We start from the raw sequence: 288,358 nt of genomic DNA, 5'->3' as shown, positions 1-288,358 counted from the left end.
ATGAGAGAATATCTGCTCCAGTGTCTGGAGACACTGGATTGGCAGGAACGGAAGGACCCAGGTGGAGACAGGCACCTTTTTTTCCACTTAAATGTTTCATTCTAGATTCAGTTCAATAAATGCTGCATGAAATCTGACACTGACAAACTTTAGAATGGACCAACAGGCATAGGTGAGGCTTAGTGTGACACCTGTCAAGCACATGGTAGGATCCATTACATTCTTATTTCCCCTGACCAAACTGTCAAATATGTCAGTGAATCTGCCATGTCCAGAAACAACTGTTTACCTGGCAACATCTTGCTATGCAGCTTGAAACATACTTGAATCTCCTCATAGAGGCAGCCCTCCTACATGGAACATGTATTGGAAGCCTCATTGCCGCTTGGAGGTGTTGCTTATGTAGTGGAAGTAGATTGTGTTGTTACCACTGCACTGCGTGCTATGTGGCTCAGTGAGCATGTGACAGATTCTTAGAAAAGAATGGGGACAACAAGGTGTCTAATCTGTTTTCCACATAGGTGGGCTTTATTACTGCCTGTTAGAGGAGAGTCGGGACCTTTCAAGCTGCACGGTAATATGTCGCCACGTAAACAGCAGATTCACTAACATACTTGACAGTTTGGTTGAGGGAAATAAGAAGCGATCGATCAAACCAGGTTTTACCGTAAGCCTCACCAACACCTGATGGACAATTCCAAAGTCCGGACAATCACCATCAGTTTTCATGTAACATTTTTTTAAATCTATTATGACAACCTCAGCTCTACTCCTGAATTTCCTCTGAGTTCCCCAGGGAATTCTCCCTATTCAGGCAGAGATGGAGACACCTCTTCCGATGAGGACTCCCCTTTAGGAGAAAAAAAAAACAGAAGGGGATCAAGAAAAACAAAAGAGTATCCTCAAGCAGGTCACATGGAACAAGTAGCAAGTGAGAAGATCCGAGCGGAATAAGAAGAATTAAAAGTACTTAGTAGAGGACTTCATTTTTGCCCTTCAACAAATTTTAATTTTGCCATTTTTGAACAGGAACTTTTTTTGAACATCCAAAATCTGTCTTTATATAGATTTTTTTTCTTCTCAGAAAAAACCTTGAGCCACCCCAGTTATCCCGGACATACATGAGATGCCCCTATAGGTCACCACCTCTGAGGACTATTGGGATGTGCAGACACTACAGGATCTGTGTGAACTTTCCAACTCCCAATTTGATAGATGTGAATTGGCAGTTACCCTACCACATAGGCAATTGTTCCACTTTCAATCCTCCCACCATTCCAGGCAGCTCAGTGGAACTGTTTTACCAGAAGGTCCTGAAGGACTGCAAAGCTTTAGTTTATCTAAATTCAAAGTCCAATTTGTCTCCTGCTGAGAAGGAGGTCCTTAAGGTGGCCATACACTGATAGATTTGCAGCAGATTCAACCATCAGATAGATTTCTGTCAGATGCCTGTCAGGTTGAATCTGACAGGAATCTATCTGATATGTGCCACACACTAGGAACAGATTTCCAATAGATTTCAGAATGAAATCTATTGGAAATCTATTGAAAATTGATCTAAATGCATTATTACACCATTAGATCCAATGCAACTCTATGGGCCATCAATCTGCTGCCAGCAACAGATCGACCTAGATTTTCCATCCTGTCAAATAGATCAAATTCATAGAAATGATTTGATCGAATCGATTTCTGATCGATCGATGGCTGAAATCAACCAGTGTATGGGCCCCTTTTGATGGTTAAATTCTAGATCATATCTGACCATAAGGGAGGCGGGTAAGGGTGGGGGGTGGTGGTGCTATCAACTGAGAAGTACCAATTTGAATGTCTGGGACAACTTGGAAATCGATCTACATATTCAAAGCTGACCATCGACCCTACACCTGCTTATCAGTTAGAATTGAGGAAATTACTGTCCAAGGCAGTGTCGGATGGAGCTTTGGACAGATCTACAGCTAACAAAACTGTCTTACCAGCTTCATAGAAACCTGGGGCTTGACTCACTAAGACAAATAGCATGCCTTATCCGAGTTAACACTTATCCGAGTTAACTTATCAGAGTAGCATAGTGAGCGCTACAAACCCGCAGGGGCTCAGGGCAGGATGAGTGGAGCACTCGTCATTGCCTGTTAGCAGGCACAAGTTCGTAGCGCTCGCTATGCTACTGTGATGAGGCATGTTAACTTTGATAAGGCGTGTTAACTTTGATAAGGCACGTTATCTCTGATAAGGAGTGTTAACTCGGATAAGGCATGCTATTTGTCTTAAAGGAGTTGTCAGGGGAAATAAAGTAAAATGAATGGTACTTACCGGGGGCTTCCTCCAGCCCCAAGCTCCCAGGACCTCCCTCGTCGCAGCTCTGCCCGCAGCCGTTTGCCGGAGCTCCGATCCGGTCCCCGACGATGACGTACTGCGCCTGCGCGATCAGCGCTGTCAATCACCGCCACGTGGGCCGGAGCGGACTGCGCAGGCGCAGAACTACTGAGGATGATGCTGCCACCACCATATTTGACAGTGGGGATGGTGTGTTCAGAGAGATGTGCAGTGTTCATTTTCCATTACACATAGCGTTTTGCATTTTGGCCAAAGCGTTCCATTTTGGTCTCATCTGACCAGAGCACCTTCATCCACATGCTTGCTGTGTCCCCCACATGGCTTGTGGCAAACTGCAAACGGGACTTCTTATGCTTTTCTGTTAACAATGGCTTTCTTCTTGCCACTCTTCCATAAAGGCCAGCTTTGTGCAGTGCACGACTAATAGTTGTCCTATGGACAGATTCCCCCACCTGAGCTGTAGATCTCTGTAGCTCCTCCTGAGTCACCATGGGCCTCTTGACTGCATTTCTGATCAGCGCTCTCCTTGTTCGGCCTGTAAATTTAGGTGGACGGCCTTGTCTTGGTAGGTTTACAGTTGTGCCATACCCCTTCCATTTCTGAATGATCGCTTAAAGAGGATCTGTAATGTCAAAACGTCCCCCGGGGGGTACTCACCTCGGGTGGGGGAAGCCTCCGGATCCCAATGAGGCTTCCCACGCCGTCCTCCGTCCCTCAGGGGTCTCGCTGCAGCCCTCCGTGAAAGATGACGTCAATATTTACCTTCCTGGCTCCTGCGCAGGCACTCTGACGGCTGTCGGCTCCGAAGTAGGCGGAAATACCCGATCGCCGTCGGGTCTGCTCTACTGCGCAGGCGCAAGTTTCCGGCGCCTGCGCAGTAGAGCGGACCCGACTGAGATCGGGTATTTCCGTGTTGTTTCGGAGCCGAAAGCAGCCACAGCGCCCCCGCTGAAGCCAGCAAAGGTAAATATTGAATTTACAGTCGGGTCTGTTGCCGGCTGTTCAGGGGGCTGCAGCGAGACCCCTGTGGGACAGAGGACGGCGTGGGAAGCCTCATTAGGATCCGGAGGCTTCCCCCACCCGAGGTGAGTACCCCCCAGGGGATGTTTTTGAGGTTACAGAGTCTCTTTAACAGTGCTCTGTGGGATGTTCAAAACTTTGGAAACCTTTTTGTAGCCTAAGCCCGCTTTAAATTTCACAATAACTTTATCCCTGACCTGTCTGGTGTGTTCTTTGGACTTCATGGTGTTATTGCTCCCAATATTCTCTTAGACAACCTCTGAGGCTGTCACAGAGCAGCTGTATTTGTACTGACATTAGATTACACACAGGTGCACTCTATTTAGTTATTAGCACTCATCAGGCAATGTCTATGGGCAACTGACTGCACTCAGACCAAAAGGGGCCAAATAATTACGCACACCCCACTTTGCAGTTATTTATTTGTAAAAAATGTTTAGAATCATGTATGATTTTTGTTCCACTTCTCACGTGTACACCACTTTGTATTAATCTTTCATGTAGAATTCCAATAAAATTGATTCATGTTTATGGCAAATGTGGAAAATTTCAAGGGGGCCGAATACTTTTGCAAGCCACTGTAACTGTCTTACATATTTGTCCTTACTGTTGGTAGTAATAGCATTTTAGTTACAGGACTGGTCTTAGTGCTGTGCCATGTATTTATTTTCTGTCACAGTCTGCTGACAAGCATTTCTTGGCTGGTTACACAAACAAAGATGACAGGCAGAAGCAGGGCAAAAGTCAGAGGTTCTCGGGGGCATACTGGTTTGTCATCCCATGAACATGACATTTGTGATCTCCTGCAGAAAAGCCATTACTTCACAGGATGCAGAAGAGGTGGTTGACTAGTTCAGTGCACATTCCACCTCTTCAACGATGTATAGGCGCTCCCAAAGAATTGTTAAAGCGGACCCAAACCAAACATTTTTTTAATTCAAAATATTTAGTTGCACCACTCTGACACATACAAATATAAATAAACACTCCTTGAAGCCTATGAGCATTTCATTGCATGCTTTTCACCCTTCTCTTTTCATTATTAGGGTTATACAGGTGGCAGTCATTAGCAATTCCTCCTTTGCCAGACACCACCTACTCCACCAGTTTGCAGATTCTGTCCCGGCAGTATGAAAGGAAGGGAGGGGTTCCTCCAATAAATGTAAAATATTTTATATTTGTCATCATGCAGCTGAAAAAAGGCTGCTATTTATTATTATAATTTAGAAAATAGATTTTATTTCTGAAATCTTGTATTTTTAATTTGGGTCCACTTTAACAAAGTCACTATGAACTCAATGATTCCTCTCCATAAACCAATCAGTCCATCAGTATCAAGTGAAATAATCACTCACCAGATCCTAAAGCTGACCCATAGACCAGCAATAAGCATTTTATGTATCCACATCAACAATCGTGAAAATTGCTCTACCTGAACGCTGACTGATGATAGACCAGCAACAAATGTTTTATGCATGAGACCAGTTCCTTCAGATCCACACGTCGATATTTAGGATGTCCTTGGAAAACCAAACAATCGCTTATGGTGTAGTATTACTGAATAACCTTGCACCCTTTCCAACTACCACCGTGCAAATAAAAGTGACTTCTCACCACCTGTGTTTCCAGTCACCAATAAGAAAAGCAATATGCTCACCAGACTGATTGGCTGACCGACCACAGACCAGCAGATAAATATCACATTGGAGTTCAGATGTTCCAATCGTTCCAATCCATAATCCACAGACACAGACAGCATGTGTGGCTAAACTGACATGCTGCACAGATTTAAATGAAATCCTTTCCTCTGTGATTACTACATGACTTCCAAGCCTACAATCCCCTGTTTGTGAGCCTTACTAAAGAACTACAAGTACGGAAGCCTTATATATTTAAATTATATATTTAAATTTCACCGTCATGTCTCCATGAGACTGCCATGTCCGGTCTCATGAAGTGTTGCGGATGTTGTGCCTGGAGCTACATTGCTGACCGCTCTGCAGGCACATGTCGATGAGTGGCTGACCCCACACAACTTCAGCATTGGTAAAGTTGTGCGCAACAACTGGACCAATCTGCTGGCTGCACTGCAAAAGGGCAATTTGACAGGTGCTGTGCATGGAACATGTGTTCAATCTGATTGTGTAACGATTGTGGACAAATACCCCGGATTCCAGGACGTTTTGTAGCAGGCCAGGAAAGTGGCTGGACATTTCCAGCCAGCCACATTTAACACATGTGCCATGCACATCACGTGTCAAATTGCCCTTTTGCAGTGCAGCCAGGGCCGGATTTGTGGGAAGGCCTACGAGGCAGAGGCCTAGGGCGGAAGGGGCAGCTGGGGCGCCTGCTATGCAACCTAGCTATGTACCGTTACTGCCCGCTTGCTCCCCACTTTCACCCCCGCTTGTCTGTCTATGTGTAAGACGCAACTTCCCCTTACTCCGCTGCCGATATCAGACCTGCAGCAATCAGCGTGGCCCCCAGTGATGAGTCAGGCGAGTGGTGACCAATCACAGCACTGTATACTTCACACTTCCTTTATGTGAAGTATGCAGCGCCCTCATTGGTCACCACTCGCCTGACTCATCACTGGGGGCCACGCTGATTGCTGCAGGTCTGATAGAGGAAAGCCCGGGCAGCGAGCAAGGGGAAGTTTGGGTCTCAATTAAAGGCGGACAAGTGGAGGTGAAAGCAGGGAGTAAGCGGGCAGTAACAGCAGAGCTAATACACCAAGATGCGGGAGAGAAGGAAGCGGACAGCCACCAGCGAGCGGGGCAGCAGACCAGGGAAGCTGCTATCATACAGGGGTCAGGTGAGTCACGGCTCAGCCCCCCAGATGGCAAATGTGCCTGTATATATTCAGCATTTTCAGTGCATGTACACACAATTAGGGAATACTGGTGCTGTCTCCGTGAGTGGCCGCCCCCTTTTCCCCGGCGCCAGATTCAGACTGTAGCTAGCTGCATGACAGTCTATTATATAGTGGGCTGTGCAGAAGCTCCAGCCACCCTCTCACTCCCAGGCTTGTATCTCTGGTTGTCGGCAACAACTGCAGTTTGCCTTTCCCTCTCTGAAGCACACTAATACAGGGACAAGTGTAGAGTGACCAGATTTTTGTAGGCTCAACCTGGGACGGGGGGAATTGGGGGGGGGGGGTCGAAAAATAGGGGGTGCGGCGCGGGCGAAAAATGGGCGTGGTCATGACATTCTATGGGCGGAGCTAACAGAATGATGCAACAGCGAGGCATAAGAAAGCAGTGTTTACGCCGTGATGTGGTCAAACGTGGATTCACATCATAGGTGTGCAGAAACTGTGTGATGCTATTTAATAGTATGCCATAACTCCAAAGCAGCAAACACAACCAACTATGACCATTAAATAATAAATGCAGCAACAGTTACCCCAGACACCACAAAATAAACGCAATGGGCAACATTTCAGCACAAAATAAACACATTGCGGGCAACATTTCAGCACAAAATAATCGCATTGCGGGCAACATGTCAGCATAAAATAAACGCAATGGGGGCAAACATGTCAGTACAAAATAAACGCACTGCGGGCAAACATGTCAGTACAAAATGAACGCACTGTGGGCAAACATGTCAGTACAAAATGAACGCACTGCGGGCAAACATGTCAGTACAAGATAAACGCACTGCGGGCAAACATGTCAGTACAAGATAAACGCACTGCGGGCAAACATGTCAGTACAAGATAAACGCACTGCGGGCAAACATGTCAGTACAAGATAAACGCACTGCGGGCAAACATGTCAGTACAAGATAAACGCACTGCGGGCAAACATGTCAGTACAAGATAAACGCACTGCGGGCAAACATGTCAGTACAAGATAAACGCACTGCGGGCAAACATGTCAGTACAAGATAAACGCACTGCGGGAAAACATGTCAGTACAAGATAAACGCACTGCGGGCAAACATGTCAGTACAAGATAAACGCACTGCGGGCAAACATGTCAGTACAAGATAAACGCACTGCGGGCAAACATGTCAGTACAAGATAAACGCACTGCGGGCAAACATGTCAGTACAAGATAAACGCACTGCGGGCAAACATGTCAGTACAAGATAAACGCACTGCGGGCAAACATGTCAGTACAAGATACACGCAATGCGGCCAAACATGTCAGTACAAGATAAACGCACTGCGGGCAAACATGTCAGTACAAAATACACGCAATGCGGCCAAACATGTCAGTACAAGATAAACGCACTGCGGGCAAACATGTCAGTACAAAATACACGCAATGCGGCCAAACATGTCAGTACAAGATAAATGCACTGCGGGCAAACATGTCAGTACAAAATGAACACAATGTGGGCAAACACTTCACCTGCAAGAAAAAGCATTTACTCACCTGGCAGAAGACGTCCCCTCACGCAGCCGGCCTCTGGTGCCTCAGGTGCAGTTCCCCCTGGCCTGGACGATCTTCAATCTCCCGCTCAGCCTCTCACAGGCAGAGCAGGGCTACGGCAAGATGGCGTCCGGAGGCTGAGCCCTGTACTGGAGAGTCTCCAATACAGGGCTCCGCCTCCGGACGCCATCTTCCCGTAGCCCTGCTCTGCCTGTGCCTGCCGGAGGAGGATAATGCAGGCTGGAGCGGGGCTGCGGGGAATGAACTAGCGCAGCGTCTAGTAGACGCTGCGGCTAGTTCACTGTACGGTGGCCAGAGTCCCGAGGCCGGGACGTCCCGCTGCTAAAAGCAGGACGTTTCCCGGGACCTCATGCAGCCTGGGACAGCGCCCCCCCGAAGGCGGGACGCGTCCCGGGTAAAGCGGGACGTATGGTCACCGTAGACAAGTGACATCCTGCAGACACCAGCGGTATGCCAGGTAAACGGCCCCCTCTTCCTCCCCCCTTGTCATTTTCTCACTGACCAGCTTTGATCTCTGCTGCTCTTATCTCTGCTCCCACCAGCTGCATCCCTCCTTGTCTTGTAACCCTTCCACTGCTGATCTTAAGCTGAATACTCACCTAACTACGTAGGAAGATGGCTCACAAAGACGTCCACGAGCATTCTCCAATCCATCTTCCTGCTGGCTGGTACATGCGACGATGGCACACGAACGCGAACAAGAGTTCAATAGATCTTTGTACTTTGAGCAGGAGTTGTTGACGCTTAAAGATCTGATCCTCCGTGACAGACATTGTCGCAGCGCATCTCAAACGTTTATGTAATCGTGCAACTGCACCAATGTTGTGATACCGAAACAATCACTTGTCGCTCAAAAAAATTGCCAGTTGTCGAAAAAATAGTGTAGTGGATACGGGCCTTTAGCTTTTTACTCTATTACACAGGTCAGGGCATCCTAATCATCCTGTAGCCATGGCTACTTAAAGGGACTCAGAGCTCAGTAAAGGGCAAAAATGTATACATACCTGGGGCTTCCTCCAGGCCCCATACGCTCCAATCGATCCCACGCCGCTGTCCTAGACCTTCTGCAGCGCCGGCACTGGTTCCCCGCTCTGCCGTCAGTCGACTCCAGTCTATGCAGGAGATGTGCGCTCTTCGCGTATCTCTCCAGCAGTTGCCGGAGAGATACGTAGAGGGCGAACTTCTCTTACGTGAGACTAGCTCAGACTCACGGAATGCAGGGACCCGGTACCGGCGCTGCAGAAGACTGAGGACAGCGGCGTGGGACCGATTGGAACGTATGGAGCTGGAGGAAGCCCCAGGTATATATACATTTTTGCCTTTTACTGAGCTCTGCTACACTTCTTAATAACTACTTATTTATTTTATCTAGGGGCATAGTGGTTATTAAATTATGTAATCTGATGAAAAGGTGCATATAAATTATGTGCGTGTGTGAGGGGTGCTGTTGGTCGGTGGGGGGAGGGAGGGGGGGGGGGGGACGGCTGGTGATGATCGGCCTAGGGCGGCAAAAAGCACAAATCCGACCCTGAGTGCAGCCAGCAGATTTCGCCCAGAGGCTAGGGCTTTCAGCGCCCGGGGACAAGGACTATTAATGCGCCCCCTAAGGTGAAGGCTGCGCCGTGCCAAAAGGGGGCGTGGCCACATAATAAATGTGGGCGTGGTTATGGGTGGAGCCAAATGTACAGGAAGTTAGCAGTAGTGCCCAGTATAGGTAGGTAGTGCCCCAGTATAGCTAGTATAGTGCCCAGTATAGCTAGTATAGTGCCCAGTACAGCTAGTATAAGGCCCAGTATTGCTAGTATAAGGCCCAGTATAGCTAGTATAGGGCCCAGTATAGCTAGTATAGTGCCCAGTATAGCTTGTATAGTGCCCGTATAGTGCCCAGTATAGTTAGTATCAGGGGCGTAGCAATAGGGGGTGCAGAGGTAGCGACCGCATCGGGGCCCTTGGGCCAGAGGGGCCCCGAAGGGCCCTCCCTTAACTACAAAATTAGCTCTCTATTGGTCCTATGCTCATAATAATGACTTCTGTAGATACTTTGAATAGTGGTAATCATTAACAAACTGTTCCCCATCCCCTTCTTGCACCTCTGACACTGTAGTTGCCATTGGCAGATTTTGGTGCGCCGTATAAATTGTTATGTATAGAGTGCTTGGGGGGCCCCATTGTAAAACTTGCATCGGGGCCCACAGCTCCTTAGCTACGCCACTGGTTAGTATAGTGCCCAGTATAGCTAGTATACTGCCCAGTATGGGTAGGTAGTGACCCAGTATAGCTAGTATAGTGCCCAGTATGGGTAGGTAGTGCCCCAGTATAGATAGTATAGTGCTCAGTTACAGTATAGGTAGGTAGTAGTGCCCAGCCCAGTATAGCTAGTAGTGCCTAGTATAGTAATAGTGCCCCAGCAGAGTCCCCCTCTGCCAGGCTTCACTCACTCACCGTGCCTCTGGTCACCATCCTCTAACTCTCCTCCGCCTGCCTGGCAGCCCTGGGCTGATCCGGTCCGGGCGTCCGGCTCCACTCCACGCTGCCTGTCTAGAAAGGATGGGGCTGGCCGCTGGGCTGGCTGGCGGCGCCTCTGTCTCTCTGCCACTCTGTGCAGCTTTCCACTGCTATGGACGCTGCGTGGCGGTGTGGCGATGACGTGTGTCGTCACTGAGTGCGTGGGGAGACCCTGACACTGACCGCAGCTGGGCGCCCTTGGGGACCCAGCGCCCAGGGGCACTTGTCCTACCCCGACCCCTCCAAGCGTAGCCTGATTTCGCCCCTTGATTCCCCTCTGCCATACCACTGTCCGGGTTTGGGTACGCTTTGTATACCTTTTTTAAAGAAATTGTGGTTGCAGAAATGACCTGAAAATTTTAGAACTTTGCTCTGCTATTGAAGTCAATGGGGCTCACCGGCTCACACTTGCTCCATGAACGTTCAAGTTGACGTTCGCAAACACATTACCGAACTATGTGAACTATGTGAACTCTAATGATGATGTAAATATTGACACATCATGCGGGGACCATCAAATTAAATTTTTCGACCTGAAGGTTTAAAAGGAATAATCTATCGGTATTTATTTTGTCTAGGATGTACCGTATTTCGCGCCGTATAAGACGCTCCGGAATATAAGACGCACCCAAATTTAGAGGGCAAAAACCAGGAAAAAAATACTAAACCTCGTGCGTCCATATTCCAGGAGCGTCTTGTACATGTTGTGTGCTCCTGTGTACCTCATGTATCTTCCTGTGTGCCCCATCTGTCCTGCTGTATGCCCCATGTGTTTTTCTATGTGTCCAGTGTGCCCCTTCTCCCCATGAGTACCTGTCTGCCTGTCTCCCCCATGTGTACCCTGTCTGCCTGTCTCCCTCTGTGTCCTGTTTCCCCCATGTGTCCTGACTGCCCCTTCTCCCCATATGTCCTCCTGTGTCCGTCTCCCCATGTGTCCTGTCTCCCATATGTGTCCTGTGTGTCCCTTCTCCCCATGTGCACCTTGTCTACCTGTCTCCCACGTATCCTGACTGCCCCTTCTCCCCATGTGTCCTCCTGGGTCAGTCTCCCCATGTGTCCTCCTGGGTCAGTCTCCCCATGTGTCCTCCTGTGCACCTCTCCCCATGTGTCCTCCTGTGTCAGTCTCCCCATGTATCCTCCTGTGTCCGTCTGTGTCCCTCTCCCCATGTGTCCTCCTGTGTCAGTCTGTGTCCCTCTCCCCATGTGTCGTCCTGTGTCAGTCTGTGTCCTCTCCATGTGTCCTCCTGTGCCCCTCTCCCCATGTGTCCTCCTGTGTCCCTCTCCCCATGTGTCCTCCTGTGTCAGTCTGTGTCCTCCCCATGTGTCCTCCTGTGTCAGTCTGTGTCCTCCCCATGTGTCCTCCTGTGTCAGTCTGTGTCCTCCTGTGTCCCTCTCATCAGTCTCGTTTCCCCCCTTGTGGCATGTGCCTGGCTCCCCTGCATGGTGTCCCCCTCTAATTTCCTCCTGCCCCCTCCATCCATGTGTGCATCTCCCCGGTGCCCGCCCCACCCCCCCGCGCGTGTCTCCGATATCCTCCGATGTAAAGCCTTCCTCCCTCCGGGTCTGCAGCTGCAGCAGCTTACCTCCTATATGCCGCCGGGAAGACTGCAAACACCCGGCTACTCCATGTGTTCCCTCTACTGCGCGGCTTGTACTGATGACGCAATCAGTACAAGCCGCGCAGTAGAGGGAACACATGGAGTAGCCGGGTGTCTGCAGTCTTCCCGGCGGCATATAGGAGGTAAGCCGCTGCAGCTGCAGACCCGGAGAGAGGAAGGCTAGATATCGGAGACACGCGCGGGGGGGGGGGGGGGCGGGCACCGGGGAGATGCGCACATGGAGGGGGCAGGAGGAAATTAGAGGGGGACACCTTAAGCACGCAGGGGAGCCAGGCACAGCGAGCACACACACAGGCAGGGAATCCCCAATGGCGTCGGGTCGGCGGTTCATATCGGCGGGCGTTCGCAAGTTGGGGATTCCCTGCCTTTGCCGTATAAGACGCAGGGACTTTTTCTCCCTATTTTGGGGGGAGAAAAAGTGCGTCTTATACGGCGGAAAATACGGTAGGTGGTTTTTATTTTTTAAACTGTGTTTTTAACCTTTCCTTTTCCTTGAGTTCCCATTTAATGATTCTTTTTTTATCTTCATTGTTCTTTGTGTGCATGTGTGGCACAATTGGACTTCTAACCCTTTTAACCTCCCTGGCGGTATGATTATTTCCAGATTTTTTCCCCAAAAGCGGTGCAATTTTTTCACAAGCTCTCAGACCCTAATAGATCTGCGGCAGCCCTGCACATTCTACACCTCTGATTTATCAAACTCTGGTTTACTGCTCTGAGCTGCGGATTTCTTTCCTGAGCCTGACACGGGGTTATCACTAAGGAGGTCAAGAATTGCTACTTTGTCTTTTTGATTGGGGGTAGTGAGTTACAGTCGGTTGTTAATTGGCAATGGGCAATCAAACTGTGAGTTGTTTAAATGTACAAATGATGGAATTTTCAAGTAGGCTGGTCATTCCTCCCCTCCCCCCTTTAGAAATACATGTTGGAGCAGCCTTCACCACTATTTGGGCAGAAGTCTGTTGGCCCGGTGATCTACACTTGTTATTGGCTGTGTCTGGACACTTGATCTGTTTTTACCTCAGCATCACCTGGTGCACTAACACCTCTATGCTCACCAGGAAATGCTCTCCGGATCTTGAACACATTCTTGTAAACTGCAGGCCAGCATACTCGCCCAGGGAATTCTCCTCCTATGTTCTTGTAGGAGCTCAGCGATACCATCACACAGTGGGAGACAGCCCTCCAAGACACTCTGTTCATCATCCTGGGAGACTTCAACAGGGCCAACCTCCGCCAAGAGCTGCCACGCTTCCACCAGCGTTTCACCTGTTCTACTAGGAACGCTAATACTCTAGACCTCTGCTATAGGGTCCTGAAGGATGTGTACAAGGCCACCCCATGTGCAGCACTAGGCTCATCCGACCACTGCCTCCCCAACCTTATACCTACGCACAGAAGATGCCTGGAGACTACAAAACCAACACTTAAGTCCACCAAAGTCTGGTTAAGCGATCCAAACTACAACTCCAGGATTGCTTTGACTGTTTGAACTGAAAGGCCCTGCAGGCACCGAACTTAGATGTGTGGGAGGATGACGTATCCTTGTACATCAGGTTTTTTTGAGGACCACTGTATACCAACATAAACGTTTAAGCTATACCCGAACGACAAACCGAGGTTCTACAACAAAATAACTTTTTTTGTTATAGTTGAATGTTGCGCTCCTTGAACAATTTGTACCAACAATTTTCCAAAGCAATACATTTTTAGATCGCTATAACCTGAGGTTAGGTGTCACCCCTCTATAATAAGTTCTATTTTACAAATGGTCTAGCACTCAAAAAATCATCACAAAAGTCTCTCACTAATATCCCAAACAGTTAAGTTTTGTAATAAAATTTTCACAGCATAACAGTCTTTGAATACGCTCACCAGATTCATATGCCAATCAATTACAGACCAGCTCATAGGTTTTTGGCCCAGCCAGTCAAGAAGTTTCTCCTCCGGCTTGTATCTTGAATCACTCAGAGAAAACAACAAGACAGAGCGCAGAGTGTAGTATGTCTGTACGATGTCCACTTCAAATCACCACACACATACAATCTGCTCACCAGATGCAATGGTCAATCGTTATAGACCGGCACTCTCACTTTCGGCCCAGCCAGTATATCCCTCAGATATTTCTTCTAGCTTTCCCAGAGATCATATCCTCAAATGCTCATAAAGGGAAAAAACAGATACATATGGTGTAGTATAGCACACTGTTTCCACCCAACACGTGCCCATGCATGACTCGTTGTGCTCACCAGATAGTATGGCTAACCTCCCTTGGGGATCAGCAATCTAGCCTGTGGCCCAGCCAGCACTTTCCTCAAATGAATCTTTATCAGCTCCAGTCCATAGAAAAAAGTGAAAAATCGGGAATATGGTGTGGTATGTCGTTTACAGGTATATTACCCAGGTGCTGACAATCACTGCAAAGGCGCATGTATATTCCCACACCACATACACTCCAAGCCTCTCACCGGGTTTCAATGCTGAATCACATGCAGACCAGCCAGAGGCAATACGGATCTGTTGCTCAGAACATCAGCCTTTTAACTCAGAAAAAAGTTTCCATAGCAAAATAACGTAAATTCACATAAAAAGTAGTGCACTTACAAGTCTTGTATCACAAATACGCATTAAAATCAGTCAGTTGCAACAGGTACATCCAGCGTCTCCTGTCCTGCCAAGGCTCCACCCTGCTAGTTTCGTCGGTATGACTCATCAGGGGCGTGGCTATTGGCATCGGGGAGACGTTATTTACATTAGAATCACGTGATGTGACTACTTCAGTGTCGCCCCACGATCATGTTTCATGAAATTAAAATCAATAGCTCCTAAAATTTCCTTCTATTGGGACATTGGTAAGATTAATTACTAGTGAGCATGCCAGCGTAAGATCGTGAGATTGAAGGGAGGCCCGAAAGTGAAAGCTAACCAATAGGAGGCCTCGTAGTTTAAGAAGAGGATTGTGGGTAATGTAGTCTTACCCGATGTTCTATTTGATGCATATTCAACAGTTTAGTCCTGAAGTAAGCGACATTATTGCCATTCTAATAATTGTAATAATGATTAATTCTACCAATGTTCCAGTGGAAGGGAATTTTAGGAGCTATTGATTTTAATTTCATGAAACATGATCGTGGGGCGACACTGATGTAGTCACATCACGTGATTCTATAGGCTTGTAAATAGTGTTTCCCCGATGCCAATAGCCACGCCCCTGATGAGTCATACCAACGAAACTAGTAGGATGGAGCCTTGGCAGGACAGGAGACGCTGGATGTACCTGTTGCAACTGACTGATTTTAATGCGCATTTGTGATACAAGACTTGTAAGTGTACTACTTTTTATGTGAATTTTATTAAACGTTATTTTGCTATGGAAACTTTTTTCTGAGTTCAACGGCTGATGTTCTAAGCAACAGATCCGTATTGCCTCTGTCTGGTTTGCATGTGATTCAGCATTGAAACCCGGTGAAAGGCTTGGAGTGTATGTGGTGTGGGAATATACATGCACCTTTGTAGTGATTGTCAGCACCTGGGTGATATACCTGTAAACGACATACCACACCATATTCCCGATTTTTCACTTATTTCTATAGACTTTTTTCTATACACTATATGTGCTATGTCTTGTTGTTTTCTCTGAGTGATTCAAGATACAAGCCGGAGGAGAAACTTCTTGACTGGCTGGGCCAAAAACGTATGAGCTGATCTGTAATTGATTGGCATATGAATCTGGTGAGCGTACTCAAAGACTGTTATGCTGTGAAGAATTTTATTGCAAAACTGAACTGTTTGGGATATTAGTGAAGAATTCTATTACAAAACTGAATTGTTTGGGATATTAGGGAGAGACTTTTGTGATGATTTGTTGAGCGCTAGACCATTTGTAAAATAGAGTAAACTAACGTTACTGTGGCGAAATAAGGAAGTGGCCTACAAGTCTGGTAGCCTGGAGAACTACAGAAGTGCAAAAAACATCTTAAACTGGGAGCTGAGAACTGCCAAAAGGAATTATGCGGGAAAACTAAATCAGAACCTCTCCTCAAAAGGGCTCATGGGCTGTGTGGAAGGGGCTTAAGGCTGCCATTAACTACAATAACTACAAGCCCCCCCCCCCCCCCCCTCAAGGCACAAGGGCAGCTTCTTTCCCTCAGCTGTCCACTCTCTGAACTCTCTTCTCACACTACCCCCTCCACCCAGTGACCAGTCCTCCCCACAAGCTGGTTGTTGGATGGAACTTGATTGCAGCAGACACACTTTGCACAATCTGTAGCAATCTGTTGAATTCTATTGTACTGTATTTTTGCGTGGTCGTAATTCCATTGGTTTTGTGTTCTATTGCATTGTTGTACTGTACTGTATTGCCACTTTCAGCCATGTGTATGCCAAGCCCAATGTCGGGCACAACCCCCTATCATGCTTGGCGATAAATAAAAGATTCTGATTCTGATTCTTGATGGGCTGCAAAGCTGTCACCTACATTGAGGGGGCGGTATCTGTATGTCCCTAATTGCTATTGCTGTACAGTGGGTGGTGATGGTGGCTCGCCTCTCTGTGGCTGGCTCTGCGACGGCCACATATGCACGGAAGTTACATTTTCCCAACGGAGACCATGCGTTCCATTGAGCAAAAGTGGACTGGAAACCACATAGGCGGAAAGGTTTGGCGTGCAGCATGCGTACGTCCCAGCGGCTCAGTGGTGGAGGTCCGATGTGAGTGCCCAAGTGTATCAGTTAATTGTGGTATTGGGAATCTATTTAAGGGGACATCTGAAGAGTGCTCATTGTCCTGAAGAAGCGCTGCACTCTGCTGTTGACCCTCCTGCTGCCTTGTATCCCTCGATCTCCAATGCAGACATATGCCTGGTTGGGTACAGTGAAAAATGGCGTGGGATAAAAAACGGCGCACGGAGACGCCGATAAAATTATTTAAAACGCTATTTATCGTTATAATGAAAGTGCGCTGCAGCTTACCCCTCCTGCTTGTAGTGAAGCCCCGTCAATGCATTGGCAGACTTTCCAAGATGATCGGCTCAGCAAGTGCCTGCAGCCGCGATGATTGCAGAGGCTGGGCTGTGCGCTGATAGCCCCACAGTTCCGGTGCTGTTACCGCTCCTCTGTCTGACCAAAAATCATGGAGCACAGTGCAAGCTGGTCAGGCAGGGGAGCGGTAACAGCACCGGAACTGTGGGGCTATCAGCGCACAGCCCAGCCTCTGCAATCATCGCGGCTGCAGGCACTTGCTGAGCCGATCATCCTGGAAAGTCTGCCAATGCATTGACGGGGCTTCACTACAAGCAGGAGGGGTAAGCTGCAGCGCACTTTGATTAAAACGATAAATAGCGTTTTAAATAACCTGCGCCATTTTGTAACATTCAAAACGCTAAATAGCGTTTAATACGATAATTGCATGCGGCGCCTTTATTTTACCTGCGTGCTGTGCGCCATTATTATCTGCTCCGGCCTGGTTATGTGCTTTTAACCTTTTTCTAATAAAAGTTGTTTTCTATGGACATGCACTGCCACTCTCTCTGTATGATGGACTGTGCCACTTTGCTCTGGTAAGCAGCACTCTGTGAACTTATACAAGTACACTATCCTGTGCATTGGTTTCTTCACTGTTTTCATGATAATATTTGATAATAATATGGAAGGACATTAAACTACTTATTTATACAGCACCAACATCTGCAGTGTTTTACAGAGAATAGTCTTGTTACTAACTGTCTTTCAGAGGAGCTCACAATCTAATTCTTAACATACTCATATGTTCACTGGTGACAAATTGAGGGGCCACACATTTTATGTGGGCACTGATGAAACCCCAGGTATAGCCACTTCATATTTTCAGTTCATCAGGCATGCTTTATTGTGAATGCGAAGCAAAACAAACAAACACTTACCTGCAGATGAGTCCCACATCCTCCTGGCCACCACCATTGTCAAGAAACCCAATAATATATTTGACAAGAGCTTGTCAGATAAGTTATAATATGGTTGTGCAGCTAGACCCAGGCAAACCAAGTAGTTGCTTGAGGCCTCACCCACAGTAGGGGCCTCCCACGCTGCCTGGGCCACCCTGTCTGTGACTTGTATGGTTGCCTTTGCCTCCGCATCACTCACAGACTTCAAATCACCGGCAACATGAACAGAGGGGAGAGGAGCGCAGTGACCACAGAGTACACTTCAAATGTGAGAGTGGGCTCATTGCTCATTTCCTGCATTTGAAGTGTGCTGCACAGGCACTGTGCGCTGCTCTCTTCCCTTCGCTTCCCCACAGGTCTATGAGTGCTGGGATGGGGAGGCAGCAGGAAGCTGCATATACCCACTGACACCAATGCCCTATATTGGGGGAGAGACAAACTTTTGGCTACCTATACTAAGGTGGCTATTTATACTGTGGGGCACCTTAGCTAACTATATTGAAGGTGGCTAACCACACTGGGGGGAAAGAGGGGTGCACCTTTGGATACCTACTTATACTGGAGGGCTTCTTTCTTTTGGGAGGACACACTTTTGTCTATCTTTAATTATGTGAGAAGTTTTGAATCAGGATGATACCATTTATTGGCTAACTTAGAGATGGATAAACAGTGAGCTTTTGACTTATAAAAAGCTTTCGTCGGACTGGTTTCTGAACAAAACTGAAAAACACAGCTTATATACACTGACATACAGAGGAGAAACATTCTTTAGCAAACATAAATGTAATTAGATGCCTTGGCTTTCCCAGGCATCCTATCTAAATTGATAAGATCAATAGAATCCTCAACATGACATAAAGCAGACAGTTTTGGTCAGGAACCAGTCCGACGAAGACTTTTTATAAGTCGAAAGCTCACTGTTTATCCATCTCTAAGTTAGCCAATAAATGGTATCATCCTGATTCAAAACTTCTTGCTTTTACTCTTGGCTAACACGGTACAACACTTTACTGCTTTAATTATGTGAGAAGGGGCCTTTAGCTGAGGGGGAAGGCCACAGATTATGAGCTGGTTGGGCCCGGAAAACCTTAGCAGCCTCCCTGGCCAGGCTCGCACAGTAAGCCAGAGCCACTCATCCATGAGCGGCTCCATGATGCTGCAGAGGCATGGCCATACTAGTGTGAGTGCAGCACGGCTGTGCTCATGCATGAAGAGGAGCAATTTTAAGATTTACAATAGGGGCTTCCCTCTTCTTAGCCTCTTAAGGGTAAGTATGGGGGGGGGGGTTGTTTCACCTTGGGTTTGCTTTAACACTTTAATAACACTTTAAAGAATACCCGAGTTGAACCATTTCAGGCTAGAGATGCATGTGTGCAGAGCCTTACCACTCTTTCTGATGTCTCCTGAAAGGTTCTCTTTCACTTTAGTAAGTAGCAGACTTTGACCAGAAGGTTCTTGCCTGCACATGCGCAATATATCAGATGAACTGTGGTATGTGATGGGAGCACAAGCGCAAAGCACAGAAGAAAGGTGAGTGCGGACACAAAGGGGGTGGTTCTGACATTGTGTGCAGGCAAATATCTGGGTCAAAGGTTGGCGACTTAATTAAGGAGTGATCCACAGTGATACGGACCCACCCGGAAGATATAGAAAGCCTCTCGGGAAATATAGATACAGAAAGCTCTGCACACATGCTCTTGCTCACACATAGCTGGGTCAGCTAATGCTTCATGCGAAAACCGATCCCACATTCAGCCCAGTATTCAGCAGTTCAGGCTGCTGGGCTCACAGGGCGGCCCAGGGCCGGTGAGTGTGCATGCACCCGCAGGGACTACCGCATCACTGTCCATTTACAATACAGGGGGCACAGCTTCATCCTGCAGCTGGGATGGACTTCATTTTCTCCCCTTTGCATTGCCGCTTATCCAATTATGCGGCAGAAAGGAGAAAGGGCGCAATAGATGGCAGTTGGCAGGATATGCTGCAGAGCTCCCATGGCTTAGAGGAACCATGCCACTGAAGCAAAAAGGGCACTAAAAGCATGCACTTTGAACAGGTGAGCAAATCAGCACTTGTGTGAAGCACACCAGCCTTGGCATTTACGCACAGGATCTGTTTTTTCTTCCTAAGTCCCCCTCTTTTGTCTTAGTTGCACACCAGTTTGTCTGTAGAGACAAGGACATCAAGTGAGGCTCCCCATTACCACCAAGGTTTTTATTTGTTACTCTAATTTGCAGGATATGCAATGTCCCACTGTGAGCATACCGTAGCTTGAAGGTTTGTGTTTGGGCACACTGTGTTCTTTTATTGACTGTTCACATCTACTTACGTGCAAAACATCTCACATAATACAAAAATGAATCACTATGGTAAGTCAATACAACAGATGTAGAAAACTGCACTTACATTGTAACGACTTTGTATTTTTGCTGAGTAATCACAGGATGATGGTGAACTGTGCATTCCATGGGTACAGTGCTTGCAACACACTGCTGTAAAAAATAATGTATATGTATTAGAACTATCTATCTCCTGTATGAAAGCACTGGGAATACTGGGTGAAGTATATTCACATGCTGACAATGGTGAGATTTGTATTTGCAACAACAGTCTATTTATAATATCTATGCATCACCAGCTATAACCACAGGGTATAACCACAGTGTTAAAGTAGCAAAGGTGTCTTATTATATCCTGTGTCTTTGTAAACGAAAGTTGAAAATAAAACGTTTTTCTATTCTTGGTGATCTAGCAGACACTGCCATGAAGCTTATTAATATACTGTATGTTTCTCCTGCATTCTACATTGCTGTACACTAAGAAGCTAGATTATAAAAGCCCTTTTTAACAGTTTATGGAGCCCAAAATACAAGAGCTTCCAAAAGGTTTTGAGAGCAAAACCCTTTACAGGCACAGTGAATACAGCACAGCAAAAGGAAAGTACAGATGCATGCAGCAAGCAAGTGCAAAAGGCAGCAACAGTACACAAAAAAGGGGAAATCAGCAGAAATGGCTACAAACAGCTTTCCACCAAAAATATCCATAGCAAGTTTGACAAATCAGAATTACAGAAATGCTTCTAGTACATAAAGGTATATGGAAATGTGTAAGTGAAGTCAAACCTGAGCAGGCCACAGAATGGGCAGTTGCGTGCGCATGCGTAGGGGCGGACTGACAACTCATGGGGCCCCCGGGCAATAGGAGATTATGGGGCCCCCATACTAGTGTTTCCCACCTTTCATGTTATATTTCTACAGACTAAGATATAATAATTTACTGACAACAGTAAATATGTTATATTGTTATATTTTATACTGATAAAAACTCCTGCGCCGCGCGGAGCGTGCCAAAAAAATGGGTGTGGTTACGCAACAGAATATGGGTGGGGCAAAATATACATGACCTTAGCAGTGTATATTACCAGTATAAGTAGCCTAGTCTACAGGTGTCCCCAGAATAGATAACCAGGTCTATAGATGTCCCCATTTAAGATAGCCAGGTCTATAGATGTCCCCAGTTAAGATAGCCAGGTCTATAGGTGTCCCCAGTATAGGTAGCCAGGTGTATAGGTGTCCCCAGTATAGCCAGGTCTATAGGTGCCCCCAGTATATGTAGTTAGGTCTATAAGTGCCCCCAGTAATGTAGTCAGGTGTATAAGTGCCCCCAGTATATGCAGCCAGGTGTATAGGTCTCCCCAGTATATGCAGCCAGGTGTATAGGTGTCCCCAGTATAGCCAGGTCTATAGGTGCCCCCAGTATATGTAGTTAGGTCTAGAAGTGCCCTCAGTATATGTAGTCAGGTGTATAAGTGCCCCCAGTATATGCAGCCAGGTGTATAGGTCTCCCCAGTATACGCAGCAGGTGTATAGGTGTCCCCAGTATAGCCAGGTCTATAGGTGCCCCCAGTATATATAGCTAGGTCTATAGGTGCCCCCAGTATATATAGCTAGGTCTATAAGTGCCCCCAGTATATGTAGCTAGGTCTATAAGTGCCCCCAGTATATGCAGTCAGGTGTATAAGTGCCCCCAGTATATGCAACCAGGTGTATAGGTCTCCCCAGTATATGCAGCCAGGTGTATAGGTCTCCCCAGTCCCCAGTATATGCAGCCAGGTGTATAGGTGCCCTCAGTATATGTAGCTAGGTCTATAAGTGCCCCCAGTATATGCAGCCAGGCTTGTAGGTGTCTCCAGGAGGGGAGACAGCCAGCGAAGGAGGGCGATGGGCATAGCAGCGGAGAAGGGCGGAAGTCCCCCCCCCCCTTCCCTCACCTTGGGACCCCCCTTCCTGGCTCTCCCCTCCAGAATCTTCAAGTATCGGCGCAACGGGTAGCGGCTGACAGCGGCCAGAGACGTACCGCTGTTCAGCCACCGGAGGGAGCGCTGATCTGTGTGCCACTAGTCTGGGCTTGAGAAGCCCAGACTAGTGGCACACAGATCAGCGCTCCCTCTGGTGGCTGAACAGCGGTAAGTCTCCGCCCGCTGTCAGCCGCTGCGCTGACACTTTACAGATTCTGGAGGGGAGAGCCAGGAAGGGGGGCCCCAAGGTGAGGGAAGGGGGGGAAACTTCCCCCCCTTCTCCGCTGCTATGCAAATCGCCCTCCTTCACTGGCTGTCTCCCCTGGTGCTCAGGGCTCTCTGTCGGGCGGCGGGCCCCCCCCCTGACCACGGGCCCTCGGTCCGTGTCAGAGTGCCCTAATGGTCAGTCCGCCCCTGCGCATGCGTACATGGATAGGTGCTTACGCAATCACATGCGTACGTGTTAGCGCACCAAAAGGCCTATTAAACAGAGGAGTGCTATCAGCAAGTTGCTATAGTATTGCAGCTTGCGTGTAGTTCTGTGACCTGACCTGCTGTCTGCCTTGATTCATGTTGTTGCTGACCTGGCCTAGTATGAGAACCCAATCCGTTGCTGAACTTTACTTTGTCCAACTACCCGCTCTGTTACCGCCGACCTTGGCTTGTCTAAAGCCGACATCAAGTTTGACCTCTTCAACTTTTTCCTATTTCCTAGTTTGGCCTGTAGGTTCTGCAGTCATTAATAATTACATGAATCTTATCTGAAACTGATATCAGGTGCAGACAGTATTGGTAGTAGTAGTATCATTGGCTACAATAGGCTATCGATTTCCCACTAGTAAATGAACTGTCTGAGTATTTCTGTAAACTAGGTGTCATTACAATGCATGCATGTGTCCCAGCAAGCTGTTTAAATCAGTCTGCAGTAGTAAATGTGGGTTTTGACTTTGAGGTTTAGGTCCCCCAGAGGGCATTTTAGGTACAGTTAGGCTGTCAAACCCAACACTGGAGTCATTTGTTCCTCCCATTTAAATTTTGTCACTGGCTTTTTCTCTGCTAGAGGTGGTGGGATGGATAGTCAAGTGCCTCTGGCATCAGATGCTGGCTTGTCACTGCAGATGGGAGTAGGTTGTAAGGGCAGCTGCCTGGCTGAAACAGTGGTCATGGAGGTTAGCCAAATCCAGTGAGCCTTGGATCCATATGCTGCTCTGGGGTCTGGAGCAGCACACTTGTGAAAAAGGTAACGCTATAGTATGCAGCAGCAGCTAGAGGACTTAAAAAAACAAAAACAAAAGAAATATATCTATAGTTTATATGCTTGCCTTCTAAATCAGGATTACCTTTAGCTAATTTTAAAAGATGTAAAGATTAAGATTTCAACCCAATAGATATATCTATTTCCTTTTTCAAGCTCTTTTTCCTGTAAATAATCCTGGTTCAACCCCCACCCCCCCGGCTTTAAAGTTATGTACCCACATCACGATTTTCCCAACTATTTTCTTGGCGACCAGCAATTCTTTGAACGCTGAGCGGTCATTTCCGCAATATCGCAATGTGGATACAGGCACATGACCATGCGAATGTCGCTTAGAGTCGCGCCGCAATAACGACCATTGCACCAGATCTTTAAGATCCCCGATGACTCCCGCACAAAGTACCGCGATCGCTTGAAGTCTCATTTACGCCCGACTTGTAATGTTGCGTAACGTCGTGGATACCCACTGACCAGAAGAGGCGTCGCTGAATGACTGTCATCAAGGGGGGGATTTCGGAGTGTCAAGAACCGACCCCACTGCAAGCCTGCAGAGACAGATCCTGATGGGAGTTTCAACCAAAGTCGAGAGGAGGAGCAGCCTTATCCAAGCTAACACAAAGCTGTCGCCACTCAACCACACTCTGCAAGACTCAGCAAGCATTTGCAGTCATCCGCGACAATACTTGCTAGACACTACGAGAATTCATACTCTGCTGTCGAGCTGTTTGCACTCAGGCTAGCATCACGTACCTTGGGTCAGCTGCGAGCTTTAGGCCAAGCTACGAGAATGCCACACATGCAATGCAATCTCACACGGTAGCAATGAACAATCCGAGCATACAATCAGGCACTGAACTTGTAACACAATGCACTGCAGTCTCTTTCTAGGATATGTGAATCTCTACTTAGCACGCAGAAGCTACCTTATTACATAAAGATTTAATATTCCAAAAAAGTGAAACAGTGCAGGAGGAAATATTAATGTGTGTGTATGGGTAGGGTTGGCACCAAATGCCTAGCTGGGGATCACACTTGCCGTCCACTTCCCAGGATGAGCAATCTCGCAACAAGATCAATTCAATGTGTTTAGTAGAAGGCAGGCGAACCATCAATCCATGCAATTCAGGGTTTATTGTGGATTCAGCAAACAGGGCATAACAAAGCATATAGGTACAGAGACAGCTGTTTCACGGGAATCCTGCTTCCTCAGAGGCTGGTGTCTCTGTACCTATACGCTTTGTTATGCCCTGTTTGCTGAATCCACAATAAACCTTGAATTGCATGGATTGACGTGATGCCTCGCTTGCCTTCTACTATACATGCAGAAGGAAATATATACAGAGATATTTACAAAAAAACAAAGTAAAAAGTACAAAGAGACACACAAGTCAATTTGTTTATCCAAAATGAAAAAGGGAATAAAACAGAAATCGCAATTTACTAGCGTAAAGGTCCAAACTTTGTCAAGGAAGGACACGGCTTCTGATTCAGTCAGAGACTTCTCTAGCTCAAGATCCTCATCACCCCACATATCCTTACACTGAGCTTCACAGCAACAGTACAATACTCAACTGCTACAACTACATCTATGATTGTATTACAGATCTGTAATGCAATTTTTCCTTACCTGGTATAGTTTTTGAGTGTTCTGTCATACTTTTAGTTTGATTAGGAGAATCAACAGGGGAACTATTTGCATCACCCATCTGTTAAGTAAAACAAAAGCATAATACTTTGATCTAACAGCAGAGATGTTGGGAATAAACATGAAAATGCACTGTACATATTCATGCATAGAAATCAGTGATATATTTTTCTAAAGCAGAAAAAAAAATAGTTACAGTGCTAAATCATACTAAACTTATATATTTTTATTAAAAGAAAAGATCCAACTTTGAGGAATGCACATTTTTTTTACTCTTGCAAGTAAGAACTTCCCACAGCTAAACAAATGTTTTGTTTGCCCAAGTTCAACCAGAAAAATTGGTATAACATTGTTCCTTAGCCTCACATATCCCAGGTGATCCAGAGGAAGGTAAAAAGTGCCAAGGTTTGGGAAAAGTAGCCTTAACCTCCCTGGTGTTCAATTTCTACTGGTTTCTGTGCAAAAAGTGATCCAATTAATTTTCATAACCTTTGCGTCAAGCAAGGGTCTAGTATACATTTTGAGTATAATAAAGGCCGGCAGACTGACTCCTTGTATGCTCAACACTGTGTCGGGCATACCACTTTCAGCTCATTTTTCTTGCTTTACACTGTATTGGGTACACATGCAGATTACGTTGCAACCTGGTACGCTTCCCTGCCGCTGTCAGAAATTCTAACGTTTATGCAGAGAAGCTTTGATCTTTATGTTACTTTAAGCTAATTATATGTGATTAAATGTGCCCTGCAACTTATTTGTGTGAATTTTAAAAAAATGTTATGTCCATGAAATTAACTTAGAGATAATTTAGAGTTATTCTTTAATCAGAGCTAGATTTCAGGCTAGAATGACCATTTATGTTTTCTTCTCTCCAACCAGCCTGTGTGTTCTTTGTGCAAGGCTATGTTTATATTAAATCTAAATAGCAAAGATTCTCACTGTGCAACAACAAGACAGGGTCACTACACTAAGTCATCCCACACAAATTCCAATATGAACTTTTAAAATCACTAAGGGCTCTTTCACATCAGAGCTTGCGTTGGAGAATGCTCAAAGCATACGTTTTGTTGTATGCGTTTTAATGCGTTTTGATATGCGTTGCACTGCAGTGAGTGTGCGTTTTTAATCCGTTTTCAATGCGTTACAGCACATAGGAAAACGCAGGTTCTTTTAGTTTTCAACTTTCTACATTGTTCCTCTGTTGCATTCTGGGACTGATTGCCTGCGTCAACGGATTAAAAACGCGCATAGTTTGCGATTTACATTGGCTAACATTGTAACGCATAAAGCTAGCGTCGGCCAAAAAACTACGCCTGGGTGCAGTGTAACGCAACGCACAAAAAGGCTGCGTTATATGTGAAAGCTAAAATGAAAGTCTATGGACTTTCATTTCACCTTGGGTAACGCAAACTTTACCCGTTGCGTTGAAACGCAGAAAATGTGCCCTAATGTGAAAGAGCCCTTATTAGGCAACAAGTTCTCCCTCAGATGAATACAGGAGTGATCACAAACTTCAGTTTATCAGTCTCAATTTGGTTTGCTACTGTATTATTAAAGTATTTCCCTTCCAAAAAAAGAGTATATCCTAAAAACCAGCAGCGCTCCAAAATGTCTCACAGCCTGATCAAATCAAACTGCATCAATCGCCCTCATGAGTAACACTCACCGCAAATGTAGACCCTCACCACAAAGGTCTGTTGTCGCCAATGGTATAGCTAAGGAGCTATGGGCCCTGATGCAAGTTTTACATTGGTCTCTCCAAGTTAACCACTCTATACATAGTTGCATAGTTATTTGGGTTGAAAAAAGACATGCGTCCATCGAGTTCAAGCAGAAAACAAAGAACAACACCAGCCTTGCTCCTTCACATATCCCTGTTGATGCGGAGGAAGGTGAAAAACCCTTACAAGGCATGGTCCAATTAGCCCCAAAAGGGAAAAAAATCATTACCTAGTAATTATAGCCATGGATGTCTTTCAATGCAAGGAAAGCATCTAAGCCCCCTTTAAACGCAGATATAGAATTTGCCATAACTACTTCCTGTGGCAATGCATTCCACGTCTTAATCTTACTGTAAAGAACCCTTTCCTAAATAAATGGCTAAAACGTTTTTCCTCCATGGGCTGATCATTTCCTCTAGCCCTTTGTGAAAGCCTGGGGACAAAAAGCTCATCCGCCAAGCTTTTATATTGCCCTCTGATGTATTTATACATGTTAATTAGATCCCCTCTAAGGCGTCTTTTCTCTAGGATAAATAAACCCAGTTTATCTAACCTTTCTTGGTAAGTGAGACCTTCCATCCCTCATATCAATTTAGCTGCTCGCTTCTGCTCCTGCTCTAAAACTGTAACATCTTTCCTGTAATGTGGGGCCTAGAACTGAATTCCATATTCCAGATGTGGCCTTAGTACAGAGTTAAACAGGGGCAATATTATGCTAGCATCTCAAGTTTTTATTTCCCTTTTAATGCATCCCAAAATTTTATTTGCTTTAGCTGCAGCGGTTTGGCATTGAATACGATTATTTAACTTGTTGTCGATGAGTACTCCTAAGTCCTTCTACAAGTTAGATGTCCCCATTTGTATACCGATAATTTTGTATGGTGCTAGACCATTGGTACAGCCAAAATGAATGACTACATTTTTCAACATTGAATTTCATCTGCCATTTATGTGCCCATATAGCCATCCTATCCATATCCTGTTGCAATATGTCACTATCTTACTGAGAGTTGATGATTCTGCACAATTTTGTATCATCTGCAAAAATAGCAACATTGGTTTATACTGCATCTACTAGATCATTAATAAATAAATTGAAGAGCATTGGACCCAGTTCTGACCCCTGTGGGACCCCACTGCTAACAGTCACCCATTTTGAATATGATCCATTGACCACAGACTTTTCCCCAGTCCTTGCATCCTCAACTTTTGCACCAGACTTTTGTGGGGAACAGTGTTGAAGGCCTTTGCAAAGTCCAAGTATATCACATCTACAGCATTCCCAATGTCCACATTATTCTTCACTACTTCATAAAAGCTGAGCATGTTAGTCAAACAGAACCTGTCTTTAGTAAACCCATGCTGATGCTGAGAAATAAGATTATTTTCTACTATGAAGTCTTGTATAGTATCTCGTAGTAACCCCTCGAATAGTTTGCACACAACTGATGTTAAGCTTACAGGTCTATCATTTCCTGGATCTGATTTTTTGCCCTTCTTAAATAATGGGAAAGGACAACCACAGTGTCAGAGGTGCAAGGGGGATGGGGAACAGTTTTTTAAGGATTATTACTATCCAAAGCACCTATAAAAGTGTTTATTACCAACACAGGTCCAATAGAGAGCTATACTGCGGTTAAGGGAGCGCCCCGATGCATTTGCGACCTCTGTACCCCCTATTGCTAGGCCATTGGTTATTGCTTTGAGGGTTTAAGCGCCATCTCGTTATCTCCAGCAAACAGCTTGTCCTCCTAGTCCTCACTACGATGGCATGGAGTAGATCTTACGCAGCTCACTTCAGCCCTTACTACAGGGGCACACCAATGTCTCTCCTAGCCCTTATTACAGGGGCTTGGTTCAGACTCCAGACTTCAATCACCCTTGTCCCTCATGCAAAAAAACTTAATACTGCACATAGCATAATACTGTTTATTTAATATACTTAAAACTGGTTAAAAAACTCAAGTGTCAGTGGAATGCAGCGTGTAGAGTTTTAGCTCGGGCTCTTCCCCGTGCGCAGCTCTGGATCAGCCTCCACCAGAAACTTCTTCACTCCTCTCACCACGCTATTGCTAGGCTCCTCCCACTCATGCACTAAGCTCAGCTCATTTCTAAGCAAATCTTCACAATCATAATTAGCAAGTTCTTATTCACTATTGAAGTGAAAATTTCTATATTCCAAGAGATTCATCTTATTGCTGCAGTGTATGTGAACATGTGTATTAAATCCAAATAATAGTAGCAGTAAGGTATTGTACCATGTTAGCCATCAGTAAAAGCAAGAAGTTTTAAATCAGGATGATACCATTTATTGGCTAACTAAAAATGAATAAGAATAAGCAAGCTTTCGGCCTTGCAGCCTTCGTCGGGCTTACATCCTGTTATGCAGGCTGGTGGTACAGTCAGCTATATACATGCAACATCAAAAGGGAAAACTGTTTTTTTTCAAGCATAAATACATGTCATTAAGATGCCTTAATTAAAACAGAACATTAAATGGGATGAGATAAGGATCCTTGTTTACTCCATGCTCACAGACCAGAGAGTTGGACTGACACAGAGGTATCGTAAATTCTGAGTTCACAAGTTCAGCTATATAGGCTGAGAAAGAGTTCAAATATCATCAACCTCATACCAATATAAAATGTTTGTGTCCTTATTCAAGCCCTTGTCCACAGCTTTGAACCAATTTATACATTTTGTTTCTGCTATTAATCGATCATTTGATGTTTTGAAGCCACCCTTCAGGGCAGTGACACGAAGATCATACATGCTGTGTCCGGTGGAACTAAAGTGTATAGCAACTGGGAGTTCAGATTTGGTATCGTTAATAGTGTGTCTGTGTCCATTCATACGTTTGCGCAGAGTTTGTCCAGTTTCTCCCACGTACATAACATTGGGGCATTTAGCACACATGATCAGATATACCAGATTGGTGGAACCACAGGAAAATGTGCCTTGTACTCTGTACTCCTGTTGTGAATCTGGTATCGTTAACCTGTCAGTGGAGTAAATGTGTCTGCAGGTCCCACATCTTTTTTGTCGGCAGGGTGATGTTCCGTTTTGTTGAGGCCTATTCAAAGAACTCCTGACAATCATGTGTTTTAGATTGTGTGGTTGCCGATATGACAAGAGTGGAGGTTTAGGGAATATCGTTCTCAGTCTGTGATCCTTGTGTAAAATGGGATAAAGTTCCTTAGCAATCCACCTTAAAGAGAATCTGTATTGTTAAAATCGCAAAAAAGTAAACATACCAGTGCGTTAGGGGACATCTCCTATTACCCTCTGTCACAATTTCGCCTCTCCTCGCTGCATTAAAAGTGGTTAAAAACAGTTTTAAAAAGTTTGTTTATAAACAAACAAAATGGCCACCAAAACAGGAAGTAGGTTGATGTACAGTATGTCCACACATAGAAAATACATTCATACACAAGCAGGCTGTATACACCCTTCCTTTTGAATCTCAAGAGATCATTTGTGTGTTTCTTTCCCCCTGCAGCTATCTTCCACTGAAGTGTCAGGCTGTTTCTTCCTGCAGAGTGCAGACAGCTCTGCCTGTATGTAATTCCTCAGTATGTGAAAGCCCAGCCATCTCAGAGGAGGATTTATCCAGCTTGTAAAAGATAAGAGAGAAGAGAGAAGCTGCCCTAATCTAAATAATACACAGGCAGTGTGCAGAGAGGGGCCTGGAGGGGGGAGATGCATCACAGAACCACAACACTGAAGAACTTGGCAGCCTTCCAGACACAGGCCTGACAAGTCTGACAAGAGAGAGATAAGTTGATTTATTACAGAGATGGTGATAGTAGAACGTGCTGCAGTAAGCCAGAACACATTAGAATAGCTTTTGGAACTTGTAGGATGATAAAAAACAGGATGCAATTTTTGTTACGGAGTCTCTTTAAGATTTCCAGGTGTGGGTTGTAGATGACAACTAAAGGGACACGGTCCTCTTTCTGGTTTTGCTTATATTTCAGGAGTTCAGTCCTGGGGATGATGCTGGCTTTCCTGATTTGGGCCTAAGCCATAGGAGGACTGTAACCTTGTTTAATGAAAATCTGTACTCTAATATTCTTACACTAAAAAGCATACCATTCTATTCCTTATTTTCTTCTGTGCCCCTTTGTGCTGTTTCTGCCACTCACTGCTGCAATCGTGGTTTGTAATTAACAGTTTTAGGCAGTGTTTACAAACAAACTAACCAGCTTGTAATAGGCTCATATAAGCAGAGTGTGAGTCATACAGAGTGTGCAGGGGGCCTGCAGAGGGTGTGTATCTCTTCTAACCAATCACAAGCAGCCCTGCACATTCCACACATTCAAGCATTAGCCCGACAGACACGACAGAGGAAAGGAGATGAGATTTATTACAGAGACAGTGCAATTAGGAAAGGCTGCAGTAAGCCAGAGCACATTAGAACAGGCATAGGAACTTATAGGATAGAAGAACTAAGGCTGACAAATTTGTTACAGAGTCTCTTTAAGGCAATCTAGGTGCTTGTCTCTGTCCATCCTGTCAGAACAAATCCGGTTGTACCTTATAGCTTGGCTGTAAATTATAGAATTCTTAATGTGCTTGGGATGAAAACTGTCATATCTTAGGTATGTGGGACGGTCTGTAGGTTTGCGATACACAGAGGTTTGTAGGTTGTTACCCATGATGTATATGGTGGTGTCCAGAAAGTTAATCTCTGTGTGAGAGTAGGTAAGTTTCAATTTGATTGTAGGATGGAAGGCATTGAAGTTCCTGTGGAACTGGAGAAGATTATCCTCACTTGCGGACCAGATGATTAAAATATCATCAATGAAGCGGAAGTAGGCCATGGGTTTTATGCCACATGCATTGATGTATTCCTCTTCGATTTTGGCCATGAAGAGATTTGCATACTGTGGTGCGAATCGTGAACCCATTGCCACGCCCATCTGCTGTAAATAGAGTTCCTGTCCAAAAGTGAAATAATTATGAGTGAGAATGAATTTGATCAGTCCAGCAATAGGCTTTACAGTTATGCCCTGACCCTGAAGATATTTACGGCAGGCCGCAATACCATCATCACGGGGGATGTTTGTGTACAGGGACTCCACGTCCATCGTGGCCAGTATGGTTCCCTTAGGAACTGGGCCGATGGCTGTCAGTAGGTGGGTGGTATCCTGTATGTAGCTGGGTCTTTTACAGACAAGAGGTTTCAAGATGTTTTCCAGCCACCCTGAGGTGTTCTCTGTAAGAGTTCCGCTCCCTGAGATTATGGGCCTGCCTGGGTTTCCCTCTTTGTGGATCTTGGGAAGCATGTAAAAGCAGGCTGTTCAAGGCTCTTCAGGGATAAGTGTCCTTACATGTTGTCTGATGTTTGCAGGCAATCTGTTAACCATCCTTTTGAGTGCCATCCTGTAGCCTTTTGTGGGGTCCGCCTGAAATTTGGCATAGTGAGTGGTGTTGGATAGCTATCTTTGTGCCTCCTGAATGTAGTAACTGGTGTTCATTATGACTATGGCACCACCTTTATCCGCTGGATTAATGATAATGTCCTTATTCTCCTTAAGGGATCTGATGGCCTGTCGCTCCTGTGGTGTTACGTTCTGGGCCAGTGTCTTTCTTTTATTCAGGATCCTGTCAGAGATTCTGCATCTGAATTTGTTGATGTATTTATCCAGGGCCGGGTTTTTTCCTCCTTTGGGGGTCCATCTTTTTTTCTTCTTTTTAGATCTGGTGCGTTTTGGTGCATCCAAATAGCAAAGATTTTCACTGCGCAACAAGACAGGCTCACTACACAAAGTGAGCCCACACAAATTCCGATATGAACTTTTAAAATCACCAATTGTGCAACAACAAGTTCTCCCTCAGGTGAATACTGAAGTGATCACAAAGTTCAGTTAGGGCTCAAACCCACTAGATCGATTTTCTGAGCGCTTAGGGAGCGATTCAAACTGCTAGCAATTTCCCTAAACGCTCAGCTAATGTTAATGGATGGGCCAAATTCCACTGGAGCAATTGCAATTACCAAATCGCAAAACGCAGGACATGCAGCATTTTTCGCATTCAGCGTTAGCGGTTAGCGTTTCTACTATGTAAATTATATAAACGCTGGCATAATTGCTCGTCAAAACCTAAACAGAACGATTTTGCTAGTGCTTTGAAATTACTGCACACTGTAAAAAATGTACATTCATTAAAGGACCAATCAGAATTAAAAACACTAATCGCTACACAATCGCTGGCAAAACGCTTACACTTTTTTAAAATCGCTACCCAAATTGCCAGAAAATACTGATGAAATCGCTTACAACACGCTCATACAAAACGCTAGCGATTGCGATTAGCGGTAGCGCTTTGTAGTGGGTTCCAGGCCTAAATCAGTCTCTTTTTGGTTCGACTGTATTGGCGCACCTTCCCTTCCAAAAAATATCCTAAAAAACAGCAGTGCACCAAAATGTCTCACAGCCTGATCCAATCAAACTGCATCAAACTGCAATTGTATAAAATAAATAACTTTGTAGAAATCACTTGTGAGGCCACATCTAGAGTATGGGGGACAGTCTTGGGCAGTACACATTTTAGAAAGGACATTGACTTTCTAGAACGGGTACAAAGATCTGTTTGTTCTAAATTAATCAGTGGGATGGAAGATCTCACTTACCAAGAATGGTTAAATAAACTGGGTTTATTTAGCTTGGAAAAAAAGGTGACTGAGAGGTGACCTGATTAACATGTACTGTATATATACATCAGAGGGCAATGCAAAAGCTTGGAAGATTTTTGTCCCTAGGGTTGTCCAACAGACAAGGGGACATGATCTGTGTATGGAGGAAAAAAGTTTTTGCCATCTTTTTATAAAGGGGTCCTTCACAGTGAGAGTGGTTAAAATCTGGAATATCTTACCTTAGTAAGTATGTATAGCTAACTCTGTATCTGCATTTAACCACTTAAGCCCAAAGGGTTGTTTATTTTTTGCATCTGAGCAACTTTCACCTTCCATTCATTTGCCAATAACTTTATCACTACTAATCACAATGAATTGGTCTATATCTTGTTTTTTCCACCACCAATTAGGATTTCTTTGGGTGATACATTTTGCTAAGAATTATTTTATTCTAAATCCATTTTAACAGGAATATTAAGAAAGAAATTAAAAAAAATCATTATTTCTATTGGCCATTATAGTTTGAAATTAATACATGCTACCATAATTAAAACCCATGTATTTTATTTGCCCATTTGTCCAGCTTATTACACCATTTAAGTTATGTCCCTATCACAATGCATGGCGCCGATATTTTATTTGGAAATAAAGGTGCATTTTTTTCAATTTGCATCCATCACTATTTACAAGCCCATAATTTAAAAAATTGTATTGATATATTCCTTTGACATGCATATTTAAAAACTTTAGACCCTTAGGTAACTATTTATGTTTTTGGTTTTTGGTTTTTAATTGTAATTTCTTTTATTTTTTGTATTAAATATTGTATGTGGGTAATAATTTTTGGTGTGGGAGGTAAACAGCTAATTTTAAATGTAAAAAAATGTATTTATTTATTAAAAAATGGATGTGTGTGTAGTTTTACTATTTGGCCACAAGATGGCCACAGTGAAAAAGTCCTAGAAGCGTGATCATACACTTCCAGGAAGAAGAATGAAGACGGGGAACTTTTTGTAACTCAGAAAAACTGCAGCCTCTGGTTAGAGGCTGTCGGTTTTTCTGCGGGGGGCTTCGATCAATGAATGGGATCTTTAATCCCATTCATTGATCGCTGGGTTAACGGCCGGCTGTGGGAGCACGTGCGTCCCACGGGAGTGCGCGCAGCCCAACTGGACGAGAATATTTGTCCAGTTGGGCTTAAGTGGTTAAAGAGGGCTTAGATGCTATTCTTGCATTGAAGGGCATCCACAGCTATAATTACTAGGTAATTCCTGGGAGAGTTGATCCAGGGATTTATTTGACTGCCATCTGGAGTCGGGAAGGAATTTTTCCCTTTAAAGGCTAATTGGCCCAGGCCTTGTCAGTTTTTTTTTTCACCTTCCCCTGGATCATCTGAGTTATGTGCAACCAACCAGTACATATCCCAGTTGATCCCAGGGGAAGGCAAAAAACCTTATTTTTTTTTCTTCCTTCTGGTTGAACTTGATTGATAAATGTCTTTTTTTCAACTAAACTAATACAAGGCAAATAAGAGCTGTCACTGTACAGATAAGATTCAGGGGTCCATAAAATCACTGCCAATTGACCGAAGAACACACCAACTTTCTAGAACTAAAGATAGGTTATGGACATTACGTGATACATTTTCGCTTACTTCATTCCATTTAAGGGTATCAGATATCAATAGATGTTATAGAACACCACCTGTGTCACAAGATCTAATTAAAGTGTTTATTGATGTCATTAGGACTAAAAAAGTAAGAGTTTGCATACATAGAGTAAGCCAAGTGGCGTAGCACATACACAACTGCTCGAATTAACCCTAATAATCTGATACTGATAATTTAAAATGTCATAACTTAGAGAATGTATAAACAAAAATTAATTAATAACACCAAAAAAAAAACTTTGAACCAATTAATATATATGGCCTAGCAGCCTGGCTTAGCATAATCACTGAGCCAGAACTCTACTGAGATCGACTAAGGCCTAGCTGAAAGATTGACTACCTTCCACAGTAATTCTAGAATCCAAGAAAGGTAAAATGCATTTATACTTTGTTGACTTTATAAACGTTTCACACGTATTTTAAAGCTTCAGCATTTTAAGTTTTTATTAGATAATATTTTTATGTCATTTTATTATATACAAATCAGCAGGGGCGTTCCTAGGGTCCTTGGAGATCAGTGGCACCTGGGTGCACTAGGTGGGGGCTATGTGCAGCGCGCACAGCGGCAAAAAATGGGCGTAGTCATGCAGTGAGTAGGCGTGGCCATGGGTGGGGCTAATCGTACATTAGATTAGGACAGTGGCGGCGAACTTTTTGGAGGCCCAAACTGCAACCCACAAGTCACTTATCTATTGCAAAGTGGCAACAGCAATTTAAACTAAATACTATACAAACGTTTTAACACATACATGAACATTATGGAAAATCCAAGTTTAAAAACTGAAAAGATAAACAATTTCATCCATCCTACTCCTGAAAAAATATATTCATTTTTTTAGAACCTCACAGTTTTATTTTCTGTTTTAAAAAGCTAAAAAAAAATAGGTTTAATGCTATTGTCTCATATGATGATGATTCATTTTTTTTCCATAGTCTCGCAGTTAGCAATCATGTGACCCTCAACAAGACAAATTCAGCAATCATGAGGCCCCTCTCAAGACAAATTCAGCAATCATGAGGCCCCCAACAAGACAAAGTCAGCAAGCGTGAGGCCCCCAATAAGACAAATTCAGCAATCATGAGGCCCCCAACAAATCATGAGGCACCCAACAAGACCAATTCAGCAATCTTGAGGCCCTCAACAAGACAAATTCAGCAATCATGAGACCCCCAACAAGACAAATTCAGCAGTCATGAGGCACATAAATAGACAGCATTTCACATAAATAGGCAGAATGCCCCCTTAATATGGTAGACACCTCTCACCTGGCTTCTGAATTCTCCTCTACTGGCTGCTGTACCTGGCAATACTGTTTTTGGCTGGATTGGGGATGATGTGTGAGCTGAAAGGCCTGGCAGTGATGCTGTGGCCTGGCTGGCGGTGATGCTGTGGCCGATGTTGTGGCTGGGTTGGCTGGCAGTGATGCTGGGCTGTGCTTGGCTGGTTGAAGTAAATGCTGGCCTGACTGGTGGTGATGCTGTGGCCTTTTTGATAGTGATTCTGGGCTGGTTGGCTGGTGGTGATGCTGGGCTGGCTGGCCTGGATAGTTTAGGTAGCGACAGGTGCCCCCTAGTTAAGGTAGCGCCAGGAGTACCCCAGTTTAGGTAGTAACAGGAGCCCCCCAGTTCAGTTAGTGACAGGAGCCCCTCAGTGTAGGCAGTGACAGGCACCCCCCAGTTAGGTAGTGACAGGGACCCCCCAGTTAGGTAGTGAGTGACAGGGACCCCCAGTTGGGTAGTGAGTGACAGCAGGGACCCCCAGTTGGGTAGTGAGTGACAGCAGGGACCCCCAGTTGGGTAGTGAGTGACAGCAGGGACCCCCGTTTAGATAGCGAGTGACAGCAGGGACCCCCGTTTAGATAGTGAGTGACAGCAGGGACCCCAGTTAAATAGTGAGTGACAGCAGGGACCCCCGTTTAGATAGTGAGTGACAGCAGGGATCCCCGTTTAGATAGTGAGTGACAGCAGGGACCCCAGTTAGATAGTGAATGACAGCAGGGACCCCCAGTTAAATAGTGAGTGACAGCAGGGACCCCCAGTTAAATAGTGAGTGACAGCAGGGACCCCCAGTTAAATAGTGAGTGACAGCAGGGACCCCCAGTTAAATAGTGAGTGACAGCAGGGACCCCCGTTAGGTAGTGAGTGACAGCAGGGACCCCCGTTAGGTAGTGAGTGACAGCAGGGACCCCCAGTTAAATAGTGAGTGACAGCAGGGACCCCCGTTAGGTAGTGAGTGACAGCAGGGACCCCCGTTTAGATAGTGAGTGACAGCAGGGACCCCCGTTAGGTAGTGAGTGACAGTAGGGACCCCCGTTAGGTAGTGAGTGACAGCAGGGACCCCCGTTAGGTACTGAGTGACAGCAGGGACCCCAAGTTAAATAGTGAGTGACAGCAGGGACCCCTGTTAGGTAGTGAGTGACAGCAGGGACCCCCGTTAGGTAGTGAGTGACAGAAGGGACCCCCAGTAGGTACTGAGTGACAGAAGGGACCCCCAGTTAAATAGTGAGTGACAGCAGGGACCCCCGTTAGGTAGTGAGTGACAGCAGGGACTCCCGTTAGGTAGTGAGTGACAGGGACCCCCGTTAGGTAGTGAGTGGCAGGCGCGCTCCCCACCCCACCTACCTTGCCGCTTCAGACCTCAGGATCAGCGGGCGACCCGACCAGATACAGCGGGCGCCGCGCACAAATATGCGGAAGTGATGTCACTTCCGCATATCAGCGGTGTCCGCTAGGTCCTAGCGCCCGCTCTATCTGGTCGCCCGGCACTGATCGAGGTCTGAATGGCAGTGGCGCAGCGGGGACAGCAGGGCAGAGCGGGGCAGAGGCGGCCGGGAGATCCGTGGCACCCCAGGACAGATTGGGGGCACGGGCCCCCCCCCAAAATAGGGCTAGCGACGCCCCTGCAAATTAGCATGTATTGATATATAAATGCAATTGAAAGCTGTAGAACAATTACCCAGCTTTCTCTGATGAAGAGATAATTACTTATGCTTTTTATTCCAGAATTCAGTTATATACTACTGATAAGGATTAAGCTATCTATATTTCTCGTACACCATACATTGTATCAAAGGCGGTCTTAGAGTACACGGGGCCTGGGACAAGTGTCATATGTGTGGCCTAGAGCCACAAGTGTAGGCCATATACGTTATTGTACCACCATGCCGACGGGCTTGTCCGCCTCTAATGCAGTACACTTTTTTATTGTTTAAAAACCATTAAGGCCACTAAGCCAACCAATATAAGAACAATTACAATACGTAATGTAATCAAACAGCCAATGGTACTACCATTCGCCGTTTGATTACATTACATATAATTATTTTTATATTGGTTTAGTGGCCTTTAACTGCCTGCCAGCCTAGTATCCATCCCCAGCCAGCCTAGTACCCACCCCCAGCTCCCCCGCCAGCCTAGCATCCATCTCCAGCTTCCCAGCCAGCCTAGCATACATCCCCAGCCACCCTAGTACCCATCCCCAGCCACCCTAGTACCCATCCCCAGTACCCAATCTAGCCTAGTACCCATCCCCAGCTCTGCAGCCAGCCTAGCACCCAACACCAGCTCCTCAGCCAGCCTAGTACCCATCCCCAGCTCTTCAGCCAGCCTAGCACCCATCCTCAGCTCCCCAAGGCACCTAGCACCCATTTCCAACTTTCCAGCTGGCCTAGCACCCATCCCTAGCCAGCCTAGTACCTATCCCCAGCCAGTCTGGTACACACCCCTAACTCCTCAGCCAGCCTCTATGTATCCTTAGCTCCCCATCCAGCCTAGCACCCATCCCCAGCCAGTCTGGAGGTTCCAGCCTGAGTTCCCTCCGGCTCCAGTCCTTGCTCCACTGACTGACATAAAGGCCCCTGGGCCCCTCAGGCTAAGGCTCATGCATGTAACTTAATCTGACATTTGACAAGCTTCATGTCAGTGTAGAACGTCACTACAAAAATGCAAACAGCATAGTACAGTAAACAGTGGCGGCTCCAGCTTCAGATTTTTGGGGGGGCTCAAAGGGGGCACGAGGGCTGGCAGGCCGGGCTTAGGGGGGGGGGGGATTTTTCGCGCGCCGCGGCGAAAAATTGGGCGTGGTCATGATGTCATGTGGGCGGGGCTAACTGTAATGTAGTTGTACAAGCTAACGTAGTTACATGGAAAAAAAAATGAAGTACACGCACATAATGACAGGTAGCCTTTCACCAGTAAATGCACATAAGAATCAGCTTTTCAGCAGTTAATGCACGTAATGACAGACAGCGTTTCCCCATTAAATGCACATAAGAGACAGCTTTTCACCAGTTAATGCACATAATGACAGACTGCGTTTCTGCAGTAAATGCACATAAGAGCCTGCTTTTCACCAGTTAATGCATGTAATGACAGACAGTTTCCCCATTAAATGCACATAGACAGCTTTTCACCAGTTAATTCACATAATGATAGACTGCGTTTCCGCAGTAAATGCACATAAGGGACAGCTTTTCACCAGTTAATGCACATAATGACAGACTGCGTTTCCGCAGTAAATGCACATAAGGGACAACTTTTCACCAGTTCATGCACATAATGACAGACAGCATTTCCCCAGTAAATGCACATAAGAGACAGCTTTTCACCAGTTAATGCACATAATGACAGACAGCCTTTCACCAGTTAATGCCCATAAGAGACAGCTTTTCACCAGTAAATGCACATAAGAGACAGCTTTTCACCAGTAAATGCACATAAGAGACAGCTTTTCACCAGTAAATGCACGTAATGACAGACAGCTTTTCACCAGTAAATGCATGTAATAACAGACAGCGTTTCCCCATTAAATGCACATAAGAGACAGCTTTTCACCAGTAAATGCACGTAATGACAGACAGCGTTTCTGCAGTAAATGCATGTAATGAGAGACAGCGTTTCACCAGTTAATGCACATAATGACAGACAGCCAGTGTCCCCAGTATATGTAGCCAGGCGTATAGCTGTCCCCAGTATATGTAGTCAGGCTAGTGATGGTGGGCTGGGGGCCCCAGGGCACCTCAGGCCTGGCTGGTGGTGGTGGAATGGGGGGGCCCAGGGCAGCTCAGGCCTGGTGGGAAGGCCTCAGGCCTGGCTGGTGGTGGTGGGCCCAGGGCACCTCAGGCCTGGCTGGTGGTGGTGGGATGGGGGGCCCAGGGCAGCTCAGGCCTGGTGAAAAGGCCTCAGGCCTGGCTGGTGGTGGTGGGATGGGGGGCCTAGGGCACCTCAGGCCTGGCTGGTGGTGGTGGGATGGAGGCCCCCAGGGAGGGCATCTCAGGCCTGGTGGGAAGGCCTCAGGCCTGGCTGGTGGTGGTGGGATGGGGGGCCTAGGGCACCTCAGGCCTGGCTGGTGGTGGTGGGATGGGGGGCCCCAGCCCAGGGAGGGCATCTCAGGCCTGGTGGGAAGGCCTCAGGCCTGGCTGGTGGTAGTGGGATGGGGGGCCCAGGGCACCTCAGGCCTGGCTGGTGGTGGTGGGATGGGGGGCCCCAGCCCAGGGAGGGCAGCTCAGGCCTGGTGGGGAAGGCCTCAGGCCTGGCTGGTGGTGGTGGGATGGGGGGGCCCCAGGGCAGAAAAACAATTTGGAATTGGCAGTTGACGACTGTCTGGCTGGAGAGGACAGCCACCGCACCCACCTTGTCGGAGACGGAGTTCCGACTTCCAAGTCCTGCTGGCTGTCCTGTCAGCTCCAGTCCTTCAGAGTCCAGCCTGAGCCTCCAGTCCACTGTCCCGGGCCGTGCGCAGCGCTGTCTGACTGACACTGTCTGTCCGACCGTCCATGTGGGTCGGTGCCTGCCTGGCCTGGGTGGGGGTGTGTGTCACTGACACTGGCAGTCTGGCACTGCGTGACTGCCTGGCCTGGCGTGCCGCAGACACTCTAAAGATGTTGCGGACTCGGCGAGTCGGCGGCAACTGGCTGCGCGGCGGGCGGCGGCAAGTGTCACGTGACGCCGGACGTCACGTCGTCACGTGACACATTTTATAACGCCGCATCACCACGTTCCTCCACCTGGGGCGGGCCGCCACTGCGTGACTGACTGAGGCTGAGCAGCAGCAGTGTAGGTGGGTGGGAGTCCGTGTGGTGCCCGGACTGATCGCTGATTCGCTGGGGACTGGGGTGGGTGGTGCCAGCCCAAGCCCTCCAGTCCTCCCAGGCAGCCAGGCTCGGCTCCACTGAATTGCAGACGAGCCGAGGTCGGGTCGGAGCGGACATGCGCAGGCGGCAGCCGGCGGCGGCGGGGGGGGCTTTGAGGGGGGCTAATGAGTTGCCAGCTGGGGCTTAAGCCTGGGTAAGCCCCAGCGTGGCGCCGCCACTGACAGTAAAGCATGAAGACAAAAACCTAAGCAATAAAAGGGAGGTTGGTGCAAAATATAAGGTGCATAAAACAAAATAGGAAGATCTGTGAATTTGTAAATGAATTACTACTGTTTAGATCACAAACAGCTAGACTTCTGTAGCCCTTTTCTGCACCACCACCAAAGTGGGCATGGCGGGCATGATTGTGGGGCCCCCTTGAGGTGCGGGGCCTTGGGCGATCGCCCCACTTGCCCCCCACAAAGGCTGCCCCAAGTATGATCTTGAACAATTACTCATGGAAGTTAAAACCTACAGAAAACATTTTTCACATTATAAATAGCAATCACAAGTGCTGAGGCGTTTTTTGAGCGATTTTCGATTTTTCTGAGGATTTTTGTAAGCACTTTTGTTTGGTGCAGGGGCGTTGGTAGGATCTTAAGAGATCCGGGGCACTTTTGGGCACTCCAGCCAAAAATGGATGTGCCAACACACCAAAATGTAAGTGTGGTCATGGGTGGAGACAAATTTACCTGAATTTAACAGCGGTCTAAGATGGCTTGCCAAGCAAAATGTTGGAAGTAGCCATCTTATCCATTAATGCAAAAAAAAGCATGCTGGGTGCTGTGTGGTGCCATACTGGGTGCTGTGGTGCCTCTGTGGGGCATACTGGGTGCTGTGGCGCCTCTATGGGGCATGCTGGTTGTTGCGGTAACATGCTGGAAGCTGTGGAGCCTCCATAGGGAGCATGCATCATTGTGTGTGTCCTCACTGTTCCTCCCCCTGAACCCCACTTCCCAATAGAGTAGCACAGAGGAACTACTCATCTCCTTCATCCACTCTCGAGAATCAGATGCTAGATTCCTTCTTAGACACTAAGGGGAAGAGATGTCTGCAGAATGTGGAGACTAAGCGACTAGAGATGGGCGGATCACTTCATTTCAGAGAGCCGAGCGCCGAAACTGGGCGCCTTCATAGCAGCAATGCTATGCTGCGCACCCCGCGTAGCAGTAATTCGGGGCTCTGGCGGCTGCCAGACCCCGAATTACATCTCCCTCCGAGTTGTGACAACTCGGGAGGGGGAATAGTATTTAACGCTGCCTCGGAGTTTAGCGGCAGTGGGGAAAGCCGTCTTTCGGCTCTCCACGCACCGAACTGAACGGCGCCGAAATAATATGTACCCGGAGATGGGTACTGCCGCCTGCTGCCTGACTTTTCCTGGGGGACATCCGGGGCACTCCAGAATGGATCCGGGGCATGTGCCACTGATCTTTGGGGCTAGCAACGCCCCTGGTTTGGCGATTGGCATTCTTTTTCTGCAGACAGTCAGGAAGTGAAGTATTTGACCTTGAACTGAATATCTTTAACCACTTAAGCCTAACTGGACGAGATTTCTCGTCCAGTTAGGCTGCGCGCACTCCCGCGGGTCGCGCGCGCTCCCGCGGGCCCCCCCGTGCGCGCTCCCGCTACCTGCCGTTAGCCGAGCGAACAGTGAAAGGGATTATAGATCCCTTTCACCGATCGCATCCCCCCGGAGAAAAGCCGACAGCGTCTCTCTAGACGCTGCAGCTTTTCTGCGTGCCAAAAAGTTCAGTGTCTTCTTTCTTCTTCCTGGGAGCGAGCTCGATCGCTCCCAGGACTATTTGACTGTGGCCATCTTGTGGCCAAATAGTAAAACTACACCCACATACATTTTCCTTTAAACATATACAGTGGTGTGAAAAACTATTTGCCCCCTTACTGATTTCTTATTCTTTTGCATGTTTGTCACACTTAAATGTTTCTGCCCATCAAAGACCGTTAACTATTAGTCAAAGATAACATAATTGAACACAAAATGCAGTTTTAAATGATGGTTTTTATTATTTAGTGAGAAAAAAAACCCTCAAAACCTACATGGCCCTGTGTGAAAAAGAAATTGCCCCCTGAACCTAATAACTGGTTGGGCCACCCTTAGCAGCAATAACTGCAATCAAGCATTTGCGATAACTTGCAACGAGTCTTTTACAGCGCTCTGGAGGAATTTTGGCCCACTCATCTTTTATTTGAGAGTTTCCTAGCATGAACCGCCTTTTTAAGGTCATGCCACAACATCTCAATAGGATTCAGGTCAGGACTTTGACTAGGCCACTCCAAAGTCTTCATTTTGTTTTTCTTCAGCCATTTAGAGGTGGATTTGCTGGTGTTTTTTGGGTCATTGTCCTCCTGCAGCACCCAAGATCGCTTCAGCTTGAGTTGACGAACAGATGGCCGGACATTCTCCTTCAGAATTTTTTGGTAGACAGTAGAATTCATGGTTCCATCTATCACAGCAAGCCTTCCAGGTCCTGAAGCAGCAAAACAACCCCAGACCATCACACTACCACCACCATAATTTACTGTTGGTATGATGTTCTTTTGCTGAAATGCTGTGTTTCTTCTACGCCAGATGTAACGGGACACGCACCTTCCAAAAAGTTCAACTTTTGTCTCGTCGGTCCATAAGGTATTTTCCCAAAAGTCTTGGCAATCATTGAGATGTTTTTTTTAGCAAAATTGAGATGAGCTTTAATGTTCTTTTTGCTTAAAAGTGGTTTGTGCCTTGGATATCTGCCATGCAGGCCGCTTTTGCCCAGTCTCTTTCTTATGGTGGAGTCGTGAACACTGACCTTAATTGAGGCAAGTGAGGCCTGCAGTTCTTTAGATGTTGTCCTGGGGTCTTTTGTGGCCTCTCAGATGAGTTTTCTCTGCACTCTTGGGGTAACTTTGGTCGGCCGGCCACTCCTGGGAAGGTTCATCACTGTTCCATGTTTTTGCCATTTGTGGATAATGGCTCTCACTGTGGTTCGCTGGAGTCCCAAAGCTTTAGAAATGGCTTTATAACCTTTACCAGACTGATAGATCTCAATTACAGTACTTTTGTTCTCATTTTTTCCTGAATTTCTTTGGATCTTGGCATGATGTCTAGCTTTTGAGGTGCTTTTGGTCTACTTCTCTGTGTCAGATAGCTCCTATTTAAGTGATTTCTTGATTGAAACAGGTGTGGCAGTAATCAGGCCTGGGGGTGACTACAGAAATTGAATTCAGATGTGATAAACCACAGTTAAGTTATTTTTTTAACAAGGGGGGCAATCACTTTTTCACACAGGGCCATGTAGATTTGGGGTTTTTTTTCTCACTAAATAATAAAAACTATCATTTAAAACTGCATTTTGTGTTCAATTATGTTATCTTTGACTAATAGTTATCGGTTTTTGATGAGCAGAAACATTTAAGTGTGACAAACACGCAAAAGACTAAGAAATCAGGAAGGGGCAAATAGTTTTTCACACCACTGTACACTTTTTTACATTAAAAATAAACTGTTTACCTCCCACACCAAAAATTACCCATATACAATTTTTAATAAAAAAATTTTTTTTACAATAATAAAAAAGAAAAAAAAAAACACATAAATAGTTACCTAAGGGTCTGAACTTTATAAATATGCATGTCAAAGGAGTATATTATATTTTAAAAAAAAAATTATGGGCTTGTAAATAGTGATGGACGCAAATTGAAAAATTGCACCTTTACATCCAAATAAAATATCGGCGCCATACATTGTGATAGGGACATAATTTAAATGGTGTAATAAGCAGGACAAATTGGCAAATAAAGTACATGGGTATTAATTATGGTAGCATGTACGAATTTTAAACTATAATGGCCAAAAGCTGAGAAATAATGATTTTTTTCCATTTCTTTCTTAGTATTCCTGATAAAATGGATTTAGAATAAATTCATTTTAAGCAAAATGTATCACCCACAGAAAGCCTAATTAGTGGCGGAAAAAACAAGATATAGATCCATTCATTGTGATGAGTAGTGATAAAGTTATTGGCAATTGAATGGGAGGTGAAAGTTGCTCAGATGCAAAAAAATTTCAACCCTGTGGGCTTAAGTGGTTAATGTACTTTTTAATGAAAAGTGCTCACAAAATTGATTATATTTTTAAAGCGCCTAGCAATTTTCCTATACCTTCCATTGAAGACTTTAACGTCCCACTGTGAAAGCAGCCTTAACCTAAAAAAATATTCTGTTCATAGTGAGACTAAGAATCCACTACTTCCAATTGATGATTATAGCACCTTCTAGGCTGGTTCCTTTAAAGAGAATCTGTACTCTAATATTCTTACACTAAAAAGCACACCATTCTATTCCTTATTTTCTCCTGTGCCCCTCTGTGCTGTTTCTGCCACTCTCTGCTGCAATCCTGGCTTGTAATTAACAGTTTTAGGCAGTGTTTACAAACAAATTAACCAGCTTGTAATAGGATCACATATACAGAGTGTGTGAGTCATTTAGAGCCTGTAGGGGGCCTGCAGAGGGTGCTATCCAATGACAAGCAGCCCTGCACATTCCACACATTCAAAGCCTTAGCCCGACAGACACGACAGGGGAAAGATACATTGATTTATTACAGAGACAGTGTAATTAGGAAAGGCTGCAGTAAGCCCCAGCACATTAGAACAGGCATAGGAACTTATAGAATAGAAGAACTTCGGCTGAAAAAATTGTTACAGAGTCTCTTTAAGGAGTTGACATTTATGACATCTTATAAGCTGGTTCCCTTAAAGTGAATGGGAACCGCATTTAAAAAAATGAGACAGATACTTAACCAAGGAGAGGGAAGGCTCTGGGTCCTATAAAGCCTTCCTGCTCCTCTCCTGGTCCCCTCGTTCCAGTGCTGGTTCGCCCGGTTGCAGTATTTGACTAAATTAGTCAAATACTGCTTTACCCGGCCGAAGGAGACTTCAGACGTCTTCAGAGTGCTCCTGGAGAAGGGCGGCCCTGTACTGCGCCTGCGCAAGCACACTCTCTTACACGCTCACACATGTGCAGTATGGAGCCGCAGGTCTTCGGGAGGACACGGCTCCCGAAGACTTCCAAATACCCTTTCGGCGTGGGATTGAAACAGGGGAGAGCCAGCACAGGATAGAGAGCACCGATAGAGGAGACGGAAGGCTCTATACGACCTAGAGCCTTCCCTCTCCTTAGGTAAGTATTTGCTTCATTTTTTTAAAATGCGGTTCCCATTCACTTTAAGGAGTTGATAATAATTTTAAGACAGATATCAATAAGATATTTGACACCGCTTCCTCATCGCAAGAGCCATGCAAGTCTATGGAGACTTGCACAGTTCACGATGAGCGCCACAGTCAGCTGGAAGTATCCAAATCGTCGCAATGCTGATGCAAAGTTGGCAGAGCATGATCCCTGCCTACCGCCCAGATTATGCAGTAACGCAAGTCAATCAGCGGTGCAGTAAGTGTGCACAGGAAACACATCAAAAATCTGGGTCAACACTCCCAGGAAATGCCTAGTAATTATAACTGTAATTGTCTTTCAATGCAAGGAAAGCACCCGACTTGCTTTAAATGCAGATTCAGAATTTGACATAACTTCTATTTGGTAAGAGATAGGGATGAGCAAAATCATTGCTGCCAAGTTTGGGAGATTTTTGGCAAATTTCCAGTTCATGCAAATCTTGCAAATCAGTTTGAGAAAACTGGCATTACAATGGTTACAATCTGTTTGCATTGCTTCGGTATTGTGAGCACAATGTGCTGTGTACATTATTATTATTTATAATTATTGTAATTATGGTGTGTTTATTTAGCACTGACATCTTCCATAGTACTTTTACATAGTGTATATAATCAGTGGCATTTCATGGGGCCCCCCAATGTTCACACCTCTTCCCTTGCTTCCACTGGTGCCCTTCGCAGCCTTGGGGCCCATAAAGGGTCATAAAACAAGTGTGGCCATCACAATCTTCACACCTATCACAGGTGTAGCCACAAAAACACCTACTCTGAAGTATATCAAAGGACTATAGTTGGGCCCCTCACAGCTCTGGGCCCATCCTGGTCCCCTCTAGTTATGCCCCTGGAACAGATCCACCCAGACCCCTCTCAATACCTATCACAAACTATAGCTTATTACCACTTGTACACTCACGGTGAAACACCGGGGCAAAACTGACTTTATTTATGATAGGCAGGAACAAATTAGCCTCCCTGGTGTTAAGGATGAGGCTGACTCGTTCATAAAAAAACTTTCTATAAACGACTTTCTTTGTTAAAATGCCTCTGTAAGTGGCACCACAACACCCCAGCAATCCTAATAAAAATTTATAGAGGGACTATCTAAAGAAACTGTGATCCTTGGCAAGGTTTTGAGAACTTACTCTGAGAAAGAGGCTTTCCAGCACACAAACAATACCAATTTAAAGAGGAGCTGTCAGCAATACTATCTCAGAAAAAAACACACATATATAAGTAGACAAATACTTGCTCTACTTACATAACATATGTATTGCACTATCCACGATTTTGATTTTAGTGATTTTTCTATAGTAAAAAAAAGAGAAAATCCTTCTTAGGATTCTCCATCTTAACTGTGTCTATTTTGAAGCCAATCCTGATGTCATTTTCTCCCTTACTCTCCTCTGCCTGATGGTGCATGCATTGCCCGCCCTTGTCCCAGTCTTCAGGCACTCCCACCCAGCTCTGCAATAGAAAATGTATTGTCTCAGCATGAGAAATATTGGGCAATCAGAGAGGAACAGAGGTTTGCACTGGCGCACGCAGGGGGGGTTACCGATGCCCCGAATGCCCCCCCTGCTGCTCTCCCCCCAGCCGCCAAAGTGTAATGCGGGGAGGGAGGCCAACATCACTCCTCCCTCCCTCTCCATAAAGTGCCGATCTTTTGAATCTGATACCATACTGTATATTGTACAGAGAATTATATTTATTGCCACACTGGTCTGAACTTGGCCATGACTATAACGACCGCCATGGCTAAGAGTTGTGCTGCAGACCAGATTGTGTACAGCGGCCCAACGATGATCGCTAAAGATCTTGCATGTCGAACCTTTAGCAATGCCTAAGCATGACCCAACAGCATTGTTCTTGACACCTAATCACCCGCTGGAAGCCGCTCCGTCGGACGTGCTTGTCGTCCCACCACCCCCCTGCGCATAGCATCAGATGCATCGTCAGCCAAAGGCGGCTGTGTACTAACAACGCTGTCATCAACCTTTGTACATGATGAGTCTTTTACTATACAGGGGGAGCGGAGAAATGATGAGCGCACATAACAGTGCAGCTTCTGGTGGTGGGAGCACAAGAACATTGCCATTTCGTTGTGCTCGGGCATCTCTAAAAATCTAACACGGCAGATCTTTGTGCAGTCTTTGTGCGGCTGATGTAGACACACTGGTCTGATCATAATGACCCGCCTGCCACGGCAGTTGTTATGGACCACCACTCCGAGTTCAGACCAGCATGTGTATGGACCTTAAATCCTGGAACCCACTACAAATCGCAAATCGCTAGCGTTTTTAATAAGCGATTTGTAAGCGATTTCATGAGCGTTTTCCGGTGCTTTTGGGATCAATTTTAAAAAGTGTAAGTTTTTTTGCCAGCGATTGTGTAGCGATTTGCGATTAGTGATTTGAATTCTGACCATTGTAATTCTTTCAATGTATCATAATTTTATTTACAGTTTGCAATCGCACTCAAATCGCTATGTGTAGCGATTCATGAGTGATTTGCCAGCGCTTTAGTACGTTACATTGAAGCGCAAATGCTTTCAAAATGCTGCATGTCCTGGGATTGCGATTTTGCTAATCGCAATCACTACTGTGGAATTGGTTACAATTATTTACATTGCATTGGCAGAGCGTTTAAGTAAAGCGCTAGCGATTCAAAGCGCTTCCTAAACGCTCAAAAAGTCGTTCTAGTGGGCTCCAGCCCTTCAGACATGTCTGAACCACCTGCCCCGTGTCTTGTCCAAATGCTTTTCTGCAAGCATGCAGAAAAGCATTGTTGACCTTTAGCGAAGATTTCCAGCGATCATCATTTTTTACCTTGAGGGAGACACAGGAGTGCAGTGCTAATGGATCCCCGCTGCTTCCAGACAGTGGAAAAAATTGTGATCAAAATGCTGTGTTTGTATAAATGGTGGTAAACGACGTGCAAGTGTGCGTGTGAATTGGCCCTAAGTTGTTGTACCACAAAAGAGAGATGTTTTAGGTAAAGACTGGACAGTATTTATTTCTGCATCTGTAGATTTATTTCTTCATCCACATTTGGGTAGGAATTTTCTATTTGTGATAAGTTTATTTTAGAATTTTTTTTATTTAATTTTTTGACGATTTTATATTTGAATTTTTTATTATTCTCAAAATGGATACTAGACCCTTGCTTGACAGATTTTAGTAAGTTGCAGGCAAAAATTTCACGAAAAATTAATTGACCCACTTTTTTGCACAGTCTAATCCCTACCACAGTCACATGTCTATATCGTAGTAAAGGGCCAATGTATGTATAGTCGTATAGTAGTGTATGTATTGTAGTCTAGGCCCTATTTAGGGCCACACAGACTTATTAATGCAGCGCGACTTTCTGTGTTAAAATGCCTCTGTAAGTGGCACCACAACACCCCAGCAATCCTAATAAAAATTTATAGAGGGACTATCTAAAGAAACTGTGATCCTTGGCAAGGTTTTGAGAACTTACTCTGAGAAAGAGGCTTTCCAGCACACAAACAATACCAATTTAAAGAGGAGCTGTCAGCAATACTATCTCAGGAAAAAAAACACATATATAAGTAGACAAATACTTGCTCTGCTTACATAACAACATATGTATTGCACTGTCCATGATTTTGATTTTAGTGATTTTTCTATAGTAAAAAAAGAGAAAATCCTTCTTAAGATTCTCCATCTTAACTGTGTCTATTTTGAAGCCAATCCTGATGTCATTTTCTCCCTTACTCTCCTCTGACTGATGGTGCATGCATTGCCCGCCCTTGTCCCAGTCTTCAGGCACTCCCACCCAGCTCTGCAATAGAAAATGTATTGTCTCAGTATGAGAAATATTGGCCAATTAGAGAGGAGCAAAGGTTTGCACTGGCGCACGCAGGGGGGGTTACCGATGCCCCGAATCCCCCCCCCCCTGCTGCTCTCCCGCCATGCCAGTGCAAAGAAAGGAAGATCGCTGCACCAGCCGCTGAAGTGTAATGCGGGGAGGAAGGCCGACATCACTCCTCCCTCCCTCTCCATCAAGTGCCCCCCTTTTGAGTTCCCTTGCAGAGAACGCGCAGTGGGCATTTAGTTTACCTGTCTCTGCGCTCCGGCCAGCTTCATTCTATTTCCTGTTTCCCATGACGTGAAACAGGAAGTAGAATGAAGAAGCCGGCGGGAGCGCAGAGACTCAGGTAAACTAAACGTCTGCTGTGCGTTCTCTGCAAGGGGACTCAAAAGGGGGGCACTGATGGAGAGGGAGGGAGGAGTAATGTTGCCCCCCTCCCTGCATTACACTTCGGCAGCTGGTGCCACGATCTTGCTTTCTCCCCACTGGCACCCTTCAGTCCACCCCCCCCAGACTGGCACCCTTCACCCCACCCAATGTCTACCACCCACCCATGTTGGCACCTTCCTCCCCCCCCCCCCAGAGTGGCACCCTTCTCCCACCCAAAGTGGCTCCCTACCACCCACCCATGTTGGCACCCTCCTCTCCCCCCCAGAGTGGCACTCTCCTCCCACCCAAAGTGGAACCCTCCTACCCATGTTGGCACCCTCCTCTGTCCTCTCCCCCCACAATGGCACCCTCTTACCCACCCAGAGTGGCATCCTCCTCCCTCCTTTCTCCCCAGAGTGGCACCATTCACCCCACCCAATGTGGCACCCACTCCTACCCACCCAGGTTGGCACCCTCCTCTCCCCCAGAGTGGCACTCTTCTCCCACCCAAAAGTGGCACCCTACCACCCACCCATGTTGGCATCCTCCTCTCCCCCAAGAGTGGCACCCTTCTCCCACCCAAAGTGGCACCTTACCACCCACCCATGTTTGCACCTTCCTCTACCCCCAGAGTGGCACCCTTCTCCCACCCAGAGTGGCACCCTACCACCCACCCATGTTTGCACCCTCCTCTCCCCCCTGAGTGGCACCCTCCTCCCACCCAAAGTGGCACCCGACCACCCACCCATGTTTGCACCCTTCTCTCCCCCCTGAGTGGCACCCTCCTCCCACCCAAAGTGTCACCCTACCACCCACCCATGTTGGCACCCTCCTCTGTCCTCTCCCCCCACAATGGCACCCTCCTACCCACCCAGAGTGGCACCCTTCTTTTGTGGGCAAACGCATGCGCGGTAGTGTGCGGCTTGCCGAAAGGAATCCCCCCCTTGAAAATCCTGGGTTTGCCCCTGGTGTGGGAGGGGAAAACAGGAGAGAAAGAGGCTTCAGCCAATAAGGCTGCATTAGTTAAGCCTGAGGGGAAAGTAAAGCAGCAAAAAAAGACAAACCAGCATCCACTGCAACTTCCTTTGTGCAGCAGATGTACCAAATAAGAGCCATGTTGTTTTATTATGGATAAGAAAGAATGATTTTTAACTTTTGGATTGCCTGGTTAGCATCCTTATTACTTGTTTACCAGATAAACATAAAGAATTTATTTTTGATTTTATGCCCGACAGTTACACTTTAAAAGGACATATAATGTTATTTTGTTACTCACCCCTTTCTCAAGATTGGCTCGTCTGGTGTCTAGCACATGCTGCTTTCGTTTTGCTTCCCAGTGATAAGCTGACATGATGTTTAGATTCCTGTATCAGATAGTGAAACATTAACATAACCCCTTTCAAAGAAAAAAACAGAGAGTAATCTAGTCTATCTGTAGTGGGGAGTTTATTGATGTTTAAACAGGATACTTACCTTAACTGGTGGTGTTGAGAAACTCTAGTGTACAGTTTAAAAGCCAAACAAACACTCTTCAAAGGAATAAGTTTATAGATGAGCTCTGAATGGCACTCTTCCTTCCCTGCTACAGACTTTGCCTCTACTGAATAACATAACAATGTAGTGTCCAAGCAACAAGACACAATGAACAACATCAACAGGAAGCATCCTGCTTGTGATAAAGTGACACCAGTACAGAAAAAATAGCCAGTTGAGACTACTTACAAATGCAAACAAATTAATCACTTTGAAAATGTGGCATCTAATATTCATGAACAGTAGGGGAATTCATAAGACCAGGGAAGAGTATTTTTAAATGTGTTTTATTGTGCTATAATATTGTTAAAAGTGAAATAACACTAAGGTTATAAAATGATATTTAAAGTTATAAAAAAAGAAAAATTCTGGCTACTGCCCATGTAACTATTATATAGGTATGTAGAAAGTGGGTTGGCACTTGCAATTCATTGGTATAAAATAGCTTTATTGATCCGGCTAGTGCAATCTAAAACATTGCAGAAAGTTTGCACATGATTCCTACCTGATTTCTAGTAGCTGTGGGGTGAGGTGGGATCGGTGGGCCGCGTGACGATCGTTTCGCTCTCCTGAGCGTCCTCAGAGCGTCCTCTGAGGCTCTGCGCACCTGAGTAACTATTATTATTATTGATTTATAAAGCGCTAACATATTCTGTGGTGCTGTACAAAGTAACAAACAAGCATGGGGTACATAATAATACAGACAATGGTATATACCAATATACAAAATTGGTAACAAGATACAGAATCAGTACAAAATACAAAATTGGTAACTAAGTGACAGGCAGCCTACAGGGCCAATCAAAGTGCAGTAATCTCGAACTTTGAAGCTACTGGACCCGCCAGGCTCCAGGTGAGTTCAGTGGAGTGCTCGTTAAGAGTAACGACGCGCCCTTTACAATATCTAAGCACAGCATAATGTCACTGCGCACGCTATTGCTGTAGCAGCTTAGTAAACCAAACCCAATGAGTCTTATTATGAACCTACAGAACTCAACCCTTCACGGATACTTATCTAATGTGTATTTATTGAATTATTAGCGGTATTACAGCATACATCACAGCACAGTATGCTATAATACTGCTAATAATGCAATAAATACACATTGGATAAGTATCAGTGAAGAGTTGAGTTCTGTGGGAATACTTGTATCGGCTGTGGATTGGTTGTGTGAGGCGTGATGGACCTCATCTCCCAGTAGTACTCTCCGATATATATACCTACCCTGAGGTCAAGCGGATTATTGTTCTTCTTATTATGAACCTGCCACAACCACCTTGAAATCCAAGGAAGGAGAGAGACTCTCTGCTCACACACAGGTACTTTTCCCACTTGGGTGAGAAAAAGGGGCACGTGGGTTGAATGTGCCCAGTTCAGGGGTACCGGGTTAAATAGTACCCAAGTCAGAAGTACCTTTGTTACATGTACAACCTGTCATTCATGGTGAAACTTTAATGCATGTATACTTGATGTGATGAATGACAAAGATTGTAATGCCAATGTGTTGTTGCCTGACCTTGCAGACACTCAGGCTTCTGAGTCACTTGCAGACTTTGCTGCTTTCAATGTGTATTGAGAAGATAGAAAATTATACAGCAAGTCTGTGCAACCGGCTGCATGTAAAAGGTGTGTGAATACCAAGTGGCTTGTGGTACTGAGTTCATTCCAAGGGCACATGCTGAAATACGCACGTGACAGTCCTCTGGCAGAGCATTTGGGGATCCGCAAGACACTTGGCTGTATCCGGAAATGGTTTTATTGGCCCATGGTGAACATTGAGGTGGCAAAATATTGCAGATCATGTGCTGTCTGTCAGGAGATTGGAAAGGCCAGGGTTCCCCGTAAGGTTCCCTTAGGTCCACCGCCACTCAGTGAGAAGCCCTTGACAGAGGGTGGCTGTTGATATACCTGATCCACTGCCCTTCGTCAGATGTCCTGGGAGAAAACACATCCAAAAGCAGTGGCGCAACTGCACTGCCAGAAAGGGCCAGGTAAAGTAAATCAAAATGGTAACAGACCAAAGAGTGTCCACGTGAACCGATAGCAGGCCCTCAACAGGAATGTGTGGCCAGGGTTTAGACAGTCAAGATCAGGGGTTGTTCAGAGATCCTGCAGTGTCAAGGCAGCCCCAGTTGTCCTAGTTCCCTAAAAAGGGTGTGTGTGCACTGTAGGAAACCGAATGCCACCAATGCAGATGGGTTATCCTGCTGTAATGGTGAACCAAACCTGAAATCGCAGGCTGCTGTGACGGCAGATGTAGTTTTGACACCTGCCTAAGCAGTCTACCCAATAACACAGGAACTAGGAGCTCATCCAAAACACCAACTTCCTTTTCTTGAATCCCCTCCCCTCCCCCCAGTCAAGTTTCACTCTTGCTTAGGCTATGTGCAAAAGGGTGCCCTCCATTTCAGTAAGGGCAATGGATTAGTTAGAGATGATGCTCTCCTTTGGAACAAGGTGTAAATGAATCAATGTGATGTCTGCTTTGTTGTTTCAGAAATTGGTGACTATCTGGTCGTTCTCTGTAATGAGCTGTTGATACCTGATGAAGGCGTGGATACACCAAAATGCTTTGCAACGTCACTAGCACTCGATTGCACCAGAGAGGGCGCCTAGGTTGACTCCCCACTGCTGCTGGCCACTGCAGTTCACAGTGGCCAGCAGCATTGCGTGTGAACTGGCCCTAAGTGTGCTCGTCTGCAGACAATTACCACAGGGCTTTATGCCGTTTTATGCCTATTTTATCATCAATCTAGTAATTGCATCTGTACTGCGCTTTTTTAATCATTCATTAAACTGCTAGAAACAGTGCAGTGGCCACTCCACTGCAATGGGTCTCTGAGTTTAGATACCTAGGCATACAAATTAACTACCCACTTATTGATTACATTATGATCAATCTCACTTCTATTATTAATTCCATGGAAAGGCACTGTCAAACATTGGTTACATTGCCACTGGCGGTGATGGGTAGGTCTAACGTCATCAAAATGCTGTATTTACCACACATCAACTATGTCTTTAGACAGACCCCTATATGGATCCCCGGATGTATATTTAAGAAGATTGATAAAATACTTGTGGCCTTCCTTTGGGCTGGGGGTGTGCCACAAATTTCCCTGAGCACTCTCCAGATCCCTACATCCCTGGGAGGTTTAGCACATCCCAACTTTAAATTATATTTCTGGGCATCCTCACTAGTCATGCTTAGGTGGTGGTTTGCTCAAGACAACAGAAACACTGCTTCTACCTTGGAGGCGGCGGTGGTGGAATCTTATGAAGGACTCACCCTTCTCCCCTTTAGGTGTTAAGGCCTATACAGAGCTCCCTGTACCCATGACCCTCACTATAAAGGTTTGGGAGACAGCAAGGCAGAAATATACAGAGTCTGATGTCTATATCCCATTTACTCCCTCATGGTGTAATCCCCACTTACCTCGCTTCGAAAACATCCCTGATCCCATTCTGTGGGCTAAATATGGAATTAAATGGATATCGAATGAACATATAATGCCGAATGGTCAACTAGCCACTTTTGATTCAATTAACCACTTGACGCCGACAGTGCTACCCCCCCCCCCCCCTTCCTAAAGACCATGCTGTTTTTTGCAGCACTGGGCTGTGCAGGCTTTTCAGCCTCCTACACAGCCCCGCAAATGAGGCCAGCGATCGGACTCACCTCCTTTTTTTGTCCCTAAGGGGACATGCCGCCGGAGGGGTCCGATCGCTGCAGCAGTTTGTTGTTGTTGTTGTTTTTAGCCTCTATGAGGCTCTCTCTCCCTCCATCCTCCTCCCTCCCCTTCCCTCCTCCCCTCCGTGCACTGGAATTGGAACAGGACGGCGATCCGTCCTGTTCCACCTCTTATATGCATCAGCATATGAGAGGACGGTGATCCCCGGCTAATCAGAGGCCAGGGATCGCCGATCTCGTACAGCGCTGCCGCGGACCGCGGTGCTGTACGCATGTAAACAAAGGGGATTTCTTTCCCCTTTCGTTTACAAGCAGCCTGCTAGCTGCGATCGGCGGCTGGCCGGGCCGAGGCAGAGGCGAGAGAGGCTCCAGCCTCGGGGCGCAATGCAGGAAGGGACGCACAACTCACTCAGCTACCGTTTCCCTATTGTGTTTGAAGCAGAGAGAAATAAGAAAAGGGGATACATGGCAGTGACTGCAGCCAGATAACTAGAGATTATGGTGTTGGGGGCCCTGGGGCGCCTCTTAGTCTAATAGCAATCAGTGTGTGACGGCTGGGGTGGCAGGGATGGAGGGGCGCACTTTGGTGTCTCAGCCTTGGGTGCTGGAGGACCTTGTCCCTGCTGTGCAGGGGAATATCTAATTTCTATGAAAGATAGGCTTATACAACTAAAATGTATCTATAGAATATACTACACTCCTTCTCGGTTGGCACGTGTGTACCCATGGAAATCTGATGAGTGTCCTCGATGTAAACAGTCTCCTGGAGATTTTATGCATATGGTATGGGATTGCTCTCATATACAAAGATACTGGGAACAGATTAACAAATGACTTTAAAAAATATTTGAAAGACCTATAGTCTTAGACCCCAAAATGCATTTTATGGGAATCTCGAGCGATATAGCACCCTCTAGGAGGCTGGTACTTCTCTGGGACATGCTATGTTACTTTGCTAGAAAAACAAGTGTTCTTAAAACAGAAAGAATTTGCTATAATTCAGGTTGGAGTGAGCTTGAGATGTCTCCCAGGCATCACTGCTGAATGTATGCAAATTAACCATTGTTGCCCTTAGAAGCTAAACACACCTCCAGAACCACTGGAATGCAATGATGTGTCATCTTGTTAATTTGTACAGAGCCATAATAATCCAACATGCATACAGACTGTTTCGGATTGTTTGATCCTCATCAGTGCATGGCATGGATGAATTTGGCTCTATGGAGTAGTGAGAATGTGAGCTCAAACAAATCTCAGGGGGGAATGTCACAGCCACATATGGACACTGTTAGACTGCACTCATTATTCCCCATGTTTAATGAATCCAAAGAGGAAATTGATGTCCATTTGGAAACTTTGGAAATCATTTGTGACGCACATTGTATTTCAACCAGTGAGTGGCATCGCATTCTGTTAGGAAAGCTGACAGGACGTGGTAGTAACACTTTTAAATTGCTGCCTCTGGCACAAAGAATTAACTTTGTGTAAGTGAAGCAGGCATTGCTGGATCGGTATGCCAAAACTCCAGAGACATACAGACAATCTTTCCTATCCTTCTTTAACTGCTTGCCGACCGCTCCACGCCGATTGGCGTGAACGCGGCGGTAGCCCCAGGACCGCTCCACGCTGATTGGCGTGAATGGCTTCCTATTCGGCTAGCAGGCGATCGCCGCTCGGAGACTGTTAGACGGCGAAACCGTCTTATTATGCTGCACAGCGCTGCGATCTAACGCTGAAGCCTGTGACAGCTGATCATGCTGATTGGCTAGCGGGAGAAGGGAGGGTAGGCTGGGAACAAAAATGAAAAAAAATAAGCAATTTTATTTAAAAAATAATAAAATAAAAAAATAATAAAATCAATATTGATAAAAAATTTTTTTAAAAATTAAACAACTGGGGAGCAGTCAGACCCCACCAACAGAGAGCTCTCTTGGTGGGGAGAAAAGGGAAGGGTGGGGGGAATCACTTGTGTGCTGAGTTGTGCGGCCCTGCAGTGAGCCCTTAAAGCTGCAGTGGCCTATATACAGAAAAATGGCCTGGTCTTTAGGTGGGTTTAACACTGCGGTCCACAAGTGGTTATGACCCCAAAATATTCTCTTAGGCCTAGTGCACACCAGAGCGGTTCGGCTGCGTTTTGCGATCCGCTTGCGGCTGCGGATACGCTTGGGTAATGTATTTTAATGGGCTGGTGCACACCAGAGCGGGAAGCGTTTTGCAGAAACGCATACTCCCGGGCTGCTGCAGATTTTGGATTGCGGAGGCGTTTCTGCCTCAATGTTAAGTATAGGAAAAACGCAAACCGCTCTGAAAAACGGCACTTCAGAGCGGTTTGCCAGGCGTTTTTTGTTACAGTAGCTGTTCAGTAACAGCTTTACTGTAACAATACATGAAATCTACTACACCAAAAACGCTTCACAAAACTGCAAAATGCTAGCTGAAACGCTACAGAAAAAGAAGAAAAAGCATTTCAAAATCTGCTAGCATTTTGCGGATCTGCTAGCGGTTTTTGGTGTGCACCAGGCCTTACTGAGTTTGATGTTTAACCCCCCTGGTGGTATGAAAAATACCGCCAGGGGGCAGCGCAGCAGTTTTTTTTTAATTTGTTTTTTTTTTAAATCATGTAGCGAGCCCAGGGCCTTCGGCGATCTCCGATCAGGAAATCCCGTTCAAAGAACGGGATTTCCTGGAGGGCTTCCCCCGTCGCCGTTCGGAGACCCGATCCACCCCTCGGCGCTGCCTGGCACTGATTGGCCAGGCAGCGCACGGGGTCTGGGGGGGGGGCGCGCGCCGCACCGGATAGCGGCGATTGGGCGCGCGGCGGCGGCGATCGGGGTGCTGGCGCAGCTAGCAAAGTGCTAGCTGCGTCCAGCAAAAAAAAATTTATTTAAATCGACCCAGCAGGGCCTGAGCGGCACCCTCCGGCGGCTTACCCCGTGTCACACACGGGGTTACCGCTAAGGAGGTTAATCAATGTATTCAGGGCAGTGGTATCAGAACTTTGGAGGACTTAAAAGAACTGTGTTTGAAGGAACATTTCTTGAGCTGCTGTCCTCCAGAGGTGAAAATGTGGTTGCTGGGTCGAAAAACCTCCAACAAAGAGAGATGGTGCAAAACTGTCCGATAAGTTTGTGGAGAACTGTGACTTGGCTTTTGACATGCTACAAATCCTTAAGCAAGCTAATTTTTCTCTTGGATTGATCATAATGGTACATGCTAGGCTGGTTTCAGCATGTAGTGTTGGTGGTGGTATAGTGGTTAAGTGGTTTACCTACCACACACTCAGACCTGGGTTCTATTCCCAGCCAATGTAAGTTGGCTTTTGACATGCTACAAATCCTTAAGCAAGCTAATTTTTGTCTTGGATTGATCATAATGGTACATGCTAGGCTGGTTTCAGCATGTAGTGTTGGTGGTGGTATAGTGGTTAAGTGAGTTACCTACCACACACTCAGACCTGGGTTCTATTCCCAGCCAATGTAAGTTGGCTTTTGACATGCTACAAATACTTAAGCAAGCTAATTTTTGTCTTGGATTGATCATAATGGTACATGCTAGGCTGGTTTCAGCATGTAGTGTTGGTGGTGGTATAGTGGTTAAGTGAGTTACCTACCACACGCTCAGACCTGGGTTCATTTCCCAGCCAATGTAAGTTGGCTTTTGATATGCTACAAATCCTTAAGCAAGCTAATTTTTACCTACCACACACTGAGACCTGGGTTCAATGCCCAGCCTGGGTTCAATACCCAGCCACGGTATGTAAGTTGGCTTTTGAAATACTACAATTCCCTGGAAGATGAGACCCTCCTCCCTGTGGGAGGAGGGAGGGAGGAGGAAGGAAGGGTTAATAGGGTGTATGGGCTATCATATAGGATAAATAGGGTTACTACAGTGATTTTTCTATTTTTCAACGGAATTCGGAATTCCGCAGAATTTTGTACAAATCCGGCGGAATTTTCATAACGACGGAATTGAACACTGAAGGAATCCGTGATTTCCGGCGGAACGGAATTTGCTCTTTCCAATCATCCCTACTAGTGAGTCACAGCTGCATTAGTAAAATTTACTAGTAGCAATACCTGGACTGGATGTGAGCCATAAGCAGAGACAATTTGACTTTTGCAGAGGAACCCTGAGAGAAAATATGCCAGAGCAGAGGAACACAGCTGGACGCTTTACACGGGCACAGACCAGTTATCAGCCCGCATCCAAGGTGATGACAAAGGATCAAGTTACAGAAGAGACAGTCAGCGCCTCTTCACAACAGATCAGCCTAGAGATAGCACACAGCGCACATCGGAGACAAGGAGAAGGGGAACGGAGGATGGCAGCACACCGCCTACGTACTGGGAGAGGGAGATGCATGAAGTAGCTGTAGGGCTGTATGAAGCCCAGGATCAAAGCCATCAATGCACAGGAGAAAAAAGTAGAGGGAGACGTTCTGCAGGGTTTTTTTATATTGTAATTTTTTTTATTTTTTATTAAAAGATTTATTTGGGTAATTTTTGGTGTGGGAGGTAAACAGCTAATTTTAAATGTAATACTGTATAATGTAACTATTTAATAAAAAATTTATGTGGGTGTAGTTTACTATTTGGCCACAAGATGGCCACAGTCAAAAAGTCCTGGAAACAAACGAGCTCGCTTCCAGGAGCTAGAAAGAGGACAGGAAACTTTATTTTTTGCAGAAAGACCGTGGCCTCTGATAAGAGACTGTCGGTTTTTCTGCGGGGACTTAGATAGATAAATGGGAAGTATATTCCCATTCATTGATCAGGGGGCTAATGGCAGGCGGCGGGAGCAATCACACGCCTCAGACAGCAGGAGCAGTACTGTCTATCTGCACGGATATGCATGACGTAAAAAAAACTGTATGATCACAACAGATCAGTGTAGTAACAAAAATAAAATCACAAACATTGGTCCGCATGACAGCTGGGGTGGTCCATGCATACCTGGGTGGCGGCGAAGCGATTGTGGGTGCCAGAGGGTGCACGGACTTACGACCGTTTTGCAAGGTGAAAAGGTGCACTTTTGGCCTCACTAGAACCTTGTGAAGCGGTTGTAAGGCCGTGCACCCTCTTTCCATAAACAGTGTGGTGTGTGGGCGTCTTTGAAAACTTTCAAGGCGCCCACGCACCACATGGTTTATAGAAAGGTTATCTGTTTGTACTGACCTGAGGAAGCGGGCTGTGACCCGTGAAACACGTTGCCTACAACATGTCTACAATATAACTGTTTTTTATTATAAAGACTCCTTTTTCCCACCCATGTGAGTCTTCATTGGAGGTAAGATGCCTCTTTTTATTTATTTGCATATAATTTTAGGCTTATTAACTGTACCAAAATATTTTGGGTGCCTTCCCAATAGTTACATAGTTACATAGTTACATAGTTATTTTGGTTGAAAAAAGACATACGTCCATCGAGTTCAACCAGTACAAAGTACAACTCCAGCCCGTCCCCCACATACCCCTGTTGATCCAGAGGAAGGCGAAAAAAACCCCACAAGGCATGGTCCAATTAGCCCTAAAAGGGAAAAATTCCTTCCTGACTCCAGATGGCAATCAGATAAAATCTCTGGATCAACATCATTAGGCATAACCTAGTAATTGTAGCCATGGATGTCTTTCAACGCAAGGAAAGCATCTAAGCCCCCTTTAAATAGTTTTACCCAGTTAATAAGGGACTATTGTTTTACCCAACATAGAATCCTGATTTTTCTTTTTATAGATCTTGAACTGTAAAGATTTTTTAGAACTATAAAATTAAAGGCCTTTTTTTCACAGCTGCCAAAATTTGAAAGACCATCTGGAGATGGAAGGACTTAATTTTCTCTGAAAAATGTTGGTCTAAGAAATAGGAGTGATTTTATGTCCTCCTTACATTTAGTACTTGAGGGATACATTGTCTTGGTTAGAACAGATGTGGATATTCTGAGACAGGAATTTAAGACAGCAGGTTTTTGAAAATGTGGTCAGAACTTGAAGACAGATGAGAGAGATGCCCTGCAGGACCTCTCCCTGTCCGTGGACTTAGTCATTAATCTGTGGACAAGAGTGGGGGTATTGTCGTTATGGACAGATCATTTTATATCAATTAGGTGAGAACTTGGTTGTGTGATGCATCTGTGTACAGGCCTTTGCTGACTGATCCTCGATTTGAGATTGAGATGGAGATTGGACAGCTAGTTGAGAGTGTCTTCTCTAGTGTTCTAATTCATGTCCATTTAAAAAATGTTTTGATTAAACAGAATCTGGTCACACCAGTGTTCTTTTGTCTGCGCAAAGTACATAAGGACACAGTCCACCCCCCTGGGCATCCTATTGTCCCTGGGGTGGACTCTGTCCTTTTCCCTCTGGCTGTCTTCCTGGACTCCATCCTGAAGCCTTTTGTGAGAATACAACATTCTTATCTGAGCTATATGGATATGTTTATAGAGCAATTATGACATCTCCCATCACTTCCTTAGGACTACTTATTGGTCACGTTAGATGTTCAAGGTCTGTATGCCTCCATCCCTCATATTGAGGTTATACGAAGTCTATTTGAAACTTGGACAGACTTCCCTGTAGACCAGTGTAAGTTCTTGATGGCACTCTTCAGGGTAGTACGGACTAGAAATTATCTCCTGTTCTGTGACCAGTTCTATAAGCAAATACGTGGTACAGTGATAGGCTCAAATGTGGCCCCATCTTATGTAAATCTTTTTTTAATGAAAAAGTATGAGGAGGCTTTTGTTTACCTTAGCCCTTCATTACAAATATCTGCTAAATTATGGTTTCAATATATAAATTATATTTTTGATCCTGGAAGCCTTTATCCAGGAGCTCCATTTGAGATATTCGTTCATTAGGTTAACTACTCACTGGCTTAGGACAGCGGTTAGTTACTTGGATGTGAAGGTGGAGAGGTTGGAGACAGGTTTGAGGATGGATCTCTACCGGAAACCGACAAAACTCCTAGCTGCGGTTTGAAAGCTTCCATTGGATGAAGAAATTAAGGATAGAAGGTTGGGTGAAATGAAGAAATTTTAAGCTCAAGATTACCCTGAAGAGGCTCTTAAAGAGAAACTCCGACCAAGAATTGAACTTTATCCCAATCAGTAGCTGATACTCCCTTTTACATGAGAAATCTACTCCTTTTCACAAACAGACCATCAGGGGGCGCTGTATGACTGATATCGTGGTGAAACCCCTACCACAATAAACTCTGAGGACCGTGGTACTCCTGGCAGTTTCCTGTCTGTGAACCTTGTTGCATTGTGGGAAATAGCAGTAGGAGAACAGAGGCGCCAGCAGGATAAAAGCGGATAAAAACGTTAAAATTTGCTGGGAGGAAGTGGTGGACTTACCTCCATAAAGCAGACACGAAAGACTGTCTGAATAGCAGCAATCACATTTATTAAATAGTACCCCAAAAAAAGCTATTCAGACAGTCTTTCGTGTCTGCTTTATGGAGGTAAGTCCACCACTTCCTCCAAGCAAATTTTAAGGTTTTTATCCGCTTTTATCCTGCTGGCGCCTCTGTTCTCCTACTGCTATACCGTGTCCACCCCTGGTGGAGGGGTGATCTACCCCCTTTCGCATCTACAGAGAGCGACTTCTTATCCCTGAGTGAGGACAGGTCTAATCTCCTCACCTGCCTATACAGTGGTTGCCTTTGTGGTAACCCATGTTTGTGAGTATAATTTTCTCACGATAACCTTTACTTCATTTATGCTTAACATACTACACTATATTGGGCTCTCGGTTTCTCTACACTTTAACATTGTGGGAAATAGCTGCTTACAGCTGTTTCCAACTTCCAAAAAAGCATGCAGCAGCTACATCACCTGCCAACAGTAAAAATGTCACCATGTAATAAATGTCAGAATGTAAATCGGGGATTTAAAAGATTTTACAATGGGCAAACACTGACTACATTATTTGTACATAATTATTGTAAAAATGAAGCACTTTTTTTATTACATTATTTTCAATGGAGTTCCTCTTTAAAGGACTATTGTCACGAATGGTGTTTTTTTTTCCAACAGATACCTTTAATGCTGGTGCATTATGTCCAGAAATTACAAGCAAAGTGTTTTGTTTTTTACTATTCCAACTTCCACAAAATAAATAAACACTTACTTTATACTCTGAATCAGTTCCTGCATTCACGTTGGTGACGTGGTATGCATTAATGCTGTGGAGAGGTGCATAAACTCTAATATTTCAGAGGTACACTGCCTCTCTTCCTCTGCCTGCATTGACCATTCCTAACGAGCATTGTGTCAACCCCTTGGGGACACAGCGGGAGCGCCCTTCATGTTGAAATGTGAATTCAATGCTGTTGTAAAGGAAGCCTTTGGAGGGGACCTTTAGAGTCCCATCTGTACAGGCACTGTTGGGGCACCTATCGAATCACTAAGACTGGAGCCTGCACTGTGCAATCTGAAGTCCATGAATACCATGCACCACACTGATCTGCAGGTCTATCACCATGCTGATCTGAAGGTGCATTTCTGTCTGAAATTATGAGTCAAAAGCGGACATTGTTTTCAAGAATTTTAAGCCTCCAATTCTTAAAGAGACTCTGTAACATCAAAAACCTCCCCTGGGGGTACTCTCCTCGGGTGGGGGAAGCCTCCGGATCCTAATGAGGCTTCCCACGCCGTCCTCTGTCCCACGGGGGTCTCGCTGCAGCCCTCCGAACAGCCGGCGACAGACCCGACTGTAGCTTCAATATTTACCTTTGCTGGCTCCAGCGGGGGCGCTGTGGCTGCTTTCGGCACGGAAATAGACGGAAATACCCGATCTCCATCGGGTCCGCTCTACTGTGCAGGCGCCGGAAACTTGCGCCTGCGCAGTAGATCAGACCCGACGGCGATCGGGTATTTCCGCCTACTTCGGAGCCGACACCGCCGTCAGAGCGCCTGCGCAGGAGCCGGGAAGGTAAATATTGACGTCACCGCTGCACGGAGGGCTGCAGCGAGACCCCTGAGGGATGGAGGACGGCGTGGGAAGCCTCATTAGGATCCGGAGGCTTCCCCCACCCGAGGTGAGTACCCCCCAGGGGACGTTTTGTCTTTACAGTTCCTCTTTAAGTCTTAACTCACCAAAACATATCAGAATAAAGGCCCGGTAGACATTCTGCATAAAAATAAATGACTAGAACACAAATTTGTTGAAATCATTAAATTTATCAATAAACTGAAAAAATAGGAAAACTGTACAAATAAGGCAGCAAATTATTATATACTATGTACATGTATACCTAGTACACCTCCCGTGTATGATAGATTTTAAAGCAGGAAACTGCACAGAGTCCAACATTGCAGTGAGAGCAGTAGATGCGTGACTCCTTCCTGACTTTTTTCCCCTTCTCATCAGTCTTAGAGCAGCAAACAACACATGTCCTGCACAATGTGGTTTTTTTGGGGGGGAGTGGGGGGTATGTATTCTGGAAAGCAACAGCCAGTGAGTCGCTCTGGGTTCACAACGTAGGAGGCACGGCATCCCACTCTGGCATCTGCTGCAGTCTGGTACTTCAAGCAGATACACTCGCACATCTTCTATACAAAGTCTGCGTGAGTAAGTGGCCTTTCACTACGTTTCTTGAAGATGATATAAAAATTCCAGAGACTTTGTTCCAAGAGATGCCGAAATATTGTCTTTTGTTGTTTTTAGATGGCGGGGTAGAAGGTCATCACCTGGTCAGCTCTGTCCACTCTACCCATCGTACAATTCTAATCCACCACGACCTGCAGTTTGACGATCTCTTTTCCTCCTCTCGTTCTGGTGGGGACGGTGGAGGTGTCGAGGACTGTGGAGAGGAGAGACACATCTTTTTTATCATGCCAGTGGAGAGCCAGCATCTTCCCCTTTTGCCAAGCAGCTATGTCCCCAGGTTTCAGTTTCTGCTTTGCAAATGCTGATAGCACTTCCCGCTGTTAGGCCTAACGATGCCATACGCATCAGTCGTATGCTTGATCAGGAAAGAGCTCAGTGGAGCTATAAAAATTGTCCGTGGTGACACAATAGCCTTTCTCCAGTAATGGCTCAACAAGGGACAGTACTGAAGATGTCGTTGAACCGGGGGTTGAACTTGGTTCCCTTTCCAGTGTTCAACACAGTGTTCCAAATATAGCCGGTTGCCGCCTCACACAGCATGTACGACTTTACACCAAAGCGAGCCCGCTTGGATGCTATATATTGTATTCCAGCTCAATCTCCCCTTGTAGGCTATCAGGCTCTTGTCCACGCTTATGTCCCTCTCTGGAACGTAAGTGGTCCGGAAGTTGTCCACCATCATCTCATAGGACCTCCCAGATTTTCTTTAGTTTTGGAGCATGGTGGGTGGTGTCCTCAAAGGTGTCGTTGTTGGCAAAGTGGAGGAACTTCATTATGAAGGAAAACCGGTACTCGGACATCACCATTCCAAAGAAAGGGATAGCAATTATTTTGTTTGTGGTCCAATACCATTTCTGCAGGGGCTTCCCCACCACTCCCTGCAGAATAATCAGGCCCAAGAACAACCAGATGTCCTCTCTGGTGACCGGCTCCCATGTCCTGCTCCTTGAAAAGAGCCCTCGTGGAGCAGCCAGTTGTTGGGTGGCGTATCGATTAGTCTCCTCCACGATCTTGTCAATAACCGCCTCTGTGAAGAAGAGCTGCAGATAGGCCAGGGGGGTTTGCTCACACTCTTTCTTCAGGCCAGGCTCCCCAGTAAAAGGAAAATGTGGAGGGCGGTGGCGGAGCCTGAGAAAGGTTGAATGGGCACCAAACCCGGACATCACTGACCTCGGTGGTGATGGAGTTACTGTCACTACCTGGTTCAGATGACAGATTCCCAGGTGCGTCACTGTCACTGGAGTCTGCCAGTGACTGCAGATCGGTGTCCTCCAACTCCACTAGCAATTCTGCAGTGAGACGCCTTCTGGAGGATGATGCCATAGCAAATGACAGGTAGGCAGAGGTCGGTGCAAATGGCAGGGAGATAGTTGTCAAATGCAGGCAGAGGTCGGTACAGGCATCAGGCAAAGAGTAGTCAAAGTCCAGGCAAAAATTGGCAACAGGTAATCAATCAAAGTCCAGGCAAAAATCAGTGCAGGGAGAAGGCAGAGAGAATAGTCAAAGTCCAGGCAAAAATCGTTAACAGGTATCCAGAAAAATCAACAGATCAATAACTCACAGATCACAAGGATCACAGCACATCTCAGTCACAGCCAGGGAGCAAATAGCAACATTGCATTGGATACAAACTCACTTGTATCCAATACAATGCCACTTGTAGCCAATCAGATAATTATTTTTTCAATTCTCCCTCCCTTCCCCATGACCCCACACAGCCTGATTGGCCACCGTGTCCCCAGAAGATCAGAGCGGTAATGGGGTCTCCAGCAGCCAGGGGAAGAAGCCTGGGTTCCGCTGGCCTGGGCGCGCTGATCGCGCATGGGACCCAGGAAAGCGCTGCACAAGCTATTTTTAACCAACCCGACCTGAGCACGGGCTTACACACAAAACGGAGCCCGTGCTCAGGTCAGGATTACTGCCAGGGAGGTTAAATTCACTTTTTTCCAAAATTCTACACATAGCCCCCATTAATGACAATATAAAAAAAAAGTTTACTTGAGGTTTTAGCAAATTTATTACAAAACAAAATTGAGAAAGCACATGTACATAAGTAGGGTGGCCATCCGTCCGGATTTAGGCCGGACAGTCCGGTTTTTGGACTGCTTGTCCTCCGTCCGGCACAAGGCAAGGAAGGACAGCCAGATGTCCTCCTTTTTGGGCTGTGTGGAGGGAGAGAGCGCAGAGAAGAGGGAGCGGTGGGCACAGTGGGAAAGGGGGGACATCCCCCCCCCTCTCCTCACCTTTGGGCCCCCCCTTCCTCGCTCTCCCCTCTAGAACTAAAGTTTTGGGGTGACTGGCAGCGGGTGGGACTTACCTCTGCCTCGCTCCAAGCGCTGCGTAGTGACCTCCGGTTCATGAGTTATTTGATCCTGTTCTATTCTGTGAGTGTGATGATCCGACTCATCCACTGAGCCGAATCAGTTCAGTGGATGAGACAGGAACTGCAGCTGCAGAGATGTCCCCCCTTTCACACTGCTGTACCTACCGCTCTCCCTTCACTGAGCTCGCCCCTCCTGCCGGGGGACACCTAGATAACTAATCTGGGGACACCTATAGACCTGGCTACATATACTTGGGACACCCATAGCCCTGGCTAAATATACTGGGGACACCTATAGACCTGGCTATATATACTGGGGACACTATACACCTGGCTATCTGTACTGGAGACACCTATACACTTGGCTAATTTTTCTGGGGGCACCTAAAGACCTGGCTACATATACTGGTGACACCTATAGACCTGCCTAACTATTCTGGGGATACCTAAAAACCTGGCCATCTGTACCGGAGACATCTATAGACCTGGCTAACTACTCTGGGGACACCCAAAGACCTGACTACCTATTCTGGGGACATTATACACCTGGCTACCTATTTTGGGGACAACTATACTCATAACTACTTATACTGGGGACACCTATAGACCTGGCTACCTATGCTGGGGGTACCTATTTTGGGGTAACTGCTGTCAGATTATCTGTATTTATGGGGAACCGCTGCCATATTATGTATGTTAGGGGCACGGCTGCTGCCAGATTTTGCGTATTTTGGGGAACTGCTGCCAGATTGTGTATGTTTGGGACCACTGCTGCCAGATTACATGTATTTTGGGTGTTATGTGTATTTTGGGTGATCCGCTGCCAGGTTTCGCGTATTTTGGGGAACTGGTTCCAGATTATGTGTATGTTGGGGGGAACTGCTGCTGCCACATTGTCTATTTTGGGGGAACCACTGCCATATTATCTGTATTTTGGAGGAACTTCTACCAGATTATGTGTCTTTTTGGTGAAATGCTGTCAGATTACATCTATTTTTGGGGGCTAAACTACGGCAGAGCTCAAACTTCCCCGGCAGACAATTTATACCACTGCTAAGGTCATGTATATTTGGCCCCACCCATGACCACGCCCACATTATGCTTGGCCACACCCACTTTTGGCACGCTCAGTACGATGTCCTCCTTTTCAGGGTGTGATGTCCTCCTTTTTGGGGTTCTGCAAGTGGCCACCCTATACATAAGTCAAATGCATCTTGTTTCCCCCAATCATCCTTAACTGATTAAATGAAAACAGCTGTTACTTTCCAGATAACAGATAGACTTGATGTCACTGGTGCAAAGTAAAAACGCAAATTAATATCAGTAACCTAATTGAATTTCACGATGAAATCTTCAGTGTTAATAAGATGGTAGGTTCTTACTGAGTGACTGCAAATAATGGTTAAAATACTGTGTCAGGCCTCATTCACATTGCGTTCCGTAAGCGTGGCCGTCCGCGTTGGGTGGGTTTTGTGTCATTTTTTTTTTCGTTTCCTGGCGATTACCTGTGCGCTGTTTTTTTTTTAAAAAAATGCTTTTCTAATAGGTTTTGCCGAGCGATTGCGGTTTTTCACTTCCTGATGTCAGTCAGGAAGTGAACTCTTTGAACCTGAAAAAATAAATACAATGTATTTATTCTTAAAAACGCAATCGCTGCACAAAGCGATTTTGAGAGTATTTTGCTTTTCTCCTATACCTTCCATTGAGGTGGAATCGCCCTGAAAATGGTCCAGGCACCGCTATGCTGTCCGCCCAGCGCACGATCCACGCTGATATGAACCTTCTCAAAGACATTCATTGCACAAGCGTTCGGCAGGCGTTTTTTAAAAGTGCATGCGGGTGAAAAAAGGCTGAAAACACCTGCAGTGTGAATGAGCCCTAAATGGCTGAGTGATAGATCCAGTTCCTGAAAGTGGGCTTGAACTTCAATAGATTAAGGCGTTTGTGGATATTTGGCAGATTACTGATCACCGAGATATGTGGAAATGGATGGTTAGGAAAAAAAAATTGCAGCACCCTTATCAGCGGTCTATGAGTTGCTGCTATTATTATTATAAAGTATTTATATCCAAAGATATAACAAAAAAAAGTTGTTTCGGGTGATACCTTTAATGACTAACTGTACAAGGTTTTTCTGCAAGGTTTCAGAACTTTTCAGAAATGTTTCAGAGTGAAAGAAGAAACAAAGTTTCGAAAGCTTGCAGAAAAACCTTGTACAGTTAGTCATTAAAGGTATCACCCAGGGATGCTCTCAACTTCGAATTCGGATGAAATTTGAATAGGGTTATTCGAATTTCATCATACTAATTACAGCAGCTGTGCGGGTGGCCGAGGGAGAATTAATCTTCCCCAGCAGGTGTCTTCTTGCTCCGTCCCTCGGCGCCTCCCACGCTGAGTTCCAATCACGGCGACACTTCCTCCTTCCGGGTTGAAAGAGGAAGTGTATAGTCACGTGATGCCGGATTGGAACGCAGCGTGGGAGGCGCCGAGGGACGAGACAAGAAGATGCCTGCTGGATAAGATTAAAGTGGATCCGAGGTGAACTTTTACACATTGCATAATTGTGTTCCTTTCCTATTGTTTATAGGGCATTCCTCAAGCCAAATACTTTTTTGTTTTTGTTTTAATACTCGAATTCCCTATAAACTAAAAAAGCCACGCCCACAGGTTTTCAGAGAGCCTTGGCAGTAGCAAGGGCTCATGGGAGCTCAGTCTGGGCAGGAGAAGGGGGAGGTGTTACTAGCCATTGATTTTAGAGGCAGAGGGGAGGAGGGAGGAGGAGAGGGGATTAGGCTGATGGCTCAAGATGCAGATAAGCCTGCCTCTGTGTAATGTTTACAAACAACATGGCTGCTGTCATTGTATCACAGGAATAAATAATCATATTCTATTAAAACTGTTTGCAGATAGATTTGCTGCGTAAACCATCTAAACTTTAGATAACCTATATAGAGACATTTTACTTGTTATAGTTAGTTTTTCATCTCGGATCCGCTTCAACCCCCCCCCCTCAGCCACCCGCACAGCTGCTGTAATTAGTAGGATGAAATTCGAATAACCCTATTCGAATTTCATCCGAATTCGAAGTTGGGAGCATCCCTGGTATCACCTAAACAACTTTTGTTGTTATGTCTTCGGGTTTTTTCTCCATGACTAAAGTATTTATAAGACAGCCTAGATCTGAATGAATGAAATATTCTTATTAAATACTTCATTCTTTACGTAGTTGAATGTGCTGACAATAAAATCACACAAAAATTATTAATGGAAATCAAATTTATCAACCCATGGAGGTTTGGATTTGGAGTCACACTCAAAAGTAAAGTGGAAAAAAAACACTAAAGGCTGACCCAAATTTAACCACTTTCCCTCCCCCAGGACGAGTAACTACGCCCCTGCAAAATGCCACAACTCTGTGCAGGGGCGTAGCTACTACATCCCTCCCACCGCAACCCATCCCAACCCCCCCCCCCGTGCTTGGTACCGCCGCTCATCACCGCCGATCGTTAGCCGTTAGATCAATAATGGGAACACAAATACCATTCATTAATCTAAGTCCCCTGTGAACGGCCGCAGCTCTGCCATTCATAAATCCCATCCACGCAGTGCTTCCATTTCCGTACTAATAGTACGGTAAGCTGAAGTCACCCCTGAGGAGATCTTGTGGCCAAATTGTAATATGTACCCATTTATTTTTAGTTAATAATCCCTAGTTACCTGTTTTTCCTTTTTAAATTAACCTCTGACCTCCCACAGTCCCATAAAGTTACCAAATATTTTTTTACTTTTTTTTTTTTATATATATAAAAAAATGAAAAATACTTTTAGGGACTGAACTTTTTAAATATGTATATAAAGACTGTATACTACAATTACTTTATAAATTATGGGCTTGTAATTAGGGATAGACGCAAAACTGAAAAAAAATGCACCTTTATTTCCAAATAAAATATTGGCGCCATACAGTGTACTAGGGAAAATTGTAAGTGTTGCAATAACCGGGACAAATGGGCAAATAAAATGTGTGGGTTTTAATTACGGTAGCATGTTTTATTTTAAAACTATAATGGCTGAAAACTGAGAAATAATGCATTTTTTCCATTTTTTTTCTTATTATTCCCGTTAAAACGGAGTTAGAAGAAAATAATTCTTAGCAAAAAGTACCCCCCAAAGAAAGCCTAATCGGTGGCAAAAAAAAACCAAGATATAGATTGTTTAGTTGTGATAAGTAGTAATAAAGTTATAGGTGAATGAATGGAAGGAGCGCTGACAGGTGTTAATTGCTCTGGTTTTTTAAAGAGAACCTGTAACAAAAAAAAGTTCCCCTGGGGGGTACTCACCTCGGGAGGGGGAAACCTCAGGGTCCCAATGAGGCTTCCCCCATTCCTGTAGCTGCAGGCAGTCCAGCGCTGGCTCCCCCGAAGAGTCCCAGAATCCTCCCTCGACAAGCCTGACAAGCGCTTATAAGAGGTATTTACCTCTCCTGGCTCCAGCGGGGGCGCGGTTGCGGCTCTCCGCACAGAGATAGGCGAAAATAGCCGATGTCCGTCGGGTCCACTCTACTGTGCAGGCGACTTGGCGCTGGAGCCGGGGAGATAAATAAATATTTACATCGCCTCCATTCTGGGAGGATTTTTGCCGCTGCCGTGGGACCAAGGAGGATGGGGAAGCCTCAATAGGATCCAGAGGCTTCCCCCACTCAAGGTGAGTACCCCCCAGGGGAGTTTTTTTCGTTACAGGTTTTGTTTAAGGGGAAAACCCCTTTGAGGTGAAGTTGTTAATGTAATGTCCTTAAAACCAGTCAAAATGAGGCTTGGTAGTGTGTGTTGCCTCCACGTTCCTGTATGACCTGACTGTAACGCCTGGACATGCTCCTGATGAGGTGGCGGATGGTCTGACGGATCTCCTCCCAGACATGGACTAAAGCGTCCACCAACTTCTGGACATTCTGTGGTGGTTGGTGCGAGACATGATGTCCCAGATGTGCTCAATTGGATTCAGGTCTGGGGAACAGGAACATGTGCTCAGTGTGAACCTGCTTTCATCTGTGAAGAGCACAGGGCACCAGAGGCGAATTTGCCAATCTTGGTGTTCTCTGGCAAATGCCAAATGTCCTGCACAGTGTTGGGCTGTAAGCACAACCCCCACATGTGGATGTCGGGCCCTCCTACCACCCTCATGGAGTCTGTTTCTGACCGTTTGAGCAAACACATATACATGTGGCCCACTGGAAGTCATTTTGCAGGGTTCTGGCAGTGTTCCTCCTTGCACAAAGGAGGAGATAGCAGTGCTGCTGCTGGGTTGTTGCCCTCCTACGCATCTCCTGATGTACTGGCCTGTCTCCTGGTAGCGCCTCTATGCTCTGGACACTACGCTGACAAACACAGCAAACCTTCCTGGATGAGCTGCACTACCTGAGCCATGCTACCACTAGAGCGAAAGCAACACCAGCATTCAAGAGTGACCAAGACATAAGCCATAACCATTCCTTTATAGGGGATGTCTTGCTAATTGCCTATAAATTTCCACCTGTTATCTGTTACATTTGTACAACAGCATGTGAACTTGATTGTCTGTCAGTGTTGCTATCTAATTGGACAGTTTGATTTCACAGAAGCTTGATTGACTTGGAGTAACATTGTGTTAAGTGTTCCCTTTATTTTTTTGAGCAGTGTATAATGGTAGGCATACACGGTTCGTTTTTTTCCGCTCGATTGATTTTGCCGCTTGATTCTCAGCTCGATTCTCTTATCTTCCGCTCGTTTTTCTTATCTTTTTCCATTCATTTCTATCAGGAATCGAGTGGCAAAACGATGGAACATGTTCTGACATGAGATCGGACATGTCAGAAATGATCTATCTAACCATCTAATCACCTCAAAAATGAATTGTGTATTCCCAGCATAAACCAACATCTTCCACAGCACTGTACAGAGTACACAGTGCATCCTGAAAGTATTCACAATGCATCACTTTTGTTATGTATTCATGTCGCATCACTTTTTTGTTGTCTTACAGCTTTATTTCAAAATGGATTTAATTCACTAAGTTTTCCTCAGATTTCTACACACAACACCCCATACTAACAATGTGAAACAGTTTACTTGAGGTTTTGGCAAGTTTAGAAAAAATACAAAAATTGAGAAAGCACATGTATATATGTATTCACAGCCTTTGCCACGAAGCTCAAAATTGAGCTCAAGTGAGCCCTGTTTCCACCTGTGGTAAATTCAGTTGATTATACGTGATTTGGAAAGACACACATCTGTCTATATAATGTCCCAGAACTGACAGTTCACGTCAGCGCACAAACCAAGCATGAAGTCAAAGCTATTGTCTGTAGACGTCAGAGACAGGATTGTCTTTAGGTACAAATCTAGGGAAGGTTACAGAATAATTTCTTCTGCTTTGAAGATTCCAATTAACATAGTGGCCTTAGTCTTCCGGAAGGACTCTTCCTAGAGCTGGCCAGTCATCTAAACTGAGCATTCAGGGGAGAAGGGCCTTACTTAGGTAGATGACCAAGAACCCGACATTCACTCTGTCAGAGCACCAGAGGTTCTTTGTGGAGAGAAGAGAACCTTCTAGAAGGAAAACCATCTCTGCAGCAATCCACCAATCAAGCCTGTATGGTAGAGTGGCCAGATGGAAGTCACTCCTTAGTAAAAGGCACATGGTACCCTGCCTGTAGCTTGCCAAAAGGCATGAAAATGACTCATTAGACCAGAGAATTTTGTTTTTCATTGTCTGAGAGACAAAGATTAAACTCTCTGGTGTTAATGTCAGGCATCACATTTGGAGGAAACTCATCACCAGGCCAATAGCATCCCTACATAGAAGCATGGTGGTGGCAGCATCATGCTGTGGGGATATTTTTCAGTGGCATGAACTAGGAGACAGGTAAGGATAAAGGGAAAGATGACTGCAACAATGTAAAAGATATCCTGGATGAAAACCTGACACACATCACTCTTTAACTCAGACTGGGGCACCGGTTCATCTTTCCGCAGGACAATGAACCTAAGCACACAACCAAAATATCAAAGGAGTGGCTTCAGGACAACTCTGTGAATATCCTTGAATGGCTCAACCAGAGCCCAGACTTGAACCTGATTGAATATCTTTGGAGAGATCTTAAAGGATACCAGGTGTCAAATTACTAACAGAAACGGGGGGGGGGGGGGGGGGGACAGGCATATAATCTCATATAAAAAGAGAAACCACTCAGAGATCAATCTTAGTTATAAATGCTGTGTTATTGTATAAAAAACAATTTACCACATACAAACAACCTTAATCTCTCAGTATTGCACCAACCCTTACAAAAAACCCTGGAGCGGTGGCCACCTTTTTTTTTTATGTACAGCACTTCCCTAACCTCCCTGCTAGAACTAATCTAACACATATTACACCTCCTCTCATTACCCTAAATTAGAGGAAAGCACTATGTGTCCTAATGACACTTGTAATATTCCAAGTTCAATCACTCCTTAGGGAAAACCGTTTTCTGACATGGAGATGGAATAGCAGCAGTTCAAATGCAGGGTCATTGCATACACATGCATAATAGGAGAGAAAACAATGGCTGCCGGTAACTCACATAGTCCTCCAGACAAAATGATAAAACCCCTGGTACAACCAGGCTCACCCAGGTTCAGACCTCTCCCCAGTGCACATGGGGGGTCCTTTTCACCGACCATTGCAGTCCGCTCCACGCCGTTCTGGCCCAATCACAGCCCCACGGCTTGCACCATGCGGATGATCTTCCGTGCGGGTGTCCCCGCAACTGTAGATGTTCAGCTAGGGTATACGCGAACACTCCCGCTTGGTCATGCCACCACAATCCGCGCTCCCCGCTGGATGTGAGCTTAAAGAGAACCAGAGATGAAGCACCCTCATGTATTTTACCTTATAAATCAGTGGGAACATGACAGTAAACACCTAATCTGCTCTTTGTTACATTGTTCTCTGTTTAATTTGCCTGTTATCACCTCTAAGATAAGAATCCCGACTAAGCAGTCGGCTGGCTTTGCTACAGAAAGATTATAGCTGAGACTGTGTTCTTTTGTGTCTTTTCAAGTCCAAGCCTGCCCCCTGCTGGCTTTGCTCAGAAATCATTATAGCTGAGTCATTATAGCAAAGCCAGACTCAATGCACAGTCTGGGATTCTTATCTCAGCTAGATAACAGACACTTTTAGCAGTGAGGATGAAACAGAGGGCAGGGTAGGTGTTTTCTCTAATGTTCCCACTGATTTCTATGGTAAAATACATGAGGGTGCTTCGTCTCTGGTTCACTTTAAACTTGCGGCCGGGAGGATAGGAATATTCCCGCGGTTTGCACACTACGGTGGCCTGGGTAGTACAAACTTAGCCGACGTGTTTCATCAGATCCATCTGATTTTTTCAAGACAAAAGCGAAAAAAGACTCAATACTCCCTCTTGTGGATGATTTTATAGGAGCACATTGTCCGGATCACAGTATTCAAGTAAATAGATGGAAAGATGCTCCATATCCCCATCTTGTGGTCATATAAATTATTGTCAACATTTTTTCAAATTAGCACTACTAAGTTGCCTTTCTGATGCAGATTAAAGCAGCACCTCCTGATTCTTTAATGGGCAATATTCCCATCCATTTATCCTCTTGTTCTTTCACCAACGATCCTGACTTAAATCAACAAAATTGATATTAACTGCTTTTTCTTACCCTTCAGGGATACATTTCCAAGCACAATTCACGCTCATAATTAAATATACATATGGTTCTATCTTAGTGGGGGAAGAGGACCCAGGGGATATGAAAAGGACGTCCACCAGAGAAAACACGCGTTCCCAAAACAGACGTTCAGGGACCCGGGACACGCCATTGAAAGGAAAACTCCCAAATTGAAGTCCACATTTAAACCCCATGGAGCACGTGAATTACACTTGTATATCCACATGCATTCTTTTTGTAGTAAGATTCTATCAAAATCTCCCCTTCTTGGGCTAATATTTAGCTTATAAATCCCTCTAAATTTTAAACCTTTGTGGCATTCCAAAAAATGTTGGGCTACCGTGCTGTCCGTATTTTTTGCTTTAATATTTTTTATGTGTTCCCCAATGCGTGTCCCCACGTCCCTTCCCGTCTTGCCTATATAGATCTTATTGCACGGGCATATCAATTGGTATATCACCCTTGTTGTAGCACACGATATATAATCTCGAATCTTGAACTCGGAAGTATTTTCACTATCATGAAAGGTGTCACCCTCCAAGACATATCTGCAATGTCTAAAGTTCTGGCATTTAAACATACCCTTTCTCCTTCTTAGGGGCCCTTGTCTTCTTTGGAATTCGCTTCTGGTTACCATATCACCTATTGCTACTGCGTCTCGCCGTCATGTGGTACCATCCCCACTATTTGGGCTACATCCTGATCCAAAGTGAGGATTCCCCAAATTTTCTTAAGTACACTCAACAATTGTTCCCAGTGGTTTCCATATCTAGTGATAATTCTAACCACCTCCTCTTCTTCTTGTTTCTCCTTCCTGGGTCGCTTTTTTACCAACAAGTCCTGTCTATCTGTCTTCAGGGCTCTAATGTAAGCACGTTTAATCATCCTATTTGGATACCCTCTGTCTTTCAACCGTTTTCTTAACTCAACAGCTTCCTGTTTGTATATATCAATTGAGGCGCAATTTCGCCTAATCCTCAAAAATTCCCCTGTGGGCACTGAACTGATCTGACACCCCAGGTGATGGCTTGACGCATGCAATAAAGTGTTGCCTGCACATTCCTTTCTATAGGTACTGGAGAACAGTCTCTCCCCACTCCTAAACAACTTTAGATCCAAAAACGTAATCATTTCCTCAATTTCCTCATCACAAGAATACGTGACATAGATATTTCTCTGATTGCTGTTTAAATGTTCCACAAATTCATGCAGACTAGACCTATCACCTCTCCACACCATGACCACATCGTCTATATAACACAGCCAGAGAGCGACATGTTCCTCGAACCCCGGCATGCCATACACCTCCTCCTGCTCCCACAAACCCAAGTGAAGACAGGCGTAGGCCGGGGAACATGCTGCCCCCATGGCAACGCCCCTCAACTGTTAAAATTCTCCATCAAACTGAAAAAAGTTTTTCGACAGCACTAGTTTCATCAAGTCCACTACATAATTATTATGGGCTTCCTCCTCTTCGCCATAATATTTCTCCATAAAAGTTGCCATAGCTCTTAATCCCACTCCGTGTGGTATTGAGGTAAATAAGGACTCCACATCTAAAGCCACAAGTAGACACTTTTCAGGTAACACCACTTTTTCAATTTTCTGTAACACTTCCATTGTATCCTTCACGTAGGAAGGCAGAGAGACAACTATTGGCTTCAACTTTTTCTCTACATACTGATCCACCCTCTCCATTGGGCCTCCATTTGCAGAAATAATTGGTCTCCCCGGGGGATTAGTCAGACTTTTATGCGTCTTGGGGATAATATAAAAAGTGGGAATACTGAACTCCTTTACTTCCATGTATCTGAATTCTCTTTTCACCGCTCCGCGGTTTTTTGTAAGGGTTGGTGCAATACTGAGAGATTAAGGTTGTTTGTATGTGGTAAACTGTTTTTTATACAATAACACAGCATTTATAACTAAGATTGATCTCTGAGTGGTTTCTCTTTTTATATGAGTTAATAGTTGTGTTATGCACAAAGTAATAGGGTGTTAATATAGGCATATACTCTCGCCTGTCCTGATGCCTATTGCTTCCCTCTGTTCTCCTCTCTGCCCCCCGCATTATTCCTAAAAGCCCCCCAGGACACTCTTCCAGGTTGCCGGAGTCAGGCTTTACTGCACAGGCGCTGGCCGGGCTGCATGCGTTCTACATTGCGCATGTGTGCCCAGGAGCGCTCTGCGCTTGCATATAACGTCACACGCATGCATTTCTGCTACTAATTTGACATCTGGTATACTTTCAAATGTGCACCGATGCTTCCCATCCAACTTGATGGAGCTGCAAAGAGGAATGGGAGAATCTGTGCAATGATAGGTGTGCCAAACGTGTGGCATCATACTCAAAAATACTTGAGGTTGTAATTGCTGCCAAAGGTGCATAGACAAAGTATTGAGCAATACTTTGTATTGTATTGTACAGATTTAGATTGTAGTTTTGTGATTACAAAGCCCATGACCTTCTGCAGTGTTAATGCAGCTCATTTGGAAGAACACTTGTAGTCACTGCAATAACTGACCGGTCAATGCTTTTGGCTTAGGTGGGCTGACCCTGATAGCGGAAATACAAAAACACTGTGCGGACCAATAAAACCAGGCTGTTTACACACAAGCCTCTAGTTATTAACCTCCCTGGTGTTTAATGATTATTAACCACTTGACCACTGAGGGGTTTTACCCCCTGACCACCAGAGCAATTTTCACCTTTCAGCGCTCCTTCCATTCATTCGTCTATAACTTTATTATTACTTATCGCAATGAAATGAACTATATCTTGTTTTTTTCGCCACCAATTAGGCTTTCTTTAGGTGGGACATTATGCCAAGAATTATTTTTTTCTAAATGTGTTTTAATGGGAAAATAGGAAAAATGTGGGGGAAAAAATAATTATTTTTCAGTTTTCGGCCATTATAGTTTTTAAATAATGCATGCTACTGTAATTAAAACCCATGAAACGTATTTGCCCTTTTGTCCCGGTTATAAAACCATTTAAATTATGTCCCTATCACAATGTTTGGCGCCAATATTTTATTTGGAAATAAAGGTGCATTTTTTTCAGTTTTGCGTCCATCCCTAATTACAAGCCCATAGTTTATAAAGTAACAGTGTTATACCCTCTTGACATAAATATTTAAAAAGTTCAGTCCCTAAGGTAACTATTTATGTATTTTTTTTAATTGTACATTTTTTAATTTTTTTTTAATTACAAAAAAAAAAAAAATGGGGAGTGTGGGAGGTAATGAGTTAATTTTATGTGTTAAAAGTCATTTATTTGTATGTTAAAAAATGTTAGAGTGTAGTTTACTATTTGGCCACAAGATGGCCACAGTAACTTTTTGTTTTAATGCGACCTCCAAGCTTCCTTCCGGAAGCTTGGAGGAAGTGTAATGAGCATGGACACGTGAGCTTTTTCTCACAATGATCGCGCTGCCCATAGGAGAGCAGCTGATCATTGCGGGGCTTAGATCAACGAACGGGAATGGATTTTCCCGTTCATTGATCTCTGGGCGAGCGGGCGGCGGCGGTTTTACTAGCGGCGGGCGGCGTGTTTACGAGCGGGAGCGCGGGCAGCGTCGGGAACGCGGAAAGTACGTGTTTCTCCGTCCCTGGTTTTTAAAGGATGGAAAAAGGGGCGGAGAAATACGTACGCGCGGGGGTAAAGTGGTTAATAATCGTTTACTGATTATTAACAACAACAATAACAATAATATTTATATAGCGCCTTTCTCCCTGGGGACTCAAAGCGCTGTGACTCTGCATTATGCAGTCTCAAAGGCTAGGGAAAAGAGGTGAGCTTTTAGTCTTTTTTTAAAGCTGTCCAGAGAGGGAGCCTCTCATACTGATTGTGGAAGTGAGTTCCATAGAGTAGGGGCTGCGTAGGAAAAGGCCCGAGCACCAAATGTTAAGTGTATCCTGGGAATAATCAGCTTCATCTTGTTGGCAGAGCGGAGGGTGCGTGGAGGGGCATAAAGTTCCAATAGATCCGCTATGTATTTGGGTCCCATGTGGTGTAGAGCCTTGAATGTCAGCAGGCAGATCTTAAAATTGATTCTCCATTTTACTGGCAACCAGTGAAGAGTTTGCAGTACTGGGGTGATGTGTAAGCTGCTGGGGGCATTGGCTAGGAGTCTGGCTGCAGCATTCTGTACTAGCTGTAAGGGGCGCAGAACCTTTTCTGTAGATCCGATGAACAGGGCGTTGCAGTAGTCTAGGCAGGAGGATACAAATGCATGAACCAGGGCAGGTAGGTCTTCAGCTGGGATAAGGTGTTTGATATTCGCTATATTTCTTAGATGGAAGAAGGAAGACTTGACGACAGCTGATATCTGCTGTTTGAGTTTTAGATTTCCATCCAGGATCACCCCAAGGTTTCGCACAGAGTCTTTATACTGTACAGTATCTCCCCCAATTGCTAGTTTGAGGTGGTGAGCGTTTGGAACTTTATCCATCATGTGTGGACCACCTACCACCAACACCTCTGTTTTGTCAGAGTTCAGCCCCAGCCAGCTGGTGTTCATCCAATTTTGTAAATCCACTAGACACGCATTTATGGATGCTGATGGGTCTTGGGTGCCAGGCTTGAAGGACAGATACAGTTGTGTGTCATCTGCATAACAATGGTATCCTAGGCCATAGTTCTGGATTATTTTGCCCAGTGGGAGCATGTAGACTGCAAAGAGTAATGGTGATAGTACAGAACCCTGTGGAACTCCATAGGGAAGTGGCACTGGAGTAGAGTAGTGTGTGCCCAGACATACTTGCTGTGTCCTGCCAGATAGGAGGGTCTGAAACCAGCTAAGAACAGTACCCCTTGGGCCACAGTAATTCTTCAGTCGCTGGATTAGTATTTCATGATCCACAGTATCAAATGCTGCAGACAAGTCAAGAAGAATCAAAATTGAGCAATCACCCTTGTCCCTTGCAGTAAGTAGATCATTCATTACTCGGACTAATGCTGTTTCAGTGCTGTGCCTTTTCCTGAATCCTGACTGAAAAGTATCAAAGATGTTGTTATCTGTAAGCCTGGCGTCCAGCTGGATGGCGACTACTTTCTCGATAACTTTTGATAGGAATGGTAAGTTCGCAACAGGTCTGTAGTTGGTTACAGAATCAGGATCTAGTGATGGTTTCTTCAAGAGGGGTTTTATGATTGCTTTCTTTAGTTCTTCTAGGAAAAGTCCACTTTGCAAGGAGCACTGAGTGATTTTGTAAAGTGCTGGCCTGATCAGCTCTGGGCACTGCATTAAGGATCCAGTTGGGCCAGGATCCAGGTCGCAGGTAGTGGGGCGGAGACTTTGAATGAGAATTCCAAAATCTTCTTCACTCAGAGTGTCAAAGACTTGCCATGGTGGTACGGTAGTAGGCAGATGCAAAGTCCAGTGGTCAATTGATGTTGGTGTAATGCTGGCATGGATGGTAGACACCTTGTTTGTGAAGAAGGCAGAGAATTCTTCAGACCTTTCCCTGGAGAATGTGGTTGGGGCTTTTAGACAGGAAGGATTGCAGAGTGATTCCACTGTGTGGAAGAGTTGACCAGCTCTGTTGTTGGCTGTAGATATTTTGTGCGAGATAAAGTCTGATTTTTTTCTTGGTTATTGCTTGTTGGTATTGTCTGAGGTGTTGAATTAGGCTAGATTTGTGCTCCTCAGACCCTGATTTACGCCACTGTCTTTCAAGTCCGCGCCCTTTCTTTTTTAGATCCATGATGGTTTTGTCAAACCAATTAGCTTTCTGCTTTTTGGTTGCTGATTTGGTGCGCCATGGGGCAATACTGTCAAGTGTTTCATATATCGTGTTGTTGTACTGGGTTACTAGAGTGTTTGGGTCCATTTGACTGTGGAGCAGATTTGTAAAATCCAGGTTGGCAGTTATCCTCTCCGGTGTTAATTTATTCAGGGGACGGATTTTGATTGTTTCTTTAGGGAGCTGCTTGATAGGGTGATGTTCAATAGTAAACTGTATTATGTGATGGTCTGACCACACCACTGGGGTTACTGTTATGTTACTAATGTCCATTCCAAGGTGGAATAGTAAGTCTAGCGTATGCCCTCCTCTGTGGGTAGCAGATTTTACAACTTGTGTGAAGCCTAGTCCACCCATGAGATTTATTAGTTCATTTGCATTTTGTGATTGAGTGTTATCAGCCCAGACGTTGAAGTCACCAAGGATGATCCATCTCGGATAAGACAGAGTTAGCATTGCCAGAAGTTCTGAGAATTCCTGTAGGAATGGGTCAGCATCTCCGAGGGGACAATAAACCACTAAAATTTTGAAGCCTTTACCAGCTGAGATCTGGGCACCTATACATTCAAAAGACTTTGTTGAGCCAACATTCAGGGCTCTGAGCTGTAGAGTTGTTTTGCTACAAATTGCTACACCCCCTCCTCTGCGGTCTCGTCTTCCCTCACTTAGGACTGAGTAATTGTATGGGATGGTTGCTTCCAATGTGGGGCCCGCACTGGCATCAATCCAGGTTTCAGTGATGCATGAAAAATCGCATGTCTGAATAAGGTCCGCAATAATGGCTGTCTTATTGTTTATAGAGCGGGCATTGCAGAGCAATGCCGTGACTGCATGGGGCTTAGCATTGGCGACTGGGTTCACTGCCGGTGTGTTACTGCATCTCTGACTAGGGACATGGTAACTTCTGCTACTTTCAGCCTCTGATTTCCAGTACACATCACTGGAGATCGCTGGAAAGTTCTTTCTCTTGAATGGGCCTGGGTCCCTGAAGTTAGACTGAGTCTGAGTGTGGCATTTTTTATGGGCCTGGACACCTTTTTTTCCTCTGTGCGTTTTATTTAAAATCCCTAGAGATTGCAGCAAATTAGCTTGTTTTTTCCCAATGTGAGAAGCAGCTCTTGATGGCCTGAGAGATAGTAAGACGCTGGCTGTATAGATTAACATTGCTCTTTGGGAAGGAATGGGTTAAGTAAGCTCTTCCTTTGATTGTTGTTGTTTATCAGTGGGGGGTAGACAAAAGCAAACTGCTGGCCTTGTGAATCAAATAGGAGAGGTGGGAAAATTCCAAAATTCCATTATTAATGATTATTTCCAGATTTAGGGTCTAAAAGCCGAGCAATTTTTTCACAAGCTTTTAGATCCTAAAAACAAGAATAAAGCATACCACAGAGAGATCTGCAGCAGCTCCTGCTTACAGCTCACTCAGGCACAGGATTACAGCTCTGAGCTGCAGATTTACATCCCGAGCCTGACTCGGGATTACCACTAAGGAGGTTAATATGAATAGCAATCAGTTCAGTTAGATAGCGCACATTGGTTCATGCAGTCCAGTAAATCAACTGATTTGGCAGGGAATGCAGAAATAAGGAGTGAACACATGGGATTTCTGTGGGGCTTCCCCTTGCTACTAATTATTGATTGTTGCAGCTGTGGAAGCAGCAGAGGGATGAAGACTGGCCTATCAAAAGGCTGTAAACAAGAATCTGCCTAGGAACGCACCTGATTGGCTGGAGCCAGTACTTAAGCCTGTAGAGCGCGGCGGGTCCGACCGTTTCTGAAGACCGGACAGCGGTGAGATTCTTGCTCTCCCCTGCAGTGGCAACATGTCCTCCCTCTTGCAGCAGCTCATTCTCCGCGCTGAAGCGTAAGGCGGGGAGGAGTGGTTATGGCGCTGTTTGGAATCCTCAGGAGCGCCTTCGGACTATCCAGCACCGCCTCCTCCACCAGAGCCATCTGTCCCTCATGCTTCCCCCGCCTACTCGGCAGCCCGCCCACCGGAGGAGGATATTCTCTCGGCTGGTGAAGGGTGTGCTTGGAGAGACAGTAGGCGGGAGGGGCGGGATGAAGAGAGTAGGAGGCTGGAGCCAATCCATTCTAGAAGCCTGTCCCGCCCTCAGAGGAGTTCTAGGAGAGAGAATCAGAGGCACAGTTCGCCGCTGCCTGAGCGTGCGCAGAGGCAGCAGACAGGCCGCCGCGGGCCCCCTGCACCTGGACGTGGAGGGAGAGGAAAGCAGCCCAGACATGGGCAGAAGAAAGGGGAGAGGGAGCGTTCCAGATTCCCACAGCCTGGACCTGCACCTGGGGCGATGTCACCCCGTCAGCTGCCTCGGCAGGAGCCGGTGGCTACAGGGCCGGAGCTACCATAGAAAAAAATAGGCAGTTGCCCCAGGGCCCCAGAGCCTGTAGGGGCCCCCAAGGTGTCCCTCCCCATGTTAACTGTTGCTCCCCAGGGACTCTGCAGAGTCTGTTAAGTTGGGAGGTGATTGGAGGAGGGTCAGCAGCCAGCTCAGGGGCCCAGGAGGAAAATTTGGCTGCAACAAAGGGCCTCTAATGACGCTTTTTGGTCGGGGAGTGTCTCTTAGGGGGCCCCCAGGCTAATTTTGCCCTAGGGCCCAATTGTTGCTTGAACCGGCCCTAGGTGGCTATCCAGGATGGACCCCTTCCAGTTAGAGATGGTGAGAACGCTTTATTAATGATAAATAAGCTGGGTCAGGTTGTTGGGTCTTTAGCAGAGGCCCTTTCTGGTCTGTCTAAGGGCCAGGCTGTGGTTAGTGCACAGCCAGTGTATGGGCTGGCCAGAATGTAATTCCTGTCACTCAGGCGATTGTTTCTCAACCTGTAGTGGTGCCTATTCGCCCTGTCGGGGTTTCAGAAACGTTATTGAAGGAAGTGATGCCTTGTGAGTTGTCTCCACTGGGTTATCACTTGTCACCTGCTATAAAAGAAAAAAATATGTCGGGGAGAGTATCTTGATCTGTTATCCCTGCTGCCCGCCTCTAAAGAATTTTTGTTTAAGTATGATAAGAAAAATGAGGAGAAAGCCGAGGAGGATAGGCGCATCCCCAGGACTTTCCAAAACTGGTTGCAAGCGTTTTGCATTTTTTCTGCTGTTATGGGAGAGAAACACCCAGATAGGTGCTCGGGCTTGTTCCAGCACGTTGACATCATTTTAGAGGCTTATCGTAATTTCGGCGGCCTTGCGTGGTACTCGTATGATGAGGCGTTTGGGCAAAAAAAATTGGTATACCCATCTTTGTTTACTTTTACAATAAATGCCTGCCAATGGGCTTTGCATTATCTTGTTTTTATTTTGAAGCATTGACGTCATTCTTGCAGTGGGTTGTTTTGTCGGTTGCTACAGCAGCCAGAATAATGCACTACTTGGATGACTTTCTCATTATTGGCAGGAGGGATTGCTTTTTGTAAGATTGCTTCTCTTTTCGGCATTCCTCTTGCCGAGGAGAAAACCATTTTTCCATGCACTTGTCTGGAGTTTCTCGGGATAGTCATTGACACGCAGGATATGGTCTTCTACCTTCCTGCCTCAAAAATGTTGCGTATGAGGAGCTTGATAAGCTAATTCTTACGGGTTAAAAAGGTCAGGCTGCGAAAGATCCAATCTCTTGGCTTTTGCGTCCAGAGTCATCCCAATGGGCCGGGTTTTCTGTCGACGGTTGTCAAGTTTGACCCAGGGCCTAAAATCTCCTTTTTCCATGTCAGAATAACTCGACAGGTTAAGGCGGATTTGGGAGTCTGGGACAAGTTTTTGGCAAACTTTAATGGGCGAACCATTTGGCAATCCGAATTTGTTGATTCGGAGGCCCTTAGTTTACTCACCGATGCTTCTGGCTCCGTCAGTTTTGGCACGTTTTTTAACGGTCACTGGTGTGCTGAGAGGTGGTATTCTTCATGGGACTCCGGTGAAATCCGCCGCAATCTAGTTTTATTAGAATTGTTTCCTGTTGTGGTCGCCTTGGTTATCTGGGGTGATTACTTTCGTAATAAGAGAATATTGTTATGTACCAACAATAGAGGCGTATTGTTTGCAGTCAATTGCCTGTCCTCCTGGTCTGAGCTTGTTCTGAAGCTTTTGAAATTTTTGGTTCTTTTATGTATTGAGCGTAATATTTGGTTGAAAGCAACTTATATTCCTTCAAAGGACAACTGCATTGCGGATTCCCTTTCCCGTTTACAGATGTCACGATTTCGAGAGCTGGTTCTCGATGCGTATTTAATTGGAGTGACCTGCCCGGTTTCCCTGTGGCATCTGTTATGGGATTGAGTGGAGAGTTTGTGAAGAAGTCGCTGGCAAAGAAAACATGGGATGAGTACTGCTCTGGTTGGATCAAATGGTGTTCATTTTGCCAGGGTTCTGATGTGGATTTCCGGTCCGCGTCGGAATCTGTGGTTACTAATTTCATGAATTCCATTGCGGTCTATAGCGGTTCTTATTCCAGCCTTCATAAGAATCTTTCGGGCATTTCTTTCTTCTTAAAGTTTTTCGGTTCCCCGTTGCTCCTCTCCATACATGCTGTAAAGCGGTTTCTCCATGGTTTTCGCCGGGCCCGCTCGTTCCAATTTGCGTAGACCTACCTCTCCGGATTTGTTAGTTAGATTACTGCGGGTTCCCCCGAATATCTGTTTTTCGGATTTTGAGATGCACCTTTTTTCCACGTGTTTTGCACTTAGTTTTTTCGGCGCTTTCAGGGTTGGGGAGATGACTGCGCCGAATAAGTCGGGGGCTTCCACTATCTCCCCCTCAGATGTTCATCTGAGAGATCGGCAATTGTTCGTTTTTCTGAAAAGATCAAAAAAGGACCAAATGGGATCGGGCAGATCGGTAACTTTAGCAGAATGCGGAGACCCATCCATCTGCCCTGTTAGACTAGTTGCTAGATATCTTCGCCCGGGAGCGGGTGGATCATTGTTTGTACATGCCGATGTTTCCCCACTTGCCCATTATCAGTTTAGCTCAGTCCTATCCAAGGCATTGGATAGGTTGGGCTTGTCGAGCCTTAGTTTTACCCCCCCCCCCCTCCTTTAGAATTGGGGCAGCCACTACTGCCAATTATTTGGGGTTCTCTAGCTCTGCTATCCAGAAAATTGGAAGATGGGATAGCAATAGGTATAAAATTTATGTTCGCCCATCTCAGATTATTTAACCCCTTTATGTTCTAGGTTCTCCTGCTGGTGTCGATGTTTGGATAATTGGACATTCTTATGTCTTCTGGGCCCATGACAGAGCGGTTCGTAGAATTGATGGAGCTAACCTAACTTTGAACGTTAATATGTTTTCTGTATGTTGGAGGGGAATAAGGGGCCTTAGGTGGAGCTCCCTGTTAGACCAAGTTTTTCTGGCATGCGAAGTGCTGCCGGCCCCCGGGGTCTTAATTATCCATGATTTAGGAAGGAAGGAAGGAAACTGGTAAATTAATTTTAGAAATGAAGAGAACCCTTTATTTACTGAGGTCTTTATTTCCATCTTTTGTTATTATTTTTTCCGAGATAGTTACTCGTTTAATCTGGTCTCCTTCTTCCCCTTCCGGTTATCTAGACGAAATCAGACGAAGGGTCAACCGGGCTATTGCCCTTTTCATGAGTAAGATAGGTGGTTTTTCCTTTCGCCACCTCAAGCTGGAAGGTTTTGTGGAAAGGTTATTTATTTTTGACGGAGTTCATTTAAGCCCAATTGGCCTAGATATTTTCAATAATAACATGCAAGTGATGGTGGAGAGGGCCGTGGTCGGGCGGGTCGAGGCTGCAGTGTGATACTTTGCCTCAATGGTTGGGGCTGGTGATTCAGCTCCGCTGAAGGCACTTATGTTTGGTGTTGTTTACAAGATGTTTATGTGGTTGGTGAGCATAAAGCTCGGTGTGTGTAAAGACCTTTGGGTAACCTTTAATAAAAGCCACGGCCAATTAACCGCAAACTTGGTGTCGTGTGTTTATTATTATTTGCTTAAGTATTGTTTGGTATGCATATTGTCCCCACATGAAATCCCATGGCAGGGAACGCAGAAATAAGGAGTGAACGCATTAGATTTCTGTGGGGCTTCCCCTTGCTACTGATTATTGATTGTTGCAGCTGAGGACGCAGCAGAGGGAGGAAGACTGGCCTATCAAAAGACTGAAAACAAGAATCTGCCTGGGAATGCACACTATTGGCTGGAGCCAGTACTTAAGCCTGCAGAGCGCGGCGGGTCTGACTGTTTCTGAAGACCGAACCGCGGCGAGATTCTTACTCCCCACCCCCCCCCCCTCATGTCTTGGCTTTTATTAGAAGGGGCTGGTAATTCAGCTCCCCTGAAGGCACTTACGTTTGGTGTTGTTTAAAAGATGTTTATGTGGTTAGTGAGCATAAAGCTTGGTGTGCGTAAACACCTTTGGGTAACCTTTAATAAAAGCCACGGCCAATTAACCGCAAACTTGGTGTCGTGTGTTTATTATTATTTGCTTAACCACCTTAGCGGTATGGACGAGCTCAGCTCGTCCATTACCGCCAGAGGGTGCCGCTCAGGCCCTGCTGGGCCGATTTTGATCAAATAAAGTGCAGCACACGCAGCCGGCACTTTGCCAGCCGCGTGTGCTGCTTGATCGCCGCCGCTCTGCGGCGATCCGCCGCGAGTAGCGGCGAAAGAGGGTCCCCCCAGCCGCCTGAGCCCTGCGCAGCCGGAACAAATAGTTCTGGCCAGCGCTAAGGGCTGGATCGGAGGCGGCTGACGTCAGGACGTCGGCTGACATCCATGACGTCACTCCGCTCGTCGCCATGGCGACGACGTAAGCAAAACACAGAAGGCCGCTCATTGCGGACTTCCGTGTTACTTTTGGCCGCCGGAGGCGATCAGAAGAACGCCTCCGGAGCGCCCTCTAGTGGGCTTTCATGCAGCCAACTTTCAGTTGGCTGCATGAAATAGTTTTTTTTTTTATTTAAAAAAAAACCCTCCCGCAGCCGCCCTGGCGATCTTAATAGAACGCCAGGGTGGTTAAGTATTGTTTGGTATGCATATTGTCCCCACATGAAATCCCATGAAGATGTGCTCCTCCAAAACCACCATGAACCCAGCAGTCTTCAGCGGAAATGGAATGTGAAAAGAAAGTCTGTATTTTCTTATCTATTGTCTATTACCTGTATTGTGCTGTTGGTCACCCCTGTTATCATTGTCTGTAATCCTATGTATTGTACAGTGCTGCGTAATATGTTGGCGTATAAATCCAATAAATAATAAAGTATGTGAATACTGTATGTACATCTGATTTCTCAGGTTTTTTTTTATTATTAATACATTTGCTAAAACCTCAAGTAAACTTTTTTCACATTGTCATTATGGGATGATGTGTGTAGAATTCTAAGGAAAAAAAATTAATTTTAATCAATTTTGGAATAAGGTTGTAACATTACAAAACGTGGAAAGTGATGCACTGTGAATACTTTCCAGATGCACTGTATCTACCCCCCCCCCCCCCCCCTCTCCCCCCCATTTTCTTCTGTTCCTTCTCTTCCCCTCTTATCTCCTCCTAATCTCAATAATTTGATATATTAATTTACACTTTATAACTTTCATGGTTTACAGTTTTTTGTGTTCTGCCAGATTGATCTTGTTTCTCTAATGTTTATGGGCATGCATGTGTGTGCTATGCAACGCTTTAATGTTTATCTCGATCAACCAACATTACTTTATACTCATGTACTCATACGCAAGTCTTTCTTACCTACAGTCAAGCATGCTGATGGGATTGTCATGCTTTGGGGCTGCATGAATACTGCTGGCAAAGGGGAGCTACAATTCATTAAAAGATCTCGATCGTGAAAAATAGTAAAATTTAAAATACATGAACACACATGAATAAAAAGTACATTTCTCCAAGAATAAAATGTGCTCAAAATTGATTTTCTCCTATGTTGCTATAACTTACAGTAGATACCACAAATCTGACAGACCTGACAGGTTTAGGACTAGCCCATCTCCTCGTGGGGGCTTCTCAGGGTTTTCGTTATTGAAAAGCGCAAAGGGTTTGTTCACACTATAAGCGCTGAGATTTTTAAGCGCATCAAAAGCTCTTGTGCAATGAATTTCAACGCGAGTGTTCTCACATGAGCGATGAACATTCTTTCCAATTGCAAACGTGGGTCCTGCACCATTTTCAGAGCATTTCGTTTCAATGGAAGGTATAGGAAAATTGCTAAGTGCTTTAAAAAGATAATCAATTTTGTGAGCGCTTTAAATTACAAAGTACATTAAAGATATTCAGTTCCAGGTCAAATAGTTCACTTCTTGATTGTCTGCAGAAAAAGAATGCCAATCGCCAAACCAGGGGCATTGCTAGCCCCAAATATAAGTGGCACATGCCCCGGATCCATTCTGGGGTGCCCCGGAGTGTTTGCGCTTCAATGGAAGATGTCTGTTAAACAAGTTGTGTATGAAGATCTGCAGATATCATAGACTATGAATGCATTTTGCAGGAACAGATCTTTTGCTGATACCGATCTTTTGAATGTGTACAGCATCTTTGTGTGCAGATCCCTGTGTGCAGGATCTTGCAAAGATTTTCATCTGATGGGAAGTTCAGCTCAATAGAATAGACTGTGTAGAGTATGGCTCTCATACTACATGGAAGGGGGTGAAATTGGTCTAATATCTTTCATTAAAGGGAACCTTAACTGGTAGGGAAAAAAAAAAAATCACTTACCTGGGGGCTTTCCCGAGCCTCCTGCAGCCGTCCTGGGCCCGCGCCGGTCCTTCGGCGCCCTCCGGTCTCCCTCCGCGGCTAAGTTTCATTTTCGGACGTTCTCGGGCAAAGCATCCTCTTCTTCCGCATTCCCCGTCGTAAAGAGCCATAAAGCGCGTCCGTATGGCGCGTTTTGCGTAATGCGGACGCGCTTTACGGCTCTTTACGACAGGGAATGCGGAAGAAGAGGATGCTTTGCCCGAGGACGACTGGCAGTCGTCCGAAAACGAAACTTAGCCACGGAGGGAGACTGGTGGGCACCGAAGGACCGGCGCGGACACAGGACGGCTGCAGGAGGCTCGGGAAAGCCCCCAGGTAAGTGATTTTTTTTTCCCCACCAGTTAAGGTTCCCTTTAATCTTTCAAGTGTGTACCCACCATAAGTGAACAACATTTGATTAGTCCAACGGTTTAGTTTATTTTTATTTTTTTCCAACTTTGCACTCTCAACCTAGGTGCAACTTATGTGCTGGAGCGTCTTATATTAAAAAAAAAAAAATACAGTAGATGTATGATAGACAAATGGTATGAATGCCATCAAGATGAACATAATAACATCAATGATATCAATAGTTGAAAGGGAGCAAATTAGAATACCTGTAACAATGTTAGGAATTACAATCAATGATATACAATTATTGTTTTATCAAATGTTTTACAATGAAGAAAAGTCTATCATTCTTGTTATCATAATCAAATGTGTATATAATAAATATATCTACACCTACACACACACTTTAGAGCGTCTCAACGTTTTGTATATTCTATCATATTTTTTTCTTTAATTACAGTTTAATTTATTAGGAGTTTATTAGCTGTATTTATTCCTGACTCCAGGTACCCAAAGATTGCTCCGACTCCACAGCCCTGCCAGAAGCTGCTAATGTTGGAAAAAAAAAAAAAAAGTGGCTACTGCATTTGTGTACGGGAAATGGAAGATCAGAGTGGCAAAATAATAAAATTGCAGCAGGCGGTATTTCTATGCACAGTCCATTGGTACAAGTTAATGGTGCCGGGTACAGTCATCCATGATGAGAGCAAACATATCAGGCATTACAAATGATATCAAATTTCAAACAACAGCTGCGCCCTAAAAACTCAGCAAAACACAGTTCATCCACACATTGTGGAGAAAATGAGATCAATATGGCACTCCTCTTCAAGCAGTGGGACTAATGATCCACTTCAGTGAGACACCACCACCACCACCACACCCTAAGCAGTGGCCACTAACCGTTAATGTACAACCCTCAGTCAGATGGGTCTTCAGCGCCTATGGGATCATCTGGCCGCCCCCTTCCATATAAGGAATGCTCGTCCTGATCTCCCAAGAAATTGCTGGTTCTTTACACCTCAAAGAAGACATACCAGAGCTCCCATAGCGTAAAATTGTAAAACCATTTTAATGATAAAAAGATTGCACAATTACAAGCATTGCCTTGTTAAGATCGCTCAGAGTTTTTATGGGCTCCACCCCAAACATTGGCCGCCGGATCGGCTAGAGTGCGCTGTACCATCTGCCTCCCCTTCGTGACCACGTTACTCCCCACAGCAGTACACTAAGATCACGTCCGCTTTACCGGTTTCGTCGCATAAAATGACTCATCAGAAGCTTACTCTGCCTTCTATTGGATAAAATATATACCCTTTGCGGCAACTCCCCCGTCCCGTCCCCTCCCTCACCCGGAAGTTCTACCCTTAGACCAATCATGGCTGCCCGTATACCAGAAGTGACCTTCCCGGTTCCATGGCAACCAATGCGCTCTCACTCTTCCTACTTCCGCACACACGCAAGTCTGGAATTTTAGTTCAGGGGCGTATCCCTTCACTCAGCCCTCTGCCTACATAGTGTGGTTTATATTTATTCACTATGGCAACCATTCGCACTTGCTGTACGTTACCAAAACCACATTACTTGTAGCTGACAGCGTGTCCTAAGGTTAAGTAATAGTTCTATTCCCTATAAGGGACATTTTTTATATATTAAATGCCTTTCCGGATGCCAACCTGGGTGGGGCCTTACATTATATACAAAACATAATATCAGTCCTATTGTTTACATTTTGTTCATCAATCTACGGTATATAGTGCGATGACATAAACTTTCACACTTACATCTTATGTGTGATCTTCCACCCTACTTCAGCTCTACTAACATATAGATCTATACTTAGTCTGGTTACACCGGTCTCCAGCTCCACTCGTCCATATGAAGCCTATATGGGCTATTGTGCTAAAATCAATAAATTCAAACCCCTCCCCCCCCAGAATTCATTTCTCCCTCCCCCTTATAGAACACACCTTAATCACACTCCATGATCCCCCCCTCCCCCCCCCCCCCCCAAAAAAAAAACAAAAAAAAAACAAAAAAAAAACAAAAAAAAAAACTACTTAGTGCTCAGACAAGGACAAATGGAACTGGAGGCCAGCCCATCCTCTGTACTTCAGTCAGAAAATATACAAATCAATATCATTGGTCAGAAAACATACAAGATCAATATCTGCATTATGCCCTTTAGGTTCTAATGTGTCCAAAAGATATATCCACTTGGTTTCCCTTTGTGATACCTCCTTGACCATAACCCCTCCTCTCCAGGGCCTGCCCACCTTCTCAACACTCCAGTATGTCAGCAATGATGGATTGCAATTATGTACTTTCTTAAAATGTGCTGACAGTGTGTGGCTCATCAAACCCTTTGCTATATTTCTAAGGTGCTCCCCTATCCTCTCCTTTAGGGGTCTTGTGGTTCTCCCCACATATTGTGTTCCACAGGTGCACCATGCCACATAAATCAGTCATTGCATGCAATAAAATCTCTAATCCTAATACATTTCCCATTAGTTTTACTCTTGATTTGTGTTACCCTCCCCACTCTTGGTTCCTTACAGCCTTTGCAGTCTCTACATGGATGAAACCCATAGGTGCTGAAGACCCATCTGACTGAGGGTCATACATTAACGGTGAGTGGCGACTGCTTAGGGCAGTGGTTCTCAAACTTTTTTGGGTGAGGGCACCCTTGATGGCTCTGAATTTTTTTCAAGGCACCCCTCAGCAAAAATAACTACTGAAATGCTGTTATGAACCTTATTCAGCAGCACCTCCCAAAGGATGGGGATGAACGCTGAGGCACCCCTGGCAGGTGCTCAAGGCGCACCAGGGTGCCGCGGCACCCAGTTTGAGAACCCCTGGCTTAGGGTGTGGTGGTGGTGTCTCACTGAAGTGGATCATTAGTCCCACTGCTGTGGATCATTAGTCCCACTGCTTGAAGACGAGTGCCATATTGATCTCATTTTCTCCACTGTGTGTGGATGAGCTGTGTTTTGCTGAGTTTTTAGGGCGCAGCTATTGTTTGAAATGTGTGGACTGATTGATAGGTGTAATGGTGAAAGGCACTGCACCAATGGTGACAAGATGATGTGCTGGGATCTCCTCTGGAGTCACAAGTGCAATGTATTGTCGTTCAAAAAGATCCGCACCATCAACGTAGAAACTTTAATGGTTAAAAATAATAAAATCCATGTGTGGGTACAAACACAGATGACGCACAGGCGTTTCGGGCCATAACAGGTCCTTTCTCAAATCATGACCGGCCCACATGGGCCGGTCATGATTTGAGAAAGGACCTGTTATGGCCCGAAACGCCTGTGCGTCATCTGTGTTTGTACCCACACATGGATTTTATTATTTTTAACCATTAAAGTTTCTACGTTGATGGCGCGGATCTTTTTGAACGACAATACATTGGACTGATTGATAGGAGCAGCGCACCACCAGATTTTTACATTCACCGAATTGTATATCAGCGCAGTAATTTGTTGTATTACAGATGATATGCTCAATCCTTGTAAGATCCATATTCCAAAAAAACAAAATTAGCTTACCTGGTAATGCTGTTTTTAATAACCCTCCAGGACAGGTGCTACATATGAGATTTGGGCTCCGCTCTCAACAGGAAACACAAAGAACTAGCTCCACCTGCCAGTACGTTCCAATTAACTGTCCTGATACCGATTCTTCTTTCAAACAATTTAACAAAAAAACTTGCATATACATAAACATCCGTATAAACACACAGAAATATATGCTTCAGTATATATGTATATATATATATATATATATATATATATATATATATATATATATATATATATATATATATATATATATCAAAATGGGTGGGTCACCTGTCCTGGAGGGTTGTTAAAAACAGCATTACCAGGTAAGCTAATTTTGTTTTTTTCAAATAACCCTCCAGGACAGGTGCTACATATGAGATGATATGCAATAAATACCAACCTCTGGGAGGGACAACAGCCTGAAGAACTTTTCTTCCAAATGCCTGTTCTTCTGCTGATAAGCCCAGTCGGTAATGCCTAATGAAGGTGTTCACGGATTTCCAAGTTGCTGTCTTGCAGATATCCGCCGCTGTTGCTCCAGCTCTATAGGCCCAGGAAGTTGCCACTGACCCTGTTGAGTGAGCAGTTACCTCTCTAGGACTTTGAACTCCTTTCGATTTGTAAACGACAAACAAAAAAACTAATAACTAGAGGTTCTAATGCTAACCTCTCATCCAAGTATAGTGATAAGGCTGCCACTTGGATCTTTAGGGTAGTCAACGCTAGATTTTTGTCAACGTATTCTTGCAAAAATTCTAACACTGTAGCGAGCTTATTGGATCAGAGTCCTGTCTTTCTCTTCCATTGACAAAAAGTTCTCCAATAGTTTTGATATATTGCTCTAGTGACTTTCTTTCTACTTTTAATTATATTCTCTGTCACTGTCAGATAACCCTCTATCTTTTAAGATCTTCCTTTCAGAAACCAAGCTGTCAATCGAAGATTCGGAATCTGAGTCCATTTGTCTTTTCTTTTTGAGAAGGTATAGTCTCTGTCTGTTAATGGCATTGGTCTGTCCACCAGGATCAACTTAAAGAGACTCCGTAACAAAAATTGCATCCTGTTTTTTATCATCCTACAAGTTCCAAAAGCTATTCTAATGTGTTCTGGCTTACTGCAGCACTTTGTACTATCACCGTCTCTGTAATAAATCAACTTATCTCTCTCTTGTCAGACTTGTCAGCCTGTGTCTGGAAGGCTGCCAAGTTCTTCAGTGTTGTGGTTCTGCTATGAACTCCCCCTTCCAGGCCCTTCTATGCACACTGCCTGTGTGTTATTTAGATTAGAGCAGCTTCTCTCTTATCTTTTACAAGCTGGATAAATCGTCCTCTGAGCTGGCTGGGCTTTCACATAGTGAGGAATTACAGACGAGGCCAAAGCTGTTTGCAGGAAGAAAAGAGCAGCCTGAAACTTCAGTGCATGAGAGATGCAGGGGGAAAGAAACACACAAATGATCTCTTGAGATTCAAAAGGAAGGCTGTATACAGCCTGCTTGTGTATGGATGTATTTTCTATGTGTGGACATACTGTACATCAACCTACTTCCTGTTTTGGTGGCCATTTTGTTTGTTTATAAACAAACTTTTTAAAACTGTTTTTAACCACTTTTAATGCGGCGGGGAGCGGCGAAATTGTGACAGAGGGTAATAGGAGATGTCCCCTAACGCACTGGTATGTTTACTTTTGTGTGATTTTAACAATACAGATTCTCTTTAATCATTGGATACCAGATTATTTTCAGCCAATCTGGTTCAATTAATATTAGATACATTGTTGTCTATTTCAGCTTCTGTAATACTATTGGTAACAGCGGTATTGGAGGAAATGCATAGGATATTTGATAATCCCACATTTGAGCCAAGGCATCTACTCCCGAAGCGCCTCTTGGGTCTAGAGAGAAGAACTGGTGGCACTGAGTATTCTCCAGATTGGCGAATAAATCCATCTGTGGTTGTCCCTACTTTTTCGGAACCTGCTGGTCTTTTAACCTGTATGTCTTTTAACCTGTATTTTGCATGGTTTAGGGCTCTCTTCACTCCCAGATGTTCTCTGAAATTTGAAGATTGGGTCTTAATCTGCTTTAACCAAGTTCCTTGTAGATATATCCCATCTATGTGGGTTCTCCCAAGAATACTTGCGTCTGTTAACACTTTTGTCATCTGAAACTACCATAGTCGTCCCCGAGTGACATTGGGCTTGATTCACAAAGCGGTGCTAACTTACTTAGCACGTCTAAAGTCTTTAGATGTGCTAACCAGGGTGCTAAGTAGGTTTGCACCGGATTTCTCAATCAGATCGCGCGCTACACGAGCGCAAAGGTTTACGCGCGCAAAGTCTTATGCGCGCTAAGTCTCATAGGCTTTAATGGGCACTTCACGCGGAGCGCCCTGCGCTCTGTGCAGTGCGCGCGTAAAGTTTTATGCGCATAAAGTTTTGCGCGCGTAAAGTTTTACGCGCAAAAACTCGTTTAGACGTGCTAAGGGGGTTTTCACAGGCGTGCTAACAGTTAGCACCGCTTTGTGAATCAAGCCCATTGTCTGCTATTATACACCAACTGAGTGATTGTTTCACCGGTGCTGGAATAGACACCATGCGGTCTAAAGCTGCATGACTTACTTTCCAACTGCGCAGGAGTCGTTGTTGTAATATTCTCACGTTTCAATCAAGGATGGTCGTAGTCAGCCAACTTCGTTACGCTGGAACTACACGTGGTTTTACTCAATTACACTTCGCCAAACTAGGGCTGCGAATATCAAATATTTGTTTTGTATGCATCACGTAGACTACGCATTAAAATACGCAACTACGCGTAGTGTGAAGCGTAGTGTGTGCGGATGCTTGTGCTCATATGCAAACAATTTTACGCATTAATTTCTCTATAAATGCTTATACCGGGACCTCTTCAATGCATACATTCCCCTTTCCCCTGCGTAAATTTGTAAGCATACAATCGCACGACGAAAATTAGTCGCAAGAAACGCATTCGTAGTTCACTACGCAATACACACATCAACTACGCATAGTGGGCGTAAGCTATGCTTAGCAGTACTTCACTACGCGTAAATTCGTAAGCATTTTGAAACTTCACCTATGAACTACGATGCGTAGATGCGAACTATGATGCGTAAATTCACACTGGCGTAGTTTCTGCTCATCCCTGGTTTCAACGCCCAATACACTGCCGGTACTGTGGATGTCAAAAATCCTATTAGACTTATCACTTGTTTGACTGTTACCATTGATTTTTGCTGGAAATTTTCCACTAAGGCATGAATCTTGACTAACTTGTCTTGTGGAAGAAATAATTTCTAAGCTATGGAAATTGATTCTGAACCCCAGGAACTGAATAACCTGTGTCGAAATCAAATTAGATTTTTGTCGGTTCCCTAACCAACCTGCTCGTACCAACTGCTGGATGACAAGATCTCTGATGTTTCCACTTCACAATACTGTCTGTCACTACTAAAAGGTCGTCTAAGTATGGCATTATCATAACACCTTTTTAAATGTAGGGTTCCCACAATTTCTGCCATTACTTTTGTGAAGATTCTGGGTGCTAACGTGATTCCGAATGGGAGCAGTAGCAGACCATGCTTTCTTAAGAGAATTTTCAACTTATTTTCTGGGTTTTTAAGGCCGCCTTAGACCTTGAATGCTAACTCATTCACCTTCCAACCTGACTAAATGCAGCATCAAGTTTAGAACATGAATCCCCAGCCTTAGCGTCTTCCTCAGAAAATGAAAAATGCCTTTTCAAACCCTGAGGCTACTTTCCCAGTGGGACGTTGCGTTTTGATGCAACGTTACAATCGCAACGCAAACTTACAACGCAACGCCCCCAAAAAGTTGCATCGCCAGTTAATGGCTCGTATTGTCGAATACAGTACGGCCTACAGGTAATGAAAACTATGCTTCTAAGTCATTACTGAGCATGTGCAAACCGTCTAACGCAGCTAACAATGTGTATAACGCACATCATGCAGCACTAACAATGCTATACGTAACACACAAACACAACGTGTGCACTGTGAATGTCCCACAGACTTAGTATTGCTGTGCGTTAGTCTGCGTTGAATCATTTATAACGTGCGTTTTTTTAATGACGCACTGTGAAAGAGTACTTAAATACAAATAGTCTTTTATCCGGCTCTTTCCATTGAGCTGTGATTACGTTTTTAATAGAGGAATATGAACTGGGAAACATAACTGCTCACATGGTTCCATTCCTGTATATAGCATGTAAAAATATTGCAGATTTTTTTTTTTTTTTGGGTGGTGGAATATCCAAAGTTGAATGAATTGCCTTCAATAATTCTCCAGTTTCTTCCAGCAGCAAACTTAAACTTTGAGGACTTTACAGACTCCACCACAGTCTTCACTCTGTACAGATAAATCCACAGAAGATTTGGAATCCGGATTAACAACTTCCTGCTCACTATCATCTTCCTCTTCAGAAGAAAGTATTATTCTAGCAGATTTCCTTATTGCTTTCTTACGTTTTGTAGATTGAATTTAAGCAGTCTGAAGCAGTTGTGAACCTGAAGTAGAAGGAAGGCTTTCTCTAAAAGCTTTAAACGTTTCCACCATTTCTTGCCTAATGGATAACAAACTCCTTGCAAGATGCTGTAGTATCTTCATTATTTACGCTTGAAATGCATTTTTGACAAGATACTTTAGGCCAGTCTAAGGCCTCTTGCACACTGCATGCATTTGCAGTGTGCAGGGAGCCCAAGGCTTCTTTCCCACCAGGACGTTGTATTTTAGGGAACGTTATAGGTTGCATAACATACCCCTAACGCAGCGCCTGGTGGTGCTGGAGGAGGACGCTACCAAGAACTGCGTTATTCAGCTCTTGGTGCGCCTTTTTCGCGATGTGCGATGCGGAGACCACGTGATCCGCATCACGTGGTCCCACCAGCCAACCGCCACACAGAGCGGCCTCTCCAGGAAGTAAACACTGCACATCACAGTGTAGTGAATATTAATTAGCCATGTGGCTGGCCGGAGGAGGAGACCTCCTCTTCCAACATAACTGCGCATGTGCAAACCGTCTAACGCGGCTTAGCCGTTTATAACGCACAGCATGCAGCACTTTTGTCTTTACCTGCTGCGTTACAATGCAGCCCATTGATTTTTCATTGCTGTGCGGTGGGCTGCGTTTACAGGCTGCACTAACGTGCGCCTGTAACGTCTAGCTGTGAAAGCAGACTTAATATAATTCCTTATTACAGAGAAGGCAATTGCTGGACCCATCAGAGCTATCAGTAGGCTCAATAGCATTCTGAAAAACATGCAAATGATGATTTAATCAATTAAGTCTGCTAACCAGCATGCATAAATGCTTAACATGCCATGAGATAGCTATTTGGCATAATCAGTAAAACCCAGACTTAGCTCCACTCATAAAGCTAGGCATATATATTAAGTATAACAGTGAAACTTAATCCAATTTCAAAGTTTCAAATTCAAGTAAATTAAATGATAATATAAAAATCATGCAGCCCATTCAAATGCAAGATGCATATGACAAATTAAATGTGCACAGAACACATTTGCTGGGACAATTAATCAATTGATTTTGTCCACCTGCATGCACAAACCTCATGATGAAGTTATCTGCAGCAAAGTTATAAAATCCAGCAGTTTAAGTAAAGACATGAGACCATGCTTAAAGAGACATTGAAGCGGAAAAAAAAATATGATGTAATGAATTGGTTGTGTACTATGAATAATTACTAGAAGATTAGCAGCAAAGAAAATATTCTCATACGTTTATTTTCAGGTATATAGTGTTTTTTCTAACATTGCATCATTCTCTAATATGTGCAGATTACACAACACTCAGCATTCAAAATGAGTCTTTCAGAGCAGTCTGTGAAGTAATGACCTCTCCTCTAGCAGAAGAAAAGTAAATAGTCCAGGAACAGTTGAGATAATAAAAGTCAGATAACAGCCCTCTCCACGACTAACTTAGTCGGAGAGCTTAATGGCTTGTTTCCAAAAGATAACAACTGGAGTTTCTCAACTCTTCCTGTACTGGAAACAATTAGACTGATGTATCTGACCTTAATGGTTTATTTCTTAGCTGTACTACACATACAAATCATAATATCATAATTTTTTTCCGCTTCAGTGTCTCTTTAAGTTAAACACCCATAAACCAAACAATTTGGGTAAATAAACATAATGCTGAATCCATGGGCAATAGTAGACGAAAGACTTTCTACAACCATCAGCGCGGTAAGAAACTAAAAAAAAAAATCTTCCCTTGCGCCAGGTTTAGGCATAGACCTCAGAATCAGACGGGCAACCATCCTCCGATGTCCGCTGCCACTTACTTGGTCTGCCGTCCTCTGTCTCGTGTCCATCTCCACCAAACACCAACTGCGTGTGGGGAATGGACCTCTCGGCGTTCTGACAGCTGCGCGTACCGGATACCGGATCTGATGTCACCGTAAGGGTGGAAGTGTCGTGCTCACAGCGCTATTGCCCTTACCTCCGCTCTGAACACGCTGAGAATCACACTACCGCCAAAGGAAGTCACCTTTCCGCCTCCACAAAGAGAAAGCTTCCCTCCGACGCGCGATCGGTCTCCACCATGCTGCCTCAAACACCGTCTCTCCTTACATAGCTGACCTCCAGCATGATTCAGAGATTCACTATTGTGGAAAAACAAGGTACACCCCCAGTAATCCTTCCAGGACAGGGCTACCTATAAAAGTTCCATGGCCTCAGCACTCCCTGGCTGCTGACCATATCTAGCTGTAGAGAGCTAGAAGCTTCCCAGGACAGGAAACACAAAGAACTGGCAGGTGGATACTGAGGGGTGGAACTTATAGAGAGCTAGTTCTTTCTGTTTCCTGTTGAGGGCGGAGCCCAAATCTCATATGTAGCACCTGTCCTGGAGGGTTATTTGAAAAAAGTGTGTGTGTGTGTGTGTGTGTCCGTGTGTGTCTGAAATCTGGCCACTTCGGGTTCTGGCCGGTCAAAACTAGAAGTGGACGTCTCACTGCGGGCAATGTCAGAAATGAAGGACATTACCGGATTCCCGGCGGCATGAATGAGATTTCCCAGCGTCAGTGCGAGAAATGAAGCTGGCTCCTCAGCTCTGGCTCCTCCCGCTGCCCCTATTCAGCTCTGGCAGCCGGGGATACACGCATTCCCCCAGAGTTGTTCGTCGCGGCAGGGAAGCAGAGCGGGAAGGCTGCAGACATGGCTTCTGCCAGCAACTGCTCTGCAGGAACAAACAACATGAATCCCTGCTGCTACAAACGACTCTGGGGGAATGCGTATGTCAGAGTCGCATATGCCAGAGCTGAATAGGAGGGAGGCAGCGGGAGGAGCCAGAGCTGAGGAGCCAGCTTATTTCTCACATTGCCACAGGGAAATCCAATTTATTCATGCCACTGGGAATCCGGTAAAGTCATTCATTTCTGACATTGGCCACAGTGAGACGGACCTATTTTTAAAGTCAGATATACATATCTGATTGTGTGACAGTATATCTGATGTGTACACAGAAATCTTTTACATATAATAAATAACATCTCTGCTGTAAGGATAAAGCCTGATGTGTAGTTGTGTCACTAATAGAGATGGTCAATGAGATGCAAATAATTCTGTGTTCATACAGGTTTATGCAAATTTTGTATGCAAATGCATGCCACTCCCTTTGCTCATGAAATCAATTAATTTGATGTTGTTAAAATTGGGTTTGGTGACTACAAATTAAGTCAGGGCTGGTTCACACTTAGTTGCTTTTCAGCACTATTGATAAAGTATCCCTATGGGATTCTCACTGCAGCATTTGCGATTTGCATAAATCGAAAATGTGTTGCATGCAGCACTCTGGGATCGAATGCGATGGGATTATCGTTCTTTTGAATGGGAATCACAACGCAAATTACAGCACAATTGCGATGCAAATTCCGCATTCCAAGTGTGAACTAGCCCTAACACAGTAGGACATATACAATCCCCTGCAGAGCTGTTGTGAATCCACTGAGAATGAAGGGCACACTAAACGCAGTGGTGTTGTCTGTCACCTGTAAACCTGGTTCAGATTGTGCATAAAGGTGGTGTAATACAGGAAGAATCCCCTCATTCCCCTGCAGAGTACATGCACATCACTCATAGATGTACCCACACTTAGGCTGCCTAGGACCTGATGGATGTTCTCGTTTCCTCCCTGTCTCCAAGTACTCTTACCAAGGACTAGTTTTGATTTTTATGTAACAGCAACTCTACAGCAATACCCTAATTTTATTTAAAATGCATCTCTGGTGTACATAAAAACCAGAGGTACGGTAATTCTTTAACATTAGTGTCCCAACACATTGTCAGTTTAATAAGATTCACTGGAACCCCATATCAGCTGGGTTCAGGTGCATACATCTGCCCCTGGCAGAAAATGGCCCTGGCCTTTTATATAATCAGATATAGAAAAAGCAGAGGTCATTTTCTAACAGGTTGCAGGGCTACACGCTGGAAACCGGGAGATTTGGGACTCTGGTGAATCTTATTGGAGAGACAACATACTGGGGCATTCACATTGACGAAGACAGGCCAGGATAGCTGACAGGGTAAAGTGTTAGCTTCCTGGCCAGGAACTTTTTGCTCCCAAAAGCAGACACCATCTTAATATAGCTTTAAATTTCCTAAGCATTGGCAGTAAAGAGATGCCTTTTAGGTTACATTCTTTCAATCAAGATTGTAATATGCAAATTAGATGAGCCAGAGTCCATGAAATCCTAAATTGAGGAGTAAGAGGATTCTTGGACTGACTCCCTGGTATCTGGCTAAACTGCCTATTGGAGGTTGGCGGAACAGGAAGTGGAATATATTGCGTTGTAACGCAAGATGCATAGCGCCATACTGTCACTGGGCCAGCTCCGGTGCATCAGGCAAATCAACAAAGCCTTTCCTTATTTAAAAACTGGTCTCCAAGCTCAACACAACCAGGAAACTCACTTCTGCTAAGGATGAAATCTTGCTAATACACCCTGTAATCAAGGGGTTTACGTATACCTCAAAACTACATTTGTTGGGGTAATAGTGGCTTTACCCCCTATGATTTCTTCATTTGGACTGTTTCAGTGTGTACTGGGTACTTTGGCTCTATTGTACTCAAATGAAATGTCCTTGTGGCAAAAGTATCTAACATCCAATGGGTATCAATTTTGCCACTGCCAAACAGGGCTTTCTGATCATCTGAGAAAGCCCAGTAGGCAGGCGATACTAGTGATGACATAGGTCACGTGGTGAGGTCATCACCCACGGCAACACGAAAGCCGCCCGCATGTGTCGGAAGAACCGCTGTTAGCAGTGTGGAGTGGACGAAGCGTTAACAGTTGTGCAGATCGGCCAGGGACTAGGAGAACCAGCCATATAAAGGCAGAAGACAGTCCCAGGAGGTGGTGAGAGCCCTCTAGGGCAATCTAAGTGAATGCAAGACTGTTAATGGAGCATAGCACTCAGCTGCTTGACGGCTGTTGCCACATATAGTCACTGGCTCAGAATCTGACATAGCGGTTAAGAGGACTATGGGAAATTGCACACACACTTTGGATGAGTTTCATGTGATAATAGAGGAGAATCCAAATATCAACTAGTTGCAGTAATAATAGCTCTTGGGAGTATGATGTATATCTATGTGTGTGTGGGTGTACATGTTGGTGAAATGGACACAGCCGGCTGTGTATGCTTAGGCCTAAACTAACCACGTGTACCTAATTTTAGAGGGGATAGGGGTATTTATGTTTAGCAGGCAATAAAAGTTATAAAATTTGTTATAAGAAGACAACTGGTGGATTTGTGTGATGTTTTAATAGGGGAGCCATCTACTGGTCACCAGTTCAAAGGATACAGCCAAGGGCTTTATAAAATGAAAAAATCCACTTACCTGGGTCTTACTCCAACCCCTGCCAGCCAACCTGTGCCCTCCCCGCAGCTACCATACGATGTTGGTGGCCCTGGATCCCCTTCTTGGCGCAAGATGCCGACTGCACCTGTGCAAGCGGCTCTCAGACTATACTGTGCAGGCGCAGTAGTTCTGTGCATGCACAGAACAGCCCGGATGATGTCAGTGCAACTCAGTGAGCTGCACAATGGAACGTAGGAGGATGCAGGAAGATGCTGACCTGGCGAGCTCGGCATCTGCACCGGAGGGGACTGGGAGCCAATGGAGCGAGGGCACAGGGCGGCTGCCAGGGGCTGGAGAAAGCCCGAGGTAAGTGAATTTCTTTTTTTATTTCCTTGGACCTTCCCTTTAAGGGTTTGACATAAGAAGTAACCATAGCACTCAGCATAAATGTTGTTGAAGTTACTGAACATATCTGAGTAATGTTGCAACCAAACAATTGAATGTCTATTAGACAACCATTACAATTTACAATGTCATTTATTTTAGTTGTAAATACTAGGCTTACATGTATGAGACCTGGAAGTTCTTGGTCCTGTGAGGTGAGGCCCCAGCTGGGAATCATTTGAGAATCACTGTGCTCACAATTGTATTGCTGCAAAGGCAATATTGCATCTTGGCAAAATACAAAAACAAACCCAAGCTATACCAAGATTATACTCAATTGACACAGAACCCCCCCCCCCCCCCAAGAAAAAAATATATATATACACAACTATATACACAGCAAAAGCCTAGTACAGTTTAAAACAGCAATTATAATACACACATGTCATGCAAAAATTCTTACTTTACTAAATGTCAAAAACGGTCTAAAACCAGTAACAACAAAATAAAAACAATGGCAAGTGGGGGATCCATCGCTGGAACGCGGGGACCATAGGAGGAATGGGAAGGCTGTATAGGATCCATAACCTTCCCTCTCAGGCGAGTATCTGTTCTTTGTTTTGATACACGCGTCAGACTCACTTTAACGCACAGTGTTTTGGGTAATGGAAGTTTCTGGGCGACGCATGTAGTGCAAACGACAGAGCACGGTGCGTCACAGCACACATGAGCGGAATGACTGGAATACCAGTGCCGTATGTCACTGAGCGAGGGGGGGGGGGGGGGTTATATGCATTTAGACCTGTCGGCGCACTCTGCTGCAGGGTCATATGAGTGAAGGGTTTTTCTTTGCATTGTGGAGCAGCAGGAGCATCGCAAAAAAAAACGTGCAAAACGGACCTAAAAGGAAATAAATATATCAGCCTGCAAATTCCTTTCACTTCAGGTTCCCTTTAAACAAATTTATCAGAGATAAGTAACTGGTAAAATACCAAATGCCACATCAGCCCTCCTAATAAATGCTTGGCCTGGCCAAACTGCTGAATCTCTAACTGTAAAGGTGGCCACACATACATTTTTTTTTTAATATCTTTTCAATTCAAGAATTGCCATCAATTTTTCTTATGGATTGTAACATTTAAAAAAATCTGACCAGTGTACCACACACACACGTTATTTTTCCCCAATTATGATAAAAATGATTGAAAAAATTGACTGGATCTGTACATCTAGTAATTGACAATCTACCACACACCACTGAATTGTCAGAAACATTGATCAGAAAAACCCAACACTCCCAATCTTCTTTTATAGAATAAAAATAGAAAATACTATCAGATTTCTTGAACGAATGGAAAAAAGCATCACTTTTTGGGACAACGATTGTATTTTTGTCTAATTAGTGTAAAATTGGATCCTAATTGTATAGTGTGTAGCCACCTGGATGCTTTCTGAATGAACAACAGTGTTGCACTGTTCGATGCAGTGCTACACTATGGGCTGCCAAGAGACTGCTGCTCATGCCCACCCAATTCATTCTCCTGATCAATTTAGGCCAAAAGTGATAGGAAATTGATTGATCAAGGCTTTAAAGGGGTTAAAAACTCAACAGATTTGATGAGAGATCAATCCGCCTGGAAATGAATTTAAAAATTGATGCATGTACTGGCACCTTAACAGTGAGGTCATTATTTTTGACAATTTTAGTGATGGCAGCTTTCATGTTATTTTGGTAAAGGGTTGATCATGTCATTTAGATACTACTAAAACCAAAGGAAAAATAGTACATTGTCATTTTCAAGACCATTTATTGGCCAACTTAAAACAAATATTTCTCTCATGTAACGTGTTTTTAAATGCAATGATATACCAAGTTCTTCCATTTACGCTTTGAATCCTTGTCAAAGATATAATTTACAGTTGTCCTTTACATTTTAAATGGGATTGGTAGTCCATGGTAGTCTGTATATAAAAAATATCCTTGTCCATTGGCTAACAAGACATGAAATAAGGTCAATACAACAATTGTTTTGGATGATTTAAAGCTTGCAGTCTTGATCAGCTGACATCACCGCCGTCTGAAGGCACGGGAAATTCTCCAGGCATTGGGTTCCTCATAGCGGTTGTAAAGTGGCTCTAACCGTTGTTGTTTCTTCTGTTTACTAAGCTTGGTTGGATCTGAGACTTTGAAGAAAGCTGGAGCAAATTCTACCAGCCAGCGGGGATCAATGGTTGTCACTTCACGCATGTATTCCTTTGTAGTTAAGACAAGTTCATGGTATACAACCCTATGAAGAAAGACAAACAAAATGAGGAACATTAAGTCTTAAAGGGAACCTGTACTAAGTAAAATTATTTACAATAAACACATGAGGTAACGTCAAATGAACATTAGTTACCGTGCCATCAGTTCCTCTCAGAAGCTCACCATTTTCTTCTGACTGATCCCTTCCAGTTCTGACAACATTTTGTCAGAACTGAAATATATCAGTTGCTGTCAGTTATAGCTGAGTAGACAACTGATGTGCCCGGTAATGTCCATGTTTCCCTATGGCTCAACTGGGCGATGTTACAGTTTAACAGTGTGCTGACCAGAAAGCTGTTATGTGGTAATGGCCATTTTCAAAACGGAGGACAGAGAATTCCCTTGATCACAGTGGACAAACAGGATGCAGGAGAGGAGAAAGATTGAGGAGTAGACTACACGGGAGGCAAGTGTGACTTGTGTATGTTTAAAGAAAACTTGAACATTAAGTCAAAATAAAGAGGGACTGCAGTGAAAATAACGTAATGGGAATTATTTATAAATGATTTAGTCAGTGTTTGCCCTTTGCAAAATCTTTCCTCTCTCTGTTTTTACATTCTAAAATTTATCAAAGGAGACATCCTTATTGCTGGTAGGTGATGTCTGTGGAAGTAGATGCTGCTTTTTTGGCAATTGGATACAGCTGTCATTTCCCACAATGCAACAAGACTCCCACAGTGTGATGTCAGTACCTAGGTGCTGACCACTCTGGGACGGGTTTCACCACAATATCAGCCATACAGAGCAGGACACAGAACAGATGATCTGTTTGAGAAAAGGTAAAGATCTCATGTGGGGAAGGCGGTATCAGCTACTGATTGGGATGAAGTTCTATCCTTGGTTACAGTGCCTCTTTAAGTGCTACAAACAATTTGTGCTGTATTGTTGTCCATTGTATCTTAAAATGTCTTAAAGCAGACATGAACTCAGAACTTCCTCTCTGCTCTGAAAGATAAGCAACAGTATAATAACCTTTAAAGAGAAACATTTCTTTATTACAGCTCACAGAACTCCTGCAATAAATGGGATATGTGCAGGTTCAGGATTTTTTTTTTTTTTTTAAATCTGGTTGGACTTGGACGAATGCCTTTTTTCAACCAAACTAACTGTAATCTGCAGCATCTACTTCCTGCTTTCATGGAATCTATTGAAAAAAATGAATACATCGATCAATCAACAGCATTGCACGGTTTGATGCAGTGCAATATGGGCAATTACTTACCTCTGATCCACCTCCAGTCAACCCAGATTTTTCATCCTGCCTGATCACATTTCAATCGATGGTTTGTTCAAATTTGATGGAATTCTGTTCTTTTTGACTGATTGTGTGTGGGCACCTTTAGAGTGCTGAATAATTATTGCTATAGTCTTTACTCAATGGCTGATGCAGTGGTTTGCAAAAGTATTCGGCCCCCTTGAAGTTTTCCACATTTTTTTCATATTACTGCCACAAACCTGAATCAATTTTATTGGAATTCCACGTAAATGACCAATACAAAAGGGTTTACACGTGAGAAGTGAAAAGAAAATCATACATGATTCCAAACATTTTTTACAAATAAATAAATGCAAAGTGGGGTGTGCGTAATTATTCAGCCCCCAGCCCCTGCAGTCAGTTGCCCATAGACATTGCCTGATGAGTGCTAATGACTAAATAGAGTGCACCTGTGTGTAATCTAATGTCAGTACAAATACAGCTGCTCTGTGACGGCCTCAGAGGTTGTCTAAGAGTATATTGGGAGCAACAACACCATGAAGTCCAAAGAACACACCAGACAGGTCAGGGACCAAGTTATTGAGAAATTTAAAGCAGGCTTAGGCTACAAAAAGATTTCCAAAGCCTTGAACATCCCACAGAGCACTGTTCAAGTGATCATTCAGAAATTGAAGGAATATGGCTCAACTGTAAACCTACCAAGACAAGGCCATCCACCTAAACTCACAGGCCGAACAAGGAGAGCGCTGATCATAAATGCAATCAAGAGGCCCATGGTGACGCTGGACGAGCTGCAGAGATCTACAGCTCAGGTGGGGTATCTGTCCATAGGACAACCATTAGTCGTGCACTGCACAAAGTTGGCCTTTATGGAAGAGTGGCAAGAAGAAAGCCATGGTTAACAGAAAAGCATAAGAAGTCCCGTTTGCAGTTTGCCACAAGCCATGTGGGGGACACAACAAACATGTGGAAGAAGGTGCTCTGGTCAGATGAGACTAAACAATGGAACTTTTTGGCCAAAATGCAAAACACTATGTGGCGGAAAACTAACACTGCAAATCACTCTGAACACACCTTCCCCACTGTCAAATATGGTGGTGGCAGCATCATGCCCTGAGGGTGCGTCTCTTCAGCAGGGACAGGGAAGCTGGTCAGAGTTGATGGGAAGATGCATGGAGCCAAATACAGGGCAATCTTGGAAGACAACCTCTTGGAGTCTGCAAAAGACTTGAGACTGGGGTGGAGGTTCACCTTCCAGCAGGACAACGACCCTAAACATAAAGCCAGGGCAACAATGGAATGGTCTAAAACAAAACATATCTATGTGTTAGAATTGCCCAGTCAAAGTCCAGATCTAAATCCAATCGAGAATCTGTGGCAAGATCTGAAAACTGCTGTTCACAAACGCTGTCCATCTAATCTGACTGAGCTGGAGCTGTTTTGCAAAGAAGAATAGGTAAGGATTTCAGTCTCTAGATGTGCAAAGCTGGTAGAGACATACCCTAAAAGACTGGCAGCTGTAATTGCAGCAAAAGGTGGTTCTACAAAGTATTGAATCAGGGGGCTGAATAATTATGCACACCCCACTTTGCAGTTATTTGTAAAAAATGTTTGGAATCATGTATGATTTTCGTTCCACTTCTCACGTGTACACCACTTTGTATTGGTCTTTCACGTGGAATTCCAATAAAATTGATGCACGTTTGTGGCAGTAATGTGACAAAATGTGGAAAACTTCAAGGCGGCCGAATACTTTTGCAACCCACTGTATATAGCCTGGATTTTGACTACTCTCTGCCTGCCTTATTTGTACAGTTTCACAATTTTTTAAGTTTATTTATGAATTTTATTAATTCAACAAATTTGTGTTCTAGTCTTATTTATATGCAGAAGGTCTACCAGGCTTTTATTCTGGCAACAATGGAATGGTCTAAAACAAAACATATCTATGTGTTAGAATTGCCCAGTCAAAGTCCAGATCTAAATCCAATCGAGAATCTGTGGCAAGATCTGAAAACTGCTGTTCACAAACGCTGTCCATCTAATCTGGAGCAAAGAAGAATGGGCAAGGATTTCAGTCTCTAGATGTGCAAAGCTGGTAGAGACATACCCTAAAAGACTGGCAGCTGTAATTGCAGCAAAGGTGGTTCTACAAAGTATTGACTCAGGGGGCTGAATAATTACGCACACCTCACTTTGCAGTTATTTTTTGTTTTTGTTTAAATGTTTGGAATCATGTACGATTTTCGTTCCACTTCTCACGTGTACACCACTTTGTATTGGTCTTTCCAATAAAATTTATTCATGACAAAATGTTGAAAACTTCAAGGGGGCCGAATACTTTTGCAAACCACTGTATGTTTGAGAAAAAAAGTCTAAACTGCTTGATGCTGTCCTTATTGGAAAACACTCTAGGCCAGTAGCCCACTGGGAGAAGTGCTTTGTGTAGTGTTCTTGGCCACATTTTGCAGCTTGATTTCAGTAGTGATTGCAAGCGCTCTACAGTTTACTGCCTGCGATTGTACAGTGCTTGCAATTTGCGTTTTTCACAAATAAAAGTTTAACCTTCTTGCTGGGTCTGCCTAGGTCAATGTCTGCCCCCTTTCAGCACATAATACCATCTCTTTGCACAAAAAGTCATCGGTGCTTCTTTATTTCCACATCTTCCAAAGCACCAATGACCTTTTGTGCAAGGGAGGAGGGCTATGCACTAGGCATGGACATCGGAAGACCCGGCAGGTAGTTAAAGGGGCACTATTGCAAAAAATTTTAAAATGTAATATATGTGCAAACAAACAAGAAGTACATTTTTCCAGAGTAAAATGAGCCATAAATTACTTTTCTCCTATGTTGCTGTCACTTACAGTAGGTAGTAGAAATCTGACAGAAGCGACAGGTTTTGGACTAGTCCATCTCTTCATGGGGGGATTCTCAGGGATTTATTCATTTTCAAAAGCACTTAGTGAATGGCAGTTATTCTGTCCAACTGCCAAAAAACTGTGTAGTGAGCAGGGAAGCTGGCCAGCATCATTGTTTAAATGCTTTTTAGGGAATATCTTTATAAAGAATAAAAGCATTATTGAGAATCCCCTATGAAGAAATGGACTAATACAAAACCTGTCTTTTCTGTCAGATTTCTACCACCTACTGTAAGTGACAGCAACATAGGAGAAAAGTAATTTACGTTTTTTTTCCAGAGTAAAATGAGCCATACTTATTTGTCTATATATGCACATATTCTAAATTTTACAATTTTTCGCCATCGTGCCCCTTTAAAGGAGAACTGTAAACCCCACAAAAAAAAAAAAAAAAAAAAAAAAGTTTCTTACCTGGGGCTTCTACCAGTCCCCTACAGGTACCCTGTGCCCGCACCGGGAAAAAACGATCACCCGGTGCCCACATGGCCCTGGCCGCGCACGTCCTCACTCCCACTTAATCACTGGGAGCAGCCTGCGCATTTTTAATATCAACCCAAGTTAAAAAGGTTATTTTTAATTTATTTTTTAAACAAAATTTATTGAATTTTTCAACATTGCTGCCACTTCACTGCGGTAGGAAGACAAAGCGCTGATCAGCAAACCTTTGGTTTATGCCTTGCTTGATGCCAGGCTCAATCCATGCATTGGCTGCTTCTGCTCCACCACAGCAGGGACACCTCTGGTTCAGCCCCTCCATGATGCCAGCCACTAAACTGGAAGTAAGGGCAGCCACAGCCAGACACTTCTGTGACCAGCCCTGCTGAATGCTGCCCTGGAGTTGGGACTCACCACAGAAATCAACATTACTGCACCTTTTAACCTAGAACGCCTTGGCCATCACTGACAAATGCCAGATGTCAGAAATCGGATTCTCGGCAGCGTCAGCCATCATTGCAGGTCTTTCATAAGCCACCCGGCAGGAATAGTCTTTCCCCGCTCCTCTTTGACCTGGCTGTGAAGCCGCCAGCTGCATTCATCTGGACTCATCCCTGGATAAGGACATGGATCAATGGAGGCTGCGTTGTCCACCATTTCACAGTATGATGTTTATACTGGGCTCAGGATTAATTCGTCCAAATCCTTTCTAATACCAGTAGATCACTTTCCACCATTACCGAGACACTTGGAATGTCCTTTACAGTGGATTAGTTCATTTAAATATTTGGGTGAGTTAATTTCATGGTCCACCTATGATTTTTTTTTTTTAGCTAAATTTGGAGCCCTTGCTACGAGCGGTTACAAATAAGCTGAAGGCATGGGAAAAGTGAACCCTCAGTGTAGTTGGAAGAACATTCCAGTTCTGGGTGCTACATTACACGAGGGGCATAACAGTTTTAGAGCACTTGCAGAGACCAGCAACAGCATTTATCACAGGGATGGTAGGTCTCGCATAGCAGGAAAAGTCAGATAAACTAGATTTATTTAGTCTGGAGATGCCTTTGAGGAGGTATAATATATATATATATATATATATATATATATATATTTATAAATACATGACAGGGCAATATAAAAGCTTGGCAGATGAGATTTTTGTCCCTAGGCGTGTACAAAAGACTAGAAGAAGTGATCTGTGCATAAAAGGAAAAAGGTTTTTGAGATCCATTTAGGAAAAGGTTACATTTTGAATATATTACTACAGGAGGTAGTCATGACAAATTGTACAATTGTGTTTAAAGGAGGCAGCAATAGAAGGACACAGAGGCATGTCATTGTGCACAGTACATGCCTCTGTGTCCTATTAAGATTTGAAAAAAAAAAAAAAAACACCCCGGGTTCTCTTTAAAGAGGCCTTGAATGCTTTCCTTGCATTGAATGACATCCATGGCTACATTTACTAGGTTAACTGCCGATACTGTTGATTCAGGGATTTTATCCAATTGCCATCTGGAGTCGTGAAGGAATTTTTTTACGGTTCTGGCTTACTTCGCATGCGCGGGCAGGTTTGCGCGGCCACAAAGCAGGAAGACTAGCTGAGGGGGCCCGATATGATTAGTGACAATGCCTTCTCGCTAAACGTTGGGGGGCCATGCTCAGCGAAGAGGGACATCAGAGCAGCGAGGGAAGCCTCAATAGGATCCTGAGCCTTCCCTCTCTTTAGGGAATTATTTCATCTTGTACCCAAGCTTCAGCTCATCATATCCAGGTACCAGGCATTACTCCAATATACTTATAATGGCGCTTGGCCAGGACCTGGACATTTCGTTTACTATACCCCAAGTTTTATTATATCAGGAGTTTAGTATAACGAGATTATACTGTAGTGGATAAAGTACACTTACCACTCTGGCTGTCTGTTGAACAGTGCACTAGATGGGTGGATATAGACCACTTGCTGATCTATAAGGGTCCGATAGCCTTCCTGCGGATCCTTCTTCGCCGCGTTTCGGAAGAAACCACTGCATATAGCCTTCTGCACTCTCACTGTTGCTTTACCACAGGAAACAACATCCAGTTTATGTCTGTAAAATTATATCAACATTTTATCAAATAGTTTTACCCAGTAACCAATTAATTTTACATTGTTAACATTGATCAGGTTTACATAGCATTCACAATGGGTCAGAGCAAAAATAAGTATTTCAAAAGAGAACAGATATTTAAATATATAGCAGAATTAACCGCATTACATACACAGCATTTGGATCATGCATAGTCAACCACAACACCATGAACAAAACTGGCAAGTAATATATGAGGATTTAGGTGCCGTGATGGTACCTCTACAGTTCTGTTTACACTTGTTTCTTCCCCTGTTGTATGTAGTATTATTATTATTATCGATTTATATAGCGCCAGCATCTACTGTGGCGCTGTACAACAGAATACAAGGTACAACAAAATATAAACAATACAGCTACTGTTAACAGTACAAGACAATGGTGTATTACAGCTTATGCAGCGAACAAATTAATTACAGATTTATACATAATGGTGGAAGATATATGGTGGAAGATTCCCAGGATCCCTTTGTCTATCTACTCTGTATACCCCCCCCCCCCCCCCCCACGGGCCCCTTACAGGGCTTCTGGTTGTGATGCCCTGTCGGCGGCTCTGATCGCACTACACAATGGATGTGTCAGACTTTCCCCACTTTGCAGAGCTAGATAACGTTGATGAATTCAACTATTTCATTATCTAACATTGTACTGTATATAAAAATAGAGGCTGTCATACAAATTAACCTAAGGAAGTGTCTCCTTGGCTAGACTCACATGGCACATTTGATTCTAGTGAATACCATTAATTTCTTTCTGCATATAGTTGTCAAGTGGTGCAATACAGGAAGGGTTGAACAGGGTGCAGGATAATTGAAGCAGGTAAAAAGAGCACCCTGTTTAAAGTGGTGCCGTCATATACAGGATCTTCTCAAAAAATTAGCATATTGTGATAAAGTTCATTATTTTCTGTAATGTACTGATAAACATTAGACTTTCATATATTTTAGATTCAAATACACACAACTGAAGTAGTTCAAGCCTTTTATTGTTTTAATATTGATGATTTTGGCATACAGCTCATGAAAACCTAAATTTCCTATCTCAAAAAATTAGCATATTTCATCCGACCAATAAAAGAAAAGTGTTTTTAAAACAAAAAAAGTCAACCTCCAAATAATTATGTTCAGTTATGCACTCAATACTTGGCCGGGAATCCTTTTGCAGAAATGACTTCTTCAATGCGGCGTGGCATGGAGGCAATCAGCCTGTGGCACTGCTCAGGTGTTATGGAGGCCCAGGATGCTTCGATAGCGGCCTTAAGCTCATCCAGAGTGTTGGGTCTTGCGTCTCTCAACTTTCTCTTCACAATATGCCACAGATTCTCTATGGGGTTCAGGTCAGGAGAGTTGGCAGGCCAATTGAGCACAGTAATACCATGGTCAGTAAACCATTTACCAGTGGTTTTGGCACTGTGGGCAGGTGCCAGGTCGTGCTGAAAAATGAAATCTTCATCTCCATAAAATTTTTCAGCAGATGGAAGTATGAAGTGCTCCAAAATCTCCTGATAGCTAGCTGCATTGACCCTGCCCTTGATAAAACACAGTGGACAAACACCAGCAGCTGACATGGCACCCCAGACCATCACTAACTGTGGGTACTTGACACTGGACTTTAGACATTTTGGCATTTCCCTCTCCCCAGTCTTCCTCCAGACTCTGGCACCTTGATTTCCGAAACACATGTAAAAGTTGCTTTCATCCGAGAAAAGTACTTTGGACCACTGAGCAACAGTCCAGTGCTGCTTCTCTGTAGCCCAGGTCAGGAGCTTCTACCGCTGTTTCTGGTTTAAAAGTGGGTTCATGCTTCCATCTGCTGAAAAGCTTTATGGGGATGAAGATTTCATTTTTCAGCACGACCTGGCACCTGCTCACAGTGCCAAAACCACTGGTAAATGGTTTACTGACCATGGTATTACTGTGCTCAATTGGCCTGCCAACTCTCCTGACATGAACCCCATAGAGAATCTGGGGGATATTGTGAAGAGGAAGTTGAGAGACGCAAGACCCAACACTCTGGATGAGCTTAAGGCTGCTATCGAAGCATCCTGGGCCTCCATAACACCTGAGCAGTGCCACAGGCTGATTGCCTCCATGCCACACCGCATTGAAGCAGTCATTTCTGCAAAAGGATTCCCGACCAAGTATTGAGTGCATAACTGAACGTAATTATTTGAAGGTTGACTTTTTTTGTTTTAAAAACACTTTTCTTTTATTGGTTGGATGAAATATGCTAATTTTTTGAGATAGGAAATTTGGGTTTTCATGAGCTGTATGCCAAAATCATCAATTTTAAAACAATAAAAGGCTTGAACTACTTCAGTTGTGTGTATTTGAATCTAAAATATATGAAAGTCGAATGTTTATCAGTACATTACAGAAAATAATGAACTTTATCACAATATGCTAATTTTTTGAGAAGATCCTGTATGTAGCAATGTTAAAACAAATTTGGGGGGTTAGGAGGAGGGGGTTTTCATCATTAAGCGTGTGGGAGGGTCCGTAGGGATTAAAGAGAACCCAAAGTGGGTTCTAAGAATCCTATTAGCACACAGAGGCTGGGTCTGCATATAATGCCCAGCCTCTGTTGCTATACTGTCTCCCCCCAGGCCCCCCGCTTAAGTTCAGGGAGGTGGTTAAGGCTAGGCAACCCCCCCCCCTCCCCGGTGGTCAAGTCAGAGTCTGGCATCGGTAGAGGTGTCTCTGTGAGGGTAGAGTTAGGTCACAGTAAAATATCAGTAAAGATTATCAATATTTTACTGTCATTAAGTAGCAGAATATTGGCAGTTTTACCAAAATTCTACTAGCAGCTATCTCTAGCACCCTTTTATCTGGGGCCTTTTCTACATGTATGCAGGATAACAATGTACAGAATACTGGGACATACACTGTCAATATGCATACATCCTTGATATTTTTCTTGATGTTGAATTTAGTAACAGAGCATCGTTCCTTACTATATACCTTTCATTAATTAGCGTAATTGTAAATGTCATCATTTGAATTGTTTTCTCGGTTTGTTAAAAAATAAAATAAAAATGGAACCATAACTCAGATGGAAGTAGCTAAAATGGAATAGTCCTAATTGAATCCATAAGGACAGGTAAAGCAGCTAATAGGTTATAGGCAAAACCTTGAGGTTGTCAAACATCTACCAATTATGTGGCCCGATCAACCACCGGATTGGATAATTTTATCGAATCAGATGAAAATCGGTGCCACACATCATCTGCCTGTCAATTGAACATGCTGAAAAAATCTCAGTCGAAAGTCCTTGTTTCGGGTGTGGTACCGGAAGTGGTAAATGGCATTTGACATTGCTACAATGGATAATGTGACAGACCCCTGGCTGTTGCCCCCAAAGTGCAAAATGTTCCTGCATGGGGCCATGCAGTGTAAAATCTCACATACGGTTTCCCACTACTGCGACTCCCGACCTAATCTCCAGCCACATAAAACAGGCTCAGGGGTGACAGACGAGACTAGCAGTGGGACAGGTGAGATTTTACACTGCATGGGAATATGGGGTAGGGTGGAACAGTCATGCTGAAATCTACTCAGGAATCAGCCTGCGGTGTATGGGCAGGCAACAAAACTCTCTCCGATCAGATTTGATCAAAGAGAAAGGTGTCTTGGTTGATCTGCCCATACATCTATTCCTCTATGGGCACCTTTAGGCCTAAGTCGTTTGTATCCTTAGCTGTTTAATGATTGGATGTGCTAACAAATATTGATTGGTCTTGCAGATGTCGCACTAAGTACATGACTAATCAATATCAGAATCATTTTTATTCACCAAGCACAAAGGGGTTACTCCCTGTGCACTGCTAAAGCCGTAATTGCTATTACGGCCTATTGTGGCGCCGGCTGCGCCCAAGTCTCCTGCGCTGGATTCACTGTGTTCGTGTAGGAGAACTAGTTTGTTATACAGATAAAGTTAGTAGGATTTAGTTGGTATACAGTATACAATCTTTACAGAAGCTGATGTACAAGGAGACATTGTCCACCCACTCCTCTCGGTTTGTCCCTTCCAGGGCCTTCCAGTCCACACAGTCAAAGCAGGCTTTAAAATGGAGCATAGGCTCGCTAGACCACACTTAGTTGGATTTTAGGACCGGTTTCACTAGTTCCAGACACCTCCTGTAAGTGGGGATCAAGTGGATGAGGCAGTCGTCAGAGGAACCTAGTGCTGCCCATGGGCCGGCCCTGTATGTGTCTTTTAGGACCATGTAGCAAGGGTGTTCAGGTTCCTAGTGGGGCAAGCTACGTGCAGGTGGAAGCATGGCAGCTTTTGATTGAGGCTGGCACTGTTGAAATCCCCCAAAAAGATGAAAAGTATATATACTACACTTGCTTAACCTGCTGGGCGGTCTGGACGAGCACAGCTCGTCCAGTACCGCCGGAGGCTGCCGCTCAGGCCCTGCTGGGCCGATTTGGCTGAAATAAAAAGCAGCACACGCAGCCGGCACTTTGCCAGCCGCGTGTGCTGCCTGATCGCCGCCGCTCTGCGGCGATTCGCCGCGAGCAGCGGCGAAAGAGGGCCCCCCTAGCCGCCTGAGCCCTGCGCAGCCGGAACAAAAAGTTCCGGCCAGCGCTAAGGGCTGGATCGGAGGCGGCTGACGTCACGACGTCGGCTGACGTCGATGACGTCACTCCGCTCGTCGCTATGGCGACGATATAAGCAAAACAAGGAAGGCCGCTCATTGCGGCCTTCCTTGTTTATTCTGGGCGCCGGAGGCGATCGGAAGATCGCCTCCGGAGCGCCCTCTAGTGGGCTTTCATGCAGCCAACTTTCAGTTGGCTGCATGAAATAGTTTTTTTTTTATTAAAAAAAAACCCTCCCGCAGCCTGCCTGGCGATCTTAATAGAACGCCAGGCAGGTTAAGCCTCATACACACGCTTGACTTAAAGTAAACGAGAGAGGTTATACAAAGATTTTTTACTTACCCAGCCCCATAAGCACATCTCACCGTCCTCCCATGGTCCTCCATTCAGCCACAATCAGCCTCATAAGCTGGCTCAGTCGGGGTCTTCTAGGCATGTGCAGACATTCCGTGCATTCACAGAAGACCCCGACTGAGGCGACAGAGCCAGTTACCGGGGCTGAATGTGGCTGGAGGACAGCGAGGGCCTAGGACGTACTTATGGGGCCTGGGAAATCCCTGTGTAAGTAAAAAAAATATTTGTATAACAACGTCTCTGGTGCACTTTAAGTCAGATGTGGCGGCCGATAAAGACTGATAATCAGTTGCATTTACAGAATTTGTAAAATATTTAGTTTTTCCCAGAAAAATTGTACATTACATTTCCTTCTATCTCACATACCTGTCCATAATGCCCAACATTTGTTTGCGGATATCCTGCGCTCGTCTCAGAGAACGAGCCTGAATAAAATTTTCATAGCACCACGGATTGGAAAACTTGTTGTTCTTCCATGAGTTATACACAGCTAGCAGAGTCAAGTGATCTCCTTCAGTTTGGTGGAATTTTGCCTTTTTCTGGTCTGCAAGTGCTTGTTTATCCTAGGAGTAAAAAAAAAAAGTCAGTTTGGTTTGCCTATTTGCTATTCCAAGGTGTTGGGGCTAAACAGAGAAAAAGAAAACAAAAAAACACATAATGTTTACTTTTATTTAATCAATGACAAAACCCATTAGCAGAACTGATGGTAAATTCTGTTGCCACAGTTCCTATAAAGGAATCATCAGGGAAAAATAAATAAATAAAAAAAATCAGCGTTACTCACCACCTGGGGCTTTCTCCAGCCAACTGTCCCGCGCTGACCGCTCCGCTGCCGTCCCGGGCTCCCCGCACCACGCAGAGGGCGACCCCTAGGTCTTCCTTGCTGCGCCTGTGTGAAGCACCGCTGTCAATCATGGCCACGTTGTCCGCGGCACACTGCGCAGACGTAGAACTGCTGCGCTGCACCTGCGCCGCGGACAACGTGACCATGATTGACAGCGGCGCTTCGGGGTTGTCCTCTGCACTGTGTGGGGAGCCCGGGACGGCGGCGGAGAGGTTAGCGTGGGACAGTTGTCTGCAAGTGGCTGGAGAAAGCCCCAGGTGAGTAACGCTGATTTTTTTAAATTTTTCCTGATGATTCCTTTTAAGTACAATTCAGGGTATTATTTCAGAGGGATCCCATTATTAAGTTAAGTTATACACTGTGTGGATGGAAAGGAGACAAGAACAAGAATAAAAACAGCTACTAGAATGTACAGTGGAAATGAGACTAAGTACATATGAAAAACAGATGTGTTAAATTATACTCTAATGGTTGATGACTCAAACATTATGCTGACTGCCACTTGCATCTACTACAGTGGGATGCAAAAATTTGGGCAATCTTGTTAATAGTCATGATTTTAAGGTATAAATCATTGGTTGTTATGATAAAAAATGTTAGTTAAATATATCTTATAGGGGAGAGGTGCATGCGCGAACTCGCAGTGATAGCTGCCTAGTTCCAGAGCTCCGGCCCACCCGCTCCGCTTACGAGCCGCATACAGCCACACTACTAAACTCCTCTGAGCGGCTCCAGTCGGAACAACTTCCCAATCTCCCCCACAATGCATGACATCTGGGGGACAAGGAAAGATGGCCAAGCAGACGGGATCCATGGATCGCTTTGTCCGCCCCCTCACGACCCAAGATAGCGCCGGCCAACCAGAACATGCTGACGGCTGCTCCCCAGACCTGCTCCAAAACTGATTCAGCGCTCATCACTGCTGCACACCTCAAGTCAGCTCTGGAAGACACTGCAAGGTAATGCACGACTCACTGCAACAAATCTTTATAACAGCAATGAGGGAACTAAAAGCAGAGATAGCAGGCCTGGGTGAATGCACTAACGCACTAGAGAAGAAGTTAGATGCCATAACTCAGGAACATGGAGGAGGACTAGCAAAATATGCAATCTGACCGGACAATGCTGTGTACATCCCATGAAGACCTTGAAAATAGGGAAAGAAGGCAGAATATCAGGGTAAAGGGTGTTTCTATGTCGGTTAAACCAGAACAAATCAGGGCTCATCTCCTATAACTGTTTAAAACCATAGTACCGGACGAGCTATGGCGTATGGACTGAGCACATAGGTCTCTAGGAGAATGACAACCATCTTCCCAAAGATATCATTGCAAAGATGCATTACTATGAATCTAAAGAGGCCCTAATGCAAGACCTGTGTAAAACCCCATCAATATCTTTTAAAGGGTACGACCTCCACATCTTCAATGACCTATCACTAATAACCCTTGCGAAAAGAGCTTTCAAGCCTGTCACTTCACTACTTAAAGGGGCACTATGGCTAAATTATGTTTATATTATCATTTAATATAAAATATGTGCAATTATAGCAATGTGTAAGACTTGTATTATGGCTGAATAAAACTCCGTTTCAATATTGCTTTACCCTAAATCAGTGCTAGTCCCGTCGCCAGAGAAAGCTAAGTGACGCTGAACCAGCACATTCCATTCTGCAGGAGGAGGCTGCCTTATCAGTCGTTTCATCTGAAGTTGTAATCTCCCCCTTAGACGTTGGGTGAAACCTCTCCCATACATCAAACTGCACATTAGTGCTGTTACAGATCCTCTGATCTGCCATACGTCGCAGGACAATGACGTATGGCTCTAATGAAAAACATGTTCCCCGCTGAGGCCCCCCTTCAGAGAAGCTGGCACGGGCAGGGTCACCACTTGTTGTCAGTTGCCATGGAGACCAGCTTCTCTTCTTATGCACAGGATTCCAGCGGCTTGATTCAGCACACGCAAGTGCTGTGTAGCCAGTGTCCTGCGTGTGTCTCTGAAGGGGGGCCTCAGCGGGGAACATGTTTTTTATTAGAGCCATACGTCATTGTCCCGAGACGTACGGCAGATCAAAGGAGCTGTAACAGCACTAATGTGCAGTTAGACGTTGGGTGAAACTTCTCCCATACATCAAAGGGGGAGATTACAATTTCAGATGAAACGACTGAGAAGGCAGCCTCCTCCTGCAGAATGGAATGTGCTGGTTCAGCGTCGCTTAGCTTTCTCTGGCGACGAGACTCCAGCACTGATTTAGGGTAAAGCAATATTGAAACAGAGTTTTATTCAGCCATAATACAAGTCTTACACATTGCTATAATTGCACATATTTTATATTAAATGAGAATATAAACATAATTTAGCCATAGTGCCCCTTTAAAGAAGCCAATATCACCTATTCATGGGGTTTTCTTTTTGTTTGATGCTTGTTTTGTATGTTACTCAATTTACTGCTGTGTAAACTTTAAGTCACGTTGGTCACTTTTACCCATCTTTAGCATGTCCCCAAGAGAAATAAACCATGGTTAAACTGCTTACTTTAAATACAAAGGGTCTAAACATCCCACAGAAAAGTAGTGGATGATTGGTGTCAGGACACCTTCTGGGGAAAAGACACAGGAAACAAAAAACACAGGAGCCCAATAGTGTAATATGTTTAGTCAAAATTGTCAATGTAGAAGATAAGAATCTACTCACAAGAGTGGATTGCAGAGGGGCAACCGACCACAGGAAGCAGGTGGAGACAATTAACCCGACTCCACTCGGGGAGGTCACTAAGGACCTGGATGCGGTCGCTCTCCTTGGAAAAAAGAGGGGAGGCAGATGTCCACCATGGTGTAAACCACATATGTTCTGCCTCCACCCCTCACACAGGTATCGTATGGGGGTTAGGGATGCACTAAATGGTTTAAAGAGGCGCCCTGGTGATATATAAAAGAGTTTAAAAGCAGTTTTAAAACCGATAAAGGTTTGAGGTTGCTTACCTCAAAGACGACAAATCTTTGTAGGGACAAAAGATTTCATTGGTAGCACAGGCAACGCGTTTTACGGGTCTGAGCCCGCTTCCTCAGGCCAATAGCAGTGCCAGGCCAATTGAAATAGCAAGCTAAGGGAGCCTCTCTGCTCACAGAAAAGGTACTCATTATTGCGAGACCTACACAGATTGGACATAGACATTGCTATGCTGCAGGAAACCTATATCTGCAAACAAGACCCTATCCGTTTAGGAAATAAATATTACTCGAAAGTATGCTTAGCAGCTGGCCCGACCAAGAGAGCCGGTGTGGCCATCCTACATAAGACAAACCTGCCCCTCCAGATCTCTAACTCTATACAAGATCCTGAGGGCCATTATCTGATTTGAATTGATTCTCTAGCTAACAAACCCATCACTCTAGCTACTGTATATGCTCCTAATGAAAAGCAGATAGATTTCTTGACATCCCTATTTGCAAAACTCCAGAAAATCTCTAAATGCACCCTTATTGTAGGAGGGGACTTTAACTTAGCCTTTTCCACTCTTAAGGTCCGTACACACGCCGGACTTTAGGCAACGACGGGTCCGTCGTTGCCTCCCGCTGGGTGGGCGTGCCAGCGACAGTCCGGCGTGTGTACGCTCTGTCGTCAGACTGATACGGCTGTTTCTGAGCGATCCGCCGGGCGGATTATTATACGAAACTTTATCACTTACCCTCACAACCTCTAGACTCTACTTATCGGGAAAAACTTTTATCCTTTCTAACTCCACTCAACCTCCCAAAACCCACCAAAAATCAACAACAACTATTAAAATGACCCCATTACAACTAAAGGAGGTCCTAGAAGTCCTCAAGGCCCTCCCCTTTTCAAAGAGCCCAGGCCCTGATTGTCTCCCTTACTCCTTCTACACGACTTTTAAACACTCTGATCCCACACTTAACTACCATGGCCAATCATATATTAAAGGGAAACTACCCCCCACCCTCCATGTTAGCCTCTCTCTTCACAGTCATACCAAAGGAGGGAAAGGATCCCCAACTCGCACAGAGCTACAGGCCCATCTCTCTTAAATTCAGCCCTGAAAATTATCTCTAAAGTTCTGGCCAATAGGCTTAACCCAATTTTGCTGACTCTTATTGATCAGGACTAGGAAGGCTTCATAATGGGTCCACAAGCGGGTGACAATACCAGGAAGGCTATTGATCTCATCTCTGATGAACAGGGAAGGTAGGCCTTCTCTGCTCCTAAGTTTGGATGCAGAGAAGGCCTTTGATTGATTGTCATGGCCCTTTCTATTTAATGTACTAGAACACCGAGGTTTTGGTGGATCCTTTCTCTCTCATCTTAAAGAATGAGAATCAATTTATTTTCGCCATGTAAGTTTGCACCTACAAGGAATTTGTCTTGGCAGTTGCTTAAAGATATAGACTCCAATCCAAGTACTTAAATCAAATTACATTTTGCGCTATCCCTACCTATTCCGATACATAATGGGACACCAGATACCGGTGTCACATGGCCAGGGTCAGCTGAGAGGACATGTGGTGAGCACCGAGCAATTGCTGGGTGCTGGGAGAGGCCCAATGTACGATCATCTGCCCGCTAGAGAGCAGGACAGACCACGGACCATCAGGTAGTTTTTGGCCAGGCATCCAGGGGCTTAGGGGTGAAGAGATTAGTTACATGCAGGAGCCCTGCGGCTGTGGCTGCTGACCCATCGCCATCTTGGTATAATTGAAGCCACTGATACACTTCCCCTAACCCTTGCCTCCTTTGTGTGGACAGACCTACACAAAATTCCTACACATATGAATTTCCTCCCATCAGTCAAATTCACCTTGCAAATATGGAACTCCATTGCAAAAACTGCTGGCCTCAAATCCACACCTCCCCCCTTATTCCCTATATTAGGGAACTTGTCTTTTCCTCCTGGAACCTCGGAAAAATTTATGACCAGATGGCATCGTATGGGTCTCGCCAACCTTTAAAAAGGGACGGATCCCTTAACGGGTAAACTCAAACAAAGAGTCTTTAGAGGAAAAATTTATTTTCGCACCACAAACCTCTATGGAGTATAATCCGATATCCCATTTCCTGCATACCTATACATGGGGCATCCTACATTTTTACCTTCCTGGGCTCCTTTCAAACATATTTGTGACCACAGAGGCCACCAGAAAGGTCTACACACAAATATATTCCCTGTTGCATTCTAGATCGGGTTCCTTAACCCCCTCCCACTCTTATGTGACTAAGTGGGAAGAGGCTCTTGCCACGCCCATTACCATAGAAGATTGGGAAGATATATGGGAGAATGCTAAGCATACATCAATGTGTACACAAATCAAAGAAAACATATATAAAATCTTATTACGCTGGTATCTAACACCTGCAAGATTATCTAAAATGTATCCTGGTGTTTCGGATCTTTGCTGGAGGAGCTGTAATGAAAAAGGCTCCCTAGAACAGATCTTCTGGCATTGTCCATTAATATTCCCCCCCCCCCCCCCCCCCTATGGCAAGAAGTCCAACCTTTAATTTCTTCAGTCACAGGGTTATCCACCCCAATGGACCCAGTAATAATGCTACTAGGTAGATCAATCCCTGATTCTCCTAGTCATTCCAGACGCCTGGCCTCACACATACTGACAGCCATTAGATTATCCATTGCCTCAGCCTGGAAGACAGTAGCACCCCCAGCAATATCCAACATCAAATCTAAAATAAACTGGACAAGATCTATTGAACAAATAACAGCCCTCTTAGGAACACTGAAAATTCATTCCACAAAATATGGGACCCCTGGACTAACTTCACCAGATCTACCTCCCTAACCATTACCCTCAATTTACCTTAGACCCTTTGCTCCCTCTCATCCCCCACATGATCAGCTTTGGGACTTACACTATTTCTCCTCTCCAATGATTGTTATACACCTATCGTTACTTACCTTCCTCACCACTTGAGGTGTTCTGTTTTTGTTTCTGTTTTTGTTTTTAGTACAATACATTTTCTAATAGGTTTGTTACAGTCCTATTTATTACCAACTAAGGCCATACATAACCCAATCGCCATGTTATAGACATCAAAAACCAATCTCCTCCCCACTTTCTACTCCTGGATCTACACATGATTAATCTAGACCAGTGGTCCTCAAACTAAGGCCCGCGGGCCGAATGTGGCCCCCTGAGGCTTTTTTACTGGCCCCCACACACAAAACGTCTTACTTATAGATGTGGTCAGCTACATCTTTAAATATTGGTGGTCTGCATATAGAATAGCAGTGCTGGCACCACCCATCCACATGGAAGCCAGAAAGCAGTAATTCGTTGGTTTCTAATCAAAATCCACATCAGGTGACACTGCTGTCCAATTGGACTGCAGGTTGGCACCTGGGTATGCTTCATTGTCTGGCCTGCAAAGACTTCTACATCATTTTAGGTTTACTCCGGCCCCCCATCAGTCTGAAGTATGTTGACCCGGCCCTCAACCCGAAACTGATCTGATGCTGATACAATCATATGTTATTTGTATGTCCTATTCCACGCCATCTGTATTTTGCATGAACCTTTTATCCACTTTTTCAAAAAACAAAAAAAAGGTGTTACAAAAAAAATATATCATATAGGAGACACACAGTGATATTTGAGAAGTGAAATGAAGTTTATTGGAATTACAGAAAGTGTGCAATAATTGTTTAAACAAAATTAGGCAGGTGCATAAATGTGGGCACCACAAAAAAGAAATGAAATCAATATTTAGTAGATCCTCCTTTTGCAGAAATTACAGCCTCTAAATGCTTCCTGTAGGTTCCAATGAAAGTCTGGATTCTGCTTGAAGGTATTTTAGATCATTCCGCTTTACAAAACATCTCTAGTTCGTTCAGATTTGATGGTTTCTGAGCATGGACAGCGTTCTTTAACTCACACCACAGATTTTCAATTATATTCAGGTCTGGGGACTGAGATGGCCATTCCAGAACATTGTATTTGCTCCTCTGCATGAATGCCTTAGCGGATTTTAAACAGTGTTTAGGGCCGTTGTCTAAGCTGAAGTTGCGCTGGGGCTGGATCTTTCAACAAGTCACTGATTCCTGGACATTGGTCTCCAGAATCTGCTGATACTGAGTGGAATTCATGCTTCCTCAACTTTGACAAGATTCCCAGTCCCTGCACTGGCCACACAGCCCCACAGCATGATGGAACCACCACCATATTTTACTGTAGGTAGAATGCGTTTTTTTTTAAATGCTGTGTTTTTCCTCAATGCATAATGCCTCTTGTTATGCCCAAATAACTCAATTTTAGTTTCAGCAGTCCACAGCACCTTATTCCAAAATTAAGTTGGCTTGTCCAAATGTGCTTTAGCATACATTAAGCGGCTCTGTTTGTTCTGTGGGCGGAGAAAAGGCTTCTTCTACATACAGCATCTCCTTGTGTAAAGTGTGCCGAATGGTTGAACGATGCACAGTTACTCCATCTGCAGCAAGATGATGTTGTAGGTCTTTGGTGCTGGTCTGTGGGTTGACTGACTGTTTTCACCATTCGTCGCATCGGTTTATCTGATTTTTTCGTGGTCTGACACTTCGAGCCTTAACTTGAACTGAGCCTGTGGTCTTCCATTTCCTCAATATAATCCTAACTGTGGAAACAGACAGCTGAAATCTCTGAGACAGCTTTCTGTATCCTCCCCCTAAACCATGATGGCGAACAATCTTTGTCTTCAGGTCATTTGAGAGTTGTTGAGACTCCCATGTTGTTACTCTTCAGAGGGAAACTTACAATTGACCCCCTTAAATAGTCTTTCTTATAATTTGATTCACCTGTGTATGTAGGTCAGGGGTCACGGAGCTTACCAAGCCAATTTGAGTTCCAATAATTAGTTCTAAAGGTTTTGGAATCACTAAAATGACAACAGTGCCCAAATGTATGCACCTGCCTAATTTTATTGAAACAATTATTGCACACTTTCTGTAAATGCAATAAACTTCGTCTCACTTCTCAAATATCACTGTGTGCATCTCCTATATGATAAATGTAACTGACATTTTTTATCGTAACAACCAACGATTTATACAGAAAAATCATGACAATTAACAACGTTGCCCAAACTTTCGCATCCCACTGTATTTAAAACAAATCAGAGAAAAGCATAATTTGGAATACGGTGTATATGTAACTATGCAACACTAGAGAGAAGGACAAAAAGCAAAGGAGAAAGTGGGCAAGTGCTATTCTATACAGTTAATGCTGATGCACTAGTATGCCAGCCATTGCATCTCTCTTCATAATAGAATGAGGCTGCTTTTACAGTGTCATACCATTAATTTACACAGTTTCTTAGTAATGTTATGTGAGCACCTCCACTGTGTCAACTTCTCACTAACACTGACAGCAGCCTGCACACACGAAAACTAAATTGGGTTGGGGGTGGATTGTATTACTGTGCAGGGTTACAGGCATTCACTGAGCAGAGCAGACGTTTGTGCAGTGACACTGGAGCAGACGTTTGTGCAGTGACTGCACAGCACAGCACAATCACAGCATGGCCGAGCCTGCCAGCATGCTCCCTCTCTCCCCTGCTGGTCCTTGATAGCAGATTTCCTTTTCCTCCCTTGTGATCCATACCAGCTCTGACCCCTTCCCAGCCAGGATGGCACGGAAGGGAGGGACAGATAGGAGAGCAGGCATGGATTACTTGAAAGACGGCACTGCTGGGACGCGCAGATATGCAACAGCTGCTTCAACAGACAGTGGCTGGTCACTTGCCCCAACACTTCTCACTCTCACACGCCGACTCTTCTGTCCTGCCTCCTGCCATTCAGAGAGCTCAGCAAGTTGAAGGAGCCGCTCTCCTTCTTCAAGGCAGTGCATGTACACACTTCCTGGTTTGGCTGTATTAGTTAAGAAAGTTCACTGGGGATTGGTGATCATGTCACTGCTGCCTTACTAAACTGGATATTTCATAGAAAATGTCACCATTTCCAAACTATTCAAAAAATATCAACATGTTAGTAGGCTCACTTTAATCATGAATTACCACAAAAGTGTACAGTGTACCTTGGGTCTGTAGAACACATTCTGCACAGAAAGCATAGAAACAATGGTCAACATTTCCTCACTGCAACCAAGATGCACAGACATTATCAGCATCTTGCACAACATAGGTTCTAGGGGGAATTCCGCCATCTAAAAATGAAAGACAATTGACAGTTACACATGACAACTACTAAGCACAAGTAAACAATGTCAAGGAAATTTTTTTTTTGCTTGTCGTTGAAAACCTTTATAACAATATTAACACAGAGCTGCTATAAAAGTATTACAAATGTATTAAACAACATCTGAACATTGTGACAGTGTGTTTGGCATTCTCAATACACAAATGATAATAAAATCCTCCCAATTAAAAACATATGAGCGATATATAGCACAGTCCCGCGACAATGTTGTTCGTTTATGCATATTGTTACTGTTTAGATTTTTGATGTGGAAAAAAAAAAATTGAGCTTTGTACCAAAATGTTGGAATGATAATGTACCACCCTACTCTCTATTCTCAATAAAGCTCAATGTTGGAAAAAAAAAAAAACATATGAGCGAACGCTACTCAGTTCAATCTATGATGTCACAGTCTCCCAAAGGAATAACATTAAGAAGGGACCACTTGGCAAGACTGTGAGGCCACCAGCATAGGAATATACATGCTGCTCCTTTCTACTCCTGCTCCCAAAACCCAATTGAACTCAGAGTTGCATAGCGTACAGCTGTGAGAGACTATCTCATGTCATTATTATTGGTTTATAGAGAACGCCAAACATTAAGTGTCACAATGTTCACATGTTATTTAATACATTTCAAATACCTTTGTAGTAACTCTGATGTCAATATTGTTACAGTGGAATTGTGTTATACAGTAGCAGGTCTCCCATACTCGGGTATAGTATACAGATCAAGGGTTGGCTGCTCACTTTAATACGTGGTTTATCATTCAAAACCTTGTCTCTCGTTAGGCCACAATAACTGCGCTATTTATAAACTTCTTAAAGAGCAACTGCCGGGCATAAAATCAAAAATCAATTATTTATTTTTATCTGGTAAACAAGTAATAAGTATGCTAACCAGGTAATCCTAAAGTAAAAATCACTATTACTTTTCTTGTTGATAAAGGATTATTTCCCAGTTTACCTGACTGTTAAACACAAAATTTGGTACGCAAAAGGAAGTTGCAGGGCATGCTGGGTTGTCCTTTTTTGTTTCTCTACTTCCCTCAGACTTAACTAATGCATCCTGATTGGCTGAAGCCTCTTTCTATCCTGTTTTCCCCTCCCACAACTCTATTACTCTCTGATTGGCCAATATTTCTCATGCGGAGACAATGCACTTTGTATAATGAAGGGCGGGCAAATCAGGCAGAGGAACGTAAGGGAGGAAATTACAACAGGATTGGCTTCAAAATAGCCACACTTAAAATGGGAATGCTAGGAAGGATTTCTTTTTTTTACTGTAGAAAAATCACTAAAATCAAAACGTGGACAGTGCAATACATATGTTAAGTAGAGCAAGTATTTATCTACTTATGCACGTGTTTTATTTTTTCTGAGATAGTATGGCTGTCGCTCCTCTTTCAAGAGAAAATTTACTGAACTATGATTAAAATTGCTTGTATTTTACAATATTAATTTATACTTATTTTAGTCATGTTTTTCACATTGTAAAATATGTCCTCTCCCTGTACATTCTTAAACTTATCACAGCTGGCGACCACTTTGCTGCTAGCAAGAAGCTTCATTGCAAAATGTATGCTGTGTACTCCGAAGTGAGCAGAAACACCTGGTCTCTCACCAAGAGCATAACTTAATAACCCCTATGAAACATAAGTGGGAGATCATGGTTAAAGGGGTTCTTTCGCGAATGAGAAAAAAAAATAAAAAGTGGTTTATGCATAAACTATTAAACATCCTTCTAAAATAGTGTAAAAAAAGTTTTTTTTTAAAAAAATGAATGAATGGTTTCATCAATACAACATGTAATGTAAACAGTGACGGATGATAGACTGGGAGGCTAATGCACTTGTTAGGGGTGTTTTTTTTTTTTTTTACTTTCATTTCACAACCATAACTCCTGCCTACCTAGTTTCCAGTGGTATAATCCACTGCCAGCAGGAATCGCCGGTATAACTGTAACAGCTGAGCTCCTCAATATGTGTTTACATTGTTGCTAGGCAACCAGACAGCCTGTGCAGGGAGTCCTTTGTGCAAAGAGTCATAAGCTGCTGGGAGAATCAGCCAGAATCAGTCCCATCTACACCATATGATTCTTTGTCAGATTCGATTCAATTTGATTCGATTCAATCTGACATGTCCGATATATGATTCGATTCAATTTGATTCAAATTGAATCGAATCATGAATCGGACATGTCAGATTGAATTAAATCGAATCAAATTGAATCGAATCTGACAAAGAATCATATGGTGTAGATGGGACTGATTCTGGCTGATTCTCCCAGCAGCTTATGACTCTTTGCACAAAGGACTCCGTGCACAGGTTGTCTGGTTGCCTAGCAACAATGTAAACACAGGTTGTGGAGCTCAGCAGAGCTCAGCTGTTACAGTTATACCAGCAATTCCTGCTGGCAGTGGATTATACCACTGAAAACTAGGTAGGCAGCAGTTACGGTTGTGAAATGAAAGAAGAAGGAAAAAAAAACAAAAAAAACCACCCCTAACAAGTGGATTAGCCAGTCATCCGTCACCGTTTACATTACATGTTGTATTGATGAAACCATTCATTTTGTTAAAAAAATTACACTATTTTAGAAGGATGATTAATAGTTTATGCATAAACCACTTTTTATTTTTTTCTCATTCGCGGAAGAACCCCTTTAAATACCAATATACTGTATAGATATATAAAGTGTTTCTGATGCTGAATCTAGGATAGCCAATGTTACCTTAAATATCCTGAATAATGTATTACATTCTACCATATGCTGTTGCGGTACTCTTTAAGCTAGGGCTAGCTAATAAGTTCTCACCATCACCGACATGGTTTTCACCCTTTTGTTTGTAGTAACTTACGGTGCATTTTGTTAGTCACAATGTATTAGTCACTGTAACATTTACGGTAAGTTGTCCATCATGTCAAGGAAGAGTATGATGCTTTATAAATCACTAAATAATACAGTAATAATAATAATAGCAGCAGTTTTATGTATTTACTCAAAAACTGCAAATATTTTTTCTAAGAGAAAACTCTTAATAAATTCATTGAAGATGGTGTCAATTTTTAACAACTGAAGATGTCAGTTTTTAACATTTGGTTAAACTGCATTTTTTATTTTTTTAGTCAAGCAGCCCAGATACATCTAAAACAAAAAACTTCTTTATATTAATTGCTTCAAATAAATAATTACCCTTCGTCCAAGACGAGTAAGTAGGCCTTCATCATCTAATGCACCAAGCGTATATAGTTGTTCCATGGCGGTGATGAGTGTCTCCATAGGTGGGGCATCCATAAAGTCAAAAGATAGCAAATCATTGATACCCATAGCCTTCATATTAAAACAGAAATTAGATTTGTAAGGTTCTTCAAATAACTAATTACAAAGACATTTACATCATTTAAATATGCGCAAGTGCCAAAAAAACCCGTAACATTACAGTATATACACATGCTAGATAGAACTTGGCTATACAGGATGGACCATGAACTAGTTAAAAATTTGCCAAGCCAAGTCTTTTAATAACATCAATGACTTAAAGGACCACTAGAAATAGTAGGCAGTTGACAGAACTGACAGGTTTTGGGCCAGTCCATCTCATGGGGGAGTCTCAGGATTTTCTTTGTTTTCAAACAGCATTTCCTAAACAGCAGTTTAACTGCCAAAATAGTAAGCCAGCTTCCCTACCTACTTGCACACTATTTTGTCAGACTTTGAAACTGCCGTTTCTGACAAAGCACCATAACCCTTTCCAATGCTTTTTCTGGATCACCCACATCCCCCCACCATCATCTTATTTTTTCCAGGTCTCTGGGAGGGGATGTAGGTGATCTGGAAAAATTATTGGGACCAGGACCCGGAGGCTCCATACTCAGCATCAGCGGCGGGGAAGGGACCAGCGCCAGCTTGCGCCCTGTAGCTTAGCCCCCTTGCATGAGTGTCAGCGTAATACTGTTTCTATGCAGCAATGCATGCTGACAAAAGGGATCAAAGTGCAGCAGCATCCCCATGATGAGTTGCAGCATTGAATAGAAAGAATATGGGATAGGGATGAGACATACAAATTGATACCTGTGCTATTTTTATCCTCCGGTCATAACCTTAGATCAGTCCTTGGTTTAGGAACATTAACAGAGGTTTTCATGACATCTCCAGCTCTTGGTGAATGGGGCATATCCAAACTGCAAATAGACTGTGTGACCACTAACAATTATCCTGTCCCTATTTGCTTCATATTAAACAGTGCCAGTGTATTCACGGCCAAGGCGACCGGTCAGGGCAATCTTAGTTGAGAATCTAGCATTTGTGCAGGTATTCCCCGAGGTTCTCTGAGTGCACTTTAATGACCTGGATGGGTGTAGCAGCTACTATTCACTGTGAACGCAGAGTAAAACACCTTACCCTGGCTTCCTTCTCCATATTCTGCTAATAGCTAAACTCTTTGAACCAAGCAGGTGATTCCATATTTGTGTCTACACTCTGTAGTTACAAAGCAATAGATGTCAAAGTAGATCACAATAATACAAAATGCATACTTAGCTGCAAAACATTTTTCTAAGCGCTACTTCTTAAGTGCCTGGCCCTTCCCCACAGCTTGGTCACCTGTCACTCTCCCACATGTGACCCACTGGGTTTTCAAACAAGTGAGCTTGGTACACAAAATTAGCAGACGCATGCAATTGTATGTTTATATGTCATAAAGTGGAGTCTGGGACCTGAAGTTAAAGCTGATTACACACAACAGTCATTCAACGGTACATTCATTCCAGGTAGGGAGATGCTATTTAGAATTTGGCAGTAGGGACAATTTAGTTAAGTTATTCTCAACTGTTATTCTTAAAGGGGAACTGAAGAGAGGTATATGGAGGCTGTCATGTTTATTTCCTTTTAATCAATACCAGTTACCTGGCGGCCCTGCTGGTCTATTTCTCTGCAGTAGTATCTGATTAACCACCTGCCGCCCGCGTCACGCCAGTAGGCGTGGCCGCGGCGGCAGCCCCAGGACCGCCTAACGCCGATTGGCGGAAGGTCCTGTCAAACAGAAATGCGGGCGATCGCGCGCACATCGCCCAGCATGACTTGCGGCCCCCCTGTGTCATCAGCCCGCCGGCCAATTAGCAGCGCCGGCGGGCTGCGATCTTTCAAATAGCCCTATCCCAAGTGTATAATACACGTTATGTAAACAACGTGTATTATACTGGCTGCCTCCTCCTCTCCTGGTCACAGCGCGCCCGGACCACCAGGAGAGAGGACGGCAGCCCTGCTTAGTAAGCCACACACGTTTCCCCGCTTGATCCCCCACCCGATCGCCGCTGATCACCCCCACTACCCCCCTCACTGGCCCTGCCAAGGCGTCTGACTGAGGTCTGAGTGTCATCTGGTCGCCTGTCACAGCTCTGATCGAGGTCTGTGTGACATGTGAGTGACATGTGAGTGACATCATTGCCTGTGCACAGTTTTTTGACTTCTGATTGATTGCGTTGTGATTATTGATCATCTGTGATTGCTCTGTGTTTTCAATTGCTGTATACATTGGTTGGCATCTGACAGCTGCACTGTGATTGATATCTGGTCGCCTGTCACAGCTCTGATCGAGGTCTGAGTGAGATCTATTGTTTGTGCACTGATTTTTGACATCTGATTGATTGATTAGTGATTGGTATTTGATCATCTGTGATTGCCTGAGATTTCAATTATTGTTTACATTGGTTGGCATCTGACAGCGGCGCTGTGATTGATATCTGGTCGCCTGTCACAACTCTGATCGAGGTCTGAGTGACATCTATTGTCTGTGCACTGATTTTTGACGATTGATTGATTGATTAGTGATTGGTATTTGATCATCTAATTGCCTGAGATTTCAATTGCCGTTTACATTGGTTGGCATCTGACAGTGGCACTGTGATTGATATCTGGTCGCCTGTCACAGCTCTGATCGAGGTCTGAGTGAGATCTGAGTGACATCTATTGTCTGTGTACTGATTTTTGACATCTGATTGATTGATTAGTGATTGGTTTTTGATCATCTGATTTCCCTGTGATTCCAATTGCTGTTTACATTTGTTGGAATCTGACAGCGGCACTGTGATTGATATCTGGTCGCCTGTCACAGCTCTGATCGAGGTCTGAGTGACATCTATTGCCTGTGCACTGTTTTTTTGGCCAGTGAGTTAGCTAGGCCCCTTTTGTTAGGTAGTTAGCGCCCAGCCCACTACACCGCAATCACTATAAGTCGCTGATTAGCGTCATCACTGTCGCTAATCTGCATTGGTACTATATAGTATCTGTAAGTGATCAGTACTGATCACAGTCAGATCTATATAAGTACGTTAGGGTCACCTTAGAGTAGGCTCCACTAAAAACGCAGTGTTTGCCCGATCAGACCTGATCGTTCTGCCGCACTTGCGTTCAGCCCTCCCCACCAAGTGAAAGAAATTTTTGTTTTCTGATCACTGCAAAAAAACACAATAGCTGCGACGCTATAAAGATCAGTTTTGATTTTTTTTTTTAAATCAAAACTGAGCGATCGCAGCTCTTTACTTAACAAATACTCCCATTTGCTAGACAGGTGCATTTTTTCCTGGGTGGTCTCAGAGGAATACCCCCTAAATTTAGCAGCCCAAAATGGCAAAAAAGATGTATTCCCTGCAAGAGGCCTACAGTATTATGGCCGAGTCGGGTGAGAGTGATTGGAACTTCTCATCCGACGAATCATCCGGCTCAGAATATGAACCTGTAGAGGACAGTGACTCTCTGACCGATAGTTCTGATGACGAGGTTGTGGTCCCTGCTAGCGCCAGGCGTTCCCGACCCCATGTCAGTGGACCACAGGTTGCGCAGGATCAACCTCAAGGCCAGCAGAGTGGTGCTAGCGCTGATCCAGATTTTGATGGTGAGGCATGCACCAACAGCGCAGCACATCCTGGACTTGAAACCAGTACTGCCGTAGACCCTGGTGAAGTGGCGAGCACCAGCATGGCAGTTGAAACTGGTTCGGTGTTACGTGCAGTAAGACCCCAGTCGCAGCCACCAGAAACACGGGCCCGTAGTACCCCTAGGCTCCCAGAGGTGCTGGCAAACCCTCATTGGAAGTTCCCTAATTCCGCCGCACCCGTAGTGCCCCCTTTCACCGCCCAGTCTGGAGTCCAGGTGGAGACAGATCATCTAGGATCGGCCCTAGACGCTTTTCATCTGATCTTCACAGAGGATCTCTACGACTTAGTCGTGGCAGAGACCAACCGTAAGGCCACACAATTTATCACCGCCAATCCGAACAGCTCCCATGCCCAGCCTTTTCGGTGGAAACAGGTCACAGTTTTCGAATTTAAAATCTTTTTGGGCCTTCTCCTTAACATGGGTCTAACTAAAAAAAATGTATTGCGGTCCTATTGGTCTACGCACCCAATAAATCACATGCCTATGTACTCTGCTGCCATGTCCAGGTCACGTTTTGAGGACATCCTGCGCTTCCTGCACTTTAATGATGATACAACCTGTCATGAAAGAGGCCACGCTGACTATGACCGGCTCCACAAATTTCGACCCCTCATAGACCACCTGTCATCCAAATTTGCAGATGCTTACACCCCTGAACAAAACATCTGTATAGACGAGTCCCTCGTACATTTTACCGGGCGCCTTGGCATTAAGCAGTACATCCCAACCAAGCGCGCCCGGTATGGGGTCAAGCTGTATAAGCTCTGTGAAAGGGCCACAGGCTATACATATCGCTTTAGGGTCTATGAGGGAAAAGACACAAAATTGGAGCCGGTCGGATGCCCTGACTACCTGGGGTGCAGTGGCAAGATTGTGTGGGACTTGGTGTCACCCTTATTCCACAAGGGGTACCATCTCTATGTGGACAACTACTACACAAGTGTGGCCCTCTATCAGCATTTGAAGATACTTGGAATTCCCTGCTGTGGCACCGTGCGGCCTAGTCGCCGGGGCTTCCCCCAATATCTCACTGCTACCCGACTTGCACGGGGGGAGAGGGCTGCCTTGTGTAATGACGACCTTCTTGCAGTGAAATGGAAGGACAAGAGGGACGTTTACCTTCTGTCGACCATTCACGGAGACACGACAGTCCAAATTCAGCGAGCAACTGAGGTTGTTGAGAAACCCCTCGCCGTCCACGACTATAATTTAAACATGGGAGGGGTGGACTTCAATGACCAGATGTTGGCTCCCTATTTAGTTTCCCGAAGGACCAGCCGCTGGTATAAGAAAGTGGCTATTTACTTGATTCAATTGGCAATGTACAACAGCTTTGTTCTCTACAGTAAGGCTGGGAGAACAGGATCCTTCCTTAAATTTCAGGAAGAAATCATTTCGGAACTCCTGTATCCAGGAGGGGCCGTGGCCAATCCCCCTAATGTAGTTAGCCGGCTACATGAAAGACACTATGCTTATGTCTTTCCGAGTACCCCAGGTCAACGCACCCCAAGAAAACCTTGTCATGTCTGTAAGAGGGATGGAATGAGGCGTGACACCACTTTTTATTGTCCCTACTGTCCTGACCAGCCTGCCCTATGCATAGGGGAGTGTTTTGAAAAGTTCCATGAACACATTCGCTATTGGAGTAGGGAACGTGAGACACAGTAGTAGTCTCTCAAGGCTCTTTCACACTGGAGCGATGTGTTGCAGCATATTGCCTAGCGAAAGTCCCACTTTGCGGTCCCCCCTTACGCCGGAAGTGGTTGACTTAAAGCTAGTGCATATTACGCTACTGCGCGGCTCCTGTGTGTGAAACCAGACATCTGCTTTTGAGAGACCCAAATACATTGGAGTGATGGTTGCAGCAAATTGCCTAGCGAAAGTCCCACTTTGCGGTCCCCCCTTACGCCGGAAGTGTTCGACTTAAAGCTAGTGCATACCTACGCTACTGCGCGACTCCTGTGTGTGAAACCAGACATCTGCTTTTGAGAGACCCAAATACACAGGGCTGCCAGAAACCTCTCCTTTCACTTGGGACAAAGTGCATAGTGTACTTTGCTACATCTCTGTGCGATGTGCGCTTTGCACACTGTCCCATGGGGAAGGAGAAGTTTGTCCTCGGAAGGTAAGTTAAAAACAAACAAAAAAAAAAACAGGTAAGCAAAAGTTCCAAATGTTATTGTTTGGTTAAAAAGGTTTAATAAAGTTTACGAAAGTTGATGTTCATGAATTTCTTGCATTGCTGCTTGCTTGTTTTTTTTTTTGTATGTTTTTTTCTCTCTCTTTTTCCATCCTTTACCCTTCCAGGTGGACCGAGCATACGACTGATCGACCAACCAGCTGCAGCTCTGATGGTGCATCCTGACAGAAGCATTGCGCGTCTGTCAGATTACACACAAGTCGGTGCATGCAGCGCTGCAGGACGAGATTTCTCCTCCGCAGTAAGATACGTTTGTCAAGGCACATGAGCTGAGGGGTGGTGTTGGAGCTCCTATGCTTTGGCAAGCACTTTGTATCAAAACTGGCAAAGGTTTTTTTCATCCACATCGATCGATGTGAATGAATTAATCTGGTTTGCCAGGGCATAGGAGCAAAGTGGGTTTGGAAAATTTTGTGGACGGTGCTCCTATGTCCTGGCAAACGCCATGCCCCCCTCTTTTTTCACATATTTCGGCAGATATTTTTTCATCCACATTGATCAATGCGAATGTGAGAATCTTTGTCGTTCATTTTTCCTTTTATGGAGAAAAAAGTGCATCACCCGTATGCCCAATATAAGGAGTATAGCAGAAACTCCTAATACTGGCCATACATGTAATGATTGTGGAGACGCTAAAATGCCAGGACAGACCCCCACAAGTGACCCCATTTTAGAAAGAAGACACCCCAAGGTATTCGCTGAGGGGAATGGTGAGTTCATAGAAGATTTTATTTTTTGTCATAAGTTAGCAGAAATGGATTTTTTTATTTTTTTTCCCACAAAGTGTCATTTTCCGCTAACTTATGACAAAAAATAAAATTTTATATGAACTCAGTATGCCCCTCGTGGAATACCTTGGGGTCTCTTCTTTCCAAAATGGGGTCATTTCTGGGGTGTTTTACTGTCCTGCAATTGTTTGGTGGGGGCCTAAATTGTGAGCACTCTTGTAAAGCCTAAAGGTGCTCATTGGACTTTGGGCAAGTTTGCGCAGCTAGCCTGCAAAAAAGTGTCACACGTGGTATTGCCATTCTCATGAGTAGTAGTATAATGTGTTTTGGGGTGTCTTTCCACACATACCCATGCTGGGTGGGAGAAATATCTCTGTAAATGACAATTTAGTGTAAAAAAAATTGTCATTTACAGAGATATTTCTCACACACAGGATTGGTTATGTGTGAAATACACCCCAAAACACATTATACTACTATTCCTGAGTACAGCGATACCACACGTGTGACACTTTTTTGCAGCCTAGCTGTGCAAAGGGGCCCAAAGTCCAATGAGTACCTTTAGAATTTCACAGGTCAATTTTAATTACTTGGTTTCCAGACTACTCCTCACAGTTTAGGGCCCCTAAAATGCCAAGGCAGTATAGGAACCCCACAAGTGACCCCATTTTGGAAAGAAGACACCCCAAGGTATTCCATGAGGGGTATGGTGAGTTCATAGAAGATTTTATTTTTTGTCACAAGTTAGTGGAAAATGACACTTAGTGGAAATGGATTTTTTAGGTTTTTTTCTCACAAACTTGTGTCAAAAAATAAAATATTCTATGAACTCATCATACCCCTCATGGAATACCTTGGGGTGTCTTCTTTCCAAAATGGGATCACTTGTGGGGTTCCTATACTTCCCTGGCATTTTAGGGGCCCAAAACCGTGAGGTGTAGTCTGGAAAACAAATGAGTAAAATTGACCTGTGAAATCCTAAAGGTACTCATTAGACTGTGGGCCCCTTTGCACAGCTAGGCTGCAAGAACGTGTCACACATGTGGTATCCCCGTACTCAGGAGAAGTAGTATAATGTGTTTTGGGGGTGTCTTTTCACACATACCCATGCTGGGTGGGAGAAATATCTCTGTAAATGACAACTTTTTCCATTTTTTTTTTTACACACAATTGTCCATTTACAGAGATATTTCTCCCACCCAGCATGGGTATGTGTAAAAATACACCGCAAAACACATTATACTACTTCTCCTGAGTATGGGGATACCACATGTGTGGCACTTTTTTGCACCCTAACTGCGCTAAGGGGCCCAAAGTCCAATGAGTACCTTTAGGATTTCACAGGTCATTTTGAGAAATTTGGTTTCAAGACTACTCCTCACGGTTTAGGGCCCCTAAAATGCCAGGACAGTATAGGAACCCCACAAATTACCCCATTTTAGGCAGAAGACACCCCAAGGTATTCAGTTAGGAGTATGGTGAGTTCATAGAAGATTTTATTTTTTTGTCACAAGTTAGCGGAAATTGATTTTTATTGTTTTTTTCACAAAGTGTCATTTTCCTCTAACTAGTGACAAAAAATAAAATCTATGAACTCACCATACTCCTAACTGAATACCTTGGGGTGTCTTCTTTCTAAAATGTGGTCATTTGTGGGGTTCCTATACTGTCCTGGCATTTTAGGGGCCCTAAACCGTGAGTAGTCATGAAACGAAATTTCTCAAAATGACCTGTGAAATCATAAAGGTACTCATTGGACTTTGGGCCCCTTAGCGCAGTTAGGGTGCAAAAAAGTGCCACACATGTGGTATCGCCATACTCAGGAGAAGTAGTATAATGTGTTTTGCGGTGTATTTTTACATATACCCATGCTGGGTGGGAGAAATATCTCTGTAAATGGACAATTGTGTGTAAAAAAATCTAAATATTGTCATTTACAGAGATATTTCTCCCACCCAGCATGGGTATATGTAAAAATACACCCCAAAACACATTATACTACTTCTCCCGAGTACAGCGATACCACATGTGTGGCACATTTTTGCACCCTAACTGCGCTAAGGGGCCCAAATTCCAATGAGTACCTTTAGGATTTCACAGGTCATTTTGAGAAATTAGGTTTAAAGACTACTCATCACGGTTTAGGGCGCCTAAAATGCCAGGGCAGTATAGGAACACCACAAATGACCCCATTGTAGAAAGAAGACACCCCAAGGTATTCCGTTAGGAGTATGGTGAGTTCATAGAAGCTTTTATTTTTTTGTCACAAGTTAGCGGAAATTGATTTTTATTGTTTTTTTTTTCACAAAGTGTCATTTTCCTCTAACTTGTGACAAAAAGTAAATTCTTCTATGAACTCACCATACTCCTAACGGAATACCTTGGGGTGTCTTCTTTCTATAATGGGGTCATTTGTGGTGTTCCTATACTGCCCTGGCATTTTAGGGGTCCTAAACCGTGAGGTTTTGAAACCAAATGTCTCAAAATGACCTGTGAAATCCTAAAGGTACTCATTGGACTTTGGGCCCCTTAGCGCAGTTAGGGTGCAAAAAAGTGCCACACATGTGGTATCGCTGTACTCGGAAGAAGTAGTATAATGTGTTTTGGGGTGTATTTTTACACATACCTATGCTGGGTGGGAGAAATATCTTTGTAAATGGACAGTTGTGTATAAAAAAAAATCTAAAAAATCTTATTTACAGAGATATTTCTCCCACCCAGCATGGGTATGTGTAAAAATACACCCCAAAACACATAATACTATTTCTCCTGAGTACGGCGATACCACGTGTGACACTTTTTTGCAGCCTAGGTGCGCTAAGGGGCCCAAAGTCCTATGAGCACCTTTAGGCTTTACAGGGGTGCTTACAATTTAGCACCCCCAAAATGCCAGGACAGTAAACACACCCCACAAATGAACCCATTTTGGAAAGTAGACATCCCAAAGTGTTCAGAGAGGGGCATGGTGAGTCTGTGGCAGATTTCATTTTTTTTTGTCACAAGTTAGCAGAAATGGAAACTTTTTATTATTAATTTTTTTTGTCACAAAGTGTCATTTTCCGCTAACTTGTGACAAAAAATGAAATCTTCTATGAACTCACCATGCCTCTTAGTGAATACTTTGGGATGTCTTCTTTCCAAAATGGGGTCATTTGGGGGGTATTTATACTATCCTGGAATTCTAGCCCCTCATGAAACATGACAGGGGGTCAGAAAAATCAGAGATGCTGGAAAATGGGAAAATTAACTTTTTGCACCATAGTTTGTAAACGCTATAACTTTTACCCAAACCAATAAATATACACTGAATGGGTTTTTTTTTAATCAAAAACATGTTTGTCCACATTTTTCTTGCTGCATGTATACAGAAATTTTACTTTATTTGAAAAATGTCAGCACAGAAAGTTAAAAAAATCATTTTTTTGGACAAAATTCATGTCTTTTTTGATGAATATAATAAAAAGTACAAATCGCAGCAGCAATCAAATAGCACCAAAAGAAAGCTGTATTAGTGACAAGAAAAGGAGGTAAAATTTGTTTGGGTGGTAAGTTGTATAACCGAGCAATAAACAGTTATAACTGCAATGGTCTGAATTGTAAAAAATGGCCTGGTCTTTAGGGGGGTTTAGCACTGCAGTCTTCAAGTGGTTAAAACCAGAAACAAGCATGCAGCTAGTCTTGTCAGATCAGACTTATAAGTCTGAACCACTGAAACACCTGATCTGCTGCATGCTTGTTCAGGGGCTATGGCTAATAGTATTAGAGGCAGAGGATCAGCAGGGCTGCCAGGCAACTGGTATTGTCTAAAAGGAAATAAACAGGACAGCCTCCATATACCTCTCTCTTCAGTTCCCCTTTAAAGAACACTAATTCAATTACATTTAAAGAGACTCCATAACAAAAATTGCATCCTATTTTTTATCATCCTACAAGCTCCAAAAGCTATTCTAATGTGTTCTGGCTTACTGCAGCACTTTCTGCTATCACAGTCTCTGTAATAAATCAATGTATCTTTCCCCTGTCAGACTTGTCAGCCTGTGTCTGGAAGGCTGCCAAGTTCTTCAGTGTTGTGGTTCTGCTATGAACTCCCCCTTCCAGGCCCCTCTATGCACACTGCCTGTGTGTTATTTAGATTAGAGCAGCTTCTCTCTTCTCTCTTCTCTTTTACAAGCTGGATAAATCGTCCTCTGAGCTGGCTGGGCTTTCACATAGTGAGGAATTACAGACGAGGGCAAAGCTGTTTGCAGGAAGAAAAGAGCAGCCCGAAACTTCAGTGCATGAGAGATGCAGGGGGAAAGAAACACACAAATGATCTCTTGAGATTCAAAAGGAAGGCTGTATACAGCCTGCTTGTGTATGGATGTATTTTCTATGTGTGGACATACTGTACATCAACCTACTTCCTGTTTTGGTGGCCATTTTGTTTATAAACAAACTTTTTAAAACTGTTTTTAACCACTTTTAATGCGGCGGGGAGCGGCGAAATTGTGACAGAGGGTAATAGGAGATGTCCCCTAACGCACTAGTATGTTTACTTTTGTGCAATTTTAACAAAACAGATTCTCTAAGTAAAATACAAAATCTGCACACTGCTATGCAAGTAACTTAATATCTGTGAAAATGAATGGTTACAAACTATTTGCAAGCAAAACATTTCCTTCTATGCACAATTTAATCATTTTCCTCCAATAGAATAGTGTATACAAATTACAAAGAAATACCTTAAGTGACAATACAGTGCTAGCCAAGTTTGTTCTTTGGATCTCAGGCACATTCGTAGTCAGCATCTCATCTCGATAGGCACGTTCAGTGTAAAGACGGTAACATTTACCTGGGCCTGTCCTTCCTGCCCTTCCCGCCCGCTGTTTGGCTTGTGCCTGTGAACAAAATAAATCCACAAATTTCATCATGAGACTTCTATACACATTCCCAGCTCATAGAAAAACTAAACCTGCAAAAAAAATGAAGCACGTTTTTCCCTTCAAACTTTTTTTTTTCTTTTTTAAGACATCAGCATTATCTTACTCTGGACTCAAAATAATTGACTTCACAGCCATGCTCCTGTGTTTCTGGGGCAAATGTTTGCAACATTGTCCCAAACATTTTAATGCATCATACTAAGTAAGCAAAGAAAAGGTGAATATGTGGAGAACTACAGACAAACTCACCAGGAAAGGCAGTGAAAAGGGGGGGGGGGGGGGGGAGAAGAAGAAGAGTAGAAAAAGAAAAACGCGCCAAAAAAATCGTGAATGCTGCCATTTTGCCAGGATTCTAATGTAAGTCAATGGAAGCATTTAAAAAAAAAACAAAAATAACCAGCAGAACACTACGGTGTATCAGGGCCCTCAGAGACATCTTCCAAGAAGTTATAATTTTTCCCTAAGCTATCCTAAGAGGTTATTTATGTATTATGAATATCTCACTCAGTAGCTATTGAATCTGACAAGAAGCCTCCACATGGTGCAGTCTTCTCCCAAGCATCAGTGTAACTTCTTCTCAGTCGCGTGAGAGGCAGATCTGCACGCTGTACACTGGCAGGCGTTCTTCTGTTCTTTAAGGGTCCTCGCTTGATGGGGTCAAGCGGGGTACTTTAAAGCTATAGTACAGAAGAACGTCTGCCGCTGTACAGCGAGCGAATCCACTACTCCTGGCGCAGAGAAGACAGATTCACAATACGAGATCAGTACTGGCACTGGGTTAGCATGTAAGATGGCTAATGGTCCTAGTGACTGACAGGACATGCAGGCAGAAATTGCAGCAGGAGAGCTGGAAGCAGCAGGGAGCACTAAGCGGCCAGGAGGAGCCCTGCAAAGCAAAAGAAACACATTCTGGGAAGGAGGGAAAGTTGTACTACTGGTAAGCCTTTGGGCAGGCTGCAGCACAGCTTGAATCACTATCACTTATTTTTGGAATGCCTTTTGTAAACATCCCATTTGCACTAAAACTGGGAGGGAGACTCCCAGTTTTTTAGTGCAAATGGGATGTTCACAAAAGTCCTGCCTTCCGCTAAAGCATGCAAGCAGTTGGTCCGAGCAACTGCCATTCAGCAAACGATTTAAAAAAAAAAAAAGAAAACTAAGAATCCCTCATTGGGAGATGGGCTAGTCCAAAAACCTGTCAGATTTTCACTAGACAAGACAAATAACATTTATATTGCACTTTTCTCCTGGCGGACTCAAGCTGCAGCAACTAGGATGCGCTCTATAGACAGTAGCAGTGTTAGGGAGTCTTGCCTAAGGTCTCCTACTGAATAGGTGCTGGCTACCTACTGTGACTGACAGCGATATAGGAAAAAAGTAATTTAAAGTGCACGTGAGCTTTATAAATCAATAATAATTAGACCAATTAACTAATGCACATAGCATATGTATAGAAACACGTATTTAAAATTTTAACAATTATAAAATTTTTATCTTTCAAAACACAGGGGATTCTTAAATTATATCAAATTCAGTAAAAGGGCGCCCTGGATGCCTATTATATGGTATTAAATGATACTAGGGTAAATTAAATAATGATAGCTGATATAACGGTCTTTTGGCTAATTTGTATTCTGGATGTGAAACTAACCTTTTGACCAACCCGTTTAAAAAAAACTTCAGACGCTCCCTTTGCTGATTGGCTATATGCAATTGGCACTGTTATAGGCCTGAGGAAGCGATCTTAGATCTGTGAAACGTGTTGCCTGGGCTAAATATATATCTCTTGGTCTATACAAAGATCTCATCATTGAGGTAAGCCACATCATTTTTTTCCATTCTATCTTGTTTTTAATCCAATTTTATTCACACTGGGACGCCTCTTTAGCTAAATTGTGCTGTTTCAAAAATGTACAAATCTATACATTAATTTAATCATTACATGAATTAAGAGAGCCTTAACAATTATACACTGCTAACAGACCTCTTGTACCCAAAAAGGCAAGCTTTTGCTGTATTTCGGAAGCAACAATTTCATATACGGTAATTCAAAAGTCAAGCTCTCGCCTGTTACCTGTGAAATCGGTGTTACTACCAGTTGATCAATGCCAGTTTTGGAATTGTAAACTTTCTGCTTTACGAAGCCAGGGTCCACCACATAGTAGATTCCATCAATGGTTAGCGATGTCTCTGCAATATTTGTTGCAATGACAACCTAAAAAAAAAAAAAAGAAACCAACAAGTGTAAAATATATGTTAATGCACTATATTTTACTAGATAAAAGACATTGTCCCATCAAATTCAACCAGAAAATACTGTCAAAAGCCAATGCGAAGTCCAAGTACACTACATCTATAGCTTTCCCAAGATCTACATTCGCATTCACCACTTCATAAAAGCAGAGCATGTTGGTGAGACAGGACCTGTCTTAAGTAAAACCATGCTGTCGAACTGAAATAAGATTATTCTGTGCTACATCATTTTGTATAGCATTCAACTGATGTTAAGCTAAAGGTGGCCACACACCATCCAATTTTTTTAAATATCTGTACAATTTAAGAATTGCAATCAATTTTGATTGTAACATTTCAAAAATATGCCCAATGTACCACACATCTATATTACATTTTTCCCCCAATTATGATAAAATGATTGGAACCTGAGAAAATTGCTTGGGTGTGTATATTAATAAATTGTCAAACACACACCATACAATCTTTAGAGAAATTGAAGAAAAATATCTGGCATTCCAGATAGATAAAAATCGAAAGAAAAAAGGGAAATCCGATCTGATTTTTTCAGTCGAATGAAAAAAAAAAAAAGTTTTAGATTTTTTCGGGAGAACCGATCGTTTTTATCAAATTGCCGTAAAATCGGATAATTTTATTGTATCGTGTGTGGCCACCTTTACAGTTAGATGCAGGAGCGAGTCCTTTTGCGCATGTGCAATACATCGGATGCGATCGGGCTCGGCTATTTCCGCCTTGCGCGAACAAAGAGCTGCTACTGCGCCCGAGGTAAGTATAAAACAGAGGGTATTTTTTTCTTTACAGAGTTTCTTTAAAAAGAATCTGTAATGTAAAAAAGCAAAACCTTTGGGGATACTTACATTGGGAAGGGGAAGCCTCTGGATCCTAACGAGGCTTCCCTCGTCCTTCATCCCTCTGTTCAAGCGCCGGGACCACCTCCCCGGGACCACCCCCCCTCCCCCCCAAAAAGCAGCAAAGTAAATATTTACCTACCGCGATCCAGCACAGGCGCACTAGCGGCTCTTCGTTCAAGTAAGGCGGATATAGCCAAACTCAATTGTATCCACTATACTGCGCAGGCGCAAGTTCTTTGCGCCTGTGCAGTAGAGGTGATCTGATCGGGCTTGGCTATTTCTGCATATACCAAACGAAGAGCCACTAGTGCGCCTGTGCAGGATTGCAGAGAGGTAAATATATCACTGCTTGTCGGTGGAGCTAGCACTGGATTCCTCCAAGCTTCAGAGGTCGGGGAAGCCTCATTAGGACTCTGAGGCTTCCCCCTCCCAAGGTAAGTATCCCCAAGATAAGGTTTTTTTTTCTTTTGTTACCGGTTCTCTTTAAAGAGACTCTAACACATTTTTCAGCCTTAGTTCTTATATCCTATAAGTTCCTATGCCTGTTCTAATGTGCTCTGGCTTACTGCAGCCTTTCCTAATTGCACTGTCTCTGTAATAAATCTTATCTCTTTTCCTCTGTCGTGTGTCGGGCTAAGGCTTGAATGTGTGGAATGTGCAGGGCTGCTTGTGATTGGATAGAAGCGATACACACCCTCTGCAGGCCCCCTGCACACTCTGTATGACTCACACACTGTTTATGTGAGCCTATCACAAGCTGGTTAGTTTGTTTGTAAACACTGCCTAAAACTGTTAATTACAAGCCAGGATTGCAGCAGAGAGTGGCAGAAACAGCACAGAGGGGCCCACAAGAAAATAAGGAATAGAATGGTATGCTTTTTAGTGTAAGAATATTAGAGTACAGATTCTCTTTAAAGGGCAAAACATCAGCTGTACACCAGTCATAAGGAACTCACCCACTTTAAACAGAATTACAGAAAAATAAGATAAAGTGGCTTATTGATAACTGAACTCAACTCCTTTAATACCCGGGGGTGGACACCATCTGGGCCAGGTAACTTGGCTATCTTAATCTTATTTAATTGTGCGTGCACAACTTCCTGTGTAAAGCTCCATCTACACCATGAGTTTTTTTCATGCGATCCAACTTCCGACCGATAGTCGGGTTCAACTGTATGATCGGAGATCCGATCGAACAAAGCACTTAAATGACTCCACACGTATGCGTATTTTCTTACTATTCCAATTGGTTCTATTGATTGTAAAAGTGTTCGAATTTGATTTTGAAGTTGCGATCTTTTGTGCATTCGATTGTGAAAGGGCGGGTGTAGGCAAGGAATGGGTGGTGCTAAGCGAACGAACATCCGTCCGGAAATATGCGGGCCAGCCGAAGAGACCATTGGCCAAGGGTTGGCTACAAAGGAGAAACAAATTTAGTCACATGGGTCTTCTGCGGGAGCTTTGCAAGAACAATCCTGATTTCCGAAATTATGTTCGCATGTTGGATGAGAGCTTTGATGAGCTGCTGGAGAAGCTCCATCCCCAGATTACCAAGCAGGACATGGTGATGAGGGAAGACATTACAGCTGAGCAACGGCTGTGTATGACGTTACACTTTCTAGTAACAGGACGATCCTATGCTGATTTAAAGTTTTCTTCAGCGATTTCACCTGATTTCACCACAGTCATTGAGCAGAATAATACCGTAAACTTGTGAAGCTATTGTGTCAGAGTTGTCTGAGTTCTTCAAGATAAGCTACAGTTTTGTGCAGGTTATAATAACTGGGAAATATATGAGAAAATGTTTGTGAACGTTATCTGCATAGTGTAGTCAAAAGTGGGTCTATTTGTTTTCTTTCACTACTTCGCCTAGCTTTCTTTTCTTTTCTGCCAGTAACATGCCTGCAACTTGGCTTTCAAAAGTATGGATTGACCCTTTGCCATACAAAGCGGCACATGGAGAGAGAGAGAGTGTGTGTGTGGGTGGTGTGTGTGTGGGTGTTGTGTGATGTGTGTGTGTTGTGTGGTGTGGTGTGTGTGTGGTGTGTGTGTGTGTGATGTGGTTGGTGTGACAAGACAAGACAAGACAAATAACATTTATATTGCGCTTTTCTCCTTGCGGACTCAAAGCGCCAGAGCAGAGCAGCAGCCACTAGGGCGCGCTCTATTGGCAGTAGCAGTGTAAGGGAGACTTGCCAAAGGTCTCCTACTGAATTAGTGCTGGCTTACTGAACAGGCAGAGCCGAGATTCGAACCCTGGTCTCCTGTGTCAGAGGCAGAGCCCTTAACCATTACACCATCAGCCAACTGCAACTGGTGTGTGTGTGGTGTGTGTGTACCGTGCCATACAACTTTTCACTCTCTCCATGCAGCATTGGCTCCCGGGCTTAAAATCAGGATTTGGCATGTCGCATGTGTCTGCGTGGGTTTCTTTTGTTAATACCAGTTTGCATAGTAGTACTGTGCTAACGTAATGCAGAAAATTCTGGTTGCATACTTTACTTACATACTACATACATACACATGGGGCATTCCTTATCATAGTACGATGGTGGGCATTTCACTGTGAGCTCTTCTGTGGCACAGTACTGGTAACAACAAGGACACTGGTGCCAAGAAGCTCCTTGCAGGCCTGGTGTGCTGGGAAAGGCTTTTGCCACCAGTTCTATTGCTGCGAGCGACACTCAGCAACCTGTGTTGCTGGTTGTGTCGTTAACAGCAAGGACAATGGTGACAAGATCTGCCCTGAAGGCCTGGTGCACTGGCAAAGGGTCTTTCCACTTAGGCAATTCATGCAGAATGAGGTAGAGTGGGGAAAAACCCAGGACCATATTATGAGCTAAAGGCATCACCTTGGTAAAGACAAAAGCAAAGCAAGCATTTAAAATTTCCACTTTAGCTCAGTTCTCCACAATTAAGCTTCCCGCCTGATCTTGTAAAAAAGTCTTATATTCTCTACCTTCTTTCTTAGATCTAGAATTTGTATTTCCGTAAGAGAATCGGTTTAAAAGTTTGCCATTTACTTCCAGTGTCCTTGCCCTGTAATTTCAGGGGGTCAAATAATAAAATAAATAAATATACAGGTCGTCCCAGTTTAACGAAAGAGATAGGGACTGTAGGCTCGTTCTTAGCCTGAATCCGTCCTTAAGTCGGAACGCTGTGCCTTCTCTGCTCCCTGTGCTTCCAGTGTCCCACCTCTGCCCTCCATGCCCCCTTTCCTAAAGCAGAGTATGCGCAGCAGAAGCGATTAAAAAGTCTTACCTATTCAATGGGGGCTCCGGGCCAATCAGCGGCGTCCTCTCTCCCTTCATTCCTCCTAGCGGCTTAACTAGTAGCATCGCGTAATGACACAATCAGGAGCCGCGGGGTCTACTTTTGATTGTGTCATTACGTTACGCTACTAGTGAAGCCGCTGGGAGGAAGGAGGAATGAAGGGAGAGAGGACGCCGCTGATTGGCCCGGAGCCACCATGGAATAGGTGAGACTTGTAAATGCTTCTGCTGCGCATACTCTGCATTAGGAAAGGGGGCACAAGAGATAGTCCCCAGGCTGCATGACGTCATCGCGGCGGGTCGGCGGGCGTTCGCATCGGCGGTTCATTCGTAAGTCGGGCGTTGGTAACCTGGGGACTATCTGTAGTCACAATCCCTCCCACATTTTCTGGATTAAAAAAAAAAAAAAGATTTTAGTTATTACTTCAATGGGAAAGTGTAACTGGGTGACTGGGGTTAAAATTCAGAAAACGTGAAGGATGGAGCCTCTAACAGCTAATCAAATTTCCACCACTCAATTTAAATGGGAAAATTTAAATTGCAGCCATTATCAGACTGTTAACAGTAGGGTCCTCAAACCTGGCACAGGGTGACTAGGGTCACGACTGGACAAAACCAGATTGGACCAACGAAATAGCACAATTGGTATACTCTGATTGGTCCAGTCGTGATATAATGATCCATGTATGAAGATGGTTAACGTGACTAAACAAAAACAAGCTTGAAAGTAAATAAACGTGAAGGGAGGCAGAGGGAAGGGGGGATGGGGGGAGGAGGAAACCATGAGGGGAAAAAAAGAGGGAGGCTGGAGGGGGGGGGGGGGGGGGGTCGATATTGCAGATATTCAAAGGGCTTTATTCAATTCACTCTTTCTTTTAAGTTTTCCACTGGGAGATAATTTTTCATCTCCTGTTTAAAATAACTTTTCAGCACTGTCCAATTGAAAAAGTTCAAAAAAGTAGGTGAAAGTACTGTCAAATGTATTATTGTCTTGCAAAGGTAATCGCATATAGGCCCAAAGCCTAATCCAATTGACTTTTACTCCAGAATGTTCTCTCAGGAGAGATTTCCATGCCTTTACTGCATACATTGTGAGACTGGTATTGGGGCAATACTATCAGGTATCCACATACTGGTAAGACTATTGTAGTAGGGGGTTTTATACCCATGACTATATGAATATGCAATATGTAAAGGTCTTGTGAACCAAGCAACCCATTTCATTTTACACAAAACAGACATTCCAGATTAGATTATCTGTGTCATGGCAGATAAATCTAACAGAAAAATGTATGGTGTGGCATCAATTCATCAAAGGCTGCTAGGTAAAAACCAAACAATTTTCTGTTAGATTTACCTGCCAGATAGATTTTTTTTCCCCACAGGTAAATCTAACTGGCAGGTAAATCTAACAGAAAAGTGTATGGTGTGAACCTAAACTTAGAGGAGGTTAGGACCCCTAGGAGAGGAGGAGATGAGCAAAAGCGTCTGTTATACAGGGAAGCCTACTGAATTAAAAAGGTTGACACCATGGAGCTGTGTAGGCTCAATTCGGGAGTTAGATCTAAAACCATTTATATGATGCATGTAGTAGTTTTTCCTTTCTCCCTTCCTTCCTTTCATTCCTTGTTTACGCCTTTATTATTTTTTTGTATATACTTTCATATTAACATTGCATTTTTCAGTGATGTATCTTCTAGATCGGATGATCATATGTATAGTATGCTGCTACATGAATATGTATACTGTAAAATTTTGTGACAATCTGTTATATTTTGTGACATAGTTTACAAAATGTACCTCCCGATTTAGTGGTCTGTGTGGTGTTAATATATAGAATCCCAGAGGATAGCGCTCAAAAGCTATATATATGCAAGTCCAGTGTCCTGCAATAGAGCATTCACATTCCAATATGCATCGAACGTCAGTTGACTTCAAACTTCATGGCTATGAGATAGTATAAGCCTCCACCTCACCCTTTGTGAGTGACTCACCAGATTTTAGACCTTCAAAAAGGTCTGTCAGCACCTAGGGACCATTCCCAGGTCGTCCATCACCTCTCGATCTAGGTGTGTGGCTAGGCCTTTTCCTCAGATTGCCGGGTTCCAAGTCTCCATGTACCTCAATAAAAACGCCTCACATAGTATAAAACCAGCTAGCTTTATTGTAAAATAAAATAAAATGCACTCACATGTCCCCTCAATGGGTATATCGCATAGAGTAATTTGGGCACGGGCTCTCCCCCGCTATAGCCGTTGACAGTCACAATTGACGAAACCGGTGGGGCGGGGCTTAGACGCGGAAGAGAGGACGCATGCTATAGTGTGGCTGAAAGGACCTGGCAGTTTGGCGTGGGAATACGGCGCGAGGCCCGGCGAACATCAGAGACGCCATCTAAGAGACTGCGGGAAGCCTGGCGGCTATAGCGGGGGAGAGCCCATGCCCAAATTACTGCGATATACACATTGAGGGGACATGGGAGTGCATTTTTATTTTATTTTACCATAAAGCGAGCCATAAAGTTTGAAGTCAACTGAAGTTGGATGCATATTGGAATGTGAATGCTCTATTGCAGGACATTGGACTGGGTTATATATAGCTTTTGAGCGCTATCCTCTGGGATTTTATGTTTTTTTTATAGAGAGGAGGCAAACAAGCTCATATATCTTTTGAAAATTGAGACTGTTATATTTTGTGCAGGTGTGGCTGTGGGCACTATCCTCAGGCGTTTTTGTGTTGTGTTAATGCTTTCCCTGGCTTGCATCCATGGTTGCTTAGCCAGCACAATCCAGACTAGGGAACATCCTATCCTGGAAGAAGGTATGTTCAGTAGGACGGAGACTATGTCACTCACAGCCAATGGACATGCTGGGAAACAGAGATGTCCATACCCAGACGTCTTTTGGACGTGTCCCATCAGGTCTGTTTTGATGGGGGCAGGAATGACCCGGCATCTCCCGCAAGGAAACTCCCGCCTACTTACTCGATGTTATAAAGGGGAGGGACTTTAGACGAGAGTATCGTATTCTCTAGATTGTAAGCCTTTGGGCAGGGTCGTCCTTTTGTGTCCTACCTGATCATGCACCTCCATTACTGTGAACCCATGCTATGCATCTGAGTGAACCTAACTTGCCTAATCTACATGCTCAATCCAATGACTAAGCATTACCTGGCACTCATACTGTGCCGTGTGATCTGGTTTTCTATTATTCCTGTATTGTCATATTGCTGCATGTCACCCCTAAATATTGTCTGTAACCTAAATTAATGTTCAGCGCTGCGTAATATGTTGGCGCTTTATAAATACAATAAATAAATAAATAAATTCCCCCCACCTCTCATTATGTGCTTGCATGGCTCCATGGCAATGGATAAGGGTCTGCATTTATAAGGTAATATTTTACCAGGTAATTCTGTGGGCCTGCGTCAGTGAGAGGGAGGTGATACTGCCGAGACTCCTAGTTTCTCATCAGGTCTGTCCTGCTATATGCTTTGTCATTTGATAGTTTTTACGCAATGAGATTTGATTGGATGAGACCATCATTGGGCAACTTGTATAAATACCGGTACTACATAGTAGTGATCTGTTAGGGTACTGACAGACTTCAAAAAGGAAAAGCCTTTTCAAAGCATTGCTTCTTAGGTGTGATACACAATAATAAAAGAGCATAATTACTATTTGGTTAGTGCCGGCTATACTTATTTATGCACATTGAAGTATCTGTGGTGTTACAGAACTAGCCATGGCACATCCTTGTTTGCTGGTTTGAGTGCTTACCGAAAAAAAATCATCCTGCGTGGTACAGGAGGTGGGTGGAACACCATATACTCAGTGTGGCTTCTACAACCCTCCTGAATGCTCTCCAGTAGGCATGCTCACCGACCTCAATCACTGGTAATCACGAGTAATTACTCGTGATTCAAATGAGGTTTAATTGATCCACGTGTGCGGCGGAGATAAAAGGGGTTTTTTACCCATAATTCCGCCGACCACCCTGCGTTCCAAAGAGCTTTCATGCGTCGTCCTATTGGTCACGTTGCAAGCTTCACACTGACGCACTTCCTCCTTCTGGCTTGCAGGAGGAAGTGCGCCACTGTGAGGCTTGCAACGTGACCAATAGGACGCGTGAAAGCTCTTTGGAACGCAGGGTGGACGGCGGAATTATGGCAGTGTTCTCCCCAGGCTCTTTTAGCCGGGTGCTCCACCCGGCTAGATTTGGTGACCACCCGGCTGTCATCAGCTCACCTCCTGACCTCCTTCTATGCTGTAAGCAGAGTTGCCCTGCATTTTCATCTCGCCCCACCCGGCTACTTTTTCATGCCACCCGGCTGGAAAAACATTCTGGGGAGATCACTGTATGGGTAAATAACCCCTTCTATCCCCGCCGCACACCTGCATCAATTAAACCTCATTTGAATCACATCACGAGTAATCACTCATGATTGAGGTCGGTGAGCATCCTTGCTCTTCAGTGCCTCCTGCTCTTGCACTGACTCTCCTGCCTCATTTAAGGCACCATGCTAAGGCCCAAAATGAGAAGCATATCAAAATAAAAATTTATAAAGGTTTCCATGGTGGGAATGACACCTTGTTGCTGTGCCAACCCTGCTCCCCCTCAGCCTGACCCTGCTTGTCTTTATTTCCAGGGTCTTTTTTACCCAAAGGCATTCTAGGCTATTGTCTAGCATGCTACTGGTCCTGTGGGGGCGCTACACTTGAATTAAGCTCTGCCCCAAACATAGCCTCAACCCTGAACAAAGTCTCACCCCTGAACAAAATCCTGCCCTCACGGTTGATCGATCACCCACTTCTGAGAGGCCTGTGTGCAGCAGTAGGAAGTTCAGTGTCTGGAAAAGCAGCAGCATCGCCGGTCCTGGAGAGCAGACATCACAACGTCCGGATAGTGTAAGTAGCAGGCAGCCTCCACTGTGTACCTCTGTGCCATCTCTGGTCATTCCTCGGTCCTCCTGTGCCTCCCTCTGTTCCCCCTGTGCTTCCTCTAGTCGCCCCTGTACCTCCTTCTGTCCCCTTGTGCCACCTCTGTCCCCCAGTGCCAGCTCTGCCCTACTGTGCATCTCTCTGTGCCACCTTCTGACCCCTTTGTTACTCCTCCCGTTCCCCTTGCCTGCTATCACCATGTGCCTCTTTCTGTCCCCTTGCACATCCCTCTGTCCTACTGTGCCTTTCTCCATCCCCTTTGTGCCTCCTGTGCCACCTCTCTGCCCCCGTGCATCCCTCTAACCCCCTTTGAGCCTTTTGTTGTCTCCTTTTGTGTATCCATTTAGCCTCCTCCTCTCCCTCTGTGCCACCTCTGCCTCCCTCAGTCCCCCTTTGTGCTTCCTTCTGTCCACCTCCTGCACTCCTCCAGCCCAGAGTGTTTGTGCCCTCACCTCCCCGCCTGAGTCTTCGTTGTGTCATGAACTGGAGAGAAAAAAAAAACGGCTCGCAGGAAATGCGAGGACGAAAAACCCTACAACCTGGGTGTAGGGTGCAAGGAGAAATTTTGGATGGTAGGAGGCGGCAAATTCAAAAATGTATAGATTTTGAGACTGAGTGGGTTAGATTTTAGGTTTACAGAAAAACTGGTCAAATTCATTCAAATTGATACATTAAAGAGAATCTGTATTGTTAAAATCGCACAAAAGTAAACATACCAGTGCGTTAGGGGACATCTCCTATTCCCCTCTGTCACAATTTCGCCGCTCCTCGCCGCATTAAAAGTGGTTAAAAACAGTTTTTAAAAGTTTGTTTATAAACAAACAAAATGGCCACCAAAACAGGAAGTAGGTTGATGTACAGTATGTCCACACATAGAAAATACATCCATACACAAGCAGGCTGTATACAGCCTTCCTTTTGTATCTCAAGAGATCATTATACACAGGCAGTGTGCATAGAGGGGCCAGGAGGGGGGAGATGCATCACAGAACCACAACACTGAAGAACTTGGCAGCCTTCCAGACACAGGCTGACAAGTCTGACAAGAGAGAGATAAGTTGATTTATTACAGAGACTGTGATAGTGGAAAGTGCTGCAGTAAGCCAGAAGACATTAGAATAGCTTTTGGAACTTGTAGGATGATAAAAAACAGGATGTAATTTTTGTTACGGAGTCTCTTTAATATTAACCATTTAAGCTTCCTGGCCGTAAAAGTTACATCCAGGAGGCCATGTGCGCTCCCGCAGCCGATCGCGCGCGTGCACGCTCGCTCCCGGCCACGGATCGTTTGCCCAGGAATTAATCGGGACATGGTGCCTGATAATTGATTCCTCTCCCCTGCAGAAAAAGCGACTGCTTCACTCGGAAGCCTCGCTTTTTCTGCCTCTGGCATCCCACTACGTCCCTCTAAGCATACATGTTACGCTTAGAGTGACGTTATGTAAACAAAGTCATGGCTGCCATCTTGTGGCCAAAAAGTAAAACTACATCTAAATGTAAAAAAAAAAAAAAAACACACATATTTACATAAAAAAAAATACTATTTTACATCCCACCCTCCCATAAATACCCACATAAAATGTTTAATAAAAACAAAAAAAAATTACAATAAAAAAAGGTCAATATTTACCTAAGGGTCTAAACTTTTTAAATATCAATGTAAAGATGAAATATTTCTATTTTTTTTTTTTTATTATAAGCTTGTAAATAGTGAGGGATGCAAAATGTAAAAAAATGCACTTTTATTTCCAAATAAAATATTGTCGCCATACATTGTGATAGGGACATAATTTAAACTGTGTAATAACCGGGACAAATGGGCAAATACAATACGTGGGTTTTAATTATGGAGGCGCGTATTATTTTAAGACTATAATGGGCGAAAACTGAGAAATAATTTTTTCAGTTTTTTCTTCCTGTTAAAATGCATTTACAGTAAAGTGGCTCTTAGCAAAATGTACCCCCCAAAGAAAGCCTAATTGGTGGCGGAAAAAACAAGATATAGATCAGTTCATTGTGATAAGTAGTGATAAAGTTATAAGCTAATGAATGGGAGGTGAACATTGCTCGGATGCATAAAGTGAAAACGACTGAAAGCTGAAGTGATTAAAAATTAATTTATCGTTTTCACGTGAGAAATGTTCACCTCCCATTCATTAGCCTATAACTTTATCACTACTTATCACAATGAACTGATCTATATCTTGTTTTTTCCACCACCAATTAGGCTTTCTTTGGGGGGTACATTTTGCCAAGAGCCACTTTACCGTAAATGCATTTTAACAGGAAGAATAAGAAAAAAATGGAAAAATTCATTATTTCTCAGTTTTTAGCCATTATAGTTTTAAAGAGAATCTGTATTGTTAAAATCGCACAAAAGTAAACATACCAATGCGTTAGGGGACATCTCCTATTACCCTCTGTCACAATTTCGCCGCTCCTCGCCGCATTAAAAGTGGTTAAAAACAGTATTTAAAAGTTTGTTTATAAACAAACAAAATGGCCACCAAAACAGGAAGCAGGTTGATGTACAGTATGTCCACACATAGAAAATACATCCATACACAAGCAGGCTGTATACACCCTTCCTTTTGAATCTCAAGAGATCATTTGTGTGTTTCTTTCCCCCTTCTGCTCTCATGCACTGAAGTTTCAGGCTGCTCTTTTCTTCCTGCAAACAGCTTTGCCCTTGTCTGTAATTACTCAGTATGTGAAAGCCCAGCCAGCTCAGAGGAAGATTTATCCAGCTTGTAAAAGATAAGAGAAGAGAGAAGCTGCTCTAATCTAAATAATACACAGGCAGTGTGCGGAGAGGGGCCTGGAAGTCCCCCTTCATAGCAGAACCACAACACTGAAGAACTTGGCAGCCTTCCAGACACAGGCCGACAAGTCTGACAGGGGAAAGATACATTGATTTATTACAGAGACTGTTATAGTAGAAAGTGCTGCAGTAAGCTAGAACACATTAGAATAGCTTTTGGAACTTGTAGGATGATAAAAAACAGGATGCAATTTTTGTTACGGAGTCTCTTTAAAATAATACATGCCTCCATAATTAAAACTCACGTATTGTATTTGCCCATATGTCCCGGTTATCACACCGTTAAAATTATGTCCCTATCACAATGTATGGCGACAATATTTTATTTGGAAATAAAAGGTGCATTTTTTCCATTTTGCATCTATCACTATTAACAAGTTTAAAATAAAAAAAAATAATATAGAAATATTTCATCTTTACATTGATATTTAAAAAGTTTAGACCCTTAGGTAAATATTTACTTTTTTTTTTTTTTTTATTGTAATTTTTTTTTTCATAGTAAACATTTTATTTGGGTAGTTTTGGAAGGGTGGGAGGTAAACAATACATTTATAATGTAAATGTGTGTTAATTTTTATTTTTTTTACATTCAGTTGTAGTATTACTTTTTGGCCACAAGATGGCGGCCATGAGTTTACATGACGTCACTCTAAGCGTAACACACGCTTAGAGTGACACATCGGGGAGGGAACAGCCAGAAAAAGCACAGCTTCCGAGAGAAGCTGTCGCTTTTTCAGCGGGGGAGAGGAATCAGTGATTGGGCACCATAGCCCGATACATTGATTCCGTGGCTACCGAATCCGCGGCCGGGAGTGCGCGTCCACGCGCGCGCGATCGGCCGCGGTAGCGCGCATGGTTCCTGGACATAGTTTCTACGTCCAGGAACCAAAATAGGTTAAATTCAGTTAGCACAGTAAAAATGAATTTTTAATATTAATGTATCAATTTGAATGAATTTGACCAGTTTTTCTGTAAACCTAAAATTTAACCCACTCAGTCCTGCATTGTGTGACCATCCTGTGTGCCAGCATTTTACACTGCATGTCACGTGTAATCACGTTTCATGTGGTAGGAGATACTGGACACTAGGGCGAGCGCTGAGCGGATAGGTGGAAGCACAACACTTACCTAAGGAGAGGTAAGAGCTCAGCATTTCCTGTGCTATGCTCTGCATTTCCACACTGGGCTGGGGTGTGCTATGCTCTGCATTTCCACACTGGGCTGGGGGAGTGCAGGAAGGCGGTACGCTTTTCAAAGGCGGCAGGACCGGCGAGTTGTTTGTGTTTAGGAACTTCCTCTATTATACATATTGGTTTTTTGGCGCTCAGGCATTCCAGTCTCCATCCGAGCACCTGTACTTGACCTGAGGAAGCGGTTTGAGCCGCAAAACGCTTAACTCTTTACCAAGTGGAGTCTCTTTACAAAGGGAACACTGAACATACTACAAGGGCGCCTCCTATCCTTCTTGAAATACGTCTATTATGCATTCACCTTCTAGGTCACATGGTTTATATGGGGGGGGTGTTTACATATGTGGGGGTTACATGGGGGGATGGGGAGGGGACACCGGACTTCTTGCCCGAGCTGACAAAAAAAGGTTAGCAATGGCCCTGTGCATGGCTACTTTATGAAACCAATGGGAAAAACTGTGTGCTATTTTAAATTACTAGTCAAAGGTTGCAGTGCAGTAAGCATACTTAGTATGCTCATTGTTTAGAGTTACTTAAAGCAGTAGCCTTTGTTTTAAATTACACAAGCCTAAATTCTCTATGCACAGTTTATCCGTAAACAAAACAGAAAGGATAAGAATATAACCTCAAGACATGGATGCTTCTCACAGAAAAACATACCTTTCTGCTCCCTGGAGGTGCTGGGTCAAAGATTCTAGTCTGCATCTCACTGGGTAAAGCAGAATATACTGGTAGTATGATGAGCTCAGGCACATCAGGGCCAAGAGACTTCATTCTTTCATAAAGTATTTCACATGCAGTGTCTATTTCTTCCTGACCAGTCAGGAAAACCAGGATGTCACCTAAGGAAAAGGACATACATAAATAAATATACAACTCATATTAATATTGATTAATTCCAGTTTTTGGCATTCTCCCACTAAGCATGTGGGAAGGGATCAGCAGACAATTTGAGTGAAATGAAATTTTTCATTTTCTCAGGTCAATTGACTGACAAATGATTCATTGAGGTAAATAGGAGAGCTGGCAGGCACTCGGGTTATGCTGGATAAGGCAGGCAAAGTTGATAAACACCCAGGTATACTATGTGCTCAAGACTGGAAAGCAAAGTCTATGCAAAACATCTGGAAGAGGCATGAAAAGTCTGGCACTATAGTTTTAATATCAGCAAGTTGGAAGCAGTGCAACATGATGCAATTGGTGGCCACATCTGCCACCTCCTTACACCCAGGTACAGCACTTCAAGCATCTGCATCATCACTTTGTATGATCACAACTTTGAATGTCAGTTTTCATTGCATGCTATGCCATTCATGCATCATGTTGCTTGTTGCACTGCTTCCAACTTGCTGATATTAAAACTATAGTGCCAGACTTTTCATGCCTCTTCGAAATGATTCATTGACACAGCTACTGGCAAATTTAAATCCAAATATTGGAAAGCGCACTCAGTCTATAGAGGTAAAGGCTATATCACCCATTCAAGAACAGTTCAATCTCTCAGCTTGAACCAACAATGTAGAAGAGGTCCTCTTCTTTATCCTCATAGGACCATCATAGGACGTAATAAATCAGAAAGACATCGCCACATAGCTGTGGACCAGGTATTTAGCCAGGCCCTGATGTTTTTCTACATAAGAAAAGCTTTTGTTTGCAACTTTGCCTCATGAAATTGTCCTCAAAATCCTGCAGTTTCTTCAGAGTTGCTGAAGGACTTTTGTCAGCCTCCCTAACCAGTTCTTGTCTTGACATCAAGTTGGAGGCATGTCCAGTTTTTGGCAACATCACTGCTGTACCATATTTTTTTCTCAGTTTTTCTTTTTTATGAGTGTTTTCACTGTGTTCAATGGTATATCTTATGATGCTGGAAATATTTGTTACTAATGTCATTAAATAAGGAGATCCTTTTGAATCATGGCTTTGGTGTAGCACAAGTAAATGTCTGTAAAATAACACTAGTATACGCCCTGCAGGTGTCTTGTCCCATGCCGGTCCTCAACGATCTTCCTTTCCCCTGCTATGGCTTAGTTTCAGTTCTGATGACTGGTCAGCTGGCGATACACGGCGCCTGCGCGGGCCTGGCTGCGCGCATGTTTTTCGAGGATTTTCGTATGAGTATGCGCACGGCCAGGGCTGCGCAGGTTCAGTGGGCCACCAACTGATCAGTCGGCAGAACAGAAAACAAGCCGCGGACGGGGGAACGATGGATCATTAAGGACCAGCGGGGGACAGGATATCTGTGGGGGGCTGGTAGAAGCCCCAGGTAAGTGAAACTATTAAGTAAGATTTAGGTTCCCATTAAATCAAAAAGGTGCTTTAACGAATTGTTAGACACACATATGCAGTCCGCAACCATATACATTTTCTAGATTTCTTCCCCTGAATTCAAAAGGTTATAGGTCACATTAAAAGGTGGGAGATTTTTTTTAATTTATTCTGGTTTTATTTTTTAGATCACACAAAAAAGCATTTTAACAGATGTGTTCACTTTTGATATCCACTGTATAGTATATCTACAAACATCACCAGGAGCAGAAAAATGTTAATCCAGGGAGATTAACTACCATAAAAAGCTGGGAAATATGTATTTTTTCTTTTTTTATAACCCCCTGAACATTTTAGGATGTGCATCTTACATCCTAATTGCCCCCCCTGTGCATTCCAGGATGTGAAATTCACATTCTGCACTAAGTTTTTTTTAAACTGTTAGAGTGACACTTAAATAATACATATCTCCCACCTAACTAAAACGCCTTATGTCACCTAAACTTAGACTTAAAGAGAAACTCCAACCAAGAATTGAACTTTATCCCAATCAGTAGCTGATACCCCCTTTTACATGAGAAAAAGAATGATTTTCACAAACAGACCATCAGGGGGCGCTGTGTGACTGATTTTGTGCTGAAACCACTCCCACTAGAGGCTCTGAATACCGCGGTACTTCTGGCAAACTGCCACAATGTAACAATGTTCACAGACAGGAAATGGCTGTTTAGAGCTGTCTAACAGCCAGAATAGCTAGAAACAGCTACATAACCTGCCCACAGTAACAATGTCACCATGTAATACATGTCAGAATGTGAATCTGGGAGAGGAAAGATTTTACAATGAGCAAACACTGACTAAATCATTTATACATAATTATGGTAAAAATGAAGCACTTTTTTTTATTACATTATTTTCAGTGGAGTTCCTCTTTAAAGGGACACTTAAGCCAGGAAAAAAAAAATGTGTTTTACTCATCTGGGGCTTTTACCAGCCACCTGCAGCAGTCCTGTGCCCTCGCAGCCACTCACTAATCCTCTGGTCCCTTGCTGCCAGCTAGTTTCGTTTTTTGACGACAAGACCGGCCACGCGTAGCTTTCTCCGCATTCCCGACTGTCATTAGCGCTATTGCGGGCTGCAACGGACACCTGCAATAGCTGCCACCCATAGTGATCGACAGGGCCACAGTTCAGGGACCCAAACACTGTACAGATGCATTGCTGGCTGTTGCCTAGCAATGTACCTGTACAGTACTGGGGTCCCTAAACTATACGCCTTAGCATTCCTTGGCGATACTGGTATACTACATTCCCAACTTATGGTGAAATATGGCATATAGGTTATCATGTTAAACAGGAAAAGACAAATATTTATATAACTGTGGCACTTGTCAAATTAAAATTATGAAGAGTGAAATATTAAAAAAAATGTGTATTTTCTGCATTTACGCCTATTTTTCCCCTGTAAAATGCCTATAAAATTAATTGTTGGAAACAAAATATTACCCTAAGAAAGCCTACATTGTCCTGAAAAAAAAACCCCAATATGCGTATCATTTTGGAGGCATAAGTAATTAAAAAAAAAAAAAAGTTACTGTGGTATCATAGCGACACAGCTGAAATGCCAAAATTGTCAAGCTAGTTCACGGTTTTCTGGGGTTTGTGCCTATTAAGTGTCTATAAAATAAAGAAAAACAAGTCAGGTAACAAATACACTACATAATATACACCGGTATCTATAAAATATTTAGGTATACAGATATTCCTCCAATATGATATTGATGTATATTCATATATTTCCAGTAATATTAAGGCCAGACAAAGATATAGTGGTATTAGTGAAACATAGCATGTGATGCACGTTGTTGATTCCAATGACCGACAACCACATCTTTTAATATTCAGTAAGCTAATGAAGTGCATGAGGATGGTTGTAGACTACTTAGACAAACCAGTGGGGCTGTAATTCGGATATACTTCCGAAGATTAATGCCCAAGGTATGTATAAAACATATATGCATATATGAAAGAGAAGAATGGCATGGTTGGAAGAAAGAGAAAAAGGAAGGGGGGGGGGGGGGGGGCAGGAGTGTAGAAGTGTGAGGTGGTGAGAGAGGAAAGCTATGAAGAATGAGAATTGAGAAGATGAACCACTGCTCGTATAACATGAAGTTCTAAAACTTCCAATTGCAGGCCATGTTCCACCCGTTAACATTAACCCTTACTGAGGTATAGGTCAGCTGGCCCAGTTACAGGATCCTAATACTGTTATTGTGTCCAGACCAAGAGACTGTCGTGAGATTAAGAGGCAATATTTAAGATATCCATTGCGCTCTGGGTGATATTGTTTTTTGTAAAGCTCCAGTGACAAGACGTACCATGATTCTACATACCTGGTGGTTCTGTGAGATGTATCTGCATAACTGTGATAAGGCTGGCATCCAAGTAATCAGTTTCTGGTTCTTTCGTGTAGAGAATCTCTACTGGATATGTTCGACCCGGAATAGTGAAAATCGGAGCTTCGTAAAAATACTGGGAAAATTTGACGGCATCCAGTGTTGCAGATGTCACAATGAGTTTCATGTCAGGACGTTTTTGTACAGTCTGTAAAAGGGAAACAAATGAAAATGTATTATTTCCTTCAAATAGGAATTCCAGGGTTTATTACAATTTTAGCTTATAAAATCAAATCCTAAACTTAAAAAAAGACCACTAGCGCGAAAAAATTTATATTCTAAATGCACGATTGTGCATATGTATAAAATGTGCATTTGTTCCAGATGCGGAACAGATTGTTACAGATGCAGAAAGGTCCCAATCTTCCAATTGTAATATGAAATACTTAACGCAGAAAGAAGTAAAGGCTAAACTAAAAAAAAAAAAATGCATAAGGAACCTGGCCTGGATGGTATACAACCTCAGGTCTTAAAGGAATTAAAGCGGATCCGAGATGAAAAACTAACTATAACAAGTAACTTGTCTATATATCTTATGCAAAGTTTAGATAGTTTAAAAAGCAAATCTAGCTGCAAACAGCTTTAATAGAATATGGTTATTTCTTCCTGTGATACAATGACAGCAGCCATGTTGTTTCTAAACATTACACAGAGGCAGGCTTATCTGCACCATCAGCACTCAGACTGAAAAAAACCTAATCCTCCCTCCTCCTCCATCCTCCCCTCTGCCTCTGAAATCTCTGGCTAGAAATACCTCCCCCTCCTCCTGCCCAGACTGAGCTCCCATGAGCCCTTGCTACTATCTGAAAATGCCAATGCTCTCTGAAATGCTGTGGGCGAGGCTTGTTTAGTTTATAGGGAATTAGAGTATTAAAACAAAAACAAAAAAGTATTTGGCTTGAGGAATGCCCTATAAACAATAGGAACGGAACACAATTATGCAATGAGTAAAAGTTCATCTCGGATCCACTTTAAGTTCAGTTATCGATAAACCCCTTTATCGTATCTTGTGACTCTCTTTCAACTGGCAGATTTCCAATAGAGTGGCGAAGAGCCCACAGTTTTCTATTATTTAAGAAGGGCAAAAGAAAAAAATCAGATCTGGGAAATCATAGACCTGTATGCTTAAAATGTGTACCAGAGACGATATAAAATAAAAGTTTTATACATGCCTTGGGCTTCCTCCAGCCCCATGCGCATGGATTGCTCCCACGCCGCCGTCCTCAGCCTTCTGTATCACCGGTACCGGGTCCTGTAACTTCAGCCAGTCCCGGCCAATCTGTGCAAGAGAAGTGCACTCTTTACGTATCTCTCTGGCAGCTGCGACTGGCTGAAAGTCACGGGACCCGGTACTGGCGATACAGAAGGCCGAGGACAGCGACGTGGAAGCGATCCGTGCGTGTGGGGCTGGAGGAAGCCCAAGGTATGTATAAAACATATATATATATATATATATATATATATATATATATATATATATATATATATATATATATATATATGTATATGTACACATATATACATACACACACACATATATATATATATATATATATATATATCTCTCTTGAGGAATGCCCTATGAACTATATGAAAGGAACAATTATGTAATGAGTATAAAAAAAAAAAAAAAAATGCATCTCGGATCTACTTTAAGGGGATTAAATGGCCTGTCCTCTCTCCAATGTCTTCTGCTTGCATCTAACTGTCCAGTTGCATTTCATAATTGATGGAAAGGGGGAAGGGGGCGTTTATTGTTGTAATTAATGGTTTTGAAACCTCTGACACTGACTCCCCTGCATGTTGTGAGAATGCCACCTTCAGGCACAAACTGAGAAGCAGATCAAAATAAAATGAAAGTCATAAAAAAAAAAAAAAAAATCATGAATGTGGGTAAGTGTAGCGCTAGGTAACTGTATTGCTGATGTGTATAGCGAATGAGTAATGGCTCAGGTACACTGTTGTCTTGAAGTCCAGATGTCAGCAAGGTACACAAGTGTGTAATATATGTAATGAGCACATGTGTGACAACCTTATTCAAAGGGATAGAAATAAAAAATAAAAAAAACTAACAGCTTTAGTCACATGCCCACCTTACTCTACTCTAATCACAAGTCTAGTGTACTCTAAACTTTTTATTTTTATACACCTTATACAAAACAACTAAATACTGTACATTTGTATACATTAGTATGACTTATGTATACCTTCTTCAAAAGGCCAAATAGGACATCTGTGTGTATGGTTCTCTCATGAGCTTCATCGAGCATGATAATAGCATACTGAGTCAAGTCTGGGTCAATCAAGCATTCCCTTAGCAACATTCCATCTGTCATGTACTTGATGACAGTTTCTGGACTAGTGCAGTCTTCGAATCGAATTGTATAACCAACCTAAAAAACAAAAAGACATTTTAAACCACAGATTGTAATGGAGAACTCAATTTCCTGTTTTTTCTACTGTATTCATTAAGGTATATGCTCGTTTAAAGCAATTTAACCAGAAGTTGGATACTTGGCATTCCATGGGATTCAGACAGCACAATATATAACAGCTAAACAATCTAAACTTCACTCACAGCAAAAAAGGCCGTGAGCACTCTGTCCAGCTACAGAGAGTGAGACTGAGTGTACACCAGGAAGGCAGAAGTTATTTTTTTCTACTGTAGATCATCTGACCATTCAAAGCAATACTGAAGCAAGCTAAAACAATGAACTAGAATACTCACCTATAAAGAAGAAAGGATCCCATAGTCCTCTCAGTCCTCTCTCTGTCCCCCTCATTCCACCGCCAGTCCCCAGTGAAGTTCTTCAATCAGCTTGGTCGAATACCTCTTCAGCCCTCCTCGGGCAACCACTGGAAGCACTTGCATTCCCAAGTACTCCCAAAGTTGAGCAAGTCCGGCCTCGGGAAGTACAGATGCATCTGTCACGTCCCCGACGAGTGCTTCCCAAGCCTGCCGAGGAGTCCCAAAGGAAATACAACGGGGGAAAGCAGTGGAATGAGGGGCCAGAGGGACAGGACTGGGAAGGCTCTATGGCACCCAGAGGTTTCCCTCTTAACCTCCTGAGCGGTATGGACGAGCTCAGCTCGTCCATCACCGCCGGAGGCTGCCGCTCAGGCCCTGCTGGGCCGATTTTTATCAAATAAAGTGCAGCACACGCAGCCGGCACTTTGCCAGCCGCGTGTGCTGCCTGATCGCCGCCGCTCTGCGGCGATTCGCCGCGAGCAGCGGCGAAAGAGGGCCCCCCTAGCCGCCTGAGCCCTGCGCAGCCGGAACAAAAAGTTCCGGCCAGCGCTAAGGGCTGGATCGGAGGCGGCTGACGTCAGGACGTCGGCTGACGTCCATGACGTCACTCCGCTCGTCGCCATGGCGACGATCTAAGCAAAACAAGGAAGGCCGCTCATTGCGGCCTTCCTTGTTTATTATGGGCGCCGGAGGCGATCGGAAGAACGCCTCCGGAGCGCCCTCTAGTGGGCTTTCATGCAGCCAACTTTCAGTTGGCTGCATGAAATAGTTTTTTTTTAATTAAAAAAAAACCCTCCCGCAGCCTCCCTGGCGATCTCAATAGAACGCCGAGGAGGTTAATAAGTATCAAAAACTTTTTGCAGCTCGCTTGAAAATTGCTTTAACAGGTTATCAATATTGTTATTTTGTATTCACCTCATGTAATCCTGAAACGTCTGAATCCTTAATTTAAAGACCGGATCCTAAGGTTAACCACTGGTCGATATTGTAAGGTTGACCACTGGTTCCTAAGGTTGACCCCTGGTTCCTAAGGTTAACGAATGTATTCTGAAGTTAAGGACTGTATCCTAAGGTTACCAACTGGATCCTAAAGTTAACAACTTAATTAAAACTTAACTGCAGGGTGTCAAGAGTTCTCATTTAGTTAATTTGTGTGAATTAAGAGTGTGAGAATTTATTAACTCGCCTCAGCTGTCCTTAAAAAGTGTACCAGCAAGGAAAAAGTGCAATTTTGAAAAAAAAAAAAGTCTGAAACCATACTCTGTATCAATAAGAAGATAAGGTTAGCTCTAACTTGCCTTCCTATTACAGTATTTATGCATATTACCTAATGCTTATAGTCATTTTAGTTACCTCCAATTGTTCATTGCTTTTATAGTCTTACCCCATTTGGGCTTCTTAAATTTTATGTTGCACACAAAGTTCAGTATTTTTGAGCTGCAACCACTTGGTATCCAGAAAACCAAGGTGTTATAAACTGATCTAATCACCTTTTTCCGGCACCAGCAACTCATCAGCAAGAGTTGCACACACGACTCATCACAGCAAGCAGGAGATAGACTTTCTCAGGCTTCTTCAATATTCACGTTATTTATTCAGGAAACAGAAATACAGATAGATACAGTTCATCATATCCTAGCCACGCCAATCTTCATGTTGCGTTACAAGCTTCTTGATTAAACTTCCTGCTGAAGTCAATCAGGTACCTTCTTTCTAAACTACGTTACACTAGACTACATATGTACAGCATAAAACATATCAGATTACAGAAAGGAATGAAAATACTTAGAGGTCCTTGTCAGCATTTAGAGCTAGTGTGAAAGTAAGAAGCAGAGAGTGAGCTCTGATCGCCCACCTCGGTTTTAATACCGACTAGGAAAGAGGTAAATGTGACATAATCTTCGCCATCCCCTAGACCAGACTATTGGTTGAGCCCCCTCGTGGTGTCATAATACCCACCTACTCGATTAATATTCAATGTCACCTTTCCTTTACTTACTGGAATTTGGTATTTTGGTAAACATGGCCTATGTTGATTGTTCCTGTGGTGTACGTGTTGAGGTCAGAGTAGGCCTGTGGCCTTCTTCCAGGAACATGTTCTCTGATGTTCTCAGTATCTGCTTGTTTCTTCAAGCAGACACTGAGATGCCTCTGCCTGCATCTCAAGAAACTCTATTTATGTAAAAGACATACTCTGCGGACAAGCCTTTTTACCTAAACTCAGGCCAAGTAACTGAGGCCTACTTAAATTCTAACACAAGGCAGTGGTGGAAACAGTACTTCCTCATATGCTGTTATAAGTGGTTGCTTGATGTAGCAAGTAAAGGAATACCTAAGTCATTTACAAAAAGGCAGTTTTACTTACTTCTACCGGTGCCCTGCAGTTGCCCTGTGCCCGCGCCGGTACTCAACGATCCTCCGTTCCCCCAACATGGCTCAGTTTCGCTTTCGGCGACTGAGCCTATCGCCAGCAATGGCTACTACCCCAGACTGGGATCCTGGTGTCCCTGTGTTTTTTAATTTGATTTGTAACCAGCCCCAATGGGGTACTCTCCTCAGGTGGGGGAAGCCTCCAGATCCTGGCTTGTCCAGTATTCCATGCTTTTGGGGGTCTCATTGCTGGATTAGCATGGCTAAGCATCTTTAGGATACAGAAACTTCCCCCTCTTAAGGTAAATAAGCAAAATAAGCTGCAGCAAACCTCATGCACTAAATTTTATGTCCCAAAAATTATTTTACCAGTAGTTAGTTTAGTAGTCCACGGAAAGGAAAAAGCAATGCTGCACAAAAACTCTTGGATACTTTAGTTTTGTGTTTGTACACCGCTGAAATATGTCCAATCGCAAAAAAAACCGTGGGGAAGGTTTCCTTGAGAATAAGGAAGGGAGCTGGACAGTGGAGGAAAGAGAAACACCACAGTTCATCATGGGACACCTAACAGTGTGCGACCATGGAAATAGGAAGAGTCACGTTGCCATGGGGAAACAGTGGATTATATATTTGCAGGAGTGAGAATTTGGAGTGGTGGGTAAGCTCATGGTAGGAAGTAGCCAGTGGACTGAAGGTGAACTCCGTGCTGCAGGGTGGGGAGTATAGAGATGAAGGATGGGGAAAAAATGGGTTGGGGGGGGGGCAATTGTGAAGTTGCTGTCTGGGGGAGAGGTGTGGAGTAGAGAAGTGCTGGCTGGAATGGGAGAGATGCGGAAGAAGGGCATTCAGGCTCAGGAGGTGAGGGCTGGTAGGTGAAAAGGATTGTCCAGCTCAGATGACTAGAAAGTACTCACCGAGATATTTCTGGCTGCCGCACCCATTGCTATCAGTGGAAGGAACATACATGTGTAAAAGTAGACCCGGGACTCCACCTGGATTTCAATGCAGCAATGCTGCTTTATTGCAACATATACCAAAGCTTAAAAAAATTGTTTTGGTCAAGGACCTTTATCAAATATTTTTGATTGAAACATCATGCTATGCTTTTTTGTAAGTTTTGGTATACAATACAATAAAGCAGCATTGCTGCATTGAAATTCAGGTGAAGTCCAAGGTATACCTTTGTATATTCCCCTAAAGATCATAAGTTCCTAGTCTGACTAACTAAGGCATTGAAAAAGTAACCTAGGAGAAAAAAATCCGGAGAAAAAGTTAATTGCATATGGACCCAAGTGTTTTGTGCAGCTATTTAGATCATACACACTTTATATAATTGACATTCGTACTGATCATTTCAGGCAGCAGATTTGAAACGAAAGCTGTACAGTCATGCCGCTTGGCTTCTGGTAGAACATAATGTACAGTTTTATAAAGAATTTATAAATAAGGAACACGCGCTAGTGATAATGATTTAATCTATAAAATTCTCATGTACATAGATAAAATGCTAAAAAACCCCACACCTATAACAAAACACTCATGCCTTTCATACTATTCACAATCATACCATAAATTCATCAGGTGTATCAAAAACCTCTTCCTAACAACCTGAGCTAATTAAGATCTACACCTAGACTCTTGAATGCTTATTGGCAGTCCTTAATAGCATATGATTCCTGGAGCATAGAAAAAAGGCTTTTTTCTTTTCTTTCTTTCCAGCAACTATTCCAAAAATAGATCGTATATTAAGATCCTATTCATGAGAAGAGTTGATCAATTTTGTGCAATAAACAGGTATCAGTTCCAACAGTGCATCACTCAGCCTCAGTGGATTCAGCCCGTTTGATATGTGCTGTCAGTTTTTCACACAGGCATCTTTTAAGACTTTATAAGTCACACTGCATAGATCAGCCTCAGTGGATTCAGCCCGTTTCATATGTGCTAACAGTCTCGTTTACAAACGCTTTTTCAAGCGTGACTTTACAGCAAACTATGTTCAATCAGAGTACCTCTGTCTTAGAAGCTCCTCTCCCCGATCTTCAAGCTATAGACTCAGCCGGGTACTTCAGAGCTCCCTTTTCCGTTCAGCTCTCGGCGATGCTTGGTCGCATACGTCACTTCCTGCTGACAAGTTCAGCGTGACGCCCGCTGTCTGTTCCAGCAAGCCGTAAGCTGCTCTTTCTGGTGACGTCACCTTAAAGCAATAGGATCCTTTGATGTGCAAATGGTCGCTAAGCGCTATTGCGGCCAGTTTAGTTCCTAAATGCTCCAGAAACGGTTTATTCAGTTACAAGAGAACCTCTACGCATTTCAGCTATAATACCTTGTTCAGGAGGATTGATTTTACTCGACATAGTTCATCCACTTAAATAGGTTTTTGCCTGCTCCACCACCCATGTGCAGGTTTATCTCCGCCCACCTCATCATTATGCAAAGTGTGGGTTTATGCAAGTACTTAGCTCATTTTGGCACCTCACAGCTTTTCTTATGCAGATTTATCAACACCCACCTCATCATTATGCACATGTGGGTTTATGCAAATCCTTATACTACCTCTATGACATCTCACAGCTTATCATGTGCATATTTATCTTCACCCTTCTCATCAATATGCAAATGTGGGTTTATGCAGATATTTTACTCATAACTTATCATACTACCATCACAGCAATCCATGCATAATTCTACTCCTTTCATCAATCATGCCTATTGTTTGAATGTATAGTCATTCATTAAAAAAAGCGAATGTTTCCATCTCGCTATTTAATCCTTTTGGCATCAATGGGCTCTATTCTCAAAGAGCCAAAAGTACCGCAAAATTTTACCGGTACATTCCCGCCGGCGGTAAACTCCGCATTTTTTCAGCATTCACTAACATTTTCCGCATGTTTGCCGCATGCGGGAAAGAAGATGCGGAAACGGCCATTATTCATGCGGGAATCATGCGGTAAAAAGGTCGCATGAAAAAGTGTTTAAAAAAAAAAAAAATTAAAAGTCCAGCAATCACAGCCCTTAAAGGGAAGGTTCAGGGAGGGGATACAAAAAATAAAAATAAATTTCCACTTACCTGGGGCTTCCTCCAGCCCGTGGCAGGCAGGAGGTGCCCTCGCCGCCGCTCCGCAGGCTCCCGGTGGTCTCCGGTGCCCGACCCGACCTGGCCAGGCCGGCTGCCAGGTCGGGCTCTTCTGCGCTCCATTTCCTGGGACTTCTGCGTCCCACGACGGCGCGCTGACGTCATCGGACGTCCGCCGGGCTGTACTGCGCATGCGCAGAACTACTGCGCATGCGCAGTACAGCCCGGCGGACGTCCGATGACGTCAGCGCGCCGTCGTGGGACGCAGAAGTCCCAGGAAATGAAGCGCAGAAGAGCCCGACCTGGCAGCCGGCCTGGCCAGGTCGGGTCGGGCACCGGAGACCACCGGGAGCCTGCGGAGCGGCGGCGAGGGCACCTCCTGCCTGCCACGGGCTGGAGAAAGCCCCAGGTAAGTGGAAATTTATTTTTATTTTTTGTATCCCCTCCCTGAACCTTCCCTTTAAGCCTCCACACTTCATTAAAGTCAATGGGATTCGGAATATATCACCTACTACTTGTAGGTGATAAAAAAATCGGTAATTAACGACGAAATGATGCGCCTGAACATTTTTGAGAATTGATCTTTTATTGCGGAAAATACCGACTTTTGCGGAAAGTTCTCCGCATGAATCCCGCACTTTTACCACACTTTTTCCGCATGCGGGAAAAACATGCGGAAAATTTAGAGAATGCAAACTTGACGGTATTTTGGGTGCAAACTTCCCGCATGTACTTTACCGCATGCGGGAAGTCTTTGAGAATAGAGCCCATTGTGTCCAGCTGAAAGATCCATCTGGATTCATTCCTAGACATTTTCCTAATAAAATCACCCCCCCTCGGACTCCTCTTTATCACTTCTAAACCAAAAAAGATTGTACCTTTCAAACTTCCATTATGTCTCTCTTTATAATGGTTAGAAAGTGGGTGTTTCATTTTTCTTAAGTATATTTTTAAAATGTTCCCCTATACGTGTATGCAATACTCTCTTTGTTCTTCCAACATATCTTTTATGACAGGGACATTGGATACAATATATGACCCCCTTCGTATTGCATGTTATGGAGTCTTTAATTTTAAAGGACACCCCAGCCGGTGTGATGACTTCAGTGACTTTTCCAGGATTATGTGTCATTCTGCAGTTATTGCAGAATCCACATCTTTTAAAACCCTGTTGTCCTTTTAATATCATTGACATATCTCCTTTATTAATTTCATTAGCAGCTGTGGCAATAGAAAGGCCCACATTAGGGGCTCTTTTAAAGATTAGTTTTGGGTTCTCTGGTAATATTTCCCCCAGAATTTTATCCTCCTTCAATACGTTCCAGTGTTTCCGGACAGTTCCAGATATCGCCCTGGATTGTGATGTGTATTGAAGGACCATGGAAAAGTCACTCCCGTCCCACTCTGTTTTAGTTTTTGGGGCTAATAAGTCTTCTCTTTTCTTACATGCAATCACCCTTCTAGATTCCTCTGTCTTTTGGGGTAACCTTTTTCAAGGAGGCAGTTCTCGAGATTCGAGATTTACCAGCGTGGTAAATACCAGCTGTCATTTACCACGCTGGTTGAATGGTGTTCCCAGGGGGCAGTTCACGAGATTGCGACGCAATTGTACAGAAATTGCTGAATATAATGAAGAAGCGGAGAATAGAGATAGAGGAATCTAGAAGGGTGATTGCATGTAAGAAAAGAGAAGACTTATTAGCCCCAAAAACTAAAACAGAGTGGGACGGAAGTGACTTTTCCATGGTCCTTCAATACACATCACAATCCAGGGCGATATCTGGAATTGTCCGGAAACACTGGAACGTATTGAAGGAGGATAAAATTCTGGGGGAAATATTACCAGAGAACCCAAAACTAATCTTTAAAAGAGCCCCTAATGTGGGCCTTTCTATTGCCACAGCTGCTAATGAAATTAATAAAGGAGATATGTCAATGATATTAAAAGGACAACAGGGTTTTAAAAGATGTGGATTCTGCAATAACTGCAGAATGAAACATAATCCTGGAAAAGTCACTGAAGTCATCACACCGGCTGGGGTGTCCTTTAAAATTAAAGACTCCATAACATGCAATACGAAGGGGGTCATATATTGTATCCAATGTCCCTGTCATAAAAGATATGTTGGAAGAACAAAGAGAGTATTGCATACACGTATAGGGGAACATTTTAAAAATATACTTAAGAAAAATGAGAAACACCCACTTTCTAACCATTATAAAGAGAGACATAATGGAAGTTTGAAAGGTACAATCTTTTTTGGTTTAGAAGTGATAAAGAGGAGTCCGAGGGGGGGTGATTTTATTAGGAAAATATCTAGGAATGAATCCAGATGGATCTTTCAGCTGGACACATTGATGCCAAAAGGATTACCGTAAATAGCGAGATGGAAACATTCGCTTTTTTTAATGAATGACTATACATTCAAACAATAGGCATGATTGATGAAAGGAGTAGAATTATGCATGGATTGCTGTGATGGTAGTATGATAAGTTATGAGTAAAATATCTGCATAAACCCACATTTGCATATTGATGAGAAGGGTGAAGATAAATATGCACATGATAAGCTGTGAGATGTCAGAGGTAGTATAAGGATTTGCATAAACCCACATGTGCATAATGATGAGGTGGGTGTTGATAAATCTGCATAAGAAAAGCTGTGAGGTGCCAAAATGAGCTAAGTACTTGCATAAACCCACACTTTGCATAATGATGAGGTGGGCGGAGATAAACCTGCACATGGGTGGTGGAGCAGGCAAAAACCTATTTAAGTGGATGAACTATGTCGAGTAAAATCAATCCTCCTGAAGAAGGTATTATAGCTGAAACGCGTAGAGGTTCTCTTGTAACTGAATAAACCGTTTCTGGAGCATTTAGGAACTAAACTGGCCGCAATAGCGCTTAGCGACCATTTGCACATCAAAGGATCCTATTGCTTTAAGGTGACGTCACCAGAAAGAGCAGCTTACGGCTTGCTGGAACAGACAGCGGGCGTCACGCTGAACTTGTCAGCAGGAAGTGACGTATGCGACCAAGCATCGCCGAGAGCTGAACGGAAAAGGGAGCTCTGAAGTACCCGGCTGAGTCTATAGCTTGAAGATCGGGGAGAGGAGCTTCTAAGACAGAGGTACTCTGATTGAACATAGTTTGCTGTAAAGTTACGCTTGAAAAAGCGTTTGTAAACGAGACTGTTAACACATATGAAACGGGCTGAATCCACTGAGGCTGATCTATGCAGTGTGACTTATAAAGTCTTAAAAGATGCCGGTGTGAAAAACTGACAGCACATATCAAACGGGCTGAATCCACTGAGGCTGAGTGATGCACTGTTGGAACTGACACCTGTTTATTGCACAAAATTGATCAACTCTTCTCATGAATAGGATCTTAATATACGATCTATTTTTGGAATAGTTGCTGGAAAAAAAGAAAAGAAAAAAGCCTTTTTTTCTATGCTCCAGGAATCATATGCTATTAAGGACTGCCAATAAGCAATCAAGAGTCTAGGTGTAGATCTTAATTAGCTCAGGTTGTTAGGAAGAGGTTTTTGATACACCTGATGAATTTATGGTATGATTGTGAATAGTATGAAAGGCATGAGTGTTTTGTTATAGGTGTGGTTTTTTTTAGCATTTTATCTATGTACATGAGAATTTTATAGATTAAATCATTATCACTAGCGCGTGTTCCTTATTTATAAATTGTTTATAGTTGATTTTTGAGGGTCTTGGGATCCCCTCTTTGGAACTTGCAGCTTAGGTGTTCTAGTCTCCTTAGCGCCAACTTCTGCTAATAAAGTCAGTTTTATAAAGAGGTGGGGCAGCTGTACAGTGCCCTGCTGCATGAAATTCAAGGGAATTTCCTACAAAAAAAACGGCAGCAGTCGAGGAACAGTGATGTCCCACCACTTTGTTGAAGGGGGTGCAAGGGACACTGTGATATAGCTGTAAATGCTTTTGACTTTCCACTGAGATGATCAGGAGTGAATGTTTTGGCCAAAGAAAAAGTAAAGTGTGTACTCCGCTTTTAGTAATGTACAGTTTGTTGCTCCAGTCACAGATGAACTTTCAAGTTCTTATTTTTACTTTTCAACCGCAAAAAACCTCACTCATATGACTGTGTCAGAGTGCACCGACGGGGTTATATGCATAGCGCCGCCCCGCGCTCAGCGACATACTCCATGCTGAGCAGGAAGCAAGTCACTAGGATTCCCACACTTACTGCGTCGCCCATAGACTTCCATTACCCCAAGCACTGTGCATTAAAGGAGAACTGTAGTGAGATGAATATGGAGGCTGCCATATTGATTTCCTTTTAAACAATACTGGTTACCTGGTAGCCCTGCTGAGCTATCTGCCTGCAGAATCACACCAGAAACAAGCATGGGGCTAATCTTGTCAGATCTGACAAAAATGTCAGAAACACCTGATCTGTGGCATGCTTGTTCAGGGTCTAGGGCAAAAAGTATTGGAGGCAGAGGATCAGCAGGATAGCCAGGCAACTGGTATTGCTTAAAAGGAAATAAATATGGCAGCCTCTATATACCTCTCACTACAGTTCTCCTTTAAGCGTGGTGCTTGCAGTAACGTGCTCCTGCCCTTGCGTCGGCTCAGATACTTCGGGCGTACTGCAACGGAACGCAATAAGCGTGAAAGTCTCCATAGACTCATTGCTTTTGCGGCCACTTGTGGTAAAATAGGGTAATGCAACGGAGGATTTTCCTGCAAGTGTAAAAGGACCCTTAACAAGAAAATACACAAGGACACCACATCTGTCAGTTCAACATGTTGGAATATGATTGGTAGGGAAATTATAATAAATGGTTATGCTTTTTTAAATGCTGTAATATATTGCTAGAATCAGTAAGAATTACACTAAAGTAAAGATGAAACATGAGCTTACCTCCTGACCCAAACAGCAGCCATATTCCTCAGACACTCTTTTGGCAACAGACATGGCAGCCACTCTTCTGGGTTGAGTACAACCAATTTTTCCTCTTGTTGTATATCCAGCCTCTGCTAGATATTGAGTGATCTGAGTTGTTTTTCCGGAGCCGGTTTCCCCAATAACAATGAGGATCTGATTGTCATGAACAGCCTTATGGGACACACAAAAAAAAAATGTTACCAGGTACAGAATTGGGTGCACACAAACATAATCTTACAGAAGTAAAGAAGGATGAGCTTTCAAATTTGGAAAAGCGTTTTAAATGCTTTGGGACAGAACAAGAACCTTTGCGAATGTGATCCGTGCCAGGTGGTCAAATTCCATCTGATACTTCCTCCTCCACACCCAGAAGAAGGAAGTATTTGAGAGATGGAACATAATGGTGGAGCACAGCTGCCAAAGGCTGCAATGAGGGAGAGTTAATCACCCCAATGCTGCGGCCTGCACAGGTAAAGGTTTTGGTTCAATGCCGTACGTAAAGGTTTAGGTTCTATGCCAAAGTGTTCAGAATTCAAAAGCTCATTTCTAGTAGTATACAACATGTACTTTTAATAAATTGTAAAAGTAAATAATAAAAACTGTATAATACTGCAGTAAATTAAAGAGACTCTGAAGCGGATAAAAATTGTTATTTTTACCAGGTAGTTAGCTTGAGAAGTACAAGGAGAGTTAACCCGCCACATCCCCACAGCAAAACGATGGCTTTATACTCCCAAATCCTCGGGCAAACATCCACGACTTTCAAAGTCATGGATTCTGCTGCCTGGGGTGGCAGAGCTTGGCGCTCTAGCTTTGCCTCTAATGAAGTCAATCTCCGTGCGGATCGCTGCCTCTCCCCGCCCCTCTATGTGAGAAAAGACAGAGGGGGAAAGGCGGCGATTAACTTCAGTAGAGGCAGAGCTACAGCAGAAAGCTCTGCCTCTTTCAGGTAGCGCTCACCGGATTTTCCCTCTGAGATTTGGTGGGGGTGGGGTGGGGGGGAGGGGGGTTCAAGTGATCAATGATCACAGTTCAATGATCATTCTACTACCAACAGTACAATTTTAAATATTTAGGGCCCGTTTCCACTAAGGCGAATTTGCATGCATTTTCTGCATGCAGAATCGAATGACAATACATGTCGATGGGCCCGTTTCCATTACAGGTAAAACTCGCTTCGCCCCACAGGCGGAAAAAAAAACGTCCGCCACTGCAACAATTTTCCACACAGATTATGCGTTTTCACGTATGGAAGTCAATAGTAGTGAATGGCGACAGGAAAAAATAAAAATTTCGCGTACGCACACGAATTTGCATGAAAAAAAGCCCACAAACGCACGTGAATTTGCATACTCATTCGAATCCACAGGCGTTTTTTTCTATGTGGATTCGCCTAGGTATAGTGGAAACGTAGCCCTATATAATAAATTAAATTGAAATTCTCAGTACTGCTTGACACAGCACTAAACAAGTTGGACAAACGTTGCGTTCTCAGCAACAAGAGGGAGCTCGGTAGTTACTCCCCTGTCCTCGGATTCACAGAAACATGGCTGCATGAGGACATCCCAGAAAACACCCTACTTCTTCCAGGCTTTAACCTTTTATGAGCAGGCTGCCAATCCACCCTCTCGGGGAAAAAGAAACGGGACGATTTTGTTTTTATGTCAACTCCGCATGGTGCCCAAATACATAATTACTAGCCAAGAAGTGCACCCCTGATCTCAAACTCCTCAAACTGTAGGCCAACATACTCACCCAGGGAGTTCACCTCCTAGTGCGTACATCCCCTCTGGGCTGACGTTAAATTCGCCCAGCGTGACCTTAGCAATACCATCTTGCAGTGGGAGATGTCCCTTTCAGACTCCCTGTTCATTGTAATGGACGACTTCAACATAGCCAACCTCCGTCAAGTGATGCAACACCACAACTTACCCCACCAGGAATACTTGCACTCTCAACCACTGTTACACGCCTCTAAAGAATGCCTACAAGGTCATCTCGTGGGCAGCGCTGGGTTCCTCTGACCACTGCCTCATTCATCTGGTTCTCACATACAGAAGGCACTTGGAATCTGCAAACCCAGTCCTGGGATCTACTTAACCTCCTTGGCGGTAATCCTGAGCTGAGCTCGGGGTATGCCGCCGCGGATGATTTCTCAGGCCCCGGTGGGCCAATTTGGATAATTTTTTCTAAAAAACACGCAGCTAGCACTTTGCTAGCTGCGTGTCTTACCTGATCGCCGCCGCTACCCTCCGCGATGCAGGCCCCCCCCTGCATACCCCTTGCACAGCCTGGCCAATCGCCGCCAGGCTGCGCTCTAGGGCGGATCGGGACTCCAGACGTCGATGACGTCACTCCGTTCGTCTCCATGGCGACGGGGGAAGCCCTAAAGAAAATCCCGTTCAAAACGAGATTTCCGGATGGGCTTGATTGCCGACGGCGATCAGAGGGGTGGGAGGGAGGCCGTAGGGAGGGGGGAATCATGTAGCTAGCGATAGGCTAGCTACATGGTAAAAAAATTAGGCTAAAAAACCTCCAAGCGGCCGCAAATCAATTGACCGCCAGGGAGGTTAAGTGTGGATAAATAAGGCCAAGCTCCAACTTCAGGCATGTTTTGACAGCACGGACTGGAAGCACCAAACTTGGACATCCTATATCAACTTCTGTGAGGACTTCTGTGTACCCACCAAGTCCTTTAAAATCCATGGCGTGGGACTTCCGGTTCCGGCGCCTGTGATGGTGGACGCAGACTAGCGGAGCTCCGATAAGCCGGGCCGCCCGCGGTCATACTATCATATCAGATCGCTCGGATCTCTTACATCCGAGCTGCACACAGCCCCCGCAGCACGGGGACAACCATATGGACCGCTACGTTACTCGCCAGACCCGCCAGACTAACTCCCGGGGAGACACGCAGGAACAGCAGTCACAAGGCAAGATGGCCGCCAGCGCGAGGAAGAGAGGAAATCGATCTGAGGCTGTCCACTCGCAGCAAGACTGGGAAGAAGACTCTGATGCCCCATCCGAGGAGGGTAAGCGCCCTACACCTCCCATTAACTATAAAACTATGGCCAAAGAAATGATGAAGCTGCTAGCCCCAGACCTGCAAGCCACCATTGAGTCCGCTGTCTCCAGGTCTCTAGCAAGCGTGACTAAAGAGCTTAGGGCCCAAAGCGCTAGAATAGGAGAAGTTGAACAACGAATTAGGCAGTGCGAACAGGACTGTGACTTTAATATTTCCAAGATGGACTCGCTTATAAAAGACAACGCAGTCTTCCATGCCCGCATAGAAGATCTGGAGAACAGGTCGAGGCGTAACAATCTAAGGATTGTAGGCCTCCCTGAAACATGCTGCCCTAGCGATATCCCTGAGTTCTGCGAAAAAATCCTGCCGCAGCTGCTAAACTTATCGGGAGACTTCAGAGTGGAGCGTGCTCATAGGGTAGGGCCCCCGAAAAAGAACCCAGCTAAAGCAACCCCCCGGATGGCCATGACCAGATACCTGGACTACAATGCTAAGATCAGGATACTCCGGGCCTTTAAGGCCTTGACCGAACCTCTCCTATACCAAGAAGCTACCATCAAGCTCTTCAACGATTACTCTTTTGAAGTAACGGAAAAACGCCAGGCATTCAACAAAGCCTGCTCCTTCCTCGCGCTGAAGAAAATCAAATTCTCTTTACTTTATCCCGCCACCCTCAAGATCTTTGAGGATGAAGATACTTTTAAAATCTTCAAGCATCCCCAGGAAGCGGATAGTTACCTTACCACCAGATTTTCATTCTCTTCTAGACGATCCACTTCTCCAAACCATTCTTCCAATGATCCACCGGAATGAGGGTCTACCTGCCTCTTTAATAACTCTGACGTTATTATAGTCTGACATTCTGCCGCGGACAGTCCGTATAGGCTTCGGATGCTAGGAAGCTCGCTGGTGTCATTCACAGGGAAGAAGAGAAGTCAATCCCTAAAGGTTTAGTGGCAATACACGCCACCGTGTTTTATTATAAGCAGGAACCTCAGTCCCCACTACGGTGGGACTCACTACATGTGATGGAGTTAATCTATCACCCACCTACCAGTATTTTTCTCTCCTGCACATTCTTGTTAGTTATATGTTTATTTTTCTGTTTACAGGTACTTTGGGGTGTTGCTCTCTCTATCTGGGTCCACATTGTAATTTTTTCGCTGTTTCAGATAGTTATCTTGTACTTTACGATATATTCATTATCTGCATTTTGCTCACCGGTATCTAAGATCCGTATAACATGAAAATTATATCCTGGAACGTTAAGGGTTTACGTTCCCCCATAAAAAGATCTCAAATACTCCGGCATCTAAAATCCCTAGACGCTGACATTGCTTTATTACAGGAGACCCATTTGGGCCCGTCCGAAATACAATACTTAAAAAAAATGGGTATCCCACTGCTTTGGGTCACCTGCAATTAAAAAAGCTGCAGTGATAACTTTAATTAGCAAACATCTTAAAGGCACCGTTGAGCAAACCTATGTAGATACTGTAGGACGTTGTATAGCAGTCAAAATCACACTCCCAGGAGATACTCTCACTATTTACAATGTGTATGGGCCGCATGAAGGGAAAAAAGTTTTTTTCAACGTCTAGGCACCCAGCTACTACTAGAACCACACCATTTAATAGTGGGAGGGGACTTTAACGAGGTTATGCACCCTCTCGAGGATAGAAGAACTGAGGGACGTGGGCCGTCCTCTCACAGAGCCCAAGATACCTGCCTTTTTAAACTTAGCAATCTCTTAATGCTACAGGACACCTGGAGATACCTCTCACCGAGTGAAAGGGAATTCTCGTTCTATTCCCATCCCCATAGGTCCTTCTCGAGGATAGACTACCTGTTTACTTCTCCAGATCTCACCTCTAGGCTAACTAAAGCCACCATACATGACGCAGTAATCTCAGATCATTCTCCTATTTCATAACCCTAAACGAGCTCACTCCCAGAGGCTCCGATTATATATGGAGATTCCCGTCACACCTTTATAGTGATGAGGAGTTCCACCCTCTATTACAGAACTGGTGGCTTGAATTCAGTGATGACAACAAAACCCATAAAAATGACCCTCATCTATTCTGGGACACTGCTAAAGCCGTCCTTAGAGGACGCATCATGGCATATGTTAGCTCCAAAAAAAAAAAAAAAAAGTGGCAAAGGAATACTCTGCTCAGATTAAAAAAGTAAGACAGGCCCTGTTAGAATACCAGAACTCACACTCATCATCCTCTAGGGAGCAGTGGCTCAAAGCTAAAGTAATTGCAGATAAATGGCTCAAACAAAGGGAGCTCCTCACCCAACCCTACAAAAAGCTACAATTCTTCAAACACGGCAATAAATCGGGCAGACTTCTGGCTAGATTGGCCAAAGGGGGATATGACCCTTCCCTGATCTCAGGTCTTCAGAATGACCTAGGGGAAATCAAGAATCACCCAAAAGATATTAATGATATCTTCCTCTCCTACTACAGGAACCTCTATACTAATTCTCACACCTTTAGTGAAGCTGATAGCACTAGATGGCTAGATTCTGCCCCTCTTAAAAAGCTCAATGAGGAAGACCTCAATGCCCTAATTACCACCCCCGAAATAATTCAAACTATCAAAGGTCTGGCCAACAACAAAGCACCAGGTCCAGATGGCCTATCCTCAGAGTTTTTTAAAATACTACAATTAGAAATCTCTCCTACCCTCTCTGAAGTTTATAATAGAATCTTGCGTGGTGAACAGTTTTTGCCCTCTGGAAATGATACCTACATTAAAGTAATTCACAAAAAGACAAAGGATCCCACTCTAGCTGAATCCTATAGACCCATTTCACTAATCAACCAAGATCTCAAGGTCTTAACCAAATTAATGGCCAATCGTCTGGCCATAGTCATGCCCAAGCTCATTCGCCCTAACCAGGTGGGCTTTGTGAGAGGCAGGTCTGCGGTCACCAATGTTAGAAAGTTACTATTAATTCTGGAGCAGGTAAAAGCGTACCCTTTAACCAACAAACAGAGTGCTCTCCTCTTACTCGACGCACATAAGGCCTTTGATGAAGTTCATTGGCAATGGCTGGATATGGTCTTAATAAAAATGGGTTTCACTAGTAGTTTCCTCAATCTTTTCAGATTAATGTATCAAGCCCCTAAGGCTCGTATTTATACCCCAGGTTTCCTGTCTGCATCTTTTCCCCTTCAGAAGGGGACGAGACAGGGGTGTCCCCTGTCTCCCCTACTTTTCAACCTAGCCCTTGAACCTCTCCCTAGATTACTAGACAGAGTAATTGATGGAATCAAAGTGGGGGGGGGGGGGCAGGACCACTCAGGCTCTATTTGCAGATGATGTTCTGCTATTTCTCGATGATCCTCTAGCTCAAGTACCTAAGATTTTACAATTGATAGCAGAAATAGGCAGAGAATCTGGCTTTAAAGTCAATAAAACAAAAAGCGAGCTTATGTTTCTTTCTAGCAAATGTAGTATTCCAACAGATATAAATCTTGGAGTCAAGATCACCAAAGGACCAATTACATATCTGGGAGTGCAGGTGGGTAAGGATCCTCAATCACTTTATAATCTTAATTTAACTCCACTTATCCAAAAACTAGTCAACCAACTACGCAGCTGGGAAAATCTCCCCCTCAGCCTCTCTGGAAGAGCAGCCTTATTCAAGATGATTACTTTTGGCAGGCTCCTATACCCCCTGCATGTACTCCCTTTTCTTCTGAAACACTCTGACATACAAACTTTAAATAGAGCCACCTCACTTTTCCTCTGGAAAAACAAGCGATCAAGGATAAAACTAAGCAGACTTCAGATTCCTAAGAGCCTGGGTGGTCTTGCCCTCCCCAATATCAGACTTTATAATTTAGCCTGTATGTTGCGTCACATTCGTGACTGGGTATCCCAAACCTCTGGTTTCTCCAACTATAAGCTCGAGGCAGCTCTAGTGGAACCCTGGACCCCAGTGGGTCTGCTACACTCCAAATGGTCTACTCTCCCTGTCCGCCTCAAATACAATGTCATAGTAAAGGATACCATTATCACATGGAAAGAATGCAGCAAGTTATTTCATTTGCCATGGAAGATCACTAAATATATGCCACTTTGGGGCGCCCCTGACTTCTCTCCAGGTATGAAACATAACACCTTCCTGGGTTGGGAGGCCAGGGGCGTCACCAAACTTAGTCAGCTCTTTAACTTCAAAGGTAGACGTTGGTGGAGCTTATCAAAGCTACACACCCTGTTTAGCATACCTAAAACTGACTTCTAAAGGTCCGTACACACGCCCGGCGGATCGCTCAGGAACAGCCGTATCAGTCTGACGACAGAGCGTACACACGCCGGACTGTCGCTGGCACGCCCACCCAGCGGGAGGCAACGACGGACCCGTCGTTGCCTAAAGTCCGGCGTGTGTACGGACCTTTAGCTTACTACCAAATAAAGTCCTATGTTAAATCACACTTAATTAACACCTCCTGTCTGATGGAGATCACCCCATTTGATAGATTCCTTTCACCGGGTACCGAGAGACTATCCCTTTCAACGCTACACAACGGCCTATTAGCTATCAATGCAGGAAAACTAGCACAAGATAACTTTAAACGATGGAACAAATATTTTGAGATTCCCTCATTAGAAAAACTTATAATAGAAGGCATATCAACATATAGAAAAAGCATTATTAGCGAGAGCTTGAGGGACTCTCATCTTCTCCTCCCTTTCCATGCAAAGTATGCTTTTAATATTAAATACTCCATCCCCCCTCAGGGATATTCTCCAGAATGCCCCAAGTGAAAACTTCCTAGTGCTGATATGGTACATTGCATATGGCATTGTCCTGCCATTTCACATTTCTGGGACCAAGTCTCTCGCTTCCTTAAAAGGCTCAAATGTAAACACACTGAGAAAGACCCCATACTCTACTTATTTCACAACAGGGCTCCCCCTCCTACAACTCCAAGTAAAGCCCCCTATGACCCTGATATTCTTCACGTGACACTTGCAGCCGCAAAGAAAGCCATCTTAAATAGATGGATATATCCTACTAGCCCGACTATCCAAGATGTAAAAGATGTAATGTTAGATTTATATTCCATGGACAGATATGACACACTTCTTCATAAAGAAAAAAGAGCCAAACGCTTCTTCAGTAAATGGAAACCTTTTATTTTAATAATGTTTAATCAGGAAGAAATCACTCAATTAGTTGAACCATTCAAATACTCTTCTTGGTACTGTAACGAAGATCTTCTTGGAACTCTGGGACCCTTAAAACTTCATGCCTAACATACCTATTAGCTCATTGATGTCATTTGACTTTTACCTACCTAAAGCCAAGTTAGGGTGGACCCAGTGGAGAGAGCACCCCCAGGAAGGGGGGGGGGGTGGAGGGGAGGAGGGGGGACTGATGGGGTTTATAATGTTGTTAGTGTTTAATTACTACCAATCCAAAGTGTCTTTACCCAGATTCGGACATGCTATCCCGCAGGCCTGTAGTATATACAGCCTCCCAAGATGAAAGGACTCTTGTATTCGCAGGGGGGGAATACCCTCCGTTTCATATACCTCTGATGTGTTGTTATAACTATTCCTAACATCTTGGTGATATTTGACTAGTCTGTAATTCTGTGAAAACCAAATAAAAATTGTTTAAAAAAAAAAAAAATCCATGGCGTGTCACCAGCATGTCTGTAGTGCTGCTCATATCAGCTGGCCCCGGTCCTCACCTCCATCTTTGCCAAGCCCCTTACTTAGCCACAATTGAATCTGTTCTCTGTTCTTCTATCCTGGTCTGGTACGCTAGCTCTTCTGCCAGCGACAGACACAAACTACAAAGAGTCATCAATTCAGTGGAGAGAATCATTGGAAAACCACTTGCCCCTCTGGACCTCCTCTACAACACCAGACTGCGCTCCAGAGCTTTGCGGATCGCGAGTGATCAGTCACACCCAGGCTCCTGCTTTTTCATGCGGCTCCGTTCAGGCTAGAGGTATAGGTCCATTTACATCAGGACCACAAGACACAGGAACAGCTTCTTCCCCCCTGCGGTCAAATCACTGAACTCTCTTGACCAACTCCCATTTCCCACTACCATCACCTCCTCCCCCTCTCCGTAGACCGATCGCCCACTACTAGCCGGAATCGTCCTTTTAGGCATGTCTGCACTGCCGAAATCCCACATCTCCTTGTGAAAATGTCTTTCGTATGTAATTACTGTATTTTTTTTTTGCCTGATGTATGCTACCCTGTCTATCCTTGCATCTCTACGGTGTGTCCTTTTATGTGTTAAGCCCTGTGTTTGTGCCAAAACCAATTCCGGGCACGACCCAGTCGTGCTTGGCGAAAATAAAATGATTCTAATTCTGATAGGTACATCCCTACATGCTTCAAGAAATCCTATATCAACCCTGTACCGAAAAAGCAAAGGGTCACAGATTAACGACTTCAGGACCATGGCCCTAACACCCGTGGTCATGAAGACAGGAGAGTGGTCCTGTCCCTCCTCAAGCACACCACACTGGACCGACTGAACCCACTCCAGCTCTCGTACAGAGCAAACAGCTCCACCGACGACTTTGTGAAGATGAGACAACAAACTCTGCCTGTAGTAGATCACTGATCACCTGGACAGGCTGAATTTGTATGCCAGAATCCTTCTCCTTTAAAGAAAACCTAAACTGAAAATTAAAAGTCAAAATAAGCATGCACAAGTCATACTTACCTCCTGTGTAGTTTACTCAATCTCTTTCTCCTCTCCCGCATCCTGTTTGTCCACTGTGATCAAGGGAATTATCCGTCCTCCATTTTGAAAATGGCCATTGCCTCATAACAGCTTTCTGGTCAGCACACTGTTAAACTAACAGCCATGAGCCATAGGAAAACATGGGCATTACCATGCACATCAGTTGTCCACTCAGCTATAACTGACAGCAACTGATATATAACTGACAGCAGCTGATATATTTCAGTTCTGACAAAATGTTGTCAGAACTGGAAGGGATCACTGTCAGAAGAAAATGGTGAGCTTCCGAGAGGAACGGATGGCAAGGTAACTATTAATGTTCATTTGAAGTTACCTCGTGTTTATTTAAAATTTTACTCAGTACAGGTTCTCTTTAACACCATCTGCCCCCTGCATTCTGCACGACAAACTCACGGAGCTCAACATCCATCCAACTCTCCATCTTTGAATCACGGACTTTTTCTCGAACAGGTCGTTAAGCTGTGCAACATCTCTTCCAGATTAGAGTAACAAACACTGGCACCTCCTCAGGGCTGCATATTGTCACTCTTCTTTTACTTCCTGTTCTCTCTCTCTAAAATAATATTTATATACATACATATATATATATATATATATATATATATATATATATATATATATATATATATATATATATATATATATATATATATATATATATATATATTTTTTTTTTATTTATTTTTTGAACAGCTGCACATCAGCAGCAAACTGTCAAAATCATCAAATTGTTGATCTTGTTAGTAAGAACGATGAGCAGACTTACTGCCAGGAGGTAGGCAAGGTCTGCAATTGGTGCAGAGAGAACAGGCTAGTCCTTCGCATAACCAAAACCGTCAAGATTGTAATTGACTTCAGACAGCATGCCACTAACCCATCCCTAATTTATATAGCACCGTAGTCGTAAGGTACCCGGTTGTCTGCCTCCAGGGCACACCCCTCTCTGACAACATGACCTCGAGGGCCAACACCATCTCAACTCAGAAGTAGGTGCACCCAACTAAAGAAAGTTTGTTATGTCTCAGGGACTTCTGAAGTCCTTCTATTCTGCCTTCATTGAGTTATTCCTTTACTCACCCGCCCTTGCCTGATAATGCTGGCTCTTCCGCCAGCGACAGATACAAAATTCAGAGGGTCATCAGCTCAACGAATAGAATTATTGGGAAACCCAATCCCCCTTTAGACCTCATCTACAACCACCAGACAGTGCTAGAGCAGCAAAAATTGCTGATGGCCACTCCCACCCAGGCCACAGCTTTTTCAGTCAACTCAAATCCCTGCCAGGACCACAAGGCGGCCATCCCTGCCATGGCGTAGGAACACTTTTGCACTGCAGCCGTTGGATACTTGAATTCTGCCCATGTCCCTCACCCTCCCCCCCCCCTCCCTGTAGTCACCCCCACCACCAGGCCATAGCTGCCTGTGGACTGCTACCTGACTACCACTGTTGTACTGTTCATTATTAACGTCTTGCTATAGGTTGTATTACCATTACTGTGCACATCTTTGTAACATTTCTGTTTCTGTAAAATCTGCATTGTTTTAAAAATGTTGGACCCCCTTCTCTGCTGCAAGAGTTGGTCACCTCAAGTCACATTTAGCATGCATTCAGAGAGCAGCATACCTCCAAGAAAACAAAGCTCTACACAGTGTAAAAAATGTTTGGGTTTAATAACTATAAAAAGCAATTGCACTTACAAATTCTTGACATTAAAAACAGCATAGAGATTTTTATGCGAGCTCTCCCCCATCTGTTGGCCACCGGTAGGCAGTTTCTTTGCGTCTGTCCGCAGAGTCTGACACGGAAGAAGCATGCGCTATAGGCATCGGGTTGACGTTCTCCGACCTGGTGGCAGGACTAAGCAGGCATACCTGGGCGGTTATAGTTGTTAAAGCCAAACATTGTTTACACTATTTGGAGCTTTGTTTACTTGGAGGTATGCTCTCTGAATACATGCTGAATGTGACTTGAGGTGACAAACTCTTGCAACAAAGAAGGGGGTCCTTTTTTTTTTTGACACAGAAGTGGGGGACAGCAAGGAAGTGTCCCAAAGCGTGGATAGACCTTATAATAAGTCTTTAGCAGCTGGTGGGTGCGTAACTACTTGGTGAGGTGGTGGCTTTCCTATCTTTATCAGCAAAAGGAGAAGAGAGTTTCACAATATTTAATATTTACAGTGGACATTTATGTTGTGTTGGAGCATGAGGTGCGCCCTTCTGATTGAATGCTAGCTATTTTTTTTATCAAAGTTACATCTAAGCTTGCATTGTGTTTGAAACATGTGGATTTGTGCAAGACATTTAATAAAGCACACATTAGTCAGTAGGGATACCTTTTAGATGCAAATAATTTTGAGATGATTGAGAATTATGCTAATCATGAAACAATGATGCTAATTGTGAAACTATTTGAAAATGGACTAATTAAATCTTACAGTGAAAGCATTTGAATGGTCCATTTTCAAGCTGCAATTTCTCGTGAGAGCAGCAGGTCAAATCAAGTTTCCGAAAATTTTTCCAATCTTTTTGTATTTAGTTTATGCTGTGTTTAAAGAAGACCTGAACTCAGAAATTCCTCTCTGCTATAAAAGATATGCAACAGCATAATAACCTTTAGTGAAAAACATTTTTGCTACAGCTGATACAAATACTGCAATAAATCTGCAGTGCGTCTACCTCCTGCTTTCATGAAAGCAAACATTTTTAACATGCTGTGTTTACAAATAAGCTGCTGGTGATTAGTCACAGATGAGGAGAAATAGACAGGCTAAACTCTAAACTCTAAATGCATAAAGGGTGCATTTCTGTTTTCCATCTGTCCTGTGCAAGAGTTCAGGCCCACTTTAAAGGGTGTCTGAAGTAAAAAAAAAAAAATAACGGGATGTTTTACGCATACCTATGTTGAGGAAGGGCTTTGTAGACCATTAAACCCTCCCACTCCTCGGTCCGCCTTATCCTTCCTGTGCCATCCACGGTGGAAGTTATTCGACCGCCTAGGCCAAACAGCCCTTTGGCATGCCACGGGCTTCCTTCAGAGCTACCTGTGTCCCCGAGTAGTTCCGAAGACAGTCGCATTCAAACTGCTCATGCGCAGATTTAAAGCGAGCACATGTGCAGTTCAGATGCATTTGAGGGGTGCCAAAGACCTAGAATAACTTTCACCTAGAATGGCACAGGAATGATGGGATGGATTGAGGACCAGGAAGACTCTATGGAAGCCTTTATCAACCCTTTTACCCTAGTAGAAACCTGAAAATTTTTAGATCCCAAGGAACCCCTTCAAATAATTTTTCAATCTTGCGGAACCCCTGCATTTATTTAGCAGGAGGTGTGGTCTTTAAAAGTAGGTGTGGCTGTTTAATTCACTACCCCCTACTACACTGCCCCTCATTATACTGTCTCCTTATTCTAGCGCTTTTTATGAATGTGCTCATTGTTATTCTGACCCTCAATTATTTCTTCATTTTACAATATCCCCAGGGCCGGATTTGTACTCTTTACCGCCCAAGGCCACTGTCACCATCCGCTCCTCTTCAGTATAGATAGTGAGTTGACCCCTTCCCTCCAGTATAGGTAGCCTGATACACCCCCCCCCCCCCAATATAGGTAGCCAGATGACTCCCTTAATCCCTCCTCTCCCCCCCCCCCCCTTTCATATAGGTAGCCAGCTCGCCTTCACACCACAGCAGCCATCAGTGTCACTCATTTATCCGCTTATCTCCAGTGCAGAAGCTTCCTCTTCCTTTCCATCTCCAATGCTGCCCAAGTCCATATCTGCCAGCCACAATGCAAACGTGCACAGAGAGCAAGGTGGCTGCTGTACAGGTGGCTAGCAGCAGAGTACCACAGTCAGGCGCTTGCTTGATCACCCTGCATTGCAGCATTTGCAAGCTTGCAAATGCTACACCAGTTTATCCTGCTGCTTTGGTGCCCTTGCTCCTGTGGTGCCCTAGGCCGTGGCCTAGGCGGCCTTGACCTAAATCCGGCCCTGAATATCCCCTATTACAATGTGCTATATTATACTTCTCTCACGATTGGGGAAAATGCCAAAGAACCCTGGAGTTCCAGGGAACCCTGGTTGAGAAAGCCTGCTCTATTTGCTTTAATGCTTTAGACTAGTGCTTCCCAACCCTGTCTTCAAGTACCACCAACAGTGCATGATTTTCAGAAAACCACAAACATTCACGTGTGTGGCAATTGGTGTCTCAGCAAAACTCTGTAGATTTCCACAAAACATGCACTGTTGGTGGTACTTGAGGATAGGGATAGAAAGCACTGCTTTCGACCACAGATTAAATCTGAGTTTCTTACTAGTTTAAAACTAACCTCTTCAGGCAAGTATAATCTGTCAAGTTGAGAAAGGAGAAATAGCATGCTCCAAAATGTTGTTCAAGTAACAGTCTATGTGACGAACAAATCAAAGAGCATTCAAAATTACGGATGTTGCCAACCTTACTTTTTGCATGTTTATTCTTAACTGGTGATTTGGACTGGCTTGGCACATCCAGCAATTGAACATCCAGCATTCCTTCTACCACTATATACTGTATTAGTTTATATCATGTATCAACGTGTGTTTCTAACTTTGTACAACACAGGAGAAGATAAGGGCACAATATAAATCCATCTCATGATAAGTGTGTGTTTAGCAATATGAACTAGGAAAAAAACTTAAATTAGGGTAAATCAGTCCTGAACTTTGACGGCATTGACTTACCTGTACCAACTGGTCCTTAAGTTTATAAATAGGCAGGCTCTCCCTTTGTTCAATTATCGACATCTGTGTCTTCTTGCCATAGGAGGCCTTGTTTCCCCCAAATGCATGCTTTTTCCACTCTGGAATATCATTTGGCATCATTCCAATACCCCTCATGTTAGCAGCAATTTGTCTGCCATCAACTGTTAAAGAAAAGTATGTAAAACCAATATGTAAGTATAACTCCAGCGAAAGAAATGGTACAGTAAAGCTATCAGTAGAGACAAGGAAAAAGCTATTTGCCTATTCTAATAATATGTAGTTGACTTTATTACAAGTTTCCAAAGTGTAGTTTTTCTTGTTTTGCCCTGAAAGCGGTCATTGCATTTTATTCCAACTGCTTTTTATTATACAGTGGCTTGCAAAAGTATTCGGCCCCCTTGAAGTTTTCTACATTTTGTCACATTACTGCCACAAACATGAATCAATTTTATTGGAATACCACATGAAAGACCAATACAAAGTAGTGTACACGTGAGAAGTTGAACGAAAATCATACGATTCCAAACATTTTTTTACAAATAAATAACTGCAAAGTGGGGTGTGCATAATTATTCAGCCCCCTGAGTCAATACTTTGTAGAACCACCTTTTGCTGCAATTACAGCTGCCAGTCTTTTAGGGTATGTCTCTACCAGCTTTGCACATCTAGAGACTGAAATCCTTGCCCATTCTTCTTTGCAAAACAGCTCCAGCTCTGTCAGATTAGATGGATAGCGTTTGTGAACAGCAGTTTTCAGATCTTGCCACAGATTCTCGAATGGATTTAGATCTGGACTTTGGCTGGGCCATTCTAACACATGGACATGTTTTGTTTTAAACCATTCCATTGTTGCCCTGGCTTTATGTTTAGGGTCATTGTCCTGCTGGAAAGAGAACCTCCGCCCCAGTCTCAAGTCTTTTGCAGACTCCAAGAGGTTTTCTTCCAAGATTGCCCTGTATTTGGCTCCATCCATCTTCCCAACAATTCTGACCAGCTTCCCTGTCCCTGCTGAAGAGAAGCATCTCCAGAGCATGATGCTGCCACCACCATATTTGACAGTGGAGATGGTGTGTTCAGAGTAATGTGCAGTGTTCGTTTTCCGCCACACATAGCGTTTCGCATTTTGGCCAAAAAGTTCCACTTTGGTCTCATCTGATCGGAGCGCCTTCTTCCACAGGTTTGCTGTGTCCCCCACATGGCTTGTGTCAAACTGCAAACGGGACTTCTTATGCTTTTCTGTTAACAATGGCTTTCTTCTTGCCACCCTTTGCCACTCTTCCATAAAGGCCAACTTTGTGCAGTGCACAACTAATAGTTGTCCTATGGACAGATTCCCCCACCTGAGCTGTAGATCTCTGCAGCTCGTCCAGAGTCCCCATGGGCCTCTTGATTGCATTTCTGATCGGCGCTCTACTTGTTCGGCTTGTGAATTTAGGTGGACGGCCTTGTTTTGGTAGGTTTAGAGTTGTGCCATACGCCTTCCATTTCTGAATGATCACTTGAACAGTGCTCCGTGGGACGTTCAAAGCTTTGGAAATCTTTTTGTAGCCTAAGCCTGCTTTAAATTTCTCAATAACTTTATCCCTGACCTGTCTGGTGTGTTCTTTGGACTTCATGGTATTGTTGCTCCCAATATTCTCTTAGACAACCTCTGAGGCCGTCACAGAGCAGCTGTATTTGTACGGACAGTAGATTACACACTGGTGCACTCTATTTAGTCATTAGCACTCGTCAGGCAATGTCTATGGGAAACTGACTGCACTCAGACCAAAGGGGGCTGAATAATTACGCACACCGCACTTTGCAGTTATTTGTAAAAAAATGTTTGGAATCATGTATGATTTTCATTCCACTTCTCACGTGTACACCACTTTGTGTTGGTCTTTCATTTGAAATTCCAATAAAATTGATTCATGTTTGTGGCAGTAATATGACAAAATGTGGAAAACTTCAAGGGGGCCAAATACTTTTGGAAGCCACTGTATATTAAAATCTTCTAATGAGTTGTTCTGAGCTCTGTGTGTGCCTGAAGCAAAGAGAGCTTCTCAGAAAGTGTTTACTTGTTACAGACAAATGTATCAACAATGGAATGTAAACAAAGATACTGTTATCTACAGTTTGGATTCGGATTTGAAGCCGAATAGCAGGACAAAGTGCTTTGTTTGACCATCTCAGTGATATGTTAAAAAAAATGTCTGGGATAGTAGCTTTAAAGCTGTGAGGAATCTTTTAGAGCAAAGTAGAAATGCTGGCTTTCAGAACACTTTAAGCATCATAGATTCGCTAACATATTCTTTAGCATATGCCAGAGACTTTTGTAAGTTTTTAGCTAACACTCTAGGGATTCTTCTTCACCTCATTGAGCATTATGCACTGTGCTTTTGCAGTCAACTTTACAGAACGGCCACACCTAGGGAGAAAAGCAGCAGTGCTGAACTTTCTCCATTTATAGACAATTTGTCTTACTGTGGACTGATGAACTGCAAGGCCTTTGGAGATACTTTTATAATCCTTTCCAGCTTTATGCAAATCAACAACTCTTAATCATAGGTCTTGAGAGCTCTTTTGCATGAGGCATCATTCACATCAGGCAATGCTTCTTGGGAAAAGCAAACCCAAATCTTGTGAGCGTTTTTATGGGGCAGGGCATCTGCAACCAACACCTCCAATCTCATCTCATTGATTGGACTCCAGCTGGCTGACACCTCACTCCAATTAGCTCTTGGAGATGACAGTCTAGGGGTTCACATACTTTTCCCACCTGCACTGTGAATGCTTACATGGTGTTCAATAAAAACATGGAAACATTTAATTATCTGTGTGGTAGTTTAAAGAGGATCTGTAACATGAAAAGATCCCCTGGGGGATACTCACCTCGGGTGGGGGAAGCCTCCGGTCCGAATGAGGCTTCCCACGCCGTCCTCCATCCGTCAGGGGTCTCGCTGCAGCCCTCCGTGGAGTCCGTGCAGCGGTGACGTCAATATTTACCTTCCTGGCTCCTGCGCAGGCGCTCTGACGGCTGTCGGCTCCGAACTACACGGAAATACCCGATCGCCGTCGGATCTGCTCTACTGCGCAGGCGCAAGTTTCCTGCGGCTGCGCAGTAGAGCGGACCCGAATGAGATCGGGTATTTCCGTGTAGTTCGGAACGGAAAGCCGCCACAGCGCCCCCGCTGGAGCCAGCAAAGGTAAATATTGAACTGACATTCGGCACAGTCGCCGGCTGTTCGGAGGGCTGCGGCGAGACCCCCGTGGGACAGAGGACGGCGTGGGAAGCCTCATTAGGATCCGGAGGCTTCCCCCACTCAAGGTGAGTACCCCCCAGGGGATCTTTTTAATGTTACAGAGTCTCTTTAAGCAGACTGATTGTCTATTGTTGTGACTTAGATGAAGATCAGATCACATTTTATGACCAATTTGTGCAGAAATCATATTCCTAAGGGTTCACATACTTTTTCTGGCTACTGTATATATTTGTGCAATATTACTTAATGGTCTATCCTATACAAAAATAGCGCCTTCTTTCTTCGTGTTTCATGAATATCATTAGGAGACCAGTATTCATTATTTGGCGGTTTCCTTGCTTGCCTTTTCTTGTTTAAAGAAGAACTGTCGCGCAAATCTTAAAATTTAAAACACATACAAAGAAGAAGAACATTTCTACCAGAGCAAAATGAGAAATAAATTACTTTTCTCCTAAATTTCTGTCATTTACAGTAGGTAGCAGAAATCTGACATTATCAACAGGTTTTGGGTTAGTCCATGGGGCATTCTCAGCCTGGCCTTTATTCTTTATAAAGACATTGGCCTCAATTTACTAAGATCATGCTGGAGATAATAAGGCAAGTAAGAGAGTTATCTTATCTCTTCATTCCTTACGTTACCTCTTCTGTAGTTAATTTACCTCCTCTGTAGTTATTTTCACACGCAGTTAATGAACAGCCTGTCTTTAACTCTGGAGTTATTTTAAAGAGAACCCGAGGTGAGTTTAAAGAATGTTATCTGCATACAGAGGCTGGATCTGCCTATACAGCCCAGCCTCTGTTGCTATCCCAAACCCCACTAAGGCCCCCCTGCACTCCCTCATAAATCACAGCCGTGCTTTGAGGCTGTGTTTACATCTGTAGTGTCAGTCTCAGCTGCTCCCCCGCCTCCTGCATAGCTCCGGTCCCTGCCCCCGTCCCTTCCCTCCAATCAGCAGGGAGGGAAGGGATGCAGGCGGGGACTGGAGTTCTGCAGGAGGCGGGGAGAGCAGCAGACTGACACTATAGAGATAAACACAGCCAGCTCTGACAAGCTGTTTGTCAGCAGCGTGGTTGTGATTTATGAGGGATTGCAGAGTGCAGGGGGACCTTAGGGGGGTTTGGGATAGCAACAGAGGCTGGGCTGTATAGGCAGATCCATCCTCTGTATGCAGATAATATTCTTCAAACCCACCTCGGGTTCTCTTTAAGGAACTTTTTACCTCAGGCAAAGCTAAAGTTAACTCTTCTGTCTAAGTTAACTCTCCAATCCTTAAAATAACTCCAGAGTTAAAGACAGGCTGTTCATTAACTGCGTGTGAAAATAACTACAGAGGAGGCAACTTAACTACAGAGGAGGCAACTTAAGGAATGAAGAGATAAGATAACTCTCTCACTGTGTGGAGGTAAGTTTTCTCTTGCCTTATCTCCAGCATGATCTTAGTGAATTGAGGCCATTCCCTGAAAAAGATTCATACAAAGATGCTGGCCAGCTTCCCTGCTCGCTGCACACTTTTTTGGCAGTTGGACAGAGCAACTGCCATTCACGAAGTACTTTTAAAAATTAAGAAAATCCTGGGAACCCCATAAGATGGGCTAGTTCAAAATCTGTCGGTAATGTCAGATTTCTACTACTTACTGTAAGTGACAGCAATATAGGAGAAAAGTAATTTATGGCTCATTTTACTCTGGAAGAAATGTACTTATTTGTGTAGGTTTATATGCATTTTAAATGTTAAGATTTTCGTGACAGAGGTCCTTTTAAACTAACAATTTTTCCAAAGTCTAAGTCTCAAATGTGTATGACTGCAAACTAAACAAAAAAAAAAAAAAAAAAGAACAAACCATCAGGCAAGGGATCCACCCAGTGTTTATTCAGCCCCATGGGGATAGAGTCCATTTCAGCCTCCCGTTGTGCTTGTTTTACTTCTCTTCTTTCCTTAGCTAAAGCACTCTGCATCATAGCCGCCTGAGAAAGTGAACCATCAGGATTCTATGAAGAAAGATTACAACATTTGTGAGATTACTGCCAAATGGGATACACATTCATCTCCTGAACATAAAATACAGATTCAGCAAAGCTAACATCTTAAAGCATCCTCACCTTAACTATCTTAATTGGGCTCATGTCCATACTCTGTTTTGTATGTCCTCTGAGGAATGGGGGCTCCTCTTCTACAAGTTCAATCTCCAGATCCTCATCTAAAAATAAAAAAATCAAACAGCTGACAACGATAAAATAAATAATTAAAGAGGAACGCCAGTGAAAATTATGTAATAAAAAAAAAATAGTGCTTCATTTTTACAATAATTATGTATAAATGATTTAGTCAGCGTTTGCCCATTGTAAAAGCTTTCCTCTCGATTTACATTCTGACATTTATCACATGGTGACATTTTTACTGCTGGCAGGTTATGTCGCTGCAAGTATCTGCTGCATGCTTTTTTGGCAGTTGGAAACAGCTGTAAACAGCTATTTCCCACAATGCAACAAGGTTCACAGACAGGAATCTGCCAGGAAAATGGTCCTCACAGTCTCCTGTGGGATGGGCTTCACCACAATATCAGTCATACAGAGCCCCGTGATTATCAGTTTGAGAAAAGGAATAGATTTCCCATGTAAAATGGGGTATCAGCTACTGATTGTGATGAAGTTCAATTCTTGGTCACGGTTTCTCTATAAAGTGGATCTCCATCCAAAAATTAAAAACCATTCAGCGCTGCTGTAAAGAAAAAAAAAAAAAGTTATATTTACCTGGGGAGACTCATCCCACAAAGCTGTCCAGAAGCCCCTGCATCACTCAATTTCCAGCGCCTGGCCCCGCCTCCTTGAAGAAAAAACTATTTACTGCAGTTTTTTCCTCCGAGGAGAAGGGAGGCGGGGCCAGGCGTCGGAAGTGGAGTGATGCAGGAGCTTCAGGACAGCTTCGTGAGATGAGACTCCGCAGGTAAATATAACTTTTCTTTACAGCAGCGCTGAATGGTTTTTAATTTTTGGATGGAGATCCACTTAAAAGAAAAAAAACATAAGACACTGGGAGCTCGGATGGTGTGGTATGTTCCGAGGGTACAGAGATCAAGTTAGTAAGAAATGTGGTACTCACAAGAATGGGTTGCAAGACAAGCAACCATTAATTGCGCTTGTGGAGGATAACCGCCTCCAAACAGGGAAGTGTGCTTTCTTTCCAAACCAGAAATCTTGTTTTTGCTTGTAATCTAGCTCCAAATTCAAAAAAATGCCATAGCTATAGACTATTGGTTCTGGCAGAGTAAGGATTATTAACTCAGAAGTCTCTTGTCAGTTTTTGTTGTGTAGTTATCGTGTTCAGGAATACGGATATTGCAAACAAAATGCTAAATACAACTCTGAAAAAGTACATTTTGTGACCGGCAGCCAGGGTAGACTTTTGTAACCTCAAGGGCCCATTTCCACTTCAGCCAGCACTTCCAGATCTGCGGGTATGCAGACTAATCCCATCAGCTGTACCATGCACGGCTATGGGATTCGCAGCCTCCCGCACCATTTTGGATGGCAATGTCGGCTGAATCGCTAGCGATTCAGCGGCGCCATTGTACCCTATGGCAGAGTTTCCCGCGCTATTTGCCTGCAAGGAAACTCTGTGGTTTCGGCACGGAAACCACGCAAGTGGAAACAGGCCCTAAAGGATAACTGAATTGAGAAGAATATGGAGGCTGCCATATTTATTTATTTTAAGTAATACCAGTTGTCTGGCAGCCAAGCTGATCTATTTGGCTGCAATAGTGTTTGAACAACATCAAAAACAAGAATGCAGCTAATCTTGTCAGATCTGACAAAAATGTCAGAAACACAACAGCAAATGGGTTGCCGAGCTGGACTCTTGCACCAGGTCTCAGTGGGTCACCAGTCCACAGACGATAGTAAAAATGAAGGAGGCACTTAACTGGCGTATAAACTTGCGTTTATCAATACAGTAGCAAACACAACTTGTTTTGGGGTAATCCCCTTCCTCAGGTTTACATGCAACCAGGACAAACAGCACACTTATGAGAAATGACAATGCACCACACCTTAATTACGGGACACACCCCTTTCAGTCAGCTGTTTGTCCTGGTTACATGTACACCTGAGGAAGGGGTTTACCCCGAAACATAAATTAATTGGGGTACGGGATATCAGACCCTAATAGGCTCGTCTCACCCATAAAGGTAAGGATATCAAACAATTAAAGTATGGGGAGCACAGAGCTGGTGTATAAAGGTATGAAATTGAATGGTATCAAAATGCAATTAGCTCACAGACATGCAACAATCCAACAACATATACCCTCCCATAAAACCAACTAGAACAAGTAAACTGCTGGCAGCTGCATAGAACTGGAGTGCACTCCTATTAAATCCAAGCATGCATGCAATGTGCTGAATCTTCAGGCCCACAGAGAACTTGTTTCCAGTGCCAGCCCAAAGCAACCAGGCAGGAATCAGATGATATTAGCATCAACCCGTGTGTATGTCCAATTAATGGATAAACGCCTCTACAATGTATATACACGTCTCATTACTGACACTCAATTAGTGTCAAACCTCAACCCCCTTCAAGCAACCAGCATAGCCGTTCACTTCGCCCTCAGTGATATATGGCGGCGACCAGGCCGACACAGACAGGAATTAAGCATCTCACCACACCGCGGTCATCATGGCAGGATCATGTGTCACCTCTTGCCTTGTTGCGGAGGCACGGGTGAGCAGTCCGGAGTCCACTTCCGGGTTGCGTAGGCGTATCACGTTATGCGTTTCGTCACGACCCACGTGACTTCGTCAGATGTGACGTAGGCGAGGGATGTAACTCCTTTTATAGCCTCAATACCGCCCATAACTCGGGACAGTCTTTAAAGAGAGTGAAGCGAGAATAAATCTTGCTTCAGACCTCAGTCAGCAGGGGCATGTGTGCCGTGGCTAAACGGGGGCATCTCTTCCGGATAGAGGCAGGGCTAACCGCCGCAGCCCTGCCTCACGTGCGTCCGTCAGCGCGCATCTCCGCCTCTCCCCTGCCCCTCTTAGTCTTCCTTTGCCGAAAGGGGCGGGGGAGAGGCGGCGATGCCTCAACAGCAGCAAAATCTACGACCAAGTTGGTTGTAGTTTTTGCAGGGGCGGGGGGGGGGGGGGGGGGGGGTTGGGGGGTCAGGGAACCTCGTTTAGCCGCGGGATAGCAGCGTTTTAGCAGGGGCACACATGCCCCTGCTGACTATGAGACAAGAAGCGAGATTTATTCTCGCTTCAGTGTCTCTTTAACCAATTAAAAGAATAGTCTGACTGCTGCCATCTGCTGGCCAAAATTAATATGTACATCGCATCTGAATGCAATCTAGAACAACTTATATGTACACACATGCAAGACCAATTGCATGCAGCAGGTCTTTAAAAAAAAGATTTTTTGTTTAAATCCTTATTGAGGCCTTTGGGAAATAGACTCCCACACTTGTAGATCCACATAGATTCTTTTCTCAACAATGGTGTATCAATCACCAAGGTGCGGGCTAATATTTAACTTCTAGATCCCCATAAATCGTAAGCCCGATACATCTGAACCATGAGTGGTCTTAAAATGTAGTGTGAGAGGATTTAATTTCTTTTTATCCACAGTAGTACTTCTGATGTTAGAAATATGTTCACCAATCCTCGTATTGAAGGGCCTGAAAGTTTTGCCAATATAAATTAAATTACATGGACATCTAATCTGATATATCACACAAGTGATATTGCATGAAATATAAATAGTTTACCCAGAATGATTTTGAGCCATCAAAATTATGAAATTGATTACTTTTATTGACATATTTACACGTCACAATGCAGGCACTTATGCATTCCCTTTTTGGTCGTTTTTCCTGTGGAAGGACCCCCCCCCAGCCAAATTCACTTTTGACCAACAGATCATTAAGATTATTGCCTCTTTTGGCTGCCATATGTGGATAATCACCAACAATTTGGGCCATAATTGGATCTCTCCTAAGGAGATGCCAGTGCCTCTGTAGGACATGTCTAATATCCATAAAAACAAGAAGTTTTAAATCAGGATGATACCATTTATTGGCTAACTACAAATTAATAAGAATGAACAAGCTTTCGGCCTTGCAGCCTTCATCAGGTTTACATCCTGTTAGTTTAAAACTTCTTGCTTTTACTGATGGCTAACACGGTACAATACCCTACTGCTACTAATATCCATAAAGTGAGCACTGTATGGGGTCACAATTCGTGGTACATTGGTAATTGAACTATTACCGCCAGAGGGCGCTAACAATGTCCCAGAACCATTTACTCTTTTCTTCAAGAGGTCTCCACGATCCCTAGCAAGGGCCCTTTTATATGCTGTAATAATGATCCTATTTGGGTATCCTCTTGTCCGTAATCTAGCGCTCAATTCACCTGCCTCCCTATAAAAATCATCAATAGTGCTGCAGTTCCTTCATAAATTGGAGGAACTGGCCTGTGGGCACAGCCCATTTTTGGGCGGGCAAATGAGAGCTCTGTGCGGACAAGAGGGTATTCCCGGCCGTAGGTTTTCTGTATGTGCAGGCAACTAAAGAGGTCCCCACTTTTTTGATCAATAAGTCAAGGGAGGAGATCTCCCCGACATCATAGGTGTATGTCAGGAAGATATTTTTATCATTTACATTAAGATCCGTAACAAAAGTCTTTAATTCAAGGTCATTTCCTTTCCATAACAGGAACACATCATCCAGAAAGCGGATCCAGAGGGCGACGTGAACCTCACAACCTCTGGTTTTATGGGAGGGTATATGTTGTTTGATTGTTGCAGGTCTGTGAGCTAATTGCATTTTGATATCATTAACTTTCATACCTTTATACACCAGCTCTGTGCTCCCCATACATTGTTACCCGGAAACATGTTGTGTTTGCTACTTTATTGATAAAACACAAGTTTATACGCCAGTTGAGTGCCTCCTTCATTTTTACTACTTAATGTCAGAAACACCTGATCTGCTGCATGCTTGGTTCAGGGTCTATGGCTAAAAGTATTGTAGGGCAGAGGATCAGTAGGATAGCCAGGCAACTGGTATTGATTAAAAGGAAATAAATATGGCAGCCTCCATATCAGTCTCGCTTCAGTTTAACCACTTCAGGATCACAGTTTTTTTTCCCCTGAAAAACAATTTTCACGTTTCAGCGGTCCTCCCATTCATTCACCAATAACTGTTATTCATCACACTGAAATGATCTATATATTGTTAGTTTCACCGCAAAATTAGGCTTTGTTTGGGTGGTACTTTTTGCTCAAAAATTTATTTTATATGCATTTTAAAAAGAACAGTAAGAAAAATAATATTTCTCAGTTTTCAGCCATTATAGTTTTAAAATAAAATGTGCTTCGATACAGAAAACCCACATATTTTATTTGCCCATTTGTCCCGGTTTTTACTTTAAATTGTGTTCCTAGTACAATGTTTAATGATATTATTTTATCTGGAAATAAAGCAGTGTATTTTTTCCCGTTTAGTGATTTTTAATACTTTATCACCAACTACAAAATTTTATTTGCAAAATTAACAGTAACTTTCCTTCATGACATACATATTAAAGAACTATTTTGCCGTTTTCTTATTTAAATGATAATTTTTTAAAAAAATTTTTAATTTTGTTAACTATGGGGCTGGGGGAAAGGGGTTTAAAATAAAAATGTATTTAATTTTTCTATGTAAAAGCACATGTGTATTTTTACCTTTTGGCCATAAGACGGTGCTACACTATTCAGTGTTCTATAAATAAGACACAGAAGCAAGTATTTACATCCAGGTTTTCTTTTATTAGTGGGTGCATTGCTGCCGCAGGCTCTGATTCATCACAGGCACAGCAAATCTGGTTTGGGAACAGCCGTTTCCCATACCCCAATCACAGGAGGGGATTGCGACAGCGAGGCGAATGGCGTGGGGATCACGACCAGTGGCGATAAGTAAACAATACACATATCTATGCCCCAGATCCGCAAGCGAAGTATACAGGGGCATAGATATGCGTTGCAAAGGTCTGGAAGTGGTTAACCTGCCTGGCGTTCTATTAAGATCGCCAGGCTGGCGATCGACGGTTTTTTTTTTAATTAAAAAAAAAACTATTTCATGCAGCAAGCCCACTAGAGGGCGCTCCTAATCCGCACTTCTGATCGCCTCCGGCGATCAGAAGTAACAAGAAGGGCCGCGATGAGCGGCCCTTCTTGTTTTGCTTGGAGCGACGTCAGCCGACGTCCGCCGCCTCTGATCCAGCCCTTAGCGCTGGCCGGAACTGTTTGGTCCGGTTGCGCTGGGCTCGGGCGGCTGGGGGGGACCCTCTTTCGCCGCTGCACGCGGCGCATCGCTGCGCTGCGGCGGCGATCAGGTAGCACACGCGGCTGGCAAAGTGCCGGCTGCGTGTGCTCCTTTTTATTTCGTTTAAATCGGCCCAGCAGGGCCTGAGCGGCAGCCTCCGGCGTCTCTGGACGAGCTCAGCTCGTCCAGAACGCTCAGCAGGTTAAAATCTATCCGAACTCCTGCAGCATTTTAAGGGTTATTCACAGGTAGCTTTGAGAAAGCCACACTATCAGTGGCAAATCGCGATAGCAGTGGTGGGGACATGTGGAGGCACTTTTACCCGGTAGGACCTACTTCACAGCACTTTGCTGCTCCCTGCACTTACAGCACTTCCCTTTTTTTCTCTTTCTGTTCACCTCTTAGCACACATTGGTGCAGTGCTATTTTCTCTGCATATCTTCACTGTTACTATACAGCCTCTCGGGCTTTTCATCTATTTTTATTGTGATTTGTTGACAAATTTATATTGTACACATACAGTTATTTATCATCATTTATAGGAATTGTTATATATTGTACACTAGAGCGTTCCAGCATCATTGATTGTGCACTTTTTTCAGACTCTTGTGATGTATTGCACGATCTATAGCACTTTATATATCCTCCGGTTCTCCGTTATTTGGGGTTATTATTGCTCCATCATGTTTTAATGATTATTTTAGATTTTTAGGTATAATTTCAATAAAGGATGGTTATTGATATATTATTAATTATGCTGATCTGGTGCGTTTTTTTGAGGTCATAGCTTTTTTTATTTTTTTTTCATGGATATGGATATACCGTTCTGCACATTTCAGTAGAACCCTGTAACTAGCATATGGTAATTATTTAATTTATGGATGGTGCTCCTCATGTTTGTTTTGCTTAAATAGAAACCATGAACAAGGATTGAACTTCGTCCCATTCAGTAGCCGATGCCCACTTTCCCATGAGAAATCTATTCCTTTTCTCAAACGGATCATCAGGGGGCTCTGTGTGACTGATTTGGTGGTGAAACCCCTCCCACAGTGTGATGTCAGCGCCTCACAGCACTGAGGTCCTGACATCACACTGTGGGAGCCTTGTTGCATTGTGGGAAATAACAGCAGTTTCCAACTGCAAAAAAAGCCAGCAGCATCTCTTTCCAGTGACATCACCTGCCAGCAGTAAAAATGTCAATGGAAATCAGGGAGAGGAAAGATTTTACAATAAGCAAACCGTGACTAAACCATTTATACATAATTATAGTAAAAATTAAGCCCTTTTTGTATTACATTATTTTCACTGGAGTTCCTCTTTAAGGGTTTTTTTTTTTTTTTTGAACCTGAGACTTCTGCTGATCCCCTGCAGACAGGACGTCCCACGCTGGTCCTCATCTCTGTTACCGCTGACTTATAAGTCGACGGCAACTGCACCTGCGCAGCCCTGGCTGCGCACTGTAAGGATCCCTCCTGTCGGCTGCAGCGGAGCAGTTTTGATTTCTCTGCCTGCATTTGGTTGCTTGGTTTTGTTTGCATTTGCAATGGGAGTCATTGCTATTTGCAGTCACTCTGCAGTTCAGAGTGGCCCAGGATGTTGTCATGAATCCGCCTAGGGCTTGCTGCAGTTGAACTGCAGCCAGACAGCTGTGGATTTCTTACATGCATGTGGTTGCATAATCTGGCATGCATTTGTAATGAGAATCCTTTCTATTCACAGGCAGTTTGCAGCCTTCAATCTGATTACCATTCAGCTGTGTGGAAATTTGCATGTCTGTTCCCATTGCTTAATATCCATGGAAAAACCTGCCCCTCATTCCAGACCTTGCCCGACATAGCGTACAGCTTGCCTGAGTTGTTGCTGGGTCCATGGTGTGAAAATTGTATTATTCTATTGCATTATCCTGCCTTGCCTGCCCGGACGTTAACTGCACCGCGGGGGTACAGTGAGGTATTTATCTTCCAGTTAGTGGGGAACTGCCTTCACCACGTTGGTGACTGGTAGTATTCCTGCTTGCTCTGTTCCTGTGGCCGTGACTGTAGCAGCGGTTGCTATTAGTTACTCTCCTACCTGTTTGTCTTGTCTGTGTCAGTGTGGATGTTTGCTATTGCTGGGCAAACAATCCTGTCAGTCTGTTCCTGCTAGTCCTGTTCCTAAGGACGTAACTATAGGCTGCTGTTGCCATTAGTTGCCTCTTACTTGTTTGTCTTGTCCAAATCAGTGTGGATGCTTGCTATCGCCGGGGCAGCAATTACACTGGCAAGTATTCAGTCTGTCTGTTGTCTGTCTTGTTACTCATTGTGCTGGGCATCAGAGGCTCAGGGCTGCTGTCGCCCGGAGCAACCATTGTGTCTTATTTGTGGCGGTTATTGGAAGCTCAAAGCTGCGGTTGCTCTGAGCAATCTTGCTCCCTTGTCCATAACTCCTAGGGTGATCTGTGTAACCTCTTCCACTATCTAATATCACTCAGCTGCATAGTCTTGTTTGTTTTGGTGGTACCCTGGCTTTCTAGGCCCCAGCTGCTATACTTTGCACGTCCAAAGCCAGGCAGGTGTTATTTCCTCACCTCCAGTTCACGCGAGGATATGCCACATAGGGTGAAGAAGGTGGCGATAGATTGGGGCATAGCAGCTGAAAGAAAGCAGATATGCCAGGCTTTACATGCGTGTCCTCGTTCGTACTCTCGTGGCCGGGAGAGTCCTGAGCAGACACAGGAAACTTGTACTGTGCCTGCACAGGACGCTCCCGGCGACGTGAGCAGGAGCACGGACACACGGCCACAGCTGCACAGGCGCAGTTGCTGTCCACTTGTAAGATGGCAGAACTGAAAGTGAGCCACGGCAGGGGACCAGAGGATCTTTGAGGACCACGTGAGACAGGGCGTCTGCAAGGGGCTAGTAGAAGCCCCAGGTAAGTGAAACTTTAAAACAATGAAAAAAAAACAAACTGAAGATCTACTTTAACCACTTCCACACCATGAAATTTTATGCTGATCTGTGCAGCGTGGGCTCTCCAGCCCACAGCACAGATCAGCTAGCAGCCAGGGCGATCAGACTTCCCCCCCCTTTTTTCCCCACTAGGGGGATGTCCTGCTGGGGGGGTCTGATCGCCGCCGGCTGCTTGCGCGTGCGGGGGGGGGCTCTTCAAAGCCCCCCTCCGCAGCGCTTCCTGGCCTCCTTCCCCTTCCCTCCCTCTCCCTCCCCCTGTGAGCGGCGCAGGACGGATTTCCGTCCTGCGCCTGATGGGATAGGCTTTAGCCTATCAGATGCCGGTGATCCCCGGCCAATCAGAGGCCGGGGATCGCCGATCTCCTCTACGGCGCTGCTGCGCAGCAGCGCCGTATACATGTAAACACCGGGGAAGATCTTCCCCGTGTGTTTACATTTACCCTGCGAGCCGCCGATCGGCTCGCAGGGTGTTCACGGAGACACCCTCCGTGAACTGACATGGAACGGCCGCTCATACGAGCGGCCGTTTCCATGGTATACACTTCAGGATTCAGGGGCGTGTATATACGCTCCGAGAATCCGGAAGTGGTTAAAGCAAGTCTGACGTTAAAATAAACAAAAAAACAAACACACAAAAAACAAGGGCAAGTGCGTGAGAGGGCAATCGCGCATGTGCAGTGCAGAGCGGGCTGTCTTCGGAAGCCAGAGTGCTACTGAAGACTCCCGAAGCCAGTCCAAAAGTGGAAGAGATCAAGGGTTGCAGACTGCTAACGGGGGAGCCTGTGGGGGAACACAGGGACTGTGAGGAGACCAGGAAAGCTCTATAGGACCAAGAGCCTTCCCTCTCCTTAGGTGAGTATTTTATACCTCAGACTCCATTTAAATTTTCCCATTGACGTGATACGTCAATTTTCTCACTTTCACATATGCTGCTGTGCGATTGTCCTGAGACATGAAAGCCCGGGGCAGGACAATTGCACTGCACAATGTCCTATTTCTTACACCCTGCAGCAAACAGTGCCAACAGGGTGATTTTTATACCACCCCACCACCACCCAAACCAAACAATGACGTACTCTGCAGTATCGCATCGCAGGAAGTGTGGCCAGTCTCATAGAGACTAATGGCCACTGCAACAGGGCAACGTACTGTGACATGATGCAATACATTATGTGTGAAAGTGGCCTAAAATGTTCACACTAAAGCTTGTTCTGTAACCAAGTTCTTTAATACAGACATCACTGAGCATAAGAAAGTGTTATAAAAATTGACTAACCTTCTTCATCATCCACCTTGGGTAGGATGCCAGTTTCCTCATCAAAGTCAGGAAATTCTTCTTTGGAAAGAACATTGGCTGCAATCATCTATAATAAAATGTATTAAATTTATAATCAACAAAACATTAAAAAGCATCAGAGAAGTTGCCTGAAGTATAGTGGAATAATAAATATGCGTTCTCTACAAAAGATTGGACGTTTATAGTGTCCTTAACTCATGCAAGGTTAACACGGCAGCTAAAACATTAATGGCAAAGAAGAATGTAATAAATTATTCAGGATACCCATTCTAACCTTATTAACCTTAATTATCCAGGTGTCATCAAAAATGTTTCTTATATCTATATAATGCTATATGTTGTTATCTAACCCCACCCTCCCAGTAATGTTTAGCCAAGGCAGTGTTCTAACCGCAAAGTAATCTAGGTGACGTTTCTGCTCACTTTGCAGACTGAAAGAAAATGCATTACACAATTATTCACTAGCAGTAAAGATACCACCATCAATGATACATTTTAGGGTTCAATAATTTTTATTAGAGTTTAAAAAAAAAAAAAAATACAGCCTATATAGGCATCATGTAGGTATCACAATAAAGTTTTCATTTTGAATGAACAATGAACATTGATAACATTTATGGCAGTTATCTATACCAAGTATAAAGCGGGTCACAGTTATGTGGTACAATAAGAAGGACTTTTTTAAGTATACATCAAAAGGAATAATAAATGAACATATTTTTGGACTTGTCTATCATACCCTTGTAAGGGTATCTGTTGTTGCATGGAGCAGATCTTCCAGGGAATTGCGGGATTGAAACCACCCTGCTGAATTCCCAAGAGTTGCATCCATTTTTATTTAAGCTTCTCAGTCAAGTGTTTCTTTGTATTCCTGAGAATCAATAGCATGAGTCTGAGTGTAAAGCTGAGTACACACGTACGATAACGATCGGTCGAAAACAATCGATAACGACAATCGGACCGATAATCGTGCGTTCCAAATTTTCCAACGATCGTTTTTTTTGGACGATAACGACCGTTATCATTCAATCCGACCGATATAACCCGGCGGATTTTTTCGAAAGATAATCGTTCAATCGTTGCAGTGTGTACAAAGATCGTCCGATAATTATTATCTGTGGAGTAGTACGCATGTTCTTATTGCCTGTCATAACGTCACTTCCATTTGCGCACGCATTTTTTTTTATCGTTCGTCGTTCAGTACTTTATACTTATATCGTTCACGTGTGTACACAGTCGTTCATTACGAACGATCTTTTCGGTCTAATTTGAATATCGTGTAAACGTCACGAATAGTTCGTAACGAACGATCTTTATCGGACGTGTATACGAACCTTTAGTCTAATACCCCAATAAATAGTTTCCTTTTATACTAGAACATAAACAAAACAACAGCTTATTGTTTGTTACTGAGAATTATTTTAGCCATTACTTGATGGGTGGTATATTTTACAGAGCTGTATAGGTCAAAGATATCTCTCTGTGAGAGGATTATGTCTTAATCTGCTGGGCGTTCTGATTCCCGCAGCCGTGGGAGGGTTGTTTTTTTTCGCCCAATTTTTTTTTATCCCCCCCCCCCTTCCGATCGCCGCCGGAGATCATGCCCATCAGGAAATCCCATTCTGAACGGGATCTCCTTTAGGGCTTTCCCGTCCCCATGGCGACGAACGGAGTGACATCATGACGTCACAGGGAGTCCTGATCCACCTCATAGCGCAGCCTGGCGGCGGTTGGCCAGGCTGCGCAAGGGGTCTGCGGGGGGGGGGGGGGGGGCCTCTTTCGCAGCGGGGATTGAAACAAACACGCAGCTAGCAAAGTGCTAGCTGCGTGTTTGGAAAAAAAAATTGTGCAAATTGGCCCACCAGGGCCCGGAGCGGTGCACAGCTGCGTTACTGGACGAGCTCAGCTCGTCCAGAACGCTGAGGAGGTTAATAAAGATCAGATAACTTACTGTTTGGGTACATAGAGGGCCATAAGCTTGTTTTTTTCAAAAAATTCTGAAGGTTTCCTGTTTTTATTGACCAGGTTTTTTCAGCCTTTAAAGAGAATCTGTATTGTTAAAAATCGCACAAAAGTAAACATACCAGTGTGTTAGGGGACATCTCCTATTACCCTCCGTCACAATTTCACCGCTCCCCGCCGCATTAAAAGTAGTCAAAAACAGTTTTAAAAAGTTTGTTTATAAACAAACAAAATGGCCACCAAAACAGGAAGTAGGTTGTTGTACAGCATGTCCACACATAGAAAATACATCCATACACAAGCAGGCTGTATACAGCCTTACTTCTGAATCTCAAGAGATCACTTGTGTGTGTTTACCTTCTGTCCCCAGCTTCTCTCATGCACTGAACATTACAGGCTTCCTGCAGACAGCTCTGCCTATGTCGTTAATTCCTCAGTATGTGACAGACCAGCTCCTTTCACAGCCTCCAGAGGAGGATTTTTATCCAGCTCTCTTCTATCACTGATAAGATAGCAGAGAAGCTGCTGGCTTATGTAAATAAAACACACACTGGAGTGTGCATAGAGGAACAGTTCAACACTGAAGAACTTGGCAGCCTTCCAGACACAGGCCCACAAGTCTGACAGGGGAAAGATACATTGATTTATTACAGAGATGGTTATAGTAGAAAGAGCTGCAGTGAGCCAGAACAGATTAGAATAGGAACTTGTAGGATGGTAGAAAAAAACGTTGTAATTTTTGTTACAGAGTCACTTTAAGTTCAAATCTACTCTTTTGAGGACTTCCTCAATCTTGGGAATAGACTTGGGCTTCCAGTGTTCTGTAATGAGAGTCCTAGTTGCCAAAAACACATGGTTGTATATAATTCTCTCTCTTAGTGGTATATCAATGGTTTTGATGTGTAGAAGGGCCATGTAAGAGAGAATCTGTGTAAAGCTTATTGGGAGCTTTTTTTTAGGAAATCTTCCACTTTATTCCATACACCGTGAATTTTAGGACAATCCCAAAGGATGTGTTCAAGAGAGCCTGTCTGGTTACAATCTCTCCAGCACAGCGGGGAAGCCTTGGCATCAAATTTGGTGTTCTTTTCAGGAGTTAAATACCCTCTCCATACCATCTACATAATGTGTAGGATTTCCTTAAAGATTTGACTGCTTTTTTCCATTCTTCCTGGTCCAAGTCAAGCAAAAAGTATTCTTGCCATTTTTTAAGTTGCCATTGGGGAATTCCTTCTCTAAGGGATAAAAATGTTCTATAAAATATTGAGGTACCTTTTTGGTGACTCTTTTCTGAGGTTAATAATTGACTTATTTGGGAAGGGAGCAATATCGGTGTTATTCGGTGGGTATAAAAATATTTTTCGTATTAGTTTATATTTATAAGCATCTGATGTGGGGAGGTTATATTGATTGATTAGCTCATAAAAAGTTTTGAGTGTTGAATTTTGAAATTATTTGTCTACTGTATCTAGTCCTAGTGTAATCCAGGTATCTACTGATAAGTTTTTAATGAGTTGTGAGATATTCATTAGTGGGACAGGCAATTTGGAAGCTAGTGGATTGTTAGCATTTGTTTTGATCAAATCTTTCCTAACCTTTACAGTAGTTGATATTATAGGATTAGTTATTGATTTGTTTTCTCCATGCCAATTGGGTTTCAAGTAGAGTTCTGTATGATGTATAGGGTATTTGGGCCTGTTTTAGGTTAAACCAATGATACATTTAAGAATGTAAGTCAGGGTGAGGTAAGGGCTTAACTACTAGATAAATACGGTACTATAAAAAAAATATTGTATTTATTAAGTTGTGTACAGTAATTAAAGCATCAATGCCAATATGAGTTGCAACTCGTTTAGCATTTTTCATTATATAAAGTAAAGATATTTAGTAAGGTTACAATACCTGTTTGATTTCCCACTTTTCCGGATCAGAAATTTTGGTAAGACGCTTTCTCTCTAAGGTGTCGTCTTCAACCTCCGGAGCATTTACTAAAGAAAGGTGGCTGGGCCTGTCTGGATTCCTCATTGAAGCCTCTTCATTATGTTCACCTACAAGAGTCCTTCTCCTATTGGGATTCATATCCTCACCAGTATCCTGATCTACATCCTGTGTTAAAGATCAGAGTACATTGAATGCGTTATGTACAAACATAAATAGGGTGTGCAAAACAAAACATTATGGGCCATAGTCACAAAGCTTCTCATACATCACTTATTTATCCCCTACCGTAATTCATTTTCCAATTTTCTACATGCAACAGAAGTTATCAAGAAAAGCAAAACACCCACCCGCTAAGACCTACTCGGTAAGTCTCACCGGCTGTGGAGTAAGGCAGGAAGCGGTGAGTCTCCCTATTGGCTGTCTGCTACATCTGTTTACAGTTACTGGCTGGTCAGAGATGGAGGTAAATACTGAACACTTTTACCCGATTTCCCGAATGCTGGGAACACACTTGACTGTTTTGTCAGTTTTCTCTATCAATTACATTAGCTCCTGTGAAAAAACGTGAACGTTTTCCTACATAGAAACACACTTGGTGTGCAGAAAACGCATGCAGAAAAACGCACGCAGAAAATTGAAAGAAGTGTGTTCTCTGCCTAAATCTTTCTGAATTGCAATTTCTTGACATTTGAGGCATTTACAGCACAAGTCGGTAATTTACATCAATGGTTGGTAAATTTTCAGTGCGGTTATACTTTTAGTGAATTGGCATTTGACAAGGTGGTCCGTAAAATCAGCGATTTACTGCCTGACCAAATGCACTAATGCTTAGTATACTGACGCTATTATCCACTTCACCACTGAGGGGTTTTTCCCCTTCTGGACTCGAGCAATTTTCACCTTTCAGCGCTCCTCCCTTTCAGGTGCCAATAACTTTATCACTGCTTATCACAACTAAATGATCTAGATCCTTTTTTTTTTTTTTTTTTTTGGGACACCAATGAAGCTTTCTTTGGGTGGTACATTTTGCTAAGAATTATTTTAAACTAAATGCATTTTACTGGGAATAATAAGAAAAAAAATTGAAAGAATTCAATATTACTCAGTTTTTGGCCATTATAGGTTTAAAAGAATATATGCTACCACAATTAAAACTCACATTTTAGTTGCCCATTGTCTCAGTTATTATACTGTTAAAATATTGGCAGCATACATTGCGATAGGGAAATAATTTAATTTGGAAATAAAGATGCATTTTTTCAGTTTTGCATCCATCACGGTTTACAAGCCTATATTTAAAAAAAAAAAAAAAAAAAAAAAAAAGCAATATACCTTCTTGACATACATATGAAAAAAAGTTCAGTACCTAAGCCTATTTTTATGTATTAATTTTTATTTTTGTAAGGGCATACATTTTCCGTTTATTGATCTCCCCTCTACATTGGCAGCGAGAACGCGCACAGGAGCGAGCGGCGGCGGGAGGCGTATATCTATGCTCCTGGGAAGGGAACCCTCTTCCTGCGGGGCGCAGATATACTGCCGTGAATGTGTCTAGTGGTAAATAAGTAAGATTGTTTTTAGTTTTTAATCTTTTACAGCTCTGAATACTTTAGACATACCTTCATACTCAGACTTGTTTTGCACCCAGTGAAGGAGAGAACTTTGACCTTAACTCTCTGCCCCTTGCTTACTACATCAGCCACATTAGCAACTCTGCCTTCTCTTCTCAGCTCCGAAATATGCACCAACCCTTCCCAGCGTTTCCTGTAGCAAAATAGGAATGGCAGACATATTTATACACAGATATACACTTTCAAAAGAAATTAATAGGTCCCTGCCTATTTTATCAAAAACAGTAAATACAAATTATCAAAGATACCTTAGACCCTCCAACTGAACAAAACATCCGAACTGCATAATACTGGTGACCTTGCCATTGTAAATATCTCCAATTGCTGGCTCTTCTGGGGGTGCCCTATCCACATGTTTTTCCCTCCAGTGTTCATTACTGTTATCAGAGTGTTGTTCCCGGATTCGGTGGCCTTTGGTGGGACTTCGACTTCTGTGACGTTTTATGGGGCTTCGGCTCTTTGACCTCTGTCGGCGACTTGACTTAGATTCTTTTCGGTTTCTGGAATTGGAGCGAGATGTATGCTTGCGCTTCTGACCTCTATCTCTGCTACGGCTGCGACTTCGTCTCTTCTTATCTCTGCAGATGACATAAACTGTAAGCTTTGTGAAAAGTTTAGGATACATTGCCAAAGGAAAACAATTGTGATGGCAACAGCAATATCCATGTTACAAGAAATACCAGTGGTGAAACATCCTGCTGCTAAGTGACATTGAACTCACAATTCTGAATTCTAACATTAAAATCGTGAACACATACTTACTTGTGTTTACTGCTTTTCTCCTTTTTTTCATTGTTTTCACTGGGCATAAGTGCTTCCAGTTCCTTTAAAGCGTCTGCTGCAACTTTCATATCCTCTGGATCTAGCATCGTCTAGAAGACATTTAAAGGGAGTTTACACATTCAGAAGATCAACTTCGGTCTCGTCCCCCCATCTGTGCATTGCAAAGCATGTTTTTAGCAACGTACAGTGTACGTGATCCGCATCATTGCTCAACATTTTGAATGAGGTTTACACTATTTAAACATCAGGCATTTAGCTTGCTGGGCTCCTGACTGATGATGAGAGAGTGAATGCCATGGTGAGATCAAAATAGATGTCTGAGGTCTTAAAGGGACACTTAAGTCAAACAAAAAAAAATGAGTTTTACTCACCTGGGGCTTCCAATAGCCCCTGCAGCTGTCCGGTGCCCTCGCCGTCTCCCTCCGATCCTCCTGGCCCGGCCGACAGCCACTTCCTGTTTCGGTGACAGGAGCTGACAGGCTGGGGACGCGAGTGATTCTTCGCGGTCCTGGCCACAAAAGCGCCATCTATGCTGCTATAGCATATATCATATACCATATAGCAGCATACAGGGTGCTAATGTGTCTGGGAACGCGAAGAATCACTCGCGTCCCCAGCCTGTCAGCTCCTATCACCGAAACAGGAAGTGGGCTTCTGAAATGTAAATCTGACCCTAACTGTTCCCGAAGACAGTCAAAAAGAACATAGAAGCCCTAGGTGAGTAAAACTCATTTTTTTTTTTGTTTGACTTAAGTGTCCCTTTAAGAAAAAAAGATAGTAGATGCTTATAAGTCTGGTAAGGGATTTAGAACCTCAAAAGAATTTGACATCAGTCATTCCACTGTCCGGAAAATAGTCTACATGTGGAGGACTTTCAAAACAACTGCCAATGTCCCCAGGTATAGCCGTCCAAACAAGTTCACCCTAAGAGCAGACCACAAGATGATAAAAGAAGTCTCCAAAAGCCCTAAAATGTAATCACAGGACTTACAGCAGGTTCGTTACCGTTAGTTGTGCATTCTCTTTTCGGTTATAGAGGCATGAACCCTAACTTGTAATGAGTTTGTACATGCAAGAAACTCTGGAAACATCAATTCACCACTGAGGAGTGGTGCAAATTTTTCCTCAGACCAACCTCAAAGACTGATAGGTGGTTACAAGAAACGTCTCATTGCAGTTATTTCAGCCAAATTGGGTAACACTAGCTAATAGGAAGTAGAGTGTCCTAACAATTTTCTCAGAATACACATTTTTCTTGATATCTTTTGTTCAATGACTAAATCAGTGTTGGGCAAACTACGGCCCGCGAGCTCTGTAAATACATCCCGCCGTGGACGACCACATTTCTCTCCTCCCCCTCCCTGCAGTCGCAAGCGGGTGATAACAGTGGGTTAAAAACTCACCTAATCGCTAATTCCAACATCACATCTCCATGGCAACAGTGTGTCACGTGACACGCCATCAGAATGTGCCATTACACACTGGCAGCTAGCGTGCAAGACATCCTGTCTGCGCTTTCCAACTGAGATTGACAGCTCTGAGAGTTCCCTTCCTGATCAAACAAACATAAAATTCTGTCCTACCTAACCTACCAACATGCCTGAGCTGGTTAAACAGGTCTCTATACAACATGTGAACAGCACTCAATCCCAATCTGCGGAGGAAGTAACTTTTTATGGACAGTATTGCAGCGCAAAGTGTCATTTTCCTGTGCAGTTCTCTATACACAATAAAACATCTGTCCTTTCCCACATACTCCCACTTTGATTTATAAAAATAAGCCACATAGAATTTAAGGCAGGCAGGAGATGCAATGTACAAGTCTTCTATAAAATAGGGCTGTGGAGTCGGGGCAATTTTGGGCACCTGGAGTCGGAGTTGGAGTAGTTTAATTCATAAACTGAGAAGTCGGAGTTGGAGTTGTTTAATTCATAAACTGAGGAGTCGGAGTCAGGAGTCGGATGATTTTTATACAAATTGCACAGCCCTGTTAAGTATTAGACTAAGGAGTCGGAGTCGTGGTTTCATTAACTAAGGAGTCAGAAGATTTTTTTACCGACTCCACAGCCCTGCTATAAAACACTAGAGAGGTTGTAGGAAGGCGTACATATAGTTACATTTGGGCGCAGATAAACAGCTCCATCAGCTTCTGCAAAAGTCCCAGTGGCATTAATTACTATTACCCCACCAGGTTGCCGTGGAAAGTAAGGAAATATGCAATTCGTCTGCCAGGTGTTCCTTGTGGTCGAATTACATATTTTTATAATAATTTGGGCTCAGTCTTGACGGCGCCCAAATTACTGTCTGAACGCTACTTTAGCCATAATCTCCGGAGCTGTATTTACTTGCTTTTGTGGGAAGGGTTACATGCTTTGAATGGAGAAACTGGGCAGAAAGACAAGACTCTGCTGATTTGTCAGCAGCTGTGGTAAATAGGTGGGCAGGGTCAGGTAATCTGCTCTGTGCCAGAATTGAGCGCTTTTCACATTTATTGAGTGGAAATCTGCTACAACCTACTCAACAAAAGGAATCAGCTGTCACTTTTTGAGGATTCTTTAACCCTTTCTGGACCAGCACCCTCTGCCCCCTTAAAGCGACTCCGTAACAAAAATTGCATCCTGTTTTTTATCATCCTACAAGTTCCAAAAGCTATTCTAATGTGCTCTGGCTTACTGCAGCACTTTCTACTGTCACAGTCTCTGTAATAAATCAATGTATCTTTCCCCTGTCAGACTTGTCAGCCTGTGTCTGGAAGGCTGCCAAGTTCTTCAGTGTTGTGGTTCTGCTATGAACTCCCCCTTCCAGGCCCCTCTATGCACACTGCCTGTGTATTATTTAGATTAGGGCAGCTTCTCCAGCTTCTCTCTTCTCTTTTACAAGCTGGATAAATCGTCCTCTGAGCTGGCTGGGCTTTCACATACTGAAGAATTACAGACAAGGGCAAAGCTGTTTGCAGGAAGAAATTAGCAGCCTGAAACTTCAGTGCATGAGAACAGGGGGAAAGAAACACACAAATGATCTCTTGAGATTAAAAAGGAAGGCTGTATACAGCCTGCTTGTGTATGGATGTATTTTCGATGTGTGGACATACTGTACATCAACCTACTTCCTGTTTTGGTGGCCATTTTGTTTGTTTATAAACAAACTTTTTAAAACTGGTTTTAATCACTTTTAATGCGGCGAAATTGTGTCAGAGGGTAATAGGAGATGTCCCCTAACGCACTGGTATGTTTACTTTTGTGCGATTTTAACAATACAGATTCTCTTTAAGGACCAGAGGGTGCTGGTCCAGCAAACCGCCGCTTCCCGACGAATCACCGCAAGTTACCGTCGCTTCCGCCGGACACGCCGCTCTGTCCCCGCCGCAGGCTGCTCTCTCTGCCGTCGCTATGGCGGCAGAACGCTGTGCGCCGGTCAGGAGCCGCTTTCATTGGCTCCTGACCCTGTCACTCCATGTAAGCCAATGGGAACGGCTTACATGAATGACAGGGCCAGGAGCCAATGAAAATGGCTCCTGCCCGGCTCACAGTGCTCTGCCGTCATAGAGGCGGCAGGGCATCACATTGCGGCGGGGGCAGAGCGGACGAGCGACGCGGACGGGCTCGGGCGCGCAGTCAATGGGACGTAGAGTTTACGTCCGTTCAGGACCGCAGCACCCCCTGCCCGACGTAGATTCGTACTCGCTCAGTCCGAAAGTAGTTAATATATCAGACAGTTTTGCACAGATTTTTAAAAACTGACTAATATTTTGACTCAGGCACTCTTGATAAATGTCCCCCAGTGGGCCAGATTTATAAAAGCATTACTGACTGTTTTTCTTCTTAAACAGTTCCAACCAGCAGAAGGAACAGTTCTGCATGATAAGAAAATTCTTAAATCCTACTTAATAGTGGCAGGTTAACATGCATTTCTAGAACTGCACTACAGTTAAGAAAAGGGCTAATCTATTCCTAAACTGCAGCAGATTAAGAAGTGCTTAATAGCACTTCTGCAGTGCAGGCTAGACATAATTTATGAAGTGCTCCGCCCCCTGTTGAATCCTGTGAAGCGGTTCTGTGCCTACCCCTTCCAGTGCTGGGCATTGATGCAATACAGCAGATGTATTGGTTACCCCAGCAACAGCAATTTCCCTCAAACACTGCACTGTCTGAGAAACCTTCCTAATGCCTCCTGTTTAAGAAGGAAACTGCACTATTTGATGATGTCTTAATAGACCCGCATAAGTCTGCAGCATGCGAGTGTTGATCAGCACTGGGCTGTCCCCCCTACATGGTACATTATCCAAGTGGAAGTAATATTCTTTGCCCCAGATTAGCATTATGTGATCATAAACCATTAAACTCATTAACCATTAAATGCGGCAGCATGTGAATGCTAATTAGCATTTGCAAATCATCAACCTGGTGCAACTACCTTATGAACTAATGCTGGCGTAAATATACATGTCAATAGAAACACTATTCTTTGTACAGATAAGCATCTAGTGACCAGTGATGATCACCAGATGAAATCCGAATAGGTTTTATTTGGATTTCATCCAGGTAATTAAAGTACCTGTGCAAGTGGGCGCCAGCAAGCATCTTCTTTAAAGAGAATCTGTACTGTAAAATTCTTACAATAAAAAGCATACCATTCTATTCATTATGTTCTCCTGGCCCCCTCTGTGCAGTTTTTGCCACTCCCTGCTGCAATCCTGGCTTGTAATTGCCATTTTATCCAGTGTTTACAAACAAAAGACATAGCAAGTGATAGGCTGAGAGTAGCTCAGTGTGTGAGTCATACAGAGTGTGCAGGGGACCTAGAGCGGGTGTGTATAACTTCTATCCAATCACAAGCAGCACAGCACATTCCAGCCTGACTGCCTGAGCCCGACAGACCCAACGGAGGAGAGAAGATTAGATCATGTAAAAGAGATAACACAGCCACTATGCAACTAGGAAATGCTGCAGTAAGACAGAGCACATTAGAACAGCTATAGGAACTTATAGGATAGAAGAAATAAGGCTCAAAATTTTGTTACAGTCTCTTTAATGCTTTCCACGGCGCCTCCCACTCTGCGTTCCAAGCGTATCACGTGACTAAAATACTTCCTCCTTCAACCTGGAAGGAGGAAGGGTTTATAATCACATGACCACAGCTAGCAAATTTTTGCTATCTTGTAAGTGCATTTCTTTGCAATTTGCAAACTGAATTAAAGGTAATGGACCACAGAGGGCGCTCTCTTCTCTCTCCATTTTCTAATACAGACACTTGTCAAATTCCACCAGAGAGCTGCTCTGGATGCTACCTTTCCTCCTTTTCATTGTCTGACACTGGCATTGGAGAACTGATTCACTTTGGACATTATATCCCTTAGTCCTGGTTGTAACACGCAGCGCGCATATATGTGTCTATTGTGATGTCTTAATATGTCTGAGACAGTTCTACAAGGATTTTGTCTCAGAAAATCTTGATAAATGTCCCCCAGTGTCAACAGGATGCCTATAAGATGTGTGTACATTTGCTTATCATGACTAATCATTTTTATTGACCACAGGATGACATCAAACATTCTTTATAAACATCAGTGATGAGCAACAGAACTGGATGCGCAAGAACTAAATTTTAAAGCAGACCACCAGTAAAGAAAAAAGTTTAAAAAAAAAAAAAAATGGAAATTTATTTATATATTTACACTTCTTACTATGCTACTTAAAGGGAACTTTAAGTACCTACTAAAAGTGTTTCGCTTACAAAGGGCATCTGCCAGCTCCCTGCATCCGCCTTGTGTCTGCGCAGTTACCAAATGATACTCCGGTCCCCACCGTGGCTCAGCTTCATTATCACCTACTTGCAAGTCGATGTCCACTGCGCCTCTGTGGCCCTGGTCATGTGCGTCCTCGTTAGCGCTCCCGTTGCCAGGAGCGTCCTGCACAGGTGCAGTACAACAAAATCTCTACTGCGCCTATGCAGGAGTGCGAACATGGACGAGCACAGCCAGGACCGCGCAGGCGCAGTGGATGGTGACTAAGGAAAGCTAAACTGAGCCAAGGCAGGGGACCGGAGGATCGTTTAGTAATGGCGTGGGCACAGGTCGGCTGCAGATGGCTGGCAGAAGCCCCAGGTAAGTTAAACTATTTTTGTAGGTACTTCATGTTCCCTTTAACCTCCATAGCGGTAATCAAGAGTACAGCTTGGGGTGGAAAAACAACATGCCAGAAGCGGTAACCCGGAGCTGAACTCTTGGTAGCCGCCGGAGGTCTATGGAGAAAATGCACGCAACGGACGTTTTTCACTCACCTGGGGGATACAGACATCTGCTGCTATTCTTCTCCTCCGAGGCTCTGCTTCCCCCTGGTGAGATTGCTGTCTGTAGTCATGATGACAGCCTGCAATCTCACTACAGCTGCACCCTGCACCTTAATGGGGAGGGTGCAGCTGCATTGGGGAGAAGATGGCTAAACGGTTGGAGGAGATTTTAAACTAGGATCTGGGGGAGGATAAAGTCTCAATACGTAGACAAGATAAGGTAAAAAGACAGTGGGAGCCTAACATTATGGGGGGGGGGGGGGGGTGGAGAGGGGGGGGGGGACAGTGTAAAGATTAAGGAGGTTGGTAAAAATTCAAGTAGCCCATTTCATGTAAACAAAATTGGTAAATGTGGTGGTAAAAATATAAAAGTGCATGGTAACCAATGCTCGGAGAATTGCAAATAAAATCATTCTGAAGGATAAAGGCTATGACATTGTGGGAATAATCGAGACATGGATGGATGAAAGCCATGACTGGATAGCCAATTTAGAGGGATACAATGTGTTTAGGAAGGATAGAACAGGGAAAAAAGGTGGAGGGGTTTGTCTCTTTGTTAAGGATTCTTTTACAGCTGTCCTCAACGATGAGATGGAGGAAGATTGCAAAGATGTGGAGTCCGTTTGGGTAAATATTCATGGTGGAAATAAAAGTTGCCAATTGCTTATTGGGGTATGCTACAGGCCACCTCATATTAATGAAGCTGCAGAACTGCGATTACTACAGCAGATTGAAAAATCTGCAAGTAAAAATGAGGTCATAGTTATGGGCGACTTCAACTTTCCAGACATTGACTGGAGTATTGAGGCTACCCATTCTGGTAAAAGCAGCAGACTTCTGGCAGCACTACAGGACAATTACTTGACTCAAATGGTAACGGAACCAACTAGGGGGAATGTGTTACTGGATCTGCTCATTTATAGTAGACCAGATAATGTATCAAATGTGCAGGTTCAAGAACATTTGGGAAATAGTGATCACAACATGATAACGTTTGATCTGGTGACTGATAGGCCACGGGGCAGCGGGACCACTAAAACTATGAATTTTAGAAAAGCAAAGTTCAATCAAATTAGGCAGGCACTAAGTTTGGTGAACTGGGATAATGTACTAAAAAGGGAGGGCACTGAAGGGAAATGGCAATCTTTTAAAAACTTATTCTCAATCAGTATTGTAGTATGTATATCCCATATGGAAACAAAAATGTCTAGGAATAAAAAAAGGCCTCTATGGATGAATAGAAATGTTAGAGATAAAATGAAGAGGAAAACGAATGCCTATAAGGTCCTAAAACAGGAGAGGACCAAGGCTGCACTAAGCAATTATAAGGAGTGCAATAAAAATTGTAAAAAAGAAATTAGGCTGGCAAAGATCAAAGCTGAAAATCAAATCGCTAGGGATATTAAATCTAACCCAAAAAAGTTTTACAAGTACATCAACTCTAAAAAAAAAAAGAAAGGATGACTGTATAGGACTCCTAAAGGATGAGGGTGGGAACTCAATGGTGGATGACCAAGGTAAGGCAGAGTTATTAAATGCTTTCTTTGCTTCTGTCTTCACAAAAGAAACAGCACTGTTGCAAATTACAGATGCAGAAGAGTCTCAATCTTCCAACTGTAATATTAAATAGTTAACGGAGGAAGAAGTGAAGGCAAGGCTAAATAAAATTAAAAATAGACAAGACACCTGGCCCAGATGGCATGCATCCTCAGGTCTTAAAGGATACCACAACTGAAATGTGGCATGATGAGATAGACATGTGTATGTACAGTGCCTAGCACACAAATAACTATGCTGTGTTCCTTTTTTTCTTTCTCTGCCTGAAAGAGTTAAATATCAGGTATGTAAGTGGCTGACTCAGTCAGGAAGTGACTACAGTGTGACCCTCACTGATAAGAAATTCCCCTTTTTTACCTCTTTCCTGCTCTCAGAAGCCATTTTCTGCTAGGAAAGTGTTTTATAGTTGGAATTTCTTATCAGTGAGGGTCACACTGTAGTCACTTCCTGTCCGAGTCAGGACTGAGTCAGCCACTTACATACCTGATATTTAACTCTTTCAGGCAGAGAAAGAAAAAAAGGAACACAGCATAGTTATCTGTGTGCTAGGCACTGTACATACACATGTCTATCTCATTATGTCACATTTCAGTTGTGGTATCCTTTAAGGGAATTAAGTTCAGTTATAGATAAACCCCTTTATCTTCTCTTTTGTGACTCTCTTTCAACTGGCAGAGTCCCAGTGGATTGGCGTACAGCCCACGTTTTTCCATTATTTAAGAAGGGCAAAAAATCAGATCCAGGAAATTATAGACCTGTAAGCTTAAAGAGAAACTCCGACCAAGAATTGAACTTTATCCCAATCAGTAGCTGATACCCACTTTTACATGAGAAAAATAATGATTTTCACAAACAGACCATCAGGGGGCGCTGTATGACTGATTTTGTGCTGAAACCCCTCCCACAAGAGGCTCTGGTACCATACAGTACTCCTGGCAAACTGCCACAATGTAACAATGTTCAGACAGGAAATAGCTGCTTACAGCTGTCTGTTAAAGCTAGACCAGCTAGAAACAGCTACATAATCTGCCCACAGTAACAATGTCACCATGTAATACATGTCAGAATGTGAATCTGGGAGAGGAAAGATTTTACAATGAGCAAACACTGACTAAATCATGTATACATAATTATTGTAAAAATGAAGCACTTTTTTTATTACATTATTTTCACTGGAGTTCCTCTTTAACATCAGTTGTATGCAAACTATTTGAGGGGTTACTAAGAGATACTATACATGACTTCATAGTAGAAAATCTTATTTCTCAGCATCAACATGGGTTTACTAAAGACAGGTCCTGTTTGACTAACATGCTCAGGCAGTGAACGCTAATGTGGATATTGGGAATGCTGTAGATGTGATATACTTGGACTTTGCAAAGGCCTTCGACACTGTTCCCCACAAAAGTCTGGTGCAAAAGCTGAGGATGCAAGGACTGGGGAAGAGTCTGTTTGCATGGATAGGGAACTGGCTAATAGACAGAAAACAAAGAGTTGTGGTCAATGGATCATACTCAAAAAAAATGGGAGACTGTTAGCAGTGGGGTACCACAGGGGTCTGTACTGGGTCAAGTGCTCTTCAATTTATTTATTAATGACCTAGTAGATGCAGTAGTGAGCAATGTTGCTATTTTTGCAGGGGATACAAAATTGTGCAGAATCATCAACTCTCAGGAAGATAGTGTCATATTGCAACATGATCTGGATAGGATGGCTATATGGGCACATACATGGCAGATTAAATTCAATGTTGAAAAATGTAAAGTCATGCATTTTGGTCGTACCAATGGTCTAGCACCATACAAAATAAATGGGATACAGTTGGGGACATCAAACTTGGAGAAGGACTTAGGAGTACTCATCGACAACAAGTTAAATAATCGTACTCAATGCCAAGCCGCTGCAGCTAAAGCTAACAAAATTTTGGGATGAATTCAAAGTGAAATAAAAACTCGAGATGCTAGCATAATATTGCCCCTGTTTAACTCTCTAGTAAGGCCACATCTGGAATATGGAATTCAGTTCTGGGCACCACATTACAAAAAAAGATATTGCAGTTTTAGAGCAGGTGCAGAGACGAGCAACAAAATTGATACGTGGGATGGAAGGTCTCACTTATCAAGAAAGGTTAGATAAACTGGGTTTATTTAGTCTAGAGAAAAGACGCCTTAGAGGGGATCTAATTAACATGTATAAATACATCAGAGGTCAATATAATACCTTGGCGGATGAGCTTTTTGTCCCTAGGCCTTCTCAAAGGACTAGAGGACATGATCTGCGCATGGAGGAAAAACGTTTAAGCCATTTATTTAGGAAAGGTTTCTTTACAGTAAGAGTGATTAAGATGTGGAATGCATTGCCACAGGAAGTCGTTATGGCAAACTCTATACCTGCATTTAAAGGGGGATTAGAGGCTTTCCTTTGAAAGACATCCATGGCTACAATTACTACCGTAGGTAATGCCTAATGATGTTGATCCAGGGATTTTATCTGATTGCCATCTGGAGTCGGGAAGGAATTTTTTCCCTTTTGGGGCTAATTGGACCATGCCTTGTAAGGGTTTTTTCGCCTTCCTCTGGATCAACAGGGATATGTGAGGGAGCAGGCTGGAGTTGTACTTTGTTCTCTAGTTGAACTCGATGGACGCATGTCTTTTTTCAACCACAATAACTATGTAACTATAGGGTTACAGCTCCACCCAGAGAATGGAGGGAAAACTGCAGCGCTGGAGCCCAAGGAGGTGAGTGAGTGCTGAGCTGTTGAAGATCTCCCTAGCAGCATTATTTTCCCGGTTTTAGGGTCTAAATGCATCCAAAGGAATTGTTCCACTTTTAGATCCTAAAATCCGGATCTGTAAAATCTGTAAAGAATACCACCACCAAAGGGGATAAGTAGCATAGTAAGGAGTGTAAATATATAAAATTTCCATTTTTTCGTTTACAAAAACAGATAAAAAAAACGTACTAATATTCTACTGACATTGTCCTTAACCACTTCGCCATATCTGGACGGATATATCCGTCCAGATAGGCACTGCTGCTGCAGCCGAGTGGTGCGCGCGATCAAGCGCGCGCCCGCTCCCGCTGCCCCCCCGATCAGTGAATGATAATATAATTCCCATTCACCGATCTAAGTCCCCGGCAGAAATACCGACGCTTTCTCATCAGAGAGCGCGATATTTCTGCCCGTACAGAGTCTCCCCAGCCTCTTTATACTTCCTGTATGCGCAATCGTTCGCATCCAGGAATTTTTTTGAATGTGGCCATCTTGTGGCCAAATAGTAAACTGCACCCACATACCTTTATTAAATAAAAAAAATGCATTATATTACATCTACAATTAGCTATTTACCTCACAAACTAAAATTACCCAAATACATTTTTGTATTAAAAATAAAAAAATAAAAAAAAAAACTACAGAAATAGTTACCTAAGGGTCTGAACTTTTTAAATATACATGTCGAGTATCTTACATTTTTTAAAATTATAAGTTTGTAAATAGTGATGGACGCAAATTGAAAAAATGCACCTTTATTTCTAAATAAAATATCGGTGCCATAAATTGTGATAGGAACGCAATTTAAACGATGTAATAAGCGGAACAAATGGGCACATAAATTATATGGGTTTTAATTACTGTAGCATGTATTAATTTTAAACTATAATGGCCAAAAACTGAGAAATAATGATTTTTTTCCATTTCTATCTTAATTTTCCTGTTAAGATGGATTTAAAAAAAAATAATTCTTAGCAAAATGTACTACCCAAAGAAAGCCTAATTAGTGGCGGAAAAAACGAGATATAGATCAATTAATTTTGATAAGTAGCGGTAAAGTTATTAGCGAATGAATGGGAGGTGAACATTACTCGAATGCATAAGATTTTCGAAGCTGTAGGCTGAAGTGGTTAAAGTGAACCTTAAGTGAGAAAAAAAAATTGAGTTTTACTCACCTGGGGCTTACCTCAGCCCCCTGCAGCTGATCGGTGCCCACGACGAGTCGCTCTGATGCTCCGGGTCCCGCTGGCGGCCACTTCCGGTTTCGCCGTCAGGACCCGTCAGGCTGGGGAACGCGGCTGATACTACGCGTTCCCAGCCAAAATAGCACCCCTATGCGGCCATATGTCCGCATACGGGTGCCTATGCGGACATATGGCCGCATAGGGGTGCTATTTTGGCTGGGAACGCGTAGTATCAGCCGCGTTCCCCAGCCTGACGGGTCCTGACGGCGAAACCGGAAGTGGCCGCCAGCGGGACCCGGAGCATCAGAGCGACTCGTCGTGGGCACCGATCAGCTGCAGGGGGCTGAGGTAAGCCCCAGGTGAGTAAAACTCAATTTTTTTTTTCTCACTTAAAGGGACTCCGAGCAGTGCAGAAACTATGGAAATATGCATATCATTTTAAAGCTCTCTTTCTCCTCTTTCCAATGATATATAAACTACCGCCCTACGCCTTTTAGTTTTCGCTATTTTCGCGATTGAAATTGCCGCAGTTGCAATTTCAATCGCGAAAATAAAGAAAACTAAAAGGCATAGGGCAACGATTTAGGTGTCGCCAGAAAGAGGAGAAAGAGAGCTTTAAAATGATATCCATCTTTCCATAGTTACATTGTATTACACAGGCCGACTTTTTCTGCTGAATGGAGCTGCTGACACTGGGAAAAGTGTCGGCCTGTGTAATACAATATAACTATGGCTTGATGGATATCATTTTAAAGCTCTCTTTCTCCTCTTTCTGGCGACACCTAAATCGTTGCTCTACGCCTTTTAGTTTTCTTTATTTTCGCGATTGAAATCGCGGCCGCGGCAATTTCAATCGCGAAAATAGCGAAAACTAAAAGGCGTATGGCAGCGGTTTATATATCATTGGAAAGAGGAGAAAGAGAGCTTTAAAATGATATGCATCTTTCCATAGTTTCTGCACTGCTCGGAGTCCCTTTAAGGTTCACTTTAAGAAGTGTTAAAGAGAATCTGTACTCTAATATTCTTACAATAAAAAGCATACCATTCTATTCATTATTTTCTCCTGTGCCCCTCTGTGCTGTTTCTGCCACTCTTTGCTGCAATCCTGGCTTGTAATTAACAGTTTTAGGCAGTGTTTACAAACAAACTAACCAGCTTCTAATAGGCTCAGCTAAGCATAGTGTGTGAGTCATTCACAGTGTGCAGGGGGCCTGCAGAGGGTGTGTATCGCTTCTACCAATCACAAGCAGCCCTGCACATTCCACTTAATCAATCCTTAGCCCGACAAACAGGACAGAGGAAAGATGCATTGATTTATTACAGAGACAGTGCAGTTAGGAAAGACTGCAGTAAGCCAGAGCAGATTAGAACAGGCATAGGAACTTATAGGATAGAAGAACTAAGGCTGAAAAATTTGTTACAGAGTCTCTTTAAGTGTTGCTTGATAAATAAAATTAGAAACTTACCATACAAGTGCAACTAAATACAAAGTGCATTTTTTTTTCTTTATTACAGTGCTAAGGAAGAATACAAATACTCACCCGAACACATGGATTATCTGGTCTGCAAAGTCCTGGAAATATCTCTCTTAGCTTTTCCTTTTCCGTTTTGGGCTTTATTCCTTCTTCTAAATGTTGCAGAAAAAAATAAATAAAAAAAAAAAAATAGATTAGGAGGTAGTGAGGAGAAACATTTGGCGCTTCCTGATTATTTTTTTTTCTATCTTTGCATACTTTCTACACTAAAAGATTTAACCTTAAGGCCTCATTTACAATAATGTAAAGAATCAGCGCATGCAAACACACTGCCTGTATAATTGCAAGGGCATATTCACATGTGAGTATTGTGTTCTCCTAATGTGCTGCCTACAGCACTTTTTATGATAGTAGATGCAAAAATGGGCATAACATAGGAACTGAACAGAGGATGAAGTAACAAATGACCACTTCCTACAAAATGGACATTTAGAAATGTCCCACTTGTGCACCTTTAGCCTAAATAGGGCATTCACATCAGCCCAACTATTCCACAAAGGAGCACATGCACCATGGGAGAGCATGAGCCAGTGCATCTGAACCCTTCATCCCATGTCATGAAGTAGTTAAAACATGTTCCTTACGCAAAGTGCATCGTGTGAACAGTGCCTTAAAAAGGGAAGGTTCACGGTACTAAAAAAAAAAAAAAAAAACTGAACTCACCTGGGGCTTCTTCCAGCTCCTGGCAGTCGATCGGTGCCCTCGGCGCAGCTCCTCTCCCTCCGGGCGTCCAGCGGTGAAGAAGCCGACCTCGCCAGGCCGGCTTCCGTGCGCTCCACGGCGGGAGGGTGACGTGGTGTAGAGATGTCATCGGGTCTCTACTGAGCAGGCGCAGAACTACTGCGCCGTAGAGACCCGATGACGTCACGTACATCACGTGACCTGCGCCGTGGAACGCACATGATGCCGACCCGGAAGCCGACCTGCCGAGGTCGGCTTCTTCAGCGCTGGACGCCCGGAGGGTGAGGAGCTGTGGCGAAGGCCCTGATCGACTGCCAGGAGCTGGAAGAAGCCCCAGGTGAGTGCAGTTTGTTTTTCTATTGCAGCGCGGATCTTCCCTTTAAAGAGGAGCTGTCAGCCATACTATCCCAGAAAAAAAAACACACATAAGTAGATAAGTACGTGCTCTACATACATAACATATGTATTGCAATGTCCACGTTTTTGATTTTAGTGATTTCGCTACAGAAAAAAAAAATCATTCTTAGCATTTCCCATTTTAAGTGTGGCTATTTTGAAGCTAATTCTGATGTCATTTCCTCCCTTAGGCCCCATACACACATCAGACTATAGTCTTTTGAAAATGAAAGATCACAGACCAATCTTACCACCCTTCATGTAGTATGAGAGCCATACTCTACACAGTCTTTTCTATGGAGCTGAACTCCACATCAGAAAAAAATCTTTGCAAGATGCTGCACACACAGATGCTGTACAGACACAAAAGATCAGCATCTGCAAAAGATCTGTTCCTGCCAAAAATCCATTCCTGCAAATTGCAATGATAGTCTATGAGATCTGCAGATCATCATACACACATGATTTAACTGACATTCATCTGCAGATTAGATCCACCAGGATGGATTTTCAGATCTGCAGATGATTGCTTGATCTGCAGATGAATGTCAGTTAAATCATGTGTGTATGATGATCTTCAGATCTCAGACTATCATTGCAATTTGCAGGAATGGATTTTTGGCAGGAACAGATATTTTGCAGATACCGATCTTTTGTGTCTGTACAGCATCTGTGTGTGCAGCATCTTGCAAAGATTTTTTTCTGATGTGGAGTTCAGCTCCATAGAAAAGACTGTGTAGAGTATGGCTCTCATACTACATGAAGGGTGGTAAGATTGGTCTGTGATCTTTTCCAAAGACTATAGTCTGATGTGTGTATGAGCCTTTAGTCTGCTCTGCCTGATTTGCCCGCCCTTTACTATAGAACGTGCATTGTCTAAGCATGAGAAATATTGGCCAGAGAGGAACAGAGGTGGGGGGGGGGGGAAACAGGAGGGAAAGAGGCTTCAACCAATCAGGCTGCATTAGTTAAGTCTGAGGGGAAGTACAGAAGCAAAAAAGGGCAACCCAGCATGCCTTGCAACTCCTTTTTGTGTACCAAATTTTGTGTGTACCAAATAGGAGTTAGGTAAACTGAGGAATGATCATTTATCAACAAGTAATAGTGATTGTAACTTTGGGATTGCCTGGTTAGCATTCTTATTACTACCAGATAAAAATAAAGAATTGATTTTTGATTTTATGCCCTGCAGTTAGGCCACATACACACATCAGACCATAGTCTTTGGAAAATGAAAGATTACAGACCAATTTTACCCCCTTCCATGTAGTATGAGAGCCATACCTACACAGTCTATTCTATGGATCTGAACTCCCCATCAGACAGAAATCTTTGCAAGATGCTGCATACAAAGATGCTGTAGACATTCAAAAGATCAGTATCTGCAAAAGATCTGTTCCTGCAAAAGATCAGTTCCTGCAAAATGCAATGATAGTCTATGAGATCTGCAGATCATCATACACACCTTGTTTAACAGACATTCATCTGCAGATCAGATCCACCAGGATGGATTTTCAGATCTGCAGATGATTGTCTGATCTGCAGATGAATGTCAGTTAAACAAGGTGTGTATGATGATCTGCAAATCTCATAGAGTCATAGACTATGAATGCAATTTGCAGGAACGGATCTTTGGCAAGAATAGATCTTTTGCAGATACTGATCTTTTGTGTCTGTACCGCATCTGTGTGTACAGCATCTTGCAAAGATTTTTTTCTGATGGGGAGTTCAGCTCCATAGAAAAGAATGTGAAGGTAAGATTGGTCTGTGAGCTTTCATTTTTCAAAGACTATAGTCTGATGTGTGTATGAGCCTTAACTAAGAAAAACCTTTAATTCTTACTTACTTAGTTTCAGATTGCCCAACAAGCTCATGGTGAACCAGAACACGTAGGAGTGTGTAAGGGGCAAAGGTGTATAAAACTTTACTATCTATTCAGGTTAGAGTGAGCATATGAGGTCTCCCACAAGGCATCACTTCCGAATATGCAAATTGTCACTTTGTTGTCCTTGAAAGCCAAAAACAAAACAACAAACAAACACAGAACATTTATATCGCGCTTTTCTCCTGGCGGACTCAAAGCGCCAGAGCTGCAGCCACTAGGACGCCCTCTATAGGCAGTAGCAGTGTTTGGGAGACTGGCCCAAGATCTCCTACTGAATAGGTGCAGGCTTACTGAACAGGCAGAGCCGAGATTCGAACCCAGGTCTCCTGTGTCAGAGGCAGAGCCCTTAACCATTACACTATCCAGCCACTATCCAGAACCACTAGAATGCAATATGTTAGCTTGTAACTAGCTGACACATCGCTGCATTCCAGCGGTTCTAGATGTGTGTTTGACTTTCAATGACAACAAAGGGACAATTTGCATATCTTTAATAAGAGAGGCATGTTTACCATTTGGTGTATTCTAAATCTGGCTTGCCCAGATCTGCAGCCTGATGCTAGATCATAAAATATTTGAAAATACATTTTTTTATTTATTTTAAAGCAGTGGTTCTTAACCTTTTCAGCAAATGTACCCCTTTGTGGATCATCCCTATGCAAATGTACCCCCCTAGCAAATATATCGTGCCATGGCGGAAAAAGTGGGTGTGGCCATTAAATGAGGTGGGTGGAGCCAAATACTAGCAAAATACAGATAGCCCCCGGTTAACAAATGAGATGGGGATTATATCCATTCTTAACCTGAATTCATTCTCTTTTGTCCCCCCCCCCCCTGTTCTCCCTATGCCTCTTTTGTCCACCTCTGTGTCACCTCAGTTTGTGCCTCATTTGTCCCCCTCTGTGTCACCTCATTTTCCCTTATCTCAGTTCTCCCTGTGCCCACCTCGTCCCCCTGTCCTAGCTAGGTATAGGTGCCCCTGTATAGGTATCCAGGTATAGGTGCCCCCAGTACAGTTATTCAGCCATAGCTGGCCCAGTATAGGTTATCAAGGTACAGGTGCCCCAGTATAGGTAGCCAGGTAAAGGCACCATAGGGTAGGTAGCGAGCTTTCAGTGCTCCAGCATAGATAGCCAGGTACAGGTGGTGCCCCAGTGTAGGTAGAGAGCTATAGGTGCCCGAGAATAGATAGCCAGGTGGTGCCCCAGTATAATCTTACATAGCCCCGTTCCCACTTGGACTCCTCTCACTGGGCTCTCCTCCTCCACGCTCTACTCCTCTCGCTGTGTCCTCCCGCTATGGTTACTTCCGGCAGCACCTCTGACGTCATGAGAGGCTGCCGGGTAACCATGGTGACAGGATGCGAGCCCGCGAGAGTTAGAGCGCGTGGCGACAGGAGGAGAGCCCGGCATGCGGGAACGGGGCTACAGTGGGTGCAAAAGTATTCGGCCCCCTTGAAGTTTTCCACATTTTGTCATATTAATGCCACAAACATGAATACATTTTATTAGAATTCCACATGAAAGACCAACACAAAGTGGTGTACATATGAGAAGTGGAACGAAAATCATACGCGATTCCAAACATTTTTTACAAATAAATTACTGCAAAGTGGTGTGTGCATAATTATTCGGCCCCCTTTGATCTGAGTGCAGTCAGTTGCCTATAGACAATGCCTGATGAGTGCTAATGACTAAATAGAGTGCACCTGTGTGTAATCTAATGTCAGTACAAATACAGCTGCTCTGTGAGGACCTCAGAGGTTGTCTAAGAGAATATTGGGAGGTCAAGGATCAAGTTATTGAGAAATGGAAAGCAGGCTTAGGCTACAAAAAAAAATTCCAAAGCCTTGAACATCCCAAGGAGCACTGTTCAAGCGATCATTCAGAAATGGAAGTATGGCACAACTGTAAACCTACCAAGACAAGGCCATTCACCTAAACTCACAGGCCGAACAAGGAGAGCGCTGATCAGAAATGCAGTCAAGAGGCCCATGGTGACTCTGGACGAGCTGCAGAGATCTACAGCTCAGGTGGGAGACTCTGTCCATAGGACAACTATTAGTCATGCACTGTACAAAGTTGGCCTTTATGGAAGAGTGGCAAGAAGAAAAGCATTGTTAACAGAAAGCATAAGAAGTCCCGTTTGCAGTTTGCCACAAGCCATGTGGGGGACACAGCAACCATGTGGAAGAAGGTGCTCTGGTCAGATGAGACCAAAATGGAACTTTTTGGCCAAAATGCAAAACTGTGTGGCAGAAAACTAACACTGCACATCGCCCTGAACACACCATCCCCACTGTAAAATATGGTGGTGGCAGCATCATGCTGGGAGGGGGGGTGCATCTCTTCAGCAGGGACAGGGAAGCTGGTCAGAGTTGATGGGAAGATGGATGGAGCCAAATACAGGGCAATCTTGGAAGAAAACCTCTTGGAGACTGCAAAAGACTTGAGACTGGGGCAGAGATTCACCTTCCAGCAGGACAATGGCTTCAATTCATCAAAGGGTGTTCGATAACAAAATCCCAGTCCTTAAAATACCGCATTCGGTATTTTACACTTCACTGTGCTAATTCATCAATATTTTCCCATGTGTGGTAGAGGTTCGTTAAGTTACCAAATTACTAGGCTTCAATTCATCAAAGGCTGTTCGATAACAGCAGAGTGGTGCAGAGCAGCTTGGAATGTCCCTGTGTTGTTACAAGCTGATAACAATAGAAGGCATCCAGACATCCCTTTAGATGTAAAGGTGTTATAGTTACTGTTATTTATTTGCCACAACGTAGATGAACTTCCTGGAGACATTACAAATGCCATGCTTGGTGATTTCACCACCAGCATCTTTGCATTATCAAACAGGGCCTGAAAGGGTTACACCACCGAAGGGAATCTGGGGATATATTTTGTCCTGTTCTCTCTGCTCACTGCCTGGGGGGTCTGAAAGCTTGTGTGAAGAAGCCTGTGTGACCCATCAGCAGCACTTGCAGGAGAACAGGGGCTGTTTCTATTGGCTGCCTGCTCCTGCTAATCATGAAAACATTCACACAGAAGGCTTTCCAAGCTCTCTGCTCACTGCCTGGGGGTCTGAAAGCTTGTGTGAAGAAGCCTGTGTGACCTATCAGCGGCACTTGCAGGAGAACAGGGGCTGTTTCTATTGGCTGCCTGCTCCTGCTAATCATGAAAACATTCACACAGAAGGCTTTCCAAGCCTGTAACGACAGGGGAGAGCTTGAGATAAACACGGAATGTGTTAGCGAATGTGGGAACCTTGATGAATTAACATTTGTTGAGCACATGTCGGTAATTTATCTCATTGCTGTGTCATTTCAGCTTCTCATTCGGTAACAGCTTTGATGAATTAACATTTTCTAAAGTGCTCCGTTAAGTCAGCTGTTTTCAGCATTACCGAATGCGGTAATGCTTGATGAATTGAAGCCAATGACCCTAAATAAAGCCATGGTAACCATGGAATGGTTTAAAACAAAACATATCCATATGTGTTAGAATGGCCCAGCCAAAGTCCAGATATAAATCCAATCGAGAATCTGTGGCAAGATCTGAAAACTTTTGTTCACAAACGCTGTCCATCTAATCTGACTGAGCTGGAGCGGTTTTGCACAGAAGAATGGGCAAGGATTTCAGTCTCTAGAAGTGCAAAGCTGGCAGAGACATACCCTAAAAGACTGGCAGCTGTAATTGCAGCAAAAGGTGGTTCTACAAAATATTGACTCAGGGGGCTGAATAATTATGCACACCCCACTTTGCAGTTATTTATTTGTAAAAAAATGTTTGGAATCATGTACTATTTTCGTTCCACTTCTCACGCGTACACCACTTTGTATTGGTCTTTCATGTGGAATTCCAATAAAATTGATTCATGTTTGTGGCAGTAATGTGACAAAATGTGGAAAACTTCAAGGGGGCCGAATACTTTTGCAAGTCACTGTATATATTTTATTAGAAATCACTAAGCTGAAAAAATGCACCTTTATTTCCTGATAAAATATTGGCACCATACATTGACCTAGGGAAATATTTTAAATGTTGCAATAACCGGGACAAATAAAATGTGTGGGTTTTAATTACGGCAGCATGTTTTATTTTAAAACTATTTTTTTCTTATTATTCCCTTTAAAATGTACGGTATGTAACAAAATAAATCTTAGCAAAATGTACCACCCAAAGAAAGCATTATTGGTGGCAAAAAAACAATATATAGATAATTTCTAAGTGATTAATAACGATAATGTTATTAGATAATTAATGGAAGGAGAGCGATACGAAAATTGCTCTGGTTTTTAAGGGGAAAAAACTGTGGTTGGGAAGTGGTTGAACACCCTGTCCAAAAGGCTAAAGAATATACACTCAAACTACAGACTTAAATCACTCTTGAATGTAGACATAACGCTGTTCAGCAAGCTGATTGCATTCAGACTAACTGGAGTGCTTACTTTAACTGTGGGAAATGAACATAACATAGTCACATAGCTAGGACCCTTTCACACAGGGCATATGACAAGCGGTGAAGTCACCGTCTGTCAGCTGCTCTCCTGCACCAGCCAGGCGCTTGTTAGCGCCTTGTAAGGGTTGTTTACAACAATCCATGATGGTTTAACATCAAACGTCAGTCTTGAAACCTTACTGACTCGGAAAGTAAAGTGGTGTGGGCCCAAATCCTGCCCGTGCAAACCTGGTAGCCAAGTACAAATGCTTGACCTCTGTTATTGCCAACTAGGATTTTGCCAGTAAGTAGAGCACTAAGTAATCTTTAGAAAGGGGATCAAATACTTACTTTTCTCATTAGAGCACCACAAAATGTTGGCGCTTTATAAAGGAATAATAGTTACAATGCACATCAAGCTCTGACTTTGGAGCACTGGGCTTTGTTATTCTGTCTCTTACAATTACAGGCTGGTCATTTCTTGGCCAGAAGGCAAACAAGCAAAATTGGCATGGGATCAAATACTTCTTTCCCTCACTGTAAGAGGGAAAGTCCCCCGATCCAGTTCAAATTCCCATTAAACTGCTCTTATAGGGGTACTTTGCTATATTTAACTAACTAAAACTGCCTATTTGAAAGGAAACCTGGAGACAATTGATATAAAAGTTGTATACATACCTGGGGCTTCCTCCAGCCTCCTCCGCACCGATCGCTCCCACGCCGTCTTCCTCCATCTCCTCATTCTCTTGGTAGAAGCCCAGTTAGCTTGGCCAGTCGGGGCGCACTGCCCATGTGCGGCCCTGCCAGACTACTGTGCAGACGTAGGCCGCTCCCAGCCGCAGGAGTGAGACCGGGGGGGGGGGGGGGGGGCATGCGCCAACTGGCCAAACCTACGGGGCTTATACCGGGAGAAAGAAGAATTGGAGGAAGACTGTGTGGGAGCGACCAGTGCGGAGGGGGCTGGAGGAAGCCCCAGGTATGTATAAAAAACTTTTATATTTGCCTCAGGTACACTTTAACAATATTCATTTATAAACTATTTGGTCAATGTTTGCCCATTGTAAAACCCTTACCTTGACCCAATTTACCACATTTGCCGCCGTGTATGATGCACTTTTTCTCCCCCCAAAAATGGGAAGAAAGAGTCCCCGCATCTTATATGGCAAAGGCAGGGAATTCCCAACTTACAAACAGTCGACCCATCGGGGATTCCCTGCACTGCCCCTTGTGTGCTGCTCTGCCCTTTGTGTTCCCCTGGCTCCCCGTGTGGCCCCGCTCGCTGCCCGTAACCCATGTGCATTTCCCGCTTGTACCTCTGCTCCCTGTGTTGTCCGCAACCCACCTTGCTTCCCCCCCTCCTCCTCGTGTAATTAGTTGTGCAGCACTTATCTTACCTAATCCAGCGGCTCCTGTGGGGATCGGAGACCTCCCTTCACTTCTACACTTCTATAGTAATTGCGCCATCAGCAGAAGCCTTTCACTAGGGAGAGCCGCACGGTGTGAAGAGAGGTCTCCGATCCCCACAGGAGCCACTTGATTAGATACACTGGGGGGAGCGGAGACACAAGCAGGGCAGGGTGCGGTGTGGACCACACAGGGGGAGCGGAGGAACAAGCAGGGGGGTTGCAGACCACACAGGGATAGCAGACACAAATGGGGAGGTACACTGGGGGCAGAATGGGGAAACCTGGGGACAGCAGGACACACTGGTGACAGAGGGGATGAACTGGAGACACACTGATGACACCAACTGCGGGAGAACATCTACAAGACGCTCCTGGAATATGAACACACCAGGTTTAGTATATTTTTTCCTCTGGTTTTTGCCCTCTAAACCTAGGTGCGTCGTATATGGCGGAAAATACAGTAAATAGTTAAATTTATCAGGAATGCCTGCATCTTTACTGCTGGCAAGGTGAATCACTGGATTTTTTTTTTTTTTTCATTTTACATCTGTGAAGTGAGCAGGAGCATCACATGATCTCCCGGGTGAGAAAGCTGCATTATGGCATAAGCTAAACATCATGGAAAAGGTAGGATTTCATACCAATATACCGCATTATATAGCTATAAGCATTTCTGATGCTGAAATGAGGATATTTAAAATAAAAATGGTTAACCTGGATGATTTATTACTTTCAACTATCATTACAGTTGCTCTTACTTTACAACTACTTTAAGAATCAATTTCCCATTACAAGGATAAAACCAATAACAGTTCCAGTAGCTGAATTTAATCGAGAACTATCAGTAGAGTAAACAGACCATGACTTGTGTGCGGTTTTGCAGAAGTTCTCATTGTCTGGATCAAACGCAGTAAGTTACTAATAAGGGAATCCTGTTACGGAAAAAAAAAAAAAAACAGTAATCAGTAAGTAGTAGTAGTAGTAGCTATTTCTCTTTCCTAAGGTACAAGTGCTGATATAAAAAAAAATGGTTTATTAAATAATTATTAAAGACTGAAAGTTGTGGCAAAGTAGAGTGTCTGAAGCTTGAAATCCCACTAGGCATATGCAACTGGAGTAGTGTTGATATTACCAAGTAGCTATGTACTCGTAGCTACTCAGAATCGAAATTTAAATAAGACAGCTGAGGCACCGGGAGGGGAGGTTAACATAGCTATGCGGCCGCCTGATCCAATGTATCCCACATTGCATCTCACGTTATTCCCACGCTTACTCCTTCCACCTGGAAGTGTCATGGACCACTATTTCACGTGGTCAGACTGCTTCCAGCAGCATAAGAAAACAAATATCCCTCCCAGTTCAGGAGTGTTTTAAGAGACAAGGGCTAACTGATGACCAAGGAGGCATATAAAGCTTTTTTGTTTAACCTCCCTGGCGGTAACCCCAACCTGAGCTCAGGGTAGGGAAAAAAAAGAAAAAAAAAAAAAAGCTGCGAGCGGTAATACTGAGCTCAGGTCGGGGTAGGGAATTACCTCATTTGCATGCAGTTTAGGAGTCCCGCGCACAATGGGCGCTGCGCAGCGGGACTCCAGCCTCTCTCCCCGGCTGTCTGAAGCCTCTTCTGGCCACCAGGATCCCCACACCCTCGCTCTTGCTCTGGGGACCCGGTGGCCAATCAGTGTGTACAGGTATGTATGTATGTATGTATGTATGTATGTATGTATGTATGTATGTATGTATGTATGTATGTATGTATGTATGTATGTATGTATGTATGTATGTATGTATGTATGTATGTATGTATGTATGTATGTATGTATGTATGTATGTATGCATGCATGCATGCATGTATGTATGCATGCATGCATGCATGCATGCATGCATGCATGCATACATACATATTCATATTCTGCCTGGATTTTGACTACTCTCTGCCTGCCTTATTTGTACAGTTTCACAATTTTCTAAGTTTATTCATAAATGTAAGTAATTCAACTAACTTGTGTTCTGGTCTTTTATTTATATGCAGAATGTCTACCAGGCTTTTATTCTGGCATATTTTGGTGAGCTATGACTTAAAGAGACACTGAAGCGAAAAAAAAAATATGATATAGTGAATTGGTTGTGTACTCTGAATAATTACTAGAAGATTAGCAGCAAAGAAAATATTCTCATATTTTTATTTTCAGGTATATAGTGTTTTTTCTAACATTGCATCATTCTATAATATGTGCAGATTACACAACATTCAGCATTCAAAATGAGTCTTTCAGAGCAGTCTGTGCACTAATGACCTCTCCTCTAGCAGAGAAAAAGAAAACAGTTGAGATAATAAAAGTCAGATAACAGCCCTCTCCACGACTAAACTTAGTCGGAGAGTTAATGGCTTGTTTGCATAGAGGTAACAACTGGAGTTTCTTAACTCTTCCTGTACTGGAAACAATTAGACTGATGTATCTGATCTTAATGTTTTATTTCTTAGCTGTACTACACATACAAATCATAATATCATTTTTTTTTTCGCTTCAGTGTCTCTTTAATAATTGGAGGCCTAGAATTCTTGAAAAACAACGTACCGCTTTTGACTCATAATTCCAGACAGAAATGCACCGCCAGGGAGGATAAACATGCACAGGAAAAGCTGCCATCTCCCCATAATTTTGTTGGTCCAGGAGAGATTTGGCATCCTGCATAGACTTTACTAGCTATACTGGGCCACTATACTAGCTATACTGGGCCACTATACTAGGCATTATAGTAACTATACTGGGCACTACTTACCCATACTGGGACTATACTAGCCACTATACTAGCTATTACTGGGTTAACAATACTAGCCATACTGGGGCAACTAAACTCCCTATACTGGGGCAACTATGCTAGCTATGCCGCCACACCCCAGACCTCCCCTCCCCCCCGTAACCCGCTGCACACAACACTGTCCACTAGGATGCCCAGCCCAAAGACGACGAACACACACACACACACACAAAAAGGTTGGGGACCCCTGCCATAAAGCATTCCAGGTCCTCTCTTTATGTCCTCATTCCAGCGTTGCCCCGCTTTTGGCAACAGCCGCCCCCCCCCTCCCGGTAAGATTATACGATCTACAGGCCGATAAGTCTTTGGAATTATTCATGTCACCAAGTGGTACAGAAGATAAGCAGATCAGTAACACACACACACACACACACACACACACACACACTTTTCTGAAGCACTTGGAGATGCGCATGCTTCCAAAGCCTTCAGAGCCCCAATGGTTGCAATTCTGAAAAGGGGTCAGAATGGGAAAGAGGAGACAAAGAGGATTGGGAAGGATCTGTGGGATCCAGAGCCTTCCTCATCTTAGGTGAGTAACAAAGGTTTCTTTTTTGTTTGTTTTTTTATAAGTCGCTTCAGGGTTTCTTTAAAATCACACAGTATGACCCACACAGGTCAAAAATTTTAAACATGAATTTGAAAACCTTAAAATCACAAACACAGCAAGCACATAGTTATTATTCCTATAATTCACACAAGGGATTATGAGACATTTCTCAAAACAGGTTTCTCAATTAAAGAGAAGCCTGCTGCAAGGAGTAGTAATCAGTGAGGAATACCACCACATTCGGATGGAGGCAGTATATGTTCTAAACTGTAGTGGACTTCCACTGCCCACAAGCAGGTGGCCTCTCAATTGGACCAGACCAACTCTTTGTGCTCCCTGCAGATGGCATCTGGAGCTCAGAGCCACTGTGAACTTACCAGCAGCTGTTGCAGGGTACACACAATACAATTTTCTGGCAGATTTACCTGCCAGATTGATTTTTTCCAATGTGTTCGATATGAATTAAAATAGATTATCTAATCGATTTCTGTTCACTTCTATGGCGATTGATCAGAAAATCAATTGACATTCAGATCGGACATGTTGGGGGGGGGGATCGATCTGGCAGGTAAATCTGCTAGAAAATTGTATTGTGTGTAACTAGCATTACTTAGCAGGCTATTTAATGCTGATTAATGCTGATTGGGGAGGGAAGAATCAACAGGCAATTTGGTTCTGAAGTGGGAGCTGGTCTCCAAGCTAATTCATTTTAATGTGGGGGGAGTGTTATCAGCTGGCAACTTAGAGACTTTATAATGCACAGCTCGTTTTTGAGCCATTAACCTCCCTGGCGGTAAGCCCGACAGTGTCGGGCTAGCCGCCGCAGGGGATCGCATGGAGGATTTTTTTTTTATAAAATGGTTTTATTTGGTTAAGCTAGCACTTCGCTAGCTAACCATGTGGCCCAAGTCCCTCCAGTATATGTACCTCCCAGGGATCCCGCGATGGCGCAGCTTCCCAATCAGCACCCGGCTTCGCTATGGGGAGCATCGGAACTGCGCATGACGTCATGTCCGATTGTCACCATAGCGACGAGCGAAGCTAATTGGGAAGCTGCGACTCTCGCGGGATCGCGGACGGGTGAGTGTTGCCGGCGACGATTGGGGGGGGGGGGGCATCAGAGGTGGACTTGGGCCACATAGGGGTGCACTGTTTCTCGGTTTTCAATCGAAATCGCGATTCATTAGAAGACGATCTTCTGATCGTCAGTTTTTTGCAAATCGCGGTTTCGCCTGCCTGAGTGCCTGTACAGCTCTGCCCGCCCAAATGCATTCCATTCTGAATGCGGAGGGAGGCGGATCCACAGCGTGCCGCCATGTCATGCATGAGGTTGCCACTGATTGGGCAGAAGAAGCTGCGTACAGTGGCGGTAGGCGGAGCTGTCATCAACTCGGCGGTGGCAGAGATAGGAGGGCTCTAGGAACTGAAAAGCCCTTCATCTTGCGGAATTCGCCGTGCGGTCCGCTGTTTATTAACTTGGCCGAGAGGACGTGCTCCGCTAAAAGCATTGAACAAACACAAAGTGGGATCATTAAAAGAGCCCCCCGCTGTGGTGAATTTGTTACAGTCCACGGCTTTGGCACAAGATGAGGGCAGAGGGTGCTTTTATGCAATCCGTAGTTTGTTTGAACAGGTGACCCCATAACAGGCAGTGTGCCATTGCTGTTTTGTCATTAAAATGTGGTACTTAAGCACACAAACACATGGGGGCAGCGCAGTTGACAATCAACCTTAACCTCTACATTACAGAGGAGGGGGGCATAGCATCAACTGTGAGTGTATGAGGGTGGCGCAGGGGGGCGGAGCCTAGTAGTGGTGGGGTCTGTGTGAGACACTGGGTGTGCAGCAGCAAAGAATGCTATCTATCTATATATACACATGTATACAGGATCTTCTCAAAAAATTAGCATATTGCCAAAATAATCAATATTAAAACAATAAAAGGCTTGAACTACTTAAGTTGTGTGTATTTGAATCTAAAATATATGAAAGTCTAATGTTTATCAGTACATTACAGAAAATAATGAACTTTATCACAATATGCTAATTTTTTGAGAAGATCCTGTACACGTATATGGCATTCTTTTCTCTGTCGCACACCCAGTGAAAAAAAATTTAAAATCGCAATTTCTGAGACAAAAATTGCAATTTCAATTTTTCCCGAAAATCATGCAGCCCTACCACATAGTTAGCCTAGTGCTAGCTAACATAAAAAAATCAAAAATAATCCCTCCCGCGGATGCAGCCACTGCATCTGCGTACCGCCAGGGAGGTTAAGATGGCTCGATAGATAATCTCTGACATGTCCCTGCTCGATCGTTTCGCCGCTCGATTCCCAGATTGCAATGAATGGGAAAAACCAGCGGAAGATAAGAGAATTGACTGCGGAATCGAGTGGCGAAACGATCGAGCGGGAGAATTGAGCGGCAAAAAAACGAGCCGTGTATGCCCAGCATAACATGAAAAAAAAAAAGTGTCCCTGGGGGGTAGTTACCTCAGGAGGGGGAAGCCTCTGGAACCTATCGAGTCTTACCCCATCCTCCTCCATCCCATGGTGGCAGCGATGGACTCTCCCAAAACCACAGCCAACAAATTGTCGTGCTGTGGCGCATGCAATATTTACCTTCTCCGGCTCCAGCGCAGGGCGAAGCTCCCCGATGGGCTAAGGCAGAAATAGCTGAACCTTATCAGGTCCACTCTACTGCGCAGGCGACTTGCGCCTGTGTAGTAAAGCAAACTGATCGGGATCGGCTATTACCGCCTTAGCCCGTGCCGAGAGCTGCTACTGCGTCGGAAAGGTAAATATTTCCCGAATCAGACTATGTCTGCGTGCGGCGCCGAAGCCGGGCGCCATCATCGCAGCAATGCTATGCACCCCTCGTATCGGTAATTCAGGGCTTTGTCGGCTGCCAGACCCAGAATAACATCTCCCTCCGAGTTGCGACAACTGGGAGGAGGAATTGTATTTAACGCCACACTCGAGTTTAGCGGCAGCAGGGAGAGCAGTCATTCGGCTCTCCCCGCACCGAACTGAGCGGCACCAAGATGCCATGCACTCAATATTTACATGGCTGCCCTCCGGGGACCTCTTGCACTGCCGTGGGACGGAGGAGGATGGGGAAAGCCTCAGTAGGATCCAGAGGCTTCCCCCTTCCAAGGCAAGTACCCCCCCAGGTGCACTTTTTGAAATTACATGTTTTCTTTAAAGCAGACCTGAACTCAGAACTTCCTTTCTGCTCTAAAAAGATACACAACAGCATAATAGCCTTTAAAGAAAAACATTTCTTTGCTACAGCTGATACAGATCAAAGTGGCAGTAAGTCTACTTCTTGCTTTAATGGAAGCAGACATATTGTTAGCATCCTGTGTTTACAAATTAGCTGCTCTGCTGTGGCAAAGGAGATTCCATACCAAATTATGGTGGTGATAAGTCACAGATGAGGGGGAATTAGAGAGGCTAAACTCTCAATACATACAGGGAGCATTTTGCCATATTCTCCTTCTGCCCTGTGCAAGAGTTCAGGTCCACTTTAATTCTGGGTTGGGAAGGTTATATGGCCCTCATTTCACTGTGCCAAAATGTTATGCCTCCGGGTACCTTTCCCAAGGCGAACCATCCCTTTTGGGATCATAGCAACACTCCCTGGGTGTTACTATGGTGGGCGGGGGAGAGGGGATGTTTCACACCTGCCTTGAGGGTTATTTTAAAAAATGAGCATCAGTACAAAAGGGTAGTAAATTGTCAAGAAAACTTACTGTAAATTCTGCACCATTTTTTTCCAAAGCAGATTTGAAAGAATCAATGGTGGGTGATTTCTCTGCAAGGTCAATAATAAATTCAGCTGCAAAAGAATATAATAATAGGGTCACAGATGGAATAACACAAAAGATTACAAGAAATCTGCACCCCCAGTATATCAAGGTGTGCAAGCCCAAGGGTTAATAAGACAACGTCACTATACAAGAACCAAGAAACCCCAAAGAAAAATGGCTGCACCACCGATATATTAACCAGTTCAGGACCATAGGCTTACACTCCTCTAGTGACCAGGATATTTTTTACAATTTAGTGCTTTGCAGCATTAATAGCTTGTTGCAGAGCCACACAAAAGATTCCCCCACCTTTTTCTGCCCACTAACAGAACTTTCTGTTGGTGGGCTCTGATTGCTGCTGCAACATCTTTTATTTGTTTTTTTCCCCAATAAATTTCACTTTTTCTTTTTTTATTTTTATAGATCCCCACCCTCCCCCCACCAACCAATCAGGGAGATCCCTTCTCATAGGCATCAGCCTATGATAGGGAATCACAATCGGAGCCTCTCTAGGTGACAGCCGAGTGACACAGCTGTCCCCAGTACAGCGCTGCACAATATAAATAGATGGCGGTTTCACTGTCTAACAGTCTGCTAGCGGCGATAGACTGATGACAGAGCATCACTTCGTCGTTTAAGCGGGGATGATCGCGCATTGGCACATGTGATCCCCTGTAAAACTCTGCCCCAGGACTTTTGGTGTTAGGCGGTTGGGAAGGGGTTAAATGTACAAAACTTTATTATAGGTAATGAAAAAAGGTTAAAAACATCTTAAAAGAAGGAAGGATGTACTAGACACCATAACACACAGATCAACCAAACATTTCTGTGTGGGGCAATACCAATTCAACAATAATGGGTGCCTCACCCTAACAAACAGCCCAGCTAAGTTGCACATTGTCCCCCACCTGGGTTCAATATAGAGCTCAATGAGGGAAATGTTGACCTAGGTCAGAGCTATTAAATAATATATAAATCAAATAAGCAATGCTGTGAAAAACCACGTGACAGAGGAAGTGCTATAAATTACACAAGTAAGGTGAAAAAAAAAAAAAAAAAACCCTGCATGCATACAAGGATGTTATACTCAAACAATCAAGAGGAACAATAAATTATGTCTACCTATATGGAAAGGAACAAAGCACAGTGATAGGAGATGAGTAATAAGGAAATAGCAATACTATATCACAGCCAGGGTCCCAGGTGACATTAAATGTGTAGCAAGCCACTAATGGCAGGGGGAGGCACACGATCACTCCACGGGTGGCGTGTCTGCCTGCCCGTGCTAAGTGTTTTTAAGTCTCACCTATCCGCCAGCACAACTCTTGGCTTCATCCAGTTTCCACGTCACTGCCAGTGTCGGTACCACGTGACAGAGGTGCATATACAGTATGATGTCACACATATGCCTGTTCATGCTTAAATCTTTTGCAAAGTGCTGGTCAGTTTGTGGGCAAGCTATAGGAGTTCTATAGTTCTCTGTTCAGATCACCATCTATCTAATGGTCGATCTAGACATATATTGAGTGATGTATGGGCAGCTTTAGGAAGATGAACCATAAAACATGAAATTAAAATGTATCTACGTTGAAGCCCATGCGTACATTATTCAAGTTTTTCCAACAGAGAAGTTATCACATATCTTACCTAAATCTTTGTCATTAATACCCAAATGGTTATCCAGCTCTGTGCAGACTTTGGAGACCAAAGAAAGGTACTCAAGTTTATGTAGCTCCTCAAGGGCCACATCTGCCATGTTTGTCGCCCAACGATGTAAACACTGCAATAGTAAATTTTAATTTACAAATCAAAAATGTACAGAGTCACACAACTTATTTTAATTTACATACAAGTACAGACAATTCAGGACAGTTGCAGGAACAAAGAAAACATTTAGCAATCAATAACCAGAATCTCTAATCAAAGTGAAAGTGTAGCCACCTATGCATTCTACCTTGTGTAGATCGCATTCACATCACTCCAATACTTCCCTCCTTCAAACCCAGAAGGTGGAGTATATTGGCTATAGGAGGTACAAGGGTAAGTTAACAAATTTCCCACCCACCCCCACTGCCGCAGCCAGCAAGTTGAAGTCAAATTCCAAAAGGATGAGCTCTGTGAAGCTCATACCTAGCCACAAACTTTCAGAGGGTCCTAGTGAGAAGCAGTGGTCTGTAGGAGGGCATGGGAAGCCTCCAGGAGATGCAGAGGCTTCCCTCTACTGATGTATCTGCTTTTTCGATAAGTCTAGTTTAGGGGACCCTGCAGGCAACCATTATAGGGAAATCCTGTGCTCCTCTAGTTTAGAGGACCCCACAATAAACCTCATAGGAAAATTTGGGGGGACAGTACACTCTCAAACTGCTAGGTTTCACATACAGTAGTTTGTAGTAAGTGTACAGTCCATCACAAGGCTTTATGCTGTAGAGAGTACTGTGATTGGACAACTGTACCCTACAAGTTTCCTGCTGGGTCACCAAAACTATCGCCGATATTTCTCTAAATTGAATTTGCAGGTTTTCTTTGTTGGATTAAACTCTACTTACGCATCTAATAGTTTATGGGTACCTTTACTCGCCTACTTACAAATAATATAAACTCATTTATAAAGCCGACCGTCCTCCGCAAACAACTTTGGAATCACTAACCCTTGTGTCAAGTCCACTACTAACAGATTTGAAGAAAATGTGGCACATGTATATAAAAACACTCACCGTAAGATCAGATGTTTCGTTGCTTATTATAACCAGGGTAAGGTGGAAATGACGTACTAGGTAAGCGACAAAGTCACATGACGACCCCGGAAGAATTAGGTCAGGTGACTTTTAGTAGGCGGGCGGCTAGAAGGCAGGGCAGGCTCAGGCTGGATACCCGGAAGCTCCCTTCCACACTGAGTAGCACGCATGCTCAGTGTGAAGTTAATTATGCTGCTGATGGTAAAATAATAAATATATCCGCTTCCACACATCATACACTCCTCAAATTTTCAGGGTAGGGAGAGAATCCCCCGAGCCCCACTGGTTCAGGAGATAGATTAGAGAAACCTATCTCGGGAACCAGTGGGTCTCGGGGGCTGCAATTTGGCATAGAGGTAATTGGGGGTTTCCCTCCCTACCCTGAAAATTTGGGAAGTGTAGGATGTTTAGAAGCAGAGATATTTAGTATTTTACCATCAGCCGCATAATTCAATAGGAACTGTGGCCGCACAGTCTCCTAGTGCGCATGCAGGGCAGCGCAAATCCAAAGGCAGCGTAATCAGACACAACACCGGTGTTCCAACTAGATAGGATGTGCCGACAATCCAGCAAGTGACGTAGTATGCTTAGCGTGTCAGTGCAGACCAACAATAAAGGATGCAATGTGGTGAACGGTTCCCGAACCGTTCGCCGGTGTAATGTCAGATATTGCAGCCTTCCTCACTGAGTATTGCGCATGCTCAGTGGGAAGTTAAACATTACCTGAAATATCTCCGCTTCCGCACCACGTATACTCCCGAAATTTTCAGGGGAGGGAGGGGACCCCCAGATCTAGCTCTGTGTCGAATTGCAGCCCCGCTGGTTCCCGAGATAGGTTTGCTGCAATCAGTCTCGGGAACCAGCGGGGCTCGGGGGCTGCAATTCGGCACAGAGCTAGATCTGAGGGTCCCCTCCCTCCCCCCCCTGAAAATTTCGGGGGTGTACGTGGTGCGGAAGCGGAGATATTTAGGACGTTTTAAGTGGCTGCACAATTTAATGGGACGCAGGCTCCAACTGCGCATGCGGGGCTGCAAAACGTGCAGGGCTGCAATTGCTGACATTACACCGGCGAACATCTCCAAATCCCTGGGGCTCTTACTACTTCCGGGTCGCGCTGACCCGGAGTAGTACGCCTGCGCTGCCCGGCAGAGCGCGTCCTAGATCGCGCTCCTGTTGCCGGGCACTTTCTGCGCGTGTGCGTGACGTCATGAACGAGCTCATGCGCAGAGAGTGCTCGGCTGCAGGCACGCGATCGAGGACGCGCTCCGCCGGGCAGCGCAGGCGTACTACTCCGGGTCAGTGCGACTCGGAAGTAGTATGAGCTCCAGAGATGTTCGCTGGGCGAACAGTTCGCCGCATCTCTAAATTCTGCATACAGTCTCGAACGTTTGAAAATGCAATCTGGAGTGGTAGACTACGTTAATACTATATACATATCAACACATGCATACACACACGCGTGCGTGCGTGCGTGCGTGCGTGCGTGCGTGCGTGCGTGTGTGTGTGTGTGTGTGTGTAGATGTGTATATGATTACATGTATATAATATTGTAGTCATATACTCCAGTTAACATTCTGTAATGAACAGCACTATAGTAAAGCCTCAGAGTATGAAAATATGTCAGCATTCCTACACTGTTGGCATAGACCTACATAATGGCATACCTTATTCCTTTAGCATACTCTGTTTTATTTATATATATATATATATATATATATATATATATATATATATATATATATATATATATATATATATATATATATATATACACATACATACATACATACATACATACACACACACGCACAAACACTACATGAATAACAAAAAAAAATAACTATGTAAATGTGTTAGGGTATGCTATTATGTTAGTCAATACCAACAATGTAGGTATGCTGACACTTTAGCATACGCCTTTGGAATGAGGGAGCTTGCTTTATTGCCATACACTACAGCCTGATGACCTGTAGCAAGTAATTGGCATACATCAACAGATCTGCATTCCATTTGTTAGCACTTAAGGTAGCCATACACTGGTTGATTTGCCATCAGATTCGATCAACAGATAGATCTCTCTCTGATCGAATCTGATCAGAGAGGGATCGTAAGGCTTCCTTTACTGCATACAGATGGTGAATAGATTTCAGCCTGAAACCGTTCACAATCTGTGGTGGTGCTGCTGCCACTCCCCCCGCATACATTACCTGCTCTGGCCGGCGCCACTCCCCCGGGTCTCCGCTGTCTTCTTCTCCGCTCTGGTCTGGTCTCCGGGAAGCTTCACTTCCTGTCTGGGGGAAGTTTAAACAGTAGAGCGCACTCTACTGTTTAAACTTCCTGCCGGGACAGGAAGTAGCCAGCCGGTCTGGAATCCGGAAGACAGCGGAGACCTGGGGAGTTGCGCCGGCGGAGCAGGTAATGTATTGCAGCTGTATTGCGTCGGTCGTCAGGCACTCGAACGCCGCTAGCGACGCACTCCATACCCGCCGGCGATCAATGGTAATTTCCCACACGGAGCGATCGACGGGACCGATTCATTTCGTGACGAAATAGATCTAAATTTAGCGTTAACGATTTGACAGCAGATTCCATCCCAGTGATCGAATCTGCTGTTGATCGGCGGGGAATCGACCTAGTGTATGGCCAGCTTAAAGAGAACCCAAGGTGAGATTTAATTATGCTAGTGGGGCACAGAGGCTGGTTGTGCACACTAACACCAGCCTCTGTTGCCCCATGGTGTGCCTCTCTCTCTCTCTCTCTTTCCTCTCTCTCTCTCTCTTTCCTCTCTCTCTCTCTTTCCTCTCTCTCTCTCTTTTCTCTCTCTCTCTCTTTCCTCTCTCTCTCTCTCTTTCCTCTCTCTCTCTCTCTCCACACATATTAACAGGAGCCTATAGGCACAGATATCCTGGCATCTTAGACTTCATCCTCCATGAACCTACAAACCTGGGCAGCACGGTGGCGTAGTGGTTAGCTCTCTTGCCTTGCAATGCTGGGTCCCCAGTTTGCATCCCAGCCAGGTCAACATCTGCAAGGAGTTTGTATGTTCTCCCAATGTCTGCGTTGGTTTCGGGTATTCCGGTTTCCTACCACATCCCCAAAAACATACAGATAGTTTAATTGGCTTCTCCCCAAAAATTGGCCCTAGACTACGATACATACACTATATTACACATGTGACTATGGTAGGATAAGATTGTGAGCCCCTCTGAGGGACAGACCAGACAACGTACTCTACAACGCCGCGTAAGATGTCGGCGCTATATATATATATATATATGTACATACATACTAAAAAATAATAACCCCCACCAAACCGCTAGAGAGATACGTAGAGGGCGCACTTCTCCTGTATAGCTGGCTCCAATGACGTCAGTGACGGAACCCAGTTTTTGTAGATCCATGCAGCGGAGGACGGCGGCGTGTGATCGACCAGAGCGTATGGGGCTGGAGGAAGCCCTAGGTCTGTATAACATCTTTTTAATTTTTCACGCTCAGATGCATCTGATTCCCTTTAACGTGGACATACATTACTCAATTTGAAGCCTTCTTTTCTGGCAGATTACCTTATTATTAAGGTCCCTTTCACACTAAATCCAGAAAGACGGATGTTTTTTAACGAGTCACTTCTTACATAGTAGTGCATAGTGCGAAGCTTTTAGGTACAATGCATATAGCGCTTGACTCACTAAGCTGCGTAGTTTGAGCAGTGCGTTTTAAAATCCTCACCGCACGCTACACAGCCTGCTAACTGCTAACTTACACACCCCCTTTCAATTTCGAGCCTGCTCTTTTACTTCTGCCCTTATCCCTATAGTGTCCTGTAGTTCTTTGGGACAAGATCCCTGCACTTTGATTGTCCCAATAGGCTGTCAGGCAGCCTATTGGGCCAAAGTACGGCAATGACATCCTATACAACAAGAGAACGTAATAAAGCTAAGGGAGGGAGTAAAGGAGCAGGCTATAAAATTCAAAGGAAGAGTGCGTAAGTGCCAGGACCCAGCAGAAAGGCACGGAGGCCACAGACAGTGTCTTCAAAAGTAAAGCAGGTATCTAACGTTTTTTAAAAAAAAATTCTTTTTAAGATTTGGTCTTGAAAGTACTTTAAGTTCTTCCATAATGTGTCCATAGCACTGAGATAAAATTTGAATGTACCCGCCAAAAAACACATAGCATGGATTAATGATGCAACCATACATTGAGGAATTCAGTACAATTTAGTCATGACAACTGTAAATGCAGGGGCCCCAACCGTCCTGGATTTGTCGGGACCGTCACGGGTTGGAGGGGTCCTGATGTCCCGGGATACCCCCCCCCCTTGTGTCCCGGCAGGCAGAGGAGGGAAAAAAAAAAAAGGCACCAGCAGCAAAAGTGTACTAATGCGGCAGGGAGCCGAGCCGACATCACTCCTTCCTCCCGCTCCATCATGGTGCCCCTCGTGACTCCCCATGAAATGGAGAGATCGTGTGCAGCGTGTGTTTAGTTTACATTACCGTTAGGTGACCGGCTTCCTACTTCCAGTTTTCTATGACGCAAAACAGGAAGTAGGAAGCCGGCTGCCGGAACGGCATGTAAACTAAACACCCGCTGCGCACGATCTCTCCATTTTATGGGGAGTCACGAGGGGGGCCATGATGGAGAGGGAGGGAGGAAGGAGTGATGTCGGCTCTGCTCCCTGCCGCATTAGTACACTTTTGCGGCTGGTGCCTTGAATTTTTTTCCCCTCTTCTGCCCACTGGCACACTCCAATCCACCCCCACAGAGTGCCACCCACCCAGAGTCACACCCTCCAATCCACCGACAGTGGCACCCTCCTACCCAACCACCTAGAGTGGCACAGATACCCACCCAAAGTGGCACCCTCCTCCACACTACCAGAGTGGCACCCTCCTAACCACCCACCCAGAGTGGCACCCTCTTAGCCACCCACCCAGAGTGGCACCCTCTTAGCCACCCACCCAGAGTGGCACCATCATACCCACCCACATTAACCACGCCCACTCAGCATGACCATACCCACTTAGAAAAGGAATAACATTTTTATCTGTCCCTTTTTCCTGCCTCCAAAACTTGGGAGGTATGTAAATGTACATGTCACTCAGTTAATGCACATAGCTTCACAAGCTTCGTAAGCCACTGCAGCTTGATCGATGTGTAATGCACCATAGGAATAACATAACATTTTATTTCTAATGTAGTAATACTTTTGGTTGAAACAACAGATTCAGAGTGGAAAGCCTTTAGTCTAGCTAGCCCCTATTGGGTGTAGACCAACAGGGCAGTGTGGCTGATGTGTACATAGATTGAGTTAAATAGTAGAACAAGACATTAAGGAGTTCGGGGGAACGCTAGCTCTGTGTTCCCAAACCCTGTTCTCAAGGCCCACCAACAGTACATGTTTTGCAGAAAACCACAAACCTGCACAGGTGGGGTAATTAGTGTTGCAGCAAACCTGATTAACCACCCTGGCGTTCTGATTAAATCGCCAGGGTGGCTGCGGGAGGGTTTTTTTTAAATAAAAAAAAAACTATTTCATGCAGCCAACTGAAAGTTGGCTGCATGAAAGCCCACTAGAGGGCGCTCCGGAGGCGATCTTCCGATCGCCTCCGGCGCCCAGAATAAACAAGGAAGGCCGCAATGAGCGGCCTTCCTTGTTTTGCTTATATCGTCGCCATAGCGACGAGCGGAGTGACGTCATCGACGTCAGCCGACGTCCTGACGTCAGCCGCCTCCGATCCAGCCCTTAGCGCTGGCCGGAACTTTTTGTTCCGGCTGCGCAGGGCTCAGGCGGCTAGGGGGGCCCTCTTTCGCCGCTGCTCGCGGCAAATCGCCGCAGAGCGGCGGCGATCAGGCAGCACACGCGGCTGGCAAAGTGCCGGCTGCGTGTATTCACTTTATTTGATAAAAATCGGCCCAGCAGGGCCTGAGCGGCAGCCTCCGGCGGTGATGGACGAGCTGAGCTCGTCCAGACCGCTCAGGAGGTTAACCACCTCTGTGGATTTCTACAAATTATTTACTGTTGGTGGGCCTTGAGGACAGGGTTGTGGAACACTGCTCTAGCTAGTCAAAAGTCTATCACCATTCACATTAGTCCACTGAAATCATCATTATGTCCTATCATGGCAGTGTTAAATATTGTCATATTGAACGTAGTAATGTGTATAAGTGCATCTGTACTGGCAATGCTGGATTGTGGTCTTAACTTACACAGTAAAATTAATCCACATGTTTAGGACAAAGCATTGCATTATTGGCCACATTATATATGCATATGACCACTGCAAAATTTGCACCCATATTTTTTTCTGAAAAGTTTGCTTTTGTGGCATTAAATTAACAATGTAATACAAAGATTTCAATAGATGTATTAATCATGTTGTGTATTCTGAAAACCTGAGTATAGTATGAGACTTCTTTACCCAGCACAGGTGGGGCTTGCTTGATGCCGGATATATGTGATTGACGTTTGATTTCGATTGAAGTCAAGCAGCCAGCATTTAAAAGAACATTAACCTCTTTCCCATCGTATTATCATAAACTATAAATCCTTTTTTCCTCACATTTTTCATTTACTGCAGCTTCCAGCTGCTTAGCGGTATACTCTGTACATGTCCCAATGCTTTGAATGAACAGATGAGGGTCAGGTGCCATGTTGATTGAGCCATACATGAATGCCACAAATAAGCAGAGAACTTTAAAAAAAATAAGAAAAAAATATGCAGCACACAGAATTTCTGAACACGCTTGTGTGGACATGAGTGTTTGTTGCATGCCAAGTTGGTCTTTCCACTAGCTTTGTAAGCGCAGCATGCTCCCATTATGGTACCATGACCTTTACTTACTGTTAGATATCTTTTTAATATTTACGGTTATATTGGGAGTTAGACATGAACACACTTTACCCAGAGACTGAAACAAAAACAAAAATCACAACAATGAAATGTCACATAAGTGAAACTTCATACATTTGAGTTCTTACAATATATTTCTGTAAATTACAAAAAAAATGTACAAATGTTACATGTAATGTTTAGGCTATGTGCCAACATTTTTTTCATTTTAACAAAGTAAAAAATTCTAATACCTGCTGAACAAAACAGCGTCTGCTATACTGGAATGTAAGGCAGATAGCATTACATATACAGTTTAAACACTAACTGAGACAAATTTGAACACTTAACATTCCTTTACATTACCTTCCTTCATAGCAACAGTGTATAAGAAATGTTTTTAAAGACAGTATAAATATCTTAAAAAGTGTGCTTGAGATACTACACTGGCCCATATTTACACTTACCTGGTGCTTCCTCCAGCCCCATGAGTACTGTGACTTCCCTCATCTCCCTCTTCAGCCTTTCCATTCTGGCGCTTCAACTTCCGTTAATCTGGCCAGTCTAGAGCTTCTGCACATGCGAGACTTGGACATGCGTACACCCTTTGTTGCGCTCCTGTCCCCCTCCAGAAGACTGAAGTGTTGCGATGGTGTGCAAGCAGATTAGCGGCGCATTCTTAGAAGCACACGACTGTCAGAGACTGGCCCGAATACCAGGAGTCGTACAGCCAGAACGGATAGGCTAAAGAAGACGAGGATGCCACAGTGCTCATGGGGCTGTAGGAAGCCCCAGGTAAGTGTCATATGGGCCAGTGTACCATCTCAGGTACACTTTAGTTTACAAAAGGCTTTTTATTGTGAAAAGGAACTTAAGCAGGTAGCATGAAGAGTATAAAGCAGTAAAAAAAAAAAATTATATACACACACACACACACACACACACACACACACACACACACACACACACACACACACACACACACACACACACACACACACACACACACACACACACAGCAGAACATGTACATATATATCTAAACAGTGAACTTCAGATTAAGAACGGAGCCAAAAAGTAGTAATAGTAGTAACAGTGTTCTTCCTAGAGCCTTTTACCCGTGCGGGCCGCCCGGTTGATCTCTGAGTGAGATACCCCACGTAGTAGCAGTAGAAACAAAAATTGGTGCAGTGATGCCGAAAGTATTAAGTATGCCTTCTTTGTGTTTTGAAGCAAAGATGTTCATTTTTTTGAAGTGGAGGATTTGCCACAGGAAATGTTGATTGGACTATTGATGCATTTAGCACATAAAAAGTCTTAATTTTCCGTGAAAAATTTTGCACACTGATAATGTGTCCACCTGTTGCAGCCATCACATTGCACCTGAAATGTAGGGAACATTTTTTATATATTATGTATGTATGTATGTATGTATGTAAGTAAAAGAAAGGTATTCCTATTTAATTTACAACACTACATAGTATATTCATTTGTAAAATCCCACTTTTCATTCACCACACCTATGTATAGGGTTGCCAACCATCCGTCAAAGGACGGGCAGTCCGTATTTAATGCATTAAATTGTGTGTCCGTAGTTACCCGTACTTTGTCTGGCATCTGTCTAAAAAAGTGAACACTGTCGCGGATCTTGTGTGCGCATATGCGCACCGCGGCTACAGACAGACCTGGTCCCCAAGAAGGCAGCTCTGTTAGCCTCAGGCTCCTTTCTCCTACTTCTCTCCCACCCTCCAATCAATAGTGCTGTTTGTGCTGCTGCTACCTCTACAACCAATGAGAGAGCAGGAGAAACATCCAAACGAGCACGCACGCACGCACGCACGCACGCACACACACACACACACACACACACACACACACACACACACACACACACACACACACACACACACGTCCAGGAAGCAAGCAGCAGCCTCCTGTTGCGGCCCGCTCCTCTCCCCGAGATGCAGGCATGGCGTGCGCTATGGGCGCCATGCCTGCTCTCTCTTGTGTGGCCTCTCCTATGTCCCCGCTGCCTCACAGCTCAGCTCAGACCTCACAGATCGCGGCGACAGGAGGCAGACAGAGCGCATAACACCCGCACGGAGTACGTCACATGCGGAAGGGAAATCAATCACTTCCGCATGTGACGTTCTGCCGCGCGGGTGTTATGCGCGCGCTCTGCTTGTTTCAGTCGCCGCGATCTGTGAGGTCTGAGCTGTGAGGCAGCGGGGCACAGGAGCGAGGTAATGGACGCTGACTGGGGGGGGGGGGGGGAACCTGTCACTTACTGGGGGCACCTGTCACTATCTAACTGGGGGTGGGGGGCACCTGTCACTCTAACTGGGGGGAACCTGTCACTATAACTGGGGGGGGGCACCTGTCACTCTAACTGGGGGGAACCTGTCACTCTAACTGTGGGGGCACCTGTCACTCTAACTGGGGGGAACCTGTCACTATAACTGGGGGGGGGGGCACCTGTCACTCTAACTGGGGGGAACCTGTCACTCTAACTGGGGGGGCACCTGTCACTCTAACTGGGGGGAACCTGTCACTATAACTGGGGGGAACCTGTCACTCTAACTGGGGGGAACCTGTCACTATAACTGGGGGGGGGGGCACCTGTCACTATCTAGCTGGGGGGACACCTGTCACTATCTAACTGGGGGGACACCTGTTACTACCTCATCCGGCCACACCACAGCATCACCGCCAGCCCGGCCACAGCAGCACCGCAAGGTCTTTCAGCCCACACATCATCACCAATCTGGCCGAAAACACTATTGCCAGGCACAGCAGCCAGTAGATGAGAATACAGAAGCCAGGTAAGAGGTGTCTATCATATTAAAGGGGCATTCTGCCTATTTATGTGAAATGCTCTCTATTTATGTGCCTCATTACTGCTGAATTTGTCTTGTTGGGGGCATCATGATTGCTGAATTTGCCTTGTTGGGGGCCTCAAGATTGCTGATTTTGTCTTGTTGGGAGCCTCATGATTTGTTGGGGGCCTCATGATTGCTGAATTTGTCTTGTTGGGGGCCTCATGATTGCTGAATGTGCCTTGTTGGGGGCCTCATGATTGCTGAATTTGTCTTGTTGGGGGCCTCATGATTGCTGAATTTGTCTTGTTGGGGGTCACATGATTGCGAACTGCGAGACTATGGAAAAGCTGAATCATCATCATGAGACAATAGCATTAAACCTTTTTTAGCTTTTTAAAACGGAAAATAAAACTGGGAGGTTCTAAAAAATAAATAAATACATTTTTCAGAAGTAGAATGGATGAAATTGTTTATCTTCAGAGTTTATTTTCAACTTGGATTTTCCATAATGTTCATGTATGAGTTAAAACGTTTGTATGTAGTTTAAATTGCTGTTGCCACTTTGCGATAGATAAGTGACTTTTGGGTTGCAGTTTGGACACTCGGCCTCCAAAAGGTTTACCACCACTGTCCTAATCTATTGCTAAGTTCATGTAAATTTGCCTCCACCCGTGGCCACACCCGCATTCTGGTCAATGGCCACACCCATGTTTCGGCGTGGCGCGCTACGCGCGCCGCTCAACGGCACCCTCGTGTTTTCTTCGCCATTATTTTAAATTGAATTTTGTGAAAAGTGCTGCCAATCTAACTGTCCTTTAATCGATATTTTTTTCAGGGGGGGGGGGGGGGGGGGTGTCTGCGGCTCTAGCAAGACCCTTGGGCCCTCCACCATGGGGTCTGAAAAAAAAATGGCCCTCCATGCCCATGAAGTTGGACAGCACTGCTCTAAGCAGTCAATTCTCCATACACTTGTCCACAATTCCCCTCCTATTACACAAATAATCACCATGGGGAAGGGGAGTTCACCTCAGTAACAAATGAGGGTGGGTAGATGGCAGTAAATTAAAAAGGAAGCTATGAGGTGTCAGCGTAAACATGCTCATCTACTGTAACAATTTAAAATCAATACCATAAGCCTTTATTATGCTGGCCTCTTGGACAAAACAAAAGCCTGCATGTTTAAAGTCAATATTGTTAATGCATGATTCCATTTGCCTAATGATTGTTATACATTGTAATGTGACTTGCATCAAAATATATTGAGCATCGAAGTACTATATCAATTATTCAATAAAGGGTGTTCTTGTACCAGAAAGTGTTGGATGAAATACCACATTTAGTATTTCAACAGTTTTTCCGATATTCACAAATTTTTTTTGCAGAATCTGGCAGATGTATTTGAAGAGGAGGGGTGCTTAAAGAAGCAAAGAAACTGGTGGCACTCCTTCCAAGCTTTGAGAGTATTAAGAGGGGCATTAGCAGTTATCAAGCAAAGTGCAAAAAAATTTTTTAAAAAAATCCTCAAAACACAAGATAGATGTTCAAAAAGCAGCTGCCATCTACTCTAAGGAGCTTAATTTAAATTACAAAATTTTCAACTCTCACCATCTGCTTTTTATACACCAAATTCCATGTTGCTGAAGCTCCCTTTGTAGTAGCCTGAAGGGTTGCCAGATGTAAACTACCTGTGCCTGTGTGCCATACTTGCAAGCTTTCTGACTTACAGGCAGTGATCCGCTGGTGTAATCTTTGTCAGGAAATAACGATCAAACACTGCCACTTTCATGAATTCAATGCTGTTAATTACCCCGTAGTTACTGGACATTTTTAGACTAATTCTAAAACATTCTTCTGTACATCGGATGGTGATTAACCAAAAATTAGTTATTGATGCTACAGAGTGCAGGATATAAATAAATGTTCTTAACCACTTGAGGACCCACCCTTTACCCCCCCTTAAGGACCAGCGCTGTTTTAGCTGATCTGTGCTGGGTGGGCTCTGCAGCCCCCAGCACAGATCAGCGTGCAGGCAGAGCGACCAGATCGCCCCCCTTTTTTCCCCACTAGGGAGATGATGTGCTGGGGGGTCTGATCGCTCCTGCCTGCCGGGTGTTGCGGGGGGGGGGGCACCTCAAAGCCCGCCTCCGCGGCGAAATCCTCCCCCTCCCTCTCCTACCTGGCCCTCCCTGGAGATCAGGGCTGCACAGGACGCTATCCGTCCTGTGCAGCCAGTGACAGGCTGTCTCCTGTCACATGGCGGCGATCCCCGGCCGCTGATTGGCCGGGGATCGCCGATCTGCCTTACGGCACTGCTGCGCAGCAGCGCCGTACAATGTAAACAAAGCGGATTATTTCCGCTTGTGTTTACATTTAGCCTGCGAGCCGCCATCGGCGGCCCGCAGGCTATTCACGGAGCCCCCCGCCGTGAATTGACAGGAAGCAGCCGCTCGCACGAGCGGCTGCTTCCTGATTAATCAGCCTGCAGCTGGCGACGCAATACTGCATCGCTGGTCCTGCAGCTGCCACTTTGCCGACGCACGGTATAAGCGTGCGGTCGGCAAGTGGTTAAAAAGGGTTATTGAAAAGTAAATATAGTCCAATATGTTTTTAATGTATTTCACATGGCCTACAGCTATTTGACAAGACCTACATCAAGTCATAATTTGTATAATTTTTTGGACAGCATTTATGGTTAAAACAAATTTTCAACCCTGTGATAAACCTACCTATATATGTAAGTACATAGAACCATTTGACATATATAAATAAAATTTCAACAATTGTTGAAAGAGTTGCAAATGGATTAGATTGGTTTACCTCTGGACATTAGTATAACTAATTTAAATAAATTTGCTAAGGCATAACAGGGCTTACTATATCTAATAGTGCATTTTTAAATATAAATAAAATGCAATATCGTGCAAACTGTCCCTGTGTTTAGTAAATTAAATTAAAAAATATTCTGCTTCCATGTTATATACATTTACCATCTTTATGGGGCCACGTGACCTTTTTGCTTTCAAGTAATTGCACACAACACAATAGTTAATTGCTCCGTCTGGAAGAAAAAAAAATACTTTAATATTAAAGTTTTGTTATGCTTTCCTAAAAATACATGCACATAATCCATATAGCATTAATCACATTAAAAATATCTTACCTCGATAGTTTAACAGTGAAGAGGCAAAAGTCAAACGCTCTTTTGCTATATAGTAGGGATGGGACGAATCCACAATTTTTTCGAATCCGAATCCGAATCTGAAAAGGTTCTCGAATATCTCGAACCTTTCAAATCCCGAATCTCACGAATCTTGTACAAAAATATGGAAGAAACAGTCATCCAAACTGAGGAAACTAATTTTTTACTCTCAAAATTGAAGAATAAATATAACACTTACTTCTTTTACAAAGTATTCCTTCAAAATACCTAGTAAACACAGTAACACAGAAAGAAATACTTTAAATGACATTGACAACTTATTAATTTGGACTGGCCACAAAAGTGAGTGCAGATAGGTCTCTTAACCACCCTGGCGTTCTGATTAAATCGCCAGGGTGGCTGCGGGAGGGTTTTTTTTAAATAAAAAAAAAACTATTTCATGCAGCCAACTGAAAGTTGGCTGCATGAAAGCCCACTAGAGGGCGCTCCGGAGGCGATCTTCCGATCGCCTCCGGCGCCCAGAATAAACAAGGAAGGCCGCAATGAGCGGCCTTCCTTGTTTTGCTTATATCGTCGCCATAGCGACGAGCGGAGTGACGTCATCGACGTCAGCCGACGTACTGACGTCAGCCGCCTCCGATCCAGCCCTTAGCGCTGGCCGGAACTTTTTGTTCCGGCTACGCTGGGCTCAGGCGGCTGGGGGGACCCTCTTTCGCTGCTGCTCGCGGCGGATCGCCGCAGAGCGGCGGCGATCAGGCAGCACACGCGGCTGGCAAAGTGCCGGCTGCGTGTGCTGCTTTTTATTTGACAAAAATCGGCCCAGCAGGGCCTGAGCGGCAGCCTCTGGCGGTGTTGGACGAGCTGAGCTCGTCCAGACCGCTCAGCAGGATAAACAATATACCAGTAGCCTGGTTGCTAAGTGGATCCTCTGCCTCCAGTGCATGAGGCAAACTTGTGTGGATGTGCACCCCCGATTTGGATTGGTGCCCCAAATATAGGTAGCCTGGAATAGATGCCCCCAGTATAGGTAACCTGGAGTAGTTGCCCCTAGTATAGGTAGCCTGGAATGGTTTCTCCCAGTATAGGTAGTATGGAGTAGTTGCCCCTAGTATAGGTAGTCTCTAGTTAGCCCAGCATAGGTAGCCTGGAGTAGTTGCCCCCAGCATTGGTAGCCTGGAACAGTTGCCCCCCATATAGGTAGTGTGGCATAGTTTTCCCCAGTATAGGTTGTATGGAGTAGTTGCCCCTAGTATAGGTACTAGTCTCTAGTTAGCCCAGCATAGGTAGCCTGGAGTAGTTGCCCCCAGCATTGGTAGCCTGTAACAGTTGCCCCCCATATAGGTAGTGTGGCATAGTTTTCCCCAGTATAGGTTGTATGGAGTAGTTGCCCCTAGTATAGGTACTAGTCTCTAGTTAGCCCAGCATAGGTAGCCTGGAGTAGTTGCCCCCAGCATTGGTAGTCTGTAATAGTTGCCCCCCATATAGGTAGTGTGGCATAGTTTTCCCCAGTATAGGTTGTATGGAGTAGTTGCCCCTAGTATAGGTACTAGTCTCTAGTTAGCCCAGCATAGGTAGCCTGGAGTAGTTGCCCCCAGCATTGGTAGTCTGGAATAGTTGCCCCCCATATAGGTAGTGTGGCATAGTTTTCCCCAGTATAGAGTAGTTGCCCCTAGTATAGGTAGTCTGTAGTTAGCCCAGCATAGGAAGCCTGGAGTAGTTGCCCCCAGCATTGGTAGCCTGTAACAGTTGCCCCCCATATAGGTAGTGTGGCATAGTTTTCCCCAGTATAGGTTGTATGGAGTAGTTAGTGTGGCATAGTTTTCCCCAGTATAGAGTAGTTGCCCCTAGTATAGGTAGTCTGTAGTTAGCCCAGCATAGGTAGCCTGGAGTAGTTGCCCCCAGCATTGGTAGTCTAGTCTGGAATAGTTGCCCCCCATATAGGTAGTGTGGCATAGTTTTCCCCAGTATAGAGTAGTTGCCCCTAGTATAGGTAGTCTGTAGTTAGCCCAGCATAAATAGCCTGGAGTAGTTGCCCCCAGCATTGGTAGCCTGGAATAGTTGCCCCCCATATAGGTAGTGTGGCAGTTTCCCCCAGTATAACCTTAAAAGGACAACTGTCTAAATTCTAAAATCTGGACTGTCCACAAAAGTAAGTGCAGATTGGTCTTGGAGATTTCAGAGTTATGTTTAGGAATCCTAATTAATGTGGATCTTACTGCTCGTCAGTGGACAGTTATAGAAGAAGTGATAAGAAGAGTCCTTGATGTCTTTGATAAAGCTACTTTTGTGGCCAGTTCAAGTTCAAATAAAATGAGAGGTATATGGAGGCTGCCACATTTACTTCTTAAACAATATACCAGTAGCCTGGTTGCTAAGTGGATCCTCTGCCTCCAGTGCATGAGGCAAACTTGTGTGGATGTGCACCCCCGATTTGGATTGGTGCCCCAAATATAGGTAGCCTGGAATAGATGCCCCCAGTATAGGTAACCTGGAGTAGTTGCCCCTAGTATAGGTAGCCTGGAATGGTTTCTCCCAGTATAGGTAGTATGGAGTAGTTGCCCCTAGTATAGGTAGTCTCTAGTTAGCCCAGCATAGGTAGCCTGGAGTAGTTGCCCCCAGCATTGGTAGCCTGGAACAGTTGCCCCCCATATAGGTAGTGTGGCATAGTTTTCCCCAGTATAGGTTGTATGGAGTAGTTGCCCCTAGTATAGGTACTAGTCTCTAGTTAGCCCAGCATAGGTAGCCTGGAGTAGTTGCCCCCAGCATTGGTAGCCTGTAACAGTTGCCCCCCATATAGGTAGTGTGGCATAGTTTTCCCCAGTATAGGTTGTATGGAGTAGTTGCCCCTAGTATAGGTACTAGTCTCTAGTTAGCCCAGCATAGGTAGCCTGGAGTAGTTGCCCCCAGCATTGGTAGTCTAGTCTGGAATAGTTGCCCCCCATATAGGTAGTGTGGCATAGTTTTCCCCAGTATAGAGTAGTTGCCCCTAGTATAGGTAGTCTGTAGTTAGCCCAGCATAAATAGCCTGGAGTAGTTGCCCCCAGCATTGGTAGCCTGGAATAGTTGCCCCCCATATAGGTAGTGTGGCAGTTTCCCCCAGTATAACCTTAAAAGGACAACTGTCTAAATTCTAAAATCTGGACTGTCCACAAAAGTAAGTGCAGATTGGTCTTGGAGATTTCAGAGTTATGTTTAGGAATCCTAATTAATGTGGATCTTACTGCTCGTCAGTGGACAGTTATAGAAGAAGTGATAAGAAGAGTCCTTGATGTCTTTGATAAAGCTACTTTTGTGGCCAGTTCAAGTTCAAATAAAATGAGAGGTATATGGAGGCTGCCACATTTACTTCTTAAACAATATACCAGTAGCCTGGTTGCTAAGTGGATCCTCTGCCTCCAGTGCATGAGGCAAACTTGTGTGGATGTGCACCCCCGATTTGGATTGGTGCCCCAAATATAGGTAGCCTGGAATAGATGCCCCCAGTATAGGTAACCTGGAGTAGTTGCCCCTAGTATAGGTAGCCTGGAATGGTTTCTCCCAGTATAGGTAGTATGGAGTAGTTGCCCCTAGTATAGGTAGTCTCTAGTTAGCCCAGCATAGGTAGCCTGGAGTAGTTGCCCCCAGCATTGGTAGCCTGGAACAGTTGCCCCCCATATAGGTAGTGTGGCATAGTTTTCCCCAGTATAGGTTGTATGGAGTAGTTGCCCCTAGTATAGGTACTAGTCTCTAGTTAGCCCAGCATAGGTAGCCTGGAGTAGTTGCCCCCAGCATTGGTAGCCTGTAACAGTTGCCCCCCATATAGGTAGTGTGGCATAGTTTTCCCCAGTATAGGTTGTATGGAGTAGTTGCCCCTAGTATAGGTACTAGTCTCTAGTTAGCCCAGCATAGGTAGCCTGGAGTAGTTGCCCACAGCATTGGTAGTCTGTAATAGTTGCCCCCCATATAGGTAGTGTGGCATAGTTTTCCCCAGTATAGGTTGTATGGAGTAGTTGCCCCTAGTATAGGTACTAGTCTCTAGTTAGCCCAGCATAGGTTGCCTGGAGTAGTTGCCCCCAGCATTGGTAGCCTGGAATAGTTGCCCCCCCCCCCATATAGGTAGTGAGGCATAGTTTCAACCAGTATAGGTAGTATGGAGTAGTTGCCTCTAGTATATGTAGCCTGGAATGGTTTCTCCCAGTATAGGTAGTCTGGAACAGTTGCCTTTAATATAGGTTGCCTGGAATAGTTTCTCCCAGTTTAGGTAGTATTCAATAGTTGTCCCTAATATAGGTCGTCAGTAATAGTTATCCCAGCAAAGGTAGCTGGGACCATTTGCCCCCTGCATAGGTAACGGCACGTGGAATAGTTGCCCCCAGTATAGGTAGACTAGAATAGTTGTTCCAGTATAGATAGCCTGGAATAGTTGCCTGCAGTATAGGTAGCATGGAATAGTTTCCCCCAATATAGGTAGTCTGGAATAGTTGCCCCAAGTATAGGAAGCCAGAGTCCACTGATGCCAGACTTCCTTTTACCACGCAGTTGTCCCCTACTTCATGGCACCTCTTCCTGCATCACAGTGAATGCAAAAAGACATGCCAATACTAGGGGGAGAGCTGAGTGATGACAAGAAGTCTGACATCACTGGACTCCCGGAAGCATGTGAGATAATAGGCCAGAAGGCCCAGAACACTGCAGCTGAACAGGGGGCCAGTTGTCACCACCCCTGCAAGCTGACACCTGAGACACCCGCTTTATAAAACATGGCAGAGTCCATATCCCTCAATCTTAAACATAGATAGCACCCTCTTTCATATCTATTTCTTACACTTACTAAAATAAAGTGCATTCAATGAACAATGCCAAACAACATAACAACAAGTTACAACTTTTTCCAATCTTGGCAACAATTGTTTACCCACTGTAACTGTTCCTAAATGAAAAAAAATATTTCCAAAAACAACTCTGTTCAAGGAAGATTTTTGTTCAGGAAAACTAGCATACGAACTCGCTCTGGGTCCAATCTACTCCGTTTCCTATCAACTATATTGCCAGATGTGCTGAATAGTCTTTCTGAGATTACAGTTGAAGGTGGTGTGATTAAGAACTTTTTAGAGAGTTTTCTCAGATTCTGATATTTTTTGTTTTCCTTCCAGTATTTGAAAATATCAGAGGATGGTTGAAGCAGTGGTTCTGCTAGGTAGGCATTAATTTCTTCCTCCGGGGATAGACGGCAACTCTGCTCACTGCTGTTGGAAGATGGTACCATCAGTTGAGAGTAGTAGCTCCACATACTATGACCTCCTTGTTGTTCTGTTGATGTTTGACTGGTGTCTCTTACTAGTCCTTGTGTTGATGTACAAAGATCAGCATCCTCGACTTGCATACTCAAATCAGTAATTTCAATGGCCAACGTTGATTTAGCTGCATCCAGATTTTCTCTGTTAAAAAAAACATTTCCCTTGAATCGGGGATCCAGTAGGGTAGCAAGAGCATAGAATTTTTCTGACTCAACAGAGTGATAGCGCCTTCTCATAGATGCGAGCAAATCATTGCGAAATCCCTGTACAGAACCAACACTGGATTTGAAGGTCTGCAATGCACGAATAGTACTATTCACTAAAGGTATTATTTCGGATATTGTGACTTGGCTTGAACTGGCCACAAAAGTTGCTTTATCAAAGACATCTAGAATTCTTATCACTTCTTCTATAACTGTCCACTGCCGAGCAGTAAGATCTACCTGAAAATTTAGGTCTGAAGCAGACAGTAAAACAGCTTGCTTTTGTTCCATGAGACGAGCTAGCATATGAAGCTGAGAGTTCCATCTAGTTGGTTCGTCTTGTATCAGACGACGAGGTTTTGTATTTAACTTGGCTTGAGCAGATCGTAAGGTTTTCATGGCTTTAGAAGAGTGTTTGTAATGTCCTACAATGCTCAGACAGGATGACATAATATCTTTAATTTCAGTCTTGTTCAGCAAACCATCTTTTAGAACTAATTGGAAGGTATGAGCCAGGCAAGGCAAATGGTGAAATGGACTGCGCTGTAAAGCTGCTACCACATTAGGACCATTGTCTCTCATGACACACACAACTTTTTGTGACAGATTCCAATCTTTCAGAGTAGTGGTAATGAAAGTTTCAATTGCAGATGCTGTATGTGAAACCTCAGGAAAGGGAATACATTCCAAGCACAAGTGATGATACTGAAAGTTTTCATCTAAGAAGTGTACTGTCAAACTGAGGTAGTCATCACAAGACGTAGATGTCCACATGTCTGTTGTGAGTCCAATAAAATTGTTTTTTCCTAGAAGGTCCTCAACTTTTGTCTTTACCTCTTCATACATCTGTGGAATTACCTTTTCTGCCAAGTGTTTCCTGCTTGGGATGACATATCTTGGCTCTAGGTGGTTTAACAACTTTCTGAAACCTCTATCCTCTACTATGGATAGCGGTTGGTTAGCTTTGCAGATCATTTCAGCAACTAACCTTGTAACTGTTTTAGCTCTTTTGTCTCCAGGTTTAAAACTTTGCGTTTTATCAAGAAAAGCTGCCATAGTCCATTGGTTGGAAGGTGGTGGTACTATTTTGCGTTTCACTGGGGGTAATTTGAATGGACTTTGTGTAAAAGATGACTCTGCTGGTCCTGGACTAGGAGCTGGACTACACATTGATGCAGGACTCTCAACAGAAGCTACTTCATCTGGGGCTGGGTCGTTGTTGTCTTCACTTGCTAAATCTGCACTGACCGACAGAGGGCTTGAGGTTGATGGTGAAGCTGGAGGCAATACTGGCGATGGTGACCGTGTACCTTTCAGTTCCTGAAATTTAGACAAATGCTTGGCTTTCAAATGTTTCCACATTGCTGAGGTGGTATGGGACCCTTTTCCTCTTGATATCTTTGCCAAACACAGGTTGCAATTAGCATAATTTTCATCTTGTGCAATTTGGAAATGGATCCAGATACTGGATGCTGGTGGAGATGTCATCATATGAGGTGCTATTGGCACACTCTGAAAGTTCAACAAAAAAATAAATAAATAAATGCTCTCTTTTGTACCCCTACATTTACTATTGCTCACTGTCACTACTCTCTTCTTCTCATGCTTGCCAGCTCTCCAGAAAAATAGTGTCTCCTTAGTAGACTAGATACAGGACCCTCAGAGTCACCTTAAAGTTGATATACTGTATTATGCCCTCATTACTACTACTAGGTAATGCCCCCTCAGTATAAAGCACACTTAGGAATAAAATACCCACTTCAGTACATAGTGACCCTCAAATAAAGAATCAATCATCAACAATAATAGTTTTCTTACTGTAACACTGTCTGTGGTGGTCTCTCTGTCTTTGGCGGCAGCTTGTGTGAGGCTCAGGTAACAGCGTCAGCGAGTATCTGGCTTGTGTGGGGCTTGGACTGCAGGCATTCATAAAGGGAGAAGGGTAGGAAAGGCTCATTATATGAGTTCAACCAAACCTTTTCTCAAAGAACAAGCACATGATAATCAAATGAAATGACAGTATAGGTAGCTTCTGGTAAAGGTGCCCCCAGTATAGAGATAGCCAGGCATAGTTGCCCCCAGTACAGATAGCCAGGCATAGGTGCCCCCAGTACAGATAGCCAGGCATAGGTGCCCCCAGTACAGATAGCCAGGCATAGGTGCCCCCAGTACAGATAGCCAGGCATAGGTGCCCCCAATATAGGTAGCTTATGGTTCAGGTGCCCACAGTTTAGCTAGCGTAGCAAGGCATAGGTAGTCAGGTACAGTACATTGTGCCCCTCAAAGACAAACAGAATGCGAGTATAGTACTTTTCTTACTGTAGCAAGATGTCTGTGGTGGTCTCTGTCTTGGGCGGTAGCTTGTGTGAGGCTCGGGCGGCAGCTTGTGTGAGGCTCGGGCGGCAGCTTGTGTGAGGCTCAGGCAACAGCGAGTATTGGACTGCAGGCATTCATAAAGGGAGAAGGGTAGGAAAGGCTCATATGAGTTCAACCAAACCTTTTCTCAAAGAACAAGCACATGATAATTAAAATGCCAGTATAGGTAGCTTCTGGTAAAGGTTCCCCCAGTATAGGTAGCCAGGCATAGGTGCCCCCTAGTACAGGTAGCCAGGCATAGGTGCCCCCTAGTACAGGTAGCCAGGCATAGGTGCCCTCTAGTACAGGTAGCCAGGCATAGGTGCCCCCAGTACAGATAGCCAGGCATAGGTGCCCCCAGTACAGATAGCCAGGCATAGGTGCCCCCAGTACAGATAGCCAGGCATAGGTGCCCCCAGTACAGATAGCCAGGCATAGGTGCCCCCAGTACAGATAGCCAGGCATAGGTGCCCCCAGTATAGGTAGCTTATGGTTCAGGAGCCCACAGTTTAGCTAGCGTAGCAAGGCATAGGTAGTCAGGTACAGTACATTGTGCCCCTCAAAGACAAACAGAATGCGAGTATAGTACTTTTCTTACTGTAGCAAGATGTCTGTGGTGGTCTCTGTCTTGGGCGGCAGCTTGTGTGAGGCTCGGGCGGCAGCTTGTGTGAGGCTCAGGCAACAGCGAGTATTGGACTGCAGGCATTCATAAAGGGAGAAGGGTAGGAAAGGCTCATATGAGTTCAACCAAACCTTTTCTCAAAGAACAAGCACATGATAATTAAAATGCCAGTATAGGTAGCTTCTGGTAAAGGTTCCCCCAGTATAGGTAGCCAGGCATAGGTGCCCCCTAGTACAGGTAGCCAGGCATAGGTGCCCCCTAGTACAGGTAGCCAGGCATAGGTGCCCCCTAGTACAGGTAGCCAGGCATAGGTGCCCCCTAGTACAGGTAGCCAGGCATAGGTCCCCCCCAGTATAGGTAGCCAGGCATAGGTCCCCCCCAGTATAGGTAGCCAGGCATAGGTGCCCCCAGTATAGGTAGCCAGGCATAGGTCCCCCCCAGTATAGGTAGCCAGGCATAGGTCCCCCCCAGTATAGGTAGCCAGGCATAGGTCCCCCCCAGTATAGGTAGCCAGGCATAGGTCCCCCCAGTGTAGGTAGCCAGGCATAGGTTCCCCCCCCCAGTGTAGGTAGCCAGGCATAGGTGCCCCCAGTATAGATAGCCAGGCACAGGTGCCCCCTAGTACAGGTAGCCAGGCATAGGTGCCCCCTAGTACAGGTAGCCAGGCATAGGTGCCCCCTAGTACAGGTAGCCAGGCATAGGTGCCCCCTAGTACAGGTAGCCAGGCATAGGTCCCCCCCAGTATAGGTAGCCAGGCATAGGTCCCCCCCAGTATAGGTAGCCAGGCATAGGTGCCCCCAGTATAGGTAGCCAGGCATAGGTCCCCCCCAGTATAGGTAGCCAGGCATAGGTCCCCCCAGTGTAGGTAGCCAGGCATAGGTTCCCCCCCCCCCAGTGTAGGTAGCCAGGCATAGGTGCCCCCAGTATAGATAGCCAGGCACAGGTGCCCCCTAGTACAGGTAGCCAGGCATAGGTGCCCCCTAGTACAGGTAGCCAGGCATAGGTGCCCCCTAGTACAGGTAGCCAGGCATAGGTGCCCCCTAGTACAGGTAGCCAGGCATAGGTCCCCCCCAGTATAGGTAGCCAGGCATAGGTCCCCCCCCAGTATAGGTAGCCAGGCATAGGTGCCCCCAGTATAGGTAGCCAGGCATAGGTCCCCCCCAGTATAGGTAGCCAGGCATAGGTCCCCTCCAGTATAGGTAGCCAGGCATAGGTCCCCCCCAGTATAGGTAGCCAGGCATAGGTCCCCCCAGTGTAGGTAGCCAGGCATAGGTTCCCCCCCCCCAGTGTAGGTAGCCAGGCATAGGTGCCCCCAGTATAGATAGCCAGGCACAGGTGCCCCCTAGTACAGGTAGCCAGGCATAGGTGCCCCCTAGTACAGGTAGCCAGGCATAGGTCCCCCCCAGTGTAGGTAGCCAGGCATTGGTCCCCCCAGTGTAGGTAGCCAGGCATAGGTCCCCCCCCAGTGTAGGTAGCCAGGCATAGGTCCCCCCAGTATAGGTAGCCAGGCATAGGTCCCCCCCAGTATAGGTAGCCAGGCATAGGTGCCCCCAGTATAGGTAGCCAGGCATAGGTCCCCCCCAGTATAGGTAGCCAGGCATAGGTCCCCCCAGTGTAGGTAGCCAGGCATAGGTTCCCCCCCAGTGTAGGTAGCCAGGCATAGGTCCCCCCAGTATAGGTAGCCAGGCATAGGTCCCCCCCAGTATAGGTAGCCAGGCATAGGTGCCCCCAGTATAGATAGCCAGGCACAGGTGCCCCCTAGTACAGGTAGCCAGGCATAGGTGCCCCCTAGTACAGGTAGCCAGGCATAGGTCCCCCCCAGTGTAGGTAGCCAGGCATTGGTCCCCCCAGTGTAGGTAGCCAGGCATAGGTCCCCCCCCAGTGTAGGTAGCCAGGCATAGGTCCCCCCAGTATAGGTAGCCAGGCATAGGTCCCCCCCAGTATAGGTAGCCAGGCATAGGTGCCCCCAGTATAGGTAGCCAGGCATAGGTCCCCCCCAGTATAGGTAGCCAGGCATAGGTCCCCCCCATTATAGGTAGCCAGGCATAGGTCCCCCCCAGTATAGGTAGCCAGGCATAGGTCCCCCCAGTATAGGTAGCCAGGCATAGGTCCCCCCCAGTATAGGTAGCCAGGCATAGGTCCCTCCCAGTATAGGTAGCCAGGCATAGGTCCCCCCCAGTGTAGGTAGCCAGGCATAGGTCCCCCCCAGTGTAGGTAGCCAGGCATAGGTCCCCCCCAGTGTAGGTAGCCAGGCATAGGTCCCCCCCAGTGTAGGTAGCCAGGCATAGGTCCCCCCCAGTGTTGGTAGCCATTGGTAGTAGGCCGCCCGACCTCACATAGGCCCGCACCCGCCCGCACCCGACCCCCACCCCCCTCATCCATCCAGGCAGCAAGTCTTCTAGGGCCCCCGGGCACCCCCCCACCGACATACTGTACCTGACCTGTCGCCCGTCCGTCCACGCCCGTCCGTCCACGCCTTCAGCTCTTGCGACGTCCACGCCGGGTCTTCTCCGCGAGAGCGACTTCTTCAAGGCAGTGTCAACGTCATCACGCGGCGAGCGGGAACGCGAGGTCAGAGGTGGTCGCGCTGACGTCACAAGCGACGCGTAATGCGACGTAATGATGCGGCGGGTTGCACGGATTCGTCGGATTCGAATGCGCGCAAATGGCATGGGGATTTGAATCCACGAATCTCGAATCTTTCTTAAGATTCGATGGATTCGTGGATTCGCCGGATTCGAAGTCCCATCCCTACTATATAGGCACCGTCAGTGTGAATGTCCATCAATTTTTTTTTCCAGATAATGTTCTGCAAACTAGAGAGAAAAATAGAAAAATGCAAAAATATATACAAAGTTCATATCTCAACATAAAAAAAAAATAAAAACATTTTGGATTAAAAATACTACTAATATAAAGAAGAAAACAATGGACTTCCTTGGGCACAAAAAATTCATACCTGTCAGAACAGGATATGTCTGGGGGGGGCGGAGGAATACACCCTGTTTTGACGACCTCCCTTCGGGCAGGCGATTGCTTTGGCCACTTGCAGAATTGTCCCTGTAAATATACCCAATGAGTTTTCAAGCCTCTGGCCATGCCCACCTGTGTGTCCACTGCCCACTTCTTACTCATCATCCATGGCCTAATTGGTGGCTGCATAGTGGGGGGTGCACCACTGCCACCCAAGATGATTTTTTTTTTAAAGAGGTGTTGCCAGTCAATCACTGTCTGTTACAAAAGGTGTTTAGGACAATTTTCCTGTATTATTGAAAATGATAGGTAGTCAATCCATTACATGTTTACACAACTTGACAGTACAGGTATCAGCGAACAAAAAGCCAATACGAAGGCCCCCCCGACCCGCCGCGATGATGTAACACAACCGGGGACTACCTCTTCTGCGGCTGTTTTTTTAAGCAGAATAGGCGCAGCGGAAGGTAGATAGAGGACATCTCACCTGTTCCATGCCGGTGTAACGTCCCTTCGCGCTACCCGGAAGCTGCGCGGCCTGTCCTCTCTTTGTTCACTGGCCCCCGGCGGCTTCTCATGCATCGCATGACGACACGTCAGGAGGAGCCGCCACTAGGGGGCTTCTCCTGATTGCGTCCTTATGCGACGCATGAGAAGCCGCCAGGGGGGCAGTGAACGAAGAAAGAGGACAGGCCGTGCAGCTTCCGGGCAGCACGCTGGGAACTTCTACCACCGTGGAACAGGTGAGATGTCCCCTATCTGGCTTCCGCAGCGATTACTCTGCTTAAAGAATGGGGGCAATGGTGGCTGGCACAGTGTCCCGACTTAAGTACGGATTCAGGTTAAGAACAAACCTTGTTTGTTAACTAAGGACTACCTGTAAATGTAGACTTCAAGTGAATAGTACTATATAAAATGTAGTTGAAGAGTGATTATAGTCCACAAATTAACACTTCAGAAAATACTCATGTAAGGAGAAAAAAAATAAATAAAACATTTTAAACTTGACTCAGTATTCCCTGTGTTAAAATAGTTCATTTTGAAATACAGATAGCATTACAAATGTATTTATCTATGGACATTGACAAAGTCAAGAATCTTCCTATACCTTCAGTCTGTCCTGCTGTATTTCAGCTTTAGTGACTAGAAAATGGCAGACCGCAATGATTGTCTGCCAATAACTAGAGATAAGCAAGCTTAAGCCCGGTTCATTCTAGCTTTAAAAAAACTGAGCGCAAGCAGATCAAAACTGAACATATACTGTACAAACGGAAGCGATGTGAACCTTTGGAACCGTTCACATTATTTCGCTTGTACAGATCCGTTCAGTACATTCCGCTGAATGGTGCAATATTTTTGATGTAGCAACTATTTTTCATGACCGATGCACTCTGTGGACCGGTAACGGAAGATAAAGCACTGCATTGTGGGCAATGGGAGAATGGAATGTTTGTCCACACTACTAGTGAAAAGTCGGACCATTTGTAGGGCTAAAATCCACGTGTGGTGAAGATTTGGCGGGAGGGGGGGGGGGGGGGGCGCTATTTGCCTCTACCTGGGCAGTTGGGTGAGGGAAGGTGCAGCACTTGGGAGGGGGGGGGGTGTTTAAGGTTTAAACTTACCCAGGCTTCAGTCTACAATTGCAGCTGTGCAGAAGGGAGGGTTTCTTTCAGGCTTCTGTTTTTGCTCCTTCATGCTTTCCGGGTTGTGAAATGTGACTACCCTTCCTCCTTCAACCCAGAAGGAGGAAGCGTGTAGTCACATGACGGGACATGGGACCCAGGACAAACAGAAGCCTGGATGAAAACATCTCTCCCGCACAGCTGCATTTGAAGATGGAAGCCTGCGTACGCTTAACCCTCCCTCACCACCCACCCGGCTGCTGCACCCTATGCCAAAAGGAGTGAAAACGGATCCGACTGTTGATCACATGAGTTTGCCTATGTGGACCAAGCCATGCGTATCCTGTGAAGCAGAGACTGGATCAGCTATGTTTGACCCCTTTGGCTCTCTCTCTCTATATATATATATATAGAAATGCTAACTTATATTAGGCAAATAAAAGTAGATAATGAAATTGTAATTTCAAAATTTAATCAAAAACAAATACTTCATAGAATGCTTAAGAAAAAAAAATTACTTTTAGTAGTAGAACACCACAACTACTTGCATCCAATTGTTGCCTGTGCGCCGGGAAATGAGTTCTCCATTCTGCCGTGGCATCCGCATGATTTATTTCTATTAAAAATTTCCTACAACACAATCAATATATGCATATTATTTTGTAGATTTACCAATGCTACATTCCTAATAAACAATGAAATTGTGGATTTGTCAATCAAAGCAACAATGATTTGAAATGTAATAGAATAATTAACAACTCTTTATGTAAAGGGACCTAAGCAGGAAAGTAAAATGGCCAAATGATCTTAACTAGTGGTTCCTCCAGACCCTTTTATTCTGTGGCCTCCCTTGGTGTCCTCTGTGCCTCTCCCTCAATTCCTACCCCGGTGGCTCAGTTACAGCAACAACTGTGAATGAAGTAGCTTGCAACTGCTTATGCACAGCCCCTCCTTGCATTATTGTACGCGCGCCCATCGTAAGTGATCTGCGTACGCGTGGTCAACAAAACAATGAACTGCACATGCTCACCTGTGCAAACAAAACAGGTGCGTGTAGGTTCCGCACATGCATAGCTGTGCACAACTTCATCCAAAATAATCGCTGTAATTGAAAAAGGGACATTTGGCAGCAATTACATGCAGCTGAATGATAGCATATTGATAAACATGACCATGATCTATTTCGGTAAAAGATGCAGCTGCTGTACCAGAAGAAAACAAATAAGTCCATAGTATCACATTACAAAAAGGAAAGCTCAGATAGCTGCTAGCAAGCGCATGTGCAATAAACTACAATAGCTGACATACAAAGATTCATCACCTTTCAAGTTGAATATAAGTCTTTTACTGATAACAGTTGTTGACTATGCAAGTGTAATGGACAGCTTTGCAAGATGGAGATAGTATCGTAATTTCAGGGGGCACACGGTGTCATTTCTTTGTGTGTGTTTTCCAGCACACAATGTCGTCTACAGGCTTAATGCATGAAGCTGCGCTGCAACTACTTGACCAGGAGCGTGAGCTATGCAGTAGTGCAGCATAGGAGCGCAAGCAAGTCACTTGCACTCTCTAACTAAAGGTAGCCATACACTGGTGGATTTCCCATCAGATTCGAACAACAGATAGATCCCTTTCTGATCGAAACTGATCAGAGAGGGATCGTATGGTTGCCTTTACTGCAAACAGATTGTGAATCGATTTCAGCCTGAAACCGTTCACAATCTGTGTTGGTGCTTCCGCCGCTCCAGCCACTTCCCCCGCATATATTACCTGCTCCGGCCGGCGCCACTCCCCCCGGTCTCCGCTGTCTTCTTCTCCGCTCTGGTCTGTTCTCCGGCAGGCTTCACTTCTTCCTGTCTGGGGGAAGTTTAAACAGTAGAGCACCCTCTACTGTTTAAACTTCCTGCCGGGACAGGAAGAAGTGAAGCCTGCCGGACCCGGAGAACAGAGCGGAGAAGACGACAGTGGAGACCGGGTGGAGTCGTGCCAGTGTAGCAGGTAATGTATTGCAGCTGTATAGCGTCTGTCGTTGGGCACTCGAACGCCGCTAGCGACGTGCTCCCTACCCGCGGGACGAATCGACGGGACCGATGTATTTCTGGACGAAATAGATCGAAATTTAGCTTTAACGTTAACGATTTGACAGCAGATTACATCCCAGTGATCGAATCTGCTGTTGATCGTCAGGGAATCGGCCTAGTGTATGGCCAGTTTTAGTAGTGTCCACTCCAATGATTCACCTATTGGCAATCTGCCTATTGGGCCAATCACAGTGCGGGGATCCTGTCCTATGAACCCACTGGTCCCGCAGTGGCTGTGGGTGGATCAGTGGAACGTTCGCTATTTAGATAGGAGCAAGATAAAGTCACTTGCACTTTGTACGCCACAGTAACGCATAGCTTGCGCTCCTGTCCATGAAGTTGCACTGCTTTCTAAGCACAGCTTCATGAATCAAGCCGTATGTGTGAAACCTTCTGCATGTTAATTTTTTTTGTGAAGCATTTGATAAATGGATTTAAGTGTACTTTACCCCATTTACATTGTTATTGTTTTTCTGTAGCGGAATACATTAAAAAAAATTTCAAGTTTGCTCCACACCTTACAAGAGCCTAAAAACTCTGGATTCACACTCGTCCTATTCAAAACTTGTTTTGCCCATGTGTACCCAACATACATTACTTTTATTTATTTTCAACTTCAGTATAAGTATAAAAAGAAAAAAAAAATCATCTCCAGTTGTTAACGAAGTTCGTTTCATAGTACTTTTCATTTGCCAGAGGATCAAGTATTAGTATCGTTTTGCAGTCAAAGTGGATGAGCTGAAAAACATGAATACAATTTGTTTAAAACACTATACCGAAAACACATGTATATAGTAAGAATACATTAGTGAACACTGTGCTCTTGCATGTCCATGACTCATCAGTTGTGTTGTGGAGAAGTCAGGTGGATACACTGCCGATAGTCCTACTGAATGTACTGTTAGAATTTGTATTATGGAAGGAAAAAAGCAGCTAACTAAAGGAAAACCGAGTGGCCATCATTAGTTTAAGAAATGAAGTTTTAGTTAGTCCGAAAAAAATTGAGAAACCTTTGAAAGTGTCCCCAAGTGCAGTCTCAAAAACTATGAAACGCTACAAAGAAACTGGCTCACATGCAGACCGCCCCAGGTAAGGAAGTCCCCAGTCCAAGAGTCACCTGTGCTGGAGGATAACTTCATCCGAGTCACCAGCCTCGGAAATCGCAGGTTAACAGCAGCTCAGATTAGAGACCAGGTCAATACCACACAGAGTTCTAGCTGCAGAAACATCTCTAGAACAACTGTTAAGAGGAGACTGTGTGAATTAGGCCTTCATGGTAGAATATCTGCTAGGAAACCACTGCTAAGGACACATAACAAGCAGAAGAGACTTGTTTGGGCTAAAAAACACTAGGAATGGACATTAGACCAGTGAAAATCTGTTCTTTGGTCTGATGAGTCCAAATTTGAGATTTTTGGTTCCCACCAGCCACCACCGTGTCTTTGTGGGATGCAGAACAGGTGAACGGATGGTCTCTAAATGCTTGGTTCCCACCGTGACGCACGGAGGATGCAGTGTGATGGTGTGGAGGTGCTTAGCTGGTGACACTGTTGGAAATTTATTCAAAATTGAAGGCATACTGAACCAGCTTGGCTAACAGCATCTTGCAGCGGCATGCTATTCCATCCAGTTTGCGTTTAGTTGGACCATCATTTATTTTTTTTTCCTTTATGGAAAAGGCCTCTTCCAAGCACTGCAGTGAGCTGGTAGAATTCAATATGCTTTAAAAAAAAATTATATTATACATATATACATGCACACATATATACACAAACAAATTTATACATGTACATAGATATACACAAACAAACTGGGTTTTTCCTCTTGAAGTCATAGAACCAGGCGTCTATGACCTCGTCAGTCAGCCAGCCGGATCCTTCCAGACTCCTAAACAAACTGTCATACAATTTAAAAGGACCAGCAACAGCCTCCAGTCTATCGGTATCTGTTTGTGCCCACATGTTTTGGACATCATCTGAAAAGAAGAGAAATACATTAACTAAACTATACTGAAAGATTTTAATATCAAGACCAACAGGGCCAGCAAATGAACCATCAAAGCAAGGCCTAAATAAAATAAAAATAACGGGCCAACAGGGCCAAAGGAAAATAAAAGCTGAGCAGGACCAACGGGCCAATATCTAAATCAACAGAGAAGGGCCAACGGGGTCAATAACTAAATAGAGCATGGCCAACGGGGCCAATACTTGTATATTGTAATATGGCCAACAGGGCCAACATGTACAAGATTTGTTGAGAGTTTAAAGACCCAATTGTTACAGATTACACTTGTATGTCATTGTGAAGTTTTGAAGAAAAGTGTAATCAGAGATCATTACATTTACAAATTAACAGTCTTGTTTAATTTAGTAATAGATTACAATTTATAATTTTTTTCTCTTTTAAATGACAGGAATTAATAGCTTGATGTTATATGCAGTTTCACATTCTGTGTGTAGAAGGTCATGCACAGTTTCTAGTAGTCCTGCAACTGTCAACAAACTTGTACATTTTTTTTTCCCGTAAGCAAACCTTCCAGAAGTTTTTCTCTTTGTCTTACTTTGTTGGGCTCTTCTGATGCGGCTTGTTCGGTTTTATGGTCTTTGTGACATGTCATGACTGACGGTAGGTCATCTGGATCATCAGGTAAACGCCTTATTTTTTTCACGTCCTCGTTTTTTTCAAGAGAACTTTTTTTGTGCTCAGGTGAGAAAAATACCCGCTATTGATTCATCGGTTGTGCTCGATGACAGAATTTTAAGACTTGGAATTTTGGTTACATGAGCAGCCAATTTGCCCGTTTTAATCATCTCCTTGTCTTCTTCCAGGTCTACGAAAATCTCCTCACTGCTGGTTGTGGTATCGACAGTAATAGAGGATTTTAAATACGGTTTCAAATGTGCTAGACTATATGTGTTTTTCAGTTCTTTTCCTTCTTTGTTTTTGAGCTTTGCACACTTTCCAATTATTCCCTGAATGAAATATGGCCCTAAAAAGTTCGGCTCCAGTGGCCCTCCTTTTCGACCCTTCTTTCTATTGTTGAACAGAAGAACCTCATCCCCCTCCTTAAAGACCACGTCCTTGTATTTCTTCATCACACGCCTCATGAATTTCTGTCGCTGGTTCTTTTGTGCTTCTTTAATGTTCGTGTCCACTTCTTTCCTGATTTTTTTTAAGTTTTTCCTTTTTTTCCTCTACAAAACCTTTATATTTTTCACTATCAGGTAACACTACAGAACTCAACTAAAGTGAAATGAAAATAAAAATAAATGAATAAAATGAAAAAAAAAAAAAAAACATACAAAGGGAGTGAAAAAAAAAAAAGTATACTTACCTAAGGCGAGGGAAGGCTCTAGGTCCTATAGACCATTCCCCGTACCTGTTCTCGTCCCACCATTCCTGCCCGGGCTCCCCCGTTAGTGTCTGACTGCTCTTAAATTGCTGATGGAAGCTTTGGAAATCTTCAGGAGAAGAAGGAGTGCTCCAGAGGACAGCTGCTTTGTACTATGCATGCACAGGCACAGTACAGAATGGGCGTATTTTGAAGTACTCGGGCTCCTAATCACTGCAGAAGCCTCCATCTGCAATGGAAGAGAGCAGTCTCCAAACGATTGGTTGGAGAATAGGGGAGCCAGCACAGGAACATTTGGACTAGTAGAACTCTATAAGAAGGCTCTATAGGACCAAGAGACTTCCCTCTCTCTATGCGAGTATCTTGTTTTTTTATTTCCTCGTTTCAGACTCACTTTAATGTATAATAATAATCCAAGTAAAACTATATACATACATACATAAAATGCGGGATGGTGGGGGAAGTCAACAACGTTTCATAAATCAATAGCTCCACAAAATATATGGGAGATTTAAAAGAATGTCACCATGGTAGTATTTCCAAGAGAAGCAATAAAAAAAAAAATGTTATGCCAACACTACTACAATACTATTTTGAAGGTTCTCTGCTCATTGATAAGCAGAGACTGAACAACTCCTATAGCCGTTCACACTTGTCACACTACAATGGATCTGTTCTGCGCACTCAGTGATAATATCGGCACAGGCAGATGCGTAATGCTAGGTACACAAGATGAGGTTTTATGTCAAATTTACAGTCATATCGACTATTTCCAGCATGTCCGACCTGATTTCCAACCTATTTTCTGTTCACTTCAAAAAAAAAAAAAAAAAGGCCGGAAAATAGATCAATCATGCAGGAAATAGTCCATTTTGCATTAAATGTACTAGAAAGTCATTGAGTGTACCTAGCATTACACTATATAGCCCATGGGGAAGCTCAGATGGCGCCGACTCCAGCCACAACACTGGCCACACGAGTCAAACACAAGTGGCAACACAGCATAATAGTTTTCGTAAAATAAAAAAATGTTCTACTGTTGTGTTAGAATATATACAGGTAGTCCCCGGTTAACAAGCGAGATAGGGACTGTAGGGTCGCTCTTAACCAGGATCCGTTCTTAAGTTGAAACGCTGTGCTATCTGCCCCCCACGTGGAAATGACGTCATTGTGGCTAGATAGGGTCATTCGTATCGGCAGGTCGTTCATAAGTCGATCGTTTGTAACCTGAGGACTACCTGTATATCGACATTGCAGAGCAATTAAAATCATAGATGCTTAGTTAAGTGTTAAAAATCTCATAAACACTTTTATGCTAATATTTTTTAGATCACTGAAGCACAAGATAAATATACTCTGCTCCACTTTACATACCAGAACTAGTTGGTAGCATACAAGCTATTGTCATATCTGTTCAGCCATAGAACTGCTATGTCACACCGGCTGTAACAATCCCACCCGCAATGAATGCAACCACAGGGTGGTCCAGGGGGATCCCAGAGCCTGGTGCACTCCAAGGCCAATTTTTTACAAGGCTAGCTACACAATTTTTTTTTTAAACCACTTCCCTACCACAGGTTTTTTTTCACTTACATTTTCACTTAACGCTCCTCCCATTCATTTGTCAATAACTTTATAACTAATTAATCACACTGAAATGATCGATACATTATTTTTTGTTGAACAAACTAGGCTCTCTTTGGGCAGTACTTTTTGCTAACAATTATGTCATTATATATGGATTTTATATGGCAGACGGAAAAAAAATTTGAGAAAATTATTGATTTCTCAGCTGTTATCCATTGTATTTTAAAAATAAAATGTGCTATTGTAGGTAAGACAGTCATTTAATTGGCCCAAGTTATTACGTTTAAATTGCATCGCTTGTACAATGTTTTGCGATAGTTTAGTGGGAAACAAAGGTGTATTTTTACAGTTTAGTGTTTTCCTGTATACTATAAAATTATAAGCTTTGAAATACAAAAACAACATTAATATAACCACCAAACATACATATTTAAAAAGTTCCTAAGGTAACTAGTTATGTAGGATTTGTTTAAATGTGGTATTTTTTTTTATTGAAGGGAAGGTCCAAGCAAAATAAAAAAATGAGTTTCACTTACCTGGGGCTTGGATGGCTGCATGGGGCTGGTAGAAGTCCCAGGTAAGTGAAACTCATTTTTTTTTTTAAATTTGCTTGGACCTTCCCTTTAAAGAGACTCTGAAGCGAGAATAAATCTCGCTTCAGAGCTCATAGTTAGCAGGGGCATGTGTGCCCCTGCTAAACCGCCGCTATCGCGCCGCTAAACGGGGGTCCCTTCACCCCCAACCCCCCACTGCAACACTTGGTTGCAGACTTGTTCGCTCCTGGAGGCAGGGCTAACGGCTGCAGCCCTGCCTCCAGTCGCGTCTATCAGCGGCGCATCGCCGCCTCTCCCCCACCCCTCTCAGTGAAGGAAGACTGAGAGGGGCGGGGGAGAGGCGGAGATACGCGCTGACAGACGCGCGTGGGGCAGGGCTACGGCAGTTAGCCCTGCCCCAACCAGGAAGCGCTCCCCCGCTGCACCGAGGGGAGTTGGGGGTGAAGGGCCCCCCGTTTAGCGGCGCGATAGCGGCGGTTTAGCAGGGGCACACATGCCCCTGCTATCTATGAGGTCTGAAGCGAGATTTATTCTCGCTTCAGACTCTCTTTAAGTTTAATTTTGGAAAGTATGGGTTAGGTGGAAGGAGGTTAAAAACTAAATATTTCATAAATGCTTGAATGTAAAAGTGTCTTATGTTATGCTTGGATGAATTTTGTTGTATTTTACCTTTTTGTTCATTGTTAACGAAAATATTTGTAACAGTTTCATTGGGGTTATGAGTGAGAGATGCTCTCTCTCCCATTCATAACAGCGCAGTGTTCGGGGCCAAGAATGAGTTAATTATGCCCTGATCACAGAAGAATGGGGATGCGGCAAAAAGTGCCGCAGGAATCTCGATTGGTGTAGATATAGAATATATACACACACACAAATACAGTGGTGTGAAAAACTATTTGCCCCCTTCCTGATTTCTTATTCTTTTGCATGTTTGTCACACTTAAATGTTTCTGCTCATCAAAATACGTTAACTATTAGTCAAAGATAACATAATTGAACACAAAATTCAGTTTTTTTAAATGATGGTTTTTATTATTTAGTGAGAAAAAAACTCAAAACCTACATGGCCCTGTGTGAAAAAGAAATTGCTCCCTGAACCTAATTACTGGTTGGGCTACCCTTAGCAGCAATAACTGCAATCAAGTGTTTGCGATAACTTGCAACAAGTCTTTTACAGCGCTCTGGGGGAATTTTGGTCCACTCATCTTTGCAGAATTGTTGTAATTCAGCTTTATTTGAGGGTTTTCTAGCATGAACCGCCTTTTTAAGGTCATGCCACAACATCTCAATAGGATTCAGGTCAGGACTTTGACTAGGCCACTCCAAAGTCTTCATTTTGTTTTTCTTCAGCCATTCAGAGGTGGATTTGCTGGTGTGTTTTGGGTCATTGTCCTGCTGCAGCACCCAAGATCGCTTCAGCTTGAGTTGACGAACAGATGGCTGGACATTCTCCTTCAGGATTTTTTGGTAGACAGTAGAATTCATGGTTCCATCTATCACAGCAAGCCTTCCAGGTCCTGAAGCAGCAAAACAACCCCAGACCATCACACTACCACCACCATATTTTACTGTTGGTATGATGTTCTTTTGCTGAAATGCTGTGTTACTTCTACGCCAGATGTCATGGGACACGCACCTTCCAAAAAGTTCAACTTTTGTCTCGTTGGTCCACAAGGTATTTTTCAAAAAGTCTTGGCAATCATTGAGATGTTTTTTTTCGCAAAATTGAGACGAGTCTTAATGTTCTTTTTGCTTAAAAGTGGTTTGCGCCTTGGATATCTGCCATGCAGGCCGTTTTTGCCCAGTCTCTTTCTTATGGTGGAGTCGTGAACACTGACCTTAATTGAGGCAAGTGAGGCCTGCAGCTCTTTAGATGTTGTCCTGGGGTCTTTTGCGGCCTCTCGGATGAGTTTTCTCCGCGCTCTTGGGGTAATTTTGGTCGGCTGGCCACTCCTGGGAAGGTTCTTCACTGTTCCATGATTTTGCCATTTGTGGATACTGGCTCTCACTGTGGTTCGCTGGAGTCCCAAAGCTTTAGAAATGGCTTTATAACCTTTACCAGACTGATAGATCTCAATTACAGTACTTTTGTTCTCATTTGTTCCTGAATTTCTTTGGATCTTGGCATGATGTCTAGCTTTTGAGGTGCTTTTGGTCTACTTCTCTGTGTCAGATATCTCCTATTTAAGTGATTTCTTGATTGAAACAGGTGTGGCAGTAATTAGGCCTGGGGCTGACTACAGAAATTGAACTCAGGTGTGATAAACCACAGTTAAGTTATTTTTTAACAAGGGGGGCAATCACTTTTTCACACAGGGCCATGTAGGTTTTGAGTTTTTTTTCTCACTAAATAATAAAACCCATCATTTAAAACTGCATTTTGTGTTCAATTATGTTATCGTTGACTAATAGTTAACAGTTTTTGATGAGCAGAAACATTTAAGTGTGACAAACATGCAAAAGAATAAGAAATCAGGAAGGGGGCAAATAGTTTTTCACACCACTGTGTATATATATATATATATATATATATATATATATATATATATATATATATATATATATATATATATATATATATATATATTGTGAGAGGGGGAATATGTACCGGGTGCTAAGCTCCCTGGGGTGAGCAACCTTTTCAGGTATAGAGACCAGTCCAGTGGCTTTGCCTTCAAACAGTGGTGTGTCTATTTACAGCTATATACACAGGTGCATAAACAGGTGCTTCAAAACAAAGTAAATTCAAAAACAAAACCCTAGCCGTGTCTCGGCTCTAACTATACAATATATACAGATCTAACTATAGACTGAACAAGCCTTATGCTTTGTTAGTCACACTGCAACAAATGACAGTTTTTAAACCAACCTTTTAGCTCCCGCCAGACCAACCTGTCTGCTCCCCAGGTTACAGAGCAATGATTGAGAGCAGGGCTTAGCTATTTAACATAATCCACCTCCTGTATACTAATTAATGAATCCGTTGGATTCCTGGAGTGGATCACAGCTCCCTGTATGCAAAGGTTAGAAGTCTGGGTGATATATAAACTCCTGACAGGACTTTTCCAGGCTCTCTGTTAGCCATCCTGCTACAATATATATATATATGTGTATATATATATATATATATATATATATATATATATATATATATATATATATATATATATATATATACATATTTACATATATACATATATACATATATACACCTTTCCTATTTCATATTGTGTGAGTGAGTGTGGGGTGCATCAAACAAGTTTGATGTAGCCACACTGATGTGACTTGATTAATCTGGAGTCAATAACATAAGAAATAATTCTTGTCAACATGTAATTGTCTTTACTTACTGGGTAGTGTTCGGGCACTTCACATGGTAACCGGGCCTCAAAGCCATGTAGGATCATGTAAGGACTACATTTTGTGGACCAATTTCTTTTCGAACAAATCGAAAAGACAGTCGCCTGAAGATGATTGTCCCAATTTTCTTGTTTACTGCCCTTCAATTTGCTTAAAGCCCTGTAAGTAAAAATAATAAAAAAAATATAAATAAATAAATAAACAGCTTGTTTTCAAATTCAGAAAAACAATTATATAAGACAAGTGACAAAACAAATAAAAACACCTTTTTATAGTACTGTTCGTACGTTCATCGAGTCCATTGGTTTGAGGGTGATATGCTGCAGTCACACTTCTTTTTATTTTATATTTTTTGCAGAGATTAAAATTCAACTGTAATAGATAATACATTGTATTAGAAAAAGTAAAGAATAATGCATTCTTACACAGATTTCAAGATGAGCACATGCTGAAACATAACCCGAGGCAGGCATTAAAAAAATAAATAAATAAATAGTTGCAGGACAAGACAGCACTCATTCCCCCCCCCCCCCCCCCCCAGTTCATATCTGCTGCCATCCATCATTATGTCTTCTGTGACCTTTCGGGTCACACCACTGCAGAGGAAGCCTGTGTTCTCCTGTCAGAGCACAGGTGCTGATTGGCGTGGAGGGGGCGGGGGAGAGGAGGGAAGCTGGCAGCAGCAAGTCTGTTAGAAGGCTCTGCTAGGCGGGGGAAGGTGCATTGTGCAGACATTTGGATGCCCCATACTTGTTATGGCCCATACTCACGGGCTACATTTGTGGCCTGTCGCTAGCACACGTGAGCATGTGCGCGACAGGCCGGTATTGTGTCTGATTACGCTGCCCTAAGGATTACGCTGCCGCGCATGCTCAGTATCAACATCATCTAGAATTACACTGCATCATGTGACATTTCTTAGCACATGCGCAGATGCAGTATTTTTAAGCTGCCCCAGAGCTCCACAGGCTGGGGGCATAGTGCTTCCTGTATTGTGCTTCCTGTTAAAAAAAAATACTGTTAAAAAAAAAGTAATTACTAAATAAGGATAATATAGCCCAAATAAAAAGGGTCTTTGCTCCTGGTAGTTATCTCACATAAAATAGGTCTCTACTGAAAAAAAAAATGCAGTGAGTGACTGTGTTAATTGTGGAAACTGAACAGCAGCTAGATGGCTGATTGGATTACACGCTCACTATTTCAAATCAAGCACTTCTGACTGCTGTCTGCCGTGCAAATTAATCTCCTGTCAGTAATCTTCTCCTACAATCAGCCACCTTCAGCGCAATGAGCGCATTACAATAGCACGGAAGTGCTGCTGATTTACAGCCATTAGAGGGCAGCTCGGCAGAAGCACAGTCTGAGCTGTGCTATGTCTGATTGTGCTGCCTTCTCTCTGTGGAATGAGGAAGTAATGTCTGCCATGGAGGGCAGCATTGAGGCAGCGTAATCAGACATTACAGGCAACAGCTCGTCGCCAGGTCCCTCCGCGTACACACGCGGAAGAGGGATGAGCGGCGCGACGGAAGCGGTCGCCGACGTTCCTCACCCTAGCCAGAAACTCAGTTCTCCGGCTATCAGGTTGCTGACGCTAGTCCGCATACACATGCGGACTAGCGGCAGTTGCAGCAGCAGCTGTCGCTAGATGATGGACCGCGCCAATCGCCTGGCGACAGCAGCGACGAGCGACGGTTCTGGGCGCACGCGCGCCATACTCATGGGCAACCTGTTGCCGCAACACGCGCGTGCCACGTGGTTGAGGCGACAATTGTAGCCCGTGAGTATGGGCCATAAGTTTGGGGACATCTGAATGTCAGTAGAATACAGAGATGGGGTGCAGCGGGCACAGAGTGGCAATAAAGTCAAACAGAGGCATATCCTGCAGATGGGAGCATGCCTCTGTCTCCCCTTTTTAGATGTCATAACCTGCCTCTGGTTCTCTTGAAGACCACACTTTCCTTATCAAACACAAACTTTTATCAACATTACATGACATCATATACTTCGTAGAAAATGAATGACTTACTTCGTTTACAAATTCACGTCCTTGATCAGAAAGAATCCTTTCAGGGCAGCCATGGCGATTAAAGAAATCAATTAAGTTTTTGGTCACCTCCACTGCATTTTTTGTTTTTTGAGGATATGCTGCAACCCATTTTGAAAAGTAATCTGTCATTGTCAGAATATATTTATTGCCCCTAGGAGTAGTGGGCAATGGTCCAGTTAGGTCGATACCTACTAACTCCCAAATTCGTGACACCTTGGAAAAAAAAAAAAAAAAAAAGGGAGAATACAAATTTAAGCAGAGACAAATATTATGGAAAGCACATAGACAAAGATTTGCACTCTCAAAAAACTCATTCTCCAACATATAAGTCTATCAGGTAATACCTGAAACTGCATCTTATCCATATGTATATTTGTGTTAAAGTAGAAAACCAAACATCTAGTTGCAGTGCATTGTCAACTTTTCATATAATTTGTTATAGAAGTTGGGCAATATCAAATTGGTCTGTAAAAAAAAAAAAAAAAAAAAAAAAAAAAAAAAAGGCATGCTACACAGATAACTGTACATAGAACAAAAAAAAAAAAGGCATAAGAATAAAGAAATCTCCTACAAAATAGCAAAACTAAAAACAGTAGATTGAAATTCTCTGACAGGGTTAATTCCTCAGTGTGTCCTTTGTGATCTTAGGAAAGCAACAACATTAATTCAATTTATAAAGCGCCAACATATTATGCAGTGCTGACACTATTCTCGTGGACAATCTCAGCGTCTAATGTATCCAGGTTTATTGTATAGCGCTTAGTAATGTTGGAGCTTCATCAATTCCATAATTGATTTAGATACTTCACAACCTTGAACAATGCTGTATGGTGAAAAAAAAAAGTGGAGAAGACCAATTGGTCACAAAGAAAAGCTTACCATCTCAGTCTTATATGATGCTTGATAAAAACATTGAAAAAGTCTTACAGTTACATTAAAACTGACATTGATGGGGTCTGCACAACATGCAATTTATCAACAAAGGACTTCTACATTTTATGACTATATCAACTATCAAATGTAAATTTTACCTCAATACTGTTCATTTCCTGCTGAGTATTAATTGGTGTGCCAGCCCTCTGGCACTGGTCACATTGAGATACCTTTAAAATAAATAGTACATTATAGAATATCTACATTTATAAACAAACATACAAAAGAATATTTAAGAAGTATTCATACCCAAAGTGCTACATCTCTTGTCATATTTTTCCAGTAGAACTTCGCACAAATTCTGTAACGGGTTTTTACATTGCCCGAATGACCTCCACTTGTATTAATGTGAACCTGGCGAAATATCTCTTTTGCTTCCGCTTCTGTGCGAACGGCCATCTTGTTTGGCTTCACAATCAGTTTCCCATCTAAAATAATAAATTAAAAAAATATTAAAGATCGTAACATTGAGACACAAACACACAATACAGACATGCGCACACACACACACACACACACACACACACACACACACACACACACACACACACACACACACACACACACACACACCTTGCACTATAAACTTCTCAGCAAATTTCCGCAACGACTGTTTTTGTTCTCGTGTGTAATTTGTCGGATACTTCTTTTCAGTTAGCAGATCAAACACTTGGTCGTATCTTTGTTCCATTTCTAAAATTGACAAAAAAAAATTTCACGTATTGATAAAAAATATGCGTCTTCAAACAAATAATCATCTGTCGAATCCAATTCTTAACCTTCGGTGAACACTCGCACTGAGATTTCACTACATCAACAATATAGCTATTAACCGCCTGAGCAATATTTCCAACACTGTGGTTAACAAGAAAATTATGCTAAAAGCGGTAAGCCCCACACAGTGTGGGGCATGACTCTCAGGAGTTTTTAAAAGGCACAGGTTTCCACCAGTATAAATCTGTTAGGTGTTTTGCAGAGCAGGTGATTTTCTTAAATATCCGCGCTTGTCCGCTTGTCTCCATGCCGCCACCAGTAATACAAATCCTCCATGTTGTCACCGAGTGTCAGTCCGTCCCCTGGAGCAACTTCTTATTCTCGATCCGCCCTGCACTTCCAGTTGTTCTGAAGTCTCACAGCTAGGACACACTTTAGTGCCACCAGGCGCCACTGCAGCAATCGTAGCTGTGAGACTGCAGCTAGAACAACTGGAAGTGCGGGGATGGAAAATAAGAAGCTGCTCCAGGGGACGGATGGACAATCGGTGACAACGTGGGGGATCTGTATTACTGCCGATGGCATGATGGTGACATGATGCAGACAAGCGCAGATGGGTAAGAAACTCACCCACATCACTCTGAAAAACATGGTGAGCAAGCAAACGAGCGGGCAGGCAACTGAACTTGGGGATCGGGAGCGATTGGGGGGGAGGGGGGGTACCAATTCTATCTAGTCTGTTGCTAGCTAACCTTTATGGAGCCCCTACACCTAACAGATTAATACTGGGGACACCTGTGCATTATAATCCATACTGGGGTACACCTGTGCCTTGTGATGTATACTGGGGGACACCTGTGCCTTGCAGTCTATACTGGAGGACTCCTGCACCTACCTAGTTTACACGGAGCAACAACTGTACCTACCTAGCCTATACAGATTGACACCTGTACCCACCTAGCTTATATAGAGCAACACCTGTACCTACCTAGCCTGGGGACACCACCTGTACCTAACTAGCCTACACTGTGGTACAACTGTACCTGGCTAACTACAATAATCTGCAGGGGATTCTGAAAACAAATGGGCACTGCGCAGTGGGTCACACAGGAAAGATAATATATATATGCACACATGGGGTACATTTAAATACCGGGGGGAGAAGCAAGGCAATGGTTGCGGCCAATTCATGAGAGATGTCATGGTGAAATTGATTGGGAATCAGCCTGCGGTGTATGGGCAGCCAAACAATCTCTCTTTACACTCATACTAGTCCAGGTTGAGCAGCTGTAGCTTGAAAGTATAAATGATCAGAGATTTTGGGGAGCAATTTTGAAATTTAGTTTAGATTTTGTGATGCAAGCTTTTATTAACCCTCCTGGCGGTATAAAAAATTCCGCCAGGAGGCAGCGCAGCATTTTTTTTTTAAAATCATGTAGCAAGCCCAGGGCTCGCTACATGATAGCCGCTGCTCAGCGGCATCCCCCCGCCCGCTTCGATCGCCTTCAGTGATCTCCGATCAGGAAATCCCGTTCAAAGAACGGGATTTCCTAGAGGGCTTCCCCCGTCGCCATGGCAACGGGGCGGGATGAGTCAGCGACGTCGTGACGTCACTGGGAGTCCCGGCCCACCCCTCAGAGCTGCCTGGCACTGATTGGCCAGGCAGCGCACGGGGTCAGCGCACGGGGTCTGGAGGGGGGGCGGCACGGAGCAATGGATAGCGGCGATCGAGCGCGGGGCGGCGGCGATCGGTATGCTGACAAAGTGCTAGCTGCGTCCAGCAAAAAAAAAAAAACAATTACGCGAATCGGCCCAGCAGGGCCTGAGAAAACCTCCTGCGCGGCTTACCCCGAACTACGTTCGGGGTTACCGCCAGGAAGGTTAAACTCAAAATGTATACAAGAAGCCTGCTTGACACAATTTGGTAAGCTACAGGAAAAAAAGGTTAGTAAAATTAATTGGATCACTTTTTGCACAGAAATCCAACAGAAACTGAACACCAAGGAGGTTAAATACTGCTCCTGTAACCTGCATGTCCACACAATGCTAGCAATGCTTTGGCTGTCCTCTGCATCTGCCCCCTCCATGCTGGCAATGCTTTGCCTGTCATCTGCCTGTGCCTCCTCCTGTAACCTTCAATTTCCCTTCCCTGCTGG

At 44.1% G+C, this 288,358-nt stretch overlaps 2 protein-coding genes across 2 annotated transcripts; both read right to left on the bottom strand.

Annotated features, from left to right (window-relative positions):
• Window positions 1-105,211: 105,211 nt before the first annotated feature.
• DHX8 (DEAH-box helicase 8) lies at window positions 105,212-246,087 on the bottom strand. Its single transcript, XM_068263424.1, has 24 exons — window positions 245,697-246,087; window positions 244,630-244,762; window positions 242,926-243,011; window positions 236,659-236,731; window positions 226,998-227,083; window positions 213,632-213,741; window positions 213,118-213,447; window positions 212,858-213,002; window positions 211,200-211,403; window positions 207,315-207,402; window positions 196,892-196,989; window positions 196,633-196,780; window positions 191,525-191,706; window positions 177,003-177,197; window positions 166,112-166,297; window positions 163,842-164,052; window positions 159,845-160,026; window positions 145,933-146,073; window positions 143,661-143,816; window positions 132,268-132,405; window positions 128,912-129,040; window positions 119,399-119,595; window positions 113,859-114,038; window positions 105,212-107,365 (listed from the first exon to the last, which is right to left on the bottom strand). Exons 2-24 carry the CDS (start codon window positions 244,736-244,738, stop codon window positions 107,146-107,148), a joined length of 3,594 nt encoding a protein of 1,197 aa, XP_068119525.1. The 5' UTR covers window positions 244,739-244,762; window positions 245,697-246,087; the 3' UTR covers window positions 105,212-107,145.
• A 17,381-nt stretch (window positions 246,088-263,468) lies between these two features.
• LOC137540964 (zinc finger BED domain-containing protein 4-like) lies at window positions 263,469-265,490 on the bottom strand. Its single transcript, XM_068262136.1, has one exon. The coding sequence runs from the start codon at window positions 265,488-265,490 to the stop codon at window positions 263,469-263,471; it is 2,022 nt and encodes a 673-aa protein (XP_068118237.1).
• Between the last annotated feature and the right edge of the window lie 22,868 nt (window positions 265,491-288,358).

This window comes from Hyperolius riggenbachi, chromosome 12 (assembly GCF_040937935.1).
Source record: "Hyperolius riggenbachi isolate aHypRig1 chromosome 12, aHypRig1.pri, whole genome shotgun sequence".
Lineage (NCBI taxonomy): Eukaryota > Metazoa > Chordata > Amphibia > Anura > Hyperoliidae > Hyperolius > Hyperolius riggenbachi.
Note: the sequence above shows the minus strand (reverse complement) of the source record. Positions and strands in the feature narration are given on the sequence as shown.

Coding starts and splice junctions, on each gene's coding strand:
- DHX8 (XM_068263424.1), bottom strand. CDS start 244,738: ATGGCAGATGTGGCCCTTGAGGAGCTACATAAACTTGAGTACCTTTCT. Junction 207,403..211,199: donor AAAAGTGGGAAATCAAACAG/GTATTGTAACCT, acceptor ATTTTATTATAG/ATGATTGCAGCCAATGTTCT. Junction 160,027..163,841: donor ACATCTCACAGAACCACCAG/GTATGTAGAATC, acceptor CCTTTTCCTTAG/GTGACATCCTGGTTTTCCTG.
- LOC137540964 (XM_068262136.1), bottom strand. CDS start 265,490: ATGACATCTCCACCAGCATCCAGTATCTGGATCCATTTCCAAATTGCA.